This window comes from Monodon monoceros, unplaced genomic scaffold, assembly GCF_005190385.1.
Source record: "Monodon monoceros isolate NGI ecotype Baffin Bay Population unplaced genomic scaffold, NGI_Narwhal_1 Super_Scaffold_11, whole genome shotgun sequence".
NCBI lineage: Eukaryota > Metazoa > Chordata > Mammalia > Artiodactyla > Monodontidae > Monodon > Monodon monoceros.
Window position 1 is genome coordinate 109814778 of NW_021703767.1, and position 288358 is coordinate 110103135.

The 288358-nt window shown below is 39.8% G+C and overlaps 2 protein-coding genes across 2 annotated transcripts; one reads left to right on the forward strand and one right to left on the reverse strand.

Annotated features, from left to right (window-relative positions):
• Positions 1 to 2823: 2823 nt before the first annotated feature.
• DHX36 (DEAH-box helicase 36) lies at positions 2824 to 53313 on the forward strand. Its single transcript, XM_029214380.1, has 25 exons — positions 2824 to 3161; positions 15902 to 16026; positions 16797 to 17028; positions 18553 to 18591; positions 19977 to 20147; positions 21873 to 21952; positions 22684 to 22758; positions 22904 to 23070; positions 24617 to 24698; positions 28529 to 28669; positions 28948 to 29050; positions 29430 to 29517; positions 32290 to 32345; positions 33834 to 33898; positions 34621 to 34764; positions 37007 to 37124; positions 38126 to 38224; positions 42796 to 42969; positions 43118 to 43204; positions 44147 to 44230; positions 46395 to 46494; positions 46587 to 46677; positions 49331 to 49451; positions 50117 to 50269; positions 50670 to 53313. Exons 1-25 carry the CDS (start codon positions 2898 to 2900, stop codon positions 50853 to 50855), a joined length of 3045 nt encoding a protein of 1014 aa, XP_029070213.1. The 5' UTR covers positions 2824 to 2897; the 3' UTR covers positions 50856 to 53313.
• Positions 53314 to 59387: 6074 nt separating this feature from the next.
• On the reverse strand, positions 59388 to 212409 carry ARHGEF26 (Rho guanine nucleotide exchange factor 26). Its single transcript, XM_029214364.1, has 15 exons — positions 212287 to 212409; positions 210719 to 211864; positions 209098 to 209137; positions 205381 to 205526; positions 177284 to 177340; positions 174085 to 174245; positions 128377 to 128529; positions 124878 to 125007; positions 121191 to 121265; positions 111590 to 111679; positions 104308 to 104462; positions 84318 to 84527; positions 70743 to 70810; positions 69352 to 69456; positions 59388 to 62543 (listed from the first exon to the last, which is right to left on the reverse strand). Exons 2-15 carry the CDS (start codon positions 211796 to 211798, stop codon positions 62401 to 62403), a joined length of 2613 nt encoding a protein of 870 aa, XP_029070197.1. The 5' UTR covers positions 211799 to 211864; positions 212287 to 212409; the 3' UTR covers positions 59388 to 62400.
• Between the last annotated feature and the right edge of the window lie 75949 nt (positions 212410 to 288358).

The following is a 288358-nucleotide window of genomic DNA, read 5'->3' on the forward strand; positions in this document are numbered from 1 at the left end:
GTAGGGTAAGCATGGTTGACTGCTCATAAGAGTGATCTCAGTATCCAGCTCCTCAGAAGGTCAAGCTTATATGGAACGAATAACTCAAAGCCTCCACCCTAAATCATATTGTTACTGTCTGGCTGGTCCAAGGCCTCCAAACAAACAAAGTCACTCCTATCAGGCATAACATTCCAAGGGTTTAGAGATTAACTCCTCAGAAGGGCAAAGGCCAGCCCTCTCTGGATAGGATTAAGTTCTTCACTACACATATGTAATGTATATACATATATATGTATATGTATATGTGTATGTATACATCTCAGGTAATGCTAAGTATTTTGACAGGAAATAGGCACCAGAGATAATAAAAATGAAAAGAAGAAAAATTAGACTAAAGGGATAATGACAGAAGGAGTGCTTTTTCAAATATTTTAGTGAGGAAAGGCTTCACTGATTAAAGTAACATTTCATCAGAGACACAAGTCCAAGATCAAGGTGTTGACTGATTTGGCTCCAGGTAAGAGCTCTCTTCTTGGCTTGTAGACAGCCTCTGTCCTCACATGGCCTTTCTTCAGAGGGAAGACAGAGCAAGCTCTGGTGTCTTTTCTTTTAAAACATTCAAACAATCCACGCTATTTCCTTCTCATTTTGTCCCTACCATCTCCAGTATGACTACCCAGTCTTTCTTACTGAACAGTTCACATACTTGTCATATCAGGCGTGCCCAATGGGTACATTTATTGGAACTATTCATTCCTATAATATTAATATTTGCCAGAACTCCCAAAATGTATAATCTCAGTCTGCTCTCTCTGTGTCTTTAACTCATATAACCAACTGCTTTCTAGACATCTCAATTTGTATGTTTTACAGGCACCTCAAACTCTACAAGTGTTAATTATACACATTAACTCAACCCTCCCCCAACCCCCCCAAAATCTTCCTCGTCCTATGTTCCTCATATCTCAGGATATGGTACCTTTCTATTAGGTCATCTTTCAAATCTTAAACTTGGGAGCCATCTGACCCTTTCCTCTAATTCTCTACATCCAATGAATCATTAAATCTTGACAATTCTTTTTCCTAGCAACTCAATTCCAGTCCTTCCTATATTCTATCTTGCTCTGTCATCTCATTTTGTCTCCCCTACACCACAGCCTGTTAACTAGTCTCTCTACATCCACTCTTGCCTCCTCCATTCCTTTCTACTCAAAGCAGTCAAAGTAATCACTCCCCTACTGAAAATGTATTATTGTTCTTTCTGTGGCATGTAAGATCTTTTATGGTCAGGCTCCTTTCTATCCCTTTGGCCTTCACCACCAGTCTCTTAAGTTTCAGTGTGGAATTTTCCCACTCCCCAACATTTTATCATCTTTCTTCAAGCACATCATTCCCTCCACCTGTAATAATCTCTTCCCTCCCCATCAGTTTAGCTAAAGTCTACTTATCTCAGTCACTGCTTACCCTCTCATTCCTTAGAAAGAACCTGACTCCAAAATTAAATTCTTTTTGCTGTAACATCTCGTGGCTGTTGCGAAGGGGTACTTTTTCCTCTACCCTCCCATGTTTAGTTCTTGGAGACTTGCAGACTAAACCGACAAAAACAGATTAGCAAGAGATAAAACAGATATAATCACATATCTATGGGAGTTCACAGAAAAATGTGACTCGAGGCAGTGGTTAGAACTTGGGGCTTATATACCATCTTTTATGGAAGGGAAGGAGGAGAATGGTATTTATGGGAAAACAAGTGACTTTTGGGAAAGATAAATGAGCTCTTATGAGAGTAGATGGAAAATATGTTGGTTTTGTTATAAAGTCTTTTTAGGTGTGGTGCTCATTTGCAGCCTCCAATGACAAAAGTCAGTCTTCCCTGGTTCCTCTCCCAAGGAAGGGATTTATGGCAAGAGTTCTTCTGAGTTCTTTTGAGAGGCTCTGTTTTTAGGCAGGTAAGAGATTTCAGGAACTCAAATGCCTCTGCTCAAAATAATTTTTCTGCCACAGAGATGCATTCTGGAATCCTTCATATGGCATTTTCCTTCCTTAACTCACAACACACATTTCTTTAGCCTTTATGTTCTCCTCAAGACTGTAAGCAAATAAAAGCTGATGCCAATCTTCTCTTGTTCAGTGAGTATTCCCAGCACCTTTAAATCAGTCACATGTGTAAATGAACTAGATATTCCCTGGTAAACTTGCCAGCCTGTGTGGAGCAGACACTTGATTATACAAGAATAGCCTGTGCTAATCAACAATAGACGGCTTCACATGAACATAGGAATCTTCAGCTGCTGTTTTATTTAAATGCCTAAGTGCTCTGCACTGAATTTGGGTAGACAGGCTCATCTTATGCCTCTGGATAAAGGTAGTAAACGACGATAACCCTTTAAAAGAGGCAGGGACATTTTTATACTTAAGATTTGAAACAGATGCTAGGCTGTTTTCATGACATAACCACTAGTTTAAAAAAAAAGAAAAGGAATTCATTTCATTTTTTTAAGGACTTTAGGAGACAAAGCATTCGATCCACAGGTTCTTTTACTTTGCCAATCGACGTTTACAGGGCCTACTGGGAAGCAAACTCCGGATTTTACCGAGAGAAATAAAACCCAAAACCCGTTTCCTCACATGCTGGGCGTCGGGAAAGAAAACCTGTGCGCCTCCTGCTGGCTCTGCCTCCAAAGGTACAAACGTAAACAATTGAGGGCACACAAAAGATTTCACCTGATCCAACCCGGGGAGCTCCAGGGCCTACGGCCCGTGACGTCACCGGAAACGTCTGCTTGTGACGCTCAACGTCCCTCCCTCTTGAACGGGGCGCCGGAAGCAAAACGGAGTGGACGCGCACCCGCTTCCGGGCCCGGTCGCCATTTCCAGCGGTTGCAGGTTCTCCCGAGTTTTGGCCTGCTGGGACAATGAGCTATGACTACCATCAGAACTGGGGCCGCGATGGCGGGGGCCGCGATGGCGGGTCCCGCAGCTCCGGCGGGGGTTACGGAGGAAGCTATGGAGGGGGCCACGGAGGGAATCGAGGCTCCGGAGGTGGCGGCGGCGGCGGCGGAGGAGGGGGTGGTCGAGGCGGCCGAGGCCGACATCCCGGGCACCTGAAAGGCCGCGAAATCGGCTTGTGGTACGCGAAGAAACAAGGCCAGAAGAACAAGGAAGCGGAGAGGCAGGAGGTAATCTGAGACTCGGTAGTGGAGGGGGATGAAACCGGACAGGTTTTCTTTTCCATCCTTCGACCCCTAACTTTTTCTTTCCTTTTCGGGTTTTTAACTGGTGCATGTGCTTTGTGAAGTGCAAGTGTTGAAGCTTCCAGTAGTGGATATTAATAGCGGTGAACGTTAGCCGTGCGCATCTGACCTGAAGCAGTTGGGATTTATGCGAGTGTATACTTTGCTTAAAAGACGTGAGAACTGGGGACAAAACAAATGTTAAATTCAGGGTCCATCCGAAATTAACTTTTGGGGGGTGTCACTGTCATAGTATATCTGGCTACCCTTTCCCTTAATATAATTAATGTCACTTTAAGTTCTTTGCCTGATGAGCTGTAAAATTACGGTTTTATACATTAGACACTGGTTTGCGCGGAACAAAAACTATCAAGCACTATTTTTGTAGATCCTTCAGAAGAGTACTCCAACTTCCACTTAGTATTAAAATAGGCACACAGGTTTTTTGTTTTTACGTTGGGCGTTGGGCTATGGAGGTTTCTGCTGATGAGCAGCTCCTCTTTGAGAAGGAAACCTAGGATCCTAGAAGTGGAAGAAATTTCAAGAGATGATTTGGCTTAGTCCCTTGTTTTCAGGTTGGTAATTGTCCATTTGATTTGTATCCTGAAGACTTGTAGTAAAGGAAACATTAAAGTTCCCTGAGTGGCCTGTTCTAATGATTATATATGTGATTAAACCGAAGTTTTCTTAATATAAGCTTTATAAAAGCTTTTTACTGACTTTAAAAGCATCTTTCATATTAGATAGAGTGTAATTGAATCACCATTTAGGCTTCTGTTTTTAAATCATTCCATTTCTTTTCTTTTATCCATGTCATTTTTGTTGAATGGGGGGGCGTTATCTATTTATCTTCACAACTTATATTTTTCTTTAAATATATATATATTTCTTCAATAACTAAAAATTAACTTGTTCATTGAGCAAACTTTTTTTTTTAAAGGGAAGCACATCTAAGTCATCTTGAAATTGGAAGAATAATTGAGTGATTAGTACAGAGTAACTTCCTAAGAACTCTTTATCAAATTTTATTTACCTGTTTTTTCACACAAGGTTTTTTGCATGTTGCTATGGGGGTCTGAAGAATTATGATATTCAGGGAGCTTACAGTTTAGTTGGAAAAAGTAAGAACTAAACAGACGAAACGTTAAGTAAATCAGGAAAAAATCTTCATTATTATTTCCATCTGAAGCCGGTTGTGCAGTGGGTCATTATGAATTAAACTGTTGATTTCCACCACCTCCTCAAACCTCCATTTTAGTAAAAGTCACTACCATTTATTCACTTGCCAAGGCCAAAATGAGATTTATTTTTGATTCTTCTCTTTCATTTCAGCAAGTCTGTTTTCTCTTCCTTTTTAATATATCTCAAATCTAACTACTTATTTCCACAGTAATTACCATAGATCAAGCACCATTTTGTTGTCTGTCCATGGCTCTTAACTGGTCTCCTATTTCTACTCCTCGTTATTAAGTTTGTCTTTTGTAGAGCCTTAGATCATCTCATTCTCTAGCTCACAATTTGAAAGCCAAGTCAGTTCCGTCTCAGTCTCATATGTTTCAGTGCATCCTAACATGTTTTCCAGGAATCTTGGCAATTTAGTTTCTACATATCAGGTTTCCCTCTATGTACTTACCTTTCTGAGCCTATGTTCCCAAGATGTAATTAAAGCTTTTGTAATCATACTTTTATTTTTGCTTTTTTATTGTAGTTCTCATATCATTCTCTAAAATGTATGTCTCCATTTTCTCTACTAAATATGATCATATTTCAGTAATTGGCTCATCCTGCCTCTTTCTTTGATCACGTTCAAGCCCTTTGTGATCGCTTCCCAGTCAGAATTTCCATAGCTTTTACTTTTTAAGTAATACCTGTGTTTACAAAGTGACTGCATTCTAAGGATGCACGCTTATTCTTTCAACAGATATGTTTTAGGATCTAATATATTTGAAACAGTATCATAGGCACTGTGTTAATAAGCTAGATATAGTACCTACCCTACAGAAATTGTGGTGTGTTAGGCCCTATAGGGCGGTTAGAATACAATGTTAAAGAATTATAATAAGGAGGATGTGGGCTTATCCCCTAACTCAAATTAGGAAGAGCCTAGACGATTTCCCAGAAGAGGTAACCCTTAAGCTGAAACTTGAAAGATAGCAAAGTATGTCTGTGTTTGTGATGTTGGGGGCTTGGAAAGGGATTTTTAGGACGAGGCAGCAGCATGTGCCACAACTTAGAGATCAGGAAGACCACGTTCAAGGAACTGAGAAGGGGGTAGAGCAGTGGCTTTTACACTTTTGACCATTTCCCACAAAAAGGGATATATTTTAATTTGCAACCCAGTGCACACACGTATGTAAGTGAACAAAAAGTTCATGAAATAATGTTTAATTACCTGTACATTGCCCTGGGGCTTTTGTTCTTGTTGTTTGTACCTTTCTGCCTTTTTTAAAAATTAATATTGGTCATGATCCTTTAATTTTACAGATCGCAGTATGAAAGCTCCTGGACTAGAAAATAAGCAGGGCTTTGAAATTCTTTCCCTTAAGAACTCTGGCAAGTCATTAAAGCGTTTCAAGCAAAACATGAAATGATTGGATTTGTGTTTAAATTCACCCTAGGTAGCAGCATAAAGAATGGATTGAAAAAGAGGCAATCCTGGGACTGGGAGACCAGTTAAGTAGCTCTTGCAGTAATTAAGGTGAGAAATGACAGCTTGAATTAGGACATTGCTAGTGGAGATGGAGGGAAGCGGACAGCTTAAAGTGATTTAGGAGGTAGATTCAAAATGATTCTATCTGGAGGGAAGGGGAAGGCAGGTGTGAACGGATGACACTAATGACTATATAAAGAATTGGCTTGATGGAGGAAGACAATGGACTCAGCTTAAGCACACTGAGTGTGATATTATAGGGCATACAAGTGGTGATAGCAAGGAAGTTAAAGGCTGTGTGGACCTGATACCTAGAGAAATCTAGGCTCCAGGTGAACATTTGACAGCTTGTGGGCCTATGGATAGTAGTTGTAATATAGAAGTGAATGAGAAGAGGAGTGGGTGCAGGCCTGAACTCTGTAGACCATTGCTTCTCAAACCTGAATCACCTGGCATCTTGTAGCAATGTAGAACTGGGGTGGGTCCAGAGATTCAACTTTTCTCACAGGCTCCCGGATGATGTCAGTACTGCTGGTCTGCAGAGCACTCGGGCTGTACAATGTAGAACAAGAAAATTTAAAGGATGGACTGAGGGAGAGAAGCTTGAAAGAATCTAGGAAGGAACAACCAGAGAAGAGAAAAATAAGGAGATGGATGTTGTTTTGGAATCCAGGAGTATCGTTTAGGGAGAAAAGAGTTTATGAAAAAGGGAAAGTCATCAATAGTGGCAAACACTGCACTGATACCAAGTGAGGTAAGAGTTCAGAGTGTCTTGGATTTAGCAACAGGGTAATTGGTAACCTTGATGAGAGCCCTTTTTGTGGAGTGGTGGAAGTAAAAACCAGATTGCACTGGAGTGGCGAGAGAAGGAGAGAGGAAGAAATGGGGGTACCTCCAGGCAGTTATCCTGTGAGAAGGAAGAGGAGAAGTAGGGGTGGGAGAATTCAGGACAGGATTTTTGTTTTTATTGTTTTAAAAGTGAAGAGATTTGACTGTGTTCAAGTTCACATACTGATGGTAAGGAGCCAGTGGAGAGGAAAAGTAAATATATCAGAGAAGACTAAATTATCATGCAGTAGTAGTAGACAGCCCACAGATCTTAATAGCTTATAACAACAAAGGTTTGTTTTCTACTCACATTACTTGACCGTTGGAGTTCGCTAGAGTTCTCATGAGAATGAGGTCCATATAGCCTCCCACCCATCTGGAGCATAACTGGTTTTGGTGGCAGCAGGGAGGGATACAGTAAATCGCCCCTGCTTCCTAGAAATTCCCATTCATATGGCCATGGGAAATGCACTTCCGCCTTATATCTGTGAAGAAGCAAACCAGAATATTGATGTACAGCCTAAAGACTACTAGAGAGAGATCTAGGAAAGGAAGATAAATCTTAATCGGAGATAGCCCTGAGGAGGTGGAAGGAAGGCTGCAGGGCTTAAGTGGAGAGGTTAACTTTAACTAGGAAAATGTATTCCTCTTCCATTTCAACAGAAAAGAAGATAGCAAAGGATGGGTTTTGATACAGGTGGGTTTGGGTTTGGTGGCAAGCGATTGAGGACTTTTCCTTTGGGTTTTGTTTTCTTTATGAAATATCGTGTGTAAAATGTCAAGGGTGAACGGGAAAGTGGTATTGGTGTGTTACAGAGAATGGAGAAAGTTTGAAGCAGTTACAGATAATTAGAAGCTGATGAGAAAGACAATTTGCTGGATATAATTGAGGGTCTCCTTTGCTAGGAATTTCCAGTTAGAAGCAGAAAGAATATTTGAAGATGTCCAAAAGGGGGGAAAATAATAAAAAAATCAAATGCCTTGATAAAAGTCGTGAACCATAAAATGTGTGTCTGAGATTCTTCAGGCAGGGGGTGAGGTAAAGTGAAGGATGATGGAACTGGAAAAAGGTTAGGAGGGACGTAACCTACAGAGAATCAGGCTAGATCCAGGTTTGGAATTTCAGCATTCCTAAATTCACTGCCCACAGCCTTTGGGGGCTCATTGTGCAGAGAACCACGTTGAAAATAATTTTTTTTAAGTGTATATTATGTTTTTATTAAAAAGTATAAAATTTTCAGGGGCTATTTCAGTTTTCAGTCATCCCACCTTTTTCTGGATATCTAAAATTCATTTAACAAGGTGAGGAGGAGAACTTTGTTCTGCTAGTAGAGGTAAAAGCTTCAAAATGTGAAGTTCTCTTTGGTTGAAGAAGTGCGTTAGTGTGAATGAGTTTCATTGGGAAAGCAATCAGTCTTAAATTACTTAATCTTTGCCATTTTGAAGGTGAATGAAAGAAACTATGGCTGTGAACCCTTGAGGTGTTTGGAAGGGGTGTAAAAATTAAGGAACCTGTGCTTAAGGATGACTTTATGTCCTGGGGCTTCCTTTTCGGAGGAGGCTTTAATCAAAGTATTGCTGAGGATTCCTACATTTCTAAGGGCCAAGAAAAAACACAGTAATCAATAACTATCTTACGTAAGTACACAGAGCAGTAAATGTTAATACGTACTGAAGACCTACACAATTTAAAGCATAGGGCAAAAGTGTTTTAATAATGATCCTCTGTGTTGGGGGTCCCCAAGACCACCCTCAGGTCTGAAATTTACTGGAAGGAGTCACAAATCTCTGAAAAGCTGCTGTACTCACGGTAGCTGTTCTTAACAGCAAATTATTACAGATTAAAATTGGCAAAGGTAAAGGTGCAAACGGTAGAGTCCAGGAGAAACCAGGTACAAGCTTCCAGTCCTAGTAGAGAGGGCATATTCTATACTACGGAGAAAAGGTACATTAGTCTAATTTATTAACCATTTTAAAAAGATTTCTATGTAGTACAATTATTAAAAAGCAAAAAAATTTGGACTTTATTTTTTGAATTTTTCAAATTTATTTTTTATACAGCAGATTCTCATTAGTTACCTGTTTTATACATATTAGTGTATATATGTCAATCCCAATCTCCCAATTCACCCCATCACCACCACCACCCCTGCCACTTTCCCCCCTTGGTGTCTGTGCATTTGTTCTCCACATCTGTGTCTCTATTTCTGCCCTGCAAACTGGTTCATCTGTACCGTTTTTCTAGGTTCCACATATATGCGTTAATATACGATATTTGGTTTTCTCTTTCTTTTTCTTTTTTTTTAAACATCTTTATTGGAGTATAATTGCTTTACAATGCTGTGTTAGTTTCTGATTTATAACATAGTGAATCGGCTATACATTTATATATATATCCCCATATCTCCTCCCTCTGGTGTCTCCCTCCGACCCTCCCTGTCCCACCCCTCTAGGTGGTCACAAAGCACCCAGCTGATCTCTCTGTGCTGTGCGGCTGCTTCCCACTAGCTAGTAGCTATTTTACATTTGGTACTATATATAAGTCCATGCCACTCTCTCACTTCATCCCAGCTTACCCTTCCCCCTCCCCATGTCCTCAAGTCCATTGTGTACATCTGTGTCTTTATTCCTGTCCTGTCCCTAGGTTCTTCAGAACCATTTTTTTCCTTTAGATTCCATATATATGTGTTAGCATACGGTATTTGTTTTTCTCTTTCTGACTTACTTCACTCTGTATGACAGACTCTAGGTCCATCCACCTCACTACAAATAACTCAATTTCGTTTCTTTTTATGTCTGAGTAATATTCTATCGTATATAGGTGCCACATCTTCTTTATCCATTCATCTGTCTGTGGACGTTTAGATTGCTTCCATGTCCTGGCTATTGTAAATAGACCTGCAATGAACATTGTGGTACATGACTTTGAATTATGGTTTTCTCAGGGTATATGCCCAGTAGTGGGATTGCTGGGTCGTATGGTAGTTCTAGTTTTAGTTTTTTAAGGAATCTCCATACTGTTCTCCATAGTGGCTGTATCAATGTACATTCCCACCAGCAGTGCAAGAGGGTTCCCTTTTCTCCACACCCTCTCCAGCATTTATTGTTTGTAGATTTTTTGATGATGGCCATTCTGACTGGTGTGAGGTGATATCTCATTGTAGTTTTGATTTGCATTTCTCTAATGATTAATGATGTTGAGCATTCTTCCGTATGTTTGTTGGCGATCTGTGTATCTTCATTGGAGAAATGTCTATTTAGGTCTTCTGTGCATTTTTGGATTGGGTTTGTTTTTTTGATATTGAGCTGCATGAGCTGCTTGTAAATTTTGGAGATTAATCCTTTGTCATTTGCTTCATTTGCAAATATTTTCTCCCATTCTGAGGGTTGTCTTTACGTCTTGTTTATGGTTTCCTTTGCTGTGCAAAAGCTTTTAAGTTTCATTAGGTCCCATTTGTTTATTTTTGTTTTTATTTCCAGTTTTCTAGGAGGTGGGTCAAAAAGGATCTTGCTGTGATTTATGTCAGAGTATTCTGCCTATGTTTTCCTCTAAGAGTTTGATAGTGTCTGGCCTTGCATTTAGGTCTTTAATCCATTTTGAGTTTATTTTTGTGTATGGTGTTAGGGAGTTTTCTAATTTCATTCTTTTACATGTAGCTGTCCAGTTTTCCCAACACCACTTATTGAAGAGGCTGTATATCTTCATTGTATATGCTTGCCTTCTTTATCAAAAGTAAGGTGACCATATGTGTGTGGGTTTATCTCTGGGCTTTCTGTCCTGTTCCATTGATCTGTATTTCTGTTTTTGTGCCAGTACCATACTATCTTGATTACTGTAGTTTTGTAGTATAATCTGAAGTCAGGGAGCCTGATTCCTCCAGCTCCATTTTTCTTTCTCAAGATTGCTGTGGCTATTTGGGGTCTTTTGTGTTTCCATACAAATTGTGAAATATTTGTTCTAGTTCTGTGAAAAATGCCATTGTTAGTTTGATAGGGATTGCATTGAATCTGTAGATTGCTTTGGGTAGTATAGTCATTTTCACAATGTTTATTCTTCCAGTCAGAGAACACGGTGTATCTCTCTTATCTGTTTGTATTTAATTTCTTTTGTCAGTGTCTTATAGTTTTCTTCATATAGGTCTTTTGTCTCCTTAGGTAGGTTTATTCCTAGGTATTTTATTCTTTTTGTTGCAATGGTAAATGGGAGTGTTCCCTTAATTTCACTTTCAGATTTTTCATCATTAGAGCATAGGAACACAAGAGATTTCTGTGCATTAATTTTGTATCCTGCTACTTTTCCAAATTCATTGATTAGCTCTAGTAGTTTTCTGGTAGCATCTTTGAGTTCTCTATGTATAGTATCATGTCATCTGCAAACAGTGACAGCTTTACTTTTTCTTTTCCGATTTGGATTCCTTTTATTTCTTTTTCTTCTCTGATTGCTGTGGCTAAAACTTCCAAAACTGTGTTGAATAGTGGTGGTGAGAGTGGGCAACCTTGTCTTGTTCCTGTTCTTAGTGGAAATGATTTCAGTTTTTCACCATTGAGGACGATGTTGGCTATGGGTTTGTCATGCGTGACCTTTATTATGTTGAGGTAAGTTCCCTCTGTGCCTACTTTCTGGAGGGTTTTTATCATAAATGGGTGTTGAATTTTGTTGAAAGCTTTTTCTGCATCTATTGAGATGATCATATGGTTTTTATTCTTCAATTTGTTAATGTGGTGTATCACATTGATGGATTTGCGTATATTGAAGAATCCTTGCATTCCTGGGATAAACCCCACTTGATCATGGTGTATGATCCTTTTAATGTGCTGTTGGATTCTGTTTGCTAGTATTTTGTTGAGGATTTTTGCATCAATGTTCATTGGTGATATTGGCCTGTAGTTTTCTTTCTTTGTGACATCTTTGTCTGGTTTTGGTATCAGGGTGATGGTGGCTTTGTAGGATGAGTTTGGGAGTGTTCCTCCCTCTGCTGTAGTTTGGAAGAGTTTGAGAAGGTTAGGTGTTAGCTCTTCTCTAAATGTTTAATAGAATTCGCTTGTGAAGCCATCTGGTCCTGGGCTTTTGTTTGTTGGAAGATTTTTAATCACAGTCTCAATTTCAGTGCTTGGGATTGGTCTTTTTATATTTTCTATTTCTTCGTGGTTCAGTCTTGGAAGGTTGTGTCTTTTCTAAGAATTTGTCCATTTCTTCCAGGTTGTCCATTTTATTGGCATAGAGTTGCTGGTAGTAATCTCTCATGATCCTTTGTATTTCTACAGTGTCAGTTGTTACTTTTCCTTTTTCTTTTCTAATTCTATTGATTTGAGTCTTCTCCCTTTTTTTCTTGATGAGTCTGGTTAATGGTTTATCAGTTGTGTTTATCTTCTCAAAGAACCAGCTTTTAGTTTTATTGATCTTTGCTATTGTTTCCTTCATTTCTTTTTCATTTATTTCTGATCTAATCTTTATGATTTCTTTCCTTCTGCTGACTTTGGGGGTTTTTTGTTCTTTTTTCTCTAATTGCTTTAGGTGTAAGTTAGGTAGTTTATATAAATAGAGATGTTTCTTGTTTCTTAAGGTTGGATTGTATTGCTGTAAACTTCCCTCTTAGAACTGCTTTTGCTGCATCCCGTAGGTTTTGGGTCGTTGTGTTTTCATTGTCATTTGTTTGTAGGTATTTTTTGATTTCCTTCTTGATTTCTTCAGTGTTCTCTTGGTTGTTAAGTAGTGTATTGTTTACTCTCCATGTGTTTGTATTTTTTACAGATTTTTTCCTGTAATTGATATCTAGTCTCATAGCATTGTGGTCAGAAAAAATACTTGATACGATTTCAATTTTCTAAATTTACCGAGGCTTGATTTGTGACCCAAGATATGATCTATCCTGGAGAATGTTCCATGAGCACTTGAGAAGAAAGTGTATTCTGTTGTTTTTTGGATGGAATGTCTGTTGAAAGTGTATTCTGTTGTTTTTTGGATGGAATGTCCTATACATATCAATTAAGTCCATCTTGTTTAATGTATCATCTTGTTTAATGTATCATTTAAAGCTTGTGTTTCCTTATTTATTTTCATTTTGGATGATCTGTCCATTAGAGAAGTCCCCTTCTGTGATTGTGTTACTGTCGATTTCTCCTTTTATGTCTGTTAGCATGTGCCTTAGGTATTGAGGTGCTCCTATGTTGGGTGCATAAATATTTACAATTGTTATATTTTCTTCTTGGATTGATCCCATGATCATTATGTAGTGTCCTTCTTTGTCTCTTGTAATAGTCTTTATTTTAAAGTCTATTTTGTCTGGTATGAGAACTGCTACTCCAGCTTTCTTTTGATTCCCATTTGCATGGAAAATGTTTTTCCATCCCCTCACTTTCAGTCTGTATGTCGCTAGGTCTGAAGTGGGTCTCTTGTAGACAGCATATATACAGGTTTTGTTTTTGTATCCATTCATCCAGTCTGTGTCTTTTGGTTGGAGCGTTTAATCCATTTACATTTAAGGTAATTGTCGACATGTATGTTCCTATTACCATTTTCGTAATTGTTTTGGGTTTCTTATTGTAGGTCTTTTCCTTCTCCTGTGTTTCCTGCCTCGAGAAGTTCCTCTAGCATTTGTTGTGGAGCTGGTTTGGTGGTACTGAATTCTCTTAGCTTGTCCTTAAAGGTTTTAATTTCTCCGTAGAATCTGAATGAGATACTTGCTGGGTAGAGAAATCTTGGTTGTAGGTTTTTGCCTTTCATCACTTTAAATATGTCCTGCCACTCCCTTCTGGCCTGCAGAGTTTCTGTTGAAATAATCAGCTGTTAACCTTATGGGGATTCCCTTGTATGTTATTTTTTGCTTTTCTCTTGCTGCTTTTAATATTTTTTCTTTGAATTTAATTTTTGATAGTTTGATTAATATGTGTCTTGGCATATTTCTCCTTGGATTTATCCTGTGTAGGACTCTCTGTGCTTCCTGGACTTGATTGTCTATTTCCTTTCCCATATTAAGGAAGTTTTCAACTATAATCTCTTCAAGTATTTTCTCAGTCCCTTTCTTTTTCTCTTCTTCTTCTGGGACCTCTATAATTCAAATGTTGGTGAGTTTAATGTTGTCCCAGAGGTGTCTGGGACTGTCTTCAGTTCTTTTCATTCTTTTTTCTTTATTCTGCTCTGCAGTAGTTATTTCCACCATTTTATCTTCCAGGTCACTTATCCATTTTTCTGCCTCGGTTATTCTACTGTGGATTCCTTCTAGAGAATTTTTAATTTCATTTATTGTGTTGTTCATCATTTGTTTGTGCTTTAGTTCTTCCGGGTCCTTGTTAAACGTTTCTTGTATTTTCTTTGTTCTATTTCCAAGATTTTGTATCATCTTTACTCTCATTACTCTGAACTCTTTTTCAGGTAGAGTATTTCCTCTTCATTTGTTTGGTCTGGTGGGTTTTTACCTTGCTCCTTCATCTGCTGTGTGTTTCTCTGTCTTCTCGTTTTGCTTAACTTATTGTGTTTGGGGTCTCCTATTCACGGGCTCGTAGTTTCCGTTGTTTTTGGTGTCTGTCCCCAGTGGTTAAGGTTGGTTCAGTGGGTTGTGTAGGCTTCCTGGTGGAGGTGCCTAGTGCCTGTGTTCTGGTGAATGAGGCTGGATCTTGTCTTTCTGGTGGCAGGTCCATGTCCGGTGGTGTGTTTTGGGGTGTCTGTTACCTCTTTATGATTTTAGGCAGCCTCTCTGCCAATGGGTGGGTTTGTGTTCCTGTCTTGCTAGATGTTTGGCATAGGGTGTCCAGCACTGTAGCTTGCTGGTCGTTGGGTGGAGCTGGGTCTTAGAGTTGAGATGGAGATCTCTGGGAGAGCTTTTGCTGTTTGATATTACATGAAGCTGGGAGGTCTCTAGTGGACCAGTGTCTTGAATTTGGCTCTCCCACCTCAGGCACAGGCCTCACACCTGGCTGGAGCACCAAAACCCTGTCAGCCACACGGGTGTTGAAAAAAAGTCCTTTTGTATCATATTGATCTGTTTTTCTCTTTCTGACTTACAATTTTGGGCTTTTGTGTCTGTCAGTAAATCGGTTTTGCTGCAGTTTGTAATTTCCTAATGCTTTCTTATCAGCTGGAGTTTTGCTGTATTGGACTTTTTAAGTGTATGAGCATAATGATGCTTTTAGTAAATCCTTTAATAATTTATCAGCAGAAGTCTTATGGAATTCCCTGGAGATCTCGGTGTATTCTTTTTGTGTGTGTTTTACTTCTTTAAAGGGAAAAATGGTTTAACACAAAAGTCATATATGCTCATTCAAAAAGCTAGATACATCCATGCATTTGATAGACTTCTCAGGGGTATGTACTATGTGCCAGAATTATATCTTGAAGAAATACTGCAAAAGGCATAGAATATGAAAAGAGAATAACCTTTTTAAAAATTAATAGTAGTGAAAGCAAGATCCCGTTGCACGTGTTTTCTGCATCTGGCTTTTTTCATTCAATAACTTGGCCATCTTTCCTGTCTGCACACCTGGGGGAAAAAAATCTATGCACTCTTTTTTTTACTTACTGTGTTTACTTATAATTTAGCTAATCATAATTTGCAATTATAAAAGGGCAGTCTTTAAAAGTTCTTATTCTTACTGTGTACAGTGTACCTCATATTTTCTCTTCCATGTATTCTATACTAAGAAAACAATCTAACTCATATTTTCTCTGGTGTCTCTTTTTAAGTAAATCTCATTCTCTGAGGTAACTGCATCGTTTGGAATATTATTTTCATGAGCACTGATCATTTTATTTATTCCCTCTGAGCTCAGCCCTCTTACTTCCTAATTTACTCCTCCTCATAATGTAAGAGATTTAAATGCTCTTAAAATGCTCGTTGCAACCAAAATAGTATTTGCAGTTTTTAACTTTTGTTTTTACCAGAACATTTGGGTTTTAATAAATTTAATTGTATCTTTTAAAATTTAAGATAAGGAAAAGATTGTAACAATTAGTATTATGCAAGGGTAGGAAGTAAGGGAACCAAAGTTTTAATAAGTGACGTAAATATGATTTCTTTGCCAGTAATAGTAAAGCTAATTTTATAGACATATAGTAGAAAAGGGTCTAGAGAGCAAGTGTGGGGTGACTTTAACTTTCTTTTATATATGTTTGTTGCACGCATGTTACTTTGCCTTTATTGTTTTAGTCATCAAATAATTTTGCACATGCTTTCTCACCCTGATGAGGATGCTTTTTCTTTGCACAAAATAGAGAGCTGTGGTACATATGGATGAACATCGAGAAGAACAAATTGTGCAGCTGCTACATTCTGTGCAGGCTAAGAATGATAAAGATTCAGAAGCACAGATATCCTGGTTTGCTCCTGAAGATCACAGGTAAAACAAAAAGTATTCTTTTAAAGATGAACAAAGAGTGACACTTCTTTCAGAGCACTGGCCGGAAAAAAAAGATAATAAAAATAACATCTTTAGGCTCTTCTATAAGTGAAATTTAGCCTCAAAGTAATCTTTTTTCTTATGTAGATTGAGCAACTTTGGTGAAATATTTAAAAATTTAGGTGGCATATTTATTCCCACAGGAGATCTAAATGGTAGGAATTGTCTATATAGGATGTTGATGAAGTTATTACTTAGTTCTTCCTACCCATCATCTTTGTATTTCCGAAATTTTCTTGTGGAGGAGATCTGTAAGAAGTTAAATTGCTGCTGTTTTAGGAAAATCATAGGAACTGTATCATCAGGGGCAAATTAGAAGTCGTTTCTCTGGGACTGTGTAATGTAGCATCCCACTTATAGCTCAGAAAGGGTGGCAGGAAAATGAAGTTGTGAAATAAAACATGGCTCAGAAAACTTGATAAAGAGAAACACTGTGAGTCTTTGCAATGGAGGAATTACTATTGGGTGGATTTTTATTTTCTTAACTACCACAAGGAATAACCTGTCTGGCAGTGTCTTATTTGTAGGGCGGAAAAAAAATTGAGTTCATTATAAGAATCTAAGTATTTTCAAATTGCTCTACTAAGAGAAAAGAATAAAGGCTTTTGATTTTGATGACTTTGAAATCATTAAACAATATATATTATTTTGTTTCAGGGCTTGAGTGGCTCTTCATTCAATCTTTATCATTTTTTATTTTGTCAAAATAGATATGGGACTGAAGCTCCTGCTGAGAACAAACCAAACTCAGTAAAGAAAGTTGAGGATCAGGAAAAAAAATTGATAAATCAAGAAAAGAGGCCATTTAGAATCAGGGACAAATATATTGACCGCGATTCTGAATATCTCTTGCAAGAAAATGAACCAGATGTAACTTTAGACCAACAATTATTGGAAGATTTACAAAAGAAAAAAACTGACCTTCGGTATATTGAAATGCAGGTAATGGAAAGCAAGATGGGGAAAAACTTTTTACTTGTCATCTCTTCTGACACTTGATAAAAATGTATTTATGGTTAGAGGTAGTTTCCTGATATAAATCAGTGAGATTGCTCAACAAGCCATCCTCTGGGAATTTTTTTCCCCCTTATAGTACAGAAAAGTAGTGGGAATGGAATTACACATAAGTAGCCTATCTCATCTACAATAGTTTATATGGTGACGAGAAGAAATATCTGAGAAATGGTAGTGCAGATGAAAAAAAATCACACTTAAGTTTAACATTTCTAGGCCATTTTAGTGAGATGTCATAAGAGACAAGGGTGGTTAGAATTGTAAAGTTTTTTCTTTTAGAACATCTAATCCAACTCTTTCGTTTTACAGATGTTAAATTCCTCAAAAGTTATATGATGTGCTTACGTTCACCAACACTTTAAAGACAGAGGTCTTTAAATTCTGAAATTCTCCTGAGTTTTTCCAATATTTTCTTTTCCTGCTAGACAAGATATTTTACAGTCCTTTCCTGTTAAAACATAAAATTGAATGCTTTATGGATATTCTAGAAAGAGATGTAATAAAACGTTCACTTTTTTTTTTAAGAGAAAATACTGAGGCAATTCTGAGGGCTATGTCTTGAATATGCAAATATGTACTGCCATTTTTGAGAAAGGCAGATTATCACATCTCCTGTAGGAAAGAAAGGATCTATTGACTCACTGCAGGTTGGATATCCTCATTAGAACAGATCAGCTGAGGTTATCCAGGACCAAATTGTGTAGCTCTTTGATGCCTTTTGAGTGAAAATATGATTCGGGGACAGGAGTTTTCAAGATGTATTAATTCAGAATATTTTAGTTGTCTTATAGCCTTAGGAACAAGAAGAGTTAGCTACTGTCTCTGTTTGCTTTGTATGGAGGACAGAACTCAAATATTATTGAAGATGAGTAATTGATCTAGTTCAGAGAAAGTTAGAAGAAATGTGCAAAACAAAAACAGTTGGTGGTCTTCCTCTTGGTCAGGCACTGTTGTAAAAGCTTCACATGTACTACGTCATTTGAACCTCTCAACAGCCCTGTACAAGAGATTACGCATGTCTGTTACAGAGGAGGAAAAAGAATCTTAGGTTAAGTGACGTATCTATGGTTGCACAGCTCATAACAAAACCAAGTCTAAAATTTAGGTGTGTTTAAGAGCTCAACTTTTTAATCCTTGGTAATATGCCATATTTTTCTTTCAGTTATAAATTTTTTTAAACATTATTTTTCCACTTTTTAGATGCCTGTCATTCTCCTGTGTTTACCAAAGACTAAATAAGACATTCCCTGTTCTCAGACAGCTTATAATCTCATTGCTAAGTTCATTAGTTCTTTTTTATAAAAATTCTTTGCCTTGACACCTCACATAAGCTGTGAGGTAATACTTTTGCACTCTTAACATATGTATCTATGATATATTCTGTTTACCAGGATTATAATTTGATTACATTTCTTTTGTAAAAAAATTAAAAACTTTTTTTTTAAATTTCAGCATTTCAGGGAAAAGCTGCCTTCATATGGAATGCAAAAGGTAAAATAAATATACACTATTTAATTTGATTTGCAAAATGTTTAAATACATATTTTTAAAGCTCTGTATCAAGAAGAAATATAAATTAATGAACCTTTCCCTAAAGGATATTCTTGGAAGTTCATTTTATTCCTTTGAATTGTTGAAGGACTTAAAAAAAAAAAACAAAACCCAGTTCTGAAACAATTTTCCTGAAGTTTTCTCATATGTCCATGAGTTTAAAAATAGAATTTTCACTTGTAAGTTGCTTTGGATAAATAACCCTTGCTCTTAATTTGAGATCAAATATTTTAATTAAAATTGGGGCACTGCTGAAAATACAGTGCTTTAATTAACTTACTATGTTTCCTCATACAATCATCCTGTGTAGAATAATATAGTCTCCTATCCTTCTCTGACTTCTCAACCTTCCTTTATTTTTCTTTCCTTTTTATAGCACTTACTACCACCTGACATGTGTACCTTCCCCTCCTAGCAGTGTAAGTTCTTGAGGACAGAGTCTATTTTGTTCACTATGTACCTCTTGACTCAGAACAGTGCCTAACATTCTGTAGACCCCCAGTAAATATTTGTTGAATGAATGAATCACATTCTACTTCTCAGTACTTGCCACCTGTAATTTCAGTGTTGAAACTTGGAACTTGTTCTGATATATATGAGGTGGTAGAATAGATAAGAAATTTTTAAATGGTGGGTTTTCATGTTAGATTGTTTCATAGATAAAGATACCTCATGACACCCCTTTGAAGTAGTGGGATGGCTTTGTTAGTATGGTGAATATTACTTTAAAAATACTCGTGTTTATCTAAACCTTATAAGAAAGAAGATCTTTCCCAAGTAGGCGGTTTTCTAGATATCTGAATTTTAGTCATTTGATTTAGGTATTTAAAACTTGTCTTTATTTTAATTATTTGAAAGGGAGTCATCTTAAATTATACTCTTCCTTGTTCTTGAGAACAGTATACAAAACTTGTCCTGCAGACAAAGCCATATTTATGATTTATGATATAAATCCTTAATGTTCCTAGTAGTTTTTTAGGTATCAGGGGATTTGCCTAGTACTCAGTAGCCCCACATGTCACCATTCTTTTTAATTTATGTTAATTCTTATGTATGGGTTTATAACCTGTCTCTTCTTGTTCTTGTCAGTGTGTTTTTCATTAACAGAGCCATGGCTCTGTTCTTTTTGTAATTTGGTGCTTCTTATCCCTTGAAAACTGGTAGATCCAGATATCCAAACTGCCAGCATTGCATATAACAGAATTTTAGAAGTATTAATATGCTTGTTAAAAACAATTACCTTCAGTTTGGTAGGATTTTGGTAACTATCTTTTCAGACTTAGTCAACATGTGATGTTCTTCACTTATTTTCCCTTTTGAAATAGGAATTGGTAAATATGATCGATAACCATCAGGTAACAGTAGTAAGTGGTGAAACTGGTTGTGGAAAAACCACTCAAGTTACTCAGTTCATTTTGGATAACTACATTGAAAGAGGAAAAGGATCTGCATGCAGGATAGTTTGTACTCAGCCAAGAAGAATTAGTGCCATTTCAGTAAGTAATCTCTCACTTTTTAAAATTCCCCACTTTGTTTTCTGTTCTCCTATGTAGTCCTGCTAGAACTTACTGATTTTGAAGGTTGGGGTGATTTTTTATTAGGTTTAAGATATGTTGCTATAAAAGCAAAATTTGGTTAACAAGTATTTGGTAGTAAAGCCCAAAAAATTAACCTCTCTCTCTGTTAGTGATAATAGATGTTTAGGAGTCAAGATAAATTAAAAATCCAGACAATTTTCAGTATAAAAGTAAAAGAACAAAAAATTGATAATGTTTATAGAATTGATTAGGAGCTTCAAATAATCTGCATCATTAGATGCTTTACATTTTACTCCCTGATTCATTCAATACTGTTTTCGGCACTCTCTGATTGTTTTTTTCAGTATATAAGTACACTGAGTGGTGGTAGCTGTATTTCTGACGTTTTAATGCAATTCAGTAAGAGGGAATTTATCGTAAAAAAATAAGGCATTGTTTCAGGTTTATCATTAAGCAGGTATAAGTACATGTTTATTACAAATAACATTTTTTGTGTTTAGTTAGATGACCTAGTTAAATATATGAGTTATATGTTCTTTAAAAATGTTTGGGGTTTCTTACAACATTCATTGTATATAGTACATTTATTTCAGTGTTATGGAATTCTGTGTGTAAATTTAAATTATGAAGATTTATGGTTGTATTTGGTTTTATGATAGTACTATTTATTACATCTCTAAGTCATTTAATACAGAATCTGGTCAGGAACTGCATTACCAATTATAGCATTGTTTTGTAGGAGCTACTATATACGTTTTAAACTATGGTTTCTAAGAGATACTATTTTAAAAAAAGTAAAGCAGCAGTCTTTATGGGAGGACGATATTCCTAGAAATGGCATAGGTTCATAGAATGGTGAAAAGTAAGCCATTTTTGTCATAACACTGTTATATAGCCTAACTTAAGTTAAAAATCTAATCTTATCATTTTCACTAATATATGAGTGTATATATTGACAGTAAGGAGAAATGCAAATTAGGTTATTTCTTTGCTTATTTTTCTAAGATCTGTTGGTATTTGAATGGGCAGTTTAATCAGTAGCAGAAAGTGAAGTAATGGTCCAAGTCAGTTTATATGGGATAGAATGATTGAAAACTTTTCCTTCTGAAGTATTATTTCTTAAAAACTAATCATGTCATTTTCTATTTCTAACCTCATAAATCACTGTTCTGCCACTAGATGACTGTTGGTTACTTTTAGTTCTACAAATCAGTGTTGGATTATAAGATTTCATCTGTCTAGAGCTTATCTTTGGCAGCCATAACTTTAAAAACATAACCAAGAACTAGAAGTTAAGCCTACCAATCTCTACGAAAAAGAAACAAATGAAAAATAGTATCAACGTATGTTTACCCTCAAATTATATACAAGTTTTACAAGTTTAGATTACGATTTCCAACTTTTTTTTAAAAAGACAAAGGTAGAGAGGATTTATAGAAAGTTGCTTTGAAAATAGTTATGAGGGAGAATTTCAGAGGAAATGAGAAGTAAACATAAGAAGCAGGTAGTCTTCATCTCTTAAGGGACACAGTTTTAGATAACCTCAGATTTTAATATGTTTCTATTTTTTTAATTCTGAAAATCTAATGGATAGTGTTTCAGCAACCAGATTTTCATAGGCATTCACGATATTTACTGTAAAGGAGATGTTTTCTTTGTAACTGTACTTTATTTTAATTAAAGGTTGCAGAGAGAGTGGCTGCAGAAAGGGCAGAATCTTGTGGCAATGGTAATAGTACCGGATACCAAATTCGTCTCCAGAGGTAAAGAATGTTCACTTGTTTACAGGTAGATTTTAGTGAAACTTTGAAATTAGAGATCCAAAAGAAAGATCTTTCCCCTATTTTTATGCTGATTATTGCTATTAGAATTAAAGTAACTGCAACATATGAGGCTTGCAACCCACAAAATCATTTTTTTAACCCAAATTCAGATTTGGATTGCCATTTTAAGATGTCTTTTACATTATGGAATGATTAGAAAGATAACATTTTTCCTGGTTATATGTTAGTAGACCATCACTCACTCTGAAAAGGAGGTGACATCCTGTATATTTTGATACCACCTGCAGCCACTGACTGACTGAATTTAGTTTTGTGTCTTTAACCCCCTATCCCATTCCACTGTATTTCTTTAGTCCTTCTCTGCAGGTCAAGATTCCATTTACCTTTTTAAATGAATTGATTTTCTAATCACTGAACAGAAGTTTAGTTCCCTAAATATTTGGTCTTTTTCTGAATGGTAGCACTTTTGCTTTTAAAAAGAAATCATTAACGTTGTATCATAACAGAAATAATGTATAATGAACTTGAAGCTAGTATGTCTCATTACTGTATCATTGTAAGGGTTCCAGTAACTAAAATTTAAGTATGAAGTTTTTCATTAAAACTGAAAAAAAATTTTTAAATTGAAGATATTCTTTTAAACTTTTGTAGTACTTAAGTAATTTATTAGTAAAGAAAACCAAGAATTAACTCATGTCTTTCATTCACAGTCGGTTGCCAAGGAAACAGGGTTCTATCTTATATTGTACGACAGGAATTATCCTTCAGTGGCTTCAGTCAGACCCGTGAGTATGTTTCAACTCAGGACATTTAGTTAAATGTTATCAGAAGATGTAATTAGGAAATTGGATTTTATTAATTTATGTAAAAGTAAAATGATTCTGTTTTTGAATTTTGTGCCGAGTAACGAACTTTACACTTCTGCTTTAGGCATTTGTCCAGTGTTAGTCATATCGTGCTTGATGAAATCCATGAGAGAAATCTACAGTCAGATGTTTTAATGACTGTTGTTAAAGATCTTCTCAATTATCGACCTGACCTGAAAATAGTTTTGATGAGTGCAACATTGAATGCTGAGAAATTTTCAGAATATTTTGGTGAGTAAAATTTATGGTTGTTACTTTAGAAAGTTATCAAAAAGCCATTGAAACAGTTTTTTAAAGAAAACTAATATAGTGCTAGGTACAGAGTAGTCAAAATAAATGTTTAGCAGTTCATTTTATTTGAATATTCATCTACCCTCTAGTCTCACAGAGAATTGGGCCTGTTTTTTAAAAATGTGGCATCATCTCTGTTCTTATAGTGAAGACATGTAGCCTTTTGGTGCTTCCACCAGATAATTAAGGTGACATCAATGAAGTCAAAGCACAGATTTGAATAATTTTATAAACTTTTTTTGTGATTCTTCTGTGGCTTTTATGTAATATCACAGGCTAGGGTGGCAGTTTGCTAATAACAGTAATAACTAGCAACCACTGTGGAATACCTTCAATGTGCCAGGTAGTGTATTTGGCATGTCTTCATCAGTCCTCATAATACCTTGTGAAGTAGGTGCTATTCTTATTTTTACAGATGAGGAAACAGCCTCAGAGTAGTTAAGTAGCTTACCCAAGGTTGCATACTTAACAGAGACTCAAGATGATTTGAAACTAAATTTGAGGGAATTCCCTGGCAGTCCAGCCGTTAGGACTCAGTGCTTTCACTTCAGGGGCCCAGGTTCAGTCCCTGGTCAGGGAACTAAGATCCCACAAGCTGCACAGAGTGGCCAAAATATAAAAAAAAGAAACTAAATTTGACTAGCTGCAGAGTACATTCTTTTAAAATTATGCCTTACTGTCTCTCCTGCTTAAATTGTTGGAGCAAGGAGAAAAGGGAATTAAAATGGAATAGAACTATAATGTGTTTATATTCAGCCCGGTTGACCCTCAAAGCCTTGTGAGATTAGTTGAGCATATTATACTTTGTCTTTGTCTCTGTCTCAGTCCTTTTTGATGAGAAATCCAGAACTAACTTTGAGTAAACTTACGCAAGTCAGAGGCAAAGTTTGGTGCCACCTCAGCTACTTTGATATGTGTCTACAGTGTTGGCCTTTGTTTACAGTGTATATGGTTTATTTTGTTCGATACAAAAAACTAAATAGCATTTAAATAACAATACTAAGACTTATTTTTTAACTAATGATTCTAAAATAGTAAGCAACAGTTTAATATTTGGTCAGGTCTTACTTTAACTATGTTTCTTCTTTCCATAATTCTGGATACCACAGGGGTTACATTTCTTATGTAGATTTCACTAAAACTTAGGTTCTGATGGCACTATCTTGGCTAATGATGAAGAGAAGTAGACTTAATAGGTCTTGAATCCAACTTAAAATACTCTATTTTTTGGTATTCTGGGTTATTTGTAGAACTGTGAGATGTGTGTACAGTTTGGTAACAGTAAATCAGTACTGAGTGAACACTAGACTGCTGGTTTTATTAAATTAGATATGGAAAAATAAGGTAGAGCTGTAAAAGTGTCAGGACCACTTTCTGAAGTTAAAACTAATGGAGTCATTGTCCTATTTACAGTCTGTTGAGTTGTTTTTGGGTTTTTTTTTTTTGAACATTCAAGTACAGATTTATGTTTTATCTACCATGATAGGTAACTGTCCAATGATACATATACCTGGTTTTACTTTTCCGGTTGTGGAGTATCTTTTGGAAGATATAATTGAAAAAACAAGGTAAGTAAATATTAGGAACTAAAAGAGATTAAAAATACTAACATGTCACCATTTTGTCAAACTTTAGTCTCAGAAACTCACCCTTAAAACTGTTTCGAACTCATCTCTAAAACATTGTTTTTCCTTAAATCAGGGATTCCCAAACTTGGTTGCACATTAAAATGACCTGGAGCTTTTTAAAACCCACATTCACACTTCATACCGTAATTATATTACAGAGTCTAGGCTGGTAGCCAAGTGTCAGTGTTGTTTAAGGACCCCTGGGCAGTAAAGTTTGGGAACCTCTGTCTTTAGCGCTGAACCTCTCTTCTGGTTCTCCTACCTGGTATTCATTCTCTTTTGCTGGCTTCTATTCCCCACCCTTTAAATATGATTTTCCCCTAGAGTTCTCACTTATACTTTTCTCAGCCTTTTATTTCACTGTTAAATCTTTTTTCCATGACCATAGTTCCAAATTTTCAGAACTATTTTCCAGTAGCTTGCAGAACTACAGCTTCAGAACTGAAGCTCTTCCTGAATTCTAAACTTGTTATCTAACTCTATACTCAACAGCATTGCAGTACCACAGATTTCTTGAACCCCACATTTTTCAAACAAAAATCATGATCTTATATTTGATTCCCGCCATGCTTCCACCAAAAAATTAAAGCAGTCTGTGTTGCTTAGTATGCCTTATTATAATGGTTACTCCTGTTATCCTCCACCCAGTTGTCTAAGCTGTAAATCAAAAGAGCTGGTGTTTATCAAGCAGTTATATACCAGGATATGTTAACTGCTTTACATGCTCAGTAACCAAACTACTCTAAGTCATTCTATATGCCATCCCACTCTGCCCCTCAAAAACCCTGAGAGCTTTCTCCTTGAACATACCTTCTCATTTTTATTTCTTCTACTTAAGGTCCTTATTATCTCTCCTGTGTTAATATAATAGTTCCTCTCTTGGCACTGTGGTCTTCACTCTTAGAACTGCTGCCATCTATTTTCCAAACAAATCTGGTCATGTGAGCTTTCTCCCCCAGGGCATGCTCCTTGAGATTTCTTTTTGAAAACTGATTGAGGAACCTTTATTGGTGTGTCATGGCCTGTAGCAGAGCTCCTCAGCTGGTAGGCCCAAGTTATTGATCCCCTCAGCACTGGTCATTAGCTGCTAGAAGGCTTCTCGAGGAGCCGTACAAAATTATGTTAGTATTCCTTGATGAGGAAGGGCTGGGAAAGCACAGCCCCGTAGGATCACGTTCCAGTTCCTTAGCCTGTCACCCCAAGGCTCTTTTACAGTCTGGCCCTGTCCTCTCTTTCTAGCCTCATGCATCCCATGGTCTGCGCATCCTAAATGCACTATTCTCTAGTCTGCCATCTTGTGCCCTTTCATGACTTTATGCTTTGTTACGTGCTGTTTCCTCCTTTTAGAGCTACGTTTGCCACCTTCTTCATCTTTTCATCTATAAACTGTTATGTAAGAACAAATTCCAGCTTCATTGCCCATTAAGCCTTCTCTGATGCCTCTCACAGAGTGAGTTACCTTCTCAACAAGACTCCCAGAGCACTTCTGTCATATCTCTTGTAACACTTATCGCCATGTAATGTATCTTTTTATATTTGCCTCTTGCACTAGATTTCAAATTTTCAAGGTCGAGGATTTTGTCCTGTTCATCTTTGTGACTAGTGCATAGCATAGTGCCTGGCCTGTAGTAAACATCTGAAAAATATATGGACAGATGTAGAAACATTTGTGCTGAGATTTTTTTTTCAAGATTCCACAGCTTACTTGTTAAAGGAGAAAATTAGGAAGTGATAGTGGGAAGGTGAGAACAAAGATCCTGCTGCATATTTCACATGGAGAAAAGTCAGCTTTTGAGTGGACTTTATTTAACAGATATTTTTTAAACTTTATGGCTTGCACTGTGCACTAAGATCTGAGCATAAAACAAATGAAAGACTCATTACACACCCTCAGAACTTATATCTAGATAGGGAGACATACAAGCTATTACTCTAAGGTGTGATTGACCTGTTCTGGGGAAGTGAGAGTATATTGGAAATGAGTTTATAAAGCAGGGATAGGCTGGATAAGTCAGGAAAGTAGTGAAATCAGTGTAGCAAAGAGGGAGGTGTGTATGTCAGGGAGGAACATATAAAAGTGAAAGTGTATGTTGGTTTTCCATGCTCTGGTTTTATCATCAATGCTTATACATTTTTATGCTCTCCCTCAATTCCACTTTCTACCATGTGTCCCATTTCCTACCATAGCACATTTACCAGTTGTTTTCTAAGATGATAATAGGCAACAGCTTGACAATAAAAACAAAGTTCCAGGGATCAGTAATCTAAAATTACATAAAGATGGATTGCTTTCTTAAGGTCCCCATAAGGCAGGGAATGTACAAGGAATGGTAGCGAAGGGGAGTCTCTTGAAGCAAAAGGATGGTATCTGTGCACTTGTCATTCTTTAGCCAGCCTAAGAGGGGAGGTGAAGTAGGGTGGTCATTGGATAGAAGTTTTCAGCAGAGGCCCCCAGCTGTTCCTTTCCCAGAAGAAGAGCTGCACTACAGGGAAGTAGGGAAGAAAGTAGGTGAGGTGTTACAGAGGGTTGTGATTGGGTTCTTGGGGAGGGGGGTTAAAGGTTACCTCGGTTTTTGGAATTGCTGGGAAGGGAGCCAACTGTGGGTCCATCCTGCTGATTAGACTAATCTCTGTCTCAGGTTGTCCTACCTCACGTTGGTGCCTCTATATGTATCGAAGACTTAGGGGAATCCTGGGTCACAGGTACTGAATAGGGAAGGGGATTGATTAATACTTTTGGGGTGTCTGCTATGTGTCAGGCACTGTGCTTTATCACTTTTTTTTTTTTTAATTCTCATACAATACTGTTAAAAGAGTATTAGTCTCTCAAATAAGGAAACTAAAGACCCGAGGTTTATACCTTGCCCAAGGTCACACAGCTAGTCAATGGCAGAGCAAGGACATCAGTCCCATTCTGTCTGACTCACGAAGCCCATGCTCCAAATCCCCCATTCCATCTAGATGCTCTCCTCCAGGTGAACTCTGAGGGGCTTTGGGGTTAAAGTGTAGGTTCATTTTTCTTTGTCCCTCTCTACTCCCATGCCTCTGAGAACCCACTTATGGTAGGTGACATTCTTGGGCAGATGTGCCCTCTGTTTTTAGCAGTCACTGCAGCATGGTGGGATCAAAGCATAGCACTGGACTGACACGTAAGAGATTGGAATGCTGATTCTCGCTCTGCTGTTACTGTGTCTGTGAGACTGAGCAGAACTAAGTAGTTCTCAAGCATGGGTCTGTAGACCTCTACACTGTCTGAATCTCCTGGGGCACTAATTAAAATTCCTGGATTAGCAGACCCCAGCCAGACCTACTGAATCCAAATCACAATATAGGATTTAGGAGTCTGTTTTACAAACTCCCCAGGGGATTCTTATGTGCACTCAGGTTTGGAAACCTCCTATATTCAAAATCTGAGTCTTCTAGGCAATCATTAACTTATTTTAGACTTACATTAATGTTAACTTTTGATTTAAAAGCAAATTCAAACTTAAAGATGGAAGTTACTCTAGTTATTTTTAAATTTTTATTGCTGAAGATGATCTAGAAGTTTATATACTTTGATAGAGAAGAATGATTTTTATCTAAAATGTCATTTTATATGTTAATACTTGGCAGTAAATTTATGTTTAACTAGCATTCACTAGAAAGGATAGTGAAGATGTTCTTTAAAGTTTCTTTTTAAAATCCTAAATGTAAAATAGAGATATTGAATATTAGCTAAAATCAGAGTTTCAAAAAAGTGAAGCTATTTAAGAATGTTTTTATTTTAGATATGTTCCAGAACAAAAAGAACACAGATCCCAGTTTAAGAGGGGTTTCATGCAAGGGCATGTAAATAGACAAGAAAAAGAAGAAAAAGAAGCAATCTATAAAGAACGCTGGCCAGGTTATGTAAGGGAATTGCGCAAAAGGTAAGTCTGTTTTGTTTGAAAGTGAACACGGTGGCTAAATGACTAAAACAAAAAGCAGAATTGTCTTGATTTCGTACGCATTTAAGGATAGCATTGCAAGTCTCATTCTAGCTGAATACTGTACTGATTTGACTTGTAAACACTATCATAATCCCAGTAATTCTTTCCTATTTATTATGTTTTCCCATTTGCAGATTGAGTTAATTATAAGATTTTATAGCAAGTTAAACTTCAGGAAACTATCAAGTATTTCATGGCTTTCTATTTGACTTTGATAGGTATTCTCCAAGCACTATAGATGTTATAGGAATGATGGATGATGATAAAGTTGATCTGAATTTGATTGCTGCCCTTATTCGATACATTGTTTTGGAAGAAGAGGTTAGTTTTGTTTTTAAGTTTCAAAATTGAAATATAATTTCAATTTTATTTTTGTATCAAGGCCATGAAAAAAATTTTTCTTAAATGCTATAAAAAAAATAATAACCTATGGAAGAAATGGCTTTTGACACCAGAAATAGGAATTTCATAATACCAAAGATTTAGGCATTTGACCTGTTTGAAGAAAAGACTAAACAAGTGAAATGTCTGGATTATAAATCCTATTTTTAAAAAGTGAACTTATGTTCTTTAGTTATAATTGGTAACTAAAGTTATCTTGAGCTAGTATAATTTTAATGAAGACTTAATTGTGCACAGAATTGTACTTAGTGTATTTTGTTATGTGATCCTTTGTAATGGTTCTTTCTCCTCCATATAGGATGGTGCAATATTGGTCTTTCTACCAGGTTGGGACAATATCAGCACTTTACATGATCTCTTGATGTCACAAGTGATGTTTAAATCAGGTATTATAGAAATGCATTTTATTGTAATTCCAAGAGTGGTACTTGAATCATATGTAGCCTGGTTATTTTCTTTCATTTGAGCTTGGTGGTCTTAATCCAGGTTGGTTTTTTCAAAAGTTGCATCTTACTTTTTTCTTTTTTTTTTTTTCTTGGAAGTTCTACGTCAGAGATGAAGATGGTAGGTATGTAGTGAAGTTCCTTATTTAGTGTTATGGTGAGACTATTTTTCCTCTCTTCCTAAATTTGCCTAATAAAATTGAGTTCATAAAGTTAAGATGTTGGCTTTGAAGTTTTTGTTTTTCACTCACTTCTGCATTTAGTTGGGCAGAAAAGAAGTTTGAATTTATCCGTTAGTCCACTATTTCTCAGCTGCCTATACAGCAGAGTCACCCATGGCACTTCTTTAAAATGCAGATACCCACATCCCAAAATATTAGAATGTGACCTGAACATCTGAATTAAAAAAAAAAAAAGTCCTTAGGTGATTCTGATTGTTTAACAGCATGTTTTTAGAGATATAACCTCTTACATCTTAGAGAAATGCATGGGAACATTTTTCTCCTATGAAATTCAGTTAAAGCTTTTTCAGGAGTCGTCATTAACTTTAGCAAAGCAAATTCTATTTAGTATTTTATAGTTCTGAATATACTTCCTAACCTTACTCTGTTGAAGTGCTTTTGATACATTTTATTTTTACAGAACACTAAAAAATATTTTCATCTAATTTTATTGGCTAAAATATTTTTTATTCTTTGTTAAATCCCATCATGGTAATGTCCTCAAGGATTCTCTATAATTAAAATTATTTGTAATTATTAATAATTTAAAATTTATTAATAATTTAAAATTATTTATAATTAGAATTATTCTCTAGCCAGAAAAATATTTTTATCTGATCACCATGAGTCCTCTCTAATGAAATACTGCTTTCTCTTCTCCTTGTCATTGATAATCTTTCTCTATAGAAAAAGTATAGCCGTGGTTGAACTAAACAACCGAATTATTTTTTTAAACAATTGGACTTTTTTGGCTGAACCTTCCAATTTTGGCCTCTCCTTCCCCCATCATAAACACTATTGTATGATCTACTTTTCGTTTTAAAAAGTATGGGTGTGTATATATTTTTCTAGAAGAATGCAGGGAAGATCATTTTGGGGGGAGTGGGGAAAGGGTGTAACATACATTATTATAATTGACTTGATTAACTTTCTAATTGAATTATTCTCAAGGATGGAGGTATTCATTTATACTCCCACCACCAGCTTAATTTCTTTTAAAGGAAATCTTTCAAAAATTTAACATACCTAATCTTTAACATCATCTGATAATCGTCTATAATCAGATTTTCCCGTTTTTTTCCCCTAAAGTGTCTTTCACAGCTAGCTTGCTCAGACTATAGAAAAAGTCAAACTGATAGATTGTTTACTGTAGTTCTAGAACATCACTCCCATCCTCTCCTTACTTTACCCATAGTGGAAAAGACTAGGTCTGCAACATTCTGGAACTGTCTGAATCTTTATGGTATCATTTCATTTGATCCTCTCTTACCTCTGTTCCCTTGCAAACTGGAAGTTATATCTGAAGGCTTGGTTCAATTCGAGTTAAGTATTTAGAGTTGATGTATTTCATATCGTGTCACAGAGACAAGTAATTAAGAGCATTCTTTTTTAGCAATAACAATTGTTTGACAGCATTTTACTGCTTTTTAAGTTCAGAGGGGTCATAGAGAGTCTATGGGGGAGCACCATGTCTTCTTTGAATAACAACAGTTCTTTATCTGGGGGAAATACAGCTATCTAGGGGTCATTTGGGCACTCTTGCTGGAGATGTAAGTCAGGTTGCACTTTGGTAACTATATCTAACTGAAATTTACCCTTGCTTCCTTAACATTCTCTCCTTCCCATTACCGTATTACATCAGACTTTCTGTTTATTGGCTAATAATCATGAATGGGCTTGAGCAACTTCATTTTGAAAGTTAAAACTTCTTATATTCCTAACAATTTTTTTTTAATATGGGTCACTTTTGGAATGTATTACATTTAACCAGTGCTATTCAATTATTTTTAAGTAGGACATGGAAATTTAGTAAGTAATTTGCTTTAAAAAATTAAATATTCTTTGTATGATTAAAGGAGGATTACCCAAAGCCTACAAACATATTCATCCATATTAAGCAAAACCTTTGGTCTTCAGTTAGTGGTGGGAATGGAGTTAATGATTTTTTTAGTATAATTTGAAAAGAGAGCTTCCAACTTTTTTAAGCATTCTTTAGGAATTTAGAATTAAAAAAATATTAACAAGAACATAAAAAGAATAAAGTTGGTCTGATTATCAGGTGGCTTAGCATCTGAATTCATTGTTCCCCATATATATATATATTTTAATAAATTTATTTATTCGCTGCGTTGGGTCTTCGTGTTGCGCGTGGGCTTTCTCTAGTTGCGGAGAGCAGGGGCTACTCTTCCTTGCGGTATGCGGGCTTCTCGTTGCGGTGGCTTCTCTTGTTGCAGAGCACAGGCTCTAGGTGCGCAGGCTTCAGTAGTTGTGGCTCACAGGCTCTAGAGCGCAGGCTCAGTAGTTGCGGTGCATGGGCTTAGTTGCTCCACGGCATGTGGGATCTTCCCAGACCAGGGCTCAAACCCATGTCCCCTGCATTGGCAGGCGGATTCTTAACCACTGCGCCACCAGGGAAGTCCCTGTTCCATATTTTTTTGATGGAGCTTTTCTGCAAGTATTTGTCTTAAAGTTTAATTTTCTTTTTAATTTTCAGACAGGTTTCTTATTATACCCTTACATTCACTGATGCCTACAGTTAACCAGACACAGGTATGTTGTTAAATTTATCTTTCAAACTGCAGCAGGCTTTAAGGACTGCTTATTGTAGGTTTTATTTTCTTTTATTTTTTAATGCACATTTTCAAATAGTAATCCATATAAAAAAATACTTCTTTGAGAACCTTTGCAAATAAGTCTTTAGGGAATGATTGCACAAGAAGTTGAATAAGAGAGGCTAATCCACAAATCAAATTAGTTTTGTCAGCATTAGGGAAACGTTTAAAGATTGGTTTTACCAAGAACTTGTTTGGGTTTCCTGAATAAAAGAAAAAGGTATGTGAATACCAATAAAAATAACTCAACCTAGAAATTAATATTTGACATGTACAGCTTGATATTTGAAATTTTGATTTAACAGAATTAGTACATTTGCAGGCATGAGATTTCAATAATGTATTATTATGGTTTTGGATGTTTTGGCTGTGTCAGATGCAGGGATTTCTCTAGTTAGAATGAAGACTGCTTTCTCAAAGGCAAGGTGATTTTCTATTGTTTGCAGTTCCTGGTAGAATGAGATGGATCCATTTTTCCACTCTTTGTAAGAAAATATCATGACATTTTTTATTGAGAGCTTTTTAATATCCTTTCTGCTGGTACCCTAGTCCTGAGTAAGGCTCAGCCAGCTGGATTAGATATAGAGTGCATACCTGAGGGAAGAGAAGAGGAAAGAAAGAGAACTTTTGATTCCAAAGATTGGACAAAATTGTATCCAGTGTGGAGGTACTGCCATCTCTGACACCCTCACCATAAATTATTTATTCCTTTCTTAGAGAATATGTGACTAGACTGGCAAACAACATTTTCTTTATTGATTATCATTTTTATAAACGAGGGGATAAGTTTTATGCATTTTTTTTTTTTTTTTTTGCATTTTTTTGCTTTTCACCCAAGGTGGTACTTGCCATCATGACATTGTAGGATTCGCTATGTGAAGGGGATTTTTTTAAAAAATCCAGTCAAAAAGCTAGTATACGGTGGCACAGCCAGCTGACATTCATTCTGATGATTGGGCATCTGCCTGGTTGGTTGGTGATCTTACCTTTATACTCTTGGGTAATTCGTAATTCTTTAAACTTCTGTCCCTCTTCCTTAAAAGTTTGACTGTACAATAAGACGTTTATACTCTCCAGCATTTGTTAAAAAACAAATTTTAAATTATATTTAAATATTATTAGTAATTTATATACTACTTAAATATCTATAAATTCAAATTATATTTAAATTATCACATTTCATTTGAAATCTTGTTTGTGGTAAGGTTCTGACATCTGTGGGAGATTCAGTTTGGTTTACCAAAAGAATTCTCTGGTATTGAAGATGATGTATACTGTATAAATATATCTATAAATATTAGATGCATATGTCAGTGAACACAGAATTGCTAAAAATGAACAGTACCTGAAGTAATTCCTCTATTTGCAAGAATGATGTATCAGAAATTAGTTTACTTTTGGGATTTTGATGTATTTATTCTTACAGGTATTTAAAAGAACCCCTCCTGGTGTTCGGAAAATAGTAATTGCTACCAACATTGCAGAGACTAGGTAAAAATTGTTTTAATTACCAACTACTGATGATTACGTTAGTTTTGAGCCCCATAAATTATTAACATACTTTAATCTTTTTCTTCTACAAAATACTTTGTAATTTCTTAAAAGTAAAGCTATTTTAATTTAGTTATGGTAGTGAACATAGGTTTCGTGGGGTTTTTTTCAGCGTATACTAATGTTCTAGCCTCTTTAGAAATAGCCTGTTAAGTGGTTGTTTTAACGCTTTCCTAAAGAAGCATGGGGACTGAGGTCAGTTTTTCTGGTTGGGAGTAGAATTGTTTGGTAGTTTGGTAATTAGTTATATACAGCATTTAAAATATATTGTATTTCCTTGGAGGTACTATTATACCAGTATGGTCGCTGGAACAGATTGTTCTGTGGAAACTGATATTAAATCATGGAACTGGAGGGCTCATAAAGCTAGGTACAAAAGTCCTCAGGCAAGTTGTGAAGTTCGGCTGTAGGCAAATAAGAATTTAGCACATGATCTGTAAGATTGGCCCTATGTGCTGCCACTGAAGCTGCTGATGCTGCCTGTATTTGGTGCTTGATTCCCCTTATGTTGGTAACTGGGAGGAGTGGTGAAAATCCAGAACTGCTAAAAATCAAATTGATTTAATAAAAAATGCTTTAAAATCCCTGTTTGTAGGCCTGTTATCGGTTAATGTATTTTTCATGTGTTTTTAACATTTTTTATATATTTATTTTCTAAATAGCATTACCATAGATGATGTAGTTTATGTAATAGATGGAGGAAAAATAAAGGAGACACACTTTGACACACAGAACAACATCAGTACAATGTCTGCTGAGTGGGTTAGTAAAGCTAATGCTAAACAAAGGAAAGGTCGAGCTGGAAGGTAAGATGGGACCTTTGAATGAAGCCTTAAAAAAAAAAAATTTTGTGTAGCAAAATGTGTTGGTGGCATTTAAAAATATTTATTTAGGACAGTTACCTTTCATATTTTTAAAAACTAACTGCAGCACGTTTTTAAATGGGAAAGTTGTTTTAATCATAGTTGCTTTGGAAAAACTATCCTACCAAGTTTTCTATTTTATGATATTTCTACCTCTCATTCCTCAGTCTGCTTAATTAAAATTAATATCTTTATGTTATTAGCTATATTACTTATAATTGTGTTTCTTTTTAAAAAGCATATATTACTAATAATGATAGCTATTAATAATATTTGAATGTCAGATCATCTCATAGATACTTTATATGCATTAACTTGCTTAATCCTTACCACAGTGCTATGAAGTGTAGGTTATTATCTCTATTTTAAGGGTAAAGAAATTAAGGTACAAAGAAATTAAGTCATCTATCCAAAGTCACACAGTTTTGTAAGTAGCAGAGCCAGGATTTGAAGCCAGGCAGTCTGGCTCCACAGTCTGGGCTACTCATGAGTATACTTCACAGCTGTGCTGGGTTTTCACTATCAGTTACCAATGAAAGCACAGGGAAAATACCTTTTCCCCACTGATGTGGTGATAACAGAAGAAATAGAAATATCTCTGTTTTAATGGTAGGAGAAAAGATTTGCCTTTAACACAAATAATTGCACTTATTATTTATTGTAAGGCATACTTCACAGTATTTTTACACTCTTACTCATATGAGTAGTAGAATCACGTCTGGAGTTTTAGAAGAGAGTTTTTATTTTGCCTCTTACACGTAGAATAAAAAGATTCCTATTAATCTTCAAATACTGCCTTAAGTAAGGAAAGGAGAGTTGAAAAAAAATTTTACAGACCATTTTATCAGTCCTTTAAGTTTGTACTATATCTTTAAAGCTCTGACTCACTTGCTATGATCTTTGCTGATTATCCCAGTATAACTTGACTTCCAGGTAGTTTATTAGATTATGCATTTGGTGCTGTTGAGCATAGTCACAGCTTAATTCACGAAGTGTACCTTCTAATCAGTTAACCAGGGCATACCTTGATTGGGGACCTAGCAGGATTAGAGTTTTCCCATGCAGACCTGTCATTACTGGATACTGATTCAAAAAGTATTCACTGTGGTGAATGGGTTTTGGCACACTTTTATAAATGAATAGTAAACACACTAGGCACACTAGGCCTTAGATTTGATCCATGAGAACAATTATGGAAATAGAGTAAATGAAGTATTACATTTTATCTAATTCTTCATCACCATTATCCTGGTGAAGGTTAACTGTGGAATTACAGTGGGATTTTTTCCTAATTGAAGTATAGTTGGTTTACAGTGGTGTGTTATTTTCTGGTGTACAGCAAACTGATTTCGGTTATACGTATATATGTATATATACACACACAGTGTTTAATTCAAATGGAAAATAGTCCCTTGTGGGCTCTCTAGATATAAATTCCTTTAGCAAAGCTAATTAGATTGATAATTATGTTGAAGGCCAGAGCAAACTATATTAACTACGTGGTCCTCAGTGGAGACCCTCTTACTTTTAGTTTCTGCAGACATGTAATATACTAGATAATGGGTCTTTGTAGACTCATGACAGAAATAGCTAAGATTTTTAGAATTAATTTATTCCTATAGGAAAGGGCCTCCCCCTCCTTTAACAGCAAGCGCCTACAGAAATATTTTATTCTGCTTGAAGATGAATGAATTCATTAACCTCTTCATATCTGTCCTTAACATTGTACAAAGAATAGTATCATTAAGGTCACTAGGTGCAAACAATAACCGTTTCCAACATGCCTCTGAGAACTCAATAAATAGCACATACCTAAAAGCTTTTAAAATAATATAGACAGGTTAACATAATACCTTGCTCACAAGGCCCAAAGAGATTAACCTACGTATACTGCTGTTATTGTGAATGGAAGTCTGGAATCTGTAAGATAGAAACAGGGAACCAAATTATTGGTAGGGGGAGGCAATCCTGTATCTTTTAGAACTAGGACTTAGGGTTAATGGATTTAAGCTTATTCAAAACAGGTGGGGAGAAGGAATATGTGATTAATAAAAATGAAATAGTAAGTAAATTAGTTACGGTGTGGCTTGAAAGAAATATTGACTACTTCCCCTGCCTAGCCTTTTCTCTGGAGTTCTAAAAAGTCACTGATAATACACCCCCCGCTCCTTTTTTTTTTTTAAAGAGTTCAACCTGGTCATTGCTATCATCTGTATAATGGTCTTAGAGCAAGCCTTCTAGATGACTATCAACTGCCAGAAATTTTGAGAACGCCTTTGGAAGAACTTTGTTTACAAATAAAGGTAAATTAGCTGGGAGAGTTAAGAAAGTAAATAGGGTTCTAGTTTTCAGCATCTTTTATAGAGGAAAGTAGTATACTAATCTGCCAGAAAGAATTTTTACCTGCATTTGTTTTTCTCTTTGTGTCAGTACGGTTGATCCTTGAAGAGCGTGGGGATTAGGTTTGCTGAAAATCCACTTGCCGCCTTTTCTGCCTCAAAAACAAAGGAATTGATAAATGACTCACCCAAGGGTGGTTAGTTGAAACAGTTTGGGTAGAATCAGGACTTAAACCCTAGTTCTTTTGATCCTACATATTGTGACCTCTGATTGAACACAAACCTTTCCCCACGCTTAGTTAATTTAAAAATCTGTAAAATAAAAATGCAAGTACTATATTTATTGAAAAAAAATCTGTGTGTAAGTGGACCCATGCAGTTCAAAAAAGGTCAACTGTAAATTATATTTTTTAAAGTTTTGATCAGATATTGACTAAACAGTTTTAAATTACATACTGCTCTGGAGCCAGACTACCTGGGTTTGAATCCCAAATCATCCTGTGGCAAGCTGGTTCTGTTATATTGGGCAAGTTATTTAAATTAACTTCATATAAAATTCTTAGAACAGTGCCTGGCACATAGTAAGTGTCCAGTAATTGTTAGCTACTGTTGTTATGTCTTAAGATCCCTCATTATAGACTACTTACCATTTTTTCAGCATCTTAATGTATTTTGATAAAATTAGCTGCCTTATTTTGTAGGTAATTGGTAATCAACTTGTTTGTTGAGATTTTAACCAGCTACTTTTCTCATTAATAGAGTTGGTGGGTGTTAGAAAGTAGTATGTTGGCCTTTAAACATGTTTTTTATAAAATCACAAATATAATTTTTACTTATTCTGGTAAAATAACTAACTTGAAAATCGTGTATAGGTTTGATGCTTTATTTTGAGTCAGTGACACAGGCAGGATTAAACTGTTATGTCAATATATGATATATGTTTAATTATATTTGTCTCTCCCCAGATTTTAAGGCTAGGTGGAATTGCTTACTTTCTGAGTAGGCTAATGGATCCACCATCAAATGAAGCAGTGTTACTTTCCATAAAACACCTGATGGAACTGGTAAGTTTGATTTTTAAAAAAATTCTAACTTAGAGTGTTAAAGTAAGTAAGCCAGCTAATTATAAAATTTACTTTCATTATGGCAAGGTAGGCCAATGAATGTGCAGTGCCAGATTGATTCACTTTTTGGCTATTCAGCTTGGAATATGAAATATAAATTAGAAAGTTATAAAATGATACCTTTTTGAGTTTTCTTATACTGGGCTCTTTCCACACAAGTTTTTTCATTATAGGCCTGATTTCAAATTACATAAAATTTTGAAATCTTTCAATTACTGGTCCTCTTCATTTGTATTCCAGAAATGAATTTGGTTGCTTTATTCTACTCTTTCTGATTACCATAATGTTTTTAGAGCTTTTGTCAAATCCCAGGTAACTTAATAACAGTATGAACATTTTATAAAGGCAGCTCTTCTATTTTTGAAGGAATACTAGCAGGTGGCTTTTCTCCAAAATATCCTATCCCCCTACCTATCATTTTATTCTTACAGCTTTTTTCCTTAGATTCTTTTATGAAGTCAGTGTTTTGAGGAACTATTTTCAGTGTCTTAGTCAAGTGACCACTTAGTTGGTAGCCATCCCTTCATGAGACCATGTTGAGAAGCGGCACAGGACTGGAGAGAATTAGTGGGTGAGTTAATACCCAAAGTGGAGAGAAAGAATAGAGCTGTGCATCCCAACACAGTAGCCACTAGCCACAGGTGACTGTTTAAATTTAAATTTTGAATTAAATTACAAATTCAATATCTTGGTCACACTTGCACATTTTAGATGTTCAGTAGGCACATATGGCTAGTGGCTACCACATAATCAGTGCAGAAATAGACATTTCTGTCAATGCTGCAAGTTCTGTTGGTTAGTACTGGGCCAGAGGATGCTGAAGATGTATTTTACGTATTTCAATTTTATTTGTGCCCATCCATGTAGATAAATTTGAGATTTGGTCCATGTAAAAATAAGCTCTTAATGTGAGTATTAAGTTGTTTAAATGAAAAGCATTGTAACTTATCTGACCATCTTTGTTGGAATTTGGATTAGATTTAGTGAGGTTACTGGTATTTTAGGGAGCAGTGTGGTTTTACTCCTGACCTCTCTTCCCCTCCAGACTTTTATCGAATAGAACAGCAGTAGAGGGCTACGGGGTGATCAGAGAATCAACGTATTATTTGTGGTAGAGACAGACAACCAGAGGGCGGCTGGAGTCTGAAGCCAGAGTGGGATGACTTCCTCTCCCAACTGAATTTAAGAACCAGTCTTTACTTAGCCATTTGTAGGCAACGAAATTGTGAAAAGGCTTGGAAAATCCTTGCCAACAGTAGGGTCTAAAGCCTACATTTTGAAAAAAACTTCTTATTGTGCAATACGGCATGCCCATCCAGGGTAAAAGAGTAAAACAAAAATGTCCAGCTTAATGGTTTATCACAAAGTGAGCACTCTTATTTTTATTCATGTCAAGAAGTTAAGAACATTTCCAGTATCCTAAAAACCAACTTCCTACCCTCGCCCAATTATTCTACTCTCAGGCTCAAAAATAACCTCTATCATGACTTTAATGGTAATCTCTTGCTTGTTTTTCTTGATGGTTTTACCATACCAGTATACATCTTTACAGAGCTCGGTTTAACTTGGCCTTTTGCGAACTTTACATGAACTCACACAGGATGTGTTTTTTTTTTTTTTTTTTTTTGCAAGGGGGAATGGGGTTCTGGATTCTTTCACTGAAACATTGTGAGATTCATGTGCATTATTGCTTTCAGCTATAGTTCATTCATTTTCATTTCTTTACCATATTTTATTATATGACTACTGAAAGGCATTTTTGTTATTTCCAATTTGAGGCAGTTACATATAGTGCTGGTATGACTGTTATTCAATATTTATTGTTTCTTGGTGCACGTGTTTAAGTATTTCTCATGGGTGTACACTTGAGTGAATTCACTGAGTCATAACGTATGTGTATGATTAACTTTGGTAGGTAATGCCCACCATTTCCCAAAGTTGTCAAACTACTTACACTCCTACCAGTGTCAGTGGTAGGTGAACATTCTCAGCTCTATAGCATCACCAACCTGTAGTCTTTTATTCTAAGCATGTTGATAGGTATGTAGTAGTTTTGTGGCTTTAGTTTGCATTACCATGACTGCTGTTGAATTTGTAGGCAGCTTTTTATGCTTATTGCCCATTTGGATAGTCTCATTTATAAATTATTGATGCCTGTTTTTCTATTACATTGTAGGAGGTCATTATATACTTTTTGTGTACTCTTGATCTGAGCCTTTTGTCAGCTGTGTATTGCACATGTCTGTATTTTTACCTTTTCACTTTTTAATAGTGGTTTGATAAACTGAAATTCCTAATTTTAATGTGGTCAAATGTATCAGTCTTTTTCTTTATTGTTACTGCTTTTTGTCCTTTAGTAAGTTTTTCTCTACCCTGGAGTCATGACGATATATTGTTTTAACTTTGTTTTCTTTTTCACACTTAGCTATATAATCCATCTGCAATGGATTTGTGTGTGTGTGTGTGTGTGTGTGTGTGTGTAGGTGAGGTAATAATCAAAGTTTTTAGATATGTAGAGCAGTTGACCGAAACCATTTATAGAAAAGTTCATCCTTTTCCTCTTTGTTCTGCAGCCATAGTCATAGATCAGGTGTCTATGGATATTTGTCTGTTTGTAGGCTCTCCTTTATTCTATTGGTGTATATTTCTATCTTGAGCTGGTGTCACACTGCCTTAATTATAATATTGAGTCTTACCAAACAAGAACATGATCTGTCCCATTGATTTAGTTATTTAATCTCTTGGTGTTTCAGCGTTTTCTGTGTATTATAGAACTTTTTAAAAGATTTATATCTGGTTTGTAGTATTTCTGGATTATATTCAAACTTCAAAATTTTTCATTTTCTTGTGAGTCTGATATACACAAATCAAATTGGTTTTGAATGTTGACCTTGCATTCATCAATGCTATGAAACCCACTTACTCTGATAACTATATGTAGATTTTTGAGCACACAGTCACATCTATAAATAATTGCAATTTTATTTATTCCTTTCCAGCTGTCATCCAGGATCCTTAGTACAATGTTGAGCAGAAGTGTTATGATAGTGTGCACTCTTATGTTCTTATTCTCAAAGGAAAACCTGTCAAAAATTCGTTGAGCATGTTTTTTGAAGATTTTTGGTGGAAACTATCAAATTAAGGAAGTTTCTATTCTTAATTTACTAAGAGATTTTTATCATGCATGGATAATGGATTTTATCAAATACCTTTTCTGCCTCTAATGAGATTATACAATTATGCTGTTTTTTTATGTTAAATTTGTAATATATTGAATTACATTGATTTTTCAATTGTTAAACCAACTTTCATTCCAGAAACAAACCTATCTTGCTGAGATTCAGTATGCCATTATTTTGAGTTTCTCATGCGTAAGATTATTTAGTTTCCCTTTCTCCAGATGTCCCTTGTCAAGTTGGTACCAAGATTATGCTAGGTTCAGAAAACAAGTGGAGAGGTTTTGTTTTGTTCTTTTCCTATTCTCTGAAAGAGTTTTTATAAGATTGAGGTTATTTCCTCCATAAATGTTTAGTAGAGATCTTTGTCTAATGAGACATTTGAGTTATTTTTGTTCTGTTTTTTAATTTAAATTTTTACATTTTTATACAGTTTTTAAAGGTTACACTCCATTTACAGTTATTACAAAATATTGGCTATATTCCCCATGTTGTACAGTACATCCTCGTAGTCTGTTCTACACCCAATAGTTTGTACCTCCCACTCTCCCACCCCTATAACAAACTAGTGGTTGGTTGCCAGTGGGGGGGGGCAATTGAGTTATATTTTTTATTATTTTTGTTGTTGTTCAAATCTTGTTATTTTGAATGTGTACTAGACATTGTATTTACAGAGGTCTTTGTAGATAAAAACTTGGAGCTTGGGGTGATGGTAATTTCTTCCAGAGAGGATTTATGTTGCTTCTTCTGGGAAAAGATGCCCCAATGTTGGGTTCACTTCCTTGGACTTCTGTCCCTCCCCTAATCCTGGACTTGTGATTTTTGTAATTCTTTTGTAACTCCTCAGTCTTCAAGCAGCTTTTCCATCTGTGCTCAGTAGGATGATTGGATCAAATTACCTAGGTAATCGGAGCAGAAGTCACCCCGTTGTGGGGGGTTCTAGATAAATATTTTATCTCTTGCTCTCCTGTCTCATGTCTCCTAAAGTACTAGAATCTAGGGGCTATGCATTCTATATTCCAAATATGTAATAGTGTCTCATTTCTTCTACAACTCTTGTACTTTACTGGGTGATTTTATTTGAAGACTTACTGGTGTGTTATTTCTCTCATTTCTCTTCCACCATTTATAGTAAAGCCAAGTTGTTTCTGTTTAAGTAAGTTTCTAACCTTTGCTGACCTCAAAACTTATGTCGCAAACTTATGTTTTGATGAAGAGAACTAAAGCTGAACAATATTAGGGCATTTGGACTTAAGAGTGGCCTATTATTTTTTCTTAAGCAAACTAAAATGTGGTGCTTACAATGTGTTTTAAACATAAACTCTTACTTTACAGAACGCTTTGGATAAACAAGAAGAATTGACACCTCTTGGAGTCCACTTAGCACGATTACCAGTTGAGCCACACATTGGAAAAATGATTCTTTTTGGAGCTCTGTTCTGTTGCCTCGACCCGGTGCTCACCATTGCTGCTAGTCTTAGCTTCAGAGATCCCTTTGTGATTCCACTGGTAAGAAAGATACAAGTAAAAGCCCAGGTATTTTTAGATACACAGGGTAGTTGTTTTCTTAGATAGATTTTTCATTGGCTTTTTATTAGAATGCCATTCTCTGTTATATACTATCAGAGCAATTTAAGTTGCCTTCATCTGTTTTAAGGGAAAAGAAAAGGTCGCAGATGCAAGAAGAAAGGAATTGGCAAAGGATACTAAAAGTGATCACCTGACAGTTGTGAATGCATTTGAGGTAAAAGGAATATATTTAAATGTTTAAAATCTGTATTATAGTTATCAGGAATAAACTGCTAAGTGAGAATGCCTAAAATTAGGTGAACATTTGGAAAAAAATTGTACATCATTTTTCAATTTTGTGATAACTCATTACATTTACCCTTTTGGAAAAAAGTCTATTTTTGTGTTTTGATAACAATAGAACAAGTGAACAATTTATTTTAAAATTTTATTTGCTATTATTCTTTTGTATCTTTGTCTTACTGACATTTATGACAGAAGATCCCTTTTTGTTCATTAATAAACTATGCATGTATTCAGATTTAACATTTTTGATAGAGCATGATAGTCATGTACACTACTCAGGATAAAGAGACTTTTTCTCTTATAGACAAGCTTATCTGAGGATAAACATTTATCATCCATCTTTGCAACATTTAAATGTAATTTGGTGTATAGAGACAGCATCTTTTTACTGTAGTTCTAGTTTCAGTTTTGTACTACCTATTATGGGAAAGTTTGTATTTTTTTCCTTTTGAGCTCATTCAGTATTTTCTTTTTTCCCATCTTCCCTCCTTCTCTAGCTTAAAGCAAAGTAAAACAATATATTTTTGAAGTTGAAAATATATAATAGCATTGAAATTTGTTCAACAGAGTGCTCATTTTGACTAATACAATCATGTACAGAATGATGCTATTTTATGTAAAATGCACAGTATGTTACTATATAACTTGCTCTTTTTTGTGTAAAGAAAGGTCTGCAAATTCAGTTTTGGTTATCTCTTAACAACTAGGATCATGGGGAGTTTATGTTTTTTTAGTTTGTTAATTTGGAAATTCTTTGAATTTTTTACAAGAAAATGAAATATCAGTAGAAAGTAAAATTATTACCAAAATAAAGACAAACTGGTAAGCAGTCTTTGCTTTGGGGAACAGTATCAATACTTTTTCTTCATAGGGCTGGGAAGAAGCTAGACAACGTGGTTTCAGATATGAAAAAGACTATTGCTGGGAATATTTTCTGTCTTCAAACACACTGCAGGTAATGGTGAATGTTTTGAAGTGCTTCTCATATGTTAGGTTAGGGACTTATATGTATTTTGTGTAGTCAAATCTATAGCAAAAAGTTAAGTTTTTGCTTAACTTTTGTGTGAGTTTGTCTTATGAAGTTGAATCATTATACAGAATCATAAAAGGAATCTTTATTAAATCAACTGCAACAAAACAAAAAAGGTGTATAGCATAATAAACAAAAAACTAATGGCTAAGAAAAAAAATGAGCCCAGAGTTTAGCAGGAAAATACAGAGAGGCTCGATTACTGTTCCTGCACCATTTTGATGATTCATCCTGAAAATTTTCACTAATACTCCTAAAATCTGTTTTAAAATCTCAGAGCGAGTATCTTTAACTTTTGGGTAGGTATTTTTATCTTCAACTGACTTAGTGTAGTGAGAAAACACTGGACAGGAGGCATTTGTGAAATAGAAGAAAGTGAACAATTAACAGGGCAGATGCACATCAGACTTCAGACTCTGCACTGAACTGGAGAAGTGATCTCAAGCCAGTGGGAGTAGAAATATCCTCACCTTCCCGCATTACATGTACACTCCATCTTTGTGGCATAGATTTAACAAATCTACGGGAGTAAAAGAATCCAGAATCTAGAATATTTAATCAAAAGTGCCCAAACATTAACAGAATGAAAAGAAGGGTAATAACTCTGAAAGATACTACAGCCAATGGTAAAAAAAGTAATAGGTGTCTCTACATTGAAAATTTAAGAGTAATTGAATATGTATTTAGAGATATATTGTAAGAACATTTCCCTTAAGTGGAAAAAATGAAGTGAAGTACAGTATGAAAAAAGATGGTTGAATCCAACCAAGTGTTTTTTGAAAATATTATATCCAGTCAAGATACTAATTCAAGTATAAAGAAAAATGACAGGCATTCAAGAAAGCACTTGAAATACTACACCCATGAGTTGATCTTGAAATATTTACTGACAGTGAAATGCTGCCTATTAAGAAGTGAATCAGAAAGAATTCAGGAATGGAGAGTACATGCTAAGTCAGCTGGTGGTAGATACTGAAATTAAATATGGAAAAATGCAAAACAGTATTGGGAATTATGGATACAGAATAAAGGTTATTATCCTGAACAATATAAAATAATGGTGATAGAAACCAGGAGATGACCTAGAGAGTCAGTTATAAGAGAATGTAGGTGGGGAAACTAAAGTCACATAATTCATAAAAGGGATATATACTTAAATGTGACAATTTTATGTCTCATAATCTCTTACTTTAAGCTCACAAGGATCCTTTATTAAATATCTCTTATGATTATAAGAATGTAAGGTTCATCTAGTTCAGTTTCATTTCTTTTTAACTTCCTTAAATTGAACTAAAATTAATTTGAATGCTTTTGTAAAAACAGCTTCTATATTTACGTTATCCCGTTGTTAGGATAGCATTTTTGTCTAATTCTTCTGTCCGTATAAATGCATAGTAAGTGTCTGCAATATTTACCTAGTTAATGGTATTTCTGACAGTATTGAGATTAGGGTAGTCTTCTTTTGTACTTTGCTATACTACTTGAATGCTTTTTGTAATGAGTCACGTATCATTTTTACCCAAAGAGTGATTTTTCCTATAAATAAACACAAGAAACAGGCCTTAAGCTTTTGTGCCAGGATGTAACAGTAGTTAATTTTCAGTAGTACATATATGGATGTTGGTTATTTTCTCTATGCTTTCCTGTTTTGTTTTGTTTTTTCAAAATATGGGGTAGAGAGCAATTTTGAAAATTATGAGCCTTTTTGTAAACTGAAGTAATCCTTAAACGTCGGTTGTTATTCCCTACAGCAGGCAAGCCTTAAGATTGGACAATAAATATTTTTGGCTTACAATCCATATGGTTTCTGTTGCAACTGCTCACCTCTGCCATTATAATGCAAAAGCAACCAAAGATAGTGTGTTGATGAATGGGTGTTGTTTTGTTCCAGTAAAACTTTATTGACAAAAACAGGTTTTTATAAATTTTGTAGTTTACCAACCCTGCTCCAAAACATCACATTTTTGCAAAAGTGTTTCATAAAGCAGGGAAAGCTCAAAGCTAAATTTATTTATGAGTACATGCTTTATAACCCCTATCAATTTGTGTGAAAGGTATTCTAGTTCTGTTTGTTACCATTGCTCCCTAGATGCTGCATAACATGAAAGGGCAGTTTGCTGAGCATCTTCTTGGAGCTGGATTTGTAAGCAGTAGAAATCCTAAAGATCCAAAATCTAATATAAATTCAGGTAAAGCAGAAAGTACAGTGTAAATAACTTGCTGCTGTTGTCAGTTGTATCCGTATTTTACTTTTTTTTCTCTACCTTCCCACCCCCAATAGATAATGAGAAGATAATTAAAGCTGTCATCTGTGCTGGTTTATATCCCAAAGTTGCTAAAATCCGACTAAATTTGGGTAAAAAAAGAAAAATGTAAGCATTGAAGATTATTATGAATTATTTGTAGTTCTCTCAAACTTTCGAAATCCTCTACTGCAACAGGGCTTATATTGTACATTTGTTCTTACTCATAATAGGGCCATATTCTTGTTACTTTTGGTCATTGAAGAGAAGGCAGTCTGTTTACCATGGGCATCACTTTCCCTCATAGCACATCCCTGGAGTCTGCTGCTTCATCACCCATTTTTCACAAAGAATGTTAGTGAAATATAATATCAATGTAAATATGAGAACAGTAAGCCAGCTATACCTTGTTTAGAGTAAATTTTGTTTCAGGATTTTTTTCCTCTTTTTTTTTTTTTTTTTTGGCGGTACGCGGGCCTCTCACCGCTGCGGCCCCTCCCGCTGCGGAGCACAGGCTCTGGACGCGCAGGCTCAGCGGCCATGGCTCACGGGCCCAGCTGCTCCACGGCATGTGGGATCTTCCCAGACCGGGGCACGAACCTGTGTCCCCTGCATCAGCAGGCGGACTCTCAACCACTGCACCACCAGGGAAGCCCTTTTCCTCTCTTTTAAAACAAGTAATTTTCTACTTGAGCTCTTTGAATAAAATTGTGGTGATTTTACTATTTTGAGAAATAAAGTATAACTTTAAATGTATGTACAAATAGAGTCAGCCTTAGTTGTAATTGGAGACAACAAATAAGGCATATTTTTGCCCAGTAAAAGAATTCATTCCAGTGAGGAAAAAAGAGAAACTGGAAGTCACAAATGGCTAGTGGTATGTGAATTGGTGCCACCCTTTTGGAAGACAATTTAGATTAGAATTATGTATCAGCAGTCATTAAAATAGTCACTGGCCCCGTGGATTCATAAGTGAATATTTGAATTTAATATTTTCTAAGGAAGTAATTCCAAATGTTTTTTGACAGGTATATTATAAACAACATAGATGTCTAGTAGCAGTGGGGAAATTATGGTTTTATAAGACCATATTATATGGCATTTCTGTTAGGCGTATAAAACATCACTGTATATTGACATAAAATATTTGAGCTGATGTTAGATGAAAAAGTTGGATGTTCTGTAAACATGAAAAAATATAGACCTCAAAGATAGCCTAGAGTGCAGCAGTGTAGTGGTTCTCAACCTGGGTGATTTTGCCTCCCTGGGGACATTTGACAATGTCTGCAGACATCTGTGGTTGTTATAAGTGGAGGAGTATGTACTACTAGCATCTAGTACATAGAGGTCAGGGATGCTATTAGGCATTCCATAATGCACAAGACAGTCCCCCACAACAGAAAATTCAATATGTCAAGAATGCTGATGTTGAGAAACCCTATTCTCACGTGGAAGATTATGGGTAACATGAATTTTAATCACTGTAGTTGGATTATCCACATTTTAAGTGATCTGAGTACTTTTTTGACATCAGTACTTTGTCAAATTCTTCTTCATATCTATCCCTAAACTTACAGGTAGCTTAACGGAGAGACTCCTTGAAATACAAACATTTTATATATCCCTCTGCCATCCTGGGAAGGCTTTATGAAAGAAAGGTAGTTCTCTTTGGGTTTATGCTTTGTTTTGGTCTAGTCAGCACATTTTGGCATACTGGCTAAGAGTTTAAGTTTTTGTTGGAACACAGCTGTGCCTGTTTGTTCACATGTTGTTTGTGCCTGCTTTCCACCTGCACTAGCAGAGTTGAGTAGTTGTGACAGAAGGTCCGCAAAGCATAAAATATTTTCTCTCTGGTCCTGTATAGAAAAAGTTTGCCAAACCCTGCTGTTCTGGTGATGTAGGGTTGCAGGATGGCATTGGTTAAATTGACTGTGCGGTGAGGAAAAGCAGTTGCTCATTTTATTCTGAATAATGGCTCATGACTGTGATTCAGATTTTGGTAGACGTATTATGGATTCCTAGAACCATGAAAAAGATACTTTTAAAAACAAAGAGGAAGGATTAATGGATTATCAGCTTTATTCTGTAATTACCACTGACTATATAAACTATCAGACATCTCCCTGTTGAATAATATTAATTAAAGACTCCTACAAATTGAGGTGAAATTTTTGTGACTATCAAAGGAAGGACCCGTAAAAATGGAGAGATTGAACTAGAGCTGTGTACATTTATTCCAAGTATTCCTGTTTTGAAGGGTGGGGGGAGTTCAGTGAATGTGAGACCATTTAAAACATATTTTAGAATAGGTTTTTAAAAACCAGTTTTAGCTAACTCCCTTTTAAACAAAATTCTTCATTTTAAATTTTAGATCATTTCACAGAGTTATTCTGTAAATTGACGGCTGTTTATCAGTAGCATGATTTACAGTAAAATGTACAGACTATTCTCTTGGTCTGATTCACTTAGAATTATATCAGGTATTTCATTTTTTGTACTTTACTGGTATAGTATATATACTAACATAATTAGGGAATATTTTGTCATCTTTCTAATATGTTGAGTAATTATACCTATAAGAAAAGGATTTGTTGTATGATTTAGAGTACTCTTATTTAGCCAATTATTTTTCCATGTCTTATTAAAACAAAAATTTGGAAATTTATATTGCAGAAATAAATTGAACTCATCTGTGGAGTTTGTTTTGATTCTGGGATTAGTTTGGAATCCTCCAGAGTTTTGTTTTGTTTTGTTTTTAAACTACATTTTAACTTTTTTAAAGGGTGAAAGTTTACACAAAAACTGATGGACTAGTTGCTATTCATCCCAAATCCGTTAATGTGGAGCAAACAGAGTTTCATTACAACTGGCTTATCTATCACCTGAAGATGAGAACAAGTAGTGTAAGTGAATACATAAAATAACCATGGGTCTGAATAACAGTCTTGTTGTATTTTTTAAATTGTATAGGTTTTCATAATTATAAACAAAATTTATTTTCTTTAAAAAAATTTTTTTTATGACATGACTTATACCTTCTTTAAGCAGATAACCTATACTTTTAATGTGCAGATCTGTCATGATGTATCTTTGTATTTTAATTAATTGGGATGGTTATTTGATTTGCATAATTTTCTTTCAGAGCCTGCTTTCAAGACATACTGGCATCTTATGGTATATAAGAGTACACTTTTCAGAGAATTTTGTTGGCCTGTCAATATACAAGTATTGGTCAGAATATTAAGTGGGAATTCTGTTAATATATAAATAAAAAGAACTTCAGCTACATTAGTGTTTTGGTTTTATCACTTAGGCAATATTTTGTTTACAGAACAGTGCTATTGATTGAATTGAAACAAAAATATAAAACTCCTTTGTTCTCTGAAGTAAGAATGGCTTGTTTAAATGGTATTTCTTCAAATTTAGTCTCTGTAATTACACTAAAAGGATAATACCTGTTTTAGAAGGAAAGCACTAATAGATTGATACTAGTGATATTATTGAGTTAATGTGACAGTAATCCTTCCAGACTCCTTAATGTATTCATTTGCCTTAATTCTCATTATAGATATACTTGTATGACTGCACAGAAGTTTCTCCATACTGTCTCTTGTTCTTTGGAGGTGATATTTCCATTCAGAAGGATAATGATCAGGAAACTATTGCTGTAGATGAATGGATTATCTTTCAGTCTCCAGCAAGAATTGCCCATCTTGTTAAGGTGACTGACTTTACATGATTGTCTTTGATTCTGCATACAAGTTAGTATGTGGTCTTGTGGTTTTGTTCTTCCAAGTGTTATACATGTTGTGTTAAATATTTCTTGCTTTATTTCAACAGAGGAAATTGTGCTGAGAAATTGATTCATAGTTTTTCTGAATTGTTTTTTGAGATAGTTACATACCAACCATTCTAAATGGCTCAGTGTGATAAAAGTTTGAATTTTTTTACTTAAGTTGGCTACTCATAACCACACTTTAGTTAGTTGCTCATTAGATATTTCAGTCTTTTTGTATAATAGCTTATTAAATTTCTTGTACCAGCTGAAGTCACTTTTATTTATTATGTTGTTTGATAGTACATCTGCCTTTGTTGAACATGTATAATTTTTCCAACTTCAGGAATTACGAAAGGAACTAGATATCCTTCTGCAAGAGAAGATTGAAAGTCCCCATCCTGTAGACTGGAAGGACACTAAATCCAGAGACTGTGCAGTACTCTCAGCTATTATAGACTTGCTCAAAACACAGGAAAAAGCAACTCCTAGGAACTTGCCACCACGATTTCAGGATGGATATTACAGCTGACGGCTTTTCTGTGGTGCCCTGAAAAGCCAGTTTGATAGCCATTTTCCATCATGGTTTAACTTTTGAGTAGATGTCAAACCCCAGGACATGAATAATTTTCATGTGTAAGGTAGAAACCTTCAGTAGGTAGTAAATAAAGACTTAATGTGCATGAGTTAACAGTGTCATCTGTAGCTATTATAAATATACCATAAAAAAGTTACTCTGTAGTGGTCATGTCCACATTTTGAGAGTATTTCTCATATATTTTGAATGTTGTACCACTTGAGAAATTCCTTTGTTCTGTTATGAAAGATTAATCTCTCTGCCCATAATGACTGAGTATAGAATCAGTAAAAATAGAATGGTTAGCCAAAAAGCAGTATCAAATAAGAATTTGAACACATCCACATTTCTTCTAATGAAACTTCTATCAGAAGTAAATTAATTTGTTGTAATAAAGCCCAGTATTTAATAAAATGTACAGTGTGTAAATCTCAGCTAGCTTTTTGGGTTGCTTTCTGCATCTCCACCTATCCCTTGGTTTATCTGATGGTTTTTTATCTTAGAATATATTTGTACCACTTTTACATCACCCTGTGCAGTGTAATGTAGCAATTGAGAGCATGGGTCTAGAGCCTATCTAAGTTCAAATTTTAGCTCCATCACTTACCACGTATCTTAGGCAAATTACTTGGCTTCTCTCTGTTTCCTTTTCCTTATCTGTAAAATACAGGTAACAATTATGAGGATTAAATATGTTTTCATATGTAAAGTGCATAGACTAGTGTCTGGCATGTATTGTGTACTTAGTTATAGTTATTATTTGAAACATTTTTTTAAACAATCCATTATGTTAGACTTTTCTTCCCCATGCTCTGAGTGCTATTTTACCCTCTCAGCCAGTGGAAGCTAGTGTGACATGTACTGTATGTTTTCAGCCCTGTCAGATTTTGACAAATACTGTTGGTTGCTATCCAACAACCATTTTGTCCCTCCCTTCCTGGTTGCTTGTTCATGTGTCCCCTCCTCTGTGCAGCCTTGTTCCCAGGGATGTTGGACCCTCTTCCCCAAGGGTGGATTGGATTGTTCTAAGCCAATCATGCATGGTCTTTTTCTCCTTATAAGTAACTGATGAGGCATGAATATGTGAGCCTGTCCTGGCTAATGGCAGCTGAGAAGAGATCTGCAAGGGGGCATCTGAGAAGATTTTCCTCACTAATAGACTTAAAGAAGGAAATTCTGTGTTCCTCCTTTGGACATTGTTTTGTCTGACTCTGGCACTTGGAACTGCTGCAACCCTCTTAGGATCACAAGGTTGGCTCAGCGGGCAGGTGGAAATCACCAGAGTCCTTGGTAACGCTAGTGAGCTGTTGAATTATCCAGACTTTGCATCTGCCCTGCACATGGACTTATTCTGATGTAATAAACCCTTCTTTGTTCTAGCCACTTTTAGTAGGGTCTTTTGTATAACTTGGCAGAAGGGTATTAACTGAAACACATACTATCCGTTGTTGAGTATTGTTTGCTGATGCTTCTATCACTTATTTTGTGATCTAACAGTCTGACCCTATGTCTGAGAAAAGTTGTAGTACTGGAAATATTGGAAAAAAATAGACATAGGAAGAACATCCTGCTACACCCTAAAAACTACAGATTTTATTGTGCCTTCCAAAGAAGCCAAAGGAAAGGAGTATCATATGATGACTGGGATTGATTGATAATTCTATGGTGATCTTAACAGCACTGGTTCAGGTACTGCTTCCATTTCTGGGAATGTATGTCAACCTATCATTGCCTTCTAGGGTTTTGAATGTATTTGTGTGTTCTAAGTCCACTCTCTTGGCTAGTATCCCAAAAGCGATCTGCCTCTCACTGAATTCTTATACTGGGCCATTTTGTGGCATATTAGTTTTGCCCCTAAACTGAAGGTGATCATTAGGTCCTATTCTGTAAGAACGTTTGTTTTTATGTTTGTGCTTTTTTTTTTTTTGGCTTACTTTTACTATCCAGTTTTAAATTCAGTCAGTTGGCCAAAACGGTCTTGGCAGAAAGCATTTTAAAAATCTGTAAAAACAGATTACTAGTTAATTGGCTGCATGTTCATAGACAAATATTTAATCTCCATAAATGGGGAAAATGTTTCTGCAGAACTGTTTAACAGATGAGCTATTCAGAGAGATCAGAGTTGTTATTATCACCTCCAATTTATGTCTTTTCTATAGCCAGTCAAGATGGAAATTTTGCCTGAAGGTGCTATTTATGTTTTTCTTTTGTTTACAGAATAGGGTGTTACTTAGTGAAAAATGTATTCCAGGTCTCAGAACTATCTGCTATTTGGTAGTTTTAAAGAATAAGATACTAAATTACGAAGAAAACTATTTGCCTCACTATTCTGAGTGATACCAAGGATAACTCTTAAAAAAAATGACCCTGAAAGAGAAACTTACAGAAAAACAAAACAAGAAATAAACCACTGGATAATCTTTACGAAGTGTCTTCGAAAAGTGAGTCCATGCGACACCTTCCTAATTCATTAACTTGGGCAAAAGCTCTAGATACATTTATACCAATATTGCAAGTGATTTTCACTTCTTCATTTTCAAAACAAGGTCCACCCTACAAGTTAGAAATCATAGAAGAGCTATAGGAAGAATTTATTTTCGTACTCTGTTACCCAAAGTAAATGGTAATTTTCCTTCCCCTCTTTTAGCTCTGAGTCTGTGTATATTTTTAAGTAACTGTGATCATGTAGTGTAATATATTTATAATATGCTAATTGTTTTTACATGGCATTTTTATTCTGATTTTTAAAGTACATATTCATTATAGAGTATCTGGAAGTGCAACATATAAAAAAAATGTTACCGCTGTTACAAACTCTTTTTTAATAAGGTTTAAGGTATTATTTTATATATAATAAAGTTACCCAAGTATAATTCTGTGAATTTTGTCAAATGTATAAAGTCATGTAATTGCTGTCACCACAATCTTGATATAGAACATTCCTGTCACCTAAGAATCTCCCTCTTTCCCCTTACAGTCAATCCCCTGCTCCCACTGGCAACCATTTGGTCACTAGTTTTGCCTTTTCTAGAATTTCAAATAAATGGAACCATATGTAGTCTTTTGTGTCCAGCTTCTTTCACTTAACATAATGCTTTTGAGATATTTATGTTGCTGTGTATATCAGAAGTTAGTTCATTTTTTATTATTTAGTATTGCATTGTATGGTTGTACCATAGCTTGTTTATTCACCTGTTGATGGACTTCTTAGTTATTTTCAGTGTTTTTGCTATTATAAATAAAGCTGCTATGAATATGTGTATACAGGTCTATGTGTAGATAGATGTTTTCATTTCTCTTGGGTAAATACCTGTGATTAGGATTGTTGTGTCATATAAGAAATTGCCAACCTGACTTACAGAGTGGGTATACCATGTTTTATACACCCACCCTCCATATAGTATGGTTCCAGGTGTTTTACAAGTTCTCACCAGTACTTGGGTATTTTTAGTTATTTGTTGTCTTAATTTTTGCCTTTAACAGATGTGGAGTCTCATAGTTTGTTGTGGTTTTTTTATTTCTATTGAATATAATAATCATTGATGAGCGTATTTCATGTGCTTACTTGCCATTTTCCTTGGTTGTCTTATTATTTCCCACCTCATATGTTAAGTAATTGGGGCTTTAGGGATATATCTGATTAAAAAGAAAAAGGATTATTCTTTATGAATTTTAGAGCTGCAGAAAATTTTAAGTTCATTGACCTTTAAAATGGCAAAATGTGCCACTCTTCAATTGGCTAGTACAGTGGCAAGAGTTAAGCCACCGTTACCAAGTGCCAGAAGAGAAAAGCACCAGTTTTAGGGGTCCATGATGTCAGGAGGTTGCACATCCACCATGAGATGATGAATAGGGCATAATACAAAACATTTCTGGTGTGGGTAAAGGCATGGGAGCGAAGGAAGACGGCTGATGTGGAAGCACTGCAGAGCCAACCTTTAAGACTGCTCAGAGTTTTGGTAGTTTGTGGTTTTCAGTGAATTGGCCCATTTTATCTAAGTTGTTAAATTTATGTCGAGTTGTTTGAATATCCTCTTAACCCTTTTATATCTCTGGAATCTGTAACAATATGTGCTCTATCATTCTTGACATGGACAGTCTCTTTTTTGGTCAGTCTTGCTAAAAGGTGTATCAGTTGTGTTCGTCTTTTCAAAGAACTAGGCTCTTTGTTTCATTGATTTTCTCTGTATTTAAGTGTTTTAGTGCCATAAATTCCTAAGAACTGCTTTAGCTGCCAACTACATGTTTTGATGTATTCTCATGGCATTCAGTCAGTGTTTTTTATTTCTTTATCTTTTTACCTCTTTGATCCACAAATTGAGTGTGCTGTTTAATTTCCAAGTGTTTGAAGATTTTCCTGTGGTGTTTCTGTTGTTAATTTCTAGTTTGATTCTTTTATGCTGGTTGGAAAACATACTTTGTATGATTTGTTCCTTTACATTTGTCAGTTTATGACCCAGAATGTGATCTGTCTTGGTGAATATTACATACCTACATGGAAAGAAAGTATAATCTGTTGTTGGGTGGAGTGTTCGCTAAATAAATGTTAGGTCCCATTCCTTGATGGTGTTCTGTCTATACCTTTAACCACTATATTATGGATTTGTCTGTTTTTCCCCTTCAGTTCTGTTTTTGCTTCGCGTATTTTGAAGCTTTATTTATTTGGTACATACACATTTAGGGTTGTTATGTCTTCCTCACAGATTGACCCTTTTATTGTGATGTAGTATTCTTTGTTCCTGGCAATCTTCTTTGCTCTGAAGTCCACTTTATCTGTTCTAGTATAGCCCCTCCAGCTTTCTTTTGATTGGCATTTGCTTGATATTATTTTTTGATTCATTTACTCTACACTTAACCTGTATAATTACATTTTAAATGTGTTTCCAAACATATAGTTAGGTCACTTTTAAAAACTATTCTGGGGTTTCCCTGGTGGTGCAGTGGTTAAGAATCCCCCGGCCAATGCAGGGGACACAGGTTCGAGCCCTGGTCCAAATATCCCACATGCTGCGGAGCAACTAAGCCCGTGCATCACAGCTACTGAGCCTGCGCTCTAGAGCCTGTGAACCACAACTACTGAGCCCGCATGGCACAACTACTGAAGCCTGCGTGCTTGTTTATCAGTATATCTCTTTAAGTTTTGGGCATTTTTTGCTTGCTCTGCGGATTACAGTATACATGTATAGCTTATCATAGTGAACAAGTAGCAACATTTTGCCACTTCAAGTAAAATACATGTAAGACACCACCATTGAAGCCTGCGCACCTAGAGCCCGTGCTCCACAAGAGAAGGTACTGCAGCGAGAAGCCCACTCACCGCAACTAGAGAAAGCCCCCGTGCAGCAATTAAGACCCAGTGCAGCCAAAAATAATACAATAAATTTATTTTTTAAAAAAAGACACCACCATTTAGTTTTCCCAAATAATTCCTTTACATACGTTGAGAACCAACCATATCAGACAATGTAATACAGCTTTCAGCCAACTAACATTTTAAAACCTTAAGGATAGTCTATTATATTTACCCAAATGTTTACCTGTTCAGTTGTTCCTTCTTTGTTCCTGATGTTTCAGGTTTACTTCTGCCACTTCCTTTGTTAGAGGAACTTCTTAATTACTGGACTGTATTTTTTTAGAGCAGTTTTAGGTTTACAGGAAAACTGAGCAGAAGGTACAGAATTTCCTTTACTTCCTCCTAGTTTCCCCTATTGTTAACATCTTGGTACGCTCGTTCAAGGGATGAGCCAATATTAATACATTATTAACTAAAATCCATAGTTTTAGTTAGCTTAACATTAGCGTAGTTTAGTTAGCTTAACATTAGCTTCTTTGTGTTGTATATTTTGATCAATGTATTGATACAATGACAGGTATGCACCATAACTTAACCATGTAGAATACTTTCACTGCCCTGAAAAAAGTCCTCTGTGCTCCACCTATTCCTCCTTTCCTCTCCTTGAACCCCTGGCAACCACTGATCTTTTTACTGTCTCCATAGTTTTGCCTTTTCCATGTTATATAGTTGGAGTCATACAGCGTATAGCCTTTTTACATTGGCAACTTTTTCTTAGTAATACGCATTTAAGACCCCTTCATGTTTTTTCATGGATAGCTCATTTTGCTTATTGCTGGTTAATATTTGATTGTCTGGATGTATCACAGTTTATCCATTCATCTATTGAAGATTATCTTGGTTGCTTCCAACTTTGGCCATGATGAATAAACCTGATATAAAAACTTGTGTGTAGACTTTTGTGTGGACATAGTTTTAAACTCATTTAGGTAAATATCAAGGAGTGTGATTGCTACGTCATATGGTAAGTGTTTAGTTTTCTAAGAAACTGCCAAACTCCTCCCAGTGGTTTTTGCATTCCCACCAGCAGTCAGTGCAAATCCCTCTTGCTCTGTGTCCTCACCAGTATTTGGTGGTGTCAGGTTTTGGATTTTATAGTCATTCTAATAGGTGTGTAGTGGTATCTCATTTTAATTTTTCAGTTCCCTAATGATGTTTCATCTTGAGCATCTTCTCATATGCTTATTTTCCATCTGTGTATGTTTGGTGAGTTTTCTAGATTTTTGCCCATTTTTAATTGGGTGTTTTGTTTTCTAATTATTGAGTTTTAAGAGTTCTTTGTATATTTTGGATGCCAATCCTTTATCAGGTATATTTTGCAAGATTTCCTCCAACTCTGTGGATTGTCTTTTCATTCTCCTGTCTTTTAATGAAATTCAGCTTCTCAGTTTTTTCTTTCACTGATCATGTCTTTGGTGTTATATTTAAAAAGTCGTCTCCAAACCCAAGACTACCTAGATTTTCTCCTGTATTCTAGGAGTTTTATAGTTTTGCATCTTAAATTTAGGTCAGAGCTTCTACATAAATGGATATTTCTTAATTTTTGTTATTGATTTCCAACTTAATCATGTTGTAATCAGAGACCTCACTCTGTATAACTTCAGTCCTTTAAAATTTGTTGAAACTTGTTTTATGACCCAGGAAGTAGTCAAAAGTAAATACTCTACGTGTGCTTGAAAAGAACGTATATGCTGAAATCGCAGCGTGTCCTATATAAGCCTATTATGTTATTCTTGTCCAAAGCTTCTACATCTTCATTGATTTTTTATTTTTCCTATCAAATGAGAGAGGTGTGTTAAAGTCTCATTCTGTGACTTTTGATTTAATTCTTATATTTCTGCTCATTTTTGTCTTATTATTGAGACCATATTGTTGGAAGAATATATATTTAGAATTGTTATATCTTCCTGGTTAAATGAAACTTTCATCATTATGTAGGCTCTATCCCTAGTCATACCCTTTATCTTACAGACTTGTTTTATCTAATATTGACATAGCTACAGGTAGTGAATGTTGTGATATTCTGCCCAGATCCTCCATCAGGACTGATGGTATTCCCTTAGCTGCTGGAAGTGCTACCAGATGACAGCCTTCACTCACCAGCCCTCTGCAGGAATTGTCCTCGCCTCACCCAAGGCCACAGCCTGCATCCTATGACTGGTCAGAGCAAGGTTAGAAAGACCTAGTCTCCTTGCCAAAGCTCCCTCTCTTTCCCCTCTCTCTCCTCTGAGACTCCAGTTAAATCCTGCACTTCCCATCTCTCTCCTCTTCATGCTTCCTTGTAGGTTTCTTCTAGCCTCTCTTCAGTTCACCAGAATCTTTTAACTATCAAATCTGATGTTAAATCCAGTTCCATATTTTCTAGTTGTTTTTTCTCTCACTTCTTTTGGTTGGTTGTTCTATATTGCTTTTTGAAGTTTGGCTTTATCTCCATAAACGAAGCAATTGTATTTTACTAATGATTTTACTGTCTAGAGTCCCTGTGAATGTATCAGTTTTTTTGTTTTGTTTTTGTTTTTCCTGTATCCAGATGCTGTCTCTCAGAGGTTTTTTTTTTTGTTCTTTTGCTGATCCTTTCATTTGAGAATTTGTTTTTTTGGAAATAATTGAGAACTAAGATGATGATAGCTTTCTCCAGAGCAAGGTTTTATTTCCTCCTGTCAGGACCTTGGTATGCTAGATGCCTGAAGAGTGAAGCTCGAGGCCCTTGAGGTTTACTTCCTCACTCCAGAGTAAGCCCTTTGGAGACCGAACCCACAATGGAGATTATGGTAGGCACTAAACTCTCGCCTGTGTTATTTAACTCTGACCTGTGTTATTTAGTACTGCAAGTCTACCAAACAAACAGCTGCCTCTCTGCTGCTTTCCAGAGTCCAAGGAAAACGCAGCAGTAATTTGGGATGGAGGAGGGACCAAAGAGGAGGATGCATCCTGCTACTTCCAAAGATGATATTCCCCATCTCTTCCCTCTTTCGTCACTACCTTGAGCGAAAATCCAACAGAGATGCCTTTGATTTATGTATCCTATCACATAGCTGTATTTTAGCTGCAAAGAATGCTGGAAAACTAGCATTTTAAGGTTTTATAGAGGGTGTTGTAGACAGAATTCTAAGATGATCCCATGATCTCTGCTTCCTTGGTGTTGCAGCTACGATTAGGTTACACTGCATGGCGAAGGAATTTTACAGATCTAATTAAGGTCCCAAATCGGTTGAATTTGAGTTCATAAGGGAAATTATTCTATGGGTCTAATATAATTATATGAGTTCTTTAAAAGCAGAGTTTTCTCCAGCTGGTAGCATAAGATGTAATGAGAGAGATTCCAAGTGTGAGAAGGACTGAACACGCCACTGCTGCCTAGAAGATGGAAGGAGCCACGTGGCAAGGAATTCCAGTTCCTGGAAGCTGTGAGCACCCTCCAATCCCCCCACCCTCCAGCAGCCAGCAAGGAAACAGGGGCCTCAGTCCTACAGTCACAAGGAATGGAACTCTGCAAATAACAGGTATGAGCTGGAAAGCAGTTAAGCCAACACTTTCATTTCAGCCTTTTGAGACTTTAAGCAGAGAACCCAGCCAAGCAGTCCTAGACTTCTGACTACAGAACTGTGAGACCATACAGGAATGTTTTAAGCCACTAAGTTTGTGGAAATTTTATTCAGGAAAAGAAAATAACACGGAGTCATTCTTTGTCTTCCACCAAGATGCACAAGGTGGTGAAATGTCCCAAGCACAAAGGTTCAGACGCTGAGGGGCCAAAATGAATGATAATAAGGTATATACTCCAAGGGTCAGCAGCAGTTAGGAAGCTATGAACTATTTGAGGTAAGCTGTTCAGTCATGCAGTTTTGTGGAAACTATAAGAAGAAACAGGATGGCCCAGTTCTTAAAAATGCCCCAGCCTTCTAGGGCAGCTAAGGCCCATATGTACCCAAAAAAGAAAGATCAGACACCTTCAATGTTAGCTGCAGATACCTTTTGAGTAGAACTCTGATTTGGCTCAAAATTCAGCAAACTATGTACTTAAATGAACACATCCTATAGTAAATTAAATCACATCAGCACGAAAGAACAAGTACAAAATCTTTATAAGCTCACATATTTTGCCAAAAGTGTACAAGCAATCTCAATTCATTGGGACAAAAATGAATATTTTTGTTCTCCACAGGTCACTGAATGAAGTCATTGTACAATTCAGAGAAGCTACTAAGTTTGAAAAACAATACTGTGTCATGTTCACGGCTGAACTGAAACACTGTGAATGAGTTAATACCTGCCATAAAACAACACTTTATCTAATAATAGTATTAACCTGCTTGCTAAATAGGCTCTGATTTATAACATGCACATAGTCCAAAACTGTTCACCATCTCTACTGATAAATTAATTCACAGGATTCATATAGTTGCTTTTTAGTGTCAACAGGGTGTTAGCAAAAATAATACGAAATGGTCTCTTTACAAGCAACACATTTACCTTCCTTCCTAAATGAAAACATTCCATTAGATTAGATTTCAATTTGTTAGCTTCTCCTCCAGAAATTCTGTGACATCAAAGAGGAGATAGATTTCTTGTTTTACCAAACCCAAGACCTTGCTTGCTGGGTCCACTGCTATTCTCCATTGACAGACTGGCCCAGAACTCAAGGAGCTCAGGGCCTGGCATGTCTTTATACTCAGAAATGTGTGCATTGATAAAGGAGAGCAATCCACAGGCGAGGCAGCTGCAGGTGCCCCCTGCAGGCTCACTGCTGCAGTGACAGGAGACAGAGCATGTGGGCTGAGCACACTCACCTCCCGCACTGGGCTTCTGCAAAGTTACTCACAATTGAGTAACTGGTTGGCAGTCAGTAGCTGGGGACATGTCACACATGGATCTGAGTCCTTGAATGATGTACCCTTTGCCAGGTTTTACCCCTCCATGAAAGAGAATGGAGTAGAAAGGGAACGTAGCTGCCAGTAAAAAAATCACTCCTCCCCTCACTCTTCCAAACCCTCCAATTCCCTCTTTATGAAACGTACTATTACAATGACTTTCCTCTCCTTGCATCAGTGGAAGAAATAAAGTTCTACAGACACCCGCAGTTAAGAGAGACTTCAAATCCAGCAAGCAAGGCCTTTAGTGCAAATAAAATGAGTTCCCATTAAGGTCAAAATGTTATGTTGCAACTAGGTACACCATGTTGCCTTCTTGATACCTTTTAAGGTCCAATCTTATCTTCCTTGAGATTGTTAAAATGTGTTTCAGCCAATTTCCTTTTGGAAATGGGAGTAGGAACAGTCAAAAACCGTACATTATTGAAGGCAAGGCAGCCTCACGTCAGTTTATCATCTCATATAGGTCTATTTTTAAAAAGTACGACCCCTGTCCTATATTCAGGATTTTCTCACATATATGAATCATCTAAATTCTATATTGTTAGAGTAGCTTACGTTTTATTAGAATATACTTACCAAAGACCGAAGTTGGGTGAGATGGATTTTTTTAAAAATCTTTAAAGTAAGGCTCCTTACTTCCCTTCTAATGAGGAAAGAGGTGGAAAAAATTCAAGTGTCAATTTCCCTTTCCTGGGAAGAGGTTTAGAAAAACTGAGCTCACCTTCAGAACTCTACCAGTTCCTTTTGAAATCAAGAAAGCATTAGCATCAGATCTAAAATATAAGAGGCAGGAGCAATATTTACAAAACTGGGTATTCCTTAAAGATATAAAACCTTGCTAATACTGGAAGAACCATACGAAGGAGATGTTTAAAGAGGGATAGCATACATTCTTGGTTAAGTGAGGATAGAGAAAACCAGGATACAGCATCTTACATATATATATATATATATATTTTTTTTTTTAATGCCAGAACATGATACAACTAGGAGTAGCTGAGGCTGCCTCACCCCTGAAGTGGACTGCTCAGCTATTCTGTTTACCTGAAGAGGTTTGCAAAAGGATTGCTGTGCACAAACGGAGCTTCGTGGACTAACTGTCCAGTAGCTGTTCCCCTGAGAGAACAGAACCACCTGGCAAGCTTAAGGGCAAGTGTTTCCTTTCTTTTAATTAAATAGGCTGTGTTAAAATTAACATCAAAACCGGCCTTGAACCAACCAGCCCACCATGATGTAGTGCAAATCTCCCAGTGACAAAATACCATCAGAGAGGCTACACGTTGGTCTCCAGCCCCAGCAAACGTCCCATTCTCTCCACATTCTTATCGATTGTAGCTTGACATGTTATCTCCTTGGCACATTCCATAGGAAACCAGCCCCTTTCTCCATCTCGCAGTCTTTCCCCTTCATACCAGCCTGCAAAGAAGAGCAGAGTCCTCATGGGGCACCAAGTATTTGGATGAATCTTGACTGTTCAGCTCCGAGGGAGGACGATATGGGCAAATTTCAGAGGCAGTATCCTGCCCCAGGTTGGGTACCACGGATGATGCAAGGTGAGAGAGAGAGGTGGAACGGGGGAAAGGTTTCAGGAAGGACTCAATGGCATATCATGATGAGAGGCAGAACATGATCGGAGGCCCTGAAGTGAGGTGTCTAGGAGAGTGTTGAGCTTGGGCTGAGTTGCAGAAAGGGATGATGTTTTGGGTAGGAAGAACATGACTTTTATTTTTTTACTTTATTTTTATTGAAGTATAGTTGATTTACAGTGTTCTGTTAGTTTCAGGTGTATAGCAAAGTGTTTCAGTTATACATATATATATATATATATATATATATCTTTTTCAGATTCTTTTCCCTTATAGGTTTTTACAATTATTGAGTATAATTCCCTATGCTATATAGTAGGTCTTTGTTGGTTATCTATTTTATATATAGTAGTGTGTATATGTTAATCCCAAACTCCTAATTTATCCCTCCTGCCCCCAACCCTTCCCCTGTAGTAACCGTAAGTTTGTTTTCTATGTCTTTGGGTCTGTTTCTGTTTTGTATACAAGTTCATTTGTATCTTTCTTTAGATTCCACATGTAAGTGAAATCATATATTTCTCTCTGGCTTATACTTCACTTCGTATGATAATCTTGAGCTATAGCCATGTTGCTGTAAATGGCATTATTTAATTCCTTTTTATGGTTGAATAGTATTCCATTGTATACATGTACCACATCTTTTTTTTTTTTTTTTTTTTTTTTGCGGTACATGGGCCTCTCACTGTTGTGGCCTCTCCTGTTGCAGAGCGCAGGCTCAGCGGCCATGGCTCACGGGCCCAGCCGCTCCGTGGCATGTGGGATCCTCCCGGACCACGGCACGAACCCGTGTCCCCTGCATCAGCAGGCAGACTCTCAACCACTGTGCCACCAGGGAAGCCTGCATGTATCTTTTTGAATTATGGTTTTCTCCAGATATATGCCCAGGAGTGGAATTGCTAAATCGTATGGTAGCTCTATTTTTAAGGAACCTCCATATTGTTCTCCATAGTGGCTGCACCAATTTATATTCCCACCAACAGTGTAGGAGGTTGCCTTTTCTCCACACCCTCTCTAGCATTTACTTGTAGGCTTTTTAATGATGGCCATTCTGACCGGAGTGAGGTGACCTCATTGTAGTTTTGATTTGCATTTCTCTAATAATTAGTGATGTTGAGCATCTTTTCATGTGCTTTTTAGCCATCTGTATGTCTTCTTTGGAGAAATGTCTATTTAGATCTTCTGCCCATTTTTTGATTGGGTTGTTTGTATTTTTGATACAGAACTGTAAGAGCTGTTTGTATATTTCGGAGATTAATCCCTTGTCAGTTGCATCATTTGCGAATATCTTCCCCCATTCCATAGGTTGTCTTTTCATTTTGTTGATGGTTTCCTTTGCTGTGCAAAAACTTTTAAGTTTAATTAGGTCCCATTTGTTTATTTTTGTTCTTCCATTATTCTAAGAAAGAGATCCAAAAAGATATTGCTACTATTTATGTCAGAATGTTCTGCCTATGTTTTCCTCTAGTAGTTTTTAATCATATCTGGTCTTACATTTAGGTCTTTAATCCATTTTGACTTTCTTTTTGTGTGTGGTGTTAGAGAATGTTCTAATTTCATGCTTTTGCATGTAGCTGTCCAGTTTTCCCAGCACCACTTATTGAAGAGACTGTCTTTTCTCCATTGTGTATTCTTGCTTCCTTTGTTGTAGATTAAGTCGTCATAGGTGCATGGGTTTATTTCTGTGCTTTCTAACCTGTTACATTGATCTATGTGCTGTTTTGGTGCCAGTACCATACTGTTTTGATTACTGTAGCTTTACAGTATAGTCTGAAGTCAGGAAGCCTGATTTCTCCAGCTCTCTTTTCTTTGGCTATGCATGGTCTTTTGTGTTTCCACACAAATTGTAAAATTTTTTGTTCTAGTTCTGTGAAAAATGTCATTGGTAATTTGATAGAGATTGTGTTGAATCTGTAGATTGCCTTGGCTCGCAGAGTCATTTTGACAACATTGATTCTTCCAATCCAAGAACACAGTATACCTTTCCATCTGTTGGTGTCATTTTCAATTTCTTTTATCAGCATCTTATAGTTTTCAGAGTACAGGTATTTTGTCTCCTTAGGTAGGTTTATTCCTACGCATTTTATTCTTATTGATGCAACGGTAAATGGGATTCTTTCCATGCTATTAGTGTATAGAAATGCAACAGATTTCTGTGTATTAATTTGTATCCTGTGACTTCACTGAATTCACTGATGAGCTCTAGTAGTTTTCTGGTAGCATCTTTAGGATTTTCTATTTATAGTGTCATTTACAGTGTCATGTCATCTGCAAACAGTGACAGTTTTACTTCTTCTTTTCCAATTTGAATTCTTTTTTTTCATCTGATTACTGTGGCTAGGACTTCCAAAACTATGTTGAATTAAAGTGGTGAGAGTGGACATCCTCGTCTTGTTCCTGATCTTAGAAGACATACTTTCAGCTTTTCACCATTGAGTATGATGTTAGCTGAGGGTTTGTATCAGGATGATCATGGCCTCATAGAGTGAGTTTGGAAGTGTTCCGTCCTCTGCAGTTTTTTGGAATAGTTTCAGAAGGATATGTGTTAACTCTTCACTAGATGTTTGGGAAGATGTTTGGTAGAATTCGCCTGTGATGCCGTCTGGTCCTGGACTTTTGTTTATTCGGAGTTTCTAAAACACAGATTCAATTTCAGTACTTGTAATTGGTCTGTGCATGTTTTCTACTTCTTCCTCATTCAGTCTTGGGAGATTGCACCTTTCTAAGAATTTGTCCATTTCTTCTAGGTTATCCAATTTATTTGCATATAGTTGCTTGTAGTAGTCTCTTATGGGCCTTTGTATTTCCATGGTGTCAGCTATAACTTTTTTTTTTTTTTTGCGGTATGTGGGCCTCTCACTGTCGTGGCCTCTCCCATCGCAGAGCACAGGCTCCAGACACGCAGGCTCAGCAGCCATGGCTCACGGGCCCAGGCACTCCATGGCATATGGGATCTTCCTGGACCAGGGCACGAACCTGTGTCCCCTGCATCGGCAGGCGGACTCTCAACCACTGCGCCACCAGGGAAGCCCCTATAACTTATTTTTAATTTCTAATTTTATTGATTTGGGCCCTTCCTTTTTTTCTTGATGAGTCTGGCTAAAGGTTTATCAATTCTGTTTATCTTTTCAAAGAACCAGCTTTTAGTTTCATTGACCTTTTCTATTGTTTTCTTAGTCTCTATTTCTGCTTTGATCTTTATGATTTCTTTCCTACTACTAATTTTGGGTTTTGTTCTTTCTCTAGTTGCTTTAGGTGTGAGGTTAGGTAGGTTATTTGAGATTTTTCTTGTTTCCTGAGGTAAGCTTGTATCACTATAAACTTTTCCTCTTAGAACTGCTTTTGCTGCATCCCATAGGGTTGGATCATCATGTTTTCATTTTCATTTGTCTTTAGGTATTTTTTGATTTCCTCTGATTTCTTCAGAGATCCATTGGTTGTTTAGTAGCATATTGTTTAGCCTCCACATGTTGGTGTTTTTTTCTTGTAGTTGATTTCTAATCTCATAGTGTCGTGGTCAGAAAAGATGCCTTGATATTATTTCAATTTTTTAAAATTTACCAAAGCTTGCTTTGTGGCCCAGCATGTGATCTACCTTGGAGAATGTTCTATGTGCACTTGAAAAGAATGTGTATTCTGCTGCTTTCAGATGGAATGCTCTATAAATATCAATTAAGTCGATGTCTAGAGTGTCATATAAGGCCTGTGCTTCCTTATTGATTTTCTGTGTGAATGATCAGTCCATTGATGTGAAGTGTTAAAGTCCCCCACTATTATAGTGTTACTGTCAGTTTCTCCCTTTACAGCTGTTAGCATTTGCCTTATATATTGAGGTGATCCTATGCTGAGTGCATATGTATTTACAATTGTTCTATCTTCTTGGATTGATCCCTTGATCATTATGTAGTGTCCTTTTTTTTGTCTTTTTTAACAGTCTTTATTTTAAAGTCCATTTTGTCTGATATGAGTATTGCTACTCCAGCTTTCTTTGATTTGGAAATCCTTTTGCATGGAATTCCCTTTTCCATCCCCTCACTTTCAGTCTGTACGTGTCTCTAGATCTGAAGTGGGTCTCTTGTAGGAAGCCTGTATACGGGTTTTGTTTTTGTATCCATTCAGCCAGCCTATGTCTTTTGGTTGCAGCGTTTAATCCATTTACGTTTAAGGTAACAATATGTATGTTCTTATTGCTATTTTGTTAATTGTTTTGGATTTGTTTTTGTAGGTCCTTTTCCTTCTTTTCTCTTTTGTTCTCTTGTGATTTGATGATTATCTTTAGTGTCGTTTGGATTCTCTTTTGTGTGTATATCTATTATACATTTTTGGTTACCATGAGGTTTTCATATAGCAGTCCATATATATACATGATTGTTTTAAGTTGCTGATCTCTTAATTTCAAATGCATTCCAAATATCCTACATTTGTACTCTCCTCTCATGATTACTGATTTAGATATCATATTTCTGTGTGGATGATTTCCTACCTTTACTGTATGTTTGCCTTTACCGGTAAGCTTTCCCATTTTGTAATTTTCTTGTTTCTAGTTGTAGCCTTTTCTTTACTGCCTAGAGCAGTTCCTTTAGCATTTGTTGTAAAGCTGGTTTGGTGGTGCTCAATTCTCTTAGCTTTTGCCTGTCTGTAAAGCTTTTGACTTCTCCATCAAATCTAAATGAGAACCTTGCTGGGTAGAGTATTCTTGGTTGTGGGTTTTTCCCTTCCATCACTTTAAATATACCATGCCACACCCTTCTGGTTTGCAGAGTTTCTGCTGAAAAATCAGCTGATAACCTTACGGGGATTCTCTTATATCTTTCATTTTTGTCAGTTTGATTACTGTGTGTCTCAGTGTCTTCTTCCTTAGGTTTATCCTGTATGGGACTCTGTGCTTCCTGGACTTGAGTGACTATTTCCTTTCTCGTGTTAGGGAATTTTTCAGCTATTATCTCTTAAAATATCTTCTCAGGACCTTTCTCTCTTCTTCTGGGACCCCTGTAATGCAAATGTTGGTGCATTTGATGTTGTCCCAGGTCTCTTGTACTGTCTTAATTTCTTTTCATTCTTTTTTCTTTATTCTGTTCTGTGGCAGTGATTTCTACCACTCTGTCTTCCAGCTCACTTATCAATTCTCCTGCCTCATTTATTCTGCTATTGATTCCTTCTAGGTGCACTTTTCATTTCAATTACTGTATTCTTCAACTCTGTTTGGTTCTTATCTTTTCTAACTCTTTGTTAAAAACTTCTTGTAACTTCTAGCTCTGTGCATCTATTTTCCCACATTCTTGGATCATCTCTACGATCATCACTTGGAATTCTTTCTTAGGTAGACTGCCTATCTCTGCGTCAGGTAAATTGTTTTTCTGGGCTTTTATCTTGTTCCTTCATTCTGGAACATATTCCTCTGCCATCTCACTTTGTTTAAATTTCTGTTTGTATTTTTATGTATGAGGAAAGTTAGTTATGTTTCTCAACACTGGAGAAGTGGCCCTCTATAGGGGATGTCCCGTGTGTTTCAGCAGTACACTCCCCTCTCATCACCCAAGGGCCAGGGACCAACTGGTCTCAGGGTAGGTTCTGATCTGCATTTGTGTACTCGGTTCTGCAGGCTGCTGGATCGTAGCTTTCTTGCTTCTGGTGTCTGCCCCTGGTGAAGTGGGCTGGATCTTGGCCCTCTGGAGGCAGGGCCGTGTCATGGGGTGGGTCTAGAGGTCCCTGTGGGTTCAGGAAGTCTTTAGGCGGCCTGTCTGCTGATGGGTCCCACTACTGGAACTGACAGGCTGTTGGGTGGAGCCAGGTCTTGATACTAATGAGCCAATATGTCATCCACCAGAATTGTTCATGTGGTTGAATGTAGCCCAGTATGTCTGCCACCAGTGTCTATGTCCCCACAGTAAGCCAAAGCCAACCCCCACTTCTAAGGAGCCGCTCCAAGACCCACAGGTAGTGACTTCATAGGAGCCTGGGACAGACCTGCTTTTGCCCTGGGTCCTGGTGCACACGAGACCTTGTGTGAGCCCTCCCAGAGTAAAGTTTCTGTTTCCCCCATTCCTGTGGAGCTCCTGCACTCAAGCCCCACTGGCTTTCAAAGCCAAATGCTCTGGGGGCTGCTCCTCCTATATGCCAGACCCCCAGGCTGGGGAGCCTGACATGGGGCTCAGAACTCTTACTTCTGTGGGAAAACTCCTGTGATATGATTGTTCTCCAGTTTGTGGGTCACCCACTTGGGGGGGGGTATGGGATTTGATTATATCACGAGCGCACCTCTCCTACTATCTCATTAGGTTTCTTCTTCATGCCTTTGGATACAGAAAATCTTTTTTGGTAGGTTCCAGTCCTTTTTTTTTTTTTTTTATCAACGGTTGTTCGGCAGTTAGCTGTGATTTTGGTATGCTCGTGAGAAGAGGTGAGCTTACGAGTCCTTCTACTCTGCCATCTTGTCTCCCAACTGACTTTTATTTTCTAAGTGAACAACCATGTGACCGGATCCTATTAAAAAAACATTTAGAAGCAATAAAGTGTAGATAAAGGAGAGGCAGGCGCATATGAGGAAACCAAAGGGATAGGGAATATAAGCAGTGATGACAAAATGAGACCCTGAACACTGGACCACCAGCGCCCCCATCAGAACACTCCCACTCACTCACCATCGCTGACACACTGATAAATGAGGACCACATCCGCCACCTGCAGGGAGAGTTCATCTGGTTGCTTGGCAGTAAATGATCTAATGATTTCCACTTGGGTCAGTGCTAAGGGCAAAAGGGGACATAATGAACTTCCGGTAGCAGTGGAAAAACAAAACAGGTACAAATCAATATTCTGCATTTACTTAGTCTTTCTGTGCAATCAGAGCCAGCACAGATAGAAACAAGGTAGACTCCTAAAAAGCAGAAAATCTTTCCCAGGAATTCTCTTACTTGGCTAAGAGCTTTAGGATTTTAGAAGCTCAGAATTGAGAGAGGCCTTTTACGATACATGAATCCCCTCAAAAATAGCCTTGATAAGAAGTCATTAGATACATCACACAATAGAGCAGAAAACAGTCACTGTGCATTGGGGAAACTGAGTCAAGATAGATTAGGTATGTGCCAAGTCCATGAGGATAAAATCCAAAATCTATCCAGTTCTCCTGGCTCTCATCCAGGGTGCTCCCCCAGCCCACCCAACAGCACATAAAAGCTGCCAGAGTTTAGAAATAAAAGGAGCTCCAAGCAAAAGTTGGTTAGAAAACATTTTAGTTTCCCCCAAATTCTCAATCATCACAAATCAATTTTTACTTCAGTGACTTCCTACTGGCTGGCCTTTTTACTCGGTTTTTTTAATATGAAACTTGATTCCAGAGAACTTTCAAACCAGTCACTTCAGCTCTGACTCTAAGCTTAAAACTATGATTTTTGAGTGCTCCAGGAATCCACTCTTGCTGCCCTAATTCTTTGAATTTGACCTTCCAGCTGGAATCATGCAGAGCAGCATAACAAGATGCTTAGCATATGACACTAATCTTTACTGCACCAGTACCGAGTTCCCTAGAAAAATAAAATATATTTTTAATATTAATTTTAAAAAAAGTCAAAAGGAAGGGTAAAGTAATTTACCTTAAGGTTAAAAATCCATTTCAGCTTAGATTCACACTGTCAGTATGGAGAAGGTTTAAACATGCTACTATTGCCCATAACAGCTAGAAATTTAAGAGCTTTATAGTATAAGCAGGGCTTTCAATATAAATTTAACTTAATCCTCACTGTCATAACGCCGTGTTGTATATAATAATGCACCTAACTTGCAGATGATTTAAGAGGCTCAGAAGGGCTATGCAGTGATCTGCCATGTTTACACAGCAAAGAACTGCACTTTGAATTCAGTCCCCTTGACTTCCAAAGCAGGGAGCATCCAGAGCTGAGGAGGGGCGGCAGGAAGGAAATCTTGGAGAAAACTTACAAAGCAGGTACTGTGGAGGTTAACCACTAATAACCCAGCGACCAGCAGGGGGCAGAGCCCTCCACGTTCCAGAGCAGACAGCTCTCCAGGTACTTACAGGTTCGGTTTGGAGGCTGCTTCCCGCTGCTGTGTCCCAGGGCAGTTATCCAGCGGGCTCGCTCGCTCCTAAACACAGAGGGCAGATCCGTTGAGAGATTCAGTGGTGCTTAGACACAGAATGAAGTATGTTCTAGAATGCAGAGGCATTCCCTGAAAACAGGGCAGACATGCTCTAGAGAGGTAAGTGGCTGGCCTTCAAAGCTAGGGTAAGAGTTATTTAAAAATGAAAAACAATTACTAAAATAAAAATGATCATCTGGGAAATCTCAAATAAAAGATTCTGAATGAATTTAGCTTGTTATTAAGTGGAATTTCTCATATAACAGTTTAACATTTAACAAATATCTGATTAATACATTATAATCACAAAAAGATATTTCATACACTCACAATCTGATGTTTAACGTTTCAAAAAAGTAAACTTCACTTAAAAAAATCCTAGTAAATCAGTCTCTCGCCACTCCCTCCCCTCTTTTCCTTCCCCCACACTCACAACCCATTTCCACATAAATGAGAAACCTGACATTATTTAAAGTTGTTCTGTTCCTCATACAACAAATGTTGCCAAGTATGAGCCTTAGTGAAATAGAAATTCTTTGTTCTCAAATGCTTAAAATATTTTAAGATAAAAAACAACCAAAAGCTTTTAAACAATATTAAGCTACAATTACATGAAACAGAATAATTATTTAACTAAAGGATCAAAAGTTTCAGATGAGCAAGCATTACTCCATAATATAGTAACCAGGTTTTTGATTTGGAAAGTCAAGTATTAGCACTGTGATTAAATAAACCACACACACATACACACTTGAAAATCTTTTAAGAAGCATTTACATGGTAGATACAGCACTTGACATCCATTATTTCCTGTAAGCTTCCCAAAAGCCTGTTCAAGGGATGAGAAGACTGCACAGAAGTTCAGAGGTAAGCAACCCAAATGAAAGGTCAGTTTCTACTATGCCACTCTACCTTCTTAAGAAGGGATGCCTTATAGAAATAAAAAATAAAAATTTTTAAAAAGAAATGGGACCTAATCAAACTTACAAGCTTTTGCACAGCAAAGGAAACCAGAAAAGAAAAAAAGACAACCTATGGAATGGGAGAAAATATTTGCAACTGACAAGGGCTTAATCTCCAAAATATACAAACAACTCATGCAACTCAAAATCAAAAAAGAAACAACCCAATCAAAAAATGGGCAGAAGATCTAAATAGACATTTCTCCAAAGAAGACATACAGATGGCCAACAGGCACAAAGAAAAGACGCTCAACATCACTAATCATTAGAGAACTGCAAATCAAAACTACAATGAGGTATCACCTCACACCGGTCAGAATGGCCATCATTAAAAAGTCTACAAATAACAAATGCTGGAGAGGGTGTGGAGAAAAGGGAACCCTCCTGCACTGTTGGTGGGAATATAACTTGGTGCAGCCACTATGGAGGACAGTATGGAGGTTTCTCAGAAAACTAAAAATAGAACATATGATCCAGCAATCCCACTCCTGAGCATATACCCGGACAAAACTCAAATGCAAAAAGACACATGCACCCCAATATTCACTGCAGCACTATTTACAATAGCCAAGACACGAAAGCAACCTAAATGTCCATCGACAGATGAATAGATAAAGAGGATATGGTACATATATACAATGGAATATTACTCAGCCATAAAAAAGAATGAAATAATGCTGTTTGCAGCAACATGGATGGACCCAGAGATTATCATACTAAGTGAAGTAAGTCAGAAAGAGAAAGACAAATACCATATGATATCACTTATATGTGGAATCTAAAATATGGCACAAATGAACCTATCTCTAAAACAAACAGACTCACAGATATAGAGATCAGACTTGTGGTTGTCGGGGGGAAAGGGAGAGATGGATTGGGAATTTGGGGGTGGTAGATGCAAACTATTATATTTGGAATGGACAAACAACAGGTCCTACTGTATAGCACAGGGAACTATATCCAATCTCCTGGGATAAACCATAATGGAAAAGAATATTAATAAAAGAATGTAAAAATGTGTAAAACTGAGTCACTCTGTTATACAGCAGAGATTGGCACTATGTTGTAAAATCAACTATACTTAAATTTTTTAAAAAGTAAAAAAAAAAAAAAAAAAAAGATGCCTTTATGCCTGGTACTTTAAACAAAAAAACTTGGAGAAAAAAATTTCTTTTTTTCTCCCACAACGGCCTGCACCTAAAAGATGCTTCTCACCATCACTCTATCTTCACTCCGCGACGTGTATCCATCCTTCCATCCAGACAGAGCAGACTTCTTACAGTCTGGAAGTCAACATGCTATTCCACACCTTTCCTATTTGTTCTTCTCACTCTCAAGTACGACCTTCCTTCCCCCTGTTTTTACCGAGCTGTGCCCACTCATCATCCCTATTTGATTGCTTTATTGAAGAACACACACATAAAACACTGCACTAATCTTAAGTGTATACAGATCTGTGTTTACTTAGGTACAGCCACGTACACATGCCCACAGATCAAGACACAGACGTGCCAGGAGGTTCCTTTTTTGTCCCTTTCCAATCAGTAACCTCCTGCAAAGGTAACTGCTGTTCTGATTTCCATCACATAGACAAGTTTTGCCAATCTTGAACTTTATGAAAATGGAATCCTATAATATTGTCCACTTTGGTATCTGGCTTCTTTTGTTCAACACATCTAACTCAATATTGAAAACACAAGCCTCACCTCCTCCAGGTGGCCGCCTCTGATGTGTGAGCCCACACTTCCGTCCCCATCCCATTCTTGAGAATCCTGTTCTCACGCCCCCCTCTGCACAGCTCTGTCACACTGCCTGGCAGCTGTAGGCCTCCTGAAGCCAGGCATCTTTATCTCCGTAACTGCCTGCACATAACAGGAGCTCTGTAAACCCTGACCTCACTACTATATATATAGTATATACTATATATATATATATATATATATATATATATATATATATATAAATCACTACTACTCATTGACCCCCGATCTTTTATGGACTTATCTGTTTCTCTGACTGGGCCATAAACTCCCCAAGGACAGTAACTGGATCTTGTTCTAAATAGCATAAGGGATCATATATACGCCAGGTACTGTGCTTTTTTATATCTGGCGAGTACCATCTAGTCTAATCATTACAACCGTCTTGCAAGTATTACCGTTATTATTCCCAATTTTTTTCAGAGGACGAAGCTGAAGTCTGAACTGTTAAGTACCTGCTCACAGTAAAACTGCTAAGTGGTAGAGTCAGAATATACGCCAGGCAGCCAGGGATCAAAGAGGTGGTGCCCCCAGCAGGTGCTTACAAAATAACGAGGGACCGCAGGAAGGGTGGAAACTGCAGTCTGCTGAAAGACAGACTGACTTAAAAGAAGAAACTGAGGCTGGGCCCTGGTCGAGCTGCTGAGTCAAGTAGTAGTATGCACAGTTATGTAAAAATTGATGACACCGTCTTACTTTTAAAAACTTTGTCTCTAATACAGGACAAAAAGACTTCAGGGTGGTTTTATAAGGAACAAGTAAAGCACAACCTCCTTTCAGATAATCCCAAGCAAACACTTAAATCTTTGACATCTCTTTGTTGGGTAAGATTTTTAAAATTCAGGCTCAACTAGAATTTCCAAAGTACAAAGGCAATTGAAAGCTAAACAATATCTTAAGGATGGAAGAGCTGTTCGCCAAGAGTAACCTAAAACGATCCATTTGCGTCTCCACATGCCATACCCAGACATGTCAGATTCATCTTTGGCTTACCATGACATTTTCACATGGCCCTAACTGCTGTCTGCAGTCCTTCAAGTCAGATCTCCCAGCCATGGACCGTCTCTGGCATTTGAGTGGCCGGTTTTAGCGGCAGCCTCACCCTGCAGCCAGTTTCTTGAAGTCCAGGTGAAATCTTTCACTCCTGTAGCATGCTGCCTGGATGCTAATGGCATCCCTTCGACAAGGCAGCCCCTCACAGGGGCTCCAGAGGACAGAGCAAGACAGTCCTTATTGCCTCACTGAAAGGAGCCGCTTCTTGAAATGACTTCAATTGAATCAGTCCCACCCCCTCTGAGATGCCATTAAAACCACACGACATTACCCAGGGCTTCCGAGAGCCATGCCAAGGAGCTCCCTCCTATCATGAGGCAGAAAGCACTGCATCTCTAAAGCAGGGAGGAGACTCACTCCACATAAAATGGAACTCCAAGAACAAGAAAACCCCGGGCCTAGACATATCCATTATTAAATTTAGATATTAAGTCCAAGGCTCACACACAGCTATTTTCTCCAGGGACGAGGTAAGGCAATCAACATGAATTCACAATCCACGCCACACCCAGCTTACTGAGATTTCCCTTTGCCCAAAGTGCCACAGTCAGCAATGCCGCTAATGGGGACCTGGGGCAGATCAACTTCTAAGGCGCTCCTGACCCCTCCCTTCCTTCAAACAACATTCACCAAGTCCCTGCCTTTGCAGGAGTCCTGTGCCAGGCTGGGGCTGCCAAGTGAGTAAAATGGAGCCTCTTGCACTTCACAACCTTCCTTCAATGAGGGAGCAGACGGAGCAAAAGACAAATGCACACAGAATCCAACACATTGTGCAATGTGCTGGGGTGGCGCCCTCTAAATAAAACCCATCTGAGAGTTGAGAAGAGACCCTTTCAACATAAATATCTGGAAGCGCAGTCCTTTCTCTGTGCACGGCATGAAATGATGTTCCTTATAAAACCATCCTGAAGCTCCCCACTCAGGAGTCAGCTGTCACAGTATCTTGTCCTGTCCCTCATATGATTAATTAAGCACCGTAGGTTTAAACTTAATTACACAAAGGTTGAAGATACAGCCAAGCTGGACTTCGCATTGAATACCAGGCATCTGCTAGAAAACACAGATCCACACTAAGAAAGTAGAAAGCAGGGTTTGAAACAGAGGTTAGGACTGTGAATGAGACGGAATGGAACAAACGCCCACAAAGGGCTTCACCACTGGAGGGGGGTCTGCCTGGATTTTCAATAGAAGTGAAGAGACCTCAGCTGCTGTTTAACCTTTCTTTTGTCCCTTTAAAAATGGCATTTGACCAGATGTATACCTTTTGTGCTCCGTTTCACAGCCTACAAACTTACCTATGGTTCCTTGTGAAACTCCTGTACCCATGGCCTTTGGGAAAAAAGTCTTCCTAAGGAGTAGGATCATGGAGATGGCTGTTTTTGTTCTTTCTCTCACACATTCAATTCAACGAGATGAGTTCAATAAGCTGATCCATTAAAGAAAACCCACAGGGCAAAAATCGTCCTCATGAATGCTGTGCAACAAAGCCTTATAAAACTGGACACCAGCTCAACTTACTAATTTAAAAAATCTGGGCTTCCTTGGTGGCGCAGTGGTTGAGAGTCCGCCTGCTGATGCAGGGGACAAGGGTTCGTGCCCCGGTCCGGGAAGATCCCACATGCCGAGGAGTGGCTGGGCCCGTGAGCCATGGCGCTGAGCCTGCGCGTCCGGAGCCTGTGCTCCGCAACGGGAGAGGCCACAACAGTGAGAGGCCTGCGTACCGCAAAAAAAAAAATCTAACCAAAGCAAAGTAGTTCCCCTAGCCCACTAAGAGTTCTAGAAATTTAGATTCCATGACATGTTATATAGTTAAATCAACTGTTTCCTGTTTATCATATCAAACAGCTCATGAGACCTAGTCTGGTCCAGAATCCTGAAGTTAACCTTAAGTGGATCAACTACCTGTTTCCTTGGAAAAAAGACCCACACCATCACCTGCTCTCCTGTTTTACTGGAGGTCAGTGATGAGGAATCACCAAAGATTTAAGTACCTTGACGGGCACTGTACAAATGTAAAAGATTATTGGACATAGATTCCAGATTCAATGAAGAAAAAATACTACAATCTGTAATAAATACATTTTTTTCCATACAAATTGTGATCTCTATGTGGATTTTTCTTCAAGGATGAAGAGTATGTCAGACGTACTATTTACAATTTTATCCCATCCTATTTACTTCCTGTTAATTAAATCATTAACAGAAGCAGGAAGAGAGCAGAAGACTGCCCGCAAACAATGCCCCTTTATCAGAAGGGCCCAGGAATGGGTTGTCAGAATGGCTGACAGGACTATTAGGCGTCTGGTTCAATTTGTGAGACAGAAACTTTGAGAAGGGCCTTTGCTTACAGCTTAAGGTGATTGTATCTCATAGCTAAATAGAACGAGTGAAGAAAGTTTTCGTTCATTACTGAACGTGTCCTTGTGTCTCATCTCTGCACAGGCTGGACCCAAATGCCATCGAAATTCCATTATGGACGCAGGAAGCCAAGGACGCCACTTGCCACAGCGTTGCTCTGTGCCAGCTGCAGCTGTCTGGGCTTCATTTTAATGAAGGCAGACAAAGGGGGCTCTCGGCCTTGAACATTCCTCTTGCAAGACCCAGAGGGAAAAATGACATTAGTAAAACATTCCTCCTTTGTCCTTTTACCAAGGGTGAGCTTCTGTATTTTCCACCAAACACTGTCTCATTAATAATGCAATGACTTAAGATCTTTAACAAGCATACAGATATAACACAGTATGGCTTAGAGGTACATGCTAAAAAAAAAAAAAGTTTAACTACATCCTTGACAGCAAATGTTGAAAAACAAGTGGAATTTAGATAAAACTTGCTCTAGCAGCACAAAACAAACAAACAAACAAACACCCCAGTGAATAGAGACATAGAGGAGCAGTATTTCTCTACATGCTGCTACCTTGCCTTGGATATAGAAAAGTAAATTTTATTAATTGTAGGGCAATTCCAAAAAAATATTTATTGGGAACCTGCTACATACAAAGTGAGAAAAGGACAAAACTGAAGCTGAGTGTGGGGATTAGTAATAAAACTGTGAAGAACTGACTGGAGAGAAGAATGGTTAGGAGGCTTTGAGGGTGGTTCAAAAGATAAAGGATGTGTGGGTTGCCCTGGGAAGGAGGTATTGGGATGGAAACATGTGGGAAGATGCAACAGCGTTTCATACAGGAAGAACCAGTCCAGGATGGATCTGTTCAGATCTAGAAGCATCAGAAATGACACCAAGTCTCCAGACTGGGTAACTTGAAATGGTGTCAAGGGTACCATTTACAGAAATGTGTGTGTCAGGGAAAGCAGAGCGTACTGATGATGACTGGTTCCAGGCAGGCTGCATTTCTGAAGGGGAAGTGAAGAGGAAAGGTTCCATGTGGGAGAAAAACTAAGAGCACACAGATAACAGCTTGAGAACATCTCAAAAAGGGGGTTAGCATCAGAGAGCTGGGCAGCTAACAAAATTAAATGATATTAGAGGTAAAGCGGAAGACTGGACTGCTGGGTGTGGTACCTAGGAAGCCACTGCTCATCTTCTGATGGAGCGCCCTCAACTGGGTGGCAGAGGAAGACGCCATACTGAAGACGGTCAAGGAGTAACTCAATATAGGGCGTCAGCTGCTCAAGCCAAAAACCCAAAGCATCATCGATTCCTCTCTTTCACTGACAGCTACCCCAACTCATCCTGTCCTTCAGTTGGTCCTGTTGTCTCCACCTCCACAATGTTAGGTTTCCATCTCCTCGCACAGACCACAGTCCATCCCAACATCAAGACTCCCCTGGACTGGGACTTCCCTGGTGGCGCGGTGGTTGAGAATCCACCTGCCAATGCAAGGGACACGGGTTCAAGCCCTGGTCCAGGAAGATCCCACATGCCACGGAGCAACTAAGCCTGTGCGCCACAACTACTGAGCCCATGAGCCACAGCTACTGAGCCCATGCACCACAACTACTGAGCCTGCGCTCTAGAGCCCCATGCTCTGCAACAAGAGAAGCCACCGCAACGAGAAGCCCACGCACCGCAACAAAGACCCAATGCAGCCAAAAATAAATAAGTTTTTGAAAATCATTAAAAGACTCCCCTGGACTAATGCAACAGGACCCTAACTGCTCTCCCCATTGAAACTCCTGTGTCCACACCAGTCTTCCATGGAACTCCCCATTCCAGCCTATGAGGCTCTAAACCAGTGCTTCTCAAAATATCTGGGGTGGGGCTTCCCTGGTGGCGCAGTGGTTGAGAGTCCGCCTGCCGATGCAAGGGACACGGGTTCGTGCCCCGGTCCGGGAAGATCCCACATGCCGCAGAGCAACTAGGCCCGTGAGCCACAACTGCTAAGCCTGCGCGTCTGGAGCCCGTGCTCCGCAGCAGGAGAGGCCGCGATAGTGAGAGGCCCGCGCACCGCGATGAAGAGTGGCCCCCGCTCACCACAACTAGAGAAAGCCCTCACACAGAAACGAAGACCCAACACAGCCAAATAAATAAATAAATTTAAATAAATCAATAAATAAAATGCTCTGGGCTCCACCAGCCTCTCAACCACCCACTCTTTCCCTGGTTTATTCTGATCTAGCCAATTTCACTATGTTCAAGCCAAGTTTGATGGCCTTGAACTTGTTTCCCTAGGAGTTTGGCACTTGCTGTGCCCTCTGCCTGGACCGTTCTGGCCCTGCATTTTCCCATGGATGGATTCCTTCCAGGCACTCAGGGCTCAGTCCCAAATGTCACCTGGAGAAGTCTTCCTCTGCCATCTAATTTAGAGGACAGATCCCCATCCCAGCACTTCACACTCCGGAATACATTCCTGGCTTTACTGTTTCCACTGCACTTATTTATTTTTAAAATTGGATGAAGAAATGCTTTCCCACCATCCCAGTTCACTGTAGGCCATCTACCCAGGCAGCCTGGCAAAAGTTCAGTGCCACCAAAGCCACCTCCTTGAGGGCAGGAGGCACACAGGCACAGGTTTTTCAGTGGAACAGAAGCCCCCAGAGGGCAGGGATCTGCTACGTCCCAGCACTTAGAATAGCACCTGAAAGGATGCTGGTGCACAATAAAAATTCACTGAGTAAATAGGGAGAAATGAAAGCTGCTCTCTTGAGAAGTGCAGCCGTAAAGGGAAGGAGAGACTTAGGGGTGGGTTGGGGGCCCGGAGTTGTACGGCAGAGGGTGGGCAAGACAGGAAACAGGAGGAGAAAAATGAACTAACAAGAGGGGCACACACAGCAAGCACTTGGAATTCTCGGGGACAAGATCACTGAGGGGCCTCCTTGTAGAGGAAAGACTTGGCACTTGGCGTGAGCCCTGAGAAGTAAGATATTTGGTAATTCGAGGAGTTCTGAGAAGGGCATTCCAGGAAGTAGGAAAAACATAGGCAAAGGAACAAAAAAGGAAGTTTTAAATGGAAGATAGTTTGAGGGATGCAACATCTAGTCAGCATTTTATTATAAAATATTTCAAACCATATGATGCCTTAAATTTACCACAAACTTTTTCATTTTAAGTCTATGAACTTAAAAAGTCACATTTTAGTAGTTTTTCACATTTAATAGCAACTAGCTTCCTGGAGTTTCCCTTCCAGAGCCAGAACAAGGCCAAGTTGAACAGCAAGATGGGGGTGGAATAGTCTCCGAGATGGCAGCTTCTCAGTAAGAAGCTTAAAATTTGTTATTAGAAAGAATTTCAGATTCAGGAAGGTCAGGGTCTAGTCCCATTTTGGCAGTAACTCACCTCCTGTGTGGCTTTAGGCAAATCACTTCACCTTTTTGAGTCTCATCTTACATCTGGGAGAAAACTGAGGGAGTTGGACTACAGACCTAGAATTAGGGTCACAACATATTTTATCGTCTAAAGACACTTTGGAAAGTCAAAGAGGGTGCTATTCTTAATTTTGCCAGAACAACAGACATAATAACACTGATCCCAAAGAAACCAAGATGTACAGTCATCTTACTTAACTGCTTCAGCTCGGAAGCACCATCCTTCTCTAGAAACACCCAAGGCTCCCTTCATGCTCTCTAGGTGGTCCTGTGCCTGGCACATCCCAGATGCTCACTAAGCGTTTGCCCCATTTCCTTTTGGTGAGCTTTTCTGCATTCTTTATGTAATCAAAGCTATTGATCTGTTCTTCCACAACTTCACTGCCTTATAATAGTTGAACCGTCCTTGTGCCAAACAGCTGCACCCTTCCTTCGGCCGATTTCACACTCCGTATAGCCCCAGGTGCCTCTACTAGGAACAGTTTCTCAAAGAAGGTAAATATTTAGGTACAAACCCTATTCTTTTTCAAACCACAGAATAAATAGCCAGTAATCGACTGGTCTGAAATTCTGCAGTTACTCAAGGCCTGGGTGGTGGTGAAAACCTTCTCAACTAGATTGCTAATGGACCATTTTAACCATGTATAACATCAAAGAGAGAAAAGTTAAAAAACATACTCGCCTATACATCTGGCAAATCTTAGAAGCAAAGAAAACATTCTACATAGGCCGGAACTCTGATTACTCAAGACCAGGTAACCCAGAGCTGGCCTGCACATTTCCAAATACAGCATGTTAACGACCCGCTAGAGTTTTAAAAGCTGATTGGGTTTTTTTGGTTTTGTTGTGTTTTCTTTTAAGGAAAGTGCATCCTAGCTGTCATATATTTTCTTTCAGCACTAATGATACTTTATGCCTTGTAGGTTTAAAAGTATTTGTCCAGTTATTTACTTTAACTGTAATTGAGTTGGGGGGGGAGAGTGAGGGAGTCACTCCTTCCGTACCCAAGGAGACAGCCGCCCCTCTGCCCCTTCTGGAATGTTCTCTTGCTATTAATTAAAGAACTACAAATATGAGTCATACCCACGGGTTTACGGGTGACATAACTAGATATTCTGAGAACATTTCTCACTGAGGAAATGAACATCCATTCAGTCTATGGCAAGATCAAAAGGCAAGAGGGTGGAACAAAGGCTACAGAACGTCCCAGGAAAGGATCTAGCCTTGGTGTAAAAACTGGACATGCCGGGTTTACGGCCTACTCTCTTGAAATAATCTCAGAAACCAGCAGTAGAGATTACATAAATTATGAAGGAGACGGTCAGGAAAAGCTCTGCTGATAAAGAGCAAACAATCCTTATAAACACAGAGAAAAGGAAAACGTAAAGCGAAACCAACAACACTTTCTCCCTGACTAAAAAAGACAAAATCTTCATTTCTGAGAACTCTTTATAATAAGCAGTAATCTCCAAAGACTCTTCATCCTCAAAGTCCTTTAAGATCCAAAGGTCAGACATACTAAATTCTCTCTTTTAAGAGAGGCTTCCCCAAACAGAAGAGGTCTAGGTCTGTCTTCACAAGCCAAGGGGTTTAATCATTTTTAGAGTCAAAGAAATGCCTTCCTCAGCCCTGGTCTTGGGTGTGTCCCCTGCTGGTCACCTGCACAGACCAGCAAGCACTGCACCCACCGGAGGTGCCCTCCCCAGAGGGGAAAACATAGAGGAGCATCCTTGGAATGCAGCAGGACTTTCCATCAGTTTCCTGGAAGAATTCTGGGACCTTAGGAAGAGGTATTTCTTTGTTTTATAAACAAACACAGAGGATGCCGCTCCTTTTCTTATTCATTCCGTTAGCTCTTGAGCTCATTTGTAATACTCTCTTTCGGCTGTTTTTAAATCTCAAATAGCTTTCTATCACCCTGCCCTTCTTGGTTTTCTTCACCTTTGGAAAAGTTACTTCTAGTGCCAAAAACATGAAATGAGCATTTATCGTTTTTATGTGGATGGCTTTTTTCCTTCTTTTTCTTTTCTTATATCTCTCTAACAATCCAGGGACCCTGTTAAAATACTCTTAAAAAGTGGAGATTATCTCTTTGGTTTGGCTTTCGCTAAGATTCTGTTACAGTCTTAGGGTTGTTATTCAAGAGCTACTGATCCATTTTAATCACACCATGTGGGAGCCAAGTGGGAGAGGGTGTAGGAACCCCAGAGGACCAAGAATTAGGGAACTTCTCCTTTCCCTCCACTGTTCCACCCTCTGACCCAACATAATACCTGCCTATGATGATTGTTCTAAGAGGAGGTTTCCAGTTTCCAAACAAATTGGTCAGCTATCTCTAAATGGACAAAATCGCAATGTAACCAAACAGGACCCTACAGGGCCTTCCCAAGGTAGACATCACTCCGACCCCGCCAAAACCCTCTGTTTTTGCTCTCTCTGAAGTACCTAGGTAACAGTATCTGATGCACATTTCCTGAGTTGTTTTACAGATGCTAAAACCACCAGCAAATGGAAGAACTTAACTACTTGATGATCATGAGCCCCCAGACTGACTGGCACCTAAGGATTCATAATGTCAGCCACCCTCTTACCTCAACACCAACCAATCAGAGAATTGTGCACGAGCTGATCACATACCCTGCGACCCCCTCCCTCACGTGGCCTTGCCTTCGGGGATTTTGGGGTTTTTAGAGTGTGAGTCACCCATCCTCCTTGTATTGGTGCCTTTACAATAAACACTGCACTTTCCTTCACCACAACCCGGTGTCAGTAGATTGGCTTTACTGTGCACGGGCAAGCAGACCCAAGTCTGGTTCAGTAGCAGCACGGGGGGACTTGACAATTAAGCCCCCTTCCCTTCATCCTGTGTGAGGATGGACTGCCTACTAACTGCTGGTGAAACTGCAGGCACAAACAGGATGGCTTCTGCCTCTGCATAAACTCTGGATGGCAAAGAGGGATCAACATGTGAGGGAACCGTTGATCGAAGCTGCCCACCTTGGCTAGGCACGATGCTAACCACTTGCATGAGTTGTCTCACAACAGGAGGTCCCGATAAGGACACGGTGCTGCCGTGGAAAACTAACCAGGAGAATTCGGGAGGGGCCGAAAGCAGGGAGGAGACGCCAGCCCATAATGTGCGCCAACCTCCCAGAAACGGTCATGCTAGATCCATCTTGGCTGAGAGATGCGAGAACCACCAGGGAGGACCCTGAGTCAGATCAAATATGGGCACAAGCAAGATGATTGGTCAGAGACAACCCCACAACTAACCCTATTACCATAAAACCTGAGACCGAGAGCCACATGGCAGAGCAGTCCTCCTGGGTTCCCTCACCCTGCTGTTCTCCGCCCAGGCAGCCCTTCCCAATAGTCTTTTGCTTTGTCAGTACGTACGTCTCCTCACACAATTCATTTCCAAGTGTTAGACAGGAGCCCATTTTCTCAGGCCCTGGAAGGGGTTCCCCTTCCTGCAACAAACGTATTTCCCCAAACTGAGTATCTGTCTCTTTTGACAGAAATCACTGGTCTTTCTGCTGCCTGGTCGAAGGTAGGTGATAGAAAATGACTTCTATTTCAGTACCTAAGAAAACTCAGGGCCTAGGATCACACTGCCAGTTAGGTCATATTCCTAGGGCTCCCGGGTCATAATTTTATCAATGATTAAAATAAAATGATTTATAAAACACTGTAAATATAAAAGCACACCACCTAAAGCACAAGACGTCCATCAGGAGTCATGGGGATGAAAATAATAATATCCATCTCTCAGGACACTGAGAAGATGACAGTGAGAAGACAAGCATCTGTATAAAGCACCCAGGCCTATGCTTGGTGCATAACAGGTAATCAATAAAAAAGAATAAATAGTAGGTAGAGTTTACTGTTTTTAGGGAGTCTGTGGACCAAGGGTAATTAGGTAGGGAAGACCGACAGCAGATACTCTGAAACCCTCTCCTCGCACATACTTACTGAGTCTCAGCTCCCAGCAGCATCTCCACTTTCTCGTTCACGTGGTTACTAAGGACTGTCAGCGTAAAGAGGTGACTAGCAGAGTTCTGTCTTGAATAAAGCACTGTGGAACTGTTCTTCCCTGGAGAAGAATTAAGCTCTTCGCTGTCACAAGACTCCACCAGTAGCTGATCTCTTAAGGAATAATCATTGACATTGTAACTTTCTTCACTGTAAGGAAGAGGGAAAAAGAACACAGTAATTCAGTGGATGAGACCGTGACATTATCGGTTTTCAAATCACATTTTCGGGGAAGGTGGCAGGGGAGGGAAGGAGGACAGGGAGAGAATGATTTATTTTATTTTTTATTTTATTATTATTATTTTTGCAGTATGCGGGCCTCTCACTGCTGTGGCCTCTCCCGTTGCGAAGCACAGGCTCGGGACGCGCAGGCTCAGCGGCCATGGCTCACGGGCCCAGCCGCTCCGCGGCACGTGGGATCTTCCCAGGCTGGGGCATGAACCCGCGTCCCCTGCATCGGCAGGCGGACTCTCAACCACTGCGCCACCAGGGAAGCCTGAGAATGATTTATTTTAAAATAGGAATTGGACTCTGAATTAATCTACTGAGTATGAGTCAATATAACCCTCCAAAATTAAACCTGCTAATTACTATTTTTCTGTAGTATACTAAATTTTATCTTACATATAAAAGCAATATTAAAAACAAGTATTAGCACCTACTGTATAGCACAGGGGACTCTATTCAATTTTTTGTAATGGCTTATATGAGAAAAGAATCTAAAAAAAGAGTGGATATATGTACATGTATAACTGATGCCCTTTGCTGTACTAACACAACACTGTAAATCAACTATACTCCAATAAAAATTTAAAAAAAAATTATTAAACCCTCTAGGTTTTATTTTACATTTTCCTGCCATTTCCTTGCAACAAGTGAGACACGCGTGCATCATGGTAAGGCTTGAACAGCTATACTTCCCCAGCCTTACCCCCGTCCGCAGGATAGAGGTCGTCCCAAGCCTACTCACACTCTGGGTAGCGAAGCTGCACTCGCAGCCTCCAAACCGCCAGGCACAGGAGGGAAGAACAGCCCCAGAGGTCTGCTTGCTTCTGGCAAGACGCCCAACCCATCCTTCTCTCTAACATGCATGGCCTCACCACCTGTTCAGAAACCACCAGGACTGATTCCGCCACGCCCTTTATCCCTGCTTTTATGCCCAAGACTGCCTGGTATACTTCATTCCCCTGAATGTACTCTCACCTGCACAGTGCTGTGAACATGCCTAATCGGGCCTCACCTCCCTAAGCCCCTCGGCTGAAGCATTCCACTGCATCCTCCAGAAATGCACCTCATTTAGGGAATCCAACAAAATCTTCTAAATCCTCAGCCTCTTCTCTGAACTCTCCCTTTACCTTGTTGCCTTAACAGAAACTTGGCTGTTCTAGAGAGCACAGCCTCCTCTGAAGGCTCTCTGCCTGCCTGAGTCTCATTACTCCTAGACAATGATCGCTTTGTCCTCCCAGAAGCTCCCCAGCTTTGATGCTCATGCCATCAGTCTCTATCTCATCCTCACCGTCATCTCCAGGCCCCTGGATCATGCCTCATCCTCACTCATGCGTTTAGTTACTGGCTTACTGTCACTCTCCAACACTACTTTCTTGAATTTCCATGTGGCAATCCTTCCATTACCCCAGCCTCTCAGTTCCTTGACTTCCCCTTCAACAATCAACCTTGTCACAACCACCAACTGCAACCTCTCTGCAATCCCAACGTCAAACACCTCTGTCTAACCAGCCCCGCCAATCTCTTTGGCTCACCTCTTCTAATCCTCAACCTCAACAATTTTAACCCACCATTCCTACAACCCACTCACTCCACCACCTTTCCCTCCATCCTTAAACCCTTCATGTCCTCTCATTCATGCTTATTCACTTATCCAACTTGAATTTCTTGATACCTACTTACAATCACCCCTTGCAGACACACTCATTTCCTTGGCAAATCCCAACTCTGCTTAGATACACCTCCCCTCTATTCTCTATGTGTACCCTCAGTTGAACACGGCAGAGCTCAATAATAACTGCTGAGTACGTGGATGACCATGCAATACATTTTAATGTATTCTAGGAACCATATTGTATAATAACCTTACCTAATAATAAATGCAAATGTATGAACTCAGGAGAGCTAAGAGATAAAAAAAAATCCTTGTGCCCAACTATACTAGGAATTTCAGAACAGGCCATTTTGTTCAAGATTTCTTAGAAAGTTTTTCATTCGGTGGTGGGCATCTGCCTGTCAACCACTCCCTGTAACTCTCCTTTAAAAACTTTATAATCATTTTTAAAATTTAGTTTGATAGATTCTTCCCCCTCCAAAACTGGCAAACACAGTTATATCATCTATAAAAGCAAAACACTGCCTTTTGATCAGGTCTGTTTGTTGCTAGGGTAATCGTCTGTATTAACTGAAAGTTCACATGGCAGGATCACCTCCAAAGCTCCCCTGAGACTGCCAACGGACCAGCACAACCATACTCAGAATATATAAAATATTTCTCGTATCAAAATGAGGCTTATCAAAGGTCACATAATTTTTATAAAAGGAGGAACCAGGGTAATACACTTTACAAACAAAGTTATACTTTTAAAAGACCGTGTTTACCAGAAACAAAGCAGTCGATTTTTGGCAAAGCTGGTGTCAGGCTGCACCCTGCAGGCCTACAAGCCTCGTAGCCGCCCAGCCTCGAGACCGAAGAAAGAGCGCGGAAACAGCGACAGAGACATCAGTGGTTTATTGGAGAGGGGATCTCACACATCCGAAACATCTGCGCCCTGTGCTGCAGACAGCAGGCGGGACAGGGCAGCAGTCTTCATTGCTTGGGGCGGGGGAGAAGGAGGCTCCATTTATAGGGGGAAGTGATGCCAGGAGGGCTTATCAGTTACCAGGGAGACCAGCAGCTGGGGCACATCACTCACAGCCCCTCAGGTTAATGACCATCACGAGGGTAGACGTTTCGCTTTAATAAACTAGCAGATGGAATCATTCTGTCCTGATGATTAGAACAAACACTAGCTGGGGCAGGGGGCAAGCACGTTCCTGTGAGTAAGGTGTAGGTAGGTGGCACTGCTCCAGCAGGGGATGTACAGAGAACAAGAGAACAGCCATCTTGAGTGGCCTGACCATACAGCAAGTAAAGCTTATAATATTGTCTAGATAGCTCAGACACAGATGTAGTAATACCCAGGACTCAGGATAAAACCAAAAAGTAAAAAATAAAGACAAAAGCAAAACCTCAACAACAACATCAAAAACAAGAGAAAAAAACAAGATGAACAAGGACTTGCCTGTTACTGTCTTCTCTCTGCACCTTTGAGTTACTCTTTCGGTCCAACTCACAAGTTTAAAAAGATGACCTTTTAGTTAAAGACGCCCATTTCCAGTTAAAAATAATTCTGCTTCGGACAGAGAAATCCAACCTCCTTAATGCTGCGCACATGGGGTATGTAGGCAGTGCCCTAAATAATGACAGTGCAAAGGTATTCTTTGTATTCCCAAAGAAATAAAAGGCAAAGAAATCTATATGCCATAACGCCATCATTCAAGATGACTCAAGTTCCAAAAAGTCTTCAGCGTAAAGTGGCTTTACTTACTAGGTAGTCCCCAGTAGAATTCAAGACGAAGAGTTCACAGGAAACTAATGTAAACAAATAGGATAAAACTAGTTAAGTCTTTTTTTCCCCTCTTAATTTTCAGAGTTCATATTTCTCCCAGTGTTTGCCTAAATACAACCAGTGTTTGCCTAAGTACAAACAATACCAGCTACTGTTGTTTCATCGATGTGTTGAATCTTTGTCTTCGGCAGGGGGGGTAATTAGAGACAGAAGAAGTAGACAAGTTAATAGAATGTTTTTTTAATTGTTTTCTTAAGCCATGACATCTACAATGCCATTAAGACCTAGGGTGATCCAGTTTACACCTGTGGTTCTCTCAGGTGTCCGGTTGGGATGATAAAGAGCAGCCACTTTATTTACAGCTATGTGAGTTCACCTCAAGGTATCCGTGTCTACACACCTGCACATCTGGGTCACTGAATGTGCCTGCACACAGAACTTTCCCACTGTTTTGCCTTCTGTATCCAAAATAGGATGCAGGAAACAAGTCTGCTTTTTTTTTTTTAACTGATTCAGTAGCAGTCACCCAATATCATTATTTCATCTAGACCTGCAAACATCTTCATTATGTGATACATAAATGTCCACAACTTCTTCACTACTCCTTTAATGAACTTAATATAAAAAACTTGATTTAACAGTAGTCAAGTAAGTTGATGATTCATCCCTGTCAGCTATTATTCAAACCCAATGGAATAAAAACTGAAAAGGAGCTCACTCTTGCTAGCGTGTTTGTGCTCTCTCACACACAGACACATTCACACACTTAATCTCATAAAGGTTCAAAATAATATTTTCCCCTCTCTAACTCTGCTAAATACTGAGTGAAATTCATTCTCCTCATGTCAGCCAGCACCTACTGTCTCTCTCATGCTAATACAGAAGGATAACTGTTAAAATATGGGCTTAAGCAGAAAGGAGAGGAACGAATCCACAGTCAGATGCAGCCATTTACAACCCCACTTCCTCCTCTGCCGACCCACTTACTGTGTCCAGTAAGTACAAAGAGAGCTCAGCTGGGCTGGGGAAGATGCTCCTTTCCTAGGGAAGTTGATGCTAATCAGACTTCCCCATGTTTGTTTCTTCCATTTAACAAACATATGGTTTACACAGTCTCTGAAACAATTTGGATCAAGCAATTAGGAAGTTAAACTGCTCAGAAAAAGGCAAATGGAAAAACCACCTTTCCTCGCACAGAGAAGTTTATATGTAGACTTCCTCTGATTGTCTTAGACAGGCTCCAAGTTTACCAGCTGCTCATGAAACAAGCGGCAGCTTTGTGCAAGCAGAGGCTCCTATCAGGCGCAGCAATCAAATCTATACAAGCCTGTTGCTCTGTGGTATAAACAATGATGGGTCTCCCTGTTGAAACCCACTTAAAAGTCCTAGTAGCCTTTGTTGAGATTCCTTTCTTTTCTTAACAAGATAAAAAACTACCAGTAGAGAACAGGATATGGTGGTAAATAAGTACCTCAATTATTCTTCCCTTGGAAGGCGTTCTTTTGTTAAGCAGCTCGATAGTGTTTGGTTCTACTACATGCTACCTAACAGCATGGGCTGAAAACTGATACACCTTTTTGTGAATAGTGGATTTTTTTTTTTTTTAGTTAATTTGTTTATTTTTGGCTGCTCTGGGTCTTCGTTGCCGTGCGCAGACTTAGTCTCCAGTTGCAGCGAGCGGGGGCTACTCTTTGTTGCGGTGCGCGGGCTTCTCATTGTGGTGGCTTCTCTTGTTGCAGAGCACGGGCTTTAGGTGCGTGGGCTCAGTAGTTGTGGCACGTGGGCTCAGGAGTTGTGGCTCGCAGGCTCAGTAGTTGTGGCCCGTGGGCTCTAGAGTGCAGGCTCAGTAGTTGTGGCGCACGGGCTTAGTTGCTCCGCAGCATGTGGGATCTTCCTGGACCCGGGCTGGAACCCCGGCAGGGAAGATTCTTAACTGTGCCACCAGGGAAGTCCCAACATTGGATTTCTTAAAGTGATTATTACGGAGCACTTTGAACTTTCTCTCCCACAGATTTCTATAAAGGTGGGAATTTTTCATACTGGGCATATATTTATTACTTTTAAATCAGGACAGTATTTACAACTGCATACAACATACATACATTTTTAGAATACCAAAGCTGCATATGTACATACTCAGTAGTGAGTGCAGGGTGACAGACACCCAGCTCCACTCAGGACTTACTCTGGGAAGGAGGGGGAGGAAGAAGGGATGATGATGAAGAGGCTTTAGGTATACCTGCAGTATTATGTCAGGGCTTTTGTTTAAAAAGAAGAGATCTGACAGTGATGTAGCAAAAAATTTATATCTGTTAAACATGGATGATAGGCATGTTAGTGTTCGATAATTTTCTGTACGTTTGAAATATTTTGCAATTCAAGGTAAAAAAATTTAATAATAAATGCATAGACGTGAAGACTATCATCACTCCACGTGTCTCTGGATGCCTGAGGGTATAGGTGAAGGGACTCTTGGGCAATGGAATTTTTTTGGCCCTATAAACAGCTGATTATTTGCATATAACATCATTGACTGAAAATATAAGGTAAGAGTGAATTCACTAAAGTGGCTGGGTTAAAAAGAAAAAGGCTTTTCTGAGACTTCCCTGGTGGTCCAGTGGCTAAGACTCTACACTCCCAATGCAGGGGGCCTGGGTTCGATCCCTGGTCAGGGAACTAGATCCTAGATCCCATATGCCACAACAACAACGACAACAAAAAGATCCCGCAGGCCGCAACTAAGACCCAGTGCAGCTAGCTAAATAAATAAACAAACGAATAAGTAAATGTATTTTCCATATATGAATGAATAACACTCAGAAAATATAATGGTAGAAGTGATCTTATTTATAATAGACACAAAACCCACAAAATATTTAGGATTAAACTTAACACGTTTCTCCTATATGAAGACAGCTTTCAAATACTTTAGGAGAAGGCCTGAATGGATAGAAAAGTTTGATAGTAAAGAGGAATCAATTCTTCCTAAATTAATATATAATTTTACCACCATCTCATTGAAAAAAATCTCAGGATTTTGGGGGGCAGCAAGGCCGGGGAATAGTCAAGCTGATTCTAAAACATCCAGAAAAATAAACATGTAAGAACAGTCATATTGTGAAAGAAAATGAGAGTGGACTAGCCATATGATATATTAAAGACATATTTTAAAGCTACAGTAATTCAAAAACTGAGACTGATAGGTATTAGCTGACAGACGGACTAGTGAAACAGAACAGTGGCTTCACAAATTGACCCCAAATACATCTGAGAATTTACTACATGATATAAATGACATTTCAAATATGTGGAATACTGACGGTTTAGTCAACAAATAATATTGGGACATCTGGAGAAACATCTGAAAAATTTTTAAAAGCTGGCTCCCAATCTCACTCCATAAGCCTGGGTACTTCCTTGGGTCCAAGCCCTGGGTATATAACAGTCATGAAGAAGAGGTAGTGATGGAACAGGTCTTTCTGTGGGGCCTTGTGACCAGGGGGTTGCTTTTATGCAAATACCATCGGAAGGGTTCCCACCTTACCCCTTATGAGCAAACATCTTACGTTAATAAGGATGACCAGGAATGAGAAATAGGCTAGATGACCAAGATGGAACCAGGAATATGAAAGCAAAGATGGAGATGGGGAAAACGAGAAGAAGGGTTAGACTATAAAGACCAGCTTTCCTACCCTCCTGCTCAAGTCAGCCTTATCTGTGAGCTGTCTCACCTTCCACCTTGCATTGCTCTTGAACTTTCTTTCAGAGCCAAAATCTGACAGATTGGAAGGAGAACTTCCAATTCTTCCTTTTGTAAAAGAGTTAAATTTAAAAGAAAAGATGCTAGTAAGGATTATCCAGAAGAAAACACAATGATTTTCTGGCTCTATCATCAAAAGTAACATTTATTTTTCACCTAGTCGGTAGCTCCTTTTCCATACGCTTTGTTTAAAACATTCACACAGTTTCCCCGTGCTGAAAAAAATCTTTACTTGAATCTGCTCGTCAAAAGACAAACGTCGGGCCTCCCTGGTGGCGCAGTGGTTGAGAGTCCGCCTGCCGACGCAGGGGACACGGGTTCGTGCCCCGGTCCGGGAAGATCCCACATGCCGCGGAGCGGCTGGGCCCGTGAGCCATGGCCGCTGAGCCTGCGCGTCTGGAGCCTGTGCTCCGCAACGGGAAAGGCCACAACAGTGAGAGGCCCGCGTACCGCAAAAAAAAAAAAAAAAAAAAAAAGACAAACGTCTCCTGAGCTAGCAGCTGCCTGTGTTTTCTGCCCACATGCCAGTGAAACTGCTCCCCAAAGCCATGGCGGCCCAACACGCTACCAAATCCAGTGAGCGGATGTCACCACTTTCATCTACAGAACTGGATGAGGCTGAGCACCTGTGACATCCTGAAACTCTATCTTCCTCTTCTAATGCCTTCTGCAACAGTTCTAAGTCATCCTTTTTTACGGCCATTCTCTAAGATCCTCTCCTAGACCCTCCTGCTTTTCTCTCAGGGATTTACAACGACTGCCATTTTCCCCATGTGCAGATTCACAAAAGTCCGTGGGGTTTTATAAAATCAAAGAGATTCTTCCCATTTCCCTTCAAGACACGTACAAGAATTCTTCCTCTGCAGATTTCAACTTGTTTCTCTTCCCCTTCTGAAAACATGACTGCTAAATCCCCACACTTGATCTTGTGCTTCATTGAGAATGTCTGGTAAGAATCCCAATTCCATCACTCACTCGCTTTGTGATCCTGAGCAAGTTACTGATCCTGTCTGTGTTTTCTCATATGTAAACTGGGAATAACAATACCCATCTCTTAAGATTGCTGGGAGAATTAAATGAGATAATACATTTATTATCTTTTTTTTTTTTTTTTTGGCGGTACACAGGCCTCTCACTGTTGTGGCCTCTCCCGTTGCGGAGCACAGGCTCCGGGACACGCAGGCTCAGCGGCCATGGCTCATGGGCCCAGCCACTCTGCGGCACGTGGGATCTTCCCGGACCGGGGCACGAACCCGCGTCCCCTGCATCGGCAGGCGGACTCTCAACCACTGCGCCACCAGGGAAGCCCCTATCATCTTTTTGCATGTAGAGCTTTTACAGTCATGCCTGGCTTACTGTCAGTAAATGTTATTAGCTATTATTTCAAATCTTCCTGCAGAACATCATGCCTTTAAATTGCCTGGCATTTTGTTAAAAGCCTAAGAATTATAGGTGCTTTGCAAATGAGTGAGCGGACTAAGCATAATTAGAGCTAAATACCTGTGTCAAGAAATTCATAATTTGGCAGGGGCTCTGACCAGCAAAACAAGGCATGATATTTACCCAAAACCTGATTTCAAACAGACTTATTTGCTCAGCTCCTCAAAATAATTCTGAAGACTAACAAACATGCCACACGCATGTTATGAACATTAACCTACAAGTCTTTGTGAACAGTTTTCATTTCTCTTAGGATGGAACACTGCATGGAATTGCTGGGTCATATGGTAAACTGCTTAACTTTTTAAGAAACTGCAAGACCACTTTCCAAAGTGGCTGTATCATTTTGAATACATTCTCACCAGCAGTGGATTAGGGCTCCAGTTCCTCTACACCCTCACCAACACTATCTTTGTCTTTATTATAAAGTCATCCTAGTGGCTGTGAAGTGGTACCTAATTTTGCTTTTAACCTTCATTTCCCTAATGACTAGTGATGCTCAGCACCTTTTCATATACAAAACCATTTGGAGATCTTTGCTGAAATGTCTATTCAAATTTTTGCTTACCTAAAAATTGAGTTGGGGGCTTCTCTGGTGGCGCAGTGGTTGAGAATCTGCCTGCCAATGCAGGGGACATGGGCTCGAGCCCCGGTCCAGGAAGATCCCACATGCAGCGGAGCAACTGGGCCCGTGAGCCACAACTACTGAGCCTGCGTGTCTGGAGCCTGTGCTCCGCAACAAGAGAGGCCGCGACAGTGAGAGGCCTGTGCACTGCGATGAAGAGTGGCCCCCGCTCGCTGCAACTAGAGAAAGCCCTCGCACAGAAACGAAGACCCAACACAGCCAAAAATAAATAAATAGATTAATTAATTAATTAATTAATTTAAAAAAATTTTGAGTTGGTTTACTTTTGAGTTTTAAGAATTCTTTATGTAATCTGGATATAACTCCTTTATCAAGTATGATTTGAAAATATTTTATCCCAGTCTGGTTTGTCAATTCATTGTCTTAATGATTTTTTTCCTATTATGTAAGTTTCAGGTGTATCAATACAACCACTTTACAGCATAGCCAGCTTTTAAAAGACTTTTAAAAGACTAAAGACTAGACTTCCAAAAAGGAAAAAAAAAAACAAAAAACAAAAAAAACATGCCATACGCTTCCTATTTCATTGTTGAGAAAATAACAAATAGTGGAGAAGAGGGTCACATTTGTTGGTAAAATAAGGATCTGTGGTGATTCACTGACACCAAGAATGATGGCCAATAATCCACAACAGGACCAGAAAGCCCCCATTCCTGGCACCACAGATCTCCAGATTCTCCAACCTGGAACCTCCCTGGCTGCCACAGGACATCCTGAACCCATGGTCCTTGACAAAGAGGAGATGGGCAGGTCCAAGAGGCTGTCTGACATTACTGAAGCTTTCTCTCTGGCATAACCAGAATTAAGCAAGCTCTGAAGAAAAAGTAGGCAGCTTCTGAAGCTGGTGACTCCAAATTACGGGAGTAATCCCCACACTGCAATCCAGGTTTATCTCCACTGACCTCCTTGAATAAAGGGAAAAATATACTGAATTCACTTTTGTCAGCCACAAAGTTATAGTGTCTCCTAGTTGGATATGGGTGATGTTACAAGAAAATCACTACTACAAACATATACACATGACTCATAACAATTTATAAAAGATTAAGAGTCGATCAATGGTTATCTCTCACTCACTTGCCATCTGACGTGGGTTCTTGATGGGGGATGGGAAGGGAGAGGCATGGCATTAAATGTAATTATTCCTAAGGCCATATTTCAGAGGCCATAATCCAGGTTTGTCCTTGGAGTGCACCAAACCTTCAGCTGTGTAGCAGTGGCTTAAGGTTTCAAACCATTTTTTTAAAACAAGAAAATATTCTAGAAGCAGAAGAGCAATAATGTGATTTGCGCCAAAACTTTGGGGAGATACACAATACTAGGAATAATGATGATATGCAGCAGGTATCAGTCCCTCAGCAGGGACAATTCACTGTGTTAAGAGCTTTGTGTGCACTATCTCACTTAATTCTCATAGACTTTCCAGGAAGATGATGACATTGTTATCCCCATTTTACAGATGAGAACACTGAGACTGAGGGATTAAAGGCAACTTGCCCAAGGTCACACGGCCAGGATTCTGAGCGCAGTTCTGTCTGAGCCCAGACATTGATACTGTGCTTCTCAGTTGGTGAAGCTTTTGACACTGAATGGCAACATCAATTCTTCTTACAGACACAGAGGAGACAATACTCTTACTACTCGCGATGTCAGGGGATCAAGGGTAGGTGAGGTGGCGAGAGTAAAAGAGAAGCAGGAAGAGGAAAGGGGGCTCTCATTTCTTTCCCACCTCATCTCTCCATCTTGATCTTAGGACCTGACCCAAGTGGTCAGAAACAACCAAGTTTTATGTTCCAGGAATAAAAGTGCTTTGAGTCAGAGTCCTACTGCCTTTTCTTTATCCAAGATATTCAAAGTTAATTTTCCAAGGAAGGAGTTTATTCTGCATAGACAGAGGGACAATGTCAGGTGGCCTCAGCTTTCTATAATGGGAAAGCTGTCAAAATGGAAAAACTCAAAATGGGGCCAAATCAGGCCGTGACCCTTTCCAGGGAGTCTGCACCGCTTTAAGCTACTGGGCAGTCAAACTACTTAGGGAAATGCAAGTTCTAACTTAAATCCCTGCACTCCTGGTAATGATCAGGTAGAATTCTATTACAGAAAGTCTTTCTTTTAAAACCCGAGGATTTGTAATGTGTCACAGGGTTCAAGTTATGTCAATACACACAATATTTATGGAACTAGGAATCAGGAAGTGGAAAGCTCCTTTCTTGAATATCTGCGGGAAGGAAATGTTATGAAAAGGAAATGCTCTTCCCCACACTCCGACACTAGATTAGCTAAAGGTAGAGAAAAGCTCACAAAAGCAGTTTGGTACCACTTCTAACTTTCTCCCACGACCAGTAAAACTATAAAAATATTCACTTAAAAAAACCTTGCTTTGAAAAAGTTGCTTATCAAAGCAAACAGAAAAGGTACAAGTTTCTAGGTTATTTTTCCCAATAACATTATAGGATAGCGGAAAGGTGAAAATATTCTAGAAAAATGAAATTGAGAAGTAACGAACATAAATTGTTAAGAGAGAAGGTTTTAGAGTCAAAGACTCAGATTAGAATCCTGGCTTTGATGAGAGACCTTGAAAAGAGACTTTATCTCTCTCTGCCTCAGTGTCCTCATCTGTAAAATGGAAATAATACTAGGTTGCGGTGATAACTCAATGGTATATTGCATATACACTCTGAGCACAATGAATGGCACATTGTAAAGTGCAATAATATAGGCGCTTATTATCATTATTACTATTACTACTCATCTAACTATAGGGATACCCAAAAACATCATGGCTAGATCATTTGTGGGTACAGAATCCAGGAGAAGAATGAAAGAAACAAATCAGGACACGATTACGTTTACTGGTATGGATAACAAGACTAGACTAGATTTCTGCATTCTTTTGGTACTGTGCCTAACACCCAGACCAGGCCAATCTATCTGCAGCTCTAAGGGCATAGCAGGGCTGACTGGAGAAAAAAACGCACTACCAACAGGATACTCACATGAACCACAGCGGGAGGACTAATACCAGCCAAGGGGAAGTGGGTTCTAAATCTCCAGTCACTTCTGGCTTTTTTTGAACCCACCCCCCAACCCCATTTATCTCAAAGGCAATGTATTAGTTCTTTTAAAGAGTTCTTGGGACTTCTCTGGCGGTCCAGTGGTTAGGACTCCGTGCTTCCACTGCAGGGGGTGGAATCATGGTTGGGGAACTAAGATTTCACAAGCCACACAGAGTGGCCAAAATAAAAACTCCTCCTGTATTCCAAGCTACCCATGTTAATTGGTGTTCTGTGGAAAAGAGGGTTTCCTAGTTGTGGCTGGAACTACCTACTATCAAACCACTGCCTCCTCCCCTGCTTCACAGCTAATCTAAAACAACCCTGGCTGTCTGATTCCCCTGCCATATGCTGCTTTCCCATCCTCCTTTATAAGGACAAGTTTTGTGAACCAAGACTGACACGTGAGATACAAGAAGTCTTCTGGGCTTCCCTGGTGGTGCAGTGGTTAAGAATCCGCCTGCCAATGCAGGGGACACAGGTTCAAGCCCTGGTCCAGGAAGATCCCACATGCCACGGAGCAACTAAGCCCATGCGCCTCAACTACTGAGCCCGTGTGCCACAACTACTGAAGCCTGTGGGCCTAGAGCCCACAAGCCACAACTACCAAGCCCATGCACCACAACCACTGAGCCTGTGTGCCACAACTACTGAAGCCCGTGTGCCACAACTACTGAGCCCATGTGCCACAACTACTGAGTCCACGAGCCACAACTACTGAAGCCCACAAGTCACAACTACTGAGCCCGCAAGCCACAACTACTGAGCCTCCGCTCTAGAGCCTGCGTGCCACAACTACTGAAGCCTGCGCACCTAAAGCCCATGCTCCACAAGAAGAAAAACAACCGCAAGGAGAAGCCACACACCGCCATGAAGAGTAGCCCGTTTGCCGCAACTAGAGAAAAGCCCGTGCACAGCAAGGAAGACCCAACTCAGCCAAAAATAAATAAATAATTTTTTTAAAAAAAAGAAGTCTTCTGAAGACTGCCTGAGAAAGGTTTTCCTCTGCTGATAAAAAGAAAAGCCACTTGAGAAAAAGAGTCCCTTTGGCCAGGCTCTATTCTTCACCCTTGTCTCCTTCCTATGTCTTTGAATGAAATGATGATGCCTGGACCTGCAGGAGCCTCCTGCAACCATGAAGCTACGTGCACAGGGGCAAAAAGTGAACAGAGCACAGTGCAGCTGAAGAATGGGAAGGGGCTGGGTTACTGGTGACCACTGGACCCGGACTGTCCACCCTCGGTCTTCATGCTTGGTGAGAGAGGTAAATGTCTTAATCACTTGAGCCACTGCTATTTGGGAATTCTGTCACTTGTAGCCAAAAGCCTTCCTAAATGATCCAATAGTGAATCTTCCAAAGGGGGATGGAGTATGTAGGGTTTTCCAAATTCACTTGACTTCTTATGTATGTGTGATAATTCAACATTTTTATCTCTTAAACCCTTTTGTATGGGTAGCTCAAAACATCAGTTGACACAATAGTACAAAAGCAAGCTAAAAAAAGTAAATAACTTCCTCTATAGAGCACAGTTTTGCAAATACAATCCTAGGTGTTTTTCAGATTGAGGTTACCTGTCATTTATGGATAAGTTTATAGATAAAACTCCAGAAGATGTGAGAAGCCACATGATAAAGTTCCAGACTTGCTTTTACCAAAATTAATTGAAAATGAGTCTATAATGGAGCAGAATACAAAAATCACATGTCTTTTAAAAATAAAAGAGAATTCAAAGAAATTTTAACTTGGGTGTGGAATGGGGGGAGCCTGCCCACTGAGTAATGCAGCCACTCAAATTGTTTATATTTAACCATCTAGATGGATTGGTTCACGTTTGGACAAATATTTATTAAATGGTCATTACAGGCCAGGCACAGTCTCTGCACTGAGGATGCAAAGGTCAACACGACAGACGTGAACACATAGTAACACAAATATTATGACAGAGAAAGTGCAGGGTTCTATGGGAACACAGAGCAGTGGAAATCAACCCACTCTAGAGGAATGGATAAGAGCTCCCAGTGGATGTGTGGCAATTAACCTAGGACCTAAAGAATGAAAAGCACTTTGCCTAGAAAAGATTTGGGGTGGAACAGGGTTATGAGGTAGAGAGGGTATTCCAGGCATAGAATGAAGCACGTGCCAGGTCCTGGGGGCTAGAATGCCTCAGTGAGTGCAAGGTGGGACCATGGAAGGGCTGTTTGCAAAGGACAAACTGAGTCTTTTAAAAAGCATACTCCGGCTATGGAATGTAAATGGATGGAGGGATGGTGGCATGAATCCAGCTAGGTGTGTCTTCTGGGCGAGCTCAAGGAGGTGGTACAAGGGCGTTGCAATGTGTGAGTAAAGAAGCTGTTTCATCATGAGTAGAAGACTGGGGATTCGACGGACGGGGAACACAGTGAGGAAAAGGACAAAGCGGGCTTTCAGATTTACTGTGGAGCAACTGGGTGGATGGAAGTGCCCTTTACTAAGCAGGGAACAGACCCTGGAGAAGGAACAGGTTGGAAGGAGACTGGGACATGAATGTAACCTGAGAAAACTCCAAATACAGCTGTTCACATCACATGACCATGATGACATTCAGAAATCTATGAAAAATGGCATCAATGTTAAAAAAAGAAAAAGCGTGTTCTAGAACTAGCTAAGACATTACAGCACATTTCTTCATTCTGTGTTTAAGTGAGGCAGTGGTGATGTGACGAGGAGTACAGGAGGTTGAACTGTGTCCTCCAAAAAATACGTTGAAGCCCTAACCTCTGGTGCTGTCCCATGTGACCTTATTTGGAAATAAGGTCTTTGCAGATGGAATCTGTTAAGATGAGACCATTCTGAATTAGAGTGGGCCCTAAATCCAATAACTGGTGTCTTTATAAGGAGAGGGCGATTTTAAGACACACAGAGACACAGGAGGCAAGAAGGCCAGATGAAGACAGAGGCAGAGACTGGAGTTACGCTGCCACAAGCACCACCTTCGGAGGGGCGTGGCCCTGCCAGTTTCTTGATTGCGGAATTCTGCCTGCAGAACTATGAGAGAATAAATGCCTATTGTTTAAAGCCATCCAGTTTATGGTACTGTGCTACAGCAGCTGTAGAAACTATTACAGGGAGGAAGACTGTTTTTAGCTTCAGAAGAAATTTTAAAGGAAGACCTAAGCCAGATACAAGGCACTGAATGAGACAAGAAGACAGTTAACTACCTTGCAAAGTAAGCGTTTGGGGAGTTTGAACCTATTTAGGTATTGAATTCAGTTTTCATGTTTCAAAACCGGGGACAATGGTACTTAATCCAGAAGGTTGTACATCGGGGTGTAGTCTGTGCGCTGTAATGGATAACTAATTATAAGTTATCGCTGGGCAAAACTTGGATTTTATAACGTTATTATTCATTAATCTATGAGTACAACATGGCAATCTATTCCTTTTTTATTACAATGTTACTGCTACTGCTGTGACAGGTCTGATAGATTTGCATACCTTCCTCCCTCTGAAGGCAAAGCTGGTTGACGGTTTGCCATCATTCTAGTATAGTGGTTCTCAACTGGGGGACATATGATGATGTCTGGAGACATTTTTGGTTGTCACAACTGGGAGGGAGGCGCCACTAGCAAACAGTAGGTAGAGGGCAGGGATGCTGCGAAAACATCCTACACAGCATAGGGAGCCCCCTACAACAACGAACTGTAGGGCTTCAATAGTGCCGAGTTGAGAACTCTGCTCTGGAAGTAACCAGACAACGTGCAGTCAAAGCTTCAAGTACCAAGAATTCACTTTCTCATCCAAAGTAGTCAAACCGATCACATATCCTTCTGAAATCTGACAGAACAGACTATCAATACGGTGACTCACAAGCTGTCCAGAGCTAATGGAAACTTTAAACTTCTTTTTGATAGTCTAAAAAAGAGTGAAGGGCTTCCCTGGTGGCGCAGTGGTTAAAAGTCCACCTGCCGATGCAGGGGACACGGGTTCGTGCCCCAGTCCGGGAAGATCCCACATGCCGCGGAGCGGCTGGGCCCGTGAGCCATGGCCGCTGAGCCTGCGCGTCCGGAGCCTGTGCTCCACAACGAGAGAGGCCACAACAGTGAGAGGCCTGCGTGCCGCAAAAAAAATAATAAAATAAGATAAAATAAAAAAAGAGTGAAAATTCCTGTCCTAGAAGACAGGGGCATGGTCACTAGCCACTCTGCAAGCACTAGCAGTGATACACACACACACTGCAGAGCTGAGGTAGCCACTCATCCCATCCGCCAGCATAAACCATCTCAGCATAAACCATCTGCCAGACTGGAGAAAGAGTAACTGTCCTCCCAAGCGGTCCCTCCCAGTAGCCAGGGAGCCTCCCTGAAGCTGAAAACCAGTGGAGTCCCAGCAGCTAAGCTCTTTGACTGAATCCTAGAATTATACTTAGGCAGTGGGCGGTTGGATCAGTCCTACAGAGCTGGCATACGTAGTTATCTTTCATCTGTACCTCGTAGCCAAGCCTAAGCGATTGCCTTGTTCAAAGCTGCTGTATCCCCTTCATGGCTGTCTCTGGCATGCAAAGCATTTGTAGCTGCCTCCTTGAAGCTATAATAGAAATACGGCTGTGCATACTGTACATTTTTAACCCAGTCTGTTTATCAAGACACTGTGGTCTGCTTGTCACCCTCACCAAATATTCAGGTCATAAACAACTTGAACCTCCAATGCTATTCTCGGAGTCAAGAGCACCTTAGAAATATGATGAGCTAATTGGTAAAGGCAAGAAAACCCCAGTTTTGGTAAAGGCAGTTAGGTACTCAGGGTTGCCCTCTCCATTGAAGCTGTATTTCTTTCTTTTGTTAACACAGAAGTGCAAATATATCTAAGGAAACAAATAGCTCACAGTGCAACATTAAATATAATGGCAAAATCTCCTATGGAGGGCAAAGTACACTGCTAAGTAGAATAGCATATATCTTAATTCTGACTTTCAAAAGTCTGTATTTATTGGGTTCTAGGCAAGTTCAAGAATAAAAGTTGCGGGACTTCCCTGGTGGTCCAGTGGCTAAGACTCCACGCTCCCAGTGCAGGGGGCCTGGGTTTGATCCCTGGTCAGGGAACTAGATCCCACATGCCACAACTAAGAGTTCCATGCCGTAACTAAAGATCCCACATACCATAACTAAAGATCCCACATGCCGCAATGAAGATCCTGTGTGCGGCAACTAAGACCCAGTGCGACCAAATAAATAAATATTTTTTTTAAAAACGTTGTTTCTTTTTTTTTAAAAAAAAAAAGAATAAAAGTTGTGACATACTGGTTTAATACCCTTAATGTTTTCATCACCATAGCAAAACTACATTTACATTTAAAATTGGCTTGGGGGCTTCCCTGGTGGTGCAGTGGTTGAGAGTCTGCCTGCCAGTACAGGGGACACGGGTTCATGCCCCAGTCCAGGAAGATCCCACATGCCGCAGAGCGGCTGGACCCGTGAGCCATGGCCGCTGAGCCTGCGCGTCCAGAGCCTGTGCTCCGCAACGGGAGAGGCCGCAACAGTGAGAGGCCTGCGTACCGCAAAAAAAAAAAAAAAAAAAAAAAAAAATTGGCTTGGTACTGTCAACGTATATTTTATCATTAAAAATCAAAAATTCAGTGAAAGCTTTTCGTCCATTGAGACAGAACAAATATTTCAACAGCTGGAAGATGTTAAAAGTCAAGAGTTCTGGCATTTGAAGAGTCATATATAATCACCCTCCTCTAAAAACAAAACATCGCAAAGAAAGCCAAAGAAACATGCTATCTCATAGGAAACCAACAAAACACAAAAATACAAAAATTATAATTCCTCTCCAATCTGTATTTATAAAATTTACTTAGCTACTAGAACTATTTAAACTGTCCCAGGTAAGAGAAATAATCTCTTCCTGAAGTTATGGGAACACTATTTTCCTAAGTATGAAAAATAATCATCAGTGTCTTTATGGATGGCTCTTCAGGGCAGACCATACAAAGTTTTCATGTCACCTCGACAGCCGAGCAGCTGAAATAATTCATAATGCAGTCTGATTAAAAGGAGCAGAAAGAAAAGCTCAACCTCTGTTTCAATTTAGTTGGAACTTTCAAGCTAAAATGTCAGCAACTCAGAAGTAGAATTTGAATAAACATTTCATGATAAATTTGGGCATTAATTTTATATATTCACAGAAGCCTGTTTCCATGATTCTCTTTACTTTGTCTAAACTGTACCCCGTGAACTAACTACTACTATTCCTATCATATGCCAGCAATTCAGCCTACCTTCATCGCCTTCATATGTGGAAATAACAAACCACAGATTTATAATTTCATTCTAAGTTCATATTCTAGGGAAGACGGACTATTTATGGAGAAACAGCAGGAAAATATTTTATAATCCAACACATACTGAGTACATTTAATAAAGAATGCTCCCTAGAGAAAGGCAGCGCTAAGGGCTAAGGGGAGTATGTGTATGTGTATGTGTATGTGCATGTGCATGTGCGTGTGTGTGTGTTTTGAGTGGGAACGGTTAGAACGAATGCTGTAAAGAAAAGGCTTGTACAGTATTCCTTCTGGAGCAGGACCTGACTCCACAACCAGAAGTCTAAAGTAAGAGGAATAAACACTCTGCCAACCAAGGGATTGACTTTCTTCCCTGAAGCAGGGAGTATTGGAGTATTGCTAACATCTTCCCAGTCACGGGGAAACTTTTTTCTAAAAAAAAAAAAAAAATCTAATCTTTCTAAAGATTTTCTAACAATCTTTAAGAGCAGTGGATTTTAAATTAAGTTACAAGAAGTGCTAGAGTCACACCCCAGCTTGTTCTCAACCGGAGCAACTTTTGTCTGTTTTATACAAAGGTCCTATGGCAGAAGAACTGTGAAAAATGCTGAACAAAAATATTAAGAGGGGCTTCCCTGGTGGCGCAGTGGTTGAGAGTCCACCTGCCGATGCAGGGGACACGGGTTCGTGCCCCGGTCCGGGAAGATCCCACATGCCGCGGAGCGCCTGGGCCCGTGAGCCATGGCCGCTGAGCCTGCGCGTCCGGAGCCTGTGCTCCGCAACGGGAGAGGCCACAGCAGTGAGAGGCCCGTGTACCGCAAAAACAAACAAACAAACAAAATATTAAGAGGGTTGCCTCCCCAGGGATGTCAAGAGAATCCAATAACATAAACCTGTCAAATGTTTAGAGCAGAGGTTTGCATGCTATAAAAGCCCAGCAGCAGTTGGCTAGGATAATGATGCTGGTAACAATTCAAGTCTTCGCTGTAGAGGTAATTTTAAAAAAATGAAGCACAGAGGCTTGTATGAGTCCACGTGTAGAAACTATACACCTAACATCTCAAGCTTTTAAAGGATGATCACCTCCAACAGGTGTCTGAATTACAGAGTTTCAAAACTGGATGTACAGCGAGCAACGCCACAAGAAGGCTTACCTCTTCTTCTTGGTGATAATGAGCACGTCGTTAAAGAGGAAGAAGTAGACTTGCTGTTTGGACGTCCTTTTTGAGAAAAGCACAGTGTCTTCCACATAGGCTGTCAACTCACCTCTTTTGACCAACCAGCGGGAAGAGGAGACTAGAGGAAAAGGCTACAAAAAGAGAAACACTCAGTACCCAAAGCCAAAGTAAAGTCCTTTTAGGATTATTGAAAGTAAAGTATAAAACTTACATTCAAACAAATGATACATCACTATTTTATATAATAGTGTATATAACAAGTACGTAATAGTGAAATACAGTTAGAGAAGGATAGCACATTCTCCAAGAGAAAATCAGGAAGAACAATTTATTTTCCAATATAAAAAACTATTAGGGCTTCCTTGGTGGCGCAGTGGTTGAGAGTCCGCCTGCCGATGCAGGGGACACGGGTTCGTGCCCCGGTCCGGGAAGATCCCACATGCCGCGTAGCAGCTGGGCCCGTGAGCCATGGCCACTGAGCCTGCGCGTCCGGAGCCTGTGCTCCGCAACGGGAGAGACCACAACAGTGAGAGTCCCGCGTACCACAAAAAACAAAACAAAATAAATTAATAAACTATTAATATTAACTTGCCTATATAAAAACTAAAACTCAATCAGAAAATGTTATTGGGTCAACCAAAAGTTATTACCCTTCCATTAACTCTTAACTGAAAAGAAGATTGATAAGGAGTCACTTAAAACTGAAAAGCCTCAAAAGGAAAAGGAGTCACTTAAAACTGAAAAGCCTCAAAAGGAAACCTATTGGTATCAACTGAAGTTATTTTAAATATCACAAATCAGAATCCAAACAGATGAAAAAAACATTGATAGCTGCGGTTAAAAAGAGACAAATTAAAAAGTCTGCATTCAATTCATGAACTAAAAAGACTTTATTCAAAAGGAAAGAAAAAACCCTGCAAACGAATGTTTTGTCTATTGATTATCTACTTAGCTGTATTCTGGAGAAAACCTTTGCTTAAGTTTATGGTAGTTTCCCTCATGGAAGTTCATCCCTGAAAGCATCATGCCATTTTCTGGTTGTGAAAATGAACTTCTTTCAGAATAGTCCATCTTACTCTCATAGAAAAGGCTATATTCAAGGAACTGCATACTGTCTTTTCTTTATTCAGTTTACAGTTTCCAACTGGAAAACTCTCAAAACCTCAGAATGATCCTTACCCATGAGAGCTTTTTTTTAAGTTACCAGAAATGCTTACTGCCAAAAATCTGATTGAAAAAACGACATTCATAAAAATAAGCAAAAGTTCTTGGACACACAAAAGATAACTCTAGTAAGTGTGGTGCAACCAAATGTCATCCATTTCAGGGAATAATGATTAAAAATAGCCAAAGGAAATTGAGGATATTAGGGAGGAAATAAGAACGCTAAGAAAGGATTTCATATTTTTTTAATTTATAAAGGACGTTTATAAGAAGGTTGCTCATCAGTTATATACTATTTTCCTGAAGATTTAACATGTAAGATGAAACAGTAGGGCTGATCTCAAAATTTCAAAACTGGCTATTTCAAGGAGTTCATGTAGTTTTCAGCCTCCAAATCTCAAATCAGACTATGGCTGAGACTTAAAAGGTGACAGAGAGGTTGCTTAGATAACTCAGGAGGACCCCACCAGCACACACAAGAGGTCACCACAAATAGTCAGAGTCAGGTTAGGTCCTGCCACAGGGCTGCAACTACTGGGAACGCACTGCTATCTTGTTATTGCGTGTATAGGATAAACCAATGACAGTATTATGTAATGGCACCCTATGACTGTTCTTAGTTTAGAGGACGGGGAAGAAAGTTTTTTTAACTCTTGGTCTTTCTTTTCTTTTTTTAAATTTTTTTTATTTTTGGCTGTGTTGAGTCTTCGTTGCTGTGCACAGGCTTTCTCTAGTTGCTGTGAGCAGGGGCTACTCTTCATTGTGGTGCGCGGACCTCTCACTGCGGTGGCCTCTCTTGTTGCAGAGCAGGGGCTCTAGGCACGCAGGCTTCAGTTAACTCTTGTTCTTAAAACAGATTGAGTTTTATGAACACCTCATACTCCACTGGGCAAAAATAAATTTCCAATGTATATCTAAAATTGACAGTGGCTTGCAATATGTCTATGCTTCTTTAAAAAACAAAAATCTGATACTATAAATGTTTTTTGTTTCAGTTTATTATTGAAAGATTAAACTCATTCAGATGGCTTTCTTTTAAGAAGAAGCTATAAAAATAACCAAAATATTTAGAAGAATCACAGTAGCCCAAATTGCTCCTAAGTGAATTCCCACAGTTTAGAAGCTTCGTCTAAGACTAGAATCCAGGTGTGAATCAAAAATAAGAAAAGAGGGCTTCCCTGGTGGCGCAGTGGTTGAGAGTCCGCCTGCTGATGCAGGGGACAGGGGTTCGTGCCCCGGTCTGGGAAGATCCCACATGCTGTGGAGCGGCTGGGCCCGTGAGCCATGGCCGCTGAGCCTGCGCGTCCAGAGCCTGTGCTCAGCGACGGGAGAGGCCACAACAGTGAGAGGCTCGCGTACCGCAAAAAAAGAAAGAAAAATTCATGAACAAAAACACATCCTTAAAGGTACTGATATAATTCCCATGGAGAAAAGATTTTCATTCTTTTTGGTGTTACTTAGCATCCTAGAAAACCAGCCTCAGCATAAAATTTAACTAATTTTATGGGCCAGTGAGACAAGGAAGAACAAGTTTTTTCTAAATTGAGACAAAAATGCATCATTTAGCCATTCTAAAGTATACATATAATTCAGCGGCTTTTAGTACATTCACAGTGTTGTGCAGTGATCATCACTATCTAATTCCAGAACACTTCCATTACCCTAAAAAGAAAGTCCATATGCACTGAGCAGTCACTCTCCACTCTGCCCTCCCATTAATTAAGTTAATCCTTACAATAACTCCATGAGGGAAAGTACCATTATCAGTCCTACTTTACGGTTCAGAAAACTAAGAAATGAAAGTTAAGTAATGCCCAAAGTCCTACAGCTAGTAAGTAGTGGAGCTACAACTGGAACTCAGGCAGGCTGGCTCCAGAGTCCACGCTCTTAATATTGGCTTCCTGTGCCGATCCGGTGGACTCTCCTCACCCCTCACATTACCACGTACAGCACATGATACTCGGCCAGAAACTTACTAATTTAAAAATGAAAAACACATGTAAGTAAACATACATACATACATTCATACGTACATAAATATCTAATACACACACACACAGAGACATATATATAAGCTTTTATCCCCTTCAAATGAGAAAAAGACTAGCATTATTTTGCTGCCATGGTTAAGAATGTGGACGCTGCAGTCAGTCGCAGATCTGAATCCAGGCTTCAGTACTGCTTGGTGTATGACTTTGAGCAAATAATTTACTATTTCTAGCTTCGAATTCCTCAACGATAAAATGGGAATAATAATTAGATACTTCATGGGGTTCCTGTGAGAATTCAGTGAGACTATGTGAAAATGGCACATAGTAAATACTCAGTAAATATTTTCATGGCAGTAATGGCTACGGTAGGACCATAAACCAAACAGAACCAACACAGAACCCGCTACCTTTCCCTCAGGGTCGTTCCTCCTCTTGGATTCCCTACCTAGGTGGATGGTGTGACTCTCCATCCAGTCGACCAGACTAGACACCTGCGGTACCACCGCTACAGCCCTCCTCCAGGCATCCCGCTTATCTCTCTGCCTCTGCTTCCAGTCTCCAAACTGGTTTTCTGCCTCCGGTTTTATTACATTCCCAACTTACCCTCCACATAGCTGCTGTAATACATTTTTAAAATAATAAACTGAATCTGGTGTATGTGTGTAGAGTGGGAAGGGGGGGTTGTTAAAAAAAAAAAAAAAGTCCTATGAAAACCTATTAAGTGAACAACCTCCTTCCCACCCCGTACCTCATCTACTCAGTTTCCAACCACTGATTACAGCCCCTACAAGGTAGTAACTGTTACTGTTCTTCTATAACTTTCCAGAGATTTCTTACACATAAGCAACTTTTATACTCTTTTTTCCTCCTGTTCTGCACCTTACTTTTTTCACTTAATAATGTAAGACAGAAAGCTTACCGTATCGATTCCTAAAATTCTTCATTTTTTTTTAAGTTGAGTGGTCTTACATAATTTAGGTATACTATAATTTAGTTAATCAGTCCCCTATTGATAGATGTTTAGGTTGTTTCTAATCTTTTGCAATTAAAACAATGCCATATCAGTAACTTTGTGTGTATGTCTGTATGTGTGTGTGTGTGTGTGTGTGTGTGTGTGTGTGTAATTTTACACATTCATGAGTATATCAATAGGATAAATTCTCAGAAGTAAAATTGCTGGGTCATAGTAACTTGTATTTGTAATTTTGATAGTTATTGACATATTGCCCACCATTGGGGTTATAACAATCTTTCCCACGAGCAACAGATAAACATGGCTTTCCCAACAACTCACTGATAAAATGTTTTGAATTATTTATAAATCTAAGTGGTAGAATACATTATTTTAATTTCAATTAGCAATTTTCTTCTGAATGAAGTAAAGCATCTTTTCAGATGTTTAACAGTCATTTGTATTTCCTCTTCTGAGGACAGTTTTCTAGTTTGCAATTTTCTAATGGATTTTTTCCTTTTCTTCTTATCACTTTGAGGTTATATGTTGGGAATATTAACGCTTTATCTATATGTCAGTTCTAAATTTTTTTCCCAGTTTCCTATTTCCCTTTTCACTTTTTAAATACCCTTTAATTTTCACTCTATGGAGAAATTTTTAAAATTTTCACATCGATCAATTTTCCTTTTAATGACTTCTGGATTTGGAATAAGTTTAAAAGGCTTTTACTATGATGCTACGGTCATCTTTACTAAATGCGCATCTGACTGTGTCACTTCCACGCTTTGAACTTTTCAGTGGCTCCCAGATGATCCGGCTCTGCTCCTTCTTTTGGCACACAAGGCCCTTCCCATGAGTTCTAGTTCTGCCCCGCTCACCTCGACCCCACTGAATGTGTGCAATTCCTGGGCTACAGCAGCTGAAACCATGTCCTGTGCATTTGCTCCTGCTCTTCACTCTTGGAAGACCCTTCTCTCTCTCCTTTCAAGATCAGCTCAAGCGTACCTCCAGTATGAAGCCTTGCCTGGCTGCTACAAGCTCCCCACCCCTTTGTCCCTCATTCTTAGGGCCGGCCACGGCCTCTCCATTGCTGGTGTTCTCAAAACTCTTCTATATCCCATAACAGCTGTACACTTGGCTCACTCCTTTGTATTTCTGTAGTCTTCTACTAGATGGTAAGCTCCCTGAGGGCAGGGATCATGCTTTTGTTTTCCCACTTCAGTCCACAAAGGTGCTCATGAAATTTGTTGAAAGAATGCATGTGCTTGGACAAACCACTTAACTTCTTTGAACATCTGTCTTCGCGTCTTTGAAATGAACTGAATAAAAATGTCCATTGTTATCCATAAAGTGTTATAGAAATGAGGTCCTAAGGTTGTATTAGTATTTCTAAGTGGTCTGAATTAAGTCCTTCATTATAAATCTAAACTTAGAATACTTTCCTTTAAGTTTGCAATCTTAATCATTGAACCAAGAGAAAACAAAAAACCAAAAACTCATGCACTCAGTTGATGTTAATCACTTATTTATTTATTTATTTTTTTGTGGGACGTGGGCCTCTCACTGTTGTGGCCTCTCCCTGTTGCGGAGCACAGGCTCTGGACGCGCAGGCTCAGTGGCCATGGCTCACGGGCCCAGCCGCTCCGCAGCATGTGGGATCCTCCCAGACCGGGGCACGAACCCGTGTCCCCTGCATCGGCAGGCGGACTCTCAACCACTGCGCCACCAGGGAAGCCCCAATCACTTAGTTTTAAGAACCCTTGGGGTAAGTATTTTTTCAGTTACAAATTAATTGTGGTTCTAGAGAAACAGAGCTTAAAGGTATCTTAAACCAACTGATTATCAGTGAAGAAAGAAAAAGAAAAATGGTTAGGGAAGGACTTATCAACTTTTAAAATGGAAATGGTTAGAGATTTATCATCTTTAAAAAAGAGGGGATTAAAAAGAATCTTTTGATGTATAGATATATTTTCTAAAATACTTAGAAACAAATGAAAGTGAAGGACAGGATTCTTTTTGAAGGATGGGAAAAAATGGGTTTTGAAATTGCCATAAATTTCTATATGAGGGTATAATAACTAAAGTGTGCGTGCGCGTGCATGCGCACGCTGTTTTTAGCAAGTACCCATCATTTTCTAAGAAGAATCATGGATCACCTTTCTGCATTTAAATCTTTATAGCCAGGGTGTCACAGTGGAAGAGTTTACACTGATCTGCAAGTCAGGATGTCTGGACCCTAGTCCTGATTTTGCCACCACGAGCCGAATGACCCTGTTAACAATTAATTATTCTCTGGGTTGTATTTCCCTCATTTATAAAATAAAAGGGTGTAGCTGTACTATATCAGTGGCCCTCAAACTATATGACACAGCAGAGAGTTATCTGCATAATGTCACGATCGCTCTAATCCCACTGCACAAATTAGGAACACTTTCACTCTGAAAAAATATGACCGCTTTAAGTTGCTTCATTAAATTCAAGTGGCATAAAACGAAACAGAATCACAACCATGAACACTCACACACATTAAGAACTAAACTGTGAGCCAGCAAAGGAGCTGACCATGGCCTAGCCTCGCCATTAATTGTTATTTCCTTCTTTGTCCATCCTGTCATCTGCCCCTGAGCAGTATGAGACACGCAGTAGCAGGCAGCATATATGCAGAAAAGAATTATGGGAGAAAAACAAATTTGAAAAGAACAATTCACTAGTAATCCTTTTGTGCAAACTGAGAAAGGAGTGTACTTATTTGATTTAGGAGAACACCCTGGTCCAGCTCGTGGGATACCACTGTTTTGCAGGATACTTTGAGAATACTAAAGAAATCTCCTTTCTATTCTAAAATTCTATTATTTTTAACCACCCTTTTCTCAAGTTTGGTGTCTTCCTTGGGAAAAAAGGACGTGCCAGTTAGATAATACCTAACTCTGTGGCCTAGAGAAAGGTCACTTTATCTGGTATTAGCAAGAGCTGAATTGTCCAAAGCAAAGCATCTGCTATTTCCCCTGCCAGCCTCTCTGTAATCAATTTATGGCCCTGCTGTGAAAAGCAAATTCCTCTCCACTTTGTTGCCCTCAACTATCTCTTTATTCGCATAAGATTTAAGCAGGAGCAGTAACAAATCTATTTATGAAGAAGTATGAGAGAATACCTTAATTTTAAACTCCAGCTGGGAGTTAATTGTGTACATCATTTCAGTCCTTTCCATCTTCCGAGCTCCTTCATTGCAGAGTCGAACCAACTGGAAACAGAGGATAATAAGGAGGGTTAAGAGGTGAACGAGAGAAACCTCACTTTCAAATGCAGATCTCACAGGAAACAATTAGCACTGTGGAAGCTCCAGAGACTCATTCCAGACAGTTAAAGAACTCACAGTTTCACACAGTCAAGACTTTGTACCCAGTTGGAAGTGGTGTCATCAGGATGTGAAGACAGAGGAAAAAAAACGTCCTGAGAATTTTCAGGGACACACATCCTCTGTGCATTATCACACGATGCCCTCCACATACACTTGGCAGATTCCTCAAATGGTCCAGTCCACTCCATTCTGCTCCTTTCCTCTGCCCCTCCTCCTTGCCTTCACCCATGGGAACATCACCAACCTCAGAGCAAGCTGCACCTCTCTCCCCACTTCATATCAGAGCAGCTGAGGGCAGACCACTGACTTCAAAGGCAAATTCTTAGCAGGATTCTACATGCAAAGCATGTGACCAGTAACCTGGATGCTGGAAGAGGAAAGCCTTCCATTGGAACCTAATGGTCAATGATTCTTCAAGGATGGTCAAGCTAAGGGAAATTCAGTTTAATTAGAACTACTGATTTATCTACAAACAGAACAAACTCATAGTCCTTTGATGAGTAGCTGTGATATCATGATTTATAATAAACAAAATATATATTTTGTCTTTTTCCATGGTTTCTGGCACACAGCTCCTAAAACCCTTGTAATTTCCTATGTAAGAGCCACAGGGGCATCTCTGGCTGTAATTTAGTTTTGCTACCGGTTCCTGAAATAGCTCCAGGGCATAAAAGTGAAATGGGTATCTTCTGTTATTCATAACAAGCCCCCCCTTTCAACCACGTCTGAGTTTATGTTAATGAGGTGACTTCTGGTAAGCCCCTAAGGATAGGGCTGGTTGCCAGGGGAACCAACCAAGTGATTAAAAAGAAGGCTGGAACTTTCAGCCCTGCAGACTTCCAGGGAGGGGAAAGGGGCTGGAGATAACACGATCACTATTGGACAGTGATAGAATAATTCACGCCTACATAATGAAGCCTCCATAAAAATCCCTGAACTTTGGAGTTGGAGAGCTTCCAGGCTGGTAAACAAGAACACTCCTGCATGCTGGGAGGGTGGCATCCTTCTAGACCTCACCTTATCTCTTCATCTGGCTGTTCATTCTTATCCCTGAATAGCCTTTGTAATAAACCACTCATCTAGTAAGTAAACTGTTTTCCTGAGTTCTGTGAGCCCCTCTAGCAAATTAATCAAACCTGGCAAGGGAGTCATGGGAACTTGATTTATAGCCAGTGGGTCAGAAGCACAGGTAACAACCTGGAATTGTGATTAGTGACTGAAATGAAGTTGGGGGTGTAGTCTTGCGGGCTTGAGCCCTTACCCTGTGGGATCTGATGCTATACCTCCAGGTGGAGTGAGAACTGAACTGAATACAGTAAGACACCCAGCTGGTTCAGCAGAAGTACTTGGTGTGGGGAAAGACCCCACACATTTGGTGACCACAAGGGTCAGAAATGAAGTGCTCTGTGGGTAGAGTACTGAGCACAGAGGAGACACACAGGAGTTTCTCCTTTACATTGTACCTAATACATAATTATTAGTTCACTGGACTAAACCAAAACAAACTTTGTATTTCCAATTTCTTATTAACTGAAAAATCTACAAAACTTGTCCATAACAAGGATCATTGGCCATAAAGACGTGTGATCGTTAAAAGCGAAGCTAGAAATTCTGATTAGATTTACTTTAATATTACTGCTTCATTAAGTTACATATGCTTACTGTAAAAAATAAAAAAATTATAATACATAAGTAAACAAAACAGGCCATAAAAGGCTCTGACCTAATCCTACTCCATGGAGGTAACTGGAAACAAGATGCGTTACACACTTTCTCTTTTTTTCCTATGCTTATATGAACATATAAACACACACATATAATGTGTAGAAATTCTAATTTTTGTAAATGGATTATTCAATGCTTGTCTGTGACTTAATTTTTTTCACTTGCCAATATTTCGCCTTATAAATATAACATTCACTGAAAAAAAAAGTTTATTTTGTACATGGTATGTGTCAGATGCTAGGGTTACAACATTTGAGAGATACACAATCCCCAGCCTCATAAAAGAAGGGCAGACACAATAATTACAGACTGAAATCTTAAAGGGGGGAAAAAAACAGGGGTTCTGGGAGAGGGAGGGTGAGGAGGGAGCCAGGGACCTCTCCTGAGAGGTCATTTAGGCTGACAGCTGAAGGAGAAAAGGGAGTTAGCACCCAAATCAATGGAGAGCGCTGGTCCAGGCAGAGTGAACCCCAGGAGCAAAGGGCTGACACTGGGAAAGTGCCATGTGCCTGAGAAAGTAAAAGGTCCGGACACAGGAAAATGGCACAAGAGGAAACTAGAGGACCAGCATCATCCCAGCATCATCCGCTTCCCCAAGCCAAAAAGCTGGGTCCCCACCACTCAGATGCCGCCGGCTCCTTTGTCCTCCATATCCAAACAGTCCATAAAGTCTCATTCATGTTGCCATCCTGCTGTCCACTCACCCACCAGCCCTGTCCCCGCACTCAGGCTCAAACTCCCTCTCCTTTGGATTACTGGCCTCCTAATTCTCTGCCATCACTTCTGCCCTACCCTTATGTGTCATCCAGAAAAAACATTTTCAATCTATCTAAGTTCAAATCTTTTTTTTTTTTTTTTGAGGTACGCGGGCCTCTCACTGTTGTGGCCTCTCCTGTTGCGGAGCACAGGCTCCGGATGCGCAGGCTCAGCGGCCATGGCTCACGGGCCCAGCCGCTCCGCGTCATGTGGGATCTTCCCGGACCGGGGCACGAACCCTTGTCCCCTGCATCAGCAGGCGGACTCTCAACCACTGCGCCACCAGGGAAGCCCCTAAGTTCAAATCTGATCATGCAACTCCTCAGTTTGAAATCCTTAAAAGGCTCCTCGAAGCTTTCAGAATTAAATCTTAGCAAGACCATGATCTGGCACCTACTTACTTGATCCCTAACTTCCTGCTTCTCTTATCTTGGGCCTCAGTCTTACCAAATCTCTGCTCAGAGCCGCACACCCTTCCACGTCCCTTTGCACTTTTGCACGTGTGTTTCCCTCTACCTGAACATTCTTCACCCCACTCTATCCCACTGACTCCTTCTTATCTAGATTTATACCCCCCTATTTGTCTTTCAGGACTCATCTTGGGTATTACCTCTCTAAAAAGACTGGAGAGCAGAGATTGTGAAATTTCCATATTTGTTAGTTCAGTGCCCAGCCCAGTACCTAAGACACAAAGCAACGCTCAGCAAATGTTAATGTGTAAACTGCCTTCAGAGACCATTTATAAGCCACTTAAAAAAGGGGGGGGCAATTCCTTTTTAGTTATCCCACTTTAAAATGAAAGGGAAAATGGAAAATAAAGTTATAATCTTTATTTCCTAAACTTCCAAACATAGACTCCACCAGCCGCCACCTCCAAAGGCGTATTAAGAACAAAAAAGTTCCCCCAAAATATATCAAGCAATGGTATCATTAGTGGACTCTGATTAATGACTACGTTGAAGGGACAAGCGCTAATTTGGATATAGTGTTTTTCTTAAAATCAGCCTCCGCATATTAAAGCCGTGACTTCCTTTAGCGTCTGTCAAAGCTTTATTAAATTTGGCTGAATTTTTTGTTTTAGGCCAAATTTATGTGGCAAAAAAAGAACTCAATCTCTCTAATGCAGAAATATAAATTAAAACAAAAATAAAATATTTTCAATCTATCAAATTCACAAAGATGAAAAGAATATTGGATGCTGGGGAGTGCACAGTAAGATAGACACTTAGAAATACTTCTGGTTGTCATGGATACAGGGACAACTTTTCTTGAAGGCACTTGGGGGTCTTTAAATCATACCTACCTTTTTTCCCCCCAATAAACCCATTTCTGGAAACTTTTCAACAGAAATCATCAGAGGAGCACAATCATTTATGTAAGGCCATAGTCCACGCAGCACTATTTAGAAGAGTAAATGAAATGGGTACCACATGAATCCATGTGTAAGTGTACATTTACATCCACTGGAAGGACACGCCATAAAATGGCAACAGTCACTATCTTTGACAAGATTACTGATTACATTATTTTTAAAATGTTATCTTTGTAAACCTTAAATGCATTCTTTCAGAGCAGTACTTGGAGTGAAGGAAAAAAACCTTATTAATTCCTCCCTTCTGCTCTCCTCTCGCTTTACCATCAGTAACCACGGTTGAAAGTCTGATGTGTATGATTCTGGGTACTATTTCTATAAATTGATGACATACATATGTCATCAATTTAAAAACATCAAAATAAACACATTTTATTACCTAGATGTCATTACACTATTTGTTCTGTTCTGCAACTTAATGTTCTTCACTTGACACAGCTTAGAGATCTTTTTATGTTAATAGATAGATATCTACCTCTTTTAAATAGCTGAAGCAATAAGTTACAAGAAAAGATTCAAGAGAACTTGGCTCTTCTGCTACTATGAGAAAAGCTTATAACTTAATATAATCTCCAAATAGAAGTAGAATTTTTATGAGGTGCACGTTAAAGCAGTTATTCTCTTTCCACAGGAGAGTAAATAAAAGAGAGCAGCAGGGACGATTTCATTGGCATAAGAAACCATGTCCTGAGCACCACTCCTTAGACACCAGACACGACTCTGCACCAGCTGAACTATCAGATTCCCTGGAAATTTCCCTCCCCCCGGCTCCGCCCCAGCATCTGAGCCGAAAATCTGGAATAAATACACATTTCACTTGATAGAAACATCTTTCTTGTTTTTGAGTTGTTTGACTAAGTCAGTAAGTCTTTCCAAAGCCCCAATTCAGTAAGTTGTCACCGTCACGTCAGCCACATACAGGAACAATTTCACTGAAGTATTATTCACACTATGCAAATAAATTTCATTAGCATTTTAATTACCAAAAAAGATATTACTCATTTTTTCCAAGAATGAATAACTATCTAGAGAGACTTGCCCAAGGGCCTTAGGTGGAGTCCGGTTCTAAAAACTTGGGCTTCATCATACAAAATTTCACTCTCTAAAATAAATACTGGGAACTCCCAATTTCTTTCATTTCCGATAAGGGAAGCAATTCTTATTGAAATTCTGCATTTTGATTTTGAACCATAAATGCTCTATGTACACAGTTTTTTTGTTAAAAATACTGACATTGTTTTCCCAGAATCTATAAAACCCCATCAGTAACCTGCACAAATGAAAAAGAAGATGAATCCCTAAGCTGGCTGTATTGATAACCTCAGTTCCCTACAACACTAGGAGATTGCGGGAATAATCCTGATATTCAGGACTCCTACTCAAGAGAGAGAAACGCTGCCTTAGAAAAAACAATTCACTGGAACAGCACTTCTTCACAGAGGGTCCTTCATACAGTAAGTATCAAGGTAAGGCAGTTACATGACATTTTTGTCAGCCTTTCCTAAAAGAACCAGTGTCACATCAAGTGAACCAGAGACACCTGAAGGAATGTAGCAGTCTACTGTAACTAGGATGTAAAAGTCTCAAAAAAATTAAGGATCACTGCTCGTTCAATTCAATTACTATTACCCTCCTCCTTTCTCTTCTGTGTGAATTCTTCTCCAACTTCTCAGTAACAACCAAACAAAATCTGACACAATCTCTTTTATGGCCAAGGCTGGAACTTCTCTAAGTACAATAGCTTCTCCTAAAGACCCTCCCCCCCCTTCCCCATAGGATTTGGGGTCCTGGAGGAGAGACCCATGGGCAGTAGGACCTTAGGTAATTTCATACCTGTCAGGCCAAATTTCTTCACTTAGTGTTTCCCAAAGTGGGATATGCAGACCACTGATGGAGCAAGAGATGCATTCACGTGGTTGACAGACTGCTATGGTTTGAATGTTCATATCCCCCCAAAATATGTGTTAAATTCTTAACCTCTGAAGATGATATTAGGTATTAGCAAGTGGGGACTTTGGGAGGTGCTTAGAAGTCATGAGGATACAGCCCTCACAAATGGGACTACAGTAAGTCCCCTACATACAAACCTTCAAGTTTCAAACTTTCAAAGATGCAAACATGTATCTAGTCCCACATAGGAACCAGAACCTGTGCCAAAAACGTCAGGTGTGAATGAAATTGCAGCTTGCCCTCCATCTCCTATTGCTGACAATTCTTCAGCTCTGCCATGTCCCACCTCGTCTCCCTCCTCCAGTCAGTAACTCTTCCTGCCTGTTCACTCGATGCCAGCCCCTGTATGCCAGCTGCTGTGCTGTACTACCGTACTTTTCAAGGTACTGGACTGTAAGATTTAAAATGTTTTATTTTTTGTGTTCATTTGTTTTTTATGTATTATTTGTGTGAAAAGTATAATAAACCTATTACAGTACAGTACTGTGTTAGTTGGGTACCTAGGTTAACTTTGTTGGACTTACAAACAAATTGGACTTACAAGCGCGCTCTCCAAATTGAATTTGTTCGTATGTAGGGGACTTACAGTAGTGCTTTCTACAACAGGTCCCAGAGAGCTCCCTCGCTCCCTTCTGCCATGTGAGGCTATAAGGAGAAGTCTGCAACCTGGCTAGAAGAGGGCCCCAACCCAACCACGCTGGCACCTTGATCTTGGACTTCCAGCCTCTAGAACTGTGAGAAATAAATTTCTATTGTGTATAAGCCATGCAGTCCACGGTATGTTGTTCTAGCAGCCAAAACAGACTAAGACACAGATAAACTTATTTTTAATATTAAAAAAATGGGCAGAAGACCTATATAGACATTTCTCCAAAGAAGACATACAGATGGCCAATAGGCACATGAAAAGATGCTCAACATTTCTAATTATTAGAGAAATGCATATCAAAACCACAATGAGGTACCACCTCACACCAGTCAGAATGGCCATCATTCAAAAGTCTACAAATAACAAATGCTGGAGAGGGTGTGGAGAAAAGGGAACCCTCCTACACTGTCGGTGGGAATGTAATTGGTGCAGCCACTATGGAGAACAATATAGAGGTTCCTCAAAAAACTAAAAATATTTTGAGTTGCTATATGATTCAGCAATCCCACTCCTAGGCATATATCTGAACAAAACTCTAATTCAGAAAGGTACGTGCACCCCTATGTTCACAGCAGCGCTATTCACAAAAGCCAAGACATGGAAACAACCTAAATGTCCATCAACAGAAGAATGGATAAAGAAGATGTGGTACATATATATAATGGAATATTACTCAGCCATGAAAAGAAATGAAATTGGGTCATTTGTAGAAATGTGGATGGACCTAGAGTCTGTCATACAGAGTGAAGTAAGTCAGAAAGAGGAAAACAAACATCGTATATTAATGCATGTACGTGGAATCTAGAATTTGGTACAGATGAACCTATTTGCAGGGCAGGCATAGAAACACAGATGTAGAGAAAGGATGTGTGGACACAGAGGAGGAAGAGGAAGGTGGGACGAATTGGGAGATTAGGTTTGACATAAATACAGTACCGTGTGTAAAATAGGTAGCTAGTAGGAACCTGCTGTATAGCACAGGGGGCTCAGCTCAGTGCTCTGTGATGACCTAGATGGGTGGGATGGGGGGTCTAAGAGGGAGGGGATATGTGTACACATATGGCTGATTCACTTCATTGTACAGCAGAAACTAACACAACATTGTAAAGCAATTACACTCCAATAAAGATATATACATACATACATATATATATATATATATATAAAGAAACAACCAGCTCATAAAACCCATGATTTTGTAGTTATTATTGGCAAGGAAAAGTAAAATAGAGTCAATTTAAAGTTGATTAAAACAAAAAGTGCTTCACAATAAAGTGGTACAAAGATGTACCAAACTCAGAAGTAATGTGCGGCTTCGAGATACTTCGGATGCTTCTGATGCGATCATGAGCTTTGCTCCCCTGGGCCGTATCCTCACTGATTCCCATAACTTCCATTGCTTTCTCGCAGCTAAATATTCCTGTTAGCATTTAAACATACCCACATTTCTCTAATCTTTTAAACAAAAAAAGACCCTCCCTCACTTCCCTTTCAACTACAGCTCTCTTTTTGTCTTTTTACCCTCAGCCTGATTGTTGAAACAGCTACACTAGCTGGCTGCCTGTTCCCACCTCCCACTCAGCCCTCAACACACTCCAATCTGGCTTCCACACCCACCTCACCAAGGACACAACCCACCTGATGATAAATAAACCCAGTGAACGCATCAATCATTATCCCACTTTGTCTTTCAGGAGCACCCAATGGGGCTGACCTTCCTTCCACCATATTACATGCAATTTGCCAGGCCACTGATTAAGTTTTCCTCCTTCTTTGGTACGTTCTGTTTTGTTTTTCAAGTCTCCTCTGTTGGTTCCTTTCCCCTAAACAAGATGAAGTCCGGTGCTCTTCACAGTTGTACTTCGGACTCACTAACTACTCTTCTTATTATACATCCTCCTTGGTACTTGCATCCATTCTCCCAGCTTCAAAAATCATCCCTAGGCTGATGATTCACAAATCCACATCTCCAATTCAAGTCTCTCCACTGAGCTCCTGACTTGGATGTTCTATAGGAATCTCAGTTCCGACACATTCTAAATGGAACTCATCAGCTTCTCCCTATGTTCCTACTGTAGAGATAAACAAGAGCATCCATCTGGTTGCACAAGCCAGAGACTATTTTCCTTGATTTCTGTCCGCAAATATGCCCACCCAAACACTCTCCATGCCTACCCCCGCTATGTTGTAGGTTTGCTTCTCTCCATCCTACTATCACATCAGTACAGGCCCCTATCATCTGTAGCCTCATCAACTACAAAGGCCTCATCACTGGAGCTCATCCCCACTGTCACCTTCACAGCACATGAATTTACAGCTTCCACAGCATCCTAGGATAAGGTCCACAATTCCCTAACATGGTTCCTCAGTGTTCTCTCTCCTGAACTGGGCTCTCATCACATGAACAACATTCTAGTTCTCCAAATTCTATAAACACGTTCCGGTCTTTGGGAACATGTTTATAGAATGTGGAGAATTCAGCAGCTACTCTTGCGTCAGGCTTCAGCTTCAACATTACTATGTTCTTCCCTCTTATGTCACTCATCATCCTTTACTGTAATTCTTATTTAATGTCTGCCTTCCCCTTTACACAGCACATTCCACAAGGGCAGTAACCACCGATGTCTTATTCATCCCCATATTTTCAGGGGCTGGCATTGTCCCTGGCACTGTAGTGGATACTCAGTAAATACTTATCGAATGCAGACACCAAAAGAAAATGAGATATCTAAAGGCCCTTAAGACAAGACTGTCTGAAACAGTAAAAATACCAGTTTCATTTGAGTACAGCAAACATTGCTTTGTTTTTCGACTACCCAAAGAATGGTGTGCAAATGGCTATGAGAATCTACCAGTTTTCAGCATCAAACTCAGACATGTTCTCTTCAGAGAGATCTGAATGGGTGATCCCATTACTGTGTAATGAGCCTCTCAACACTTACCTTGCTTACTTCCTTTAAGGCCCTTTTGCAGACTTCATACTTTGAAGAGTCCTTAGGTGTCTTTTGACAGATAGTCTGCAATTGCAATCAAGTAAAAGAAGAACAAAATCAACTGATTTATTTTACCAAGTAAAACAAAACCAACGTCCAGTCATAGAGTCTTACTTGTAGCAAACTTAACAATGCTGAACACAATACTATGGATGAGTCTGAAGATGACATTAAAATCCGATTACAAAACTAGGAGATACTCTTTAAAAGCACAGGATCCATGTTAATCCAGAGGATAGTTAAATAAGAGGATAGACTTCAGAGGTGGGTGAACCTGGTTTCAAATTCCAGATCTGCTCCTGACTAGCTACTTGACCTTGGGCAAGTCACCTACCCTGACTCTATAAACCTCAGTTTACTCATCTGTAAAATTGGGATAATGCAATTACATCACAAGGTTGTTATAAAAGTTAAATGATAATGCATGTAAAGTTTTTTTATGAATACCTGGCATACAGTAGGCTCTCAATGAATGACAAAATTAATGATCACCATCTTCATTATTATTAGAGCTTATTATATTTGCAGATGATATAATGTGAATAAAACGATCAAAAAAGCGGCTGCTGGATTTTCCCTTGATATGTTTACACTGCTATTCTTGCGATGGTAAAATCGAGTTCAAAGAAGGTCAACTGAAGGTATACTGAATTATGTAAAACTTTTGAAACTATACCCATTCAAAGCCAACAGAACCATTTCAACTGTTAAAAAATGTTCACCTCAATTAACAAGCTTAACTAAATCTCCAAATGAAGTAACATTGAAGAGACCATGTTTTAGGTACATTTAAATTCTGCCCAGGTGGCCAGGTTCTCATACATGGGAAACAGACTAGGGCAACAGGCATCCAGCAGAGGTGGAAGATACTAGGAAGCAGCAAACCACTGGTACCTTAAATGCAGACGAACACCAAGTCTATAAATCCAAAAGTCAGGGGTCAGGATTGTTACATGTGATATGTGAGAAGCGTAGAGTGTACCATCGATGGATTTATATTAATGGTTCTCAAAACTTTTTGACTATGACCCACTGCAAGAAATACTTTTACACTGCAACCAGTAGACATGCACACAAAAATGAAACACGTTTTTTATGAAATAATATTTAACCACATTATGAACGATGTATATATCATATACCACATGTTCTATTCTATATTCATTTTTTAAAAACACTGCTCATGATTCAAAAATCAATTTCATGACCCACTAATGGGTACAAAAACAGTTTGAAAAATACTAGTCTTTGTCTCTGGGAGCAGGCATCCTTAGTCCATAGTTTCTTTCCACATTTCAATTATTTTAGGTAAAATTTTGCACACTGAATTTTCTAGGGAGAATGACTACAGCTTCACGCACAATCTCAAAACGGTCTCTGACCCCAAAAAGTTTAGAGCCTACTGGGCAATCATGGCATAAACCTCCAACATGGTATCTACAACATGTATATTAGATTTTGTGAGTCCCAATCTATCTAAGCAATTTCCTCAGAATCACAAAGGGAAAGAATATTAAAAAAGGCTGAGATCACAGAATATACAGAATCTAAGGAAACTCGGCTAAAACGCGTTTTCAGAAGAAGAAAAAAGAAACAATCCTGAAAATTCATAACATTACTAGAAATGTTACATTTAGAAAACAACCATGTCTTGTTAAAAAATAGTAAAGTTTGAAAACTAGTATTTTCCTATATGTGTCAAAGTTTCATTATTTCTATAAAAGTCTTATTAGGCACAGGAAGTAAACCTTTTTAGAGCCAAAATTTAGTTTTGATAACCTGATTTCATTTTATTCTTAGACATGATAAATACTGATTTTTTAAAAATCAGAGCTAGACTCACAAAACTGCAAGTTTCCCAATATTTACAAGGAGAGAAGTTCATAAATCACAGGGAACGGACAAGGAAGGGTGTAAAGGGAGTAGACTGAGGTGGCCTTGGAGAGCAGCAGGTGCTGTGAATCCTGAAGTGACAGCTGAGCCTTGCCCTCACCGTGCAGCAGAGCCAGCAAAGCGACCGTGATCACACGCTTTCACTCGTTTCTAAACTTCAGTGCTTCTTCAGAATAGCTCTTAGAATTTATAATGGAATTGAGAAAATGGAATTTATTTTATTATCTTACTTGACTGTAATTTTTTGCTTTATTTTTACCCTGTATTTTTACTTGTAAAACCAAGTATGTCAAAACTGACATTATATTAATATTATCCATTGTAAAGTAGAACTATGCCAAAATATTTTAATTTGATCAAAAAGATACTCTTTGAGCTAGCATATGATCCAGCAATCCCACTCCTGGGCATATATCCAGAAAAGACAAAAACTCTTAATTCAAAAAGATCCATGCATCCCAATATTCATAGCAGCACTATTTACAATAGCCAAGACATGGAAGCAACCCAAATGCCCATCAGCAGACGACTGGTTTAAGAAGATGTGATACATAAAATGGAATACTACTCAGCCATAAAAAAGGATGAAATAATGCCATTTGCAGCAACATGAATGGACCTAGAGATTATCATACTAAGTGAAGTAAGTCTGACAGAGAAAGATAAATATTACATGATATCACATATGTGGAATCTACAAAATAATACAAATGAATCTATATACAAAACAAAGGACTCACAGACACAGAAAACAAACTTATAGTTACCAAAGGGGAAAGGAAGGCAGGAGAGGGATAAATTAGGAGTTGGGATTAACAGATACATACTACTATATATTAAATAGATAAGCAACAAGGAGTTACTGTAAAACACAGTATGTATCTTACAATAACCTATAATGGAAAATAATCTGAAAAAATATATATGTATAAAACTGAATCACTTTGCTGTACACCTGAAACTAACACAGTATTGTAAATCAACTATACTTCAATTAAAAAAAAAAAAAAAGAGAGACTCTTTGCCCCTCTAGCTGGATGGGAGTCATGTCGGGCCACCCCGTTCTCTCATGGATGCCCCTGCAGTTGCAGCCCAGCCAGTGTGCAGCCTCCTGAGCTACCGTCTGGCTGTCCTCCCAGCTGTGTTTCCCACCTGGCAGTCTCAACTCTTCTCCCAGCCACTATTCAAAATCACATACTTGTTTTCTTCATCAATGTTTCCTAAGATAAGACGGATGCCTGGACTTTCCTCACTCATTCTGAGCAATGCAAAATAGGGCAGGTTCATGCCCTGTGATTCTGTAGAGGACCTCCTTCCTGTGCGAAATGGAAGCACCTCATCATCTTGGAATGTGACAGGGAAGGGATCTTAGTGGTCAACCAGAGGAAACTGAGGCCCAAAGAGATTAAGTGACTTGCCCAAGGTCACAGGCCTAGTGGATCAGCCAGAAAAGGAATCCGGGACTCCTGACTACAAGAAGTCAATATTCTTCCCATTTCAAAAAATGTTAAGAAAATGAGGGATAATCTAACTTCTTCAGAGTGACCCCACAAGCCTAAATTGAAGATAATTTCCAAAGATATTAGACACAGGTGGGACTTTCCAACTGAACAGCACCTTCTCACTTAATTGGGGGATTTTACAGAAGGGATATAATTTAAGTGGGGTAAGAATAATTTTCTTAATTGGACTTGCAGCAGCACAGCTATCCACAGAGGAAAGAGACACCAGATCACATCTTACATCCATCAGCAGGGGAAGGCGGGTCACCCTCTGCATGGGGAGAATGAGAAAAGAGATCATGGGTAAGTTCCTACAGTCTTCGTGGGACTCGATTCGGGACAAAACTTCCTTAAAAGATGGGTTGGTGGCTCTGAGGAAAAACAAAGAAAGACAAAACTTCAAAATACTTCCTCTTCAAGTTAAGAAGTAAAAATGTATAATAAAATATTGTGATACATTCATATATTATCAATGATTTTTAAATATAGAAACAACAAACACATAATTACATAGAGAGACATGCATGGCTTATCTGCCTTATACAGTCAAGACTGAATATAAGATATAAATTTAAGGTAACAATATGAACAGTAAGATGAAAATGTATGGGCTAGAAATTTTTAAAAGTAGAAAATAAACTAATGAAGAAGCAATGGTATCATAATGGTGAATGTACACATTATAAATTAGTATACACACTAGAACTCATATCTGATAATCTATAAACATTCCATTTAAAAGATAACACATGTTTTAAGCCACTTCTCTAGCCTGAGATAATAATCTAAGAGAGAAATGTCAGACTAGATTTACTTACTAGGAGGCTTTTGGACTTTTTCAAAGCTTCTAAGACAGAAAACCTTCTGATCATGCCAGCCAGAATATTCCTCCTCTCCCACTGACGTTAGAACAGTGTTAATACTGCCAGAACATTTTTACAGAATTTAGCAAGATACATCGACATAAAGGATCTCATGTGGAACCACCCTATAACTTTCAGGGAAGGCCAAGAGGGGATTCCAGGAAGAATGGAGCCTCAGAAAGGTCCCCAACTTGCCAAATAAAAGATCTAGTATTCAGTAAAAATAGAAGTCAAACCGAGGTCTTCTGACTTTCAGTGGGTCCCTGATACTGTATCTCCCACTCTGTCACCTCACTTCACCCCAAAGGGAGCTCTGAGGAGTTCCAGGGTGACTTGTGAGGAGGGCGGGTGGGGTGGGGGGAGGCCAAGAAGCAGGGTAGTGGCAATTGTAACCTTTTTTTAAAAAATACACTTTGAAACTTGGATGGCTGGGTTCAAGGCTGCTAGAAATAAATTAGGAAATACCCAGAAGAACAAAGTAAAAGAAAGAACACAAGTTTTAATCTCATTTTCTTAAATTGAGGAGTTTTAGGTTTCCTGCTAGCTTTGAAAAGATTTTTAGGAAGTTTAAAAAAAACCAAATTCTAAACCAGTTGCATATTTAAATTACTTAGGCCCCAGGCCCCCCTCCCCCCACCCACCCCCGCACCTCCAAAGATTCTGATGAAACAGTCTAGGATGCACCCTGGGCATTGTTTGTTGGTTCTCAGGTTCCAAAGGGCAACTGAAGTTGAAAGTCACAGCCTTAAATGTAAATTTACATCAACTGCAACAAAGTTTCTGAAAACACAGCTACTAATTTCCATGTGAAAGCTCCAATGATGGTATCATTGAGCAAATTTAAATAAAACCTTTATTTCTCAAGAACTACATAAAGTACAGCAGTACCTATTCGCATTTTTTAAAATCCTGCAAAACAAAGTGAAATTTAGCTCTAATTCCAGACTTTGTTTTCACACATGTAACTTGGATTTTCCAACAGTTACAGAGTAACCTTTACATCAGCAGTTCCCATGGGGGATGGAGGGGAATTTAGGGAAAGTAAGGGTTGTGATTCTCCATCCCCCACCCCTGCAAGGGATGTCAGGCAATGTCTGGAGATAGTTTTGTTTATCACCACTGGGGTGTGGTGGTGCTATCAGCATCTTGTGGGCAGGGGCCAGGGAGGCTGCTAAACATGCTACAATGTATAGGGCAGTTTCCACGACAAAGACTAATCTAGGACAAAATGTCAGTAGTGCCTATAAACCCTGCTTTGTACTAATAGCCTCCTTTGATGTTGGCAGCTGTGGGTTTTCCACCCTGCCTGGAGGAGATTTTAATGAGAATGTGGAGGGGGAAGGGGCATAATCAGCCTTTCTCACCAACTTGGGGGTTGTTTCTCTAAGCAGCCATGAGGTGATCATGACCACAGGGTCTCACACATTGCATAGAAACTGACCTGGGTTCCATGCTGCCGTCATAAATGCCACAACGCACAGGAGGGGAGGAGAATGATGACAGCCAGTCAGCCCTCAAACTGAGTTTACAGCAATGTACAATTGCACTGTCAAATAGATAGCCCCTTGTGATAAACAAGCCCCCGACCCCCGCAAGAAAGCAATATAGACATTACTGAACCGTTGCTGACTCTTTTAAGGATAGAGATAGCATATACATCACAAAATGCTCAGTAACCTAAACAGACAAAGGGAAAAAGTATGGGGGGAAATTTAAAGTTTAACTCTTTTTTGTTTCATAGTTAAAGCCTTTAAGAACTTTTTAAAAAAACTGCCTTCCTTCGGACCTTCCCCTGCTCTCCTTAACCCCTAACTACGCGGAGGGGGAAAATCAACAATTCTTATAAACAACTGAACAGAGTTGTCATTTGAATGGAGGAAGATTAGGATACTTGAGAAAGCTCTGGCTCCTAGGCACTAGTTCAACCTACTCAAAAACTCTATCTTGGCCTCAGGCTACTTAATGGTCAAATAACAGCTTAGAGAACAATCTTCTCACCATTTAGAATGATGATCACTGATCACCAACCCTCCTACCCCCCAACCCCGTGTCTTGCAGCAATTAAAAAAAAAAAGAGGGCTTCCCTGGTGGCGCAGTGGTTGAGAGTCCGCCTGCCGATGCAGGGGACAAGGGTTCGTGCCCCGCTCCAGGAGGATCCCACATGCCGCGGAGCGGCTGGGCCCGTGAGCCATGGCCGCTGAGCCTGCGCGTCCGGAGCCTGCGCGTCCGGAGCCTGTGCTCCGCAACGGAAGAGGCCTGCAACAGTGAGAGGCCCGCGTACCGCAAAAAAAAAAAGGAAAACAGCAACAAACTACAATTTCATAATTGCTTTAGAGACAAAATTCTCTACAAACGGGATTTTTTTAAAATCAAATGCCCTCACCCTAAAAGCAATCCTCTTAATCATTTCTCTCTGGGGCTTCCCTGGTGGCGCAGTGGTTGGGAGTCTGCCTGCTAGTGCAGGGGACACGGGTTCGAGCCCTGGTCTGGGAGGATCCCACATGCCGCGGAGCAACTGGGCCCGTGCACCACAACTACTGAGCCTGCGCGCCTGGAGCCTGTGCTCCGCAACAAGAGAGGCCGCGACAGTGAGAGGCCCGCACACCGCAATGAAGAGTGGCCCCCGCTCGCCGCAACTAGAGAAAGCCCTCGCACAGAAACGAAGATCCAACACAGAAAAAATGGATAAATAAATTAATAAAAAACTCCTAGCCCCAACATCAAAAAAAAAAATTTATAAAAAGAAAAAAAATTTCTCTCTGGAAAATAGATCATCAGGAGGCATGTCTAAATATAATTTAAGAGATCCATTAATTTCAATCTATGTGACCTAATTAAAATGAGATAATTAAAACTGTAACATTCAATATTGCTTACAACAATTTTTGTAGTGTCCGCTGTTGGTAGACTTCATTTGTGCAGTATTTCACATATGGGTCAAATGTGGATGCTGTGTGTTTTTCCACAATGTCACTTATGTCATCTATGAAAATATTATTCTGATGTCTTGCTTCCAACTCTGTAAAGAATCTGGAAAAAAAAACAAAGAAAATCATTTACACTTTCTTCTGTGTGCTTTAATAGACAACAGATCATCCTCATGTAATACTATTATACGTACAGGATTTGAAAATATCAACAGTACACGGTACCAAAAAATACAAGAAAAAAACTATAAAAGAGTCTAAATTTAAATCTATCATATAAAGACCTTATTACTTCGTATGGTTGGCTTAAAACATTAATAATCCAGGGCATTTCTGTGCTTTCAGGTATATTTTAGAATGTACAGATTTCACTATTTTTCAAGAATTCCACAGATACTAGGAGGGGGACAGGATTCATGCTTACATATTTTACTGTATTGAAAAGCATATGAGCAAAACACCTAAGTTAGTGCCTAAAAAATAGGTGTGAAACAAACCTAGTTCTGTGTCCTTTCTCTCAAAATAAAAATAATCATATCATTTAAATCTAATATATGACATTTAAATGACTTCGTATATGACTGAAGATTGCGATTTAGAGTTGCCAGTGTGTGTGTTGTGTGTACTTGCACACACACATATTGTGTCTAGTCGTTAAAGTTAAATTTCAGATAAACAATGAATAATTTTTTAATACAACCATGTGCAAATATTGCATAGGACATCTTGGATGTCTTGTATTTTTTTCTGGCAACCTTAGATTGCATCCAATTTTAACAGAACATCAACTCAGATATTTGAAACAGAGTATTCTTGCTGAAAATGTGGACCAGTGACCAGCAACATTGGTATCATCTAACAGCTCATCAAAAATGACAGCTCACCAGAAATGCAGAATCTCGCCACCTACCTCCCCCAATCTGAACCTGCATTTTATCAAGATCGCCCGATGATGTGAATGCACACTAAAAACTGGGATCTTCCCTAGAGCACACTTACTGAGCAAGTTCAGAGCGGCAGGAAAATCTTGATAGAAATAACTATCACACAGGACTAGAGCATTTTCTTTAAAAGTGTGATGAAGGTGAAACCAACAATAATGTCTAATGTTGACTTCTGGAATAGTAGTACAAGGGAAGGTTAGTTTTCCATAAGCCCTTTACCATTTAGCACATCATTTCTCCTTACCAGTTTTCTGGGTGGACTCCATAATATAAAATTCAAGGCACACAGTGAATGAGACACCAGAGATTTATATGAGGTGATTAATAGTAAACACAGGCTAACATTTTCTCCCATTTATATCTCACTTCTTTTCAAAGAAAATCCTGGCACTCAAGTAAAAGAATTAAGAGGTCTTATTTTTATAAATGTACATGTACATTAAACTCATTTTAATGTAAATTGTATTAGCTTGTCATCATTATCTATTATATTTTTAAAAGTCTCCATAGGAGCTTAAAAGACAAAGAAATGCATTTTAACTCCCTAGAAGAATAAATCTATTTATATTCTGGGTAAACACCTACATTTTAATTGCCTTTAAAAGGGACTTAGGGAAAATAATCAATATGGTTCCCATCTACATGGCCTCACCATCCAAGCCCCTTGTTTAAAACAGCAAGAGGGGCTTCCCTGGTGGCGCAGTGGTTGAGGGTCCGCCTGCCGATGCAGGGGACAAGGGTTCGTGCCCCGGTCCGGGAAGATCCCACATGCCGTGGAGCGGCTGGGCCCGTGAGCCATGGCTACTGAGCCTGCGCGTCCGGAGCCTGTGCTCCGCAACAGGAGAGGCCACAACAGTGAGAGGCCCGCGTACCACCAAAAAAAAAAAAAAAAAAAACACACTTTGCTGGATTATTTGGCTTTGCTCCCAGTGGGATCAGGGTTCATACACACAGTTCCTAGACAGCAGGTCAGAAAAACACATCTACGTTTCAAAACTCAGTCAGTGACTTCATGTCACTTTGTCACTCTGAGTTTATTAAGATTCAAATAAAATGTCAAACCCTCTCCAAAAAGTTTCAGAATTTCATAAACATCCAACTTCAAACCCTATACAAACAAAAACCAAGTTTCTTAAAGAATATTTTCTATCTAGACTGGTCCTTGACTTCAAGAAATTTGTGATATATTAAGAAGGTAAGAATGATAAACATAAATGATATAGGAAGAAAAAAATGCTTGTATATAGCTAACTACATGTTGGAACATATATGCATAAGGGTGCTGGTGGCAGTAACTTTTTAAAAATTATATGAACTATATATTTTTCATTCTGGTAAAATATACATTTTAACCATTTTCAATGGCTTTAATTACATTCACAATATTGTGTAACCATCATCACTATTTCCAAAATACTTTCCTCACCCCAATCAGAAATGCTGTACCCATTAAGCAACAATCTCCCATTTCCCCCTCTCCCCAGCCCCTGATAACCTCTGATCTACTTTCTATCTCTATGAATCTGCCTATTCTAGATATTTCTGGAATCATACAATATCTGTACTTTTTGTCTGGCTTATTTCACTTAGCATAATGTTTCCTAGGTTCATTCATGTTAAGGGATATACCAGAACTTTTTCCTCTTTATGACTGAATAATATTCCATTGTAGGTACATACCATAATTTGTTTATCTGTTCATCTGTTGAGGAACACTTGGGTTGTCTCCACCTTTTGGATATTGTGAATAATGCTCCTGTTAACATTCCCATACAAGTATCTGTTTGAGTCACTGTTTTCAAATCTTTGGGATATATATCCACAGGTGGATTTTCAAGCTCTCTGACTCTGCCACTAATAGTATATATCAAGAAATGATAGTATAAAACCAAGAACCAATACAGAATAAGCTGAGCTACATGCCAAGGAAAGATTATTTCCTTAAGTGAAGGTGGAGTAAGAAACGATCCTTTACCTCCTGACACTCAGAGTTGAGTGGCCCATGGGAGGCATGGAACCAATTAACTGCGATATAGGACTTATTAACAGAAACATACAGTGAAAAGCGCAGGGCAGGGCGTGAGGTGAGGAAAGGTGTGAGGAGTCATCAGGGATGAGGATGGCAATATGGGGAGAAGGGGGGCAGAGCACTGCAGGCAGGGACACAACGTGGGCACAGGCGTGAATCTTGTCGGGAAAACTGTGGGGTTCAGCGAGGCGAGGTGTCGACCACAGGAGGAACAGGGGCAGAGAACGAGGGCTGCAAAGCAAGCGGGTCAGAGCTAGACTATAAAGGTTTCACTGTCTACTGAGGAACTTGGGCTTAATCTATGCTATGGATAAGGAGAACCTGCTGGATGGAGATGCTGAAGCCATCCAATCAGACAGAGACAATTGAGACAGAAGTGGGGAGAGACAGACCATAAGCAGGCCAGTGAGATGCTAATCTGGGCAAGTGAAAATAAAGCCTTGGCAGTGGGAAATCAAAAAGGGAGGACACATTAGGGTAATAATTTGGTGGGAAAGTTAATAGAATAGAGAAACTCATTAGATGGAAAAGTCAAGGAAGACATTGTGGTTTCTAGTCAAAGTTTCTAGCTGGGCATCAAGGTGGGTCATGAAACTATTCAGGTAGACAGGGACTTAGGAGGAAGGGGGAGAAGCGAGAAGAAAAGAGTTTAACTTTCCCTGAAAATATACATGTGTGAGAATTCAGAGCCACAGGAATTCTAGGTATTATGTAATCAGGACAAGTTCGTTTTTAGCTGGTTTTCATATAAGTGCAAAATATTTGTAATTTCTTTTAGCTCCAAGTGTCGTTTAAGAAAATGTTCAAAGAAAATTGAAAAAATAAGAAACCATTCATAAGGTCATTATCATGTAAATCTAGGAAATAAATATCTTAGCGGCAAAGATCTCTTCCAATTTCTTGTCTTCAGCTAACTGTTACAGTCTGAGGAATGCAACTACATGACCAAAAACAACAGTAACTTGGCTTTTCCCAATGAAAAGGAAAATTCATTTATCACTCTAGAAGGTTTGCCAAAGTACAAGATTAAAAACAAAATACTAATGAAATATCTATGCTACTTATTTTAACATAATATAAACGAAGCCACCCATCTTTTATTTAGACACTGGCACAATTAAAACATAATTCAAAGCTTTCTATGTTAAATTATATTGGTTATTTTTGGCAAATTTGCATATTTTACTAAGTGAGCTGAGCTACAAACAGGCCAAGAAAGTATTACTAAAGAATGAGGTATTATTTCAATAACCAAGAAAGCCGGAGAGCCAAATGAAGCAAAGAGAAAAGCATTCTGGTTCCCTAGATGAAACTTGAATGAGTCTGTGAAGCAATCTGGTTTACTTGAAGGATAACTTTTTAATGGAAATCTACTTCAGCCCAGTGAATTTTTTTTTCTGGCACAATACCTTCATTATTTCCTCTTTGTAGCATTACCAAAATGATCGTGTTTTACAACCAATCATGTTACACAACCTTTCTTTTTTATTTCCCACCAAAATTCTAATGTCATCATCACTAAAGTCTAGATTTTGAGAAACCTCTGATGAACCAGGAAAGGCTTCCTGGAAGCACTGCCTCTTACTGCCTCTTAACCAGAAACCCAGGTTAGCCCTGTTTGACTGCTGACTCACCATCACCAGCATCCAGTGGCTCTGAATTCTCACAGATGCATATTTTCAGCTGTCTATTTGACACGTCCAAAGGAAAATTAAACTGCTTGCTTCTTGCTTCTTCTCCCTCCACCTAATCACATCCATACTTCACATGAGCAATGCAAATGACTGCAGCCTGCCCGGGTGAGCTCCTTGGCTATGCAGAGAAAGGTCAGACCACCAAGAAACACAAGGGCAGCCTCCCAGGAGGTGGGGACTTCAAGATGAGAACTACATGGCCATGTTTGAGGAGCTTGCTCAAGGCCTGTAACCTCTCCTCTAATATTTCCTACAGCTGCAGGGACCGGATATTCCTTAGGCTTTTTGTGGTTGCTTTATCAAGTGATGGTCTTAAATGTGGCACTTCATTTTCAGGGAAAAAACAAAGTCAACAGTGATGTAGCCGCTTCTGATACACTCAGCACATATACTTTTGTGAGCATCACTTTCTCCCTTCCGTAGTAGGCCGAAAAGACCTACAAATTGAGGCTAAATGTCCCCATACCATTACTAACAGTCTTCTTAAAATTCATCTGGTCATGTCATTGGCATGTCAGGGATGAGCATTCCTGAGAGCTCTTGAAGACGGTACAGTAAATCCGCCCAACTACAAAAGCGATTAAAACTTATTTAATGCAGACAACAAATCTGGTTTCATGAGTCAGCCAACAAAATTTCTTCCCATGTGCCTAGCACAGGATGACATGCTTCGGTGGATGTCAAGGAGCAAACAGTTGATAATCATGACCGCCAGTCACTGTGCCAAGCCCAGGGCTTCTCATGCACTGCCTCATCTAATTTAATCCTCAAGCCGACTTTATGAGACGGCCAAAAAACCCATAAGAAAACCAAGGCTAAGAGTACTTAAGTCAAAACTTGAAACAACTGGGCCTCAGTTTGAACCCAGAGCCAGAGGCTTTCTGAGTCCAGAGCCTGTGTTTGAACTACTACACCTACTGTAGACTCTGCTCGCAGGTGCCCACTGCTCTGTTACTACTGGCCAGCCCTCAACCTAGACATCCAGAAAAAAGGCTAACAGCTGGAACTGAAGAAGAAATATATTACTTTCCAAAAAGACCAACTGTTTAACTATCTCAGCAAATAATTTACACACATCAACACAGTAAAGACTTTCACAGTAGATTTATCCTATGGCAAGATATGCAAGACAGCAGAAAAGCTGACAGCCTCCCTAGGTGCAGCCTCCAGGAGGGTGGCGGCCAGCAACGTGTTCTGATCCCCAGCCACACAGCATGAACAAATACTGTTTTATGGGTGCCAGGTGAAACCCTCTGGGAGTCATCATCTTAGCCCTCCCTGTTCCCTGCTGCCTCCCCTTTGTCCCACTCATCCTTCAAGTCTCAGATTAAAGTTCGCCTCTTCCAGGAAGCCTTCCCTGACCCTTCTGGGCTGGGTTAGGCACCCTTATTTTATGTCCTAATAAACCTCTGTGCTTTTCCTTTGGTGTACCTACTATGATCATAATTAATTATATTATGATTTTGTTTACCTTTGTCTCTCTTAGCAAGGGCTAGAGGACAGAGGTCATGTCTGTTTCGTTCAACACTCTATGCTCGGGACCTGGCCATAGCACCTGGAATACAAAAGACAGCCAAATATTTGATGCGTGAATACATCGAATTTGTGTTCTAAACAAATTAAAGAAAATTATGAAGATGGAACCCGTTCAAGGAATTTTGTTCTGTTGCTATTTTACCAAGAATGTAACCCCTGCAAAGAAGTCAGGCTCTACCTTGCTCTACTCACTGGTAAATCAAATCAGTATATATTTACTGACCACAAACGGAATTCCCAGAGCTATTCGAGGCACAGTGAAGGTCACCAATGAAGACAACGAACTCCCAGCACAAGCTTTTACAATCCTGTCCAGTAGGGTCACTAAAATGAGACCCAGTTCAGCCCACGCTTCTTCAATGCCAGCTGCACTTACTGAAAACCCTACCAGACCGGCCCCTCCCTCACCTGATTTAGGGAGGATTCCAGGCCACTAAGAAGCTCAGCACTGAGCGCTCTAGCTGGAGAAGCACAGAAAGCAGGGTTCTGGTTATAATCAGTGCTGTCCTGTGCCTTTCTCGGAATGGCATCCTTTCAAGGTACTTTTCCTTCATTAATATCCATCTGCCTAAAGCAAACTCAGATCATTCCCCGATACCTTCCTCACTTGAATGAGCTGTCAGTCTAAGTGGCCGCAGTATCCCACCAGAGAGGGTCATATTCACTTATGCTGGAGACATGTAACATACCAGGCAGGTTTCACATGTCTAAATGGCTATTATATAATAAAATATCTTCACTAAACAAAGACATTTTCCAGATAAGTGGCAGCAAACTATGTGCTGCTGGAAATACTTTCCTAACAGAGCAACAACAGAACATTCTGTTCTCTACCAAAATGAAACTCTATTCTGCTGTGGATAAGTGAGATTTGGGGCTTATTTGTTTGGGTTTGTTGGATTTTTGTTTGTTTTTTGGGGGGGTTGCTTTGCTTTGTTTTGTTTGTTTTAGTGGTCACGTTGACACTAAAGCATGAATTTCTTTTAATACATTAGGTCAGGAAGAGCAAACGCATGGCAAGAGTAACTCCACTAAGCCACGGCAGGCATCACTGACGATGGTGCTTTGCCCACACGCAGAAGCTGTACTCCGGGCAGCCATCATCAATCAATCAAAATCAGTGATGAACAAGATGAAGCTCATCTATGAATCCTTCACCAGACTCACACTGATAGGAAATCTGTTAATTCAACAGAAATACAGGGCTGTTGCTTCTCAATGAGAAGACCCTACCTCCTGATCTGGTAAAGGTCTCACAGGGTTTCCTCCCCAGCAGACTGTACACCTTCTCCCACTCCATTTTAGTGTTCTCTGAAATTTTCTCTCTGGGTTGATAATAAAGGGATATGGGTTGAATTAAAAATGGGAATGTGAGAAGAAATGTTCTCAACAAAAATGTTCTGGTAGCCCTCATTCCCATCCTGAGAGCTACTGTTTGATCCTTAAAATCTCTAGGATGGTTTTTGTTAAAAGATTCTCATCATCCTGTCAAAACCTTTAAAATCGGGCTTCCCTGCTGGCACAGTGGTTGAGAATCTGCCTGCTAATGCAGGGGACACGGGTTCGAGCCCTGGTCCGGGAGGATCCCACATGCCGCGGAGCAACTGGGCCCGTGAGCTACAACTACTGAGCCTGCGCGTCTGGAGCCTGTGCTCCGCAACAAGAGAGGCCGCGACGGTGAGAGGCCCGCGCACCGCGATGAAGAGTGGCCCCCGCTCGCCACAACTAGAGAAAGCCCTCGCACAGAAACGAAGACCCAACACAGCCAAAAATAAATAAAATAAAAAATAAATAAAGAAGAAGACCCCAAGATCACTATTAAAAAAAAAAAAAACCTTTAAAATCAACCTGGACATATGGCGGAAAGGACAGGACTGGGGTGAAGAGATAAACAAAGGGTTTTCTTACCCTTAATACCACATGACACAGAGCCTGCTAGGTTTAAATACAGCTCCCCACAGACACTTTCAGTTCAGGGCACCCAGCAAATTCCAAAGAAGAAAGGTGGAGCTGGGGGCCGGGGAAGGGAGGGGCATGGAGAGAATGCAGAACCAAGTGTCCTGGAGACTCCCTTGCATCGGTTAAGGCTCCCGTTTGCTTAGTCCTTCCTCTCAGGGATCATGTACGTGCTACAGAGAACAGAAACAGGAGCACACAAATATAGAAAAACAGTATGTTTAAAGTTCTTGAAATTTTAATATCATTAGACCAAGTTTTTGCTTAAAAATGAGAATTTAAAGTACTTATCATATGAATCTACTTCACAGAAGCTGGAGGAAAAGGGTCTTGTTCCCATGGTAACCTTCTGCACACCTGATGCTTTTGTTTCAGCACTACTCATGCACACATCCACATTTCAATTTCTCCCAGAAATGAAGATAACACTCTAATGAATGAATGACAGGAAGCCTGGGCCAGCACTCTTATCAAAACGTCGTGAGAAGAGAAGAAACCTTGTGTATGCCTGGGCCTGGGATGCTCTGAGTTATTACAGAGAGTTTTGCAGTTTTTAATTATGTTTTTTAAAAATTTGAGCACAACTGTACATTTCCATCTAAAAGAAAATCACACCCCCGCTCCCGATTTTATATATGACTGTGAAGACTGAGACCGAGTATGCCTGGTTCATCACTGGATTTCCAGGACCTAATAAAGAATGAGGACTCTATAAACGTGCTGACTGAATCAATATCAGGTACCTATTATTCCTCCTTGCCCCACTGTTAAAGTACTGTCTTCCAAGGAGAGGAACAGTGATAATATAAAACATGGATATTCCAGGCATGAGTTAATAACTTCAGGCATGAGTTAAATTATCAGGGCCCTCACAAGGTGGGTGAGCTGGGGTGAGGCCGTGCCAAATGGCCCATACTGCTTGGCAAGTATGGCAGGTGGGTGTTTATGCTCCTGACACAGCATCCAAGACACAGGGCTGTAACCTCAAGAATAATTTTGCTAATCCACTGCCTAGCCAAAACTCTTTGAAAACTCCAAACCTAGAAAAGCTTTATGGCTTTCTGAGGAACTGTTTCCTTTTATTAGATGACAGTTACATAACCAATTCTGTGACCCTTTCCTCTTTGCTGCCTGGAAGGGTGTTGCTGTGTTTAACCCTCACTCGTAGTAGCTCTAGCAGGAGAGCTGGCTGGCAATGCTGACTCCCTTCGTCCTTGCCTTGTCTCCTATCTCCCACTCAAACAGATGCACTGCACACATGTCACTTACTGCAAGTAGACTTGAGCCTTTGGTGGATGCAGTTGGAGGATAAATTATCAATTACAAACAAACCAACCCAGAAAACGTGGATTCTTGGTTGCTGCTTGGAAACAGCACTGAGAATGAATTTATAGAACATTGGAACAAAGTCAAATAAAACAATGACATCTTGTCATGCTGAAGCCCCCTTTCCTATTATGAGTTGGTCATTCTGGAATCAAATCAGCACAGGGAAGAACATGTTTGCCTTTAGGCACTATTTCCAGATCCTTTTTAGGTGGCACCCTTGGTATTTCAAGTCAGAATTCAATCCACAAGGAAGAGTAACATTTAAAATCAGCCCCAAATCTTTGCATGTTGGTTTTTCTTTATTAAATATGCCCCCAAAAGTTGTCTTCCTAAAAGGAGGAAATGCTTCCTACGGCTCCCATCAGCTTCATCAAGAAGAAAAAGGAATCAGGACACAGAATTTTGAAAAACTCTAGAGGTTGGTTTCCTAAACCATAATCTCCTAAGACAAAGGATGCTTGTCTGCACGGGGGGGGGGGGGGGGGGGGGGGGGGGGGGGGGTCAAATTCCATGTCTTCGCTGACATGTTTCAAACCTGCTCCAGTTTATCAGCAGCTGGCTCCAGTCTGCCCCTCTTCACACAACCCTCTCCTTCACCTTTCATCAAGGATTTTTAAAATACTTTCTTTTTAGATGGTTATTAGCACAGGTTGGCAAAGTAGCCAAAGAATAGGATCTATGGGGTAAACAAGTTCTTATCCTGGTCTTAAGTGGATTTGGGATAACAATAAATTTGTTCTTCATTTATGAAAACGAAAGGAACCGAGCAGAGAAGACTGGGTCAGCCATCAGTCCTGCCGCATGCGGTAATCAGCTCAAGAAAGACCACTGGCAACACGGGGAAGCCGGAAATATGCTGGGAAGAGGGGAACAGATCCTACAGGCCAATGGTAAGGGGGCATGAAGGCATGAAAAGGGAGAACATGCAATTATTAAACCTCCAAATCACCTCGTCAATATCAAACACCAGGCTTTCCACTTTCTTTCTCTCAACCTTTATGTTTTCCTCCAACATTAGCTATATGTGACCTCTTACCTCACGAGTAAACTCTATTAGATAATAATACCTGTAAGTAAATACACTTCCAGCTAAAGTCCATTTTGCACTGTACCTACTACAGCAAGGCTATCGTGCACCATTACATCACACTGCTGGAAGATGTATACAGGATATTGGTTAAGAGTGCAGGTTCTGGAGCCAGATGGCTTGGGTTCAAATCCCGACCCCCTCTTCTGCTAGCCATGTACCCTTAGGCTACTTAACGTTTCCATGCCCTATTTCCTCACTTATAAAGTGGGAACAATAATGGTATGACTTCATGTGGTTCTCATGATGACTAAATGAATTTAAAAATGTTAAGTAGTTAGAACATGGTCTGGCACCTGGTACATGCTCATCAACATTAATTATTACTTAAGGTACAAAAGAATGCCTTTCCCTCCTGTGTGAATTTATACAATCCACATGTCTTTTAAATAAAGCCAGTTGGATTCCTTTTTTCTTCTTTTTTTAAATTTAATTTTATTTATTTTTTTATACAGCAGGTTCTTAAGGTCAGTTGGCTTTCTTGCTTTTGCAGTCCACTCTGTTCAAGGACAGCAAGTCTAGCTCCTATATTTCCATCAGTTAAGTCTGGGTGGGCAGGTGTAATACCATCCCGCCATATACTGAATCATTCAAAGTCACAGGTATGCACTTCCTCATCAATTTCTTAAGAACTGTAATAGGCACTTATCAATGACAAAATTAGAGGAGGATCAGCTCAGTCCTTTATAGGGTCTATGTGTTGGTACCTGCTTGGTGAGTGGGAAAGCAACAGACCAAAGCAAACTGACAATATGCTGTCGAGAAGTGGTGGAACATATATAAACACTGTTCTTAGCCTTGGCCTCCTAGTCATTGTGAGGAAGTCCTGTCTATTAAGAGGCTTTAAGCCAGGCAAGGCCCAGACACACTTGGCAAAAACACAAAGGGCACCATGTTTATTTTTAGAGTCTCCTTTGGTAGGCTAAGTAATGGCCTCCAAAAATGTCCACGTCCTGTGAATATGCTACCTTCTGTGGTCAAAGGGACCCTGCAGATGTGATGAAGGATCTTGAGATTGGGAAGGCATCCTGGATTATCCAGGTGGGTTCAATGTAATCACAAGGGTCAGAGGCAGGAAGGTCAGAATCAGAGAGAAGATTTAAGGATGGGAAGCAGAAATCAGAGAGGAAAGAAGGCATGATGCAGTTGGCCTTGGAGATGCAAGAAATGGTCAAAAGCCAAGGGATGCAGGTGACGTCTGGAAGCTAGAAAAGGCTCAGTAACAAATCTTCCCCTAGAGCCTCCAGGAGGAACTAGCCCTAACGACACCTTGACATTAGCCCAGTGAAACTGACTTCAGACTGCTGACCTTCAGAATTACAAGAGAAAAAAATCTGTATTGTTTTAAATCACTTAGCCTGGAGTAGTTTGTGACAGCAACAATAGGAAACTAACACATCCCCTTAATCTGTTTTAAACCTCTCCCTCTTCTAACCTCCTGTTCCCTCTCCAGTATCCAACATCCACTGTCTGCGTTAAGGCGTCCTGATTCTTATGGGCCCAGCTTTAGAGCTTCATCAAGTCTAGAAAGCTGGAGGTTCCAGACCCAGCTCTCTCCCCTACTCATTCATTCAGTGACTACTTACGTAACACCTACTATGTACCAGGCTCTGTTCTAGGCACACAGAACACACAGCCCGAGGCAATTACAACAAAAATCCCTGCCTTCATAGCACTTATAATCAAGTTCCTAGGGAGGTGAACCCCTCCTTATTCAGCTCCCTTGGGGCCCTGCTGGAAGCTGGCACAAATAGCTATTAACACCACTGATGAAAAACAGAACAAAACACTTTCTCTTTTAAGTCCTCCAAAAGACACTCTAAAAAGGCAAGAGATTTTCACATTAGGTGACCAGCAGGAAGGAGAAGAGGGGGGTGGGGGCAGGAGTGGTACATACGAAGGAAGATGGGGGGGAGGGAGGCGCAAGAGGGAGGGGATATGGGGACATATGTATACATATAGCTGATGCGCTTTGTTACACAGCAGAAACTAACACACCATTGTAAAGCAATTATACTCTAATAAAGATGTTAAAAAAAAAAAAGAAAGAAAGAAAGAAAGAAAGATAGGAACTAGCAGGTTATGCCCAGGGAATGTGGTGATGGACTTGTTCATGCTAGACTTTCAAAGGGGTCCACGACACAAAGAAGTTTAAGAACCACTGGCTTTGAATCAAAATAGTTTAAATAAAGCTGAATTTCTAATTATTTGAGAATTTAATTATATCTTATTAAATTAAAAAAAAAGTCTTCTAACCATAAGTTTGTTTTCTATGCCTGTGAGTCTGTTTGTGTTTTGTAAATAAGTTGATTTGTGTTATTTTTTTAGATTGTTTAGAAAACAAACTTACATTTACCAAAGGGGAAAGGAGAGGGGGAAAGACAAAGTAGGAGTATGGGATTAACAGATACATACCACTACATAGAAAACAAACAACAAGGATTCACTGTACAGCACAGGAAACTATATTCAATATCTTGCCATAACCTATAACGGAAAAGAATCTGAAGGTGTACATCTGGAAAAAAAAGAAGTCCAATTATAGAGTTCAATGTCCATCTCATCTATTTTACATCCTACCACAGTCATTTCTCCTTCCCTTCATTATCATGAAGGTCACTTCCTTACGAAGAGGTCTGATTCACTCCAACCCTGTGCAATATGACTTTTGCCCATTTCATCCCATAAACATTACTTCCTCAAAAATCTCAAAGTTTGAAATCCATTATTAGTTACAGCTTTTTTTTTTTTAAATTAATTAATTTATTTCTGGCTGTGTTGGGTCTTCGCTGCTGTGCTCGGGCTTCTCATTGCAGTGGCTGCTCTTGTTGCGGAGCACAGGCTCTAGGTGTGCCGGCTTCAGTGGCTGTGGCTTGCAGGCTCTACAGCGCAGGCTCAGTAGTTGTGGCGCACGGGCTTAGCTGCTCCGTGGCATGTGGGATCTTCCCGGACCAGGGCTCGAACCCGTGTCTCCTGCATTGGCAGGCAGATTCTCAACCACTTCGCCACGAGGAAAGCCCACAGCTTGCTTTTTAACTTAAACAGATAACTGTAAATGTTTTAGAAGAAAACAATTTTTACTGAAACTATGATAAATAATTCAAAAATTTGCATTTCAGTTTAATACACATTTTAATGATAATATTAATATATTAAAATTGTGTATACTTTGAATATAATGACATTTTACTTTATAATTGTTTAGATTAGCACTATCAGATAGAAATATGAATCACATATGTGAGCCATATAAGTAATTTAAAATTTTCTAGTAGTAACATTAAAAAAGTTAAAAACAAAAACCAGATGAAGTTAATTCTAATAATTTATTTACCAATACAGTAAAAACATTATCTTTTCAAAATATGATCAATATAAAAATTATTAATGAGATATTTTACATTTTTTTCATATTAAGTCTTGGAGTCTGTATATTTTACACTTATAGCCCACCTCAATAGCCACATAAGGCTAGTGGCTGCCACACAGGACAGCGCATCTTTAGATCACTGAAATCAAAAGAAAAATCAAATACGTGAAAATCTTTGTTACAACAACTTAATTTATGTTTTTGTTGAAATGAAGGCAAGGAAATAAAATGTCGTGAAATGAAAACTGAGAAATTACTGGAGGATGAATTATAAATGTAGCCAGGACCTAGACTGGGAGGAACTCGGACTGCCATGTTCAGGTAGTTTCAATTCCTTCCTTAAGTAATAGAGAACCACAGAAGTTTCTTCCATTTTAGGAAAGTAACCTAGAGGTAGCAGGGTGAAGAACAGGATGTAGGGCTGAATCAGGCTGAACTGAGTGCAAAGAAGAAGGCAAAGGAGGCCAACCACAAGTCTACATACGTGATCCACTTAAGAGAAGAGGAGGCTGGCAGTTCCTCAAAATGTTAAACACAGAGTTACCATATGACCCAGCAATCCCACTCCTAGGTGTATACCCAAGAGAAATGAAAAAGTATGTTCACACAAAAACCTGTATACAGGGCTTCCCTGGTGGCGCAGTGGTTGAGAGTCCGCCTGCCGATGCAGGGGACACGGGTTCGTGCCCCGGTCCGGGAAGATCCCACATGCCGCGGAGCGGCTGAGCCCGCGAGCCATGGCCGCTGAGCCTGCGCGTCCGGAGCCTGTGCTCCGCAACGGGAGAGGCCACAGCAGTGAGAGGCCCGCGTATCGCAAAAAAAAAAAAAGATCGCATATTATATGACTCCATTAATATGCCATATCCAGAATAGCTAAACCCATAGAATCAGAAAGTGGACTGGTGGTTGCCTAGAGCTGGAGAAGTTTGGGGGGAAATGGGGAGTGAGCACTAATGGGTGCAGCGTCTCTTTCTGAGGTGATGAAAACGTAAAGTTGATTGTGGTGATGTCTGTTCAATCTATGAATATACTAAAACCCACCAAATTATACAACTTAAATGGGTTATTTGTATGGCATGTGAATCATTCTCTCAATAAAGCTCTTTTAATAAAAAGGACAGCAGCTGGAAAATGGACAGAAGGGGAACAAGTTGATATCCATGCATTCTGTTCATGTATAGAGCTCTCCTCTCTTTTCCTACTTTCCCAGAGAGCAGATTCTGTGTGTGTTTCATCTCTTTTCAAGTGACTCTTATGAAAAGTCCCAAGGCTTAAATAAACGAGAGCTGTTCTGGTTCAGGCCAGGTCAGGAGGCCCAGAGTCCAGTTGTTTGGACCAACACCCAACTTGGCTGACCCTAAAGTGCCTTCAGAGAATTCCAGGCCCCCAGGAACGCAATGTGAAACCACTCAGTGGATCCAAAGGGCTGAGAGATGTGGGAATGTGAAGCATCTTTGTAGGGTTAGTGGGGCAGCGGTGGGGAGGAATCCAGCCAGAATCTCCCAGTCACACCAGGGGACGGCAGACAGCGTGTCCACACCAAAGCAGCCCTGCCCCACTGCTCACGCCTTCAATCCAAGTGACAACTGTCAGCCTTCTGCCTCCTCACCATATAGACTCCCTCGTAACGGTGAGTAATGGGTTCATTTATAGAAAGCTGAGAGGTTTTTTTTTTACATCCTCCCATAAGGCTTTCAAAGAGCATCAATGACGCAACTGAGTCCAGAAGAGTCAAAATGACCCAAAACTCTTACGTTGCATTTGACCACAATCAAGATGCTGGCAGGCTTTAACTTTCTTTAACAATGGTGAACTTAGGATTGCAAAATACATTATCTATTCCCTTAAAGAAATTTCTACAGCATGTGTACTTCTTAAATCTACATTGCCTGGGGCCAGTCAGTAACCTATAAACCATGAGCACTCACATTTCACCAATGTTTGTGTTCTGTTTTACACCCGTACCCCTTCCTTCTCTTATTTCTCTACCAAAACCCTGGTCCCCAAACACACATCTTTTGCAATGGTATTTTCCTCTCCGTCGTATTCTCCATCTCTTTTTTTTTTTTCCTTGTTTCAATCCACTTTTAAAGAACTTACCAAAACCCCTTCTAAAAACTCTGGTTCCCTCACCACTTCCTCTGAACCATCAATGAGACCCAGCTGTCCAAACCAAATCTCTAACTGCTGGCTTCTAACCACATAATTGCCTCTAAGAAAAGCCCACGATGCACTCCTCCTCTTGGTTCCTTCCTAACCAGCTCTCTGAGCCACTTTATAAAGCCAGCCTACTGCCTGCACCCACCTACATCCTGCAGAAGGACAATGTCATTGCAGAACCTTCTTTTATTGCTTGTTAAGAATGCTGACACTAGATCACCACAACTGTCATTCACCAGCATACACAGTGGCTGGATTGTAGAGAGGTGACCACTTACAGTTTGCCAGGAGTTTGTCATTCTCTAGTTTTCCCTCTTGTTTTTTTTAATTGACATCTTCACAGTTGTGGAAACGACTATCAAAAGCTAATCTAGGGCTTCACTGGTGGCACAGTGGTTGAGAGTCTGCCTGCCGATGCAGGGGACGTGGGTTCATGCCCCGGTCCAGGAAGATCCCACATGCCGCAGAGCGGCTCGGCCCATGAGCCATGGCCGCTGAGCCTGTGCGTCCGGAGCCTGTGCTCCGCCACGGGAGAGGCCACAACAGTGAGAGGCCCGTGTACCGCAAAAAAAAAAAAAAAAAAAAAAAAAAGCTAATCTAGACTTTCACCAAGATACATATATATACACTTGCTTTTGGTCACTTCACCAAAGAGTAGCTCCCAACCGTCCTCACTTACTTTCTGCCACAGAAGCAGGGCAGGCTACCAGCTAGCTGCAGGAACTTGAGAAAGACGAAAGAAACTGCCTACTTGTGGTTTACTCAAGGGAGAGCTGAACTGTGATCGCTTCACAAGGTGATGGTCTCTAGTTTAAAAGGAATGTGAGCGGCTTCACCTGTAGGAGGGAAGGGACATGCTACTGGAGAGCTGGACTGCAGGATCCAAGTCCTGCTGAGGCATGTGACTGCTCAAGTTGTCAGCAGCTTCTCTAGTTTTCTCTAGAAATTGAAAATGCCCGGGCACCTGTGTTAACAAGGCCAGCGTAAATTTCACCTACGGAATTGTTATCTGTTATTACACCTGACAGCTTAACTAGACATTGGATAGTGCTTTACAGTTTCCAAGTGGTTTTATACACCTTTCTATTAAACAGTAGTACCTTTTCCAAGGGCTGTCCTTAGCTTTTAGCTATGTAAAATAAATCCCCATTGGCTCCTTTCTGAAACAAAACATACAGCATAAATACTTTCTTTTGGGGGGGCAAACTGAAAAATCATAATTCAGCGATAGCAAATTACTCCATGAGAAGGCGTTTCTGAAACAAAAGATCATCTGTGGGTTTTATTATTATTATGAATCAGTGATACACTAAATAAATCGGAGGCAGTCAGCTTTATAAAAAAGTATGCAGAATTTATCTCTAGGAATTTTAAAAGAATTCAAGACCTTTGAAAAATATAATTTTATTAAGGTTTGCTTTTCTTTTATAAATCTTCAGGTTTCCGTATATTAATTCCTTATACTTTTTTGTTTTTTTAAGTTGGCTTGAAGATAAACAAGAGAAAAAGAAGAGGGAAGGATTTCATTTCCTTGGAAAGTTGATGAACATAGGGCATTCTAGGTAAAAAGGGTCACCACCGTGACTGCTCTCTTTCTCCAATAGCCTAAATGGCCTATGATAAGCAGCTTTCACATTCTCAGCTCTAAGCGCAGGCCGCAGGCCAAGTCAGACTTGAACAGTTTGATTGAAGTGCAGCTGCAGGTGTGGGGACAGAGGTCAAAAATCTAACCATGACCTTTCACAGAGGCCTTTAAAACAAGATGAAAGGGATGCCGTCACTGTTTCTTAGACTTTCAAAACCTGGACTTCACCCTCTACTCTATGACACAGGGTGGTAAATTCAATTTTTAAAAAAATAAACTCTTGAAGCATTACAAGTAGGAGACCCTTCACTGGTAAAATGCCGATCTGCATGCCGAGGGCACTTCCACTACATCTAGGACCTCCAGAGACTCAGCATAACAATAGTCTCCATCATCATCTTTCTTTGCTGTGCTTATACAAGGTATGTTTCTCTTATCGAGCTATTTCCTAATTTTAAGCATTTCTCAGTTTTCAGTAGTTGCCTTACCTCCTTGCCAGACTAATACCTAGAAGCCAACTCAAGTTGCTTAATTTTTTTAACCAGGAAAAAAAAAAGTGTGTATATGTATATGTTTCCCTGTTCTTTTTTTAGAAAAGGGGGCACTGTTTTTACTCCCATGTTAATACTGTAAAAAAGGCAAATTGACCCGATCCTTTAGTTGCTCTAACGTCAAAAATTTGACAAAGGAGTATTATTTAACTGAGTACCCATCTAATTTTAACAGAGGGAAAAAATAAAAAGAAATAAGCATGTGTTATTGAAAATTATACAACTGTATTTTCTTAATGCCTCAGATTACATAATATTATAGACAAAGGTATATTTGAAAGTCCCTATGCTTAATTTCCCTGAATCCTGGTGAAAGCATTCACCCTAATACTCAATACATTAATATATATTCCCCTTTCCTCCCCCTCCAATACTGCTAAGTTGATAGAGAGGGGCTCTGAGGGACTTCAAGAGTGTGACCTTGTCCACAGGCATGAGGCCCACTGATTTTATCAGGCTAATTCAGAACAAATGATCAAACCAACAAAGTGACTACCAGAGGTCTCAGATGGGTGGCTGATGGGTTGAAACTGCCCTACATATGTATGTTTTAAAAAATTTCATGTCACAACTACTGAAGCCCGCGCGCCTAGAGCCCGTGCTCCACAACAAGAGAAGCCACCGCAATGAGAAGCCCGCGCACCGCAATGAAGAGTAGCCCCCGCTCTCCGCAACTAGAGAAAGCCTGCGTGCAAGCAACGAAGACCCAACGCAGCCAAAAATGAATAAAGTAAAATTAGTTTATTAAAAAAAAAAAATCTGAATTATCTCCCAACACTTAAAAATCAACAGACTGCACCCACACACCCAAATTTCCCACTTCTCCTGAAATATCAGATCTCAACACTGAGCTCACATCCCCACAGCAGCCACAGTGGCTGCGACTGCACTCACACCCCCGTGTACAGTGACCCCCATCACTCAGTGACCATCTCACACCCATCCTGCTTTACTCAGCTCCGTGACCTGGCTGCCAACACAGGGATTTGAATTTGTCCCCCTCTACAGAGGGCTCCAGAGTCAGATGTGGCTCTCAGTTCTGGCTCATCCCTTAGTATCTGAGTACTGATTACTTGGGTGCCATTTACTCAACCTCTGTGCTTCTCATCCACTAAAAAGATTTATCTCCTGCATAGATCATGGCAAGGATTAAATAACACAAAGTCTAGAAAGGACTTAGCACAGTACCTGGCACATGGGGCTAAATAAATGGTGACAGACATTGTCATTATTATCATCAAATGACAAAGCATCCAAGGGATACCTGAGAAGATGCTAATTTCCATCCAAGTCAAAAGGTTTCTGAAATCACTTTGCCGCCCCCCTTAAAAGTATGCATTATTTAGAAGCAACCTAAGTGATTAAGGACTCATTAAACTTTTGCTTCCATGTATCAGGATCTTGCAAGCCCAGACTCCACATATGTGGAAAAAACAAAAACCTACGTAACCTCTGGTTTTCACTTAATTCCTAAGAAGAGCAACATATTGTTCATCAGAAATACTTTTATGCACGAATCAATGCCTACCCGAGACATATTAATATAAATATAAAGAATATAAGCTTTTATCAGCCTGCAAAATGTTATTTAAACTGTGAGGAAGAATTAATTGCTGCAATTAGTATCAAATTTTAACAAATGTATAGTGGTAACATGTTTGTCTTTCATTATAAAGGCTTTGGAGTTTGCAAATTGCAATAACTGATATCTCTGTAAGAACTATAATTAATTGGGAACTTTCACAGTTCAATTACAGAAGGAATAAAGGAAGAAAAATTACACCCAGCCATCACTTCATAATCTTAATGCAATCTCTGTGAGTCGAAATCAGTAGAAAAGTCTTTTCAATTTATATTTGTAATCTGAGCCAGAAGAAACTAGATGGGAAATTAAGTCCAATTATTTATAGTATTCTGGCAAAAGTCCATAATGAATTTTTAGACAGGCTGGGGGGAAGAGGGGAAAAGAATCCATGGAAACCTTACTAATAAATTCTCTTGCAATGGCGTATTTAGATATTAATAGCACCTGGCTGAACACACCATATTCTGATGATAAGTAAAATGTGTTATAAAGCCTTAAGGTTTTCTCCAATGTTGATGTTGGCTACTGCATTTTGAAAATTGGTATAAACAAGGGCAAAATTATGATTCTTATAAGCATTCTACTTCAAAGTCAACAATAGTAAAGCACAGCCCATCCCTTACACAACAATGTGAAGTTATAAAAGCAGGCACCTTATTTATGCAATAGGTGTTTTTATAAAGCTAATATTTTTTGCAAATCAAATCACTACAAATAACCAGGAAAACCCTTGGATGGTTCATTTTGTAAAAAGAAATGGGTGTGGAAATGCTCCCCCTTAGAATGTATCTGTGCTATGTGTGAATCTTAAGCCAACCTGTTTTTAAATACAACCTGTACTTCCTGCATTCAGAAAACAAGTGAAAGCCAGGAAGAAACATCCACGTCCGCTGCCACAGTGAACCTTCAACAGCAGCATTACTGCCACGTAGAGTACAGCTCCCTCTCCTTCTTTTCTCCATTTGGAAGTGATGCCAATTACTCTGATAATCCTCTCTTAGGCACAAAAGCCACAGAGAGACATGGGGGTTCTGAAGGTACATCCTTGATTACTCGGTGAAGTGCAACTTCATCTACTGCTTCCTGTGCAGAACTTTGCACCTCACAGACATAGTACAAAATATGGATCCTCGAAAGGATTCCACAAGAGGTTAATGTCATTCTTAAGATGTTGATTTTTTTCCTTTATAAAGATAGAAAGGGAAAAAAAACAAAACCAAGATGCCACTTGGCTTCTAGAGCACACCATTCTGGGTTTCCTTCTGCCCCCACTGGCTGTTCCATCTCAGTCTCCTTTGCCAGCTTCTCCCCCATCTTCCCAATCTCTTAGAGTTGGAAGGTCCCAGGGCTTGGTGCTCTCTCCTCCATCTCCATTCTTTCTCCAGTAACCTCATCCAGCACCATCCCTTGAAATTCCGTCTATATGCCAATCACTCCCACGTATGTCTTCACCCTTCAAACTGCCCCAATCCAAACTTACATATCGAACTGCCTATACAACAGTGCCTCTGACAGCTCATGGCCATCTCCAAAGGTACAGGGCATGTGGGACAAAGAACCACTTCAGAACTCAACACTCTGTTAAAGGCAAAACTATGGAGACAGTAAAAAGATCAGTGGTTGCTAGAGGCCTGGGGAGAGGGAAGGATGAACAGCCAGGCTACAGAGGATTTTTAGGGCAGTGAAAACCATTCTGCATGTTACTGTAATGGTAGATACAAGTCATTACACATTTGACAAAACGCACAGACTGTACAACACCAAAAGTGAACCCTAACGTAAGCTAGGACTTTGGGTGATAATGATGTCAATGGAGGTTCAAAAGTTGTAACAAATGGGCCACTCTGGTGGGGATGTTAATAATGAAGGAGGCTATGCTTGTGGGAAGTTGGGGGGTATATGAGAAATCTCTGCACTTTCTATTCAATCTTGCTCTAACCCAAAACTGTTCTAAAAAGTAAAGTATATTTTAAAAAAATACAGCTCAACAGTGAACGAACAAAGGGAAGAAGGACACCTAAAAACTCATCACTCCATTTCTGTTCCTCTGTATCACAATGTATTTACAGCATCTCAGCTAGAAAGGTAATGCTTTTCCTAAAAGATCTCCAGAAAAAAGGAGGGTCCTGGGCATCCTTCAGTAGTGATGACATAAGTTCACCAGTATTACCTGCTGACATCAAATGGAGATCATAGGCACCCTGACTCTTCTCATGAGGTTAAAATTTAAGACAAACTTCATGAGAACTTTCTTAACAAGACCTTGATCTCTTAGATCCCCTGACCAGTAGTGTTTCCTACAAGTCTTTCCTGGCTCCTGGAGAAAAAGCTGACCAGTGGGAAAGACATGGTCTCTCTACTCTAGTACCAGAACCAGACTCTGGACCACTCTTTCACAGAGCAGGAAACAAAATGAGTAAGAGTCACGCAGCTTCGTGCCACACCTGAACACTCAACCTGTCCCTCCCTCTCCTTTTCTTTTTCTCCAAGCAGCTGTCCAAAACTAAGAGGAGTCAGTTTTCAACTTCGTTCTTGAAGAGGAAAAAGAAATTAATCATCCCAGCTTGTATTTGCAGAAGTAGCCGCTGATTAAGAATCATCCTCACAGCTGACTGGCATCACCACACAGTTTATCCTTCAAACTGGGATACCTCTTGAGTGAGAAAGGAGTAATTAATAATTACACCCAACAACTGAAATTATCCTGGGCAAACAAGGATGTGCAATTATCCTAATAATTTAAAGAGCACTTACTATATACTAGGAACTACTCTAACTGCTTTTCATGTATTGACTAATTTAATTTCCACAACAACCCAAAGAAGCAGGTATTGCCATCATCTCCAGTTTGCACACATGCATACTGAGAGACAAAGATGTTAGGAAGTTTGCCCAAGGTCACACAGGGCAAGAAGTAGAGCAGGGATGGGAACCCAGGCAGATTGATGACACCATTAGTCACAACGCTAATGCTGTCAGTAACACTACGCTTTGCAACATTCTAGAAGTCTCAATCTTTACAGTGTTTTAGAATAAGCCATTAAAGCTTAATTGTATTTTTTCACAGTCCTGAGTTATTTCATTCCTGAGAATATTTTTTTCTCTCACATCTAACTGAAATTATTTCTGCTGTACCTCTGGAAAGAAAGAGCAGAAATAAACCCAACTAGAGCTAGCAAGGAGCTGGCCACTTAAGTTTTGAATGTGTTGCCTGTTCTCATTATTCATGATAGTTGTATTCTATCAAGTTACTCTGATCACTGAACTAGCAAACACCGAACCATTACTCCTGCGTGGAAATACAGAGTTAGGTTCCTATAAGCCTCTGGTCACAGCATTTTCATCAATTAATCAATAAAAAACCTTGTTTTATATGTGTTTCTGCTTGAAGATATTTTATTTAATATTGTTATTGATTCCTAAGCATTGAACTCATGCCAACAGCACTATAACTCATGCCTGAACAATGCTTATCTAATACACGCATTTTCTCCATAAAACACATCGCGGCCTTCTTACACTTGGGCACTCTAGACAGCACTTCAGCACTATACTTGGGGGCCATGTTAAACAGCAAAATCACCAAGAAATAACCTCCACAAAAATGCAAAAAAATGTGGCATTAAATAGACCGTGTGTCTGAATGACTACAAAAGCACAGCAAGTACTGATTTGGGGTTACAGATAAATTTTAGTGGGAGGCAAATTAGCAAATATGGAAACCCCAAATAATGAGTATCAACTATACATGTCACTCACTCATAAAGGTATCAAGCTCGTGATGCAGAAGGAGCATAGAGATTTCACTTCTGGCAGGAAAATCTGAGTGCAAGTCCCCAGTCAGACACCCACTGGTTGGATGACTATGGGTAACTTACTTTACCTCCCTCTGAGCCTTCTTTTTTTCACCTATAAACTAGTAATGCCCCAAACCTTCTCTTCCCTGGGTCAAATAAGAGCAATTTCAGTAACTTTCGATCTTGACTTTTATTTTCCATTTCTCATCGTTTTTCACTACATAGTCTTTCCAGAGCTAAGTTCCCGTATTTGTCATATGCTATGGAGTCAGGCTAAATAGAGCAACCTGGTCCTGATCTAACTGTAGCAAATGAAGTGGGATCTGTAGGCGCAGACTCTTCTCAAAAGCTTTCATTTAAACTTCAATGAGAGAAAAAAAGACGCAGAATAGTGTATATCGTCAGTATGCTACTTTTTAAGAAATGGGGGACAATAAGAACAAATTTGTATTACATTTGCCTGAATTTGCATAAAGAAATTCTGGAAGCAGAAACAAGACATCTAATACATTAATAGGAGGTGAAAGGTAACAGGGTCGACGGGGAGAGGGGGGCAAGCAGGTGTCTCCAAATACAAGTATAGGGACTTCCCCGGTGGTCCAGTGGTAAAGAATCCACATTCCAATGCAGGGGACACATGTTCGACCCCTGGTCGGGGAACTAAGATCCCACATGCCATGGGGCAACGGAGCCCGGGCACCTCAACTAGAGAGCCTGTGTGCCTTAAACTACAGAGCCCATGCCCCCTGGAGCCTGTGCGCCATAACTAGAGAGAAGCCCGAGCACCACAATGAAGAGCCCACACGCTGCAACAAAAGATCCCACACGCCTCAACGAAGATCCCGCGTGCCCCAGCTAAGACCCGACACCGCCATAAATAAATAAATAAATAATAAATCTTAAAAAAAAAAACAAAAACAAATACAGGTATATATCATTTGATATGGTTGTACTTTTAAGCCATGTAAATATATAACTTATTAAAACCACAATGAAATATCCAATGAACCAAGGGTCAGAAGTCCTAGGTTCTAGCCTTAGCTCTGATTCTAATTAGCTGTGAGGCCTGGGTACTGTCTGTAAGTCCCAGAATGGGATAGATGGCCTCTAAGCTCCCTCTCTATCCCAAAAATCCATGGAAATAGTTTGTTAGTCACAAGACAAAATAAAAGAGTAAACCGAGCTCACGTGTACCACAGTGTTTACTATGAGAAATAAATTAACAGCAGGTGAGCTATCTCTTAGCCAAGCTAACATGATTGACAGGTTTTACACTTTCTGTCTCATTTCAAATAAGTTACCTGAATTTTTATAAATAAGACAGTAATCATGAGAAATTTTAACAAAACCAAATGTTACGTAAGGACATGATGAAAAAGGAGTGCTTAGTAAACCTGAAGCATAAATAAGATGACTTTCCCTTAAGCTAGATTAACTGAAGGCATCCATATCTCCCAGATTTAGAAATAATTCAGGGCAAGGAAATCAAAGAATTATGCACTCAAACTAGAAGTACGTTTAGTATTTTGAACCGAGACATAACCCAGGCTCCATTATTCTTCAAAAGAAAATCTTTGTATTGTCGTTAAATGACCAATTATGTTGCAGAAATGTTAGTTTTTTAAGCTCCACTCCATACATCCCAATTGCCCATCTAATGAAGTTACTTGCAAATATAAACTAATTAACAACAAATGACTAGTGTGCGATTTCCACAAATAGAAAGGAGACAGAATTACATTTGAACTAAAACATCTGTTAATAAAGTACAGCTTGGGGACTATAGTTAACAATACTTTATTGTACTTTTGATAGTTGCTAAGAGTATAGCTCTTACACATTTTCATCACAAGAAAAAAATTTTATTACTGTGCATGGTGATGGATCTTAAGTAGACTTATTGTGATGATCATTTTGCAATAGTATATATGAATATCAAATCATTACATTTTATATCTGAAACTAATGTTATATGTCAATTGTATCTAAATTAAAATAGAAATTTACTAAAGACCATTAATCTTATGAGATTAATCTGATGAGGGAGCATAAGGAAAGACAAGTAATTAAGAGTTAGAGGAAAAACACTGCCCCAGTTCCCCAGATCTGGTCCTGCTTTGAGGGGTACCCTGTTCTCAGGCACCTGTACCATGTGTGTTTACCCCACTAGATCACCAGGACGGGGGGTCTTGCCTGTCATCTTCACTGTTGTATTTCCAGTGCCTAGCACACTGCCTGGTACACAGTAGGTCTCCTACAAATTACACTGAAAAACTCACCCTAAAATATTTTATTAAAGAACAAAGATGTAATGCTCAATAAAAAATCTCATATTCAGAATAATGACTGTTTCCCCAAGAAAATAAATTCCACAACTCATATGGAACCACTCATTTAAAGTGCCTAAATAGAAGAAGCTAGATTGAGGACACCCTGGCATATTTTGGGGAGTATAGTTAGAGAAAAAATGGATATAATTGTAGTTTAAAAATCATACTTATATATGCAGAGGACATCTCTGGAAGCTACATCACAAACCAGATGTACTGGGGGACTTTCCACTGCATACGCTTTGGCAGAAGTCGAATTCTTCACCAGGTTATGTATTATTTGGGGCAGTGGTGGGGGGGTGTCTCACCCACTGTCTCTTGGATTAAAGCGGAGCGGCCTCCTCCACAGGAATCAACAGCGAGCCAGTCCTTGACAAAGACATACAGACCTCACAAGGGAAAAACAGGTATTTCAAACGGACCAAAGCGGCTCTAGACAAGTCAGGCGCTCCCTATGTCAAGCTCTGCCTACCACTCAGTTCTAGGCTTGTTAAAAGAAACACAGCCACTAAGATTATCAAAATGCCATTCCCCGTTTCCTCCAATACAGTGTTCAACAGTTCCCAGAGGAAGGACAAGACAGCCCTGCCCCATCTGTTTTTCATAGTTTGGATGTTCACCTTCAGAGAACTGTTTTCATACATTATCCTCCTATTAGAGGGTTCTTCACATCTTTACTTCCTCCAGCCAACCTTCTCGGCATTTAAAAAAAAAAAAAGACTGGCAACGTGTACAGCTGCATTTTTTCATACCATCCCCAAAAGGCTTTAACCATATCCAGGCTCTGATGGAAGTCAGATTTCTGAGCCTAAGGTGGCATTTGCAAAGTCCACCCTCTGTGAGGCCAACTTGCCTGAGTTCATATGCTGTAGAGAGAATATACTGTGTAGAAAAAGCACTGGTCGGAATAAGTAATTCTTCACTGTGAGCTGGTGATAACAAACTCACAGTAGGCAAGGACCTCAGAGCCCTGGTTTTAGATTCTTTAGTTATTCTGATCACCATTAGCTCGGTGCTTACCTAGCAACTGATATGCAAAGGGATGAAGTGATCTTCCCAAGGATGAGATTAGGAGGATTCCTTGCTCTGGTCTCAGGAAAGAGAAATGTGATCAATAAAAACTAGTGTTCAAAGTTGGCGATAAGTTTATTCCAAGAAATTCTGCAATAAAACAGTCAAAGGCAAGCCAAAGTTTCTCCAATTTGAACATCTAAGTTTCCAAATACAGGGTCTTCAGAGAGTCCAGAAGAGTACATTTTATTCAACAGTATGCAGGGGAGGAGTGTTTGGAGTCTAAAGAATTATATTTTCCCTCCTCCCTAAATTGGAAAGGGAGCCAAAAGCAGAAAATCACTTAGTATACCTCTCAGAAATATTAATAAAATGATACTCTCATCTTTAAATTTATTAATAAATTGGTAAAATTCTGATATTCTAAATTAATAAAATTACATTCTGATCACAAAAGCTATTTTGTGGAAGTAAACTGGATATTGGCCAGGAAGACTAAAAAAGAAAAAGGGAAAAAGGGATAACCGAAGGTTCAAAACAGAAGGCATTTCAATACAAGTGACCCCCAGGGACAGCATAAACACAAACAATGTAAACCAAACTCAGCCCATATTCAATGTGTTTTAAAACCCACAAAACATGAATTCTCAAATGACTCTATCAGATGTTTCAAAAATTAAAGATAAGATAGCTAAATCATATAGATTTTTAAAAAATTTTTATTGGGGTATAGTTGATTTACAATGTTATGTTAGTTTCAGGTGTACAGCAAAGTCAATCTGTTATACAAATACATATATCCACTCTTTCTAAAATTTTTTTCCCATTATAGGCCATTACAGAGTATTGAGTATAGTTCCCTGTGTTTTACAGTAGGTCCTCATTAGTTATCTATTTTATATTTAAAAGTGTGTATATGTCTATCCCAATCTCCCAATATATCCCTCCCCCCACTTATCCCCCAGTAAACATAGTTTATTTTCTACATCTGTAACTCTATTTTGGTATATAGGTGTTTAAAAAACTTTCCTCCTGAAGATTTTTAACTTAATGTTACTTAGTGAAATCCAAGAGAATGATTTCACAGTTTAATCATTTCTGATCTCTTTTCAACAGGACAGACTCAAGTAAAATTTCAACTTGTTGAGAACGGCTATCAAAGATGTCCTGGAAAACATCTTACTCCTGGCAGATTTTTCAAAGATATCTACGTATATACACAAATGCATACCTTAAGTATGTATATAACTAAGTGTCGGACATCAAACATACACACGATGGAAGAGAAGAAGTAGGAGTTACAATGGCGGGACAACTTCAGCAGATAAACACAAACATTACTATTGTGCCCTGTTCTGGTTGCTCATATCACTTCTCTGCTAGAAAAGAAATTCCAATGAACTCCCGATACAGAGACAGTTTTCTTGCTACAAAGGGACTTTTGTTTGAATCCCCCCACAAGTGATGAGGTCAATCTTAGCCAATCTTGACATTTCTATGGAACCTTTCCACCAAACTTTTTTCCAAGTTCAAATCATTTCCTGAAACCTGTTTGAAATCCAAAGAAAACACTGTATAGATAAAGTATCGGGTAAATTCTTTAACAAATACCACTCATGACACATTTTCCTCAAGATATTTTTCTATAAATATACTTGTAAAATCTAAAATCACAAGGGTTGTGTGATTTACTCCACATTCTTAAAAAGTTAGACTCAGAGTATGGTAATAATATACTGAATTAATATTTAAAACTGTATTCACCTGTCTTCTTAGCATATGGAAAGTGATTTCAGAATTTTTAAATAAAATCATATTTTCACAGCTTTTAACACAAAGTTGACATTTTCAAAAATAAAACATTTTGCCATAAGGTTTCTCAATATTTACATTACCAACTAAGGGATAAAGAATTCTTTCAGTTAAGTCCTAAGAGAGACTTGCAAACTCACTTTCTATGAAAGTTTATTTTGGAAACATTAGATTTTTCAAAGACGCAGAAGATTATAATGTGAATTCAGTCAGCACTTCTCAAACATGCATTTTCTTTTCTTCCTCAAATCACTGTAAAAGTAGCTTAAGGAGTTTACTATAAGCAACGTGGATGTCTTTTTAATTTTACTATAGCGTTGAACGTTAGGGCATCTGATGAGATAGGAACTACATACGGCACTTTCATAATCAATTGGCTTATTTCTAGAGAATATCGCAATACTTCAGCCATGGAGACACATTCAGAGACTGCTTATGATAAAGAAACTGGAAAATATCCTTCACTTAGGGAACCACGTCCACAGGGAAGTGACGAGACAATGGTGTCTATGACATGCCACGGAGCTGTGTCAGAAAACTAGCTGCTGTTTGCTTTTAAGGTCTCCACATTCTAACGGGTCAAAGACTTTCAAATATGAGATAAGAGTCTAATCACTCTCCATGACTAGCTTCATGGGTGATGTACATCAAAAAGAGCAAATCCTAATTATTTTCCAGATGAGTAATCCTTAACAGAAGCCTAAACTGAAATTTAGTTCTTTAGACTGAAATCTTAACTGTGCTTAAAACTTGTGTATTTTTGCAAACATGGTCTAGGAGAGTGCATTCTGAAGAATCAAAAAACTCACTAGTAGGGCTTCCCTGGTGGCGCAGTGGTTGAGAGTCCGCCTGCCAATGCAGGGGACACGGGTTCGTGCCCCGGTCCGGGAAGATTCCACATGCCGCGGAGCGGCTGGGCCCGTGGGCCACGGCCGCTGAGCCTGCACATCCGGGTGCTCGCGGCAGGAGAGGCCGCGGCAGTGAGAGGCCCACGTACCGCAAAAAAAAAAAAAAAAAAAAGACCTCACTAGTTTCAATTCCATTTAAGCAAATGATCTTAAACAAATTCATATAATTAATTGGGGTCTCAGTCTCCTCACCTGCAAAAGGGAAATGATGGTACACTGCAGGATGCTCTAAAGGATTAAATCAGATGAAATATGAAAAGTGTTGGAAAAACACAAAATTGATGTCCAGAGGCTAAAGATTAATGCATAGCAATTAGAGACAACATCCCACAATAAACAAGCAATCAGAAAGCTTGAAAGAGCTTGCTTTTGAAACTTAATTCATCAACCATCTTCCTTGTTCTTAAATCAAGTGCTAGATTTAACTTGGCTAAATCACAAAGTTTACATTAAAGTCTTTCCCATCAGCCAGAAAAACTGTGTGGTCCTGCGCTTGTTTAACTTACAACTGGCAGAGTCAAAAATTCATGTAATGGTTCAAAATCCACAGCTGCAAATGCAGTGCAGATGAAATACCGCAACTAAACCCCAGCCCTTGTTTCTTTTTCCACAAAGTTCTACTCTAGTTTAAGATTGATAACAGTTAATGACTAAGCTTGGTAATACTTTCGTCTGTCCCAACCAGGATCATTACCCAAGTTTAAATCTCCATGTGACAACTCAAAATCCACAGACTCTTGGAGCCTGCAAAAGCAATGCAAAAAGGCAAAAAACCATGTAATGGCCCAAATGTCTGCAAAAAAATAACCAGGAAAATGGCCCAGTTGGCAGCTGGAGCATGTCAGGGCCTGTTTTGAAGGAATCTACCACTCACAAGCAAACACCAGGCTGGGAGGAAGCAAACAGCACAGGTTTTAGTCCTAAACTAAGTCATGACTAATACACTTTATGATTAGGGAAGAACCCATTTTTTTTTTTTACTTCATTCAAAGTCAAAATAAAGACGATCGCTACAGTGTCATAAAACTTGCCACAGTCATCTTTAAATACAAACTCATGCAAACCAACGCGCGAGGGTCTTTATAAAACAAGACCTGTTCTCTAACCTAGTCCTAGACCAATGCCAGCCGAGGCTAATCTAGAGGACACACACACCAAAGTCAATAAATACAAAATCCAGAGATATTTCAGAATACCAGATTTAGATTATCAAAATGACAGTAACGATATCAACAAAACCACTGCAATTTGAGAGTTTACCAAGTGCTGTGCTAAGCCCTCTACCTGTATTACCTCATTTAATTCTATACCAAGCCTAGGGGGTTAGATATACTATCATCCCCATTAGACAGAGGCAGACACTTAAGATTTAGGGTTAAGTAAGGTAGAGAGCTAGTGGGAAGCAGCCGCATAGCACAGGGAGATCAGCTCGGTGCTTTGTGACTGCCTGGAGGGGTGGGATAGGGAGGGTGGGAGGGAGGGAGACGCAAGAGGGAAGAGATATGGGAACATACGTATATGTATAACTGATTCACTTTGTTATAAAGCAGAAACTAACACACCATTGTAAAGCGATTATACCCCAATAAAAATGTTTAAAAAAAAAAAGATTTAGGTTAATAAGTACTTACCTAACATGTTATTGAAATGGATATATTTATTAAAGTTTGAGGTTTTATATATTTGTGCTGTACTCCTACAAAACTTAATATTAATAATAATAACATATTCAAATATAAATACCAGTATTGAAAATTATAAAATGTTACTTAACTTGAACGAATGCCAGTCACCATTTGACAAAAATAGGGTGAAGGTTACACATACGCCTGGTTACCAACGTTCCAAGAGGAGACTGGGGCAGAAGCCTTCAGGTGTCAACTGTTATTATACCCTTGTTTGCTGTACGTTGGTCCCTTCCTCACTTGGGGCTGGATCTCCTGGTCCAGAGTTCATCTATTTTGCCCCGCTGCTGGGGTGAAGCAGGGTATCCTCCAGCTGTGCGGTGCTGAAGAGAGGATCTGGGCTCTGCCTATTTCTCAAACCGGCTTTCAAAAAACTCATGTTTTTAGTCACACCTTTACCCCAACTTCATCTATTCCTGCACCTTCCAGAGGTTCTGGGGTTTAAATCTGGTTCCTTCTTGGCTTTCCTCACTACCAACTATTTAGAGGTAAACTTTCTCAGACTTCCTGAAATATTTAGAGAGTACTCATGTTTCTCCGGTTTCAAAATATTGTTCCTGATGTCTCTTTTCTTGTTTTTGTTTAATTTTTTAAAGCTTTTTGTGCCTTTGTGCATTGACTATCCCATCATTTTTAATGGGATTTCAGAAGGGAATGAATATTAGGGCATGTGTCTACCCAGTCATCTGCCTCGCGCTAACTTTTACAAAGATTTCAGATGCCCCCCCCCCCCGCTTTCCTTCAGTCTTAACTAAAAGGACTGCATCTGTTATTAAAACATTTGTTGCCTTTTCTTTACTTGAAATGATACTTAAATAACTTATTTCTTTATTACTTCAGACACCAGTTATTGGTAAAAGCTGAACAAGGTAGACTAAAATACCCACATTATTGTACAGTTCTTGAGGTGAATTTCAAATGAACTTCTTTGTTTATTCATCTCAGGATAGAGAAAAAGTCAAAGAATGTCATAAGAGTAGCTTCTGAATGTCACTGTCTTTCAAACGTCAGCTAAAGAAGTTTGGTTTTAGAAAGAATAAAGTTTCTCTGTTACATTAAGTGAAATAGGGCAATTGCTTTAGTTACCAAATAAACTTTGTAAAGTTGGTACCAAATAAACTTGGTAAACTTACACTGGATATTGTGAAAGCAAAGAACATTTGCTAATGAGAAACAATGGCAACAGCCATTACTTCAGGGAAAAAAATTAAACAGGTTCTACAACATAAGGAATTCCATACTCTCTGGCCTAGTTAAATTTAATGTTTTTCTTTTAAAATTTAGCTTTACGGACTAGTCAGGAAAGACGAAATGCTAATATTAATATTACAAAACTTCTGAAAGTTTGCTGTCAATGCATTAAAGTTGAGAATTTTAATTACCAAATAGAGAAAACAGTTTATAATGCAGATACGTTGTGCCATTATTTGAGTAAAATGTCATTTTTTATAATATGAAGTCATTCTATAAAATAATATTACAACATGCATTAACAGTATCCAGTGTTCCATGATATTTCAATTTTAATATAATCTGATTAAATTAGGAAGAAGAATCTTCTGGAGAAGCAAGTTCTGGGTAAGTCTCATTTTTTCTGTTTACTATTACTGTAACTTACTCCTCCACACAAAGCAGAAACTGGAGAATTTGGCATTAGCTGCTCATTATATGTTGGGAACAAATTCAGTTCCTCAGGACACAAAAGCACATTGATGGATATTTTTATTTTGCTCTGCAGAAACTGAAGACAGCATAGTTTTAGCTTTAAATTACTTCCCAAAGAAATACCAATATTTTAACTTTGTAATGGAAACAAGAAAAACAAGCATCTTGCAAAGTTCTTTAGCAGCATATTTTCAGAGGTCACAAATAACAGTATATTCCATTATTGAAAAAATGGAAATGAAGTATTGTTAGCATAATCTAGATATTTAGAATGAAAATTCAGAATTAAGATTAAAAACAGAGAACTTCTGCTGCCAGTGTCCTTGTCCCCGCAGTGAACCACAGCCACCTCCCACCTCTGCAGGATACCCTGCAACACGAGCAGTTTAAAGCTTCATAAATAAACTATCATAGAGGCTTCCGGAAAGACGGCAGAAGAGTAAGACGCAGAGATCACCTTCCTCCCCACAGATACACCAGAAAAACATCTACACATGGAACAACTCCTATAGAACACCTACTGAACGCTGGCAGAAGACCTCAGACCTCCCAAAAGGCAAGAAACTCCCCCACGTACCTGGGTAGGGCAAAAGAAAAAAGAATAAACAGAGACAAAAGAATAGGGACAGGACCTGCACCAGTGGGAGGGAGCTGTGAAGGAGGAAAGGTTCCCACACACTAGAAGCCCCTTCGCGGGCGGAGACTGCGGGTGGCGGAGGGGGGAGCTTCGGTGCCGCGGAGGAGAGCACAGCAACAGGGGTGCGGAGGTCAAAGCGGGGAGATTCCCGCACAGAGGATCGGTGCCGACCGGCACTCACCAGCCCGAGAGGCTTGTCTGCTCACCCGCCGCGGCAGGCGGGGCTGGGAGCCGAGGCTCAGGCTTCGGTGGGAGCGCAGGGAGAGGACTGGGGTTGGCGGCGTGAACACAGCCTGCAGGGGGTTAGTGCACCACGACTGGCCGGGAGGGAGACCGGGGAAAAGTCTGGACCTGCCGAAGAGGCAAGAGACTTTTTCTTCCCTCTGTTTCCTGGTGCGCGAGGAGAGGGGATTAAGAGCGCTGCTTAAAGGAGCTCCAGAGACGGGCGCGAGCCGCGGCTAAAAGCGCGCACCCCAGAGACGGGCATGAGACGCTAAGGCCACTGCTGCCGCCACCAAGAAGCCTGTGTCTGAGCACAGGTCACTCTCCACACCCCACTTCCGGGGAGCCTGTGCAGCCCGCCACTGCCAGGGTCCCGGGATCCAGGGACAACTTCCCCGGGAGAACCCACAGCGCGCCTCAGGCTGTGCAACGTCATGCTGGCCTCTGCCACAGCAGGCTCACCCCACATCCGTACCCCTCCCTCCCCCCGGCCTGAGTGAGCCAGAGCCCCCGAATCAGCGGCTCCTTTAAACCCCGTCCTGTCTGAGCGAAGAACAGACGCCCTCCGGCGAACTACACGCAGAGGCGGGGCCAAATCCAAAGCTGAGCCCCTGGGAGCTGTGAGAACAAAGAAGAGAAAGGAAAATCACTCCCAGCAGCCTCAGAGGCAGCGGATTAAAGCTCCACAATCAACTTGATGTACCCTGCATCTGTGGAATACCTGAATAGACAACGAATCATCCCAAATTGAGGAGGTGGACTTTGAGAGCAAGATTTATGATTTTTTCCCCTTTTCCTCTATTTGTGAGTGTGTATGTGTATGCTTCTGTATGAGATTTTGTCTGTATAGCTTTGCTTCCACCATTTGTCCTAGGGTTCTATCCGTCCGGTTTTTTTTTTGTTTGTTTTTTAATTAATTTTTTCTTAATACTTAGTTTTTATTTTAATTATTTTATTTTATCTTGCTTTATTTTACTTTATCTTCTTTCATTCTTTTTTTCCTTCCTTCCCTCCTTCGTGCCCTCCTCCCTCCCTCCCTCCTTCCCTCCTTTCTTTCTTTCTTCTTCTACTAATTCTTTCTTTCTACTTTTTCTCCCTTTTATTCTGAGCTGTGTGGATGAAAGGCTCTTGGTGCTGCAGCCAGGAGTCAGTGCTGTGCCTCTGAGGTGGGAGAGCCAACTTCAGAACACTGGTCCACAAGAGACCTCCCAGCTCCACATAATATCAAATGGCGAAAATCTCCCAGAGATCTCCATCTCAACACAAGCAACCAGCTTCACTCAACGACCAGCAAGCTACAGTGCTGGACATCCTATGCCAAACAACTAGCAAGACAGGAACACAACCCCACACATTGGCAGAGAGGCTGCCTAAAATTATAATAAGTCCACAGACACCCCAAAACACACCAACAGATGTGGACTTGCCCACCAGAAAGACAAGATCCGGCCTCATCCACTAGAACACAGGCACTAGTCCCCTCCACCAGGAAGCCTATACAACCCACTGAACCAACCTTAGCCACTGGGGAAAGACAACAAAAACAACGGGAAATACGAACCTACAGCCTGCAAAAAGGACACCCCAAACACAGTAACATAAGCAAAATGAGAAGACAGAAATACACACAGCAGATGAAGAAGCAAGATAAAAACCCACCAGACCTAACAAATGAAGAGGAAATAGGCAGTCTACCTGAAAAAGAATTCAGAATAATGATAGTAAAGATGATCTAAAATCTTGGAAATAGAATAGACAAAATGCAAGAAACATTTAACAAGGACCTAGAAGAACTAAAAATGAAGCAACGATGAACAATAATAAATGAAATTAAAAATACTCTAGATGAGATCAGTAGCAGAATAACTGAGGTAGAAAAATGGATAAGTGACCTGGAAGATACAATAGTGGAAATAACTACTGCAGAGCAGAATAAAGAAAAAAGAATGAAAAGAACTGAGGACAGTCTCAGAGACCTCTGGGACAACATTAAACACACCAACATTCGAATTATAGGGGTTCCAGAAGAAGAGGAGAAAAAGAAAGGGACTGAGAAAATATTTGAAGAGATTACAGTTGCAAACTTCCCTAATATGGGAAAGGAAATAGTTACGCAAGTCCAGGAAGCACAGAGAGTCCTACACAGGATAAATCCAAGGAGAAATATGCCAAGACACATATTAATCAAACTGTCAAAAATTAAATACAAAGAAAACACATTAAAAGCAGCAAGGGAAAAACAACAAATAACACACAAGGTAATCCCCATAAGGTTAACAGCTGATCTTTCAGCAGAAACTCTGCAAGCCAGAAGGGACTGGCAGGACATATTTAAAGTGATGAAGGACAAAAACCTGCAACCAGGTTTACTCTACCCAGCAAGGATCTCATTCAGATTTGATGGAGAAATTAAACCCTTTACAGACAAGCAAGAGCTGAGAGAGTTCAGCACCACCAAATCACCTTTACAACAAATGCTAAAGGAACTTCTCTAGGCAGGAAATACAAGAGAACGAAACGACCTACAAAAACAAACCCAAAACAATTAAGAATACGGTAATAGGAACATACATATCGATAATTAAATTAAATATAAATGGATTAAATGCTCCAACCAAAACACACAGACCGGCTGAATGGATACAAAAACAAGACCCGTATATATGCTGTCTACAAGAGACCCACTTCAGACCTAGGGACACATACAGACTGAAAGTGAGGGAATGGAAAAACGCTTTTCATGCAAATGGAAATCAAAAAAAAGCTGGAGTAGCAATTCTCATATCAGACAAAATAGACTTTAAAATAAAGACTATTAGAAGAGACAAAGAAGGACACTACATAATGATCAAGGGACCGATCCAAGAAGAAGATATAACAATTGTAAATATTTATGCACCCCACATAGGAGCACCTCAATACATAAGGCAAATACTAACAGCCATAAAAGGGGAAATCGACAGTAACACAATCATAGTAGGGGACTTTAACACCCCACTTTCACCAATAGACAGATCATCCAAAATGAAAATAAATAAGGAAACACAAGCTTTAAATGATACATTAAACAAGATGGACTTAATTGATATTTATAGGACATTCCATCCAAAAACAACAGAATACACACTTTTCTCAAGTGCTCATGGAACATTCTCCAGGATAGATCATATCTTGGTCACAAATCAAGCCTTGGTAAATTTAAGAAAATTGAAATTGTATCAAGTATCTTTTCTGACCACAACGCTATGAGACTAGATATCAATTACAGGAAAAGATCTGTAAAAAATACAAACACATGGAGGCTAAACAATACACTACTTAATAACGAAGTGATCACTGGAGAAATCAAAGAGGAGATCAAAGAATACCTAGAAACAAATGACAATGGAGACATGATGACCCAAAACCTATGGGATGCAGCAAAAGCAGTTCTAAGAGGGAAGTTTATAGCAATACAATCCTACCTTAAGAAACAGGAAACATCTCGAATAAACAACCTAACCTTGCACCTAAAGCAATTAGAGAAAGAAGAACAAAAAAACCCCAAAGTTAGCAGAAGGAAAGAAATCATAAAAATCAGATCAGAAATAAATGAAAAAGAAATGAAGGAAACGATAGCAAAGATCAATAAAACTAAAAGCTGGTTCTTTGAGAAGATAAACAAAATTGATAAAACATTAGCCAGGCTCATCAAGAAAAAAAGGGAGAAGACTGAAATCAATAGAATTAGAAATGAAAATGGACAAGTAACAACTGACACTGCAGAAATACAAAAGATCATGAGAGATTACTACAAGCAACTCTATGCCAATAAAATGGACAACCTGGAAGAAATGGACAAATTCTTAGAAATGCACAACCTGCCAAGACTGAATCAGGAAGAAACAGAAAATATGGACAGACCAATCACAAGCACTGAAATTGAAACTGTGATTAAAAATCTTCCAACAAACAAAAAAGCCCAGGACCAGATGGCTTCACAGGCGAATTCTATCAAACATTTAGAGAAGAGCTAACACCTATCCTTCTCACACTCTTCCAAAATATAGCAGAGGGAGGAACACTCCCAAACTCATTCTACGAGGCCACCATCACCTTGATACCAAAACCAGACAAGGATGTCACAAAGAAAGAAAACTACAGGCCAATATCACTGATGAACATAGATTCAAAGATCCTCAACAAAATACTAGCAAACAGAACCCAACAGCACATAAAAAGGATCATACACCATGATCAAGTGGGGTTTATTCCAGGAATGCAAGGATTCTTCAATATACACAAATCAATCAATGTGATACACCATATTAACAAACTGAAGGAGAAAAACCATATGATCATCTCAATAGATGCAGAAAAAGCTTTTGACAAAATTCAACACCCATTTACGATAAAAACCCTCCAGAAAGTAGGCACAGAGAGAACTTTCCTCAACATAATAAAGGCCATATATGACAAACCCACAGTCAACATCGTCCTCAATGGTGAAAAACTGAAAGCATTTCCACTAAGATCAGGAACAAGACAAGGTTGCCCACTCTCACCACTCTTATTCAACATAATTTTGGAAGTTTTAGCCACAGCAATCAGAGAAGAAAAGGAAATAAAAGGAATCCAAATCGGAAAAGAAGAAGTAAATCTGTCACTGTTTGCAGATGACATGATACTACACATAGACAATCCTAAAGATGCTACCAGAAAACTACTAGAGCTAATCAATGAATTTGGTAAAGTAGCAGGATACAAAATTAATGCACAGAAATCTCTGGCATTCCTATATACTAATGATGAAAAATCTGAAAGTGAAATCAAGAAAACACTCCCATTTACCACTGCAACAAAAAGAATAAAATATCTAGGAATAAACCTACCTAAGGAAACAAAAGACCTGTATGCAAAAAATTATAAGACACTGATGAAAGAAATTAAAGATGATACAAATAGATGGAGAGATATACCATGTTCTTGGATTGGAAGAATCAACATTGTGAAAATGACTCTACTACCCAAAGCAATCTACAGATTCAATGCAATCCCTATCAAACTACCACTGGCATTTTTCACAGAACTAGAACAAAAAATTTCACAATTTGTATGGAAACACAACAGACACCGAATAGCCAAAGCAATCTTGAGAACGAAAAACGGAGCTGGAGGAATCAGGCTCCCTGACTTCAGACTATACTACAAAGCTACAGTAATCAAGACAGTATGGTACTGGCACAAAAACAGAAAGATCAGTGGAACAGGATAGAAAGCCCAGAGATAAACCCACACACATATGGTCACCTTATCTTTGATAAAGCAGGCAGGAATGTACAGTGGAGAAAGGACAGCCTCTTCAATAAGTGGTGCTGGTAAAACTGGACAGGTACATGTAAAAGTATGAGATTAGATCACTCCCTAACACCATACACAAAAATATGCTCAAAATGGATTAAAGACCTAAATGTAAGGCCAGAAACTATCAAACTGTTAGAGGAAAACACAGGCAGAACACTCTATGACATAAATCACAGCAAGATACTTTTTGACCCACTTCCTAGAGAAATGGAAATAAAAATAAACAAATGGGACCTAATGAAACTTCAAAGCTTTTGCACAGCAAAGGAAACCATAAACAAGACCAAAACACAACCCTCAGAAAAAATATTTGCAAATGAAGCAACTGACAAAGGATTAATCGCCAAAATTTATAAGCAGCTCATGCAGCTCAATAACAAAAAACAAACAACCCAATCCATAAATGGGCAGAAGACCTAAACAGACATTTCTCCAAAGAAGGTATACAGACTGCAACAAACACGTGATAGAATGCTCAACATCATTAATCATTAGAGAAATGCAAATCAAAACTACAATGAGATATCACCTCACACCAGTCAGAATGGCCATCATCAAAAAATCTAGAAACAATAAATGCTGGAGAGGGTGTGGAGAAAAGGGAACACTCTTGCACTGCTGGTGGGAATGTGAATTGGTACAGCCACTATGGAGAACAGTATGGAGGTTCCTTAAAAAACTACAAATAGAACTACCATATGACCCAGCAATCCCACTACTGGGCATATACCCTGAGAAAACCATAATTCAAAAAGAGTCATGTACCAAAATGTTCATTGCAGCTCTATTTACAATAGCCCGGAGATGAAAACAACCTAAGTGTCCATCATCGGATGAATGGATAAAGAAGGTGTGGCACATATATACAATGGAATATTACTCAGCCATAAAAAGAAACGAAATTGAGCTATTTGTAATGAGGTGGATAGACCTAGAGTCTGTCATACAGAGTGAAGTCAGAAAGAGAAAGACAAATACCGTATGCTAACACATATATGTGGAATTTAAGAAAAAAAATGTCATGAAGAACCTAGGGGTAAGACAGGAATAAAGACACAGACCTACTAGAGCATGGACTTGAGGATATGGGGAGAGGGAAGGGTAAGCTGTGACAAAGCGAGAGAGAGGCATGGACATACACTACCAAACGTAAGGTAGATAGCTAGTGGGAAGCAGCCGCATAGCACAGGGAGATCAGCTCGGTGCTTTGTGACGGCCTGGAGGGGTGGGATAGGGAGGGTGGGAGGGAGGGAGACACAAGAGGGAAGAGATATGGGAACATATGTATATGTATAACTGATTCACTTTGCTATAAAGCAGAAACTAACACACTATTGTAAAGCAATTTTACTCCAATAAAGATGTAAAAAAAAAAAGATTAAAAACACATCATTTTATAAAACATCAAAACAGAGGTTCACCTAGTTTTCATTTTGCAGAAAACATTTTAATGCAAAAGACCTTACTTAGACCTTAATGTTTCTAAACACAGCAGTGGGATTAATATTCAGTCTTATACAAAAGGCAATCTCCTTTCCATAGTATCAGTCTTTTACCATCAATAGATCTTAAATTTAAAAACAAGTGGAATTACTGAATAAGATCATATTCTGTTGCTAATTCATGAAAATTAATCATACTTGTAGGTCTTTTTCTATTAATATGGCAACTATCTATAAATTATTCCAAATGAACACAGATACGTAAAAGCAGAACAAAAAAAATAATCAAAGGATATATGCAAATAGGCAAAGCATATACAATGTGTGGTGTTTATTTATGAATTAAGCCTATTCTTTTCTAAACAAAAGATATCTAATACTCCCTTTTTTTCATGGAATGATTACGTTTTTAGGACACCTTTGGGGCTTAAAAGGCAGAGAGACCATGAATCCAGGGAGATTTCATGCATTTGAGTCAGAGGGAAGTTAAAACAGTCAAAGGTAGAAGGAAGTAGGTCCAGAGCTGGGAGGTCAAAGGCACACTGGGACTGCCTGAACTTAGGAGGATTTAGTTCTAATCATCCCAAGAAAAAGAAAAGGGCCGCACTCTTTGTAGGAGGGGTCAAATACAGAACCAGTAGGGTTCCAGCTGCCTCCCCGCATATGCCTTTAAAGAAGATTACAAAGCAAACAGCTGCCTTGCCCATGGCACTGACACAGGGGGTGACAGGAAGGCATTAAAGACAGGGGCAAACCCTCCACAGCCAAGGGGCCTGAGAAAGGTCTTGGCAGTAATTCTTACCCTATTTGCTTCAATTTTCTCCCCCACGCCCCCGATGTAGGCTCCTTAAATGTTTCTGTGCCAAAATTCTGACCTTGGTTTTCTTTTTCTTTTTGCTCGATCTGTGCATCTCAAGGAGGACACAATGGGCATTTGGGTGGGACAATTCATGCTTTTCTAGGGCAGTTCTACCACTTGTAGGATGTCTGGCACCTCTGGCCCCCACCTACTAATGCCAATAGAGTCTCCAGGTCACTGGGGCAACCGAAAACACATTCCAAATGCCCCCAGGAGGCAAACACAACCACCACCAGTACCACCACCACCACTTAAAAACCATCACTACAAGCTCTAGTATCTCACTTAAACCCACTGTGCCAAGAACGTACATGACTCAAATCTACATTCAAGTCAAGATTTGTCTGGAATTCTAATCTTTTTCTCCTTTCAACTAGGCACCTTCCCCTCATGCTCCACAGTCATTTCAAACTTGCCCCAAATTGAATTCCTTATCTCCCTCATTAAGCCCCAACCTGTTTCCCTTACACCCTGGATAATACAACCAGCATCCACAGTCAACCAGGCAGACACTGGGAGGTAAATAAAACTCCTCCCTCTCTCTTGCCAAGTCCTCGGGATTACAGGTTCTAAATATCCTTCAAGTCCTTCCTCCTAGGACTCCTATAGGATTCCCATCATCTCTGGCTGTGTTACTGCAATGGCCCCAAACCTTTCACCATCTTCACCTCCTCTCTTATGCAAACACCATTCTACTGTCATCTCCCAGACCACCACGTCAGTCCCCTACTTAATTGCCCATTGTGTCCACCCAGCCTTCAGTAAACAGTAAAAACTCCTCAGCAGGCACACAAAGGCCATTACCATCTTCTCTCATCCTCACCTGTGATTCTCACCAGGGGCCCTAGGCCCATAACCTCCAGCATGACCCAAACCTGCCCATTTCGGGTAAGTGCCCTGCTCTAGGATGCCTCTGCACACACACTGGGGATGTTCCATTGGCCGCCACTGGCCCCTGAGGGCCAAGAGCCACAGGGCAGATGCCATCAGCTGAAATGCTCTAGAATCCAGGCATCTGGCAGAATAGGAGGCTCCACAAGTGTTGACTAAAATGAGCAATTCTTTATAAGGCAGGAAAGAATTCAGTAGGAACATCCACTGATAAATGCACACACCCAGAATCAGAATGATCTTGTCCCTGCCTGTTTGTTTTCATATAGCATCCTCTTACACATAAGGGCTTCTTGGTGACATTTACTGGAAAACAGTGAAGAACCTGAGCCACTGTAAAGAGGACCAGACATCACATTGTTAAGTCAAATGCTGAGCATGTTGTGACCTCAGCCTCCACTGAATATCCCGCCACCTATAGCTACAATTTTTCATCAGGTAAAAGTAAAGCAATGAAAATAGTCTTGATTATGCCACACTTAACAATGCCCCACTTAATCAGTACTTAATTCAGACACTGATCGTTTGTTTATTCAAGAAAAAAATGAAAATTTTATGATTTCTTAGGACTGGAAACTCTTTCATGGGTAGTACATGAAGGCATTACCACTTGAGAGTCAGTCACTCTTGGTGCCCAAATGCTGGAAATTCAACAAGCAGGCTTTACATAATGAAATAGGTTTTGTAAATCTTCTGAGAACTTTGAATTTTAAAAAGGCTGTATCTGAAATGAGTATTTCAAACTTCAATAAACTTTTGTAATGTAAGTTATTATGATACAGACACAGGATTACCATGCAGAAGCTGATCATTCTTAGTTGAAATATAACAGATCAAACATTACATAGGCATCTCTCCAAATTAAAACACTGCATTTCAAATAAAAACAAAACAAAAAATGTAAAGGATAAAGATATTTCTTTCTTTATCATTTAATGCAGGCTGAGAAGTCTGAGTTTTGTTTTAAAAATGAAAAATAGACAAAAATGTCCAGAATAGCCTCTTATTTTAAGTTACCACAGAAATGAAAACATTTAAATAAAATCATAAGAGATTTATATTTTGTAAATGAGTGAAATTAAAATAATAAAATTTTCATCTATAATTTAAATAAAATGACTTATTTCAGGGTTAACCAATTATGGTTTTTATCCCCATTTTATATCTGAGAAATGAGTTGGAGAGGTTTAGCAACCTTCTCAAGGTTAACCAACTACCAAGACAAGATGTGATTACTGGGGCCCAGGCTCCTTCTGAAGCATGCCTGGTACACGAGCAGTGCTGCCGAGGCCCAAAGACTCTTAGGACCCAAAACATACTCTGTTCAAGAACTGCTGCTACTCAACAGTCAGAACTAACAGCTCTCTCTAGAGTCATTTATACGCTATGAGAAGTGGACTGATGGCCACACGATTCAAAGAACAATTCCAGAGAGGAGTGAAAAACATGCCACCATGGTTTTCAGGAAACATATTCTAATTAAAATCATAACTTACATTTTATGGTTATCAAAACAGAAATAATTCTTTATAGCGATATATCTAACATGGAGATTTATTTTCATAGTTAAACCAAAGTACAAGTTAAAATGAAACACTCATTTTGAAATCTGAATACCTGTTGAACAGGGACACACCATCTAAGGCTCTTGCTCTGCCCCCTTCACTAACGGGAGAAAGGAGATTTTTCATTTCTCTTACCAAAATGGGCAAGACTAGTACCAAAAAAAAACCCAACAGGCTGAACACAAGCAATGACCCAGCTTCTGAAAAAAGACTTCCAAGCTGCAGTGTGTGTCACCACCTGCACACCACAGGCCCCTGTTCTCTAAGGCCCAGCAGGTCCTCTGGACACATATTTTTAAGTATCCATGCCAGTAATAAGATTGTCAAGATCTTTTCTTGTGGCAGAATCTGACTTCTGAAGTTGTGTCACTACCATAAAATATTGGGAGAGCTCGCTGATCTGACCACAAATTGCATCTCTGCAGTGGCCCCAACTCACATGCTAACCTGTTCAGCACAGATGTTCAATCTTGCAGTTCAAAAGGAAAATCTACCTGCACACAGCGACGGAGCCAGGGATACAAACGTGTTACCGTCACTGCCTACTTGGATTTTCCCTAAAGTGACAAATGAACAACGTCCAGATTCACAAGGGGTACTCACCCCAGGGACAGATCCTGTTTTTTGTGGGCCCTGAAGCCTGTACAATTTGGAGGCCCTCTAAGAAAAAAATTAGGCACAAAAGCAAATATTTAAAAGGTGCCCTTGCAAATGAGGAGCCTTGAAGCTTAAGCTATGAGTTGTACAGTAAACCTACCTTTGACCCAACCATACAAAACTGCCAATATTCAATCCATTTTGATCTACCAAAATAGCAACTTCGGGTGGCTCAAAACTGCTGGCACATGGCTCCAGTATAGGCTGTGTAGTTCCCTCGGAAGGATAGAAGAGCTCACCACTGGTGTACAAACTGAGCTTCCTGCACTCATTAAGAATAATAATGGAGGGCTTCCCTGGTGGCGCAGTGGTTAAGAGTCCGCCTGCCGACGCAGGGGACACGGGTTTGTGCCCTGGTCCGGGAAGATCCCACATGCCGCGGAGCAGCTGGGCCCGTAAGCCATGGCTGCTGAGCCTGCGCATCCGGAGCCTGTGCTCCGCAACAGGAGAGGCCACAACAGTGAGAGGCCCACGTACCGAAAAAAAAAAAAAAAAAAAAAATAATGGAAACTCTTCTAATAGCGCTTATGGAAAGTGAAATAGGGAAAATCTGTAAATCGTTATGGTCACTATGACTGCATTTTAAAAATAATATATACATATCTTAACAAGGACAAGACTATTATGAAAATGTAAACAGAAATAATGTCTGTATTTGAATGGTTTGATAGTGAGTTACCTTGTTTCCTTCCAACTAATGTTGTTATATTATTGGCAATAATTAAAAAGGAAAAATAAAAGGGAAAAAGGAGAAATAGGGAGAAAGAGAATGAATATAGACACCTTAGATATAACTGTCTTCTGTGACAATTAATTACACACTTAGCATCTGTCTATACATCAACACCTTGAAACACATCTTAAAATTTATTTCAAGGAATAAAGATAGAAGCCAACTGAACAAATGAGAGACTTCACACCTCTAAATGTCTTCCTTTTGACATAACGCAGCTCTTTGTTAACAAGTAATGTCTTGGCATGACCAAAGGCAAACGAAAGTGAACTTACTTTTTGCTTGCCTCACAGACATCTGTAATATTGGAGAAAAGATGGTGACTCTCTGTTTTGGTCATCGTATCACTCAGTGCTTTAGAATTTTTAAACATTCGTATCAAGATCTCCAAGCTGAGTAAATATGAATGTTCAGAGGATATAACTTCAAAGATAGCCTGATAGAAGGAAGAAGAAATGTGTTATTCATTCCTTCAATTAAAGAATTAAACCTAGCTCTCATAATTCTGCTATAAGAATAACATAATATCTCAAAAAATACAAAAAGATAAGTATTAAAAACTACATTACCAAACTACTGTCTTTATATAAGGCACATATACCCAAATTTTGAGAAACAGTCACTGCCTAGAGTGTAAATAGTGTAAATGAAAGTATTTGGTTGACTTGAGGCTGCATCCTGAGGTCACACTTTGCCAGGGGGCAGAATCTCTGGGAGGAAGCTAGGGCATGTCGTAAAATCTCAGTGTGACATTAATTAACCTTTGGGGTCATCTCCTCCAGCCCTGATTTCAAAGCATGCTGCTCTGGGACAGTGAAGATTTATGGACCTCACTTGGGATTCAGAGAAAATTTCTCACAAATACATTTCTTCCCTCCCTTGTGGGTCCTCCTTTCTCTCCCTATGTTTTAATCCAACTAATTTGTGGTTAATAAGAACAAATATTCTGGGTGCATTAAAGAGCATGATTGGACCTACCCTCAAAAGGTTCTTATCAGCCACAGGAATTCTTTTATATAAACTCATACAACTGAAAGTAATTCCGTCCAACAAGCCACCCTCTCTGCTCTCATCAGTGTCTCAAGAAGGAGCGAAGGACCCTCGGCAGAAACTCTTGATGTCAGGCACACAGTGGTTTACCTGATAAGCGTTCATTAATTATCAAAAGCCAACCCATATATGTGGAGAGACACCAGCGCCCTGTGTAAGGAATTCATCTAGCACCTTAACAAAAGCAGATTCTCCAAGAATGGCCAGGCAGGGAGAATTCCTCCTCAGGGAGGGGTAGTGAACATCCTTGCAGGCTTGAGGTTTCCCATTCTTCCTGGAGACCTACCCTAGTAACACTGCCATCAACCCCCTTGACCTCCAGGGTTCTTCCCCTCAGTGCTTGGCCCAAAGGGCACAGAAGATTCTCCCCGTGAGACCCTGTGCTCCAGCTGAGGCCGGGTGGGAGCAGTCAGGCACAGGCAGGTGGACGCCCCGCTGCCGGTAGGTGAGCCATAATTCTTTAAGTCAGGTTAGTGGTGCTAGTCTCGGGGTTCACCTCTCTTTTTAGCATCCATAAGCTTTTAGAGAAGTCATACTGGTCTAATCTCAGTTGCGCTCCAGGGACTTAAGTGATATAATCATCTAATGAGTAAAGAGTAAGAACATTAAGAGTCTCATTCAACCTGTATCGCGTGTGATTCTATTCAATCAATACAATCATCCCCAGGAAATGTAATGCAAACTAAAGAAAATTCACCCATCCTGACCAAAAATAATGGATTTCAGGTTGTTGATGGATATAGTGCCTTGGAATGACTAAAAAATATTTTCAAAAGCAGAGACTTTTGTAATCAAATCCAAAATGTGAAGATTCAAACAAAAAGATATGATAAACTATACAGAGTAGATCACAGGAAAATATGAGTAAGTGGTAGTTTAATATAATAAGTTTAATGTAATAACTTAAAACATGCAATTGGGTCATCAACTACTTAAAAGCAAATTACATTAGACCTGTTAAAATATCTGTATAGGAATAGAAAGAGACCATAGTTAGATTTGCTGTCATTACCAGGGATTGAACCTGGGCCCTAGCCAGTGAAAGCACAGAGTCCTAACCACTGGACTGCCAGGGAATTCCCAGTCATTACTTTTTTAAATCACAAACCTAAATAAATATTTTCAAAATATAAGGGAAACAGAATAGGTTTAAAAGAAAAGAAATATTCAAATGGGACTAGGACCCTGGAGAAGCTCTTGAATTTGTCCACAAACAGAGAGAAATATTGTTTATGCCACAATGTTAACCGTAAAGAAAAAAGTACTGCCTGTTGTCCCTCACTAGGAGAACAGATTTTTATTTAAAGTAGTATTTAGAGAATGGAATACTATACAGTAGTTTGAATAAATGATCTAGATTAACATGCATTAACATGGATAAATCTCAAAAACAGTGTTGAATGTAAAAAGCAACCAACCAAAACACGTTCAGAATCATACCATTTATCTACATCTTAACAGATATACACAAGTATATGTACATAAATATACCTAATACATGATTGGATGGGTACACATCAATTCATAATTATAGTTGCCTCTGGGGAGGAGAGGAAGGGAATGAGACAGAGGAGGAGAATGTAGGACTTCTATTTTAGTTTAAGTCTTAGTTTCTTAATAAATAAAAATAAGAAAAAAATTATAAATGTAATACATTTTTAATTCTCAGAGATGTGTACACCAATGTTATATACTATTTTGTTTTTTTAAAGTTAAAAAAATGGCACTACAACGCATCCTTATATTTTTGTGTTATTTCAGGCCAAAGAAATAAGAAAAAGGTATCTCATGTCCTCTGTGGAATTGATTTACATGCATGTATATGCCTAAGCTTCTGTATCTCCATACTCATATGCATAAAACAGAAGGAAAGTACTTTGACAACTTTGCAGTATTATTACAGTGAGCAATTTTCTTAAACTGCATTTATTAAACTTCAAGTTATGAAACCCTCTTATTATGTTTTACTTTTTATTAGGTAAACTTTTATTTTGGTATAATTTTAGATTTATAGAAATCTTGCAAAGGGGGTTCAGAGTTGCTAAATTTCCTTCACCTGCCTTTCCCTATCCAGGGTACGTTACACTTTGTCTGCAGACAAATATTCACATTTTATTCAGATTTCACCAGTTTTTCCACTAACACCCTTTTTCAGTTCCAGGATCTAAATAATGTCTGTTTCATTTTTCAACATATTTCTTCCAGTGTAAATACACACAGACTAGGTGCTTTGTTAAGTTAAAATGACATTGGTATATTTTAAATTTTCTTTTATGGGAGCTTATGTGTAGTTTTATTTGACAATGATCACATACTCCTTTTGTAAAAAAAAAAACAACAAAATGGATACATCGTCAAAGGAAAACGCTGAACATAACAGGCACCCCTTGGAACCCTAAAGCATCTGCTTGGTGGAAAACATACCTCTTGTCTCTTTCTTTCTTCCTGGCTAACTGTCTGAGATAATCCATTTCTTTTCACCTAGGGGGAAAAGCAAAATAAAGTTGAGCGCATTTACTTAAACAACTTCTTTATTATGTAAGACAGAACTCTATGCCCTTCAAAAATGAATTAAGAGAAATTACGCAAAATGTTGAATTCAGTACATACTAATTTTGAGTCTCACACCCCTCAAATGACATTTAATTACACTAATAAATTAGCATAGCTCAACACTAAAGAAATGAAAAGTGTCTAGAACACTATCCTATCAGGTTGGGTTAATCTGTTCTACTCTTAGTTCTGGCTAGTCCTAAAATACTTATGAAATTAATCTTCTGATTCATAACTGAAGAAATTCCTGATAATAAAGAAAATGAAGCCACCACTCTAAGAGTTTACTGCCCAGAACCCTGGTCAGTAATATGGTGTCCTTATTTCATTGAAAGAGTAATTTTAACACTATTTTTTCACAAAGACTCAGTGGAACAGCAATGCTCTTTATAAAAACCCAATCAAACAAGGAAATGCAGTCCCCTTGGTCCAATTTCAGCAGTCTTTCAGGCATATTTAATTTTGACAAATAAGGATATTAACCTGATAGTCTTTGGAGAAGCCACAGTACCTACAAGAACCAAGAATGCTACCATTCTTCTTCTGCAAGTACCATACTTGCAGTAATACGGTTGTATCCCTAGTTGAATCCCTGCGGTTCCTGACTCAACTGCCGCACATTTTTACCTGACTGCTGTAGTTCCTATCAAAATTCAGTCTCTAACCCAAAGAGTAGAGGCTGAACTATGAACTCCGTGAAGGCAGGACCTGGAGTCTCTTCTGATATACCCGGCACTGAGTCTGGCACATGAAAGATATTCATGTTTTTCAGTTAAAGTTTAATTAGCAAAAGGGAAGGCCTATGCAAAATACCAACCAATTAAATCCTGCACTTCACAAGAAGAAGAGCAGGAAGAGAGTGCCCTCCCCTTGCGTGAAAAATTAATAGCAATAAAATATAACAAAGGTCTTCAAACGTTTGGCTATCATACTTCTCAAAAAAACCCCGTAAAAACCATGTTCCCTTAGACCCATTTTTAAGTTGGCATCTCAGGTTTTCATCCTAAACTTAAAGAATTTTAAAGATATATTTTGGGGCTTCCCTGGTGGTGCAGTGGTTGAGGGTCCGCCTGCCGATGCAGGGGACAAGGGTTTGTGCCCCGGTCCCGGAGGATCCCACATGCCGCGGAGCGGCTGGGCCCGTGAGCCATGGCCACTGAGCCTGCGCGTCCGGAGCCTGTGCTCCGCAACGGGAGAGGCCACAACAGTGAGAGGCCCGCGTACGGCAAAAAAAAAAAAAAAAAAGATATATTTTGCTGCTGATTGTAAATTTAGACATTTTAACCATGTGTTACTTTAAATGTATCCAATGAAATATAAAAACCATGATGACTAAATACGTATTGCATAACATCATTCATTCAAAAATAAATAAGCTTTTCTTAACAGTTGGAGATTTTACATTATTCTTTCTCCTTGAAATCTCATTTAGATGTCAATCCCACCCCCCTAAGTTTCCTAGTATAATTCTATGTGTCAGGGTGTCTTATTAGTCACCCTAGCATACTTTAACACAAAAATAGGTTTTTACATTTAATTTTCTAAAATTTCCTGTGACCAATGAGCTTTAAGCATAAAGACCCTTCTGGATTGTAAAATCACTACAAATAGCATTACTAATCTATAATCAAAATGACACAATTACTTCTAATTTCAATGCATTTAGCCCTAAAAGTAAAATTTTACTGACAGTGCGACTCTGAGCGAGACGGTGGCTTAATTAAAGGAGGCTTTGCTGAAACCAGTATTTCAAATTGACCCCATTTTATCTTGTGCCTGTGATTTAACACGTTGAGACAGGGCACCAAAGTAAGATTTGATACGGCTAAGAGAGATGGCTTTCTTTAGAAAAATGGCAAAAGGGGTAACTGTGAAAGTGGAAGTTGGAAAAAAATAAAAAACCCGGTGTAACACTTTAACTGCAGATACAGTCTCAGTTTTAGAAAAAAGAATACCTACAAGTTGAGAATCTGGAAAATGGTCCCCTTAAAACTATTCCTGCCCATCTCACATCGTCTTGCTGAATGCCCTGGGGTGTGATGCATATCCCAGTGTGAAGACCGCTGGCACACAGTTCTCTACATTGTGGGGTCAGGGTAATAAAGACAACTACATGTTACTGCCTTTAATCTGATTGCTGGAAAAGGTTAGAAAGCAGTGCAGTAGAGTAGAAAGAGTCCTAAATCAATAGTAAAATCAGCAATCATTTACTGAGCACCAGGAAATATGCTGTGTATTTTATATCCCATTCCCATTGAATCCTCATAAAAATTCTAAAAGGCCAATACTACTTTTATGCCCATTTAACAGATGGGAATAACAACTAAGGCTTAGGATCCCAGATCACACAGCTAATAGGTAGCAAGGCCAGGATCCCCATCCAGGCCTGTCAACTTCAGAGCTCCCACTCTTAATCATGATATTATCAGGGATAGGAACTCCCAGCTTTCTATGAGAGGCACCCCATTTCTAAGGTTGGATGATCATCACTACAACCCCTTCTAATGCCAGGTCTGTACCAAGTCTCCATATGTTTGTTTTCATCCACCCATATCACAGCATGTTGTAATGCCTTACCCACCATCCTGACCCTGGGTCAGCCTGTCAGCAAGAACTCATGGCTAAAAAGGCTTCTTCAAACATTTTAATAAGGTAGGAGACTGGACAGAAGAATGAAACCGTTCAGAGCTGCTCCCATTTGGTTAATCCTGAGCAGGAACTTCACAGGATTTCCTGCCTGACACAAAGTCCTGACAGATCAACATCCCAGCATCACGCCCACTATCTCTGCAGGTGAGGTCACCAGCAAGAATTTCCAGGCCACCGGCATCTCTATCCACAACTACTGCTGACTTCAAACCCAGAAATCTTAAGGGGAAGAGAGCGAAGCATGTGGGCTTAGAGACCTACCCAGATACAGCTAGTTTACTGAGGGATAAAGAGTACTTCATCCTATCAAAAAGAAAAAGAAAAAAATCCCCAGCTAAAGTAGTTGCTCTTCTGAGGGGGGAGAGAAGGTAGTTTTGAAAAAGGCAAAGTACTAATTGCATAGAATTATCATCTTTCACTAATAATACTAATTTTAAAAATGATAAAATATTCCTTTACCCAAAAAAGTCATCAGTAAGAGACCAGCAGCCCATACAAAACTGACCAAAAGAGAAAAAGATTCCATGAAGCAGTCTTGGGTTATAATTAAGAAGATGGGCACATTCGGGGAATCTGAAAACTAGCTCTGGAGAGTTGTGATGAGCCAGCTCCTCCTGGCTGGCTGCCAGACCACTGCTCCAGGTCCTGGCTGGACAGGTTCTTCTCCTGAGCCAAGAGGAAGCATTTTGTCCACCTGAGATCTTCCACGTTCAACTCTAAACTAAGCAGAGCAGGTGCCTGGAGGTCGAAGGTCAAGAGCAGCAAGATTATTTCAGAGACTGAAGAATTTGGAAGATGAAACCAGAGAAAGAAGGGGAGAGAGGTTATAAAACAGGGCCTCACAGAGACTGGCAGAAGGCAGGCAGGAGAAAACTGGGGGAGAATGAAAACACAGAGCAAAGTGTCAAGCAGAAAGAAACAAGGAAAGAAGGGGGTAAGGGAGGGAGGGAAAGGAAAGAAGGAGAAAGAATGCGTGCAAAGATTTTAATAGTAAATATCTCTGGAAATTTTCTATTCAAAACCAGTGACCTTACTGCTAAACTGAAGTAAAAATCTTTGGAAGGCCCAGGCTCTTCTTTTGCACAAAAAAAATGTGTATAAAGCATATGTTTATACCTATAGTTTTTACATTTACATGTTTTCTGCAGTTTGCACAGTTTTGCTAAGAGAATCTAGCAAAATTCTCCAAGGGTTCTCCTTGTTTCCATGTATGGAAAAGAAAATACACCAGCTTCCAAAATGGATTCCTATTTTGTTATCTAAAATGAAAGAAATTAAATTGTACAGGCTCTTTTTTTCTTTTTTAAATATATATTTTGCAGTGGTGGCTCTGGCCCAGCACAAACGGGAACACACAGACAGCCAAGCAACACTCCTTTACAGCTCTCTTCTGACCTCACTTGAACTTTCTCATTCCTCACTGGTCTAAATTTTTTATTTAACTATCTCATCAAGTAGAATTACATAAGTAGTTTAATGAAACATTAAGGACTAGATTCCATTTGGGGTTCTTGATTTCGTATAATCTACGAAACTTATAAACTTATATAAACTTATATAACTTATATAAACTTTTATAAGTTATAAACTTATATAACTTTCGTATAATCTACAAAACTCTTCAAATCTTGCCATGGTAGACGATAGACTCTAAGGAGAAAGTGTGAATATATGTCAATATTGTCAACATTTGAAGTGGGTAAAAATTAATTCAAATAAAACAACAAAACTGTAGCTCACAACTATAGTTCTGACATAAGTTGAAAAATATGAACATATATTATGTGGCCTGTCAAGACAGTGAATGCAGGGAACTCACTAATGTCATAACAGTCCTAAATTCATAATTATAAATTATATTTTTACTGCTGTAACTGGATTGAAATTCTCCTCCCATGATTTTTGTAACCAGTATATTTTCCATGTTCAAAAGAGACAGAAGTTAACAACTGGCTAAAACTAATAAAGGACAGTAGAAGATACTTCATCTATGGATATGATATTGTCTTACTAGACCCAAGATATAGTTTCTGAAATTCATAAAAGGGTAAACTCCCTAAAGTACAGACCCAAAAGTTAATTAATGGATACTCCACCTAAAATTGACGGCGAGTAAGTCAGAGAAAGACAAATATCGTATAATATGACTTACATATGGAATCTAAAAAAATGATGTAAATGAACTTATTTACAAAACACAAATAGACTCACAGACATAGAAAACAAACTTACTGTTACCAAAGGGGAAAGGGAGGGAGGGATAAATTAGGAATTTGGGAGTAACATGAACACACTACTACATATAAAATAGATAAACAGCAAGGAACTACTGTATAGCAGAGGGAACTATACTCAACATTCTGTAATAACCTATATGGGGAAAGAATCTGAAAAAAGAATAGATATATGTATATGTACAACTGAGTCACTTTGCTGTACACCTGAAATTAATACAACATTGTCAGTTAACTATACTTTAATTTTTAAAAATGGTTAAAAAATAAACAAATAAAATAAAATGGATGCTGATTTCCTTCTTGATACTTTGCCAATCTGAGCTTGTTAGATGACTGTCCCACAAAGGAACAACCAGGCTTTAGGTAGTAATTCCACTCCCGCATTCACCACAGCTACAGGTGTTTTCACCTCGTGAAGAACTGTGTTAGGAAAACCATGAGCTTTGTGCAATATTCCTTGGCCTTTGACGCCACTGACTGGAATAGGTAATAAGCCAGGTTCTCTGCACCTCCAACACAGCCCTGAGGTTGCCATTTATACAGAGCCTATCTACAGGATAGAGTCGGCCCTGTACTTGTGGACAGAGCCAAGATGAACTACACCAGTCACCTGGTTGATCAGATGACCATTTTCTATGGGGTAAACGAGGATATGTCCTCAGGCCCTCTGTGACTTGACAGTGTTTCTAGATAAGACAGGTGCACATTCCTTCTGTTTTTCACCGCCAGCCAGAGAAACCAGAACAGGAGGGCCCCCAAAAGACTGACCGACCAAAAAGGCTCAGAAAAGTAGTCAATTAAAAATTAGATCAGATATTTATAACCCAAGATCACACAGGCTCCATAAAGCACTAATGTCCACTGAATACCTATGGGAGCTAAAACCTTTAAACTTGGAGTTACCCACTTGCTGAAAATTGACTGTTTTATTCATGCCTCCTGGTGATTCGCTATTCATGGGCTTCTATTCTCAAGAGTTCAAGTGGGAAGAGAATGAATTGCAAAGTAAAATTACACCACGTGACACAATCACTCCTAGGTCCTTTCTACTAACACAAGCCGAATAGCCCCTGAATTATAAATGAGCTAGAATTCTTTCACTGCCAACAACATGGGAACAGCGGCTCTCTGAGTGTATGTCTGAAGTTCCTAAAATGAAAAATCTGCCACAGGCCCGCAACACTGTCCTCTGTAAGCAGTCCCTGCAGGCTGTCTCGGGCCCCACCACGTCCACCGAGAAATCACTGAGATACCTTCCACCTAAGCCACAAGCTGCCGCAGAACATCCACATCAAAGAGCCAGAGATCTGGATAACCAAAGATCAGATAAATGAGGTCAAGATGGGGACAGTGCCATATTTTTAGGGAGGAGCTGGTAAATAGAACACTACTTTTTAGAATAATGAGAGGTAGAAGACAATGGCCCATTTAATAAAATCATATGCTTAATTTAAAAAGATGTCAAGTAACATGCCAGGGACCTTCTCATTCATTTGTTCAAAAAACCAGATCTCCTCTCTGATCTACATTGTTAATTCTATAATCCTCACCAAAGTTCTTGAATCTCAAGAAACAGCAAGCTCCCCCAGCCTCCCAGAGGTAACCTCAGGTCTGCTAAAACCATGGCAAACTCAGATAAGACAGGCCAGGGCTTGGGGCTCTTACCCTGTAATGGCCTGAGTCACCCTCTGCAGACAGAGCCAGGATTCCTGACTGAGCCCCAGTTACTTCAGTACAGATATGAGGCCGAGGGGACAGACCACAAACAGCAAGGTCATTAAATGTACAAGAATAAGTTGCTGTGCTTTGTATGATTTAGGAGATAAGCATGCGTTACTTCCTTTGCAGCCAGCCCTCGTAAACCAGCATCCTATATCTAGCCAATTCCTGATTCAGAGTATTGAATCTATTTCTCCAACTACCAATGTATCAAATGCTTACCATGCACCAGGTACTGTTCTTTCCATGCATCTAAAACATCTAACAATGCCACAAGGAAGCTATTACTATCGCTATTTTACAAAAAAGAAAATGGAGACACAGGAAAGTTAAATCATCGTTAGCCCTAATAAGTGGCCAAGCTGGGATTCAACCCAGGCCTGCTTGCTGCCTCCAAGGACTAATCTCTTTTTTTTTAAATAAATGTATGTATATATTTATTTATTTATTTTTGGCTGCGTTTGGTCTTCGTTGCTGCGCACGGGCTCTCTCTAGTTGCAGCGAGTGGGGGCTACTCTTCATTGCAGTGTGCGGGCTTCTCAGTGCGGTGGCTTCTCTTGTTGCAGAACACAGGCTTTAGGCACGCAGGCTTCAGAAGTTGTGGCTCGTGGGCTCTAGAGCGCAGGCTCAGTAGTTGTGGTGCACGAGGTTAGTTGCTCCGTGGCATGTGGGATCTTCCCGGACCAGGGCTTGAACCCGTGTCCCCAGCATTGTCAGGTGGATTCTTAACCACTGCACCACCAGGGAAGCCCCAAAGACTAAACTCTTAACCACCATGGTGCACTGCCTTCTCATGCTTCTGAATTTCTTAAGAGGTGTGACCCGCAGCTACTTTTCCCTTAAACTAAGGTCCTCCCCCTGGATGCCCCAGAAACTGCATCCCCAACTGAATTCCCAGCTCCTGCTGCAGAGAAAGTTAAGCTGTTAGCAGGGCGCCTGGCAATTTTTAACTTGTTGATTAGTACTGACATTTGTGGAATCTCCTCAAATTCCTCTCTCTGACTTGTGGCTCTCAATCCCGTCATTCCCCTGTGGGCTACTGAGCCTGGACCCAAGTGTACTCAATCTCTATTCCCCCGTGAGAGAGAAACCCAGTTCTCCTTTTTCTATCTGCAATCAAGAGGAGAAAATGAGATTAGGACATATATGAAAAGCTCATGACACAGAAGTAGAGAGGATAAAAAGTAAACTGGTTTTAGGGGAAAAAGGCGATTCCATAAAGTTATTTAATAAAAGATGAGCAGTTTTTAAAAGTGGAACATTTAATAAAATACGGAGGAGGAGACCAGACTAGTAACAGTGGTGAACAGTGGAGGGGGTTGGGAATGGTGGTAAAATCAGAGCAACTTTCAGTCTTAACTGTTGTGTTTAGTTTTGTAATAAGGTGAATGTATTTGCATTACTTCTGTAATTCAAAAATAATTGTTTCAAAGAACTTAATTTAAATTTTGATTTTAAGTTGCAATATTAGGAATAAACTAATGACTAACAAAGGGAATTGGTTAAAAGAACCAAACACCTACTTATTTGATGAAATATAATATGAGCTTTACAAAGGTTGATGTGGAAGAAACTTTAATAACATGGAAAGTCATTCACAACATTGTTAAGAGAAAAAAATAGGTTACAAAACAGCAGGTTTAATGACCTGAGAAAATATTTACAACATTGTTAAAGAGAAAATATGAGTAATAAGACAATATTATTGTGTTAATTTTTGCTTAAAGGAAAAGGAAAACTAAATACACATTAAGAAAAAAAAAAGTCTGAAAAGTTATATACCAAAATGTCAACAGTGATTGGATGGGAGGGATTTCAACTAATTTTTATTTTCTTCTTTTTATCTATTGGTACTTTTTGATTTTTCTATAATAAGCATCTCTTGGCTTTGGAATTAAAGCATTATTTTTAATAAAAACTAAAATATGTTTCAAAGTCCTCTCTCATAAAAGAAACAAAGCAAGTAGGACAGGCAAATGGAACTGTTTACGGATGCCAATAATACCTGCATTTCTTTGTTTCTGCCCACAGGAAAACTCTTAAGTGAGAGGTGACCATGAGAGAGATTTCAGTCAAGCCCAAACCGGGCAGTGGCTTATGAGGCAGTGTTGAAAGTGAGTGATGACAGGCAGGTGTGCAGATGGGCGAGCAGAGGAGGACTCGGCTGGAGTCGCATAATTGACAATGATGCCGATGACACAGTGAAGGCATGAGTCAGGAAGGGGCTGACGAAGGCAGAACAGGTCTGAGGGGCTCCTCTTGCAGAAGAGGACACCTGTTTGTAAAGGTGGTGCCAACATCTTGGCTGCCATTTTGTTTTTGCTTGTTGTTTTTGGAGCGTGGCAGATGGATAGGAATGATCACCTCCAAACAGTAAGTTCCTTAGAACAACACTGACACTGAAGTTAGTTTCTTTTTTTTTTTTTTTTTTTTTTGAGGTACGCGGGCCTCTCACTGTTGTGGCCTCTCCCGTTGCGGAGCACAGGCTCCGGACGCGCAGGCTCAGCGGCCATGGCTCACGGGCCCAGCCGCTCCGTGGCATGTGGGATCTTCCCGGACCGGGGCATGAACCCGTGTCCCCTGCATCGGCAGGCGGACTCTGAACCACTGCACCACCAGGGAAGCCCTGAAGTTAGTTTCTTAGATTGGCAATAAAATCTAAGCTGAGTAAAACCTGTTTTGGAAAAATGGATACTAAAGTGAACTAATAGGGACTTCCCTGGAGGTCCAGTAGTTAAGATGCCGCACTTTCACTGCAGCGGGCACGGGTTCGATCCCTGGTCAGGAAAATAAGATTCCACAGTCTGTATGGTACAGCCAAAAAACTAAAAATAAAAAAAAAAAAGTGGGCTGATGTTTTACATGAGATGTTCAAAGCACACAGTGGTTCCACTGGACAGGAATTACCCCATTATTATATGGAGGAGACCTGAGAAATAGGCACAGAATTACCACTGTTCTCCCATTTGCCTATATCTCAGGCTTCCTTCAAGCAATAGTTTATACTTCTATTGCTTTTATTTTCCACTCTTCTGCCCATCTAGCCCGTCTAGTTTTAGTCAGAGTCTCTAGAGAGCACTTTCCTGACCTTTACTGCTTTCTATGATATCTATCTGTGTCATTCATTTTCGCATTTTGTCCTACAGTCTTTCAAAAACATCATTAAACCTTTCATTTCTATTGTCTCCTAAACCAGTTTCTAAGTTCCTACAGCGCAGGTACTGGTTTTCAGTTTGATTTGTTTGCCCCATCCAGCACAATGCAGTGCAATATAAATGAATTCTGCAGTCAGATACCAGCGTTTTCAAGCTACAAGCTTATAACCTCTTAGTGAATAGCAAAATAAAGCCCAAGAATTTCTGATTGTCATCTACTTAAAGGTAACAAAACAGAAAGGACAGAATAGAGAATACCATAGTGCACTGCATGTATTAAGGGTAACTTCTGTTTTGTAAAGCTTTTGTTTGAGATACACACACGTGCACCCATGCACACACCTACTGGCTTAACAAGTAAAATGTATTTCTCATTATGTTAAGCCACTGATATAGACCATGGTTGCAATGTCAACTCCACCATATGTAAATTTACACTAGATATGTCAGTCATGTCACTTAACACTCCCACTCACCCTCAGAAGAAAAGCTGTTCTGCTCAGAGCTTCTGCAAAAGCAGCAGCCCAAGAGCCCACATTTCACACCATCATGGAGGCCAAAGCTGATTGGAAAAGAGCTACTTAACCACCTGATCAAATAACAGTAAATGTTTAAGTGACCTATTTAAGTGCGGGGAAAGTGGCTGAGCCTATATGATTCTCTCTCAAGAAATTGACCTGGGGGGACCTCCAAGATGGCAGAGGGGTAAGACATGGACATCACCTTCTTCCCCACAAATACATCAGAAATACATCTACACGTGGAACAGCTCCTACAAAACACCCACTGAACGTTGGCAGAAGACCTCAGACCTTCCAAAAGGCAAGAAACTCCCCACGTACCTCGGTAGGGCAAAAGAAAAAAGAATAAACAGAGACAAAAGAATAGGGACGGGACCTGCACCAGTGGGAGGGAGCTGTGAAGGAGGAAATGTTTCCACACACTAGGAAGCCCCTTCGCAGGCGGAGACTGCGGGTGGTGAAGAGGGGAAGCGTCGGAGCCGCGGAGGAGAGCACAGCAACAGGAGTGCGGGGGGCAAAGCGGGGAGATTCCCGCAGAGGATCGGTGCCGACCGGCACTCACCAGCCCGAGAGGCTTGTCTGCTCACCCACCGCGGCGGGCGGGGCTGGGTGCTGAGGCTCGGGCTTTGGAGGTCAGATCCCAGGGAGAGCACTGGGGTTGGTGGCATGAACACAGCCTGAAGGGGGCTAGTGCACCGCAACTAGCCGGGAGGGAGTCTGGGAAAAGGTCTGGAGCTGCCTAAGAGGCAAGAGACCATTGTTTTGGGGTGCGCAAGGAAAGGGGATTCAGAGCACCGCCTAAACAAGCTCCACTGATGGACACGAACCGCGGCTATCAGCGCGCACCCCAGAGATGGGCATGAGGCGCTAAGGCTGCTGCTGCCGCCACCAAAAAGCCTGTGTGCAAGCACAGGTCACTATCCACACCTCCCCTCCCGGGACCCTGTGCAGCCCACCACTGCCAGGGTCCCGGGATCCAGGGACAACTTCTCTGGGAGAACACCTGGTGCGCCTCAGGCTGTGCAACGTCACGCTGGCCTCTGCCGCCGCAGGCTTGCCCCACATCCGTACCCCTCCCGTCCCCCGGCCTGAGTGAGCCAGAGCCCCCGAATCAGCTGCTCCTTTAACCCCGTCCTGTCTGAGCGAAGAACAGACGCCCTCAGGTGACCTACACGCAGGGGTGGGTCCAAATCCAAGCTGAACCCCAGGAGCTGTGCGAACAAAGAAGAGAAAGGGAAATCTCTCCCAGCAGCCTCGGGAGCAGCAGATTAAATCCCCACAATCAAGCTGAAGTACTCTGCATCCATGGAATACCTGATTAGACAACGAATCAACCCAAAACTGAGGCGGTAGACTTTGGGAGCAACTGTAGACTTGGGGTTTTGCTGTCTGCGACTGACATGTTTCTGATTGTTTTGTTTATCTTAGTATAGTTTTTAGCGCTTGTTATCATTGGTGGATTTGTTTATTGGTTTGGTTACTCTCTTCTCTTTTTTTTTATTACTTTTATATTTTAATTATTTTATTTTATTATTTTCTTTCTTTTTTTCTCCCTTTTCTTCTGAGCTGTGTGGCTGACAGGGTCTTGGTGGTCGGGCCTACTGTCAGGCCTGAGCCTCTGAAGTGGGGGAGCCGAGTTCAGGACACTGGACCACCAGAGACCTCCTAGCCACACATAATAACAATTCGCAAGAGCTCTCCCAGAGATCTCGGTCTCAACACTAAGACCCAGCTCCACCCAAAGGCCAGCAAGCTCCAGTGCTGGATGCCCCATGACAAACAACTAGCAAGAAGGGAACACAACCCCACCCATTAGCAGAGGGGCTGCCTAAAATCATACTAAGTTCACAGACACCCCAAAACACACGATCGGATGCTGCCCTGCCCACCAGAAAGACAAGATCCATCCCCACCCATCAGAACACAGGCACCACTCACCTCTACCAGGAAGCCTACACAAGCAACTAAACGATCATCAGCCACTGGGGACAGACACCAAAAACAATGGGAACTACAAACCTGCAGCTTGCGAAAAGGAGACCCCAAACACAGTAAGTTAAGCAAAATGAAAAGACAAAGAAACACACAGCAGGTGAAGGAGCAAGGCAAAAACCCACCAGACCAAACAAATGAAGAGGAAATAGGCAGTCTACCTGAAAAAGAATTCAGAGTGATTATAGTAAAGATGATCCAAAATCTTGGAAATAGAATGGAGAAAATACAAGAAACGTTTAACAAGGACCTAGAAGAACTAAAGAGCAAATAAACAATGATGAACAACACAATAACTGAAATTAAAAATTCTCTAGAAGAAATCAATAGTAGAATAACTGAGGCAGAAGAGTGGATAAGTGACCTGGAAGATAAAATAGTGGAAATAACTACTGCAAAGCAGAATAAAGAAAAACGAATGAAAAGAATTGAGGAGAGTCTCAGAGACCAGTGGGACAACACTGAATGCACCAAAATTCAAATTATAGGGGTCCCAGAAGAAGAAGAGAAAAAGAAAGGGACTGAGAAAATATTTGAAGAGATTATAGTTGAAAACTTCCCTAACATGGGAAGGGTAATAGTCAATCAAGTCCAGAAAGTGCAGAGAGTCCCATACAGGATAAATCCAAGGAGAAACATGCCAAGACACATATTAATCAAACTATCAAAAATTAAATACAAAGAAACAATATTAAAAGCAGGAAGGGAAAAGCAACATAACATAAAAGGGAATTCCCATAAGGTTAACAGCTGATCTTTCAGCAGAAACTCTACAAACCAGAAGGGACTGGCAGGACATATTTAAAGTGATGAAAGGGAAAAACCTACAACCAAGATTACTCTACCCAGCAAGGATCTCATTCAGATTCGACAGACAAATTAAAATCTTTACAAACAAGCAAAAATTAAGAGAATTCAGCACCACCAAACCAGCTTTACATCAAATGCTAAAGGAACTTCTCTAGGCAGGAAACACAAAAGAACGAAACGACCTACAAAAACAAACCCAAAACAATTAAGAATACGGTAATAGGAACATACATATCAATAATTAAATTAAATGTAAATGGATTAAATGCTCCAACCAAAACACACAGACCGGCTGAATGGATACAAAAACAAGACCCGTATATATGCTGTCTACAAGAGACGCACTTCAGACCTAGGGACACATACAGACTGAAAGTGAGGGAATGGAAAAACACTTTTCATGCAAATGGAAATCAAAAAAAAGCTGGAGTAGCAATTCTCATATCAGACAAAATAGACTTTAAAATAAAGACTATTAGAAGAGACAAAGAAGGACACTACATAATGATCAAGGGATCAATCCAAGAAGAAGATATAAAAATTGTAAATATTTATGCACCCAACACAGGAGCACCTCAATACAGAAGGCAAATGCTAACACCCATAAAAGGGGAAATCGACAGTAACACAATCATAGTAGGGGACTTTAACACCTCACTTTCACCAATAGACAGATCATCCAAAATGAAAATAAATAAGGAAACACAAGCTTTAAATGACACATTAAACAAGAGGGACTTAATTGATATTTATAGGACATTCCATCCAAAAAACAACAGAATACACTTTTTTCTCAAGTGCTCATGGAACATTCTCCAGGATAGATCATATCTTGGGTCACAAATCAAGCCTTGGTAAATTGAAGAAAAGTGAAATTGTATCAAGTATCTTTTCTGACCACAATGCTATGAGACTAAATATCAATTACAGGAAAAAATCTGTAAAAAGTACAAACATATGGAGGCTAAAAAATACACTACTAAATAACCAAGATATCACTGAAGAAATCAAAGAGGAGATCAAAGAATACCTACAAACAAATGACAATGAAAATATGACAACCCAAAACCTATGGGATGCAGCAAAAGCAGTTCTAAGAGGGAAGTTTATAGCAATACAATCCTACGTCAAGAAACAAGAAAAATCTCAAATAAACTACCTAACCTTACACCTAAAGCAATTAGAGGAAGAAGAACAAAAAAAAACCCGAAGTTAGCAGAAGGAAAGAAATCATAAAGATCAGATCAGAAATAAATGAAAAAGAAATGAAGGAAACAATAGCAAAGATCAATAAAGCTAAAGGCTGGTTCTTTGAGAAGATAAACAAAATTGATAAACCACTAGCCAGACTCATCAAGAAAAAAAGGGAGATGACTCAGGTCAACAGAATTAGAGATGAAAAAGAAGTAACAACTGACACTCCAGATATACAAAGGATCATGAGAGATTACTACAAGCAACTATATGTCCATTTTAGGACAACCTGGAAGAAATGGACAAATTTGTAGAAAAGCACAACCTTCCCAGACTGAACCAGGAAGAAACAGAAAATATAAACAGACGAATCACAAGCACTGAAATTGAAACTGTGATGAAAAATCTTCCAACAGGCAAAAGCCCAGGACCAGATGGCTTCACAGGTGAATTCTAACAAACATTTAGAGAAGAGCTAACACCTATCCTTCTCAAACTCTTCCAAAATATAGCAGAGGGAGGAACACTCCCAAACTCATTCTACGAGGCCACCATCACCCTGATACCAAAACCAGACAATGAGGTCACAAAGAAAGAAAACTCAGGCCAATATCACTGATGAACATAGATGCAAAAATCCTCAACAAAATACTAGCAGACAGAATCCAACAGCACATTGAAAGGATCATACACCATGACCAAGTGGGGTTTATTCCAGAAATGCAAGCATTCTTCAGTATATGCAGATCAATCAATGTGATACACCATATTAACAAACTGAAGGATAAAAACCACATGATAATCTCAACAGACGCAGAAAAAATTCAACACCCATTTATGATAAAAACTCTCCAGAAAGTAGGCGTAGAGGGAACTTACTTCAACACAGTAAAGGCCATATATGACAAACCCACAGCCAACATCATTCTCAATGGTGAAAAACAGAAACCATTTCCTCTAAAATCAGAAATAAGACAAGGATGGTCCACTCTCACCACTATTATTAAACATAGTTTTGGAAGTTTTAGCCACAACAATGAGAGAAGAAAAAAATAAATAAAAGGAATCCAAATCGGAAAAGAAGTAAACCTGTCACTGTTTGCAGATGACATGATACTACACATAGAGAATCCTAAAGATGTTACCAGAAAACTACTAGAGCTAATCAGTTAATTTGGTAAAGTAGCAGGATACAAAATTAATGCACAGAAATCTCTTGCATTCCGATACACTAATGATGAAAAATCTAAAAGAGAAATTAAGGAAACACTCTCATTTACCACTGCAACAAAAAGAATAAAATACCTAGGAATAAACCTACCTAAGGAGACAAAAGATCTGTATGCAGAAAACTATAAGACACTGATGAAAGAAATTAAAGATGATACCAACAGATGGAGAGATATACCATATTCTTGGATTAGAAAAAGCAACATTGTGAAAATGACTATACTACCCAAAGCAATCTACAGATTCAATGCAATCCTTATCAAACTACCACTGGCATTTTTCACAGAACTAGAACAAAAAATTGCACAATTTGTATGGAAACACAAAAGACCCCGAATAGCCAAACCAATCATGAGAAAGAAAAACGGAACTAGAGGAATCAGGCTCCCTGACTTCAAACTATACTGCAAAGCTACAGTAATCAAGACAATATGGTATCGGCACAAAAAGAGAAATATAGATCACTGGAACAGGATAGAAAGTGCAAAGATAAACCCACGCACATATGGTCACCTTATCTTTGATAAAGGAGGCAAGAATATACAATGAAGAAAAGAGAGCCTCTTCAATAAGTGGTGCTGGGAAAACTGGACAGCTACATGTAAAAGAATGAAATTAGAACACTCCCTAACACCATACACAAAAATAAACTCCAAATGTATTAGAGACCTAAATGGAAGGCCAGACACTATAAAACTCTTAGAGGAAAACACAGGAGGAACCCTCTCTGACATAAATCACAGCAAGATCCTTTTTGACCCACCTCCTGGAGAAATGACAATTACAACAAAAATAAACAAAGGGGACCTAGTGAAACTTAAAAGCATTTGCACAGCAAAGGAAACCATAAACAAGACGAAAAGACAACCCTCAGAATAGGAGAAAATATTTGCAAACAAAGCAACTGACAAAGGATTAGTCTCCAAAGTATACAAGCAGCTCATGCAGCTCAATATCACAAAAATAAACAACCCAATCCAAAAATGCACAGAAGACCTAAATAGACATTTCTCCAAAGAAGACATACAGATCACCAACAAACACATGAAACGATGTTCAACATCACTAATCATGAGAGAAATGCAAATCAAAACTACAATGAGGTATCACCTCACACCGGTCAGAATGGCCATCATCAAAAAATCTACAAACAATAAATGCTGGAGAGGGTGTGGAGAAAAGGGATCCCTCTTGCACTTTGGTGGGAATGTAAATTGGTACAGCCACTATGGAGAACAGTATGGAGGTTCCTTAAAAAACTACAAATAGAACTACCATATGACCCAGCAATCCCACTACTGGGCATATACCCTGAGAAAACCATAATTCAAAAAAGAGTCATGTACCACAATGTTCACTGCAGCTCTATTTACAATAGCCAGGACATGGAAGCAATCTAAGTGTCCACTGACAGATGAACGGATAAAGAAGATGTGGCACATATATACAGTGGAATATTACTCAGCAATAAAAAGAAATGAAATTAAGTTATTGGTAGTGACGTGGATGGACCCAGAGTCTGTCATACAGAGTGGAGTAAGTCAGAAAGAGAAAAACAAATACTGTATGCTAACACATATATATGAAATCAAAAAAAAGATTGTGATGAACCTAGGGGCAGGACAGGAATAAAGATGCAGACGTAGAGAATGGACTTGAGGACGCGGGGGGGGGCAAGGGTAAGCTGGGACGAAGTGAGAGAGTGGCATGGACATATATACACTACCAAATGTAAAATAGCTAGCTAGTGGGAAGCAGCTGCATAGCACAGGGAGATCAGCTCGGTGCTTTGTGACCACCTAGAGGGGTGGGATAGGGAGGGTGGGAGGGAGACGCAAGAGGGAGGAGATATGGGGATATATGTATATGTATAGCTGATTCACTGTTATAAAGCAGAAACTAACACACCACTGAAAAGCAATTATACTCCAATAAAGATGTTTAAAAAAGAAAGAAATTGACCTGGGTAGCTATACATGGAAGCTGAAAGGATAACATGAGGCGGGGCTGGACCATGCTAGGTAACCTCAAGTCTAATTTACAAGAACTCAGAAACTCTGAGTATGCAGGAGCTCTCAGGACAGAAGACAGACCTGGCAGAAAGGGCAAATGAGCCAATTCATGAGAAGAAATAGCCAACAGGCCACTTCTGAGACGCAGTCACATTCCTGGCCAAGTACCAGATAGAAATGTGGTTCCTGCTCTTCCAGAGCCCTGGCTACACATCCGGTATTTAGCGAAACTTTAGAGGCTCTGTTCCAGGTAACCTCAAGACCCTAAAGAAAACAGTAGGAGAGTAACCCTATTTGTCACTTCGGAGTCTCAGCTGCCTTAATATATAGTAGAGAAATAGTACCCGCTCTCATGGTATTGTCACAAGCTCGACATAAGCTGAGTGAAATGACCTAGTATAATCCCTGGTGCACAGTCTCCTCGGCAAACACTGTGTTCATAATTTAACTGCATGTAAATAAATTAATATTATGATGATCCAATGACAGGTCCCATAGCTACAGTTATCTGCACTGCCTGCTCACACTGAGAATTTAACCCCAGCTGAATATGAGTTGAGCAGACAACAGCCATACTCCTTTGCACATAACCGCCAGAAGCAGGGTTTCCTGCCGCCCCAAATATGAACTACTCCATTTTTATGTTATTGCAGTTGGATGGGTAGCAGAGTTTATCTCCTACACTAAAGGGGAAAATAATCTGCAGTTTCCTTTTACTGGCAAAAATACTTCCTTCTGCAGAAGCTGTCCATTGGCTATGGTCCTTATCCCCCCAGATAACAGATATACAGATAATAAATGCCATAATAATTGTAAGACATAAGAGTACGGATTAATCATGTAGAACATCAACAGGCTATAAGTACTCTGGATAAATCAACCAAAATTGAGAAAAAAGTTTTTAAGCACTAGTTCCACATTTAAAGATTCAATGGTAATTTTGATGGTGACAGTTTCTCTAATCAATCATCATGGAGACAAATCACTCTGTGGATATGGCTCTGATGAATAGCCCCATCACTGGACCAAAACAAGAGACACCACAAGGGGACATCTTAAGGTCAAGAGGGAAGATACAAGAATCTAATGGATGATTTTCCCAAGTGCAAGCTCAGTATTATAGAGCCTTTCCCCACAGTTATTCAGAACTCCTCAAAGTAACCGAGCCTTCTTTCCTTTTACCTAATTACACTATATTCCTACAGACTCTTATTGTTCTTGAATGCATCCGTCTACCTCCCCAAAAGAAATACCAAGTGGAGGATGAGGGAGGCTGTAATTTAATTTGACTTCGTAGTATGCAAATACCTACCATAGGTAGTTCTAAACTATGAAGATACCAAGTTTCCTAGTGTATCAAAGACATTTATTAAATCCAGGAGGTAGCCAAAGTGTCAAGAATTTGTCCTTTAAAGTAAAAATTAAAAACAGCCTCCAAATAGCCCTAAATAGGAAACTTCCTCGCTGTTTTCCCCGCTGAGTTTTTTGGCTGTTATTTTCACTTATGGGATTAGGTTTTTGCCTTTACTCATTCATTTATACATTCACTCATAAATTCACCACATATTTACTGCAAGCCTACTGTAAGTCAGGCAATGATGCACTAGGAATAGGATAGGAAACATAACAGACAAAAATCTCTGCTTTCATGCAGATTTTATTCCAGTGGGAGTAGATGGACCATTAACAAGAAAAGTAAATCACATAGTATGTTAGAGGGGTACGTGTCAGGAAGACACTGGGAGAAGAGCTATTTATTGGAAGCTGAGAAGACAGCAAGTGCAAAGGCCCTGAGGCAGAGTGCACCTTGTATTGGAGGAACACCAGTGTAACTGAGCAGCAAGCATGGGATGAGTCCAGAGAGTAACCAGGGGCCAGAATACACAGCCACCCTGGCCCCTGTAAGGCTTGGCCTTTATTTTGAGTAGAGGTAAGAAATAACTTGAAGGTTCAGAACAAAGGGACAATATCTCAGTACATTTTAACAGGATCACAATTCAACAATATAACTATATAGCTGCTATATGGAGAAGAGACCAAAACGTACCCACGTAGATGCAGGGAGTTGAGCTGGGAAGCAATGGGGACAATCCACCTCCACAGTGACAGGGTGGCAGCAGAGAAGTAGCTCTATTCTGAAGTTACAGGCAAAAGACTTTGCATCAAGTCGGAAGTAAGTTATGGGAGAAAGAGAAGAGTGAGCAAAGGCTCTAAGGGCTCTGACCTTCACAAGTAGAAAATGGAGTCATTATTTGCTGAGAAAACGAAGAGATTATGAGAGAAGCTGATTTGGGTGGGAGAGAAGGGAGTGATCAGAAGTCAACTTTTGGAAAGGTTAACTTTGAGATGCTGGTTAGATACCAGAAACAAAGCTGGATATCCTTGTCTGATGTTCAAGGAAAGGTCCAGTCTAGAGACAGAAACTTGAAAGTCATCAGAGTAGATGATGTATTTAAAGCCACAAGACTGCATGAGATCACCCAGGGAGTGCAGATAAAAGAGGAACCCCAAGGATGGAGCCTCTGGACCCCCCAACAGGTAGAGGCTGGAAGAAAAGAGATCAAGAAGCTGCAGGTGCACTGACTTTTTCTCAAATCATCTGACCCTCCATCACCCCGAAGGGTCCACATAGCGTACGTGATGTTTTCTCTGCTTGGGACTCCTCCAGCCTGCACCCGCCCCTCTAACAACATCTCTGACCTGACACTTATCTGGTAGCTGATCAGATGGCAGCTCTTGTCATCTCCTTTGCCACCTTCCCTTGACTGACAGCATCTTGCCCAGACAGGTGCCCTTCCCACAGGATCTCAGAGCAGCACAAGTACGTCCTTCACAGCATTAACACAGCAATTCTACATGTACATGTGGGATAATTTAGTGTCTGTCTTGCCATTCAGGGTGTCAGTAAGGACATGAAAGCAAAGTGGAGTCTGTTTGTGCTCTATCTCCACTGCCTAGAACAGGGGCCTCCATAAAGACTACGTGAATGAAGGAATCATTCATCAATCTCTCTCATCAGTTTTCTGCTCAATGAAATAAGACCCTCTTTGTCTGGGACCCAGGTCTAGGTTCCAGTTGAAACACCTCCTTTTGTACTTACACCAACCAATATGAAACACCCCTGTGTTCATGTCCTCCCACTTTCTTGGAGCACTTGTCTCTTCTGCTCCGTACCTGCCCTCAGGGCCTAAGGCACACACACACACATTTTCATAACCCATTGTTCTCTCCATAGAATCAACAACATAAATATTGGCACATCTACCACTCAATTGCCCTTTGCTTACTAAGCTCCAACCAGAGTAGTTTTTTTCTCAATCTCTATATATTTTTCAGAAGGGGTTACAGTTCCACCATCGCTATAATTCAGAAAAAGAAAAACTTCTAAAGGTGACATGAACAACATGGAAATGTACTCAATACACAGGAAGCTACAGTGAGGTATCCCCAGTATTTGGAGATAAAGTCAAAAGAAAATAATACTCCCAAACTGAAACTGAAAAAAACAAAAAGTATAAACTAGTTTCACACATCTACTTGTGTGTGCATTTTTCTAAAGAGAAGGTCTATGGCTCACAACTTCTATCAGATTCTCAAAGCAGGTATAGCTCCCCAGAAAAGAAAGATGGCGAAATGCATATCCATCCTATAGCCTAACCCAGAGACTACAAAGAACACTGAAGATCATCGTGTAGAGACGTGAAATGATTTATAAGACACACTGTTCAGGAAAAAAACAAGTTGTAATAGCTGCACAGTATATCATTTATATAAAGGCACATAATCTTTATTTTTTCCTTACATGTATATACGTGGATTTCAAGAAGAGCGTTACCAAATTGAGAACAGCATTGGCTAGACAGAAGGCGAAAGAGACTGGGATTGCAGATATGATCAAAAGAGACTTTGGTCTCATCTGAAATGTTTAATTTTTTTCATGGAACATGCACTATGCATTGCTTATATAGTCAAAATCAATTTTTTTAAAATGTTGAGGGCACACCACAATCTAATTGTACTGAAATGACAAGAGTGTAACAGAGCCCGCTCCCTGCCCCAGGCTAAGCAGATCCCAGCTCCAGCCCTCTTAGCTGGACCAGGATCTCTGCTGGGGTTCCCAGGTCCAGGCACATGGACCTCCAGTTCTGTTTATAAAGATACAAACACTCCAGGAGACCTACTCTCCAACGTAACAGCGTGCGCGAGTACACGTCTAAAGCCCTGACTAACTGTCTACATTGTAAGTACCAAAAGTAAGCCAGATGTGAAAAATGGGAATGTTTTTTCTATTTTTTTAAACATGAAAGATAGATATGATAAAAGGTATTAATCACCATTTAAGGTAAAAAAATAATTTTATGAGACTGCTATGTTGCAAAAATGTAAATGGAAAATTCTATGACTGAAGAGATTATTTTAAGCAGCAACTCACTGAACAACTGAAAATTAATTCAGACAAGTGTGAAAATGTAAGGGAAAAGGATGAAATTGTTGATGACCTCTAAATGCATTAAGCATTTCTGCAAACAGGAGGATATTCAGATTTATTACATCTGCTGAGCTCTGATTTTCAGTAGAAAACAGTGTCTTTCACAATAAACATGGTGTAGATTCTAAAAGAATAAGTCCCACCAAATGGAACTGCTAAAGCCTCCAAAGCGTGTTATATTTTCCACTGAATGAAATTACACTGGTAATCAAATGGCCATTTTTCAAATCGCCCTTTCTCATTTAGCAGTTCCAGGTCAACCAGAGCAAACTATGTGTGTCTTAGGAGCTGATTCCAGAACTCAAGAGACCAAAGTCCTAATTCTAGCTATGAACCTAGTTAGCCACACTAAGGACAGCTGAAGACGTACTTTAAAGAAAACATAAAAAACCAGTTCCAGAATAGAGTTTAAAATTTTTGAGCAAACTGAAGAAACATTCAAAATGATTTCAGATTACTGATAAAGCCACGTGTCAGCAAGTATAAAGGAAGAGTCCAGTAAGAGGATGACTGTAGCAGGTGTATGTCAGATGACTGCATTCGGTATTGAATCCAAGTAGAAAGTTGGCCTGTGTGCTTGTTTTTGACTCTGGAGCCTGAGCACCCTTGTAAAGGTACCTGGGGTGTCAAGGCGGTGGAAATTACACAAACACACCCCATGGCAAACAAATGGGGTCAGGGCATGGCTGGCAAGTGTGGCTTTGGGGCTGTCACGGAACTTAACAAAACAAACACGGGTTTCGCAACTATCATTTTTTAGTCCAACGCATAGTATGTGATGGGGGGAGGGGTCAAGTTATGACAAAAAGCAAAAAGACTTCAAGATTGATTTTTTATCTTCAGTAATATTGTAAATCCTTCTGGGAGCCCATTAAAGGATGAAACTGATTAGAAACCTGAAGCTCACTTTGCATGGAGGACTCAGCTGCTACCCACCTAGCACTAACTGTAGCAGGTACTCAGTGTTCTATCCCACACTAATAATACAATCAATATTTTTCTTCAAACCCACAAGCTTTGCCCAGAGATCCAAGAACTGCTGTCTCAGTCCTCACGATGTCATTTTAGGTGAGTCGCTGGGCCATTCACCTGTGTATGGCCGGTTCCTTTATCTCTGGGCACAGATCTCTGGAGGACAAAAATGACTTTTCAAATTGAAACCTCAAATTTCTTCCACTTATGACCAACTAAAACCTGGTAACCACGATCATTTATTTCTCATATATTAGTGTTCCCCAAGGCCTGAAGGCCAGCATAAAGTTATGTTCCCTGGAATGAAGAAATCCTATATTTCTGATGAAGAGTAGATCAATATCCTCTGACAAGCAAGTGAAGGAAGAGCAAGCCTGGCACCATCTCATGACAGCATGGAGCTCAGGTTGTGTTCCTGACAATGGAGAACACCCCACTTCTACATGGAGACCCTGTCAGCAAAGCCACACTGCTACCCACGTTCACCACTAAGTCACTATAATCCAACTAGGGAAGCCTAGACTTTCTCTATTCTATGAAGGCCCAACTAAACGCCTCTCTTACTCATTTCTAACTCTCCCTCATTCCTAGGTGACCACAATGCAACAGTTAAACCTGTCCCAACACCATACACGGAGAACCACCTTTCGTGGTTGTCCAATGAAACCAAAGGAGACACATCATAAACAAACACACAAAGACAAATTACATACAGACTGAAGGCTTCAGGACCTTACACAACAACCAGAAATGACTGCAAACTGCGGCTCTTCTAAAGAGTCTCCTGCATACTGGATGCTTCTTACAGTCAACTGATAAAAGTTTCATCACCTCAGGAGGCAGTCATGTGTTGGCAACAAAGATAAGAGATTTTTGGGCTTCCCTGGTGGCACAGTGGTTGAGAGTCCGCCTGCCGATGCAGGGGACACAGGTTCGTGCCCCGGTCTGGGAAGATCCCACATGCCGCGGAGCGGCTGCGCCCATGAGCCATGGCTGCTGAGCCTGCGCGTCCGGAGCCTCCGCAACGGGAGAGGCCACAACAGTGAGAGGCCACAACAGTGAGAGGCCCGCATACAGAAAAAAAAAAAAAAAAAAGATAAGAGATTTTTACAAAATAAAACAATCAACAGCAGCTAATGCACAGGTGTGCTCACACGTACCCTTCCCAAGTAGAAAGTCAAGATACATACCAAATTGAGACCTAACCCCTTTGCCAGAAAACCCTTTGTCCTCTTGCCTTTCTGGGATCAAGGCCTTACTCGAGGAAGAGTTTTGTGTTAAAGACAGGATGGGGACTACCCTACTTATTTGGTATTATTAAAAGCTAAGCATGGGGGCTTCCCTGGTGGCGCAGTGGTTGGGAATCCACCTGCCAATGCAGGGTACACGGTTTCGAGCCCTGGTCTGGGAAGATCCCACATGCCGTGGAGCAACTAAGCCCGTGAGCCACAACTACGGAGCCTGCGCTCCGCAACGGGAGAGGCCGCGACGGTGAGAGGCCCCCGCACCGCGATGAAGAGCGGCCCCCGCTCGCCGCAACTGGAGAAAGCCCTCACACAGAAACGAAGACCCAACACAGCTAAAAATAAATAAATACATAAATTTATTTATTTATTTAAAAAAAAAAAATTAAGCATGGAAAGATGATGGAAAGTCGAAGTGTTCCAAAACCTGCCCTAAACACTGTAGCCCCTTTACAAGGAGATATCAGGGCACAAGGTCAGACAGAGAAACGGAGGTGTCTACCCCTTACAGAAAACATCCTGACATTTTTCATAATTCATGAAGCCTCTTCTCTTTAGGGTCCTAACTGCAACCTGGATATTTACTAATTGCTAGGCTTCTAGAAAAGTAATCGCTGCTTTCTGTTGTTTTCCCTAAAAGCCAGAGCTGCTTGCAACATTTTAGTGGGTAGAAAACCCACGTGGGAAGGACAGAAGAGAACTTCAGGACAGTGATGACCCCTGGGGAGGAAGGAAAGAGAAAAGGACTGGAGAGGAGGACGGTTAACTGAATCTGTCTCAAAAAATAAAAGCCTGAAATAAATATGTTAAAATATTAACATCTGTTCAAGCTGGTACCTGGATGGCAGGTACCTGGAAATCTATTACACAGATTTAAGTTTTAATTTTTCTACATGCTTGAAGTACTTTATAATAAAAAAAAATTAAGATGTTTTAAAAGTGAAACAGAGGGCTTCCCTGGTGGCACAGTGGTTGAGAGTCCGCCTGCCGATGTAGGGGACACGGGTTCGTGCCCCGGTCCGGGAAGATCCCACATGCCGCGGAGCGGCTGGGCCCGTGAGCCATGGCCGCTGAGCCTGCGCGTCCCGAGCCTGTGCTCCGCAACGGGAGAGGCCACAACAGTGAGAGGCCCGCGTACCGCAAAAAAAAAAAAAAAAGTGAAACAGAGACACAAAAGGCACAAAGAAAATGCAGGCTGGTGCCCAAGTGATGCAAAGTGGCAAAGTCCAATCATGCTGCTTTGATTAAGTGTAACTGCCATCAACACAATAAATACACACAAGCCTCCTGGGAACGCTCAAATCCAAGATAACACAGGCTGCAGTCAGAACCCATTTTATAGCTTTACATTTTATTACCAGATAGTCTTCTGATATCAATCTTGTTAACAAAAGGCGCATCAGCACATTGATCCTTTGCCAGATAAAACACATGCCCATATTTGAAGTTGTACTGAAGGATATGTAGTATTATTTCAGTGTGCATTTGTTAATCTAAATGAAAGCCAAACTCCAGGAGGCATAAATATGGCAGCCTGGTTTTTGGTACTAAAGCTAAGCTGGAGCAGAGTGTAAGTGACACAGAAGTACACATTTTTGTTTAGCATTCAGAGAACAACAGAAGGATTTAGGCCTGTGCTAACAAACGCAGCTGCTGTCCCAGAGAAAGAACTCAAAAAATCCACAGTTTTCTTCTTGAGGATCTTCTACCAAATGGTCCATACCAACAATGGAATGACAGCCACTTAGAGCCATCTTGGCCTGTGTGGGCCTTGTCACCAGTTTTTCCAAGTATCTGCATTGGTATATAATACCACAAGGTCATCAGATTACGGAATAAGGCTACCAACATGCCGGTTCTGTGGACAGATGTACCACCTCACCACTGCAAAATTCACAGAAGCATCACGGAAGTTGCAAACTGTTAGCACAGGAGCCAAGTCTGGCCCATAGATATTGTTGGGCTCATACAACACTTTTTTTTTTTTGCGGTACGCAGGCCTCTCACTGTAGTGGCCTCTCCCGTTGCGGAGCACAGGCTCTGGACACACAGGCTCAGCGGCCATGGCTCACGGGCCCAGCCGCTCTGCTGCATGTGGAATCTTCCCGGACCAGGGCACGAACCCATGTCCCCTGCATTGTCAGGCGGACTCTCAACCACTGCGCCACCAGGGAAGCCCTCATACAACATTTTTTAAAACTTGAATTAGGATAATACTCGTAAAAATCTGGCTTTCTGTATTCTCTTTTTTAAATATCAGAAAATACTGTAACACGGGGCTGGTTTGAACTAAGTGTCCGCTGCTCAATTCATACAAGGCCTATGGACCACAGTCCCCGCCACTTCCCCTCACCTACACTCACCAGCACCAGCATCACTTATAACACCACCTGCTCTGCCCCGTAGGCATTTTAATCTGTGTCACACCGTGAGGGGAGTGGAAATACATAGCTTCTCCTTAGAACAAAATTAGGGGGTGTGAGAGAGACAGGAAGAAAGGGCTTGGTTTCTAGAATTCTGAATTCCAATACAGGGCAGAAGAGGGGAGGAAGAGCCTGAGCCAGAAGTCATCCCCATTATCAACATGCACCCATTTCCATGGTCAAATTTATGAGCGCCAACATATACAACTTCTTCACTTATGCTGACGGGTTCCCTAAATCCGTAAGATTCCTGACTCTGAACAATGCTCATTTCGGCTTAAGAGGGAATCACTTCTGCTCCCATATTGCCAAAGGACTCACAGAGGTGCACTGGCCTGTTTTTCATGCAACGCTCCCACCACCCAAGCCAGCCACGGGAATTCCTTCCTACTTGGTAATGCATCAGATGCCCACAAATGCTGTACCCAAAGTCACATTAAGTAAACTAAGCATCACACTGTGACATTGTTAAGCCAGGAGGAAAAGAAATTACAGCTAAAAACAAAAGATGTTTGATGCAGAGAGGAGAAATTACTCATCAACACAAAAGTAAGTGTCAGATACTCGCAAACAAAAGATGCACACGGGGAGATAGAACAGAATGCCATTCATTAACCATTTTCAAGAAAATATAAATGTGTCCCTATCAAATGAAATTTCCAAGGAAGAAGTGTAATAAGTTCCCTGTTGTGCGTAGGTACATATACATATATACATATATCATACATATACATATGTATACATAGCCATAATTACGATAAAGCTCAGGATATATTAAGCTACCACTACATACACACTCTATAAAGAAAACAGGAAAAGATACTGAGTAAGGGGGCTTCCCTGGTGGCGCAGGGGTTGAGAGTCCGCCTGCCGATGCAGGGGACACGGCTTTGTGCCCCGGTCCGAGAAGTTCCCACATGCCGCGGAGCGGCTGGGCCCGTGAGCCATGGCTGCTGAGCCTGCACGTCCGGAGCCTGTGCTCTGCAACGGGAGAGGCCACAGCGGTAAGAGGCCCGTGTACCGCAAAAAAAAAAAAAAAAAAAAAAAAGATACTGAGTAGGAAGAGTTTCCAGAGTCCATGGTACATCAGTCTTTTATTTTATAAAAACCTGATAAATTTTCCTGATCAGAACTGTCAAAGTTCATGTTCTCACTAGTGCCTGCAGAGTTTCAAGAAATATTTCGCAATCTAAAAAGAAGAGTCTTTCTCCTTAGGGTTACAGGATCACTGGTAGAAAAAATTAAAACCACAACTAGGCATAATGTCCACAACTTGGTCTTCTCACTCCCACAGATACAAAAAGAGAAGGTACACACTCACCGCAGAGAGTTGGCTCCACGTAGGCCTCAGTGGCTTATGGTGAATCACAATTTTTTCGTATGATTTCTGTTCTTTAGGCTCTGACTCTTCATCAGAGTCAATGTCAAGGGCCTTTTCTTTGTAGTTCTGATACAGAACAGCGTTTTCTGCAAGAAAACCAAATCTTACATGTCACTAATTGCCCCCCCATCTTGATGCTACTTGTTCTAAACAAACATCTGTATTTATACGTATACGATGTTTGGTCTCCAGTTAAACAAAAGACAAATGGATTTTGTCACTGAAGAGTCATTACCAAAAAGTGATTTTCTCACTCACACAGCTCTACCCCCAATTCATCTGCAGGGGAAGGGGAAGGGCCCATACATGAAATGCCAACTGAAGCAGAGTTTCCATGTCTCTGTCCACTACCCATGAAGGTCATGTCCCGTTACATCACTGTTTTTTAGGTTAAATTGAATTTACACCCTTTTGTCTATCTATTTAACAAATATTTACTGTACATCCACAATGTGCCAAGGGCTGAGAGTAAATAGAAAATGAAAGACATTTCCCATGCCCTCATGAGCTAAAAATTTAATGAGAAAAATAGTCGAAGTCATTCATTCATGTATTTATTCAACTGATAGTTAGAAAATGCTTACTTAAAAAAAAAAACGAAAATGCCTACTCGACACTAGCGACCGCTAGGCACTGGGGCTACAGCAACGAACAACAGAAAAAGATAAAAATCTCATTCTTTGTGGAGCTGACATCAGAGTGAGGAGAGAATGACAATAAACAAACAAGTAACTTTTATAATATATCAGATGCTGATAAGTACCATGGAGAAAAATAAAACAGGGAAAGAAGGAGCATGTTACAAGGGGTGATACATAGATTTTAAACAGGGTGGTTTAGGAAGCCCTCACAGAGGTGACATTTAAGCAAAGATCTAAAAGCAGTGAGAAAGTAAGCCACCTGTACAGCTGGGGAAAGAACATCCCATCAGAGAGAACAGCAAGTACAAAGGCCCTGGGGCAGGAGTCTGTTTGGTGCATCTATATGTACAAGGATCAGCAAGGAGGCCTGTGTGGCTGGAATAGGGTAAGGGAGGGGAGAAAGTATAGGAGTTGGGGGTTGGGATGAATAGAGGGCAGACTTGCCTCAATGTCATTGAAAGGGCTTTGGTTTTTTACTCCAAGTGAGAAGACAAGTCATTTTAGAGTTGAGGACACAATGATCTTGCACAAATACATACCTACAAACCCAAAGATTTACATACAGGGGCTCTGAGAACAGACTGTCAGCAGGATATGATCTAGTCTGGGGGTCACTGAGGTGTTAATGAGGAATATCTTAAGATCTGAAAGCTGAGAAACTACAGAGCTACAGAAAAAAAGCACATGTAAAAGCCCTGAGGCAAGAGGTCATATGTTACCTTAAAAGAACAAAGGAAGGTCATTCACTGGAGTGTGGGTGTCTAGCGCACAAAGGGTGTAAGGTGAGTTTAAGGGGAAGAGCCAGACAGCCCAAAGAAGGAGAGTTTTGAAGGCAATGTTAAAGAACTGTATTTTACCCTGAGTCCAAAAGGACTGAGTTTCTTTCATACTGTAAGGGTTGTATTTTCTCCCGATTGCAATGGGAATCCACTAAAAGGAAAGGACTTTATTAGACTGGAAAAGCAAAATATTGACTACTTAAGGGACTAATTAGGATGCTACTGAAGTGGTCACTGAAAGACAATGGAGACTTGGGGGGATGGGCTGGATATGGGGGTCAACTGGATATGGTGGTAAGGATGTTTCCTAGCTCTATAAGTCCCACAGTGGAGAAGTAGGAAATGGGAACTCCAGAAGAGATTCACCTTTAGAGGAAAGATTATGAGTTTGGTTTGGGATATACTGAGTTTGAAATGCTTTTCCCATCTACTGAAGCCAGCAAACATCTGCCTCATCTCTCAGCAACTACTGCATGTTCCATAGGCACCATTACTAAAGTAATACTGGAATCTATGCAATAGTTTTCTGTTCTCTGATTGCTCTAAATATGTAAAGCAGATTATGAGGGTACAGACCCACCTCTGTAGCGTCCTTTAAAGTACTTAGTGTGTGGCACAGAATATATGCAGACGTTGTTGATATACATTCATTCATTCTCACAACAACGTGGGCAATAGCATTAACTTCATTTTACCCAGGATGAGACTGAGGCTCAGTGAAGTTAAGAGGCTTGTTCACTGTCACGCAACTGATGAGTAGAAGCAGCAGGACAGGAACTCAGGCCCCTGGTTCCAATACCACAGGTTCTCACCACTCTACCACACAGCTTCCTGACTTACATTTTTGTTAGTCATTAACTGTAAGGCTCCTGCATTCCTCATGTACATATATGTGAAAAAGAATTTCTAGGTCATCATATCTGAGAAGAGAGGAGAGGGTGCACAGAAACAGCTCCTTGTAAAAGGAAACAACATAAAACTAGTTATAGTGAAGGTCTGTCCTCGGACTTCACAAAAGCTCGACATTTTTTTTTTTTTTTTAAGCTCGACATTTTTAACCCTTTGAGGCAAAGGTCCCAAAACCACTATCAAATTCCAGAAGATGCAAAGCATCTCTCAGAACTGATACTAGGTAGATGCTCTGTTCACTGCACAGTCATAACGGGGTATAAGCGGAAGCAAACGGGACTAAGAACCAGATCTCTTCCTAGTCCTGGCTGTGTTAAAGTGGACAAGGTACTAAACACTCCGAGCTTCTAGTTTCCTCAATTATAAAATCTGAAGTTATCCCAGCCAGCTAAAATACTGTATCTGGGTTTCTTCCTCATAGAGAACAGTTTTCTAAGATTGGTACAGTAAATACACTTTTATAAACTGGTCTTGTTTAAATGATCCAATGAGAACTGATGTTTATAAGAATTGTAAAAGGAAATGCTTTGTAGTCAGCCAAGGTGATATAATTCTGGGTGGTTTTACCTTAGATTTACTTATAGAGGGGCATACCCTTCTTCATTGTTCTTGAAAGGTTGGGAAATCTTAGCATTTCAAAGCATGACAGAAGGTAACTACCCTCACCTGCACCACACTCCCCCAGCCCTACAAGCACTGCACCTGGGGCTTCTCCCTTTGTGCCCTTCCAGACCACTGACACTGGATCCATCTATTTACATGAAGTCCGCTAATCTGATTAGGGTTTGAACACCTGGTGAAAGCTGCTTTTATTTTTGAGATCCTTCACAAAAATATCATATGGGTTCGAAATTCTTAGGAGTATGTTTCTGTCAGCCAGGAGAGTTAGATTTCCCCCAAATTGAAATTGGATTAGGAAACAGGAAGTCAGAAATGATATTAAAATGTAGAAATATGGGGAAAAGAACATTAAGTCAAAGGAAACACGACTTAAGATCTAAATGCCAAACTTAATTTTTAACTAAAGGGCTAGAGCTTGCCCTTACTCTTTCTCCACTTTTTGAGGGAGGTGGGGATGGAGCCAGAGTAGAGAAGAATTAAAAATCCCAGAACATTGGTCTGACAAAGTCATCTGCCTTCAAAGAATGCCATTAACTTTACTCACTGCTGGTGAATTGAGCTTAGCGCAGAGCTTTGTGCTGTATAATTTGTGAAGAAGTTGTACATTTTTCTCATCTTGAGTTTTTTGTAACTTCAGTTGGATTTCAACTTATAATTGATATTCCACATTGAAACAGCAATAAAAGTCTGGAAAATCAAATGCTTACCTTCCCCCTCAAATGTTCCTTGTCCTTTCAGCATTTTTTTCTAAGAAACAAGAAAAGCAAAAAGAGGAAAAGCAAAGCAAACTATGTATGAATGAGCCAAACAGAAAATACAGCTATTTTAAGAAAAAGTATTTTTTTTTGTTGTTGTTACATTCATTAGATTTCCAAAGGCATACAGCAGATGATCCCTGGAGTAGTTCACTCGTAACACTACTACAACTCACCAAAAAGGTGAAATAAAATGTACAACATCCCCCATGCTCTGTCAATACAGCTTGAGAATCCTCAAATGACCAGTAGTCCAGCTTATTTCATTACTCATGATTCACCATCACTGTTAAACTGAACTTTGCTATACTTGCAGAGTTGGAGGGGAAGAAAAAGAACACATAAAATATTATGGAACTTCTTTAAGGCCATGGGATCTAAAATAAAACAGGCTTGCTTGTGTATTACACATGTGATATTTATATAGACTCTCTGATTAATCAAGAAAAGATGTGGCTGCCAAAATGAATTCCTGCCCGATTGCTGAGATCTGTCTTGTGTCTGGAGAAGACAGCACATGCACACTCCAAAATCTCCTTCCCTAGTTTTCCCTATTTCTTTATGTCATATTTAGTAATATTTTATTGAGCACAGCTCCTAGGCCTTTATCTGGGAGCAACACCATACCATTCATTGAAACCTGAAGTTTTCAGCTACCAGCTTGTTAAATGCACTCAAGGATTAAGTGGGCACAAAATGGGAATAAGATACAACCACGGGCAGTGGTGAGAGAAACCAAAAACAGCAAAGATGACAAACTATGTCTTTTGTGATCTGGCAACTGACTTTTAAAATTTACATTTTACCTGAATGGTATTTAGTATGTGATCACCACTGAAAAACATAATTCAGTAATTAAATCACTAGTGTAAGTAATTAAAATAATCAATAGGCTCAAGGGAAATCGGTTTTCCTGTATCAGCTGTGATGAATCAGCAACGAATCACTGACATTTCTAAACAAGCACCAGGCAGCGCCACCACATAATCAAGAGTGCAGATCCACGCCTGCCCACCATCCCCTTTTCAGCTACCTGTGTTAAAACTTTTCGGGGCTCACTCAGCCAATACTTAATTTTCTGTGTTTTTTTCCTCATTTGTCCCCCACTTTTTGCCCGAACTTAGAAAATTAAAACAATAAGAGTTTCAGTTCCTCCCATGAAGCTGCATTAAACTGGGCTGTGCCTGCCAGCAACAGAATGGGCAAGAGACAAATGTGCACGGGTCTGATCAACAAACCACAGAATTAAAAAATTGGGCTTCCCTGGTGGCGCAGTGGTTGAGAGTCCGCCTGCCGATGCAGGGGAAACGGCTTCGTGCCCCGGTCCGGGAAGATCCCACATGCCGCGGAGCGGCTGGGCCCGTGAGCCATGGCTGCTGAGCCTGCGCGTCCGAAGCCTGTGCTCCGCAACGGGAGAGGCCACAACAGTGAGAGGCCCGCGTACCGAAAAAAAATAATAAAAATAAAAATAACAATAACCTCTGGTTTCCTCTGTGCCCTTCCTCCCCACCCCCGTCACCTTCACCTGTGGCTTAGTGAACGCCTAACTTGCGACACTCTTGCCCATTCTTACCTTTATCCTTCCCAGGCTGGAAAACTTCTCCTTATCTTCCATTACCACTTTCAGAATAGGCTGGGACATTCTGTTCTTCTTCTTCGAGGTGGTAGGACTGTCAAAATCAACGCCACTGACCACCGCCCTGCGATAGGACGTGGACCTCAAGCCTCTCCGCAGAGAGCCCGGACTGTCCAAGTCGTTCTCCGCCTCGCCCTCGTCCTCTGCGGGGCCCAGGGGCGCTCCAAGGCCCTCCACCATGCTGCGCACCTTAAGCAGCCTCTTGTGGGGCTCCACATTCTGACTGTTGGATTTACTTATCTTAATTTCCGAGGCCAGACTCTTCGGAATGATCTGCTGTTTCCCCACTTTGAGGGCGGCGGGGCTGTTTGTGCTCAAAACCACTGAAGGATTCTCCAGGAGCTCGTTCTCCTGTGAGGGAAGCCTTTGGAGGGGGAGTTTTTGCTCCAAAGACCTTTTGTGGGGCGCGGGACATAGTCTCGAAGGTCCCCGCTCAGGGTCCTTAGCCATCTGGCCGGACAGCGAACGCGCGCCTGGGGAGGCGGTATTAGGGATAAGCGCACTTGCAGCAGGCGAAAGCAGGGGGCTGGCGGGGAATCCGGCCCTGTCCCCCTCGGGGCTGCAGGGGGCAGACGCATGAGGAGTCCGCGGGCGGTGCAGCGGCAGCTGCGCGGGCGAAGTCGCAGTGCCGTTCGCTGGGGATTTGGGGTAGCCGCCCGACGCCGCTCTGGGTTCCTGGGGTGACTTGGGCCGTCGAAGCCGAGGAGAAACAGCCCTGTACTCCGGGGAGACGGTCCTCCCATTGGTCACCAACCTCCGATGGGCGCACAGAAGCAGGGGGCTCCTCTGGATCGTCCTGCCGTCGGAGGCGGTGGGCGCCTGGGCCGGAGTCTGCGCCGCGGGGGGCGTTCCTCGGTCCTCCACCGGGAAATCCGTGATCAGCAACCCGCTGGGGCTCTGGTAGGACTGGGGCCTCGGCTTGCTCCGGCCCAGCAGCTGGGACTGAGGGGTTGAACGCCTCCGCCACAAAGGGGTTAAGCTGTTGCTGGAAAAATCTACTTCGGTCTTGCCGTCCATAGCAGAGCCTCGGGCGTCAGCCCCGGGGTGGGGGGGGGGGGGGGAACAGCACCCAGTGAGTCTTGCCTAAAGAGGAAAGAAGTCATGAAACTTTGCCGCCGGACAACCAGGCACGCCTTGCTGACACGCGCGCTCTGAGCCCGGGGATCACCCGGCTGCCGCGCGGGGCACAACTGCGCGTCAATTACCCGCCCTTTCTGGGGCAAAAACTGCGCCCACCGCGCCGAGCAGTCTAGTACAGATATCTGGGCTGTGCCCAGGCGGATTAATCCAATCACCTCCGCGTCTTTCCCGCGCCCAAAGACCACCCGCACGGAAAGAGACAGCCACCAATTCGCCGGGTGCAAACTGATGCACAAGAAGCTTGGGACGAGTTCAGCTTTCTCGGGAAACTCGCCGCGGGACGCTCCCCTCCTCCGCCAGCCAGCCGCCCGCCCCCGTCGTTGGTTCCCTAGCGTTCTAGCTGCCCGTCTCCCAGGCGGATTTACCTTAAGGGCTTTGCAGAGCCCAAGGCCAAAGAGCACCCACCGCCCCGTGGGTGGCCCGGATCCCAGACCGAATCGCGGCAGCAGGAGCTCTGGAGAGCTCTGCAGCCGACCAGGCGTCGGCTCCGCCCCTAAGCTTGACCCCGCCCTCAGCCTTGGCCACGCCCGGGCCCGCCTCAGTCGCAGCCGTCCTGGAGCAGCTGCCCTCCTGGCCGGGTCTCTTGTTAAAAAACACACTAGCGCACCTGGGCTAGGTGCCGAGCTACCGGGTTCCGGGCCGCGAGATGCGGGAAAGGGGCGGCGTGGGAGCTTCGAGCGCGCAGGTCCGTTGCCTGGAGCACAGCGTGGGAACGAGCGTGGGAGCCCTGCCAGAATGTAATTTACGAAGCCCTGGGCCCCCCGGGGATCTCCCAGGTAGAAACCCGGAATGCCGAGCAGAGTAGGGTCTGTGAAATGCGTGAGCTGGAGCGGGAAGCTCTGAACGCAGAAAGCCAGACGCCTCTCAGCATTCAGGTTGTCTTAAAATACAAATCCGATGCCTTGCTCCCCTGCTTAAAATATCTTACAGACTGATAAGTTTTCTTGTTTGTGCCTGGAGTATTTCCGGAGGCATACTTACAGCCAGCTCGGGGGAGGGGAAACTGGGTGCCTAGGAAACTGGAGGGAGGGAGTGTTTTCATTCAATAATCTTTGTATCTTGTATACTTTGGGTTGCGAATGTTACCTATTAAAAGTAAACGCAATTTAAATTACAAAAAAAAAGCTTACTGGTTTCTAAGCATACACAGAATAAAACTCAAAATCCTCTACATAGCTTATGAGGCCCTACAGGAAGTGCTTACGTCTGTAGCCCAGTCTTTTCCCCGCAACACTTGTTCCTTCAGTGTTTTTAAGCCACACCCACTTAAAGTTTGACAGCCTCAGAATCTTCCCTTTTGTTCCTCCTTGACCTTTTGACCTGTCACTCCATCAGAGAGGCCTTCCCTCTTGAATCAGATTATGGCTTATTTATTTTCCCAGCCACCTGTTCTCTTCCTTTTCTCCACTTGCCACAATACGCAAATATATTTAATCATGTATTCATTTTTGTTTATCTGTTTTATCTTCTTTTGACTGAAAGCTGCAAGAGGGCAGGGGCCATGTTTCTTTATTACCCCCTCTGTATTCCAGGCATATAGAGGGCACTTAACAAATATTTGTTGAATGAACGAATGAATGAATGAGAGGAGTGATGTGAGGACAATGGCCAACTGCCCCAGGGTGCTCCATTGCCAAGTGGTAGAAAGTTGGTTGTGTCCTGGACAAGCTCCAGCTATGTGAGAAGCATAAGGCAAAGTTGAGAAGACAGATGATTTTTAGACCATAAGATCTGTATAATTAATTCTGTTAGCAAGACATATGGGCTGTTCTCCAAGTTCTCTTTTTTGGCATTCACGCATTCAGTAAGGATGTATCGAGCACCCACTGAATGCTCCTGTTTGCCCTGGACAGGTTGAATGTGATGGCCAAAAATATTAAGAGGCAATCTCTGGGTGGTGGTGAGACCTGATGTTTTTCATGCTTATTTATACTTTGCTATACTTTCCAAATACTGTACATTAAATATATGTTACTTTGATCTGAGATATTTTTGTAAACTAGAAGAAATGGCATCAAAACATTTATAAGAAATTTTTCTAAAAAAACAAATTTACCAAATATTTTGGTTGGAAGAAATATGGCTGCTTACATACTTATACCTACCCACTTTTTAATATAGGACATTTTCTATACTAACCCATATTACTTTTATATTGGAAAAATATAATACATTTAATTTTAAAAGTGCTTACCTAATGACAAATGAAATGTTACCTAATTCAGAATGCAGTTTGTGACTTACGTTAAGAAGTTGTAAATGGTGATGTGAGAAGCTAGCTTCTCTTCAAATTATGTTGGTTCTGAAAACAAGCCTAACTGATAATTGTGAAGAAATCGCAGGATCTCCCTACCTCATTCCTAAGCAACAACATGATACCCACCAAAACAAGAACAACGACAAAACACCAAGCTCTGTTCCTTCACTAAGGGAAGCTTGGAAATTCACAGATCTACTGCCCATTTTAGCCTCCATTCAATTTACCACATCTATTCAAATCTAGGACATCTTTGATTGTATGTACCACTGAGAAAGAAAAAGAGCTGCGAATTAAACTATGACACAGTGTGTTGTCACATAGGATCTTTTTAATACTTACTGAAACAGTGCTTTTAGACTTAGGTATAAATTTTTCAGTAATGTGCATATTTAGAAAAGGAAAATATAAGCAAAATAAATTGATTAAAGTATTTCTACAAATTCTGTACACAGAGTCTAATTCTCCTGAATCCCTTTTCACACAGAGCATCAATAAGTGTGTTTTTCCACACAATATCATTGATAATATAGCATTTCTTAAAAGGATGTCCTAGCCTTGTCTCTGAGATTTGCTTCCTAGCCAGACACTCCTTCTTCAAGTTTGATGCTGGCATAATCCTATTTGACTAAAAGCATAGTTTTCTTGTTCATCTGAATTATATGTCACTACAACTTATGTAGCCTCTCTATTAATGGCCAGAAGGAAGTTTCTTTTTTTTTTTTTTTTTTTCCGGTACGCGGGCTTCTCACTGTTGTGGCCTCTCCCGTTGCAGAGCAGGGGCTCCGGATGCGCAGGCTCAGTGGCCATGGCTCATGGGCCCAGCCACTCCGTGGCATGTGGGATCTTCCCGGACTGGGGCACGAACCTGTGTCCCCTGCATTGGCAGGCGGACTCTCAACCACTGCGCTACCAGGGAAGCCCCAGAAGGAAGTTTCTGACAAACAAGTTCCAGGCCTTCACTATTGACCTGTGTGATACATGAATTGGTTATATTAGCCTCTTGTTGTTTTGGAATTTCTTTCATCTAATCTGACACATCTGGCAATTTCTCCTGCCTTCAACTGCATTTCTTAGCGTATGGCTTTGACAAATGTAGTATTAAATTGCACAGAACTCAGTAAAATGATGAAATTCGAGTAGTTATAACCATGTTCACAAATACCAAGGCAATGCCAACTATATCAGGACTGCCACCTGGCTATTGGCTGTTTCTTTAATAGTAAGACACATCCCAGTTTCAGAGATGTTACAATGTGAGACCAAAGTACTTCTTAGAATTGGAGAAATACAGTATGTTAAACTATTAGGAATGATACATTCCACTGGTAAATTCTGATGGTATATATTTTTAATGAAAAAATTTTAATTTCTTCCCAGTTTTACTGAGATATCATTGACATATAACATTGTAGTAGTTTAAGGTGTACAACATGATTTGATATACATATATACAAGTAAGTCCCGTACATACGAACGAGTTCCATTCCGAGAGCACGTCCATAAGTCCAATTTGTTCGTAAGTCCAACAAAGTTAGCCTAGGTACCCAACTAACACAATCAGCTATATAGTACTGTACTGTAATAGGTTTATAATACTTTTCAGACAAATAACACATAAAAAACAAACAAAAAATAAAGAAAACATGTTTAATCTCACAGTACAGTACCTTGAAAAGTACAGTGGTACAGCACAACAGCTGGCATCCAGGGGCTGGCATCGAGTGAACAGGCAAGAGTTACTGACTGGAGGAGGGAGACGAGGTGGGAGATGGTAGAGCTGAAGGATAATCAGCAATAGGATATGGAGGGCAAGCTGCAATTTCACTCATGCCTGACGTTGATGGAACACACGTTCACATCTGAAAGTTCACAACTTGAAGGTTTGTATGTAGGGGACTTACTATATGGTGAAATGATTACCACAATGAGTTTAGTTAATATCCATTACCTTGCATAGTTACAAGTTTTTATTCTTGTGATGAGAACTTTTATGATCTACTCTCTTAGCAACTTTCAAGTATACAATACAGTATTGTTAACTGTAATCACCATGCTGTACATTACATCCCAGAACTTACTTTTCTTATAACTGGAGGTTTGCACCTTTTGACCACCTTCACCCATTTCCCCCCAATGACATATTGAACTATTAAATTTTCAGTGGTATAATACAGGGTCTTAGAGGCTGAGATACCAATTATTGCTACATTTACTAAACAAATTTGCACTTATCACCAATTATGTGTCTGGAATAATAATTAGGCTAATTTTAAAGTGCAATTTGCTAACTAGTGTTATTACCTTGAAGTTAAATCTCATGCATTCTTTTTTTTTGGCCACACCATGAGGCTTGCAGGATCTTAGTTTCCAGACCAGGGATCGAACCCAGGTCCCAGCAGTGAAAGCACAGAGTCCTAACCACTAATACTTATTGGGTGCATTTAAGTGCCAAGCACTGAGCCAAGCCTTCCTGAAGTTTATAACTTGGTGATTAACAACATCTGAAACATTAAAATAAAAAATTAAGGCACCTAAGCTGAGTAAGGTGTATGATAAGCTCTCTGTTCTCTGAAAGCCTCTGTGAAGGAGTCTGGGTAGAAGTGGATCAGAAGAATAGATAGAACATCACGAGATAGAGAAGAAGAGAAGGACATCTGAGAGACATGTCCCAGCATGAGCAGAAACATGGGGGCATGGCTTGGGAACTAATATTTATTAAGTGCCAACTATATTGCAGGAACTAATTTAATCTCAAATTAATCCTGTCTCCACTTAAATAATGAAGAAGCTGAGGCTCTAAAAGCTCTTCTCATACTGCTGGAAAGTGGTTGAGTCATAATCCTAACTCAGATCTGTCAGGCTCCAGAGCCCGTGAGCTCCACATACCAGAAACTAAAATCACAAGAACAGGGAATTGGCATTTAGAAGTTGTGGGAGATAGATTTGGCTAAATGTGGGGAGAATAGGATGTGGTGTGTTACATAAACTGAGGGGTCTGGATTTTACTTAGATAACATCTGACACTCTCTGAAAGTATTATATTTAAACTTTGCTATCTTTTAAAACAATAAATCTGATAACACCAGTCTCAGAGATAAAATAAATAAATAAAAATAAACAGATTTGTTTGTGCATTAAAAAAATCCACCTAAGCCCATAAAATCTGAGGGAAATCTTCTCTTGGAAGGAAATTACAGAAAAATATTTAAATATATACATAACAGACAAAGCGTTATATCAACATCACTCACAAATCTATAAGGAAAAGATAACAGTGGAAAAATGAGCAGAGTGAGAATACAAATTTTAGAGAAGACACAAGTGCCTTCTATACATTAAAACACACTCAGGCCCAATAGTAATAACAAAATTAAAACAGTAATGAGATCATAGTCCATTAGATCAACAAAGATTAAAAAAAAAAAAAAACACTGTTGGTAAAAGTGCAGGCAAAAGAGGGTTCTGACTCATTCATGGTAACAATGTAAACAACCTTTCTGAAGAGCAATTAGATGATACTTAATCAAAACCTTGAAAACAGGCAAATCTTCAACCTAGTAATTCCATACACAGGAAATAATCCTGAGGAAATAATCTTTGATGTGTAAAAAGAAGTATATTGTTCAAAGATGTCCGTCAAAGCATTTCTTATGGTGGCAAAAGATTAGAAGCAGATTTATCATTAGAAGACTCACTAGTAGGGCTTCCTTGGTGGCACAGTGATTGAGAGTCCGCCTGCCGATGCAGGGGACACGGGTTCGTGCCCCGGTCCGGGAAGATCCCACGTGCCGCGGAGCGGCTGGGCCCGTGAACCATGGCCACTGAGCCTGCGCGTCCGGAGCCTGTGCTCCGCAAAGGAAGAGGCCACAACAGTGAGAGGCCCGCGTACCGCTAAAAAAAAAAAAAAAGAAAAAGACGACGACTCACTAGTAAATCATGATGTAAAATGCAACCACCAAAAATAATAGTGTAGATATACAGTTACTCATACAGAAATTCAAAACATGATAAGTGGGGGAGAAGAGCTACTTTTAAACACATTATGCAGAATGTCCTACTTTGAGGTTTTTTTTAAATTTATTTATTTATTTATTGGCTGTGTTGGGTCTTCATTGCCGCATGCAGGCTTTTCTCTAGCTGTGGAGAGCGGGGGTTACTCTTCGCTGCAGTGTGCGAGCTTCTCATTGCGGTAGCTTCTCTTGTTGCGGAGCATGGGCTCTAGGCTCACGGGCTTCAGTAGTGTGGCTTGCGGGCTCTAGAGCGCAGGCTCAGTAGTTGTGGCGCACAGGCTTAGCTGCTCCACGGCATGTGGGATCTTCCCGGACCAGGGATCAAACCCGTGTCCCCTGCATTGGCAGGTGGATTCTTAACCACTGTGCCACCAGGGAAGTCCCGAGTTCTTTAAAATGCAAATAGCTATGTGTAAATACTTAATACTGAGATTTGTAATATTCAAAACGTTAGCATGTCCACCTCTGGTACCAAAATTAAAGGTGGTATTTCAATTATACTTTGCTGTGAAACAAACCACCTTACCACTTAGAGGCTTAACATAGCAAATTTTATTATTTACTGTTCCTCACCATTCTGTGGGCTGGTGTGGTGTGTCCTTCTGCTTCTCCTGCAAGTCTCCCGGGGCTCTCGCACGTTGCTGCTGCCAACTGTGGGGTAGGCTGGATTGGAAGGGCACACAGAGCCTCACTCACTCGTCCGACGGTTGGTTGGTGCTGGCTGTTAGGTGGGGCTCCTCAATTCTCCCTTTCTCAGATCTTAAATATCCTGGACAGGCTTAGTATCCCTGGTACAATGAAGTGATGAGTCAAAATGACAAAGAAAAAATCTGGAAAGGATATTTGAAAAAGAGGTTTTGAGAATTGATTGGTTCTCACTGGGAAAAAAAGGTCTTAAAAAAAGACTTTCTAAATAAATGGTTCTGAAGAGCCTAGCGGCAGGACAGGAATAAAGACACAGACGTAGAAAATGGACTTGAGGACACGGGAAGGGGGAAGGGTAAGCTGGGACAAAGTGAGAGAGTAGCATTGACATATATACACTACCAAATGTAAAATAGATAGCTAGTGGGAAGCAGCCGCATAGCACAGGGAGATCAGCTCAGTGCTTTGTGCCCACCTAGAGGGGTGGGTTAGGGAGGGTGGGAGGGAGACGCAAGAGGGAGGAGATATGGGAACATATGTATATGTATAGCTGATTCACTTTGTTATACAGCAGAAACTAACACAGCATTGTAAAGCAATTATACTCCAATAAAGATGTTAAAAAAAAGAGAGACTTTCTTACAGCTCTTATAATAATGATTTATATATTACCCTGTGTTTTTTAAAACGCTTTTTTGAGCACTTACAATATACCAGACCCTTGTTGAACTGCTTTAAGTGTGTTAAATGACTTAACCATCACCACAATCTTATGAGGTAGAAACTACCACTGTCTCCAGTTTATGGATGAGGAAACTAAAACGCAGAGAGGTTAAGTACCCACGCAGTCTTGCTCCAATCTGCCTCATAACTATTACACCATTATATTGATTTTATTTGTGATTCCATTATTCATTTATATTCATCTTTTTCACAAATAAAATGTAAGCACCCCATTGTCAGTTTTTTCTCTATCTCCTATAGGTCTTCAGTAATGAACAGACTGATCAATTAACGTCCCGAGGAACAGCAGGCAAACCAAGGGAGGTCATCCAATCAGGAAGAGAAACGCTAAAGCCTTAGAAAGGAAGAGTTTCTGAGAGGAAAGTCAGATCAGTAGTCCTGTTTGTCAGCTAGTATTTATTTGGCTCCTGGCTGGTAGCAGGCTCTGGGCTCACTGTAGATACAGTAGTAAAGAAAGTAGGTATGACAAGCCCAGATGGCATCTAACGCTAGCCATGTTGCTCATTTAGTGCCCTTTCAACCAGCCCTTCCCATCTTGGTGGGCATAAAAGCCAACATGCAGGGCTTCTGGAGAAAGCAGTCAGCGTGAAAACTTAGTACAGGCACCTAACTGCAAGTGTGGGAATTTTGACAGGAAAAGGGAGGAGAGAAATAGGACAGTTGCTGGAGGGAAAGGGAGAAATAAGTGGCTTTATTTCAAGACCAGGGACACTTGGCTGAAAGTCAGGCAGCTGGGTTTTCAGTTTGTGTCTGCCACTTTCCAACTGTGGGAATGAGGACACTTCATCTTGAAGACCGTAGTTTCTTCAACTGCAAAATGAAATTGTTCCCCCTCCTCAGCACAGCTTGAGAAACAGTGGTTCAATTAGAATAATTTGGATGAGGCCAGTCCAATGGCTGGGGAAAATGGGACACAGAAGTGGGGCGGGGAGCGGAGGAGATCTGACAGATGACTGTACAAAAATGAATTCCTAATTAACTCTTCCCCTATCTTGAACAGCAAATAATTAGAATAAAGTTGTCCTTTAGGCTACTGTCTCCTACTCTAGCCTAAAGAAAAAAGATCATAATGAGAAAAGGATTAGATCTTGTTGAAAATGGTTCAGAGGACTCTTCTCGACAGGACCTAAGGAAACGGTGACATTTGTTCGAGAGGAAGGGCTTCCTTCTTGCTGCCAGTTTTTTCCAGCAGCATCCAATCTGCTAATTCACAACTGCAGGAAGAATGATTTACCTCTGATCTATTGACCCTCCAGTGATACTGTGTTTTGAGGGGGAAGCTCTCCATTGAACTAGAGTGATTAAGATCCCAGGTAAACCACAAAGTCAGGTGGAGAGTGACTCCCTGAACTGGTCAGGCCCCAGAAGCTCCTGTTCACTGTTGTTCTTTGAATTGTAGGGATGACATAAGCAACTGAGCAGCCAGTTTCTTCAATGGGTTCTAGTCTGAGGTCACTGCATGGCTTGGACAGACCCTTCACCTCTTTAAACAGTAGTTTCCTTGCTGGTTTGGTATTTTATTTATTTGAATTTTATTTATTTTTTTACACATAAGGTTCTTATTAGTTATCCATTTTATACATATTAGTGTATATATGTTAATTCCAATCTGGTATTTTTTTTTCTTTTAAACTTTTAATACATTTATGTGGTATTAAAATTGGGGTTGTACAAAAGTAAAAAATACCCCCTGCTCTTGTCTCTAATTTCCCACTTGGCCCTCTAGAGGCATTCACTGTTAACAGTTTGTGTATTTCATAAATTTTCAGATTTATGGTGGGACATAAACAAGCATATATATCCCCACATACACTAGACACCCATACACACACTAGTATCCTATAACGGGGTTCTTATCATTTACGTGGGATACCATTCTATACCAGTACTTATAGAGCCACCATATATTTTTCTAACATCTGCATAGCACTATGTAGAATCAAATGGAATTGCCATTTTTATAAGTCAAAAAGAGTCAAATACCAGCAATTTCATATGGTTCCACCTAATTGTACATCATTTATTAGCAAATTTAAACATTTAAATTATTTCTTCACAAAATCTGAGCACCAATTAAGGAAAAAGGTTCCTTTTAGTTCTAAATTTCTGTAATTCTTTGCTTTGTTCCCATTCTTCGATGCCTGGGACAGGTAAGATAGTAAAAGAGAATACTTTATTAAGCAAAGATACAGGTATGGTTTAATTCTGCTTTGTATAATTAGAAGTCTGCTCTTAATACAATCTTAATGGTGAAATATGGTGAACATGCTCTAAGGAGAGTTGTGTTCTTTTTTGGGGAAACTGGGTTAGGGGTGATACCATCACTAATTTCCCTTGGTGATAATTTCCCAGTGTCTATGCCCCCTTCTTTTCTGTCCTTTTCTGGACCCTGTCCTTTCTCTGAATTATCAAAATGGTATGTAGAATCATAACTCTTGTTTATGAAGTTTGTTAAGTAATTTGAACAAAGAGTTGTCTGAATAGGCCACGCTGTTCCTTTTGTATGAAGTATTTGGTGTTTGCAAGAGAAGTCAAGATAAAAAAAATTCTGCTGTGTGCCCTCCATTTTCCAGGTAAAACTGTATCAGGAATCATGTGGGGATACTTAAAACTGGCCGATATTTTCAAGTTTTCTCCTACCCAGATTTGTTTGGAAGAAATCCAGTCTTACCTATCTCAAAAATTCAGCAGGGACAAGCAGCTGAACTAAATTAAACCCATGATTATTAAATTCTGTGTTTACCTAGACATTCTGGCATTTGATTTAAAAGACAAAGCTTTTTAGAAGGGTTATTTAAATTCAGTTTTGCTACAGATTTTAAATTGGAAGAAAAATGGTAACAGAGTAAAGCTCTATAAAACATACCCGTTTGGGCTCATTACCAAGCTACTCTCACCAAGCAGTACTGACAGAGTTTGAAAAATGTTTTCCAGAGTTGAGATCCGCCGCCTAGCAACCACTTTGAAAAGCTTCCTGTGCAGGCCCAAGAGTACTCAAAATGCCCAGTTTTAAAATTGGTGGGTGTTTTGCTGTGCGTGGGCCACAGTCATTGAAGGGAGGATTAGAACTTTGTTTTTAGGGCAAAGACATGCAGATGAGAAGAATTGTTTAATTTAACTGCTCAACTGGGTTTTGGAATAGAGTTGGCAGATTAAACACAAATTAATGATTGCCCCAGACATGCTGCACTAAAAATTATTTGCTGTTTCTCGGAAATTCAAATTTGACTGTGCAGTCTGTATTTTTATTTGTTCAATCTGTCAACTCAGTTTTGGAGAGAATTTTGTAGTACAGAGTGGGGGAATATTTATAGAATATACATCACATATATTCACTTGATCCCCCAAGGCTACTGATGTTATGGATCTAAAGTACCTTTCCCAGAGCACTGGCTATTGGACCTAGCAGGGAGCCTGAAGCATAAGAGGCCACAGGTAGGGCGGGAGCTAACAGAAGGGGACAAGAAATCAACCCAGTGTTACACCCTGGGAAGCTAAACTGAGGGGAGGACAGGCAAAGGAAGGGGCTAGCTGTGCAGGAGCAGGTCTCACAGGGTGGAATGGTGCCAGGTGAGGAGGGGACACTGCCTAAACATCTGGAGGAAGGGGGAGTGGTGTGATGTCAGCATTCATTTCATTTTTAAGAAACAGAGGAGGGGAAGTAAAGCCCTCTATGTAAATGTGCCCTCTGAAGCTTGGGCTGAGATGGAAAAGGTGCAACCTGGGATCCCATAGAGGTCACTGCCACCTCCACGCAGCGTCCAAATAATCCTTAGGTCGCTTAAAGCAGCCTGGAGAGCCAGCCTGGGGCTGAGAGGCTTTGTCAAGACCCTGCCCTTCCAGCTTCACCTGGCCCAGTACTGAGCTTGGGAGAGGCTGTCACTTTGTCTTCAATCCAGATCACAGCCCCCATTCCCACCCCAGAAATCTGCAGCCTCTGCTTGTTAACCCAGTGGCACAAAATAGTTAAAACAGAATGCATTTGTATTTCCTATGTGTTTGCACATTATTGAACATCTCCTGAAGGACACATAAGAAACTGCTAAATGGGGTGTGGAGAAAAGGGAACCCTCCTACAGTGTTGGTGGGAATGTAAATCAGTGGAGCCACTATGGAGAATAGTAGGGAGGTTCCTTAAAAAACTGAAAATAGGGCTTCCCTGGTGGCGCAGTGGTTGAGAGTCCGCCTGCCGATGCAGGGGACACGGGTTCGTGCCTCGGTCCGGGAAGATCCCACATGCCGCGGAGCGGCTGGGCCCGTGAGCCATGGCCGCTGAGCCTGCGCGTACGGAGCCCGTGCTCCAAAACTGGAGAGGCTACAGCAGTGAGAGGCCTGCGTACCGAAAAAAAAAAAAAAAAAAAAAACCTAAAAATAGAACTACCATATGATGCAGCAATCCCACTCCTGAGCATACATTAGAGAAAACTCTAATTCAAAAAGATACACACACCCCATTGTTCACTGCAGCACTATTTACAATAGCCAAGACATGGAAGCAACCTAAGTGTCGTGGACAGATGAATGGATAAAGAAGACGTGGTATGTTTATACAATGGAATATTTTACTCAGCCATAGAAGAATGAAATAATACCATTTGCAGCAACATGGCTGGACCTGGAGATTATCATACTAAGTGAAGTAAGTCAGAGAAAGACAAGTATCATATGATATCACTTATATGTGGACTCTAAAAAAAGTGATACAAATGAACTTATTTACAAAACAGAAACAGACCCACTGATGGACGTAGGAAACAAACTTATGGTTACCAAAGGGGAAAGGGGTGGAGGGATAAATTAGGAGTTTGGGATTAACACATACACGCTACTATATATAAAATAAACAACAAGGTCCTACTGTGTAGCACATGGAACTATATTCAATATCTTGTAATAAACTAGAATGGAAAAGAATATATATACATACTGAATCATTTTGCTGTACACCAGAAATTAACACAACATTATAAATCAACTATCCTTCAATTAAAAAAAAGAAAGAAACTGGTAACTGTGGCTACCTGGGGGGAGAGGACTGGAGTGTGGCAGTGGTGGGGCGGGGTTTTGAATGGAGGTATATTTGCTCCCATTCCTTGCATACTCATTGATTTTATTTTCCTATGTGTATATATTACTGACTCAAAATAAAAATTTAAATGTGATGACTATGATAAATTCAGTCCAGAATCTGACTCATGTTTCAACTTGCATCTTTGATTTAAGATGACTCATGACAATAAGGTGTTTTAAAATAAATGCCTTTATATACTGTCTCTGTTAAAGAGGCCTGGGATCTGACATTTCAGCATACTTTCTGGAAAATTTGCTGCTGAAATCAATGACAAATTAATCCTTGACAGAAAGATTTGCTTATCTTTTTAAATGTTTACTCTGAGTTCAGTGCCATGTTGTTTTTACATACAGGTATGTAAAGCTCAAAATGAAAATTTGATGGAAACTAAATCAGTCTTTTATATCTTTTTTTAGAAAACAAAAGCAATACTGAATCCCACCTTGTAAGTTCTGTTAGGCCAGGTGTCTGTCTCTTTTGTTCAGTAATGGATCCCTAGGACCTAGAGCCGTTCATGGCACATATCACATGCTCAATAAACAGTTGTTGAATGAAGCAATACATGATCAATATAAAAATTCAAGCATCACAGAAAAATATGGTACAGAATGTCAATTTCCTCTAATCTCTTTCCTCCCAATTATCAGTTATTCTAGTCGCTTAAAATAAAAGAACAAATCATTTGCTTCTTAAGGAGTAAAAGTGTCATCATTAAGTATGTTTTTTAAAAAGTTAATTGAATGATATCATAGAGAATGAAAAGACAAGCAACAGAAGGCAAGAAAATGTTTGTAACAGATAGTAACTGGCAAAGGACTACTACCTAAAATATGTAAAGAACTCGTTCCAATCAATTAGAAAAACTGGCAAAATACTTGAACACACATCTCATATTAGAGGAACTCCTAATGGCCAAAATCATATGAAAAGTACTCTCTCATTTAATCGTGAGAGAAATGAAAATTAAAACCACACAGTCAACAGATGGACAAAAATGTTGAAGTCTCACAATACTAAACGGCAACGAGTATCCTGAGCAACCGGAACGCTCATATATGGTCTGTGAGTGTGGAAATTGCTTAACTCTGTGTAGATAGCTCCACGACATTATCTTCCAAAGCTGAATATACAGCAATTCCACCCTTAGGTATGCAAGAGAAATTCATTAACACAGCAAACTTGAAACGGGCCGAAATTGAAAACTACCCAATTATCTGCCAGCGGAAGATGGATCTGAAAATATGGCAGAGTCCTACCACGGACTTCTACACAGCAGTGAAAACGAACAAAGGGCATCTTCAGGCAACAATATAGATAAAGCTCACGGACATGCAGTCATCATAAAGTTTTACTATGATTTCCCTAGGGGATCAGCAGGTGGCTTCAGCAGACAGACTCCTCTAGCAATTCAGAAATGCCCCAGGGCTGGAATAGTTCCATGTAGACAGCCAGCTCCACCCGAGGGCTTAAGGGTCATGGGGGCTCGGTGAGGGGAGGAGAGGTTCATATAACGTCACTAAAGGGGTTTGTGGGTAAAGGGTAGACTGTGAAGCCAGGAAAACCTTCTGACAGTGACATGAAGTCCCTGACATAGAGATCAGAGGGCAAGTCTGGGGCTGAGGCTGCCAGAGCCTCTACTGGGGTCTGTGCCCTGGGGCTCTCAGGCCTGGCTGTGGGTTGAGAGAGTGAGTTTTGCTGAGATGGGGATTCTCAAGCACCTTGGTAAACATGGGCTGCAGAAACCTCAGACTAAGGAATCCACAGCGGCAGTAGCTCTGGGTCGGTTGTCTGTGGCCTGGGGTCATTGTTGCTGTTCTTATGATTGCTGCTGCCTCTGCCGCTGAAGGTCTTAGGCCCAGTTGTTCTTGAAACACATATGAATTTGTGCTCAACTCAGGCTGTGTTTCAGACATACCTCCCTTCTTTATAAGTTGGCTCTCTCATCTTCTCTGACTATTTCCTTAACTCCTGTTGCTGTCTCCTGCTGTAGTGGTGTGTTCCTGGCCCTGCCTTCTTTTCGTAACTGCTGTGTGATCACGTACCTCTCTGTCATCTGTGACATCGGCTCCTTCCTCCTAGACTCATGAGTTCCAGAGGTGCTCTCATCCTTCACTACTGCCACTTATGCCTGTTGTCATCAGTTTGTTCTGAAGAATCACCATGAGTTTGCTCTACAAACATGAAGAACTGTGAATTTTAGGGGGTTTCTATGAAGGGGTGGAGATGGAGTTTGTACTTGTGAAAAGATAATCAAAATCTGAGCTCCACCATTTTCTAGCTGAGTCTCTGAGGAAGTCCCTAAATCTCTCTGAACTTTATTTCCTTATCTTTAAGTGGTGCTAATAATACCAGCTGTGACAATCCCCAGATCAAATGTAAATATGGAATTAGAAAATGCTTGTGGGAAAGACTCTGTAAACTCTATACAAAATAAAGACAGACATTTTATTACCGATTCACAGGGGCAGAATTCTCAAAGGCTAGTGCACGTATGAATCACCTGAGAAGAATTTTCAAAACACTCAAGGTCAGCTCCTGCCTAGGCCACCATGGTCTTCTGGTCTCCAGAGGATTTTCATTTTGTTGTCTGGGTCAGTGCCCATGAATCTGTATTTTATAAAGTATTCAGGTGAGTTTAATGCAGGTCATCCTTTGACCTCACTCTGAGAAAACACTGGTTTCGCTTTAGGTAAAAACCATTTCATATACATATATTATTTGTTCAAAGAAATGCCTAGCATTTCCAGATGAACAGAGGGGACATTAATATTGAGTATCAAGTTAGGGATGCTATAGGAGTTCTCTGGGAAAACTGGAAAACTTTCTTGATGGCATGATAAATAGAATTTGAATAAGCAAAAAGAGGAGGTTTTTCCTGGCCAAAGGTCTAACGTGTGTATACATTTATACAATATATGTGTGTGTGTATACATATATATATATATACACCATGAGCTAATTGTTTATATTCTTTTTGCATTTTAATGTTGGCTGGTTAATCCTTTCCTTATTGAATATGAGCTACTTGCATATCTAGAAAAATAGTCCTTTGCTGATTATATATTTTATAATATTTTTCCAGTTTGTTGTCTTTTCACTATGTACTCATTGCTTTACTGATCCAAATAAAAGGTTTCAGTATTTTCTTTTATGTCATAATTTAAAAGGTCTATCCCATTCTATGATTATTTTAAAAATTACCCACGTTTTCTTCTGGGCAGTAATGGCCAGAGGGCATATCTTATAGTCGGTGTTTTGGCACTAGTCATAGGGACCTCAGCAAATATGGTTTCTTTCCCCTCTTTCCACTTAAGTTCTATAATCACTGAATCAGTTGCTTTATTTATAGTAACTCTTAATTTTACCACCTCATCAGATGTTACTGTCTGAACTTTACTATGAGACCTAGAGAAGTCTTAAAATGAATAGGAGTCTCCTTCTTTCCCTATCCTCTGAGTTTCAATAGCAGAAGACTTGTCTGTTTTTTGAAAGCTGGAAAAGTTAATGATGAAACTGCTTGAACCACACTTTTTGGAGGGTAGTTTTGTTTTTTTTTTAACATCTTTATTGGGGTATAATTGCTTTACAATGGTGTGTTAGTTTCTGCTTTATAACAAAGTGAATCAGTTATACATATACATATGTTCCCATATCTCTTCCCTCTTGCGTCTCCCTCCCTCCCACCCTCCCTATCCCACCCCTTGGAGGGTAGTTTTTTATATTCCTTTCAGTATTACTCAACTACTTGGATTTTATAGCTTTTCTTGAGTCAGTCTTTGTTTCTGTATTTTCCTAGATTCGCTTTTTCCTTAATTGTCTTAACTGCCTCTGTTTCTAAGATCAGTTATATTTTCTGTCCCATTATTAACATTCTGTACTTTTTGCATTATTATTTACTTAACATTGCCATACAAGTTTGTCTGTTTAAATTTGGCATTGTTTTCCAAATGCTTCTCAAGTTTATTTATCAATCCTACTGACCTTTTCTAATTTGTTAATTTTTGCTTTTATCTTTAATAATGTCTGTGTTTTTCTTTTGTTTATTTGTTTTGTTCTTTTTCTAATTTCTTGAATAGTTTGCTCACACATTGTATCAGCCTGGATTCAATCAGGAGAGAGAAACCATATAATTTACACAGGGAAAGTTTAGTATGAAGAATTATTAACCACAACAAAGGATTAAAGTAATTATGCATTGTCCAGTAAGAAGTAAAGAGAACTCTAAAGATTACAGACACAGCAGATGTAAGGAGCAGCCACTACCCGTGGGGCTGAGATGGAGCCCCCAGGGCGTGGGATGGCGCTGAGATGCGGATCTTGTTGAAGGGGTTGCTGCCCTGGCTCACCGGGTAGCAGAAAAGTCATTGTATTGCTGTGCCGGTGAAACTTGCTAGAAATCTGTTCTCTTGGAGTTTGCTAAAAATCTGCCCTTGAGGGTGCCAGGGAAAGCTATTCATAGGGAGGTGTCTGAATGGAGGCACTTAGCTGAGGAACTGCCCAAGGTGGGTGCTAGGGCAGGCTTCTGGCCATGGGGTGCTGCGGTCAGTTGCACACACCAGGAGCAGAGCTCTGGATGGAGAAGCTGAGAGTACTGCAGGAGCCTGCCCTGGAGAAGCTACCAGCTCTGCAGCAGGCAGAAGAGCTCCTCTACAAAACCTACAAGGGAGGGTGCATGGCAGTGGGGAGCGGGGGTAGCTGCTGATCTCTGGGTGCTACTGGCTGCCATGCACTACAGAACCTGAGGCCTCTGCAGGAGCCTGGTGCTGAAGAAAGCCACCCACTTACAGTGCAGGAGCCCGCCTCACAAGTGCCACAGAACAAGGAAGCAAGCCCCTTTCCTTCTGCAGTGTTTCTGCAGCACTCAATACTCATACAACTTCAGTGTCAGCTAGCAAAGAAAATATATTTAAAGGGCCCAGGTCCATTTTCACTGAGCTGTCTAAAAGGGTGAATTTGGAGATAAGAGGCAATCAATAGGTAACTAGCACACGTGTTTTCATTAATTCTTACTGAATAATAAAAGCATTGAAAGAGATGCATTTTGTCCCAAGTACACTTCTCATAAATTTAAATTTTGTGTTGTCATATTTATATGTTACTACTGTTTTCTAATTAGTCTGTTATTGAAACCATATACAGGACCCTGTGACCCTGTTTTTGAAGTAAAAGGCTTTTGCTTTGGTCTTCCAGGCCTCCCCTGAGTTGCAAAAGGGCTGGCTCAGAGAGGTAATGATCAGGAAATGTGAAGATGTAGAAACAAAGAATAACTGTTGGGCTGGAAAACTGGTAACAATTTAGATTATAAATCAGCCACATAGCAGAGTCTCTGAACTCCCAGGTCTCTGAAAGCTATAAAGGTCTGGCCCACATTCCTAAATTGTTTTTATAGGAAGCAGACCCTCACCAGATGAACACTGCTGACTGCCAGCCTGTAGACCCCAGACCAGTTGAAACTAGAAGATTGACGATGCTCTAAACTTCACCTTGATGCCAACTAATCTGAGAATTGAGCACAAGTTGATCACATTCCCCACGGCCCCCTCCCTCACACTGCCTTTAAGAAACCCTTCCCGGAAAGCCGTCAGGGAGTTCAGGTCTTTTAGGCACTAGCTGCACATTCTCCCTGCTTGGTGACCTGCAATAAACACTGTACTTTTCTATACTGTGACCAGCTGTCATCAGATTGGCTTTGCTGCACATTAGGCAAGCTCCAGGCTCAATAACATTATTAATTCTTTCACTTTCTATGACTCAATAGTTATAGATATACACTCTATTTTTAGTTTATAGGTGGACTTTCATTTCTTATTTACTTACGTATTTTTTTGCTTTACAAATATTTACTTTTATTATACTGCAGTCAAAGAATGTGCCCTTACTAGTTATACTATTTGAGATTTATTAAGGTTTCCTTTACAACATTTGGTGAATGCTCCATGGATTTTTGAAAAGAATATATACTGTCTATGTGGCAAAAAGCTCAATACATATACTAATTAAGGTTTAATTAAATAATGTTTATTATATTTGTTAACTTGGTCTGTAGAAAACTGACAGAGAGATTAATGCCTCTGTGATTTTTTTCAATTTGTTACTATAATTTCCCACAAATTTTATTTTGTTTATATTTATGTTGAGTTTTTTGACACATAAACACTCATTAATGGAGTTTGGAAGAGCATATCCAATTTTTATCATAGCATATTTGCCTAGATGCCTGGCACAGGGTAGATATTTAATAAATACATATTTAATAGTGGTCTTAAATTTTTTAAAAAATCATTTTTGGATGTATTAAATATCCAATATCATATCACTTATATTGTTTGAAATATATTCAACATCCTGTGATAAAGCATAATGGAAAAGAATATGAAAAAGAATATATATAACTGAACCACTTTGCTGTACAGCAGAAATTAATACACGTGGTAAATCAACTATACTTCAATAAAATTTTTAAAAATATATATATATAAATTTATGATTCCTCAGATTAATCCCTTCCCTTTGTACTTTTGATCCTTTTATTTGACTATTGATTTTTTTCTACTCCTACTTAAAGAGTACAGGATTAGAATCTGCCAGTTAAGAGAAAAAAAAACTTTGTCTTATTAAAACTTTTAGCCCATAATAATAATAAAGGGGAAAGAAGAATTTTCCATTTTCTGTAGTTCTACGTTCTAGATTGGGTATTCAGTTGACTGCAGATAGAGCCTGTGGGAAGTAGCTCTTGATTAAGTTGTTACTTCTTAGCCACAATTTACAGCACTTCTGCCATCTGGAGTCCAGGGTCAGTACTGGGAATGCGCTATTGTTACCATATCCAGCGCATGAGCACAGTGGGTGGGAAAGTTCATATCCAGACCTTAAGACTGATCAGAGACTAATGAGTCTACAGAGGCCAAAAGGTAACTCACCTGTACAAAATAGCCCAGGGAGACCTGTGGGAGCTTGGAAAATGGACGCCTTGTCTAAAAGGAGCAGCTGCTACTCAGCTTCGGTCTATTGTTGGCACGTGGGAATGTGGGCTCAGCACCACCAGAGAGAGCCTTTGATCCAAGAGAAGCCAGAAACCCAGATTTTTTTTTTTTTAATGCAAAATCTCCCACTTTTTTAAACCTTGGCAACAGTTTGAAGTTTTAAAAATATTCTGTGGACCAACAATGTGTGGTCCTTACAAAACCCATCTGTGGCCTACCAGTTTGTGACCTCTGCAGTAAGAGTTGTTTCAGAGGAGGCCAGGTTTATTTAGAGAGGGTGGCAGTAAATCTCGAGGTCTAATCACTAAGAGCCTGGATTAAGTTTATGAAATGCTGAACAGCTTCATTGTCCCTCACAGTTCCTGAGAGGCTAATCAATCGAGAGAAGAGTTGCTGGGGCAAGGAATAGCAACTTTATTCGGAAAGCCAGCAGACCGAAAAGATGGTGGACTCGAGTCCCAAAGAACCATCTTCCCCAAGTTAGAATTCAGACTTTTTTATACTAACAGGGGAGGGGGTAAAGTCCTGGTTCCAGCCAGACTTTAGAGGGGATGTGTTCATGTCTTCCTTCCTGCACAGGTGGGCCTGGTCAGAATGTTTCCTGTGAGCTAAACAAAGGTATTTTGGCTTAACACTCATTACCTGGGAGGCAGGGTTCCCAGAGATGGGCCATTGTGTATAATTTAAGCTTAGAGGCAACATCCCTTTAGCGATTAACTTGTAACAGAACACGAAGTTTCTTCCCTATAACCCATTGGGGAAGATTGATTTTTTTTTCTCCACTTCTGATACACCATCCCCCTTGCCCACATCAATAGACAGTAACCCAGGCCTGAGCCAACCAGCAAACAACATTTCCGAGACACAGATCGACCACGGAGACTTTACTGGATGAGGTTTACAGATTTTAGAGCTAGAAGAGACCCTGGAGCCTAACCAGTTCAGTCCACTTATTTTCAGATGAGGAAATGAAGCTCTAAACAGGTGATACAACTTGGCCAGGGCTATGTAGCTGTCTAGAGGTAGAAAGGAGACCATAACCAGTCTCTGCACTCTACCCGCTTTATTTAAATTCATTATGTTACCTTTAAAAACAAACAACTTGCTTAGAGGCATTTTGCATTGATAACTCTCTTACAACTATTATTATTTACACACTTTTAAAACTTGACCTAATTCCCACCCTATTACCATATAATACACCTCCCCCCTCTGAACTCAAAATAATGTTAATACCACTCATTTTACAACTGTATCAATCAAGACTCTTAGCTACTAGAGACAAAAAGCCAAAGTACACTTGCCTTAGCCAAAAACTTCTTTTTTTCAACTTAGAAGTCCATTGGTGGCACTGCTGGATGCAAGGGTTCAATGATGTCACCTGGTCCTCTCTGCTTCTCTTGGTGCACTGGCTTCTTTCTCTTCTGGAGCCGAAAGCTTCCTCTATGCAGCTGGGAAGATGGCTGCCAGCAGCACCAGGCTTACATAATCAAATTTAGTAACCAAGTGGAGAGAAGTTCCTTCTCTCAAAATTCGTATGTCACTCTCAGAGGGAGGCTCTGATTCTTGTGTTTTGTGTCTGGCCCTTGGACCAATTTCTGTGTCCAGAAGAATATGCTACTGTTTTATAGGTCCAGATTGGATCCTGTTTCCGCCCCTGCCAGGGAGAAAGATGAGGTTCTGAGATGGAAGCCTTCACTAGGAAAGTGACGATGGGCAAGAGTATTGGATCTTTATAAATAATAGCTATCAGAGACCACTAAAGCAATTACACAACCAATACTGTTGTAGCCCAGTATGATTATTTTTGGGAAATAGAATAGAAACCTGCTCAGTTCCTGTGCCTTCAGGAGATAGGCTTGGTTGAGGTCCAGGAGAGTGTATCCAGCGATGGCAGGATTGGTTATTTATGAGGAAACAGAATACTCTAAGGAGAGACATAAAGTGGTGTCAAGGACAGGAGAGAGATGGGGGTGAGGAGAGGTGGAGATGAGGTAGGGAATGCTTTGATGAGTTTTTGCACAAAGCCAACTTGGTTGGTCTTACCATGACAGCAGTAACTTGTCCTACAAATGGGTTTTTAAGTTAATAGAAAACTCCTGACAAATAACACTTTTTAACAGATGCCAGACTTAGAGCAATTGCTGAGGGAAAGTATAAATTGGTTTAAACTTTTTGAAGTTTACAGTGAGTATGCCCTTTGACTCAGCCATTCCCCTTCTCAGATTAATCCTAAGGAAATATTTATATATGGAGATTGTGCTGTAAGCATTTAATTGCTGTTATGAGTTGCAAAAAGATGGAAACAACCCAAACGTCTCACAGTGTAAGATTGGGTAAGCAAAGAAATCATTACAAATACAAACAAAGGAATGTATTGCAGCCATTTAAAATGCTGCTGCAAAAGAGTATTTAAAGAAATGAAAATCTGTTCATAATATTATGTTGCATGAAAAAACAACTTCCAAAATGGTTCAAGATTAATTAACTTTTATTATACTCTACTATACACCAGACAGTTGTATTATCCGATTTAATCTTTACAATTCTTTTTTTCTCGGTTTTTTTTTTGTTGTTGTTGTTGTTGTTTTTTTGCTGTACGCGGGCCTCACTGTTGCGGCCTCTCCCGTTGCGGAGCACAGGCTCCGGATGCGCAGGCCCAGCGGTCATGGCTCACGGGCGCAGCCGCTCCGCGGCACGTGGGATCCTCCCGAACCGGGGCACGAACCCGTGTCCCCTGCATCGGCAGGCGGACTCTCAACCACTGCGCCACCAGGGAAGCCCAATCTTTACAATTCTATGTACTGGTTATTATCATTTTCCCCATATTACTTAACTCCTCCTAACTTCATTTCCTTCTCTATAAATGGGATACTGTTGAGACAGTCAGCTGGAAGCCACATGCCTGGATTTAGAGAGGCTCTATTATTACTATCTATGTGACTTTGGAGAAGTTACTTTTTTCATCACAACCACTCTTAAAAATGTGCTTTATATTGCAAATCAGTAATTATATGCACACACAGACACAGTATTAACGGAAAGAAAAATTTTCAAAACAATACTTATTCTTACTACTTCGGATGCATTCCAGTATTTTCTTTTCTATACAATTCCATTCCATTCCATTCTTATCTACTTTATTCTATTCCATTTTATTTTTTTTAATGATGGTTACAGCCCACCAATGGTGTTGTGCCTTACACTCAACAGATGCTCAATAAATGGCAGCTATTATTTCTGCTATTCTACTTCTTTCTCCTCCTCTCCCTCCCCCTTCTCCCTCCTCTTCCTATTATTATTATTGGTAGTAGTAGTAGCACTGAGACTGTGAGAGAAGGTGGTTAAAGGCAGTGCCCTTTAAAAACAGTAGGGAGGTGGGTAGATTCCCTGCTTCAGAGCATGGAAGTAGTCCATAAACACAAGGCAAATTGCCACAATGATTAATGTACCAGTTCTAAGAGAAAAGGTGGGTTTATCCTGTACTTAAATTCAATTGTCAATGATGGCAGTAAAGCTGAAAATTTGTTTTAGGGAGTCAGCCAATACTAAAAGAAGGAGACAGAAGACTAGATTGGCTGTCAAACTTCAGCGGTATTAGGACTCTTTCAGTTATAGGTGACAGAAAATCAAAACCAGGATTTTTAGAAAAAATAATTTATTGGCTTACATATGGAAAGATGCAGCAGTAAACCTACTGGCTTCAGTACTGTTAGATCCAGGTGCTCAACAAAGTCCTCAGAAAACTGTTCTTTTCTATCTTTTGGTTATACTTTACTACATTGGCTCCCCTCTAGCCAGGACTTCTTTAATGGTGGCCTCTGGCAACTGAATCTCTAAGTCTGGAAGAAAGAGAAAGTCTCTCTTGCCAAGTTCCAGTAAGTCTTGGGCCTGGCTCTCATGGACTCACATTGCGTTCCATCTTGGACCCAACTGCTGCAACCAGGGGTTAAGTTGCTGTGACTGGCCAGGGTCCCCAGAACCATATGGACTGAATGAGAAATAGGTGGGTTGTCAAAGGAAACCAGGGTGCTGCTACCAGTAGTGGGTGCACAAAAAAATGTCCACTATAGTTAGTAACAGGACAGAGAAAGATGGAGGGTCCCAGAAACCCACATAAAGTGAGTGGTCAGAAGAGGTTAAAAATCCAGGCATGAATCACAGACAAATGTTTGAGCAGCAATAACAAAAGAATTCAGAACTCCAGAAATCCTTATGTGCTTCGCCCATCTAGTATGTGCAGAGATCTGGTCAGGAGTATCTTTCTGAGATAAGGAGGAAAGAAGAGACCTAGGGCAAGGAAACTGCATTGAACTAATGAATATTATCTCGTTTAATTAACCAAAAGTTGTTCCTTAGGCGACCCTGGGGTGGGTGGTGGTATTTCCATATACACACAGGAGAAAACTGAGGTCATACAGCTAGAAAGTGATGGAGTTGGTATTTCAACACAGCTGTGTCTTACCCAAAGCCCACGCTCATTACCTCTGCCTGAAATTGTCTTCCCGTATTTTCCTGACTGTGAATTCCCAATTACACTTAAGCCTGTCAAGATTTATCATGCATCTTGGGGCTCCCATTACACTTCACTCACACCCCTGCAGAATCTTTTAACATGATACTGTAATTAGTTGTTAAATCTGTCAATGGTCTCTAAACTTCATTGATCATGCACTCTTATTGGTCAAAACTTTGGGGGCAGCCTCCTCTATATGTATTTTTATTTATTTATACTTACATGTATTTATAATAGAAATATACTTATTACATATTTATAATACTTATGTTACTATTAACATTAGATGGCGAGGCCCTTGAGGACAGTGGCTATTGTGTCATCTTTAGCCAGTGCCTAGCACAGTACCTGATATATGCTATGGTGACAGGATTCTCAAATAAAAAATTTTGAACATACACTTTCAAACGTGATGATGATATAATTGCCCATTATAGCTAGACGTTTGCCGTATGTTGTCTCAGAAAATGTAATCCTCATATTAATTCTAAAAGATAGGCACTATGCTTCCCATTTTACACATGAGGAATCTGAAGTTCAGAGAAATTAAGAGTTCCTACAGTCACCCTGTAGGTGGCAAAAATCAAACTCTAGTCCAGGTTTTCAGATGCCTCAATGATGTTACTGCTAAACACTATGTTAAGATCTATTTTAATACATAAAGTGACAATGAGTCAGAATATTTTAAATTGATGCTGTTCTGGAGAATTTAGAATATCTGGCTATTAAATAATTAATTACTCATTAAATAGCCTTATGTTATTGACATTTCCCCTAGCTTTTGCTTTGTCTTTCTAACTGGATTATAAGGTCCTTACGTGTGTGTGATTCTTTACATTTTTCTACCTCTCCTTGCATTGCTCAGATGCTTCACAAATGCTTTTGGCTGGATTATTTTTGAGAAGGACCAGGGAAAGATGTGCCCAGGAGTGTGGGGATATAAGATATGGGGGTGGAAAGGGGTCGGGCAGGTGGAAGCTGGGTACCTTGACAGTGGGCCTGCCCTCAGCCCACTTCCCACACACCACACACCACAGGCTGCTGAGCCTGGTAGTGACTGTGGAGAAAACTCGTTTCCAACTGCTTGATTAATAGGAGGATCTAGGTGAGGATGTCGCTGGTGGCGCAGTGGTTAAGAATCCGCCTGGCAATACAGGGGAGCCAGGTTCAAGCCCTGGTCTAGAAGATCTCACATGCTGCAGAGCAGCTAAGCCCATGCACCACAAGTACTGAGCCTGTGCTCTAGAGCCCGCGAACCACAACTACTGAAGCCCGGACGCCAAGAGCCCGTGCTCCGCAACAAAGAGAAGCCACAGCAGTGAGAAGCCCGTGCACCGAAACGAAGAGTAGCCCCTGCTCACCGCAACTAGAGAAAGCCTGTGCGCAGCAACGAAGACCCAACGCAGCCAGAAATAAATTAATTAATTAAAAAGAAATAGGAGCATCTAGTTGAAAAGAGACACTTCTACAGAATATTAGGTACTAAGATTTCAAAACTCAGGAGTGAGAGCGACATAGAAATGATCACTCTGAGTTACCAAGAATGTCTTTTTAAAAACTTCTTCGAGATTAATTGTCAGTAAAAAGTTGAATGTAAAATAAATGGGAAAATGCCAGCAAGGAAATGGTGTCTATGGTGCTGACCAGAAGTTGTGAAAAGCAAAGGGGTTGCTTAACAATGAAATAGAAATAAAAAGTGGGTAGACATACTGTCCTATTTTAAATGCTACAACATAATAGATATGAGAACCAGGAAAACTGAAATGACACTGGAATCCAGAAATGGGAGAGTGCTTTAATTTTTTGATAGCATTTTTTTTTTCCTGCCACTAAATCATCTGTATCCGGCAAGACACCTACCTGGAAATGAACTCACTTATCTATTGTGTTTCAATGGTGAAGTGATGGTATAAACTTTTAGATATAAAATTGGATAAATTCCCTTATATGTACATGCCTGAGAACAGCCCAGCTGTGCCCCCTAGTGATCATGCTGTCCTGTTGCTTTATTAGGAGACCAGAAAAATACTGAAGCAAATGTATTCTGAGTGCCTCTTCTATCTTAGAAATTAGCTTTCTGTGGGGGATGATTGCTACTCTGGAAAATAAATGCTTCTAGCAAATAGATATAGTGAATGTGAAACAAGAAGCTCTTTATTTTCTGTTCTCTGGAGCTCCCTTTTTCTTCACTTATAAATTCCTTTATAAATTTGGGCTGTTGCTGAAACTGATATCTTCAATTCCACACTAGTCTGTTACCAGGGGATTGGATTTAGGCATAAAGAATTCTTCACAGATCCAGTATTGCAAGTAAGTTGGATCGAGTTAGGGCAATCATTTTTGAAAGCGGTATTACCTTACTTAACACATGTTGTGATATATGGTATGGCAAGAGCGCTGCCAGGGTAGAGGAATTTTCAGTCAAATTTGACTCTTGGCTTGATTTAACTTTGCCAGGAATATATGTGCACCTGTCTTAATTTCTTTGCTTGGTTGTAACTTCCATGTATACAGGTCTTGTATCTTCTAGAACTTGGTATTTTGTACCGTATCTCAAAATGTGCCTTGCATACAGAAGATTTAAAACAATTTTTCAAACAATGACAAACTTTAAGAAAAGTTGCAAGTACCTTTGTTTTTTTCTGGACCACTTAGGAGACAGTTGCACATATAATGCCCTGTCTCCTGTGAATATTTTAATATGTATTTCCTACAAATAAAGATTTCTCCTATATAACCACAATACAATCAAAATCAGAAAATTAACATTGATATGTTACTAAACCTCAGACCTCATTCAAGTTTTGCCCTTTGTCCCATTAAAGTCCTTTATAGCACAAAGATTAATTTCAGCATAATGTGTTGCATTTAGTTATTTCTCTGTAGTCTCCTTCACTCTGGAGCAGTTTTTCATGTTCATGACCTTGATAACTTTTGAAAACTATTTGCTGGTTATTTTGTAGAATGGTCCTTAATTTGGGTTTGTCTGATGTTTCCTCACAATTAGATGCAGGTTGTACATCGTCGGCAGGAGTAACGCAGAAGTGATGCTGTGTTCACCTATCAGGTGACACATGATTTCAGTTTGCCCCATGATCAATGATTTTCACTTTCATCATTTGATTAAAGTGGTGTCTGCCAGGCTCTTTCACCGTGAAGTTACTCTTTTCACTGGGTAATTTATACGTGCTTTGTTTGGAGTTCTTTTAATCTATACAAATATTCTGTTTTTCATCAAACTTCCAGTTTATTCATTTACTTATATCTCTTTAGATTCATGGTTTTGATTTTATTCAACTGAATTCATTTTATTCAAGGATCCATTAATAACAGTATTTATTTTGCTCAAAGTTCCCCAGTTTGGTCAATAGGAGCTCCTGCAAGTTGACTTCTGTGTCCTTCTGACATTTCCATTGTCTTTTGAGGTTTTAAAATAATTTATTTATTTTTTATTGACGTATAGTTGATTTACAATGTGGTAGTTTGGGGTGTACAGCAAAGTGATTCAGCTATTCACATATTCTTTTTCAGATTCTTTTCCCATGTAGGTTATTACAGAATATTGAGTATCGTTCGTTGTGCTATGCAGCAGGTCCTTGTTGTTTATCTATTTTATTTATGATTTTTTTATAAGTTTAATTATTTATTTATTTTTGGCTGCATTGGGTCTTCGTTGTTGCGTGCGGGCTTTTTCTAGTTGCAGCGAGCAGGGGCTACTCTTTGTTGTGGTGCGCAGGCTTCTCACTGTGGTGGCTTCTCTTGTTGCACAGCATGGGCTCTAGGCGCGCGGGCTTCAGTAGTTGTGGTGCGCAGGCTTAGCAGTTGTGGCGCACGGCCTTAGTTGCTCCATGGCATGTGGGATCTTCCCAGACCAGGGCTCGAACCCGTGTCCCCTGCATTGGCAGGCGGGTTCTCAACCACTGTGCCACCAGGGATGTCCCTATCTATTTTATGTATAGTAGTGTGTATGTGTTACTCCCAAATTCCTAATTTATCCTTCCCCACCACCTTTGCCCTTTGATAACCATAAGTTTGTTTTCTATGTCAGTGAGTCTGTTTCTGTTTTGTAAATAAGTTCATTTGTATCATCTTTTTAGATTCCACATATGTGATATTAATGATATTTGTCTTTCTCTGATTTACTTCACTTAGTATGATCATCTCTAGGTCCATTCATGTTGCTGCAAATGGCATTATTTCATTCTTTTTAATGGCTGAGTAATATTCCACTGTACATATGTACCACACCTTCTTTATCCATTCATCTGTCGATGGACATTTAGGTTGCTTCCATGTCTTGGCTATTGTAAATAGAGCTGCAATGAACATTGGGGTGCATGTATCTTTTCGAATTATGGTTTTCTCAGGGTATATGCCCAGTAGTGGGATTGCTGGGTCATATGGTAGTTCTATTTGTAATTTTTTAAGAAACCTTCATACTGTTCTGCATAGTGCCTGTACCAATTTACATTCCCACCAACTGTATAGGAGGGTTCCCTTTTCTCCACACCTTCTCCAGCATTCATTACTTGTAGATTTTTTGATGATGGTCATTCTGACTGGTATGAGATGATACCTCATTGTAGTTTTGACTTGTATTTCTCTAATAATTAGCGCTGTTGAGCATCTTTTCATGTGCCTTTTGGCCATCTGTATATCTTTGGAGAAATGCCTATTTAGATCTGCCCATTTTTTGATTAGGTTGTTTGTTGTTTTGATATTGAGCTATATAAGCTGTGTAATCTGTTTGTGTATTTTGGAGATTAAGCCCTTGTCAGTTGCATCATTTGCAAATATTTTTCTCCCATTCTGTAGGTTGTCATTTCATTTTGTTTATGGTTTCCTCTGCTGTGCACAAGCTTTTAATTAAGTCCCATGTTTTAATTTTTGTTTTTGCTTTTGTTTTCTTTTGGTATTGATCATCTTATACTGATACTTTCCCAGTTCCAGCTCTGGAATCAGTCATTTTTCCAAGGAGTTCCTGAATCCTTTAAGTAGAGAATGGTATTTAGAAACCAAGATCTGGGCAAGGTGCTCTTGTTGCCCTCTCAGAAAACTGAGCTACGGACTAGATGTACGTACATATGTACGTACACACACACACACACACACACACACACTTACATCAGTATTTATTTCTATATCTATCTATATTTATTCAAAACCATAAGTTCATACTGATTCCAGTTCAACACAGAGTTAATTCTAGTTGTGTTTTTTCCTTTGCTGTAATTCCCCTCTCTGAGTGAAGAACTTGGCCCTTGTTTTCCTTGATAGATTTACTTAATCAATTTACCTAGATGTTGCTCCTATGCATGTTTGCTCTCCTTACCCCAGCTCTGACATCCCTGTAGGGTTACTGCTGTATGGATATCCTCTGTGCCCAGGTGGCTGACTCCCCAGCCCTGCTCACCTTCATCAGGCTCTGTCACCCTGTCCCAATTTCCCCCCATGCAAGGATGTCTTCCTCACTTGGGCTTCTATAGACCCTGTGGTTGGTAGGGGGAACAGTAATGATCCCTAGAGCCTTAAGACTAAAATTTCAGGAAAGTAAGGAGGAAGGGAGAGAACTTTTTGTTTGTTTGTTTGTTCCTTTATATGTGTTTGTTTGTTCCTTTATATGTGTTTGAATGAATGGTGTATTAGTTTCCTAGGGAGGCCATAACAAATTACCACAAAGTGGCTGTCTTAAAACAACAGAAATTTGTAGTCTTATAGCCCTGGAGACTGAAAGTCTGAAATTAAGGTGTAAGTAGGGCCATGTTCTTTCTGAAGGCTCTAAGGGAACATCCTTCCTTGACTCTTCCTAGCTTCTGGTGGTTGCCAGCAATCCTTGGTGTTACTGGGCTTTCAGCTGCATAACTCCAGCCTCTGCCTCTGTCACATGGTGTGCTTTCTGGATGTCTGTGTCTCTTCTTTGTTTTCAAAAAACTACTATGTATAAAATAAATAAGCCACAAGGATATATTGCACAGCACAGAGAATACAGCCAACATTCTACAATAACCCTGAATGGAGTATAGTCTATAAAAATATTGAATCACTATGTTGTACACCTGAAACCAAGAAAGTACTGCAAATCAACTACACTTCAATAAAAATAAAATAAAAGACATAGCTTTTGAATTAAAAAGAAAAAGAACTCCACATGTCAGATTTTTCCAGGGCACAAGACAAAAATAAAACTGGATTATTTAAACCATGATTTGTCTTTCCATGCAGCTCATCTCTTCTCTTTTTATAAGGACACTGGTCATATTGGCTTAAGGGCCCACCTACTTATTAACTTAACTAATTACATCTAATCAACCAACTAACTAAAGAATGATTGAATGAATGGTATTTAGAAACCAAGATCTGGGTGCTAGGGACTCCTGTTGCATGGTCACTTTTAAAAGTCACTTCCACCTGACCTGTAGATGCTAATGTTCCTTAGGGCTCCATGCTGAGCCCCTTTTCTCTTTACCATCAACTCTCTCAACCATCCCCATGCTTTCGTATATCATCTCTATAACAACTTCCAATGCTGTACCACTTTCAACATAGACCTCGCTCCTAAGCTTCAGATTTTTTTTTTTTTTTAAGCTTCAGATTTTATATCACGTGCTACCTATATACCCCTACTTGACTGTTTTGCATATTCAAAACCAAATTTTTATTTTCCCCTACACCTTCTCCCATTTTTTCCAGCATAGGTAGGTCAAGCCATACCTGTTTGTCATACTCAATACTTACCTTCACTCTAATATCTTTTCGAAGCCATTGCCACAAATTCTCACATCTTCTGCTTACTCTTTCTGTCTTCTTTCCATCTCAGTGGCCATCATCCTAGTCAAATCCTCCATTACTTCTCATCTGATTGACTACATTTTTCCCTAACTCATAGCTTCAATTCTGAGATTTCCCCCTTCAATCTATTGTCCTCAATATAGCCAGGGTGATTCTTTAAATATAAAATTTTTTTTTTTTTTCGCAGTACGCGGGCCTCTCACTGCTGTGGCCTCTCCCGTTGCGGAGCACAGGCTCCGGACGCGCAGTCTCAGCGGCCATGGCTCACGGGCCCAGCCGCTCCGCGGCATGTGGGATCTTCCCGGACCGGGGCACGAACCCGTGTCCCCTGCATCGGCAGGCGGACTCCCAACCACTGCACCACCAGGGAAGCCCTATACAAATTTTTAAAATAAAATTTTTAGCCATACCCCAAAGTAGAAAAAAAATAGTATAATGACCTCATATAACACATCAGCCAGAATCAACAATTACCAGCATCTTGCTTCCTCACTTAATCTATGCCTTTTTTCCCTTTCTTCCATCCTCCTCCCCTTCTTTCTTTCCTTCTCCTCTCCTTCCCCCCTTTCCTTCCTTCTTCCCTACCTCACTCACTTATCTGTGTCTCTCTTTTCCTTTTACTTATTTATTTTTGCAGGTATATTTTACAGGAAATTCTTGACATCATAAAATTTCCCCTCTACTTGAGAAACATCTCTAAAGAATAAAGAATAGGGATATTTTCTTATGTAGCCATAACATTAATTAATACAACACACCAAATTAAAGATAATTCCTCAATATCATCTACTTCTCAGTCCATATTCAAATTTCTCTAATTGTCTCAAAAATCTTTTTTACATTTTGCTTGTTAGTTACAATACTCATTTAAAAACACGGATCACAGCCAAGATGCGGTAGCCCCATTCTTTCCAGGCCCTCCCCTTACAACTAAAAAAAAACCTGGAGATAATACAACAATAAAGCATAGGACGATTCTGAAAAGTGGAAAGAAGGCAGATGTTCTAGGGACCTCGGGACTTGAGGAACGACATGGCAACGAGTCCCTGAGATTCTTTATTGCCGCTCACGTGTTCCAGACAGGTCGTTTCCTCCAAACTGGAACTGTCAACAGGCACAGACAGAAAAGCTCCAAGAAAAAGCCTTTTCTATAGCCAAAGGATCAGGAAAAGGATGGCTTAACAACAGAAGATCTTTTTTGGCAATACCTGCCCTACTCCAACCAACACCAACAGAAAAACTGCCTGGCTTCCTTTGCTTTCAGTGGAATCAAACAGGAAGCTGACTTTCCATCCATCGTCTGTCCCCAACCCCATGGAAGAAGATAGTGGTGCTCTGCTTCTCTTGCCTGTTGGGGTGAAGTCGGTGAGACTGAGTGGGAGCTGATCTTTCATCTCCAGCTCAGTGGAAGCAGTTGATGCTCTGATGCCCCTGCCTGGGTGGTGTTGGCTGGGCTGAATGAGGAGCTGATCTTTCCAATGGAAGCAGACATTGCTCCCATTCTCCTGCCAGGGTAGCATCAGGGAGGTCCAGTGGCAAGCCAAGCCTCCACTCCCATCTGGCAATGAGACTGAATGGATCAGTACTTCATGATCCCCCACCCAGGTATCCGCAGGCTCAGTGGGAAGCAGAGCTTCTGCCCAGATTCTGCAGCAACAAAGTATGTGACTTTGCACCGTGATTCCCCCTTCTCTGAGGTCAGCAGAGCCTAGGAGGGAGCTGAGCTTACGCCACCCACTCAGATACAATGAGACAGAATAGTTGGTCCTCCAGTTTCAAGAGGAAGGTGTCAACAGGTTTGAGGAGAAGCTGAACTCCCTGCCAGCCCATCTACAATAAAGCAGTGTGAGTTGGCATGCTACTTTTCTGGGGGTGTTTTTGGCAGGGCCCAGAGGAAAGGTAAGCATGTGGAACCACTCAGCCCTTGTGCTACATCTCAACAAGGAGACTTTTTCCTAAAAAAGAAGATTAAAAAGGATCCGGAGTCTCATAATATCCAAAATGTCTAGGATGCAATGGAAAATGAAAATCACGTGTCATAACAACAAATCATAACTTGAATGAGAATAGGAAATCAACAGATGTGAGCACAAACATGAATTTGACGTTGGGATGATCTGACACAGATTTTAAAAGAGCCGTCACAAAATGTCTCAACAAACAATAGCAAATTCTTTTGAAACAAGTGAAAAATAGAAATTAACAGCAAAGAAACAGAAGTCACAAAAAAAGAACCAGATGGAAATTATAGATGGAAGAATACAATAACTGAAATATAAAACCCTATAGATTGGCTCAATAGTAGACTGGAGATGGCAGAGGATAAAAACCAGTAAACTGAGGACAGATTAGTAGAACTTATCCAATCTGTACATCAGAGAGGAAATAGACTGAAAAGATAAATGAACAGTCTCAGAGACCTGTGAGATAATAACAAAAAAACTAATATTTAGATCACTGGTGTCCCAGAAGGAGAGGAGAGAGAGAGCGGGACTGAAAAGTATCAGAAGAAATAATGGTTAAAAACTTCCCAAAATTGGCAAAAGATATGAACTTAAAGATTCAAGATGAGTCAAATGGATAAATGCAAAAAAATCCACTCTAAGACACATCATAATTAAACTTTTGAAAACAAAAGACAAAGGAAAAAAAAATCTTCAAATATGGGTCAGAGGATGGCATTCTGCTGTTTAAAACCTCCAGTGGCTTCCCCTGTGCCCATGATCCAGAACCATGTTTAATAATGGTGGTTTGGGACTCCTACCCTTCAGCGCTATTGAGGATACCAAAGGTCCAGCCACATGAATAGCCACTGGCTGTTCAGTTCCCAGCCATGAGGCTGTGACTGGGTTCTCACGTCTCTGGTCCAAGCTAAGTTGTAATCTTAGGCACAGGGACAAATATTAAGATCTCCTTTTACAACTAAGGGGACCCCATCCATGGCACTAATTCAAGCAGTAAACCTGGTTCTGGTTGCTGCCTCCCCAACACGTCACTTACGTGAAACTTCTAAAATTGCCTTTACCTGGAAGGAGACAAAATCCTATAGTGTCTGTCCGCTTCTGTCCCTGGAACCCAAGAGACCTTGAGTCCACTCACTACTGTTCATTTCTGCTCCACTTCTGGTTCATGTTTATGTTTATTTGATTATACAGATTCTTAAATTACTTGTGTATTCAGTTACTCTTTTTGTGAACAAATATTTAATGAGTACATAATATGTGCTCAATATTTGGGTGGGAAGAGCATATACCAGTTAGACTTAGATTCTGTTCTAAAGACACTTAGACTCTAGTGGGTAGGAGAGAGAACACGGGTACACTCATAAAAGGCCAGCATTTTACAGCGCTTGCTATACATGAAGCACTTTACATGGGTTAACTTATTCAATATCCATTAGCAACGCTGAGGTGAGTGCTATTATTATACCCTCCCATTGTTTTTTATCTTACTTTGAGGAATGCTGATGTAGAGTGACTCACTCACCCAAGGTGACACATCTTGTTCATGGAGGAACCAGGATGCAGGTCAGCAAAAGGAAATCAGTTTGAGACTGCATGACTAAAAGACCAGTGCACTTGGCTCTGATGCAGAATTTTTGAAGGACTTAGAGCAGGGGTGTGATCAAATATAAAGGTCATTTAGATTTTAGCAAACAGACAGGGTAGATCAGATCAGATGAGCCTCTAGTGAGGAGATTATGAGACAATGGGGGCCCAGGACGCATGGTGGCCGTGAGAATGGACCAGAAAGTACAGAATAACAGAATCTAGTGACAGGTTATCCATAGATATAAGGAGGATAAAAAGTGTCTCCTTTATGTTAAAAATCAAAGGATGTTAAAGATCCCTGGACTACAGCATGAGAGATGTGAGCTTCATCAGGGTTTTGCCATTTATTAGTTGTGTGTGCCTTTTGGTATGACACTTCAACTCTTAATCCTGTCTTCTCAGTTTTCAAATGAAATTTGATTAGATTAGAGGCTCTGAAGTAGAAGCTACTATGCTTTATTGTTTTTTTAAAATTAAAACAATAAAGCATTTTATAAAAATGTGAATTACATCTATCAACATTTGCACATTGGGATTACACACAAATCTGGATTTCTGGCTTTTCGTGAAAAACTGGAAGATCTGGTAACACTAGGCTCCTGCTCTCACGTGACAGCAATGTGCTTCACCTTGAGAAGCGCTGTCCCCCTAGCTAGGTCACCTCCTTTCTGTCCTTCCATCCCTCAAGTTTGCTTCCACCACAGCAATCATATTGCCTATCTGGGCTCTGTAGGTATTCGAATATTTTTAGCCCTGAACTAGTTGATTTTCCAGTTTCTTCCATTTGCGAATCTTCTGAATCTATAACTGTCATATGTTTCCTAAAAGGGGGGTGGTGGTAACAGTAGTAGGTTTAAGGGCTTATCTTGTACACTGTATTTTAAGTGCTTTACATATATTATTTCATTCAATCCTCAAAACAGCCTTTTGGCGTCAATATTAGCTTTCATCATTCTTATGTTACAAGTGAGGAACAAATGTTAGGAGAGGCTAACTTGCCCAAGGTCATATGGCAGCTATGTTGTAAGTCAGGATTTGAACCCAACTGTCTGACTCCAGATCTAATGCTTCTAAATCATAAAGCTCTGAAAATTCGAAGGTCAGCGAATTTTGGAGAAAGGCTAGTTGGTTCTTGGTGTATGAGAGGATGATGGTCAGTGTACCATGATGGCTGTGAAGGGATGAAGATGATCCAGGTAGTAGCTACCCTAGGTGGAGGAGTGAGAACCCTCAGCCCTTGTAATTCTTCACACCACCTGTTAAATAACCAGAAAAGGAGACTCAGTGTAGTCCTAGTGGTAATGAAGCGTTAAGAGCTGAGATGAGAAAGGCTTTGAAAGGATTTAAGAATTAAAGGGGAACGGGAGTCAGAGGGACAGCTCGGGGTGCGGGGAGCTGACATTAAAGCTAGACGTGTGCTAGCCCTTTTCTTCTGCCAAGAAGCTGTAAGTGCAAACTTGAGATCTGGACTGGAGGCCAAATAGATGAGATATTGCTGTGCATCCATCAAATCAAGTTTACAAACTATGGTGAGAGAGATGTTTTTGCAAAACTCTCCAGAGTGCTGCTGGGCAATGGAGCTACAGGGAGGGCTTAATGGCTATTTTAAATTGCTGGTTTATCAACTACGGATATCTAAAATATATAATACAATTTAATAAAATGTGGAAAAACGTGCATGAGTCTTCAGGAACTTATAAACTATGTAAAAGCTTAAATATGGGGCTTCCCTGGTGGCGCAGTGGTTGAGAGTCCGCCTGCCGATGCAGGGGACACGGGTTCGTGCCCCGGTCCGGGAAGACCCCACATGCCGCGGAGCGGCTGGGCCCGTGAGCCATGGCCGCTGAGCCTGTGCGTCCGGAGCCTGTGCTCCGCAACGGGAGAGGCGACAACAGTGAGAGGCCCGCGTACTGCAAAAAAAAAAAGTATATAGAGTGTTTTAGGCCAGTCCTCATGGCTTATGCTGACTGTTTTTTACCTCAGGAAAAGGTTAAGACAACCACAAGTGGGATTGGGAAGCTAGGAATTTGTGAGAAAAGTGAGATAAGATTTTGGATCAGCTCCTATGACCAAGTACTACCAGTTTTGAAAAGTACTATGATCAATTGATGCATCCAAGGGGTGGCTTGGCTTGGCTTCAGTCACTGTCCCCAAAGCCACTCCAAGTAAACTTCCTGTAAAATCTAGGTAAAAACCGGGTTTGCTAGGAAAAGCCCCACAGTACCCCTTTCAACCAGAATGGCTCCTCTGAATTCCTCTTACGTAAAACTTCTGGAGCAGCCCCCAGCTAAAATTCATTTTACAGAAGTTGTAAAGCTGCAGCCAAGGCCTGACCCTGATCTTGTCCTGGTGCTATCATTAGATTCCTTCCTCAGGGCTAACAGCAAGCAAACCCCCCTGCAAGGACGAAATCAATGATGTACAGTGAAGGAAGGGTTGGTTTGACCAATGCGGCTGGGAAGACTAGAGAAGGAAGGTGTTTTGATGTTGGAAAAGAATGTGAATCTTTGTCACTACCTGGAAAAGCTGGCCTGCTTGGGTGTGGAGCTGCGTGAAAACCCTCAGAGAAGAGCAGGACCAAGACCCCGAGATATTTTCCCTTCATTTCAGAATCTTGTCTTGCGTGGGGAGTAATAGTGAACCAAAGAGGGCTGGCCCTTAGAGGGTAGTAAGTCCTCTTCCTAACACAGGTCATGTGGTCTTTCATCCAGGCTCCTTCACTGATTTGTATGTACATTCGGGCAGGTCACTCAATTCATTTCAATGTTCGTCTTGCCAGAGCTTTGTCCTTATCTGCAAAGTGAAGGCTCTGGATCTCTTAATCTCCATGGCTTCTTCCAGCTCTAGGTACATGTTTCTAGGTGGGATCCTTTGCAGTTGACAGGTCCAGGGGATGCCAGTGATGTCCAGACCAGATGTTTGGAATGGTTCTGTTTATCACAAATGATAAAGGGCCATCCTGATATAAGAAAGGAGAAACAAAAAAGAGATTGGCTTGGTGTTCCCAGCTTCAAGCAGGATCTACATCTTGGTGAGTGAAGTGAGGGTCATTTGGCTTAAGGTCTTCAGAGTGGATGAGGTTCTTTATCTCATCCAGTGCCTCCAATTACACAGAACTGGCTAAATTGCAGTGAATCCATTGCAATAGTCAAAGAAAACATGATTTAAGCCTTAAAGAGTGCAATTGGCTATAACAGAATAACCTGTTTCTTTTAGTTTGACTGAAAGACTTAACTTTGCCATTCTTCACTTAAAATGAGTTCTCTGCATTGTCCATAAGAACAAATCTTCTTAAAATTTTGAGAAATAAGTTTAATACATAAAACCCTAAAAATTAATGTGACTGAACCCGCATATTTATACCACATAATATTTATAAATATTATCTCCAATATTTCTGTGCTATGTTAAAGCAAGGATGTGTAACTAATATTGTGAGAATATGGCAAATGGGGTGGAGAAGGAAGTAGTTTATAAATTTTAGAGTCACTGTAATTAATAGAAGGAAATACATATTTTCACGTAATCAAATACACATGAACAGTTTCCACTTGTATCATGGGCGTGGATTTGAAGGCAATATAGAATAAGGAAGGAGCCAACTTTAAAGATGTTTATTTTTTCAGCTTATGAGGAACACGTGGAGTTAAGTATATAGAAATATACATCTGAAAATTAAATAACTACACCAGTGAGTTAATACTCAACTCTTCAAGGGCAGAAATGGTCTCATTCAGTTTTCAATCCTTAGTACGTCCAACAGTACTTGCTACACAAAAGGTATTTGGTACATTTTGAGAGAGGAAGGAAAAGCTTTCCCCCATAAAACAGTTGGGAAAAAGCTCACTTTTGCTTGACCCTGAGGAAGAACTAATCATTTTCTAAAGTGGTAAAAATCCACAAATAAAAACCAGATCATCTTATTGAATGCAGTTGAAGTTACCCTTTTGCCAAATGTTTATTCTTTGACTCCAATGTGCTGGATAATGTACAAGGGCTAACATAGCTCAGAAGAGGAATGAGACACTCCTGGCCCTCAGGGAAGAGTGGATCAAACAGGGGAGATAAAACATGCAGAAGCAAGTGGTGACAAAGCTATAGTGATATAAAGGTGTGTTATGTGGTGTACATGTTCAAGGGAGATATTACTTTGGGCTGATGGAATTTGTTGAATGCCTATTGCATGCTAGGCACCTTGAAATTTATGTCTCTCACAAAGATGGACATTATTATACCTACCTCACAGATGATGAAACTGAGGCTCAGAAAGGTACGCGTGTGAACAATTCATAGCTGTCACTTTGTGCTGGATGCATGCGGCTCTTTTAATGATCACATGATGCCTTCCAGAAGCAGAGGACATTCATGCAGGAAGTAACATTGGGGTTGGGCCTTACAGACCTTGTCCATAGTAGAATCCTGTCCTGTAAGGTTTCCCCTTCTGATCAGTGCTCTGTGAGCTTCTTTCCTTCCCTTCCTCACTGACCCATTGCAAGCCAGGTCAGTTAGAGTCTTCTCTTGAGAATTATCAGACTGAATTTTAAGGAACAGAAGCAATCACACTTGGTGGGTAGGAGCTGTGGAGAATGTGTACTGAGAACTCTTATCTACCATGTCTGCCATGATGTGGAAGAAACTAGACCATACTAGAGAAGATGAAGCTGATATGCCAATAAGAGCAGAGGTGAGAATGAGAATGAGAGAGAGAAATAGAGAAAAAGAGAGTTATTTCCAGTTTTCATGAGGCCCAATTCTAGCTTTTTCCTCCCTCCTGCTATGGGAAATACTCCAAAATCCTTTCATCCTTCTAATTTCTTTGGTAACTTAGTTCAAGTTTGTTTTTCTATCACTTGCAACCAAAAAATGAGTAGTATGATAAGGTAGTCTTTGAAGGTAATATAAATAATTTAGGTAAAAAAAAAAAAAAAAAAGGCAGGGGAAAGTACAAAAGAATCTCTCAGTCTGGGTTTCCCAGAAAGCAGAGCTCGAGGCAGAGGAGACTCTACTACGACCCTAAGAGAGAGTGCAGTTCTAGGGCTGGGTATGAGGGAAAGGGGAGGGAGACAGCAAAGGCAGGATGGACACAATGAGATGTGTCCTAATGGTCAAGGGTTTGCCTGGTTGGACATTGATTCTCTGCTCTTCCAAGTTGCACCATATGGCTGCCTAGGGTCCACAGCATCAGCAAGCAGAGGGAAGCCTCGGGCAGGACAGGAGAGGTATGTGGTGCAGGCGTAAAGTGAGGCACTATTGAGTTGTGTCTGCTGGAATGAGTCAGAATCCATGAAGAGTCGGTAATAATAACACCTGCTTCACATGGTTGATATAAGAATTAAATGTTAATAAAAGCAAAGTACATAGAACAGTGGGGGACACCTAGTTGGCATTAGCATTCAATAGATAATAACTATTATCAGTGTTACTACTACTTCTACTAATTGTACTACTACTATTGAAGATCTTAGAAAAGAGTAATATCGCCATAAGGGCACATAGGATGGGTTAGAATGGGGGAGAGAGTGGAGATGGAGAACCAGTTAGATCCAGGAGCACATATTTAAGTGTATGAAATGAATTAATCAGAAGATTATAGTTCAGATGAGCAGGTAAATAAAGCTGGTTAGTGTAGTTTGTAAAATCCTATGGTTCTCTGGATGTCTTTGGTTTTTTTCTTTTGATTAAAAAAAAACCCACGGGTATAGAAAAATATTTCTATACCAAAAGAACATCAGTGCAAATATAAATGGCAACTGAATCTTGGTCTTGGTATTAGGCAGATGAAAGGGAGCAGCAGGGACTGAGGTAAATTGGAGAGTACACACACGGTATAAAGGAATTACTATTGCTCAGGAGCAGTTGAGTAATTCCACACGAGAAATCGGGCCAAGTGCTTCCAGACATTTAGATTTCTGAAGAGTGGCTGAAATCCTGAGAACTGCATGAAATCACTCACCTTTTATTGTTGGTTCAAATTTTTCTAAAATATCATGTGAGTCAAAGAATACATACCTAAAGTCCTCATGTAAGCCATGGTTGTTAATTTGCAATTTTCGTGAGTAGCAGGGAGGGCACAGAAGCCAGATTATAAGGATGTGACTTCCCAGGGTGCAGCTACCATATCTTATTGATATCTGTATATTCAGTATTAACAGTACCCCATTGGCACGGATGTCAGTAAAATGATCCTTCCCTTAAAAGCTGGTTGGAGATAGACACATAAGCATCTAGTTATAATACAATGGGATAAATATGATGACAGAGATGAGTCCAAGATATCAGGAGAGCACAGAGGTAAGGCAACAAATTAAGGGAGCCTATATCCAGTAAGACTTCTCAGAGGAGGTGACATGGCATTGCTAGGTAGTAATGAAAAAAACCTAAGAGGTCAGATAAACATTTTTTTCAATATTTATTTTACCATTTAGAGTGGTTAAAGCAAATATTGAAATTTAAAGAAACATATAGTAATTCTATACCTTATTCTGCTTCATGCTGTGGAAAACAATAAATGCATTAATATTTCCACTTAGGATTGAAAATGTTTGGGGAAGCAAAAAAAGATTGTTTGCCAAATAATGAAAAAATTTATTTCCTTAGAAAATATCACGTCATCTGACAGAAAAAATTACTGCAAAACTACAAGAGTACCTGTTCAGCCAACAATAAAGGAGGTCGACGTTATAGTCATTCTTTTATTTACTTCTCAGACTGGAAAATATAACAGGCCTTTATCTGATCATCAGATAAGACTACCTTTTCCTTAGTAAGAGAAACAGATTTTATCGTCAGGAGATAATAGAGAACGTTTATATGCACATTTCAGTGGCGAAATAATTAAACTTTTTAGAAATACCCTTGAAAATCATTCAGATATATGGTTACTTTTGAAGATCTTCACGATCTTTTTGAGATCTGAAATTCCACTTCTGTAAGGCAACATCTTCTTCTTGATACAGATATATCCCATTAAAAAGAAACCAGAATAAATGTGCAATCACAAACTTGCTAAACTAGTTTAATTAGCGTTTTAACAATCATTAATGTGAGCAACACAGAGGTCCTGAAATGAAAGGATCACATTGTTTTGAGTCACTCACTATAGTGCATTATTTTAAATTCTTTTTTCTTTTCTTTTCTTTTTTTTTGATGAAAGATGTAAGAGAGACATTTCAGAAGGGAATATGTACCTTGATGGGAGACACGATCTTCAGGACCGGGAAAGTGCATAACGTGCCTTAGCTACTTGCAATTCTGGTTCCAAGAGCTAGTTCCCGGTTCTGTAAAATGTTAGTAATTCCGGCTTTGGCTAATTCATAATTTATAATAAACCATATGGGACACAGGGTAAAATTTGTTTTTGAACCATCTAAGACAGGGTAAAAGAATTTTAAAGCAGCTTAATGTTATAAATGAGTCTGCAGATGAGATATTTAAGATGATTAAAAAAAAGAAGAACAAGTTGTTCTCAAACACTTTGGAAGTATGGACTTAAATAAACAGATGAGCCATGTGCAAATTATTTAAACCTATTCTAAGCCCTGTCATATTTGGAGGGAACCTTGAAAGGTCATTCAGTAGCATTCTAGTTTCATGACCATAAATACCTTTATTTGAGAATACTTTGCTTAAAATGTCACTAGTTAATAACGTAATTACTCTTCTTAAAGCACTCTATAATGACCACTGCTCTTTTTAGAAAAGTCTAAATCAGTGTTTTTCAAAATAATATCTGTAAATTATTTTGAATACCTTATTTGTGTTTTATTAGATTTTCCCTCTTTCTAAATATATAATTTCAAGGGTTAAAAAAAATTCATTCATTTATTTTAAAATAACATACCTTGGGTCTGGCCCAGCAGCACCTTGACAAACTACGGCAGGTGGATTAGAGTGAGGGGGGAGGGAGCTCTGACACTTGGCCTATGAAAGAGACCTGGTGACAGATGCTGAGTGGATCCATCTGACGAGCAAGTTAGGGTAGTCAAAATGGTATGGTATAAGAATAATGAAGTGTTGGGGTTTCATGAAGGTATCCTCAGAGATTCATGGGGTAGAGTAAGAAGAAATCAAGTGATGCTCTATCGTCAGAAGCCCAGGCATTCAACCTCAGTGAAGTTAGTAGATCTCAGCGCCCAGATTTCTAGCAGAGGTGTTGGAAAGAACAAGGCAAAACCCAGTGCTAAATAGCATGGGTAAGAAGGCAGGTAACTAAGATAAAAAGACTAAAGTCCAGAATCAAGGCAGAAAACACTGAGCCACAGAACTATGAGGTAGGTGGAGTGGACAACTGTCCACGGCGCCCAGCCTTCATTCTCTTTTTTCTTATCATAGGTCTCCTCTGGGAAGCCAGCCAGATAATGAGCATGGAGTTGACCTCATCCAGCTCCTGGGGTGAGCCCTGGATGGCTTAAGTCAAGCAGCGTAGTGTCTATGACCTAAGCTGGATCAATGACAGTGAACCGTTGGGACTTTAACTAAGACTGCTAGCATTGCAGTCTCCTCTTCTTGGAACTACTGTCAGTTCTAGTATCATGAGGGGAGCCATACTGAGGAAAAAGCTGACATGACTTGTGAACATGGAAGACTGGAAATTGGCTGGGAAATGAAGACAAAGCACTAAGGATACAGTAAACCATGGATCTTGTGATGACTAAAGACAGCACTATCTCTCTGGACATTTTAGTTGTCTGGACCAATGAATTCCTTTTTCGTTGCAGCCATTTGCGTTGGGATTTCTGTCACTTGTGATTGAAAGCACTTGATACATTAGATGCTGGCCAGGAATAATGAAGAAACACAGTGCTTAGATGATTCATGGTGGGCACCGAGTCTCGGGGATAAGACCAGTCTCGTTACGATTAGGGTGACTTAAGGTTAGAGGCGTCTTGATGTTGAATCCCAAAGTACTGGGCAAGAACTATTTAAATTTCTTTCGCTGAAGATTAGGATTGGTTGCATCTTAATTGGCTGAATTTAAGGTGAAAATTGAGCCTGCAGATGACAACAAATTTACAGGAGGAAGATGGGCTAAGAAACAGGCTGGGTCAGAGCCCATTTACAACACTCCTAAACTTGATTTATTCTTGGAATTGGGAAAGGAGAGTTTGAGAGGGACTTAAGGTCTAATTTTACAATGTAGGACAAAGGAAGACATAAATGTACATAAATAATTACTTAAACATTTTGAAATAAAAATTTTAATATATCTAAATAAATAGCTATACACCAATATATCAATAAGTGAGGCAAACCTATGTAATCAATCTCTTTATTTTAATTGGCATGAAGAATGCACATGAGACTAATATGGTGACAATTATAATTAGAAGTTATATTTCCTTGCTATCCTCTCTCACGAAGACCCTACCTATCTTTGTTTATTGTTATATTCCCAGTATCTAGAGCAATTGCTGTTTGGCAAATTGAATAGATAACTTGGTTGTCTTCCTATAGGTTCTCTCCAAAGCTGACCTTGACATAAGGACTTGGGCAGAGATGGTTTATTTCAGATGTGAACCCAGGCAGCCAAGCAAGGAAGTAGAGAAATTAAACAGGGGAAGGAAAGGAACCAATAAAAGGCATGTTAACAAGCCAGCTACCATTGTAGGCAACAGGACTTCAATCTCACAGGGGACGTCTAGGAAGCCATGTGGAACATGCCTCAGAACTGTCCCCTTGTACAGTGGGAAAGCTAGGACTTTACCTTCCACATCTCATTCTCCATTAGGTGAGGGCTCACTCCATCCCTAGAGGTGAACTCCCCAACACTTGTGCTGGGTCTGTCTTCGATGGCCTACGGTATCACAATGTGGAGAAAGCCCTCAGGCAGGGGAATGGGGAGAGCCAGAAACTTGAGATGGGGAGTTTGTGATAGAAACAATCTATCACAGCGACAGGTGAAATTTGAGGCAGACCAGGAGGATATGGGGTGGACATCTATAGCATCTGCCACACTGATAACCAGGACACCTGTTTTCATCTGGTCAATATCTCTTACCCACTACTTTAGGTCATGGCATCTCCCCTTCACCTGGTGAACTGATACTCCTCCAGTCCATGCATTTCTGGTGTCTGCCAATCAAGAACTGCTGGGTTCCATCTTACTGCCCTAGAATGTTATATGTGGACACTGAGAGGATGAGAAGATCTCTCTTTCCTCTGAGTTCACTAACTTAAATGATTTATACCTGGACTCACCTGCAGCCATGCTTCTCCTTCCCCTGCTTCAAGGAGGAAGCCACCTATAGCAGCAGAGAATGGAACCAATACTTACAGAGAAGCAAAACCAAAGAATGCAGAGAACCAAAAAGACAAAGTTGAGTTCTAAAGTGAAGTCATTTCTTTCTTTTTTTAAAATAAATTTATTTATTTATTTATTATTTATTTTTGGCTGTGTTGGGTCTTCTCGTTGCTGTGTGCAGGCTTTCTCTAGTTGCAGCGAGAGGGGGCTACTCTTCGTTGTGGTGCACTGCCTTCTCATTGCAGTGGCTTCTCTTGTTGTGGAGCACGGGCTCTAGGTGCATGGGCTTCAGTAGTTGTGGCATGTGGGCTCAGTAGTTGTGGCTCACGGGCTTAGTTGCTCCGCAGCATGTGGGATCTTCCCAGACTAGGGCTTGAACCCTGCGTTGGCAGGCGGATTCTTAACCACTGCGCCACCAGGGAAGTCCCTGAAGTCATTTCTTAAGGCTGATCTACTCCGGTCAGGAAAGTTCCCCTGACTTACCCAGTCTCATGAGGAAATCGGTTTTCTATTCTACTCCACCTCCACTTTTTTCTTTATATGTTCTAGGTTGAATTAGCTTTCTCTCATTAACAGCCGTAATAGTATTACCCAATATACTTGCTTTAAAAAAAAAAAAGCCACATAGTTGGTTGAAATAGAGCAACCATTAGTTTCTAGGAGGCAGAGAATCCTACAATGAACAACACATACCTCATCTACACTATGGAAATGTAGTAGCTGGGAAGAAAATACTTATCTCTGCTCTAGGAAGAGAGGAAAAATGACACAAATCTTGTGTGGTCTACGGAAGAACAAATCTCTTTAGATCCTGAGTCTAGTACATATAAAGGTGGGTTTTATACACAAGTTTTTTTTTTGTTTGTTTGTTTTTAGGACACCAAAACACTGAGGGATCATGGGAGGAGGAGTCCTTCAAAAAAGCTTTGTATCACTAATTGTCCTTGTCTTTTGTATGTTCTTTTAAAGATCTTTTTAAAAGTTGTTTTACTATGTATTTATTGTCTTAATTATAAATTAGTACTTCACAATGACATCTTAAACACTCATGCTTTTGCCTCTTCTTTTTTCTTCAACTAGTAGAAACAAGTTAAGAAGTAAACAGCTTGACAACATTGTTACCTTCCTTATAAGCCTTTTTTTAATTATTTTTCTTTTGTTAAATAGAAAATTCCTATACTTCTCTCAATCTGCTGCTATAAAATCCTGCTGCTTGATTTTCTATTTGATACTTTTGTGACATTTATTCAAATTGAAAAAACAGCTTCAAATTATTTGTATTTATAGACACAACCCAGGAAATTTCACGTAAATATAGAAAATCAGTTTTTGACAAAACACAGAAAAATGATGTACGCATGATTCTGATGAGAAACCATGATGTTTAATACAATTTAACAAATTTTTGAGTCGCTGATGTTGGTCAGGGATTGCACTAGACTCAAAATAATAGGCTGCATATCCAGGTCTTATATAAAGCCTGACAGATGATTTTTGTTATTGGAGAACTAATACCAAGAGATACTGTGAGGCTTTGCTGTCTTCCTTGCAATGGCGTTCTGAGAAGGCAGATCTAGAACCATGGGGTCGATAACCTGGTATTTCTGTCCCACGGCCAGGGGTACATTGACCCCTCCCCACGGATAGGTTATGTTACTCTGAACAACTGAAGCCAGTGAGCTGGGTGGAGAGCACAAGGGATAGTAAAGAAGGAAAGGGAGGGTCATAGTGGGACTGAGTATCAGGTCTGGAGGAGCTTCGGGCAGTAAACAGGAAATGAGTTTTAAGATGACAAGAGGGAGTATTGAGAAGAAACTGGATCAAGAGAGTGAGTATTAAGTGTGTAAACAGTAAAAGGATTGAAGACCCACTTTTCTGGGATGCCAGCAGGAGTGAATCTGGTAGCTCAAAGGAGCCATTTACAACTAGACATCATCCACAAATCAAATAACTGAAAATCAAAACAATGGAAGCAATCTATCAGTTTACTTAGAACACACCAAATAACTTGCTGGATTAAATTGTTTTTCTCCAAGTCACTGTACCAATTTACATTCCCACCTGCACTGTATGGGAATTTCAGTTGCTCCACGTCCACACCAACAGTTGGTATCGTCAGTCTTTTTTATTTTAAGATCATTGGTATTAAAAAAAAAGATCTCATGTATCTCATGAGGAGGAAGGTTGAGAACCAATTTTCTATAATCTGAGAGAATCATACTAGATAGATAAGAATGGAAACTGACCTTTAGAATAGCCACCTGGGAAAATTACTTAATCTCTTTGTGTTTAGTAATCCTCATTTATAAAATTAGGATAATAATTCATAAGGCTGTTGTGAAAATTTGTATATGTTAAGACATGCAAAGCACATTGTATTTGCAGTTCTAACTATTGTTATTGTATCTGCCATAGAGTCAACCAAACAGTGAACAAACATTCCTGGGTACATTCTTCCATGGGTTGTGTGAGACCTCCCCAAACACTCCTGCATTCTACAGGTTATCCAGTTACTCGCTCATTTATCAGGCACGAAGGTTATAAAAGGTGTTTTTAGTCATTATCTGACAATGCCAAACCAAAAAAAAAAAAAAAAAATCATGATAAAAAAATGATTAAATAGGAGCAAGAGAAAATGAGGATAGATTATCTTCTTTATAATTTCCATTACTGTAAATAAATTCACAAAAATTATGAACAGCCAAAAATAATCATTTTCCTCTCAAATCTGAACCATTGGTTTAAGAAATATGTGTGTTAAATTTTAAAGTCTTCAAAATAAAATGGAGAAAATAACATTTAAAAATCTTATTATACACACACACATAAAATAACTTCTATCAATCTATACAATTTCAGAAATAGCAGATGCTGTCAGTGGGGTCAACGTAGCTTAAATTTTAGCCGTAGGAAAACAAAGTGTTTTTATATCAAATCAAATGTTGAAAAAATATAACCTGACATATGAATATTTAGAATGAGAAGCAACAACTAGGATCCACACCAAGCATGCCATTATATCAATTGTACTTGAAAGCAAAAAATAGCATATTGTGTATCTTTTTTTTTTTTTTTTTTTAAGATTCTACATATAAGTGATATCATATTTGTCTTTCTCCATCTGGCTTCACTTACTATGATAATCTCCAGGTCCATCCATGTTGCTGTAAATGGCATTATTTCATTCTTTTTTTATGGCTGATTAATATTCCATTGTATATATGTAATACATATATATGCCCAGGAGTGGGATTGTAGGATCATATGGTAACTCTATTTTTAGTGTTTTTTTTTTTTTTCGTTACGCGGGCCTTTCACTGTTGTGGCCTCTCCCATTGCGGAGCACAGGCTCTGGATGCGCAGGCTCAGTGGCCATGGCTCACGGGCCCAGCTGCTCCGCGGCATGTGGGATCTTCCCAGACCGGGGCACAAACCCATGTCCCCTGCATCGGCAGGCGGACTCTCAACCACTGCACCACCAGGGAAGCCCTATTTTTAATTTTTTAAGGAACGTGCATACTGTTCTTCATAGTAGCTGCCCCAATTTACATTCCCACCAAGAGCATTTGTTATTTGTAGACTTTTTAATGATGACCATTCTGACTAGTGTGAGGCCATACCTCCTGGTAGTTTTGATTTGCGTTTCTCTAATAATTAGCAATGTTGAGCATATTTTCATGTGTCTGTTGGCCATCTGTATGCCTTCTTTGGAGAAATGTTTAGTTAGATCTTCTGCCCATTTTTAATTTGTTTGTTTTTTTAATATTGAGCTGTATGAGCTGTTTGTATATTTTGGAAATTAATCTTTTGTCGGTTGCATTATTTGCAAATATTTTCTCCCATTCGTGGGTTGTCTTTTCATTTTGTTTACGGTTTCCTTTGCTGTGTACAAGCTTTTAAGTTTAATTAGGCCTCATTTGTTTCTTTTTGTTTTTATTTTCATCACTCTAGGAGATGGATCCAAAAAGCTATTGCTGCAATTTACGTCAAAGAGTGTTCTGCCTATGTTTTCCTCCAGGAATTTTATAGTATCCGGTGTTACTTTTAGGTCTTTAATCCATTTTGAGCTTATTCTTGTATGTGGTGTTAGAGAATGTTCTAATTTTTTTTTTACATGTGGCTGTCCAGTTTTCCCAGCACCACGTATTGAAGAGACAGTCTTTTCTCTGTTGTATATTCTTGCCTCCTTTGTTATAGATTAATTGACCATAGGTGCATAGATTTATTTCTGTGCTTTCTTTGCTGTTCCATTGATCTTTATGTTTTTGTGCCAATACCATACTGTTTTGATTATTGTACATTTGTAGTATAGTCTGAAGTCAGGGAGCATGATTCCTCCAGCTCTATTTTTTTTCCCTCAAGATTGCTTTGGCTATTTGGAGTCTTTTTGAGTTTCCATACAAATTAAAAAATTTTTTGTTCTAGTTCTGTGAAAACTGGCATTGGTAATTTGATAGGGAATGCATTGAACCTGTAGATTGCCTTTGATAGTATAATTTTGATAATATTTATTCTTCCAATCCAAGAACACAGTAAATCTTTCCATCTGTTTGTGTTGTCTTCAGTTTCTTTCATCAGTGTCTTATAGTTTTGGGAGTACAGGTCTTTTGCCTCCTTAGGTAGGTTTATTCCTAGGTATTTTATTCTTTTTGATGTGATGGTAAATGGGATTGTTTCTTTAATTTCTGTTTCAGATATTTTTTTGTTAGTGTATAGAAATACAACAGATTTCTGTGTATTAATTTTGTATCCTGTGACTTTATCAAATTTATTGATGAGCTCTAGTAGTTTTCTGGTAGCATCTTTAGGATTTTCTATGTATAGTATCATGTCATCTGCACACAGTGACAGTTTTACTTCTTCTTTTCCTATTTGGATTCCTTTTATTTCTTTTTCTTTGATTGCCATGGCTAGGACTTCCAATACTGTGTTGAATAATAGTGGTGAGAGTGGGCATCATTGTCTTGCTCCTGATCTTAGAGGAAATGCTTTCAGCTTTTCACTGTTGAGAATGATGTTAGCTGTCAGTTTGTCATAAATGGGCTTTATTATGCTGAGGTATGTTCCCTCTATGCCCACTTTCTGGAGAGTTTTTATCATAAATGGATGTTAAATTTTAACAAAAGCCTTTCTGCATCTATTGAGATGATCATATGGTCTTTATTTTTCAAGTTGTTAATGTGGTGTATCACACTGAACTTATTTACACACACAGATGAACTTATTTACAAAACAGAAACAGACCTACAGACATAGAAAACAAACTTATGGTTACCAAAGGGGAAAGAGGTGGGAGAGGGATAAATTAGGAAGTTGGGATTAACATATACAGACTACTATATTTAAAATAGATAACCAGCAAGGACCTACTATATAGCACAGGGAACTATACTCAATATTCTGTAATAACCTATAGGGGAAAAGAATACATATTTTATATCTCAATCACTGTGCTGTACACCTGAAACTAACACACCCTTGTAAATCAACTATACTTCAATAAAAAATAGCATATTTTGCTTGTGGCTATTCAGCATGCAAGAGCGAGTAGATCAAGTTTTACTCTTGGCCTTCCCTGGTGGTCCAGTGCTTAAGAATCCGCCTGCCAATGCAGGGTACACGGGTTCGAGCCCTGGTCCGGGAAGATCCCACATGCCGCGGAGCAACTAAGCCTGTGTGCCACAACTACTGAGCCTGTGCTCTAGAGCCTGGGAGCCACAACTACTGAGCCCACGGGCCTAGAGGTCATGCTCTGCAACAAGAGAAGCCACCACAATGAGAAGCCCACGCACCACAACGAAGAGTAGCCCCCACTCGCTGCAACTAGAGAAAGCCCGTGTGCAGCCTGCACGCAGCAACAAAGACCCAACTCAGTCAAAAATAAAAATAATTAATTAATTAACTAATTAAAAAAAAAAACTTTTACTCTTGAGGCAACGTTGTGAATAAGTCAACAACTTTAATTTGCCACCTACGTCACAACCAGAACAAAATACCTTTGGATGTACAAGAGTCAAATGTGCATTGTCACATTTTTCACTGTTTATATAATCTGAACTATATATAACACTATAACAAAAATAGACATAACCTGAAACCTTACCACCATTAACGTTTCGGTGTTCATATTAGAATGTTTAATAAACTCTAAAAATCAACATCTCCCATTTGCATTCACGCTTACTGGGTTACTCAGTTAGATTCAGATACTATGCCTTCGAATAGCCAGTATAACATGTTCACTTGTTGTTGCCTTGTTCCCTCCACTCCCGCTTCCTCTTTTCTAAAAATATTTCAAAATTCCCATCCATGGGTGGATTGTTGTGGTCCTTGTTCTTCTTAAGCCATTCAGCATAATAGCCCAAGTGGATACTGATAAGTTATGTCAACCAGAAGGACAAATAAGACTAAGTTCTAGGATTCCAATTGTGGGAAGCAGACTTCCCCTTTTCTGTCGGAAACATGTGGCCTGGAAACCTTCTTGAAATGCCAAGAAGAATGTCTTTTGAGAATGGGGGAACCACTAAAGAAATATTGCTGAGGAATGAGGGGTAGCAACTACATTCCACTCACTTTTTTTTTTTTTTGCGGTACGCGGGCCTCTCACTGTCGTGGCCTCTCCTGTTGCGGAGCACAGGCTCCGGACGCGCAGGCTCAGCGGCCATGGCTCACGGACCCATCCGCTCCGCGGCATGTGGGATCTTCCCGGACCGGGGCACGAACCCGTGTCCCCTGCATCGGCAGGCAGGACTCTCAACCACTGCGCCACCAGGGAAGCCCCACTCACATTGTTTTAATCACTGGATCAAACTTCTGAAACAAAACCTACTCTGGACTTTTCAGTTATGTAAGACAATAAATTCCCTGTATTGTTTAATCCAGTTTGAGCTGGATTTCCAGTAACTGAAATCTGGTTACTTGCAACCAGAAAGGAAGGAAGGAAGGAAGAAAGAAAGACAGTCAGACCTTGTTGGAGATAAACCTGAGAGTTTAAACACTCAGAAAAGCTGCTTGCCATTTTCAAAATGGGTACTTTGATCATCGTTTCACTGGACTTTTGGACAAGGGCACATACTGTATGGCATTTTGTGCTTCTTGCTTCCATGCATTTGCTCATTTCTCTTAAGGCTCCGTTCAACTGACATTTTCTCCCAAGAAGTCTTCTCTGAACCTGTCAGCACAGAGGGATTTGACAATCTTAAGACACACAAAATAGTCTCTGTTAATGTTATTTATTATTTTTAACAGCCAAATTCTTCTTAATTGGTTGCAAACTCACAGAGGCAGGATTTGTCTGGTTCATATCTCCCCCACCAGGCCAAACACGATGCCTTGGCATCACAGGTCCTCAGAAAGGTTTGTTGAATGGGACAACGTTGTTTTCTTTCCCTAACCCTATAATGAAAGATATTATGATGCAATCCCCCCTTTTTTTCTTCTGGCTCTGATTTTAAGAAGCAACCACAACAAATTTTTCTATAAACCTCACCATTTAGCGGCAGCAGTTCCAGTCTGCAACCTCTGAAACCAAAACAGGAAAGGACACTATGTATTGATGTTAGAAATCCACAAATGCTTCAGTTTCAAATATTTTCCACTGTTTTTTTTTTTTCTTTCATCAAATGAAATCTTTCCATGTTTTAGCTCTCAGAGAGATTAAGCACATTTAATCTAATTATGCAACTCACTGACAAAAGCAATCTAAATGTGAAACACTCTGCTGGTTGTATTTCGCAGTTGCCATTGGAAACAGACAAGTTTGGGAAACAGACAAGTTTGGAAAACTGCAAGTCAAGTCTGAGCCCCGGCATTATCATGCCTCTGAGGGAAGGCTCTACCTGGCTCTGTTCTTTCTTTCCTTTGTACGCGTGCTGCATGGGACTCTACAAATAACCGAAAACGACTGCACCAAGATGGGACTACCACATACATTGAAAAAATGGAGAAAAGCTCTAAAAGTTAAACAAACAAGCAAACAAACCACAAACAAGTAATGCCCAACTTGCCAGGGTGTCTGAGACTTGATATCTTCTGAAGATAGGTAAAACACAATTCATCTGATGTAGGATAATAACAGTCTTCCTGGCATTAAAAAAAATTCCCAATTCCATATATCCTTGGTAGGTCCTCAGGCTCACAATTCAACTTTATGTATTATAGTTGTAGCTGTAGGTTTTGTCTTTCACCCTGGTAGTATGTTATATTCAGATACGGAAGAGATGAACTATAATACTTCCAAAACGTATTTCTTAATTATTTTTATTCACTTTAGGTTATCAAATGATGAACGGTATGTTTTCTTCCCAAAAATAATTTTGCAGATTATTTTGAATTCTAGGCTGGGTTTATAGGACAGCTCCAAAACATTTTGGAAGTGGAAAACAGAATGCTGGCATCCACGTGGGAACGTTAAGATGCACAAAATGGATTCCTTGAAATGAGACCGCTCAGCCATGTAAAGACGGCCGGTTTGACCAGTTTCTTTGCCCTCAACTTGCCAGCCCCTCCTGTGTGTTATCTGATTGGAAAGTCTTTGTAACTGAGTGACAGGTATGGCAAACTCCTGCAAGACAGCTTTTTGTAACAGAAACTGAGCTCTGTATGAATCTCTCCGTTAACTCTGAGCACCCAAGTGTCCATCTCAGCAGCTTGGACTGTCTTCCTGAGCTCTTCACCTCACAGCAGGCCCTACACTAATGTGCGCTACGGAGGAGATGAGATTCTCTCTGGCCCTGGCTTCCTCCCCTTTTCTTCTGGCCTGGGATGTTGAGGTCCCAGAATGCCTTGAGGCAGGACCCACCCAAGGGATGGCTTGAATAGACTTTCTAATTTACACAAATCTTGAAATCATTAAGAATTCTGTTTCTACATTCTATTTCATGTCTCAGTCTTGTACTATTAGCCTCCACCCAAGACCTCCCAGCTGGAATCACAGTGCTTTTTAGCTGTAGGATTAGCATTGACAATTTCCATTCATTCATTTATTTATTCACTCATCCAGTTATCTCTCCATGTTGTCACTGAACAAATATGTCTGTTGATCGCTGCTATAGATTGAATGTATATGCCCCACCCCCCAAATCCATATGTTGAAACCCAATCCCCAAATTGATGGTATTTGGAAGTGGGACCTTTGGGAGGGCTCCTCAAAACAGAGACTCCAGGGATCATCTTCCACCATGTGAGGACACAGCGAGAAGACTGCAGGCTATAAACCAAGAAGAGGGCTCTCACCAGACACCAAATCAGCCAGCACATTAACCTTGCACTTCCCATGCTCTAGGCTGTCAGAAATGAATGTTTGTGCTTTATAACCCACCCAGTCTCTTTGGTATTCTGTTAGAGCATCTTGCACTAAGACAATCTTGTACCATACACAGTACTGCGATACAGTGATAAGCACAGTACTGTGAATGCAGCGATAAGCAAAAGCAGACACAGTCCTGCCCACAGGGATCTTACGGTCCACTGAGGGTAGGAGATAAGCACCTCCCACCCCTCGTAATAAATGTAAAATTAGAAACGAGGTAGGTTCTATGAAGACAAGGTACATGGGGCTATGAAAGAGCTAATCAAGTTGAAGCAGGGAGGGGTGGGGGGAGCAGGAAGGCTTTGTCCCAGAAAAATTCCCACTTGTGTGAGGTGAGTTGGAATTATGCTGACAAAAGAGTGAGTAGGAGTGAGTTTTGGATGGGGAGAGCATTTCATGCAGAGGGAGCCATCCACAAAGCTCCTCTGGTAGGAAGAGGCTCGGAAAGGGAACTGAAGTAAGGGCAGTTTGACAAGAGCACAGGCAGTGAGAAGAAATAGGATGGGAGAGGATTTGGAGGAGGCCTTGTAGATCAGGATAAAGATTCTGATGGGTAGGCTAAGAGAAACGACTGAAGGCTTTAAATTGTGACAGTGGAATGGCCAGACTTACGCTTAAAGATCACCTCGGCTACTATGTTGAAAACAGGTTAGAGTAGAAGTGCGAGTGAGGTGGGCAATGACAGTCCTGGTGCAGATGAAGATCCCAGGATCGTGGTGCTGGATATAAACAGTAGTGGAGGGATGTCAGAGATTTCCCAAGGCATATTCATTGGCATAGTAATGTACTGTGTGTGAAGTGTAAAGGAGAGGGTTCTGGAACTGAACTTTCTGACTAGTTCAGTCACTCACAGAGAGGGGAAACTGGAAGAGAGTCCATCTGGAGGAGAAACTCATAAAGGCAGTTGTGGACAATTTGAGTTGAGACATTTAACCGGCTACATCCAGTAGGCATTTGGACATGCAGGTCTCAGGTTCAGGAGAGTGATCTGGGCTGCTGCAATTACACTGTAATTGTAATCACTGCTGGATTTGTGGATCACTGCTGTATATATAGGTGCTAATTGCATTCACAAGTATGGATGAGCTCCCCTGAGGAGACGCTGTGGAGTGAGAAGACAAGACGACCTAGGGCTGAGAACGTTCCAACATTTAATGGCCAGAGAGGAGAAAGGGAAATTATTAAAGAGATTGAGAAAGGTTGTCAGACAAATTAGGAGAAAACCAGGAGAGAATAGTGGCTGATATTCTCCATTTGTCTTTCTACCCTCCTTCATGCTGTCCTGTGCCCTGGGGAACTCATTTCTATGAGTTGCCTCAGCTTGATGTTGGGCTCAGCCAATGAGAGAAGAGAGAGATGAGATATATTTCCCTGGTGTCTTCCTGTTATGCTGTGGTATTACAGTGGTTTCATTCTTCTAACATCAACAGTTTGTATCTTAGAGTGAGTTAAAGAGTACACTGAAGGAAAAAAGAGAGAGAGAGGAAGAGAATATGTATTGATGAGTCTTTGGAGGCATTCTGTGTGGCCTTAAGCAGAAGAATGCAGCCATGTCAAATCACAACACGGCAGATTGGGTTTGAGGCTCCCTACATACAAAACGTCTGTTGAGATTTGCCTGTCTTCTGTCTTGATCCTTTTCCGCATCTCTCATATTACTCTTTAGCTTACTCCAATCTGTCAACTTATCAACATCTTGCATAAAGGAGAAGAGTCATAGGAGAGTAGCTGGAGGTGAATATGGGCTCAACAACAACAATCCTTAATCAGGTCAAGAAGTATAGTTAAAGCTGCAGGATCAGCATTTGGTGGAGATTTGAACTAGCTTAGTTGCTATAGGTCTGGTGTCTGGTGTGCAATGGAAGAGCCTTGCACGCACACCCAAACAACCTGAAATGTGTTGCTGTTCTCCATTCCTCCCCCTGGTGTCCCAATGTGTATGATCAGGTCCCTGCTTGCTTACCTTGTTTGCTTCTCTGGGCAGCAGTGTCTTGACCAAAATAAAGAAGTGGGTCTATTTAGTCCTAATAACCCTAATGGCTGGAGGGTTCTTAATTTGAAAAGTTTCAGCAGCAAAAAGAGAAATTAATTAATAATGGCTAAGCCTACATTTTTGGAGAACTATATAAAGTGTTCTGTAGAGTTAATAATTAATCATGAATAATGAATTGTGAAATTAATATTCATATCTTCCTTTTTAAGTCACTGATAAAGCTTCGAGCCAAGTGAAGTTATACATTTACCTCTGATCTTGGTTTCTTTTCTTGGGTTATCTGTGCTGTTCTGACTTATGCCTCCTGCATTGTGCCTGTCTGTGCTAGGAAAGTGATATCCTTGAGTCTGTGCCATAATTACCAATTACAGAGGGTTAAAAAAATTTTTTTTATTATTGTTCTGAGTTCACTAAGTATAGAAACACCTCAACTATTTTTAAAGGAGGTGGCTTCTATCCAGGCTTTCTGCTAAATGCCTTCTGATAATTCTAATTATTCCCTGGAAATGGCTTCCATTTTCATTTGCTGGAATGCAACTTTTAGCTTTTTAAAAAATACTCTCTATTGCCTCTGTATTCTACGTGCGCATTGCAATGTGAGGGGATTTATTTCACTTATTTTGGGAGGGAAAGAAAGTAATTTGCAGTTTGAGTTTGAACTGCAAAAGATCTCCCACTGCGCAAGAAGAGTAATGCCATGGTAATTCCTGTCGGAGTCTGTTAAACATCCTTCCTGGATGCAGAAGCTCAGGAGTTTGTTTTAGAGCCAATATCATGTGGGTTATTTAGATACCAAAATTTGAATATAAACAAAGGAGTTTTAACAAGTAAGGGTACAGAAATGGAGTTTAAGACTAAATTGGATTTCAAATCTGAAGTATTCCAATTCCAAATTCTTCAGTTCCCTAGGTGTTTGATACTCGGGGAATAAAACAGTCCTCATAAATTTTACGCTGTCAGGGCTTCTTATGATGTTGAAAGCCAGTGGGCCCATGGCCACCTACACAGAGTGGGAACAAAATAGTCTGTTAAAAAAAAAAATAGTCTGTGGATTTGGATCGGAAATTGCCCTCCTGGCTTAGTACTTCTATTCTTACTCACCCATGGCCTGAACTCCGGACCCTGCCCAGGTATCTGCTTCCTGACTGCTTTTCATTAGCTGAAATTTCCTAGATTCTACTAAATTAACATATGCCATTATCTGAAGATGTTCAGCCAAGACTTAAATGTCAAGTAGGAGACTCAAGATATGCTTTCTTTCAATTCATGAGGATGGCCTCACTCTAAACATCATGGGCTACAAACATATGTTTGTTCTTAAAATTAAGAAGAAATAGAGTATATATGCCTTGAAGAGTGTTGTTATAATTAAGTAAATAAGATTTTTGCAGCCATTTGGAGATTTTGACAAAGTGTGGATTTTTTTTTCTTCCAAGTCACCCGTGTAATGGGACTGTATTGCAATATAATTACAAATTTAATTTGCAAAATCTTGAAGTTGGCTTTCGTCTTTTTTATAGTTTAAATGAGATCTTTTCATTAGTTTATGGTTACTAAAGTAATAAAATGTAGAAAGTATTAATTTTTGACCAATATTAACAAACTGAAATTTCTCAAAACTTTTTTTGTTTAATGATTTTATATATTTTGAGATCTTTTTTAGGTGCATACAAATTAGAATCATTACCTTTTCTTGGTTAATTGGCACTTTAAAAATTGTCAGTCTCTTGTAAGGAAAAAGCAGCGTCAAATGCCAGACTCACCTCTCTGGGGTTTCTTCCAATCACAGATCTTAGCCTTCCAATTTCTCTCTGTATCATTAGTTACTTGATGCCTCAAACATATATTTTATGTTTAATTTATCTTTTCTAACTGTTCTCAGTGAGTATATTTGTACAAAACAACTTAGTTAGTCATTGCCTGATGAGGAATTAAACAAAATACATTTTATTGAACTGCACAGACATTGAATCTGCAATAAACACACACGTCATTCCAAACTAAATTACTGTAATTCAAGAGGAGTATTTACTATCAATTATTTGGTTACTTGTTTTTATTGAAACAAAAGTGGCTAGTTCAGTGCCCACTGGATTTGTTATTTTCCAAACATTTTCCCAAAGCATATATGCAAATGATGATGAACAGAGCAATTTAGAGGAAGAGCACTATGAAAAAAGTACCTTCAGATGTTAATGCATTTTCAGGGAGGGATCATGTAAAATTGCTGAAATGCTTTATATTGTTGTGACTGTCTAGTGATATTAAAAAAAAAAAGAAATATGCATTAAAACATTTTCATTTCTACTTAATTTTTTTCTACTGTAAAAGCAAAATAAAATTTTTGTCAAGTATACTACACAGGTCATGCTTTATACTTCTGTTTGATCATACCTAGAGGTAAATGTCAAGTGTCCTATTATTGGTGAAGCAAGTTTGATTCCCTGTTTAAAGTGATGTCTTCCTCCATCTCTCCACTGTAAAAATATATTCTTCTTTCTTTGTTATTAAGAAATTTGTGGGAGTGACATGAGATTTATGGATATAGTCTTCTCCAACAGGATTATAAACAATATAACCGGTTAGTGATAACTGGTGATCTTTGCTGAATGAATTTATAAATTGTGGGTTATAAAATGATGATTTTCTAATTCTATCATTCTTTCTCTTAGCTGGCATTTGTTAAAGAAGATTCTTTTTTGAGAATCACAGAAGAGCTCTTTCTCCCCGGCCACTGTCTGTAAGCAGCACTGGCTCCAGGTGACCCTGGCATACATCCTCAGTCCTGTATTCCACACAGAATAGCCCTTTGGTAGTTCAACTACCCCTTCAACAATAATCCCTTCAATCTTGCTTTTTACTTAAGTTGATCAGTCAGTTTTTAAAGTTGGCACCATGGGCTTCCCTGGTGGCGCAGTGGTTGAGAGTCCGCCTGCCGATGCAGGGGACACGGGTTCATGCCCTGGTCCGGGAAGATCCCACATGCCGCGGAGCGGCTGGGCCCGTGAGCCATGGCCGCTGAGCCTGCGCGTCCGGAGCCTGTGCTCCACAGCGGTAGAGGCCACAACAGTGAGGGGCCCGCGTACCGGAAAAAAAAAAAAAAAAATAAATAAATAAATAAATAAAGTTGGCACCAATTTACAAAACCACTAGCAGTGTTTGAAGATACCAGTTTCTCGGTACAATACTGCATTTTTCTCTGTCAAATACTAAACGAGCCTTAAAGTAATTATATCTAATCTATAAAAAAGATTTTCACTGACTGGAAATACGAGCCTAAATTGTAAAAAGATTAAGATGTTATTGTTGTTTCTATTTAAACATTTTATCAATTTCTTAATTCTTAGAACAAGAAGTAAAATCTACTTGGACAATTCCACAAATATTCGCTGAGCAGGTAGTTAGGGATTGGAAACTTAATAAACTAATAAGAACCTGCTGTATAAAAAATAAATAAAATAAAATTCAAAAAAAATATTGATGCTAAGACATGAAAAATAAAAAATGAGTGCGGAAGAAAGACTTGTATCTTTGTAGCTTCCAACCCAGTAGAAGAGACAAACTAAATATGCAATTACATTACAAAGAGCTTGCATTTCAAAGAATCTCAGGTACTTTTTTTTTTTTTTTTTTTATTTTTTGCAGTACGCGGGCCTCTCACTGTTGTGGCCTCTCCCGTTGCGGAGCACAGGCTCCGGACGCGCAGGCTCAGCGGCCATGGCTCACGGGCCCAGCCGCTTCGCGGCATGTTGGATCTTCCCGGACCGGGGCACGAACCCGTGTTCCCTGCATCGGCAGGCGGACTCTCAACCACTGCGCCACCAGGGAAGCCCTCTCAGGTACTTTGATGCTTTTTCAATTACCTTATACCAGAAGCTCCCAGCAGGAAGTTTTCACACAACTGTGTCATAACTGCCACCTGGCTGGCAATAACTGTAAGATGTTATCAATTATACGATACCTCCTCATTTCAGAAATGTAAAAATATGAGAAAATGTGCATCTTGGAATTCATGGAAAATAGCAGCAAGCACTTTGATAAAGAAGTTGGGAAAAATGCAGAAACAGCCACGGACGTGGACGTCCACAGTAGAAGAAGTCTTTCTGAAGGAAGTAAGGTCTAGTCTGAGACGTGAAGGCTGAGCAGGGGGATGTGAAGGGAGTAGACAAGAGGGTTCCAGGCAGAAGTCAATTTCCATGACATTTTCCTCATCTTTGAATTGGGGGTTTTGAGATCAGATTAGAATACATACATGTATTTTAGTACTTTATTTTGTTTTAGTAGCAATTTTTGAACGGAAATTCTATCTGGAAGCCAAATACATACATAACACACATAAAGGGGTAGTTGCTTTTATCAAAAGAGTGTGGGTGAGGTTGAGCTCTATCCATTTCCCTCCACTCTTTCCCTTAAGGGGGCTCCTAGGAGTGTGGTTTGAAAGCCACTGGACTAAATGATCCCAGGATCCCTTCTACTTTTAATGGTCTATAATTCAATGTGACCAGCTCATTTAGACACTATCTGAAGCTCAATTCAGCTTCAGAAGTTTACACAACTGGTAAGTGACGAAGGTGGGCTTCAATACCAGATAACCTGATTCTAACATTCACACTTTAAAAAAAAATTTTTTTTTATTGCAGTATAGTTGATTTACAATGTTGTGTTGGTTTCAGGTGCACAGCAAAGAGAATCAGTTATACATATACATACATCCACTCTTTTTTTTTTTTTTAATTCTTTTCCATATAGGGCATTACAGAGTATTGAGTAGAGTTCCCTGTGCTATACAACAGATTCTTATTAGTTATCTGTTTTATATGTAGTAGTGTGTATATGTCAATCCCAATCTCCCAATTTATATTTTCCCCCATTTCTCCCCTGGTAACCATAAGTTTGTTTTCTACATCCATGACTCTACTTTGTTTTGTAAATAAGTTCATTTGAACACTTTTTTTAAGATTCCACATATAAGCGATATCATATATGTCTTTCTGTGTCTGACTTCATTCAGTATGACAATATCTAGGTCCACCCATATTGCTGTAAATGGCATATTTTGTTCTTTTATATGGCTGAGTAATATTCCATTGTATATATGTACCACATCTTCTTTATCCATTCATCTGTCAATGGACACTTAGGTTGCTTCCATGTCCTGGCTATTATAAATAGTGCTGCAATGAACATTGGGGTGCATGACTCTTTTTGAATTACGGTTTTCTCAGGGTATATGCCCAGGAGTGGGACTGCTGGGTCATATGGTAGTTCTATTTTTAGTTTTTTAAGGAACCTCCATACTGTTCTCCATAGTGGCTGTATCAATTTACATTCCCACCAACAGTGCAGGAGGGTCCAACATTCACACTTTTAACCTCACATTATACTGACTCCAATAGTGTTATTGGTATATTTTTTCTATATGTAAAATGGGGATAACATTATATTCTAAGGTCATTGAAGAACAAATGAGCTTCATCTATTTGTGTATGAGTGGTGTTTGGGTGTGCCCATATAGACATTGTTTCTTTATCATTGCATAACAAATTACCCAAATTCTGTACCTTCAGAAAATACTAATTTTAGGGGACTTCCCTGGTGGTCCAGTGGTTAAGAATCCGCCTTACAATGTAGGGGACGCGGGTTCGATCCCTGGTCGGGGAACTAAGATCCCACATGCTGCGAGGCAACTAAGCCCACACGCTCTAGGCCCCACATTCTAGACCCTGCGCACCACAACTACTGAGTCCACGCTCTCTGGAGCCCGCGCACCACAACTAGAGAGAAGCCCGCACGCCGCAACGAAGAGACTGCGCGCCACAACGAAAGATCCTGCATGCTGCAACGAAGACCCCATGTGCTGCAACTAAGACCTGATGCAACCAAATAAATAATAATAATAAAAAAGAAAATCCTAATTTTATATATTACATGACTTGGGAATTTAGACAAGATTTGGCTCCACATGGTGTAGACTGAGGTTACTCAGTGTTATGCAGAGTGCCTGGTCTACGCTAGAGGCTTTCCTAGCACACCTGGCGGCTTAGTAGGTATGGCTGGAAGGCTGAACTCTGTTGGGTCCTTCTCCTCGATATGGCCTCAGGCTTTTCCACTTGGTCTCTCCTCTTTTACCTAGTGGCTCTGGGTGTCAAGAGTGAATCTTCTAAGAGAGAGGAAGTGAAAGCTTTCAGTCTCTTAAGGCCTGGGCCCAGAGACTAACATAGTGCCACTCCCGCCATATGCTACTTGTCTACGCAGTCACAGAACCAACCACATTCAAGGAATGGGGATATAGATCCGATCTTTTGCTGAGAGGAATATCGGAGAATTTGAAACCATCTTTGATCTGCCACAGACTCAGCTGCGGAAGAAGTCCATCAGGGCACACCCAGCAAGCCCAGATGGACTGCAGTCTGGATTTATATTTTCCCCCTTGCTTTCAGGGGTGTGGAAATTACAGTGTGCTAGAGGATTTATGAGGCAATTCACTTAGTTAACCAAGTGTGTAGATAGTTCTTTATCTTGGGAAGGGAGAGGCTGATTATAGGAGCTGCTAAGGCCTGTTTAAGGAAATCACTAGTCTCAGGAAAAGTGGGAGACCAGTTTGAATAAAATAACTGTGGCAGGGCAGAAGAAGGTAGATATTGTTTTAGATAGAAAAGGTTTAAGGTGGAATGTTCTTTCACTGTGGCTCAAGAAATTACCTAGCTGTCAAGTATGGAGTTTTTTGATAGAGGAAAGGTATATTCCAGTGTCTTCTTTAAGAGACGGGACTGTGGTAACCTCTGAGGAAAGAGGACTAGTTATATCAATGCTTATGATTACCCTGGGAAGAAACGAGGAGGTAGGAAGAGCTGGCCTAGCTTTACGAATGTCAAGTGGAAGGTCAAATGGAACAACTGAATGTTGTTCACGTGAACGGAGAGAAGCCACCTGAGGCTTTAAAGGAAGGGGAAAAATAACAGTAGATTTCATTTCGGGAATCAATATAGGCAAGTTGTGGGTTTTGGAAGGGATGTAAGGGAAAGTAAAGGTGGAATTGGGTGTAATGTAGCAAGAAAATAAGAAGGGAGCTCTTGCAGACAAAAAAGAAACAGTGGACCTGGCTTTGTGAATAGAGGAGAAAAGGAAGAGGGGAAAAATGTGTATAAGAGCTGATGGATGGAAAGACCAAATCAAATGAGGCCAACAGGCCTGAGGCAGACGAGCAAAGGCCCTAGAAGTAGGAATACAGTTGGAGGAAGTAGAAGAATCTGACAGAAGCTGAGGTTAATTAGAGGGTTAAAGAGAAGACTGCAATTATTATGTTACAATGCCATTATTGTTATCTTTATTGTTGTGGTTATTGTTGTTATTATTATTTCTTCGTAATTTCCCAGAGCGGTTTTTTCAAACCTTTTCAACTCCTTAAACTCTAATCTTGGGCTTCCCTGGTGGCGCAGTGGTTGAGAGTCCGCCTGCCGATGCTGGGGACACGGGTTCGTGCCCCGGTCCGGGAGGATCCCACATGCTACGGAGCGGCTGGGCCCGTGAGCCATGGCCGCTGAGCATGCATGTCCGGAGCCTGTGCTCCGCAACGGGAGAGGCCACAACAGTGAGAGGCCCACGTACCGCAAAAACAACAACAACAACAAAAAGACAAAAAACCCTCTAATCTATTCTCAGCCAGTGACAGTATCTCCTACTCTGTTGAGAAGAGTGAGGTGAGTGATATGAACTCCATCAACTTCCTTCAAGTTTACACCAAATTGTCTCTGTATTTAGTGATCGTCTCTTCTTTTTTCTAATTTTAAAATGTGCCTTCTTTTTCAAGGTACCCTTGATGCCACTCCCTCTTATCTGCTGTAGGAGCTCTTTAATTATCCGTTTCTTTCTTACATATTCAATGCCTCTTACTCTTCCGACCTCTTTGCTTCTGAGGGGAAGCACTTTCCCGTCTCTCCTGGGCCAAAATTATCTTGTTCCTCTCTCTGCTATTACCATGGACTATACATTTTTATATCTTTCACTTCACTACAAAGCTTCTTGTAAAAGAAGTCTACATATGTTCAATCTACAGGTTAACTATTTAAAATTTTTAAGTGGGAAAGAAAAAGTGTACCGTTTCAAAAGAAGGGAAAATCATGCAGAAGAGGAGATATAGCAACTCTTACTACGCTTCAGCCAAAGATGAGGACAGTGGAGCCAGTTACCAATGGTTCTTGGTGGATGAAGGACGTGAGGGGAAGGACAGAGTGGATTCATTGCATCTGCAGAGTCTATTCTGAAGAAAGAGAAAAAGGTAGACAGGAGAGTCACAATCATGGTGGTGAAGGCCATACTAAATCTGATACCATGGAAAATGAGAAATATATGAAAAGTAACACACACACTCATGAAGGAGAAACAGAATAAGGGACATGTGTGCCTGGGTGGATGTGCATATGTGTATATGCCTTTGGGGGTGTGTGTGTGTTTTATAAGAAATTGATAGACAATATTTTTGAAATTTTGTCAGTTTGAAAGATAAATTATAAATACATTCCATATATAATAAGTGTTAATCTTAAGCCACATGGCCAAATCTGTAAGAATAGCGCATTACTTTATTTCCTTCAAATCAACTTAAACCCTAACCTGGTTTCTCCACTCTGAGAATTGGCTGAGAAATGTGGTATCAATCCCGATTGTGACTCCTCTTTCTAGGATCAGGCAGGAATTCAGAGGTCTACATGGTACTTAGAAAACAAAGGCAGGGTTTCGAAACTCTAGTCCATTGTGGTTTTTACTGATACCCTCATGAGCCAAGCACCCATGGACCCTTGAAATTCATCAATTCTATTATTTGGTGCCACCTGTGGAACAAAACTGTCTGGGCTTGCCACTCTCTGGGCCTTTGTCAGGGAGCAGGATGTAGATCTTTTTGAACTCCCTCTCCTTCCAAACTGCTCCCCAGCCTGCCAAGATACATGTCCCACTTCCAACACAGACACAGATGCACACCCCCCTCGAAGGGACTCCAGGAGAACCAGCATAGTATATCTGATGAGTACCGACCTTCACCAAAGATTACCTTCCAGCGCTACAAATATCCACGTGGAGTCGGGTCCGGGCTTGAGGATAGGTAAGAACTATAACTTGGACTCTGTTACTCCTGACGCAGAGTAAAAGCAGGGTATAAACACAGACAACGACACAAACGTGTAGGTGCAGCTCTCCACTGCCCCCTTGTGGCAGGAAGATGCACACCCAATCCCTGGGGTCTTAGCAGCCCCTGAGAAAGGAAATGTCTGCCAGGTTGGAGATAGGTTCGCTGCCTTTTATATTTCCAGCCACATCAGCAGCCAGAAGCAACAGGTTACCATAAAAGGCAATACTTCAGCCTCCCTCGCAAACCACGTGAACCGGATCAGAAATCTGGGTTCCAGGCCTTGGAACGGTTGCTTTGCCAGCACATAGACTTTCCTTGAGTTTCCCACTTAAATCTGCTTAGGGACTTCTGTGGGCAGCCCTGGCAGCGGCCACCACGCTGAGGGAAGGATATTAGAAAGAGCCTGTCTACCTTCTTGGAAAGGGAGAAGGGAAAAGGCTGAAGAAAGAGCAATAACTTCTGCCAAACATATGTAAATATCTATGTAGGGGGAGAAAATTCAAGTGTGTATGTAAAAATGTTCTCATAAATGGATTGTTGCCCTCGGACATATTTGAATTGTTTTTCAAATTATAGCTTCCAAATATCCTGAGTAAGGTTTATGACAAAGACGTAACTTCCATTTAGACAGTTGGATTTGTAGCAGTTTATTTTAATCGTCTATTCTAGGAATTCATTTCCGGCATAATGAATAAGATAATATCTTATTTTGAGCCTGAGTATTGCTACTGAAAGAGAAATATTGTCAAAAACCGTAATTAACTGGCAGTAACTAACTAGAATTATATACTGGGATATTGGCTACAGTAATTGCTCAATTAATGTCGTGTGTTTTCTTTGAAAACAGCAGTTTGATTGATTAGATTTCCGAAGCACCTTTACTTGGAATATTTAGGGAAATAATCAATAGAGATCAGTTGCCAAACTCTAATATTCATCTATAGGCTAAGCAATTATTTCCAGTTCCTTTTATAAGTAACACAATTCTCTTCATTTATGATATAGCAACACAGGCTTTAAAGGAAATTAGGGCTTAATGTATACACCATTCTCAGTAAGGCATGGGTTTTGAGTTTTCTCTCAGTGGCATGGAATGGATTTATACTGAGGAATTCGTGTCTCTCCACAGTTTCTCCGGTGACTAATTACACATATCTGTAGTTGGCTGTCATCAGAGTGTTGTCCCAGAAAGTTCCTGCACTATAAGAGGGACTAGAACACAGCAATCTGTTAAGCTAACCAGAAGTTAATTCCCCCCGCCACCCCCAATGTAAATCTCCTGAAGGGCAGAGTAGGAAAAATGGAAAAGGGCAAAAATATGTGAAAAGATAATGGCTGATCATTTCTTAAATGTGATGAAACACACAAATTTAGAGATTCAGTAATCACAACAAATTCCAATCATACTTGGATAAACCATGGTAGAGTGACAGAAGTCTAAAAGTAAAGAGAAAATTTTAAAAACAGAGAGGACAGATGCTATTAAAAAAAAAAAGACAGACTAATAGCAGACTTCTTAACAATAATAACAGATCCAGAATGTGGTGGAGACATTTATTTAAACTGTTGAGGCAAAATAAACATCAATCTAGAACTGTAACCTATGCTAAATTTTTAAGAAAGAAAATAAAGACATTTTCAGACATAGAGAATTGAAAAAAAAATGCAACCACTAGGCACTCACTAAAGGAAAACTTAGGAGACATACTTGAGGATACAGTGTTTCTTTTAAGGAGTGAGAAAAATGTTCTAAAATTGATTGTGGTGATGGTTGCAAAACTCTGAATATCCGAAAACCTGTTGTATTGTACTCTTAATTGTGTACAAATGGATGAACTGCATGATATGTGTAGAGGGTTGAATAATGTCCCCCCCCAAATTCATGTCTACCTGGAACCTCAGAATGTGACCTGATTTGGAAATAGGGTCTTTGCAGATGCAATTAGATAAAGTTCTCAAGATGAAATTATCCTGGATTTAAGACGGGTTGCAAATCCAATGACTAGTATCCTTATAAGAAGAGGAGAAGACACACAGAGACAGAGAGAGAAGACCATGTGAAGATGGAGTCAGAGAATGAGTTATGCCGCCACAAGCCAAAGAACGCCGGAAGCCATCAGAAGCTGGAAGAGGCAACAAATGGATTTTGCCCTAAAGCCTCTGGAGGAAGTGAAGACCTGCTACCATCTTGATTTCAGACTTCTGGTCTCTGCAACTGTGAGAGAATAAATTTATATTGCTTTTGCTTTAAGTGGTAATTTGTTATGGCAACCCCAGGAAACTAATACAGTATGTGAATTATAGGTCACTAAAGCTGATATGTATGATGTTCTTGAAGAAGAAAGTAAAATTTCCAAGATTTATGAGAGGCAAGGAGGCCTGATGAGCAAGGAAATTGGGAAATATATAGGTAAATCTGGAAAAAAGTAATTTGATGGTATAAATACTAATGTTTGATTTGGATAATTAAGATATAAATATTTAGCAAAATTAACATGTAAAATGAAGGGGAGATGATAGGAATTAAAGGTAAAATATTTGTGTTTGGGAGGGGGTTTAAAATATTGAACAATTTTACCATCAACAGATGAATGGATAAAGAAGATGTGGCACATATATACAGTGGAATATTCCTCAGCCATAAAAAGAAATGAAATTGAGCTATTTGTAGTGAGGTGGATGGACCTGGAGTCTGTCATACAGAGTGAAGTAAGTCAGAAAGAGAAAAACAAATACCATATGCTAACACATATATATGGAATCTAAAAAAAAAAAAAAAGGTTCTGAAGAACCTACGGGCAGGACAGGAATACAGATATAGAGAATGGACTTGGGACATGGGGAAGGGGAAGGGGAAGTTGGGACAAAGTGAGAGAATGTCATGGACATATATACACTACCAAACCTAAGGTAGATAGCTAGTGGGAAGCAGCCGCACAGCACAGGGAGATCAGCTCGGTGCTTTGTGACCACCTAGAGGGATAGGGAGGGTGGGATAGGGAGGGTGGGAGGGAGACGAAAGAGGGAGGAGATATGGGGATATATGTATATGTATAGCTGATTCACTTTGTTATAAAGCAGAAACTAACACACCATTGTAAAGCAATTATACTCCAATAAAGATGTTAAATAAATAAATAAATAACTAGCTTAGGACCTAAAAAGAAAAAAATATTGAACAATTTCAGATGTTAAAATAAGTTTGCATGTTGAAATCTTAAGGTTAACAACTAAATGAATATAAATAGTGTATGTAATTTTTGAAACAGTTTAAAGAAAAAACGAAATTAAAAAATTAAACTCACAAAGGAAGAAAGGGAGAAAAGAGGCTAAAATCGCCACTAGAAGACAGATGTTGTCAGGTTGGATTAAAAAAAACAGGGTTTAAGATATGCTGTCACCAAGAGGTATCTCAAACGGAAAAGGACACACAAGTCAAAATGAAAAGACAGAAACAGTTCCAAGGTGACTATTTTGATTTGCACTGAACTCTCTGCTTTTGTGTATGTTTGAAAATGTCCACAATAAAAAGGAAAGTCAAAGAAAAATGATGTCGTTGGAAGCGTGACAGATATTTAAAATATTGTAGGAGTTTCTTGTGAACAAATATATGCCAATGAATAAAAGGTCATAGACAAAATGAACAATTTCCAAGAAAACATAACTTCACAAAACTCAAAGTACAAGAAACCTTAGTACTCACGTGACTATTAAAGCAGCAGTTAAAACATAATGTCACAAAGAAAATAGCAGACACCTATACTGTCACTAGTGAGTTCTATCAAGTTTGCATGGAGGACTGAATTGCAACACTTTAAAACTTTTCCAGACAATATTAAAAGAGCGAACACTCCTCAACTCATTTTATGAGGCTAGTAAACTCTGAAGCTAAAACCAGACTAGGATATTATAATGAAAGAAAATTATAGGACAGTCTCATTCAAAAACATATATTCAAAAATTCCTAAACAAAATATTAGCACAGAATCCAGCAAAATAAAGTGTGAAAATACAAAAACATGTTCAAGTTGCATATATTGTAAAACATATCCTGTGCTAAAAACTGGGCTACTGTAGTTTTTTAATCTATTGCAGGAGCTCATCAAAACCACCAAACCCTTTCTGGTTTCCCTCTCTGTTTACATTTTTACTAGTAGAGTCTCTTTGCTCAAATCAGGCTTTGTTTTCAGTTCCTACCAGGATTTGGCAAATGCCCCAGGGAAGAAAATTACCAGTGACCAGTGATCAATATCTCACCTAGGAATGACTCTTCTGTCTTTGGAATTTTAGTTTACCTAATCCTAATTGTTTCTACAGTTCTTCATTTTCACTGCATTTTGGTACACTGTATTCAATTGAATGAATATAGTACAACTTCTTTATTCATTTACTTTCTATGGACATGCATTGTTTTCAGTATTTGGCTGAAATATGAATATTACTGTGGACATTTGGCACATCTCCTGAAGCACATGAGGGGACATACCTAACAGTGGAATTGCTGAGTAATAGGATATGTGTATGTTCAACGTGGTAGCTAATGCCAAATGATTTTCCAAATTGTTGACCAATTTATATTCCTATCAACAGAGTGTAAGAATTTTCATTGTTTTCACTTTAGCCATTCTGATAAGTACATCGTGAGAACTCACTGTGCCTTTAATTTGCAATTTTCTGATTACTAATGAGGTTGAGAACCTTTTTTCTCTTTGTTAGCCATTTGGGAGTCTCTTTTCTGAATTTCCTGTTCAAGTCTCTTGTCCATTTTTCTATTGTGGTCATCTCTCTTATTGGCTTGCAGAAGTTTTTAATGTATTCTGGATATGAGCCCTTGGCTAGAATTATATATTTTTTGTCACTCAGTGACTTGCATTTTCACTCTTTAATGGTGTTTTGGATTAACAGAAGTTCTTCATTTTAATGTAGTACAGTTTATCGATTTTATCCTTTTTATTTATTCCCCTTCCCTTATTTAACTGGCTTATTCAACCGATATAATGTTGAATAGAAACAGTGACAGCTGATATCTTCGTCTTGTTCTCAATCTCAAAAGGAAAGTACACTTTCAATTCTGCACGTAAGGAGTCTAGAAGTCACCACTCTGTCCTAACAAGTAAAAAGCCAAACAAACTGAAAAATCAGCAACTCTTCTTAGCTATATAAGAAAAGTGAAGTCACAAGGCATATGACTGCCCCCAAATTCAAGAGACAGACAGGAGGATACAGAGAATCACCATACACTGGAACAGAAATCTCTGTGGGAACCAGTGTTGTGGTCGGAAAACCTGAACTGTAAACAATGAATTGCTGGAGGCTCAGTGTAGACAAATCTGAGAGTTAAAAACTCCAGAAGGCCCCGTAATAGGGGAGCCCCATTCTTTTGTAGTTTTACCTCCAGGAGCTCACACAGATTTTCACAGTAAATATCAGAGAAATTTCCCCAAATTTCTTGATCTTCCCCAAATTTGGAATGTACTCCTTTAAGAAGAGGATTAAATTCACATATCTAGCTCCACATCACTCTATTTTTCAAGAATAGATGAACCTCTGTTTTCTATCTGCTTCTCTGTGGTGTCCCCTGGGGCCCCATAATACATGAATAGTTTAGCTATCAGTCAGGGGTTTGGGAAGTTTAGTTTCTAAATTTGGGTCTATTGTTTTCATGCTGTGAGTTAAAAACTCTTAGTCCTTCCAGTGCTTCTAGTTTTCTTGAGTTTATTTATGCTTTTAGATAGTTATTATTGAATTTAAATAGTTTTATTTAAAAATGTTTCCATGCTTTATATTTGTTCTCTGTTGCTTGTTCATGAGACCACTCTTTCCTCTACCATTACTAGAAGTTAATCTTGAATTAACTTTGAATAGTCTCAGTTTTTTATTACCTAAAAATGTACTTTCCCACTCTATATCTGAAGAATAATATTGCTGTGCATAAAATTCTATATTGGCAGTTATTTTTCTCTCAGTATGGTAAAGATGTTTTACTCCTTAAGCTTCTACTGTTGCTCTTGTGGAGTTAGCTGTTAGCCTAAATTTCAAATACTGTTTCCCTCTCACCTGATATATACTGTCTATTGCTGTATTCTGTTTTATTCCTTGCTTTAGCAAGCATTACTATCTAACCTACTGTATATTTTCATTTTTTATATTAGGTGCCTCTCTTTCACCTAAAATGTAGTCTATGGAAGCAGCATCTTTTCCTATTTTGTTCATTGCTCTACCCCCAATACAGAAAGTAGAGGCTGCCCTATGATAAATATTCAGTAAATGTTTGCTGAAGAAAGGATCGGGGAAGCTTTGTCTCTTCCTAAGGTAGGCTAGTCACGAGTTAAACTCTACTTAAGGAAAGCTTTTCTAAGTTCCTTAAGAAACTTAAGACAAGACTGATCAAGTATTGTTTTTATTAAGATTCAAATGTAAAGTGAAAAAACAATGATCTATTGGAGCTGGTGAATATTATACTAGTAATTAATAAATAGTAAAGCAATAGTTATTAAAGTTTATCTTGTTTAAGAATTAACTAAAGTTCCTGGGAAGGTTCTTTTCAGCAGAGATTCTAAGTCAGCTAGGATGGGAGTGATGCCCAGGAATGTGCCTTTTACACTAGCATTTCAAACTGGGAAAACTTTGATATGAAGAATCACAATTTGCTCCTTAAAGCATGGGAATGAGTCGTTAGTTAGTGGCTGAGTTTGGTAAAACATTTCTTTCTCTGACCATTGTGATTGTGCTGACCAGTGCATATCCTGTTTCAGCATCCAGTTTCTAACCTCCATAATAATTGGCTGGAATTCCTAGAAAAAGGCCAACTTCTTCATGTTCTAGTTTTCTTCCCTGTGAATTAATTATGGATTCACACCTATCTAAAATTGATCAGAAAGAGAATTAACTACCTAACCTCAAGTCTCTTTTCCATTGACCTGTTTTCTTCAGGCTCCATTTCAGTAATCCACAAATTCTGATACTTGAATATAAAGCATTAAAGTGTTGATTGCAAAGTCTTTGGTTTTAGGGGTCAGGGAAGGGTTAGAACATCCTGGGACTGGATTTCATTCTTTTCTAGAATTCCTGTGTAATTTTATGTTCCTCCATCTGCACTAAGTGTTCTACTAGAATAAAAGAGAGATTTCAGTCACTTTCTTTCATTGGTTTGTAACTGCATTTCTAATAGCAACTTTCCAATAGAGGTGCAGGTGCTTATGTAAAGAAAGGCCATTCTTACAACATCTTGAATTTAGAATAACGCATTCAGGAGAAGAAGCTTTACACTTTCCATCTTGCCTACCTTCTTACTTTCAATTTTAAAACAAGCAAGTCTTCCCCTACCCCCAAAGATGTTGTGAGAGTTCCTCTACTAATCTATTGAAGCATCTATTTTTTGAGGGTCTATGAGGATAGTGGCAAAGATATGTGATAGATATTGTTTTTAGCCATACAGTACGCTTTCCTATGTGCTCCTCCCAACTTCATACAATGGGCCCTTTCTTTATTTACCCCAGTATTCGTGAATAGGAATGAGACTCGGCCTTGTCCAATAGGTGAACCCATTCCCTTGGCCACATAAATTTGTTCAGAGTTAACTTAATGACATCATTCAACCAATCAAATTCCTTGGGATATTTTCTGTTGGGACAAGGGTAGAAAATTGCTTCTTGCCTTTGTGATTCCCCTTGCTCTGGAAGGATATAAATCTTAGACCACTGGCAACTTCCCTCCTTGTGTGGATGGAGTCTACCAACAAAAGGAGAAAATGAGGCCCACTCTCAGATGGAAGAAGAGTAGATACCTGAATGAAAGGATCTTGATGACCTGGTCCTGAATTTGTTTATGCTTGATGCTGGGGCTACTCTTTCCCTTCCTAGTTACATAGTCAATATTTTCTTTCCCTTTTTTTTTTTTAACCTTAAGCTAGTTGAATTGGGTTTCTGTTACTTACAAATAAAAATGTCCAGACTAAATTAAGCAATGACATCAAAAACAACAAATATAAATGGAATTTTTTTTTAAAATGCAAGAATTCAGTAATCTCTTGAATTGTATAAGTGAGTTTTTCGGATATGTCACAGGCCTTGACATTTTCATTTATACCTTGATTTTGTGTCAGGATTCCTTTACTCTTCATGTGTTCAACATTAATAAATTGCTATTTCTTAACGAGGGAAATAGGAGACTCTTATAATATTAAGTTTAGGTAGATCCCAGAAAAAGTCTTCCCAAATTCTTTCATAATCTGGCTACACTGTCACCTTAAGATTAGGAAGCCAAAAATCATTATGGAGATAAAATTCTCTCTCCTAAGGGGAGAATTCCAGAGTTGCTGAACAGGTTTCTCTTTGAGGATCATAATTCCTAGCTCTAGCTTCTTAACACTTTAAGGTGAATTTTACCTTTGCCAATGGCGATGTTATTTCAGTGCTTATAAATCAGATGGATTAAAGATGGGGTGCAGCTTTTCATACATTCTGGGACACTTCTGAGAGTGAAAGGGGCCTCTGTTAATAAATAGACCTGGGACAATACATGCACACCAAGAACATGCTGGGAAAAGAGGAGTATATGGTCATTCTAGCCAAAGGCTCTTTTTGTAGACTAGTGGTTTTCAAACTGGTTTCATATCGTATTTGCCTGGGAAACTAAAAAAATATATAGAAGCCAGGTCTCCCTACCCAGAGATTTTGATTGAATTGTCTAGGGTGAAATCTGGGAATTTCATATTAAAAAATAATTCCTCTGCTGATTCTATTGCATAGACAAGTTTAAGAACCATAACAGCTCTGATTGAGTTTAACTATTTTAATTTTAGTATACAGGTATGTAAACCTGAGACTCAAAAGTCTAGGACCTGGTTTCTGTTCTTCCATTAACTAGGTGTGTGATCTTGGACAAATAATTTTCTGGTGTTTAGTAGCTTCATCTGTAAAATGAAGGACTTAGACTAGAAAAACACTAAGACCCATTGAACTCTACAATTCTGATCCTGTTACAGAATTCTTCTTTCAAGGGATTAAAAACTCTTGAAATCAGAACTTACTTCCCCCAGTCTTGGATCATGACAGAACACTACTTGGAGGAAGGATAAATCAAGTTCATTTTTTAAAAGCCAAGAATTGGATTTGTGGTATAAATGAAGTGATAGAACATACCCACACATTTGTTCCAGTGCTGTTTGACAGTGCTTAGCTGTTTTTATGCCAGCTAAGAGGATGAAAGGACTGTAGCCCTCAGAGAGATTATGTAATTTTTGCAATCTAATCCGGCACAACATTCAACAACTAAGATGTCCAAGGATGGAGTTACTTTCCCCAGAAAGAATTTTTATGGTTTTATATAATGGAGAGGCACTGCCTTGGGTGTCTTGTTAATAATCTAATTCTGTGTGTTCTTCCGTCTATAAATGGAGACAAACTGAGGGATATACAGCTTGTCTAAAATAGAAGGCCTAGTTCAGGACGTGAAATGTATTTTGTTAAGTCATTTTATGACTCAGTTTCTTATTCCCTTTAACAACAATATCCTTCGTAAAGAATGGACTTGAGGACACGGGGAGGGGAAAGGGTAAGATGGGACGAAGTAAGAGAGTGGCATGGACATATATACACTACCAAATGTAAAATAGATAGCTAGTGGGAAGCAGCCGCATAGCACAGGGAGATCAGCCGGGTGCTTTGTGACCACCTAGAGGGGTGGGATAGAGAGGGTGGGAGGGAGACGCAAGAGGGAGGGGATATGGGGATATATGTATATGTATAGCTGATTCACTTTGTTATAAAGCAGAAACTCACACACCATTGTAAAGCAATTATACTCCAATAAAGATGTTAAAAAAACAACAACAACAAGATCCTTTAAGGTCTTAATACTGGTATTGAATTACTTTAAGTAATATAACCCTATAAAAACCCTCTCACCCTGTCTGCTCCTTTTGCCCTGTCTGGGTTAATGTATCAGGTAGGACACACTAATCCTGCCCTTTTCCACATCACTCTGTTGCACCCCTTCCTCAAACTCACTAACTAGCAATTCTCCCTTCCCTTAAATGTCCTTTTCCATTCTTCTATAGAATAATCCCTAATAAATAAAACTGAGGGGGACCATCTCGCTACTTAACATTTAACTCTCGAGTTAACCGTATATAGCCTATTTGTCCAAAAACATGTTTGAGTTCCTACTGGACCTTTAAGTTTTATATCGTCCCAAGAATTTTTATGTATCTCTGTAACTTGGTCTATAAGACCCCCCAAAGTAATCCATGCTGCAAAATACTGTTCTTCCTCTGCCTAGGTCTAAACCCCAAAGAAAAACCCCCTTTCCTGGCAATAGTATCAGCTAAAAATTAAGGGAAAATGATCTGATTTAACTAATGTGCATTACTGTATAAATAGGACAATCATTTTTATGCATTCTGTTTAGCTACTTATAATACTTTTTTCTCTTTCTGTATGTTCTATATAAAGATTCTAAGTTTTTTTTTCCTCATATGCATCTCTCGGAAAAATGTGAGTTTGTATTTGGGGGTACTTGTTGCATATTTCCCTACAAAGTGGAGTTTTGATGATGGTTAGCTGATCATCAGACCTCCAAAAATCCACTCAACACTTCCTGTAAAGTATAAGCATAACTATTAGTAAGTGTTGCATAAGTGAAAAACTGGATAGAGGCTAGGTAGGATGGAGGGCTGGTCCACAGAGAGAATCTGAGGGTGATATTCAGTGCTGGAAGGCATTTTCCCCTTTTCCTGGGCAAAATACTGGTCCTAGGCAAAACTAGGACTAGCTCATGAAATGTTTTTTGTATCCTACCTCCCTATTTATACTTCTTTCCAGCCTCTTCAGGACCTCTTTCCATTATCATCCTAGGTTCACCACTATAGTCTTGCCTTGTTCACAGAAGGCCTCCTTGCTCCAATATCGCCTATTTCTTCTCTACTTGAGTGGATTCTTCATACCACTCAAAATCATCTCTTTTCTGAAACTCTTTCTAATCACGTTTTAGTATGAAAATAATCTGATTGATTAATTTTGAACTGAGTTTTTTAATAATTTATGTATAGTGAAATGCTCAAATCTTTTGAAAAAAATTTTATTTATTTTTGGTTGCATTGGGTCTTCGTTGCTGCACGCGGGCTTTCTCTAGTTTCTGCGAGCGGGGGCTACTCTTCATTGCAGTGCGTGGGCTTCTCACTGCGGTGGCTTCTCTTG

Bases quoted from the DNA above. Each gene is read 5' to 3' on its own strand.
- ARHGEF26 (XM_029214364.1), bottom strand. From the start codon at position 211,798: ATGGACGGCAAGACCGAAGTAGATTTTTCCAGCAACAGCTTAACCCCT. The intron at 209,138-210,718 runs GTAAGAATGGGC...CTTGTTTCTTAG, and splicing joins CCAGCCTGGGAAGGATAAAG to AAAAAAATGCTGAAAGGACA. The intron at 84,528-104,307 runs GTAAGCCTTCTT...TCTTCCTTACAG, and splicing joins ATTATCACCAAGAAGAAGAG to TGAAGAAAGTTACAATGTCA.
- DHX36 (XM_029214380.1), top strand. From the start codon at position 2,898: ATGAGCTATGACTACCATCAGAACTGGGGCCGCGATGGCGGGGGCCGC. The intron at 16,027-16,796 runs GTAAAACAAAAA...TTGTCAAAATAG, and splicing joins TTTGCTCCTGAAGATCACAG to ATATGGGACTGAAGCTCCTG. The intron at 46,495-46,586 runs GTAAAGCAGAAA...CACCCCCAATAG, and splicing joins AAAATCTAATATAAATTCAG to ATAATGAGAAGATAATTAAA.